Source organism: Strigops habroptila, chromosome 10 (assembly GCF_004027225.2).
Source record: "Strigops habroptila isolate Jane chromosome 10, bStrHab1.2.pri, whole genome shotgun sequence".
Lineage (NCBI taxonomy): Eukaryota > Metazoa > Chordata > Aves > Psittaciformes > Psittacidae > Strigops > Strigops habroptila.
This window is the reverse complement of record NC_046359.1, coordinates 35,628,061-35,916,418: the sequence shown is the minus strand read 5'-3', so window position 1 is coordinate 35,916,418 and position 288,358 is coordinate 35,628,061. Positions and strand designations below refer to the sequence as shown.

Below are 288,358 nucleotides of genomic sequence, written 5' to 3'. Positions count from 1 at the left end.
TCTTTCTTCTGTAAAGTGACTGCAGGTCTGAGCAGACCACATCATTGTAAATGTATTCTCCTGGTTAATCTATGTATTTCCTTTGCACCTTCTCATGCAAATCTATAGTCCTGTGCTTCAGCAAATCAAACTGCTTTAGATAACCCTGGCAGAAATAGGTATGTGGTCTATAAGGACAACAGATACTCTGGGGGCTGTGTTTTTCTTTTACATCAATATTATTGTTGCAGTTTGTCATGCCAGTGATGTTTGAGCTGAACTGATGAGACACAGAGAGACATTACTGATGTCTTCACTGAATTATCTTTATCATAGTGTAAGTATGTGGTAATATACTAAAATCAGAGGAATTCCTTGGAACTTACATCAAAACTGAGCCCCTCCTAACGATGGAAGCTGATTCTCCACCCTAAAGCTTGCGAACATCCTACAAGAGAATAATACAGAGAATTAGCAAAAGTCATGTAGTCTAATTAAAACCTCCTTTTTTGTTTATACATGATTTTTCACCGAGCTTACTTCTGAGTACAGCTGTGTGAGAGTATGTAACCTGACCAAGAGAACATGCTATCCAGTACCTGACTCTGCAGTCCTCTTTCAGGGAAGGTATTTTGACTCCGATAGAAAGGTTATTTGTCTGAACCCTCATCCTTTTTATCCCCCAAGTACATCAGCTCTCCTAATTAATATATGACATGTCTACAAACCCTGACTTTCCTGTGGCTTTGAAAATACTTTTATATTTTTTTCTTGACATTAAAACCAGAAAAAGGTATTTCATGAAAGCTTGACTGAGCAATATGCTCAGCCTACAAAAACTACCCAAGTTTCATCTGGTCCCCATACTCTTAGCTGAGAAAAATCTACAGAGGTTGTATTTTCTTTAGCTCTGTCTTATACCCATTTTCCTTCTGCTTCTACCTCTCATTTCCCAGGGAGCATCACATTCTTGTGCCTCTCAACTTCTGATTGCTATCAGATACCTAATATACAGTATTACAAATAAATTATGAGGTAGATGTAGATTTTAGAGGCGGTTTCTCAACCAACTTTTTATGCACCATGGAGCGCTACTGGGCCCCAAACTGGTTAAACTACAAAAGGTCAATCTAAATATTTATGTTGATTTAATTAACTTGGGATTACATTCATATCTGAACCTGCCTCTACTGCAAAAACTATTAAGTTACCTACTAATGGATCAAAAGTCTCAGCTGCAAAACATCAATCTGTGAAATTTACATTTGTTAAGAACATTCTGAAAGGAAATTATAATATGGCTTTTTTTTTCCCCACTTATTTTCCAATGCCTCTCAAAAAAAGACCTTTAAGCAAGCAAGATTTTACTCTGCCTCAGTGTCCAGCAGCCTGAATGAAACTATAGCTGTGTGAATACACCAGACCTCTTAAAAAACATCCTTAATATCCATAAAGTGAGCAAACTACTGCTGCCCTAGAGAAGAAAACGTGCCATGTGGGAAGGCATTTTCTATTTTTCTATTGATTACACTGGCTTAATAAAACAAATCTGTTCTCCTCCCACCCAACTTCTGCTCTTATCCTCAGTTTTTGAGCACATTCCTCCTCTCTGCTCCTATATTCCTCATTAACATGGCAGTTCTTGACCTAGTTACACAACTCCAACCCCTGCTGCTAGGTTTCTTCCCCCACCTCTGTCTTCCCAGATGCCTGCTTGCTAGCTCCTGCTTCTCACTCTTTCTCCCCTTCCCTGAATTTCTTCTCCTTTCCCACATTTGATACTACAACTTCCCCTGTATTTGAAGCTCTTCACCACAGCTCTTGGTGTTGCTTTGCTTCCACACAAAGCCCAAACAAAATATTTCATGTGCTTTCAGTAAAATTTCACAGTCCTTGCCATCCTCAACAGACCACACTCCAATCAGTTGGGAGCATGATATACATATGGTCTCATAAGCTTGTGGTAAGCTGAGAGGTTCAATCTGTTCACTGTAGATACATTAAGGATTTCGTTGGCAAATTTTGAGAAAAGCAATGTGATTTTACAAAGGCTTATGACATAAAATTGTTTTGCAGCAAGGAAAGCAAACTAGATATCCTTGGCGCAAGTGGGCTCCCCTTTAAACCTCATATTCCTAATCCGAAGTAGACATCAAAACTTCATCCCCCAAAAATAAATAACAAGATTATGAGGATTTTTGCTTAAAAGGGGCAAACCAGTACATTTCCCCTTCTAGTGACTCATTGAGATGTTTCCAGAAAATTTCAACCCAACTACACGTATCATTCTAACATGATTCTAAAACTAAAATTATTTCAAGATTTTTTTAAAGCTTACAAGCATTGCAGAAATGAGTGATAACCCAAATAAGCAGATGAGGTTTGTATCCTGCACAAGCCTTGAAACACTGACAAAATGTTTGTGTGCTACTTGACGTGTTACTTGACTCTACACTTTATTTCCTCCCTTTCAGAAAGTATTATCAAGTCGTCTGGCTTCACTCTACCCCGTAGTAACTGAAAAGTTAAGCCACTACAGAGCCTGTGATGAGGATTTAGTGAAAGTGTGTGGTCTGTGTTTTTGCAAATTTAATGCAAAAAGTGATTCATGCTCAGAAAAATGACACGAGATACACTAGGGAAGGATGTGAATCAGAACCTGGAAGGCGGCAGAATTAGCCTACTTACTGAAGCAGACTTATTAACTATAAAGCTATTTATATAGTTGTAGTCCATAATATAAAATATATAGTGTGTGCTGTCTCTGCCCATGGCAGGGGGGTTGGAACTAGATGATCTTAAGGGCCTTTCCAAACCAAAGCATTCTGTGATTCTATAATAATTCTATAGTGCATATTACTAATATATTCTACTTAGTAATATAGTAAACATAGGGAACATAGAGCTTATATTTATTAAACATTAAGCTGTATCCTAGAAACTCAAATAGTTCGAGTGACATGACAAAACAAAAAAGCAGTCTTGAAACTATCTTAAATTATATATGCTTAAGATGAAAAAATCCACTAGCTTTTAAAGCATGAAGGGGCTGCCAGCCCAAACTTCACATGCCAAGTCACAAGGCTATGAAGAATTCTCCTGGGTGTGTTTTAAACTGCTGAGTGTGCATGTGAGAGGAGATCAGGTCCTAAAATCACGCACAAGAATAAACCCCTTGTTTCAAGATAGCCAGATCATTTTACAGCAGCATTGATGAGTTGAGGGGCGGGGTGGGGGGGGAGCAAAACACTTCCAAATCCGTACAAGGCACACAGTGTTCTGCTCCCAAAAAGGAAATATTAATTTCGGTGCACATTTTTGGAGTGCCATTAGGATGACACACATAAAGGCATTACCCTTGCATTGCCCTGCTCCCAAGTTAATTCTTTTGCTATTACAATCTTTTTTCTGTTAAGAGAGAGGTTGCAGGTGGGTTTCCAAGGAGAGGGGAGAGCTGCACATGAAAAAAATGGGTTAAGATAAACCTTCAAAGAGAAGCAGCATGGCTGAAAAAACCATACAGGGATGCTGCAGGCACCTAACGCTTTAGTCCTGTGGTGTTTTAAGCTGTATTACCTTGGTGCAGGTACTGCAACAAGCAGTCCCATTCTCCCCAAACACTTTATGGCTTTTTCCCATATGCTTTGCTACTGTCACTTCTGGGATTTGCCTAGTGATTTTCTTTGGCAAGTCAGTCTTCAGCAGCTCCAGTTCCCCAATCAAGCACACATGCTTGACACTCCTGATGGGAAAAAAAGCAGCAGCCACAGATGAAGGCAGAGAGAAGACTGCCACCATACTTCTCAATGGCTGTGCCAAGTTCTGTGGGGCTAAAATGGTTGTGAAACTACGGTGTGTCTGTGACCATGCTCCGAAGCACCAGGGAATGTTCTGGAAACAGCCCTTGGTCCCATCCCTTTGCTGCCCCAGCTATTACACACGAGAAACCTCCATAATATACAGAATTAAAGGAAAATACAGGAGCAGAGTTTGGTTTATTCTGGATGTTTTGCCTCCTCAATAATGTCTGGTTCCAAGCAGTGCTTTGCTGGCAGGTGCAGTTTGTGCCAGCTCACTGTGACCCCTGAAGGCCACAGCAGACCTGCACACCCTCTGCTCCTCTGGCTGCTGGGGCTCCCCTTCCTCATCCTGGCCAAGGCGGGTAGGCCCAGGTTGGACACAAAAGAAGATGCTCACCTGTCTATATGTAGAATAGAAAGGCCTGGGTGACATTTGTAAGTATGTAGTTGCACCTCATGAGCTACAGAGGTATTTTTCTGTCCTGTTTATGCCCCACTGTAATTCAACCATATTTTCCTGTGCCTGCACAGCCATCACTGTTCTGTGGTGCAGAGGGAGCACTGCCATACTCCTGAGTAGCAGTAGCGAGGAAGTTTTGGAGGTCCTTCTCACACTTGCCTCAGGAGAGGGCTGATCTCTCCTCGCTCTTGCTGGTGTCTGGCTACTGGAGGCGAGGGGATGGCGTCAAGCAGCCTCAGGGGAACTTCAGGATGGGTATTAGGGAAAAGCTCCTCATGGAAGGGGTGATCCAGCACAGGAATGGGCTCCTCAGCGGAGGGGTTGAGGGCCCAAGCCAGTCAGCATTCAAGAAGCGTTTGGAGATATAAATATATATATATATATATGATTTAACTTTCCGGTTGCCCTGCGTGGAGTGAGGAGCAGGTCTGGATGATGCTAGTGAGTCCCTTCCTGCTCAGGACAGCCTAGATCTCTTTGAGCTTCTGCAGCCTCTTCAACTACCTTACTCTTGTGCTGCTTGTTCTACAGAGTGGGAGAAAAAAAGTCCCATAGCTTTGCCGTGACCTGCACAAGACAAAACCCCAGTTGTGCAGGGCTGGGCTGCTGGTGAAGCGAGCTCAGGGCTCCACTTCCAACTGCCTTGGGCAACATGGTCTAGTGTGAGGCGTCCCTGCCCGTGGCACAGGGTTGGAACTAGATGATCTTAAGGTCCTTTCCAACCCAAACCATGATTCTATGTACCTCATGTCAAAACCACACCAGGTACGCATCCTGAGGCCCTTAAACCTTGCTTTTAACCCCCACAACAGCGAGTCTCAAGCTTTTACTGCACACAATAAACCAGGTTTATTTCCAGCTCTTTGTTTTAACCCTGGTGGGGTCCCGAACGCTCGGGGACGGGACCAAGATCTGCAGGCGGCTGTGACAGCCCCTCACCTCACAGACACCGGCCGGGCGGGGCGGGGCGCGGCGCGCTCGAACGGGGGCGGAAGTGTCGTCATAGGAAGGCTGTCTCTCCTCCCACAGTGGAGGAAGGACGGGGTGGAAGATGGCGGCGCCGGAGGAGCGGCTCGTGTCGGACGGGGAAGGCAGCGCGCTGGGCTCGGCGCGGCTCTCCCCGCCCACCGTCTCGGAGTCTTCCGACTCTCTGGCGCCTATGGAGCTGCCTCCTCAGAGCAACACGCTCATGGGGTTGCCCATCGTGGCGATCGAGAACATCCTCAGCTTCCTGTCCTACGATGAGATAAGCCAGCTCCGCCTGGTAGGGGACGGGAGGCGGCGGCGGGGCGGGGGGCGAGGGGCCTTGCGGGACCCGGGCCCGCCGGGGGATGCCCGCCCCGTTGTCTGGGCACCGCCGGCCTCGGGGCGGGAGCAGCGGCGAGAGGAGGTGTGGACGTGGTGGCGGCCCTGGCTGCCCCCCGCAGGGCTGCTGCTGTCGCCGGTGGAATGGGGCTTTTTTCCTTCTCCCCAGCGGTCCGCCAGCCTCGGGTATGGGGGTGATGGGCGTGTAGGTGTGTGCCTCCATTCAGGCAGTCTTAAACGGCTTTTACCGTGCCCTGCTGCTTTCATTCCGTTCGTCCTCTGCGAGAAGCTGCTGGGCTGCTGGAGGCTTATTTCTCCTAGGGACTGCTTTCCTGGGGGGGCTTGTCTGTTGTGTTTCATGCGTGTGTGTTTATTTTTACGTGTACAGCTTAAGCCTACAAGTGCAGGAGATGGTGAGCCTGCTGCTCCAAAGACCCTGCCTTATCTAGAAATCAATGTGGAGTAAAAAAGAAGATGTAAAAAAGCCCTCGTGTGCCTGAAAGGCTGCCTGCTTCTTCCAGTCATAGTATTAGATCTAATAAAAGATATTACTTCTACCTCTGAACTTTATAATGCAAAAAAAAAAAAAAGCATGCAGCTGTCAGGAGATCAGTGTGTATCAATCTTTACCTGCTGGCCTAAGGAGCCTGATGTAAACTATGACATAATATGATAAGCTGCTATCTTATGGAATTTCTTATGAGGTTGTAAATGGAATAATAGGGAATTAATGCATAGCTTATGTAACCCTCAGTAAACTTGCATGTACTGTTTCTATTTTAAGAAGTCTTATTAGCCTAAACTGGATAATATTACAAGCATATTTCTGCAGAGAATTATACTGCATGTGTCCTGGATCAGCAACCCAAAGTGTTGCATCTTGACTGTAACTTTAAACTGAAAGCTCTTCAAACAGAAAATCTGTTCTTGTACTGCACCAAGTACACCAGTACCTAAATAGTGTGCTGTCAGTCTGCTAAAGACTTTTGCTGCCTCTGTGAAAGTAGGTAGTGGAGCTGTGAAAAAGATGTAGCACTGTCTTTTTGGATTCCAGCCACTGCTTTTGAGTACTTCCACTCTGAACGAAGAGAGGTAGGTATCCTGTTTGGGGCATGGTCAGTATTGCAGCGCTAGGCACAGCCCTTTGCTGCAACTTTCCCGTTGCACTTTATAAATGCTGGTACCCGTGGGAGCTGTAACCAGGCAGTAGAAGGTTTTTTTCATTTCTAAGTTAATGTTTGTAAGCAATGCTTTGTCAGCAGTGAAGCTGAGAATAGGAAAGATGGTGGTGTGAGGGCTAAACCAGCTGGTTTAGCTCTCAGTGCTTCTTAAGAAGTAAAATAAAACGTTTCTATGCTCTCTTGTGTAGCACCTGCAAGTTCGTTTTTCCAGATGACTGCCCCTTTCAGAAGTTTCAGAAATATGCAAACCCAGATTGGATAAATACCAGCTTTGACACACACAGAGAACAATACTAGACATAAAATGAAGGAAACTATTCAGTTGGTCTTTCCCTATTTTTAGTTTTTGAGTCAGTGACAGCCAAGAAACTTAATCTCCATCCAGTTCCTTACTGTTCCCTTAAGCACATCAGAAGGCATTATGAGCGTTCTTCTGAGAAGAAAGCACACTTGTCTTTGTTAACCAGCTGTAATACGGGGAACCAAAGCCCTTCTGGTTTGACCTAGTCGAAAGTACAGCTCATAACCACATAAGCCTGATCAGCTAGGGCTTTCTTGTGGCCATTCAGAGCTAAAGGTGTTCTTTTAGCAGCTCATTGAGAGGAAGACACTGGATGTTTTGCATAATGCCAGATGAGGTTGACAGAGAGTTATTTAAAAATAACAATGCCCAGGCATAAATTCATAACGAAATTTCATCACTTTAAGATTTTTAAAGGCTACAAGTAGTCTTGGGAGACGCTTGTATGTTCCTGCTCTTAAGATCTGTGTTCCACAACAGTAATTTTTAGTTCTCTGTGAGAACTGACTTGAGCTGTTTATCAAAGATGAATGGGTGTATCTTACAATGATAGTACTCTGCTAAAGATGCACTGCAGGACCAAATTAGTTGAATGACAGGGATTAAATTGCTTAGGTCTCATGCATATTAAAAATGTGTCCAAAAGCAGCCTCATTAACCCCTTAGAATGTGCATTCCTTGGGATAAAACATCTTGAAGAAGGTAGGAAGATACGGTCCAGGACATCAATCAGCCTAAACGAAGTTTCATCAAACTTGTAGACACAAAATATGGGTTCCCTAAACTGATCACTTGGATGCATGCTCTGTATACCAGCACTGAAGGAAACGAATGTCCTAATCTCTGTCTTTTTCTGGAGAACCGTAGCTTGCTGAACAAAGAAAAATAATATTTGAATTGAAGTGGTGTTGGATCTGCAGTGTGTACAAGAAGGCAGACTAAGGAGTTGACTGGGTGGGAGGACAGAACATTGGCACATTTTCAGATGAAAATAGAGATAGGAACCTTTATTGTTTGTACTGAGCATGACGAGGAGCATAATCTAAGGCTTAAAATCCATAAGCCTTTTTCTGTTCTCAGAGGCCAAGGCAAAGAACATTTCCTGCTGATGATTGCTGTCGGGCAAGGCAAGACCATGGGCCCCTCATTGTGCAAAGGAGCACTTGCTTTCCTGAGCATAATGCTTTCTGCTGTTCCTGGTGTTACTGCATTTAAAAACAGAAATTAAGCACTACTGGTTAAGCAGTGAAGTAGATTTAAATTAATGGAGACTGAACAATAGGTATTCAAAGTGCAGCCTTGTCTGAAATTATGCAGTCCTTGAGTTACCAAAATTTGTTCAGAGAAAATGAACGAGAGGAAAAGCAGTGGCATTTTGCTTTCATCCCTTTTGAGTATGTATTTCATCTACTTCCCCTGATATGCAATCATAAGAGAAACACAGAAAACCCAAAAGATGCTGATGTCTGAAGCTGTGATGTTCTGGACAAGCTGCAGCCTAGTACACTGATATGGAAGCTAGTTCTATTCCAGGTTTTGAAGACTTCTTTTACTGGGATTTTTTTTAATGACTTAAGCTCTGGAATTTTTACGTGAGTGGATAATAATGGTATTTTTATATTCAATTTTTTTTTCCACTCACATGCCTGAGCTTGGAAATACACTTCCATTGAGGCTATTACTACAGCAAGCATGATTAAAACCAGTCCACAAACTCTTTCTGTGCACACTCTGAGGAGAAGGTTATCATGGATTCTGACACACATCAGAAGTGTCTTAGATTCTGCAGCAAACTTGTGCTTGTTTCCTGCAGAGCACAAGGAAGGACTGAGAGCCTTTGGGCAGCATGGCTTTCATCCTTCCACAGCTGCAGTAAATCTGTATTTACGAGCATTTCTATTTTAAAGCTCCTTGCTGAAGTCATCAACATTTTGTCACTTATACTTTACCCTAGAAAGGCATTATGAAACACTGTGTCTGTGTGGCCTCTAAGGAGAAAAACATATATTGAATCTAAATACTTCAGGATATTTTTATCTCTGTTTTGATACCAAGTGGAGCTTGGAAGAAACAAGACATGCTTGAGGGAAGGGAAGCTGGTAGCAGTCACCGAGTAGATCGTGTCAGTTTAGTTTGTATAAGAGAGGTATATTGTTCCTAGAAATAGAGGTGCTGTATGGTTTAAATGATGAACCATGAACCAGCTGAGAATTAAGAAGTGATTGGTAAAATAAGTTGCAGACAAACACTGGTTTCTGGTGATACCTGTTATCTGTTTAGAGTTTGGCTTCTAGATTGATTATGGGCACAAATACGGGTAATGTCCAGAAATGAGAGCAAAGAATTACCCATTTTCTTGCACTATACAGCATGAAGAAGATTAGAAACATCCAGTGTTTAAAAATCTAGTGCATTTCGTGTTACCCATTGCGACTTGGTGTCTTGGATGCAGGAGGCCTTCAGCACACGGAAAGGTCCTTTCTGCCACCAGATGTCAGTGTGCACATGGTTAAACCCACTGATTCCTCGGAATTTGTAGTTAATAGTGTACCGAGGATTGTGTTTTCTTTTGTGCTGAACAATTGCATAGCTAACATAGCCCTTGTGTGGGTGCTAGTTCTTAATTCAGGGGTTTGACAGCATTAGAACTACAAGCAAGCTGTGAAGTCTTGTACTCAAAAATGGTAACAGGTCGAGGCATCCGTAATGCAGCTGATACCTCAGAAGGAACATGACAATTTCCTCCTCTCTGTAGTTGAAGGGCAGCATTATTGTTTATATACTGGAGATGATTTAGCTGATTCAGTGAATGTGGGCGAGAGAGTGATGAGACTATGCCTCTGTAGTTAGCCTGTCTCATTCTTGTCCTTTGACTGTTAACAAGGAAGGTCTAATCAAAGGAGCACAGACAGATTGACAGCAATTGCTTAAAGATCCATTCATATAGATGTGTTTGAAAATGGTCAGTTCTTACTCACAGAACTTATACTAGCTCTGGCTAGAAGACTCACTGAAGGTAGAACTTTCAGTCGTGCCTTCCATATAGACAGCAAATAATTGCAGGCTTTAATGGGAGAAGTGAGGATCTTCTTCCTCAAGGAAGGAAATGAATGTCCTAATCTCTGTCTTTTTCTGTTTATACTTCAAGGTATAAATTTAGATATATGAAGTGAATAGTTTATGGAGTGTTTATTTTAAAAAGGAAAAGAAAAAAAAAAGCCAAAACTAAGCCATTAGAAAGTGGGGTCACTGTGGAAGTTGTGCACTTCAATAAAAACCAAGCCAAAACCCAAAACCACAAAGAAATTCAATAGAAACAATTTCAAAGGGCAGTTGGTTCACTAACCTCACTCATCTTCAGCATCAGATTGCAACTGCTTTAAACTTTTGTATGAGTTGGCTTTGTCTCATAACTGGTTACATGGTGAAGGTTTAAATGTCATAGTTTATTGTGGGTTTTTTCTGCAGTTATTAACATCCTTTTTCCCTGTATCTGTTGAAAAAAATTGAGGCTGTTGGTACCCAACATAGTAAATAAAGGAATCTGTTAGAGAAGAAGATACTTTTTTATACAAAAAGGAATCTGGTTTCATGTGCAGTGTATTGCATAAGTGTTTAAATTTAATTGTGGCTGTCTTCAAAAACATAAGCCTGAAACGCTGAAGGAAACCCATCATGATTTCTTATTTTTAAAAGCTTCTTTTTTGAGACTCCAAAACATTAACTTGGTTTACCAGAATCACTCTGGAGACTATGTTAAAAGCCAGGCACAGGCATTTGCAACTTCCATTAAAATTGGAGGAAATTGTATCTGCTTATATATGGGTGGTATCCAGCCTCCTGTCTCTTGTTAAGCAATATCAGGAGATATTGATATGAGAGATTGTGAACTGCATGGAACATAGCTGCCTGTTTCTGGAGTATCCTGATCCTTGTTAGAGGTGGTGATGCCTTAAGCTCAACTACAGTTTCTGCTTCTTGAAATGTAGCAAAAGCCAATAAGAGAATCTTTTACCACCCAACAAGTATGGATAAGGTAATAATAAAAGTGACTTGTGGCCTTAATTGAGCCTTAAGTTTTCTTTTTACTTAAATCCAGGTTTGCAAGCGAATGGACTTGGTTTGCCAGAGGATGTTAAATCAGGGATTTCTGAAAGTGGAACGGTACCACAACTTGTGTCAAAAGCAAGTTAAAGCTCAGCTTCCAAGGTATGTACCAGTTAAAACTGTACTTATATTTCAACATGCTAGATTCTTTTAAGCAGAATATTGGAAAGGAATTTCTTGCTGGCTAATTCTGCTTATATATGTCTTGACAATTAGGGTCACAGTTGGTTTATTTCATTTTTTTTCCAAAGCACCTTGAACCTAAGATCTAATTACAGAATAATGGTGTGGATGAATGTAAGTTGTCATATACTATGTACAGGAATGTTGGAAGGTGTCTCTGGTATTTTAAACACAGAAAAGAGTGGATCTGTATTACTCAACTCTTGTGGCAAATCAAGCAAGGACTCCTAGGAATGAATAAATGCCATTCTTTTTCAAGACCGACTCCCTTTATTTATGATTTATCTATGACTCTGCTTGAAAAAAATGGCAAATTTTTTCAAGTGCCAAGGATTAAACAGGGAAAAGGAGTGGAGTTTGACATGGGAGCATTACTGGGAGCTAGTTTCTCACTTAAAGCAGTGTTTTTTGTCCTCTTTACAGCGAATTAAGTGTAGCTGCTGCTGTGTCCTATCAGGTTTCTCAGAGTGAGGAGACTAAATGCTGTTTATTGTAGAGATCCTTTGTCAAAATAACTTCTATCTCAACCTCAATTTTGTAGCAAGCACTAGTAATATATTAAATTTGTCAGTTGCGCTGAAGTATTAACTGTAGGAATATGGGAGGAGAAAAATATTCACACTGATTTAGTGTCTACTGCTAGTTAGTAGTGCAAGTTTGTTTTTAAGTAGTCCTAAATTACATATGGAGTTTATGGATCACATAAGGTGATTATTTAGAGAACAAATTCTGTCTCAGAGAGTGTAGTATGCTATTACTAGCTGGTTCTCAATCTGCAGAAGGTTATTTCCATACAGACAGAACTAATGTTAGTGGTTACGTTTTCAAACCTCCGAGGGTTGTACAGGTGAAATTAACTTGAGCCATTTTACCGTTTCATTTTGTTGACTCATTGTTAAATCAGTGTCACTTAATGGTCTGTCTTCTAGACGGGAGTCAGAAAGAAGAAACCATTCATTGGCTCGTCATGCAGACATCCTTGCTGCTGTAGAAACAAGGCTCTCTCTGTTAAATATGACTTTCATGAAGTATGTGGATTCCAATCTCTGTTGCTTCATACCTGGAAAGGTAAAACATATGCTTTATTAAGTGAATGTATATCGGTGTTTAAAAAGTATGATTGTGTAGCTTGGGACAGTTGGGACAACTGTATATAATGTATATATGAAACTGTGTTTCATAACTTGCAAACAAACACACAAACCAATGCTCTGTTATAACAGGCAGTCTGAAATGAATGAACCAGACTGTGCCTAATATTAGTTATTTTAAACTCTATTTCAATTTTCCCTTAGATTATCTCTTAATTCTGATGTTTGAATTGTGGCATATACATCTTACACAACCTTTTACAAGAAACACATGCTATGTAGGGTTTAATTCTCAATTTTAATTCCACAAAACGGCTGGAGCCCAGGTCATCAGAAGATGCAGTAATTTAGACTACACGTAACACTAAGCACCCAGTCAATCAGGAAGATTTTAGGCACCTTTCTTAAGGATTTGAGTACTTCAGATTATTTGAATTAAGGTATTTAATATGGGGAAACATTGTGCAGTATTTCAGTGGATGGAGTATTTTTGTACAGTTGGTGAAATTTGTTTTAATGTAAAGTGTGCTAAATATGACTACTCCTGAACAATTCCAGTGTTTCAGAATACTACCCCAACATAAAACATAAATGATGCAAGCAAGATGTGCATCAGAGATAGCACTGGTTTATAAGCTGTGATAATGGAATTGCTCAGGGGAATTGATAAAATCATGATCTGAGGAGGACTGGTACAGCTCAGGGTTGAAACAAGATCTGTGCACATTAGCCTAAGGTTCTATTCGTTGAGCTTTCCATTTTGAAATGGTGGTTGGTATTAATTCTTCATGGGCAGATAATGGAATTGCACTGGGCTGAGTGGAGACCTTAGCTGTTGGGTTCAGGTGAAGCATGGCAGGCATTTCTCCAGTACAGTGGGATAGACTGTTGGCATGAAATGTATTTTTATCTTGAAGAGGGGGTAACCTGATTTCTTTATACTCTTGTTAATGTGATATTTAATTTGAAATCATTATAATTTAAGATATTTATGCTTATTTGACTTTATATTTTTATATATGCCATGTATTTTTAAAAATGTAATATAAAGTTAAACTTAAGTCCTTGATTCTCACTTACTTTAGTGAATAGTAGACAGAAAGGCAATACTCAGCTAGACCTGGGGTGTGCGGGTGTGTGTGAGCTTGCCAGCCGTTTCCCTTGTGGGTACCGAGTCATAAGGACCTTGTTTGTATCCTAATACAACAGCTAAAAAGGGGGAGGGGGGTGTATTATTTACTTAGTGTATGAGCTTACTCTGTCAACAGAATCAAGGCTCAGAGTTCACTTACAGTCTGGTTCCCCCATGAAATTTTGTTTGAATGAAGCTGCCACAGAACTGTCAGGAAGTGAATTTGTGTTAGAATATGTGAATCCTGATTTGAGGTTTGGCATGCTGCGTGAGGGCTCCTGGTGATATCAGAGCACTGCTGCAACATTTTAAACTGAGGATGCTTTGAGGATGTTGTTGCTAACGGGGTATAGTGTGGGTTAAATTAGAGAAGTCTTTTATAAGCTCATTGTGTGATGAGATTTTTGTCTAGCTTTTGCAACTTTTTAGCTAAGCTTCCCTCATTAAAACACAAGATGCAACGGTATTGTCTTACTTATGATTCTAAGTCCTTAATATCTGTGCTCTTCAGGAGACTCTTCAATCATTCTTGACTCAGTGTCAGTATACCTGTGTCAGTAGTTTTGGTACTAAGAGACCAGCACTCTTATCTTGACCTCATGCTATAATTCATAGATTAGCAAGACACCTTTTGTCTCTCTCTATCCTACCGAAAGGGCTTGCTTGTCAAACCTGTTAAGAGGGTGCTTATGTTCTCTGCCAGTAGTGGATTGATATTTTGTAAAGTAATATATTTTGGACTTAATCAGAATTTGGAATATTTTGGGTGTATGCAAGTGGACTTGGATACATATTTGCAGCAGTTCACACTGACATAATTCTTGCTACTCCATTCATATGTTTCATAACTTACTGGGGAAGTGACTTGCTTCAGGTTCTCCAGAAAGAAATGATTATGCTCTACTGAGTATAGATTATGTAAGTCAAGTATGGATGTAGTGAAACAACATTTCACACAATGAGCCTGATTCTTTGAGTTTGAAGAGAGTTGTTATGACAGATTAAGTGAAGAGCTTCTCTGATATATCACAAACAGCACTTAATTTCAAAAAGCTGATCTAGAACTAAGCACACGGTATATGCAATATTATATAGTAAAAGCCCCTGAATATGCCTTCTAGAATGGTCTGAAATAATCTTGCCTTTACCATAAAATCCTAATTCTTCTTAAATGTTTTAGGTAATAGATGAAATTTATCGTGTGCTAAGATATGTAAACTCTACAAGAGCTCCTCAGAGAGCTCATGAAGTTCTCCAAGAACTAAGGGACATTTCCTCCATGGCTATGGAATATTTTGATGAGAAGATTGTTCCAATACTGAAAAGAAAGATGCCTGGGTCAGATGTATCAGGACGGCTGATAGGAACTGCCCCAGGTATTAATTCCATCGTAACATTGATTTTGTTTTTCTGTTAAAAATTACAGCACTGTATCTTTTCAAAGCTCCCTCCCTTAAATGTGAGCTTTATTACCTAAACATTGCTGATACTTGTTTCGTAGGAATGCTAACTGAAATTCATTTGCTCTGAAATTTAAGGAGCCTTTTTACTACCAAAAGAACAGTCACTTGAATGTATGTTAGAATTCTCCATAGTGCGTATTCATGAAACAAATGCTTTTGTGCCACTAATGAATGAGACACTATCGCTGCACTTGGTTGAAATTTGGCACATGAGATGACAACTTGATGCCTTTTATTTTTAGGACAATCAGCAAATGAATTAACCTAAGCTGTTGTAGTGCATAAAGGGCTAGAACATCCTTGTATGTGCTTTTTTTCTTACTTTCCTGGGGCACTAATGTCTACACTAACATGCAAAACACTTATAGGCAGTAGTTAAAAGGCAATTAAAATACTAGTCTATAAATACCCAATTAAACTGGTCCTTCATGTACTCTGTCAGACTTACCAGAACTTTTGTGAACTCAAGTCTAAGGTAGTTGTCTCATATAATGGCCAAAAGCAAAAGGTTGGTATCCGCATTGTTTTCCCTGTGCTGAACATCTTCACGCTTCTTGAGGACTGTAAAATTAACTCCCTAAAAAGATAACGTAATACAAATGAAAAGTAATTACATCTTAAGTAAAACCAATAGCCCTAACTGTGGGAGCTGCTTGTTGTTTCTGGTGTGTCCTGTTCACCTTTTAGCCATCAGTTTGTATACCACCTCTTAATTATATCCTGTTACTTATGCCTGAAGTCCATTGAGTCTCTCAGTTGCGGAAGATTGCCCAAAAACATAGATGATGTCAATCAGCTTTTCAAGGCCAAGCCTTCATGTGGCATAAGAATACCTCTCGTGTTGAGGGAGGAGCAAAACCCCTTTAATGGCGACCCTTGAGTGTCACATAACGATAGCTATGCTGGCATCCTAACAGGAGGAGGAGGATGTTCCTGTAGCCTGCTCCAGACTGTACTGTCTGTGCAGCACTTAAAAATTGCATCTTACTTGCAGAGGACACTACTAGAAGAGTAAAGTGATAGACACCTTGTGTGATAAAGTGATAGATACTTCACGATAGATAAAGTGATAGATACCCTGCGATAAAGTGATAGACACCTTTTACGATAAAGTGATACATAGAGATAAATCCTTTAGGATAGTGATAAATGCTTCTTATGATACGTAAAGTGATAGATGCCTTTTATGATAAAGTGATAGATGCCTTGTATGATAGTGATAAAAACCTTTACAATAAAGTGATAGATATCTCTCACGATAATGTGATAGACAATTTTACGATAGTTAGTGATGAACACCTTTCATGATACATAAAATGGTAGATACCGTTACGACAGATAAAGTGATAGATGCCTCTCAGAATAGATAAAGGAAGAGATACCTTTTACAAAAAATAGTGCTATACACCTCTTACAATTAAGTGATAGATGCCTTACAGTAGATAAAGTGACAGAAATTATAATGTAGCTCTTAGTCTCCTTGATTTACAGGATGTTTGTTAAAATCAAGAGTCCCAAGCACTAAATCCAGTTTGGTTTTAGGATATAGGAAGCGTCGTTGTAAAAGACGGAAAGTAAAACGTGTTCTTCCGAAAAGTAAGTTAAACAGTAGTATCTTGTTAAGTCCCAAACTACAAAAAAGTGATAGATGCCTCTTATGATAAAGTGATGGACACCTGTTATGAAAGATAAAGTGATAGATGCCGCTAATGATAGATAAGGTGATAGATGATGCTTGTGATAGATAAGGTGATAGATGGCTCTTACGATAGCGATAGATAGAATCATAGAATCATGGAATGGTTTGGGTTGGAAAGGACCTTAAGATCATCTAGTTCCAACCCCCCTGCCATGGGCAGGGACACCTCACCCTAAACCATGTCACCCAAGGCTCTGTCCAACCTGGCCTTGAACGCTGCCAGGGATGGAGCATTCACCACTTCCTTGGGCAACCCATTCCAGTGCTTCACCACCCTCACTGTAAAGAACTTCTGCCTTATATCTAACCTGAACTTCCCCTATTTCAGTTTGAACCCATCACCCCTTGTCCTACCACTACAGTCCCTAACGAAGAGTCCCTCTCCAGTATCCTTGTAGGCCCCCTTCAGATACTGGAAGCTGCTCTGAGGTCTCCACGCAGCCTTCTCTTCTCCAGGCTGAACAGCCCCACCTTTCTCAGCCTGTCTTCATACGAGAGGTGCTCTAGCCCCTTTATCCTTGTGGCCCTCCTCTGGACTCGCTCCAACAGCTCCATGTCCTTTTTATGTTGAGGACACCAGAACTGTACACAGTGCTGCAAGTGGGGTCTCACGAGGGCAGAGCAGATGGCTCTAAGGGTTGATAAAGTGATAGATGGCTCAGGATTGATAAAGTAATGGACATGCATATGATAGATAAAGGGATAGACACTTATGATAAAGTGATAGATACCTCTTATGATAAAATGATGGACACATTACAAAACATAAAGCTATAGATGACTCTACGATAGATAAAGCAATAGATACCTGTAATGATAGATAAGGTGATTGATGCCTCTAATAATAGCGATAGATGCCACTTAGGGTTGATAAAGTGATAGATACCTCTTATGATAGTGATGGACAGCTGTTATGAAAGATAAAGCAATAGATACCTGTTATGGTAGATAAAACAATGGATGTCTCTTATGGTAGATAAAGTCATAGATGCCTCTTATGATAAAGTGATGCCTTTAATGATACATAAGGCGATAGTTGTCTCTAATGATAGATAAGGTGATAGATGCCTCTAATGATAGATAAGACAATAGTTGTCTCTAATGATAGATAAAGCAGTAGATGCCTCTAAAGATAGCGATAGATACATCATAAGATGGCTCTTAGGATTGATAAAATGGTAGATAGCTCTTAGGATAAAGTGATAGATGCCTCCATAATAGATAACGTGATAGATGCCTCTAATGATAGGTAAAATGATAGATGTCTCTTATGATAAAGTGATAGATGTCTCTATGATCGATAATGTAATAGATGCTTCTATGATAAGTAAAGTGACGGATGCCTCTGATAGATAAGGTGATTGATACCTTTGATGATAGATAAATTGGTAGATACCTCTAGTGATGGTAATAGATGCCTCTTAGGATTGATAAAGTGATAGATGCCTCCGTTACTGATAAAGTGGTAAGATGCCTCTATGAGACAAAGTGATAGATGCCTCTATGATAAAATAATAGATGCCTCTATGATAGGTAAAGTGATAGATGCCTCTGATAAATTGATGTCTCTATGATAGATAATGTGATAGATATCTCTATGATAGATAATGTAATAGATTGCCTCTATAATTGATAAAGTGATAGATGCCTTTTGTTATAGATGAAGTGGTAGATGTCTCTTATGACAGAGAAAGTGATAGATGCCACTTACGATAAACTGATACCTCTAATGGTAGATGAGGTGATAGATGTCTCTTAGGATTGATAAAGAGATAGATGCCTATAATGATAGATAAGGCAATAGATGCCTCAATGATATAGAAAGCGGTAGATGCCTCTTAAGGTAGCGATGGATGCCACATAGGATTGATAAAGTGATAGATGGCTCTTGTGATAAAGTGATAGATGCCTCTTATGATAAACTAATGCCTCTAACGATAAGGTGACTGATGCCTCTAATATTAGTTAAGGTGATAGATGCCTCAATGACAGATAAAGCCGTAGATGCCTCTTAAGATAGCGATAAATGCCTCTTGGGATTGATAAAGTGATAGAACGCTCTTAGGATTGATAAAGTAATAGATGGCTCTTGTGATAAAGTGATAGATTCCTCTATGATGGATAAGTGATAGATGCCTCTAATGATAGGTATAGTGATAGATGCCTCTTACGATAAATTTACAGATGTCTCTGATAGATAATGTGATAGATTTCTCTATGATAGATAATGTGATAGATGTCTTAGATAATGTAATAGATGCCTCTGATAGATAAAGTGATAGATGCCTTTTATGATAAACTGATGCCTCTAATGATAGATAAGGTGATTGATGCCTGTCATGATAGATAAATGGTAGATGCTTCTAATGATAGCAATAGATGCCTCTTAGGATTGATAAAGCAATAGATGCCTCCATAATAGATAAAGTGATAAGATGCCTCTATGATGGATGTGATAGATGCCGCTATGATAGATAAAGTGCTAGGTGCCTCTTGTTATAAAGTGATCGGTGCCTCTTATGATAAACTAATGCCTCTAATGATAGATAAGGTGATTGATGCCTCTACTGATAGTGATAAATGCCTCTTAGTATTGATAAAGTGATAGATGGCTCTTAGCATTGATAATCGATAGATGCCTCTTATGATAAAGTGATGCCTCTAATGATAGATAAGGCGATAGACGTCTCTAATGATAGATAAGGTGATAGATGCCTCAATGATAGATAAAGCCTCTTAAGATAGTGATAGATGCCTCTTAGGATTGATAAAGTCATAGATGCCTCCATAATAGATAAAGTGATAAGATGCGTCTGTGATGGATGATAGATGCCTCTATGATTGATGAAGTGATAGATGCCTCTAATGATAGGTAAAGTGAGAAAAATTGATAGGTGTCTCTATGATAGATAATGTGGTAGATGTCTCTATGATAGATAATGTGATAGATGCCTCTTGTTATAGATGAAGTGGTAGATGTCTCTTATGACAGATAAAGTGATAGATGACTCATGATAAACTAATGTCTCTAATGATAGATAAGGTGATAGATGCCTCAATGATAGATAAAGTGGTAGATGCCTCTTAAGATAGCGATAGATTCCTCTTAAGATTGGTAAAGTGATAGATGCCTCCATAATAGATAAAATTATAAGATGCCTCTATGATAGATAAAGTGATAGGTGCCTCTAACGATAGATAAATTGATAGATGACTCTTATGATAAAGTAATAGGTGTCTCTGATAGATAATGTGATAGATGCCTTTATGATCGATAATGTAATAGATGCTTCTATGATAGGTAAAGTGATAGATGCCTCATGATAAACTGATACCTCTAATGATAGATAAGGTGATTGATACCTCTGATAGATAAATTGGTAGATGCCTCTAACGATAGCGATAGATGCCTCTTAGGATTGATAAAGTGATAGATGCCTCTATGATAGATGAAGTGATAGATGCCTCTTATCATTGATGAAGTGATAGATGTCTCTGATAGATAATGTGATAGATGTCTCTATGATAGATTACGTGATAGATGCCTCTATGATAGATAAGGTGATTGATGCCTCTAATGATAGATGAAGTGATAGATGTCTCATGACAGATAAAGTGATAGATGCCTCTTATGATAAACTGATGCCTCTAATGATAGATAAGGTGATTGATGCCTCGAATGATAGTGATAAATGCCTCTTAGTATTGATAAAGTGATAGATGGATTTTAGGGTTGATAAAGTGAAAGATAGCTCTTACGATAAAGTGATGGACACCTATATAATAAATAAACTGATAGAAGCCTCTTAGGATGGATCAAGGGATAGACACCTGTTACGATAGATGAAGTGATGGAGGCCTCTGATGATAAAGTGATAGATGCCTCTTATGATAGATAAATTGATAGATGCCTCTAATGATAGATAAGGTAATAGATGTCTCAACGATAGATAAAGCGGTAGATGCCTCCAGTGATAAAGTGGTAGATTCCTCTTACGATAGCGATAGATGGCTCTGAGGATTGATAAAGTGATAGATGCCTCCTGGATGGATAAAGTGATAGATGCCTCTAATGATAGATGAAGCGATAGATGCCTCTTACGATTGTGGTAAATGGCTCTTAGGATTGGTAAAGTGGTGGATGCCTCTTATGATAAAGTAGTAAATGCTTTTTATGATAAAGTGATGGGCACCTATATGATAGATAAAGGGATAGACACTTGTTATGATAGAGGAAGTGATGGATGCCTCTAGTGACAGATAAGGCGACAGACGCTTCTTGCGATAGATAAGGCGATAGATGCCTCATGATAAAGTGATGGGCACCTTTTATGATAGTGATGGACACCTCATGATAAAGTGATAGACACCTGTTATGATAGATAAAGTGATGGATGCCTCTTACGATAGTGATAGATGGCTGTTAGGATCGATAAAGTGATAGATGCCTTTTATGATAGTCATAGATGCCTCTTATGATAGAAAAAGTGATGAACACCTTTTACGATAAAGTGATGGGTGCCTCTTTAGGATGGTGAAGTGACGGGCACCTCTTTTGATAAAAATGGAAGATGCCTTTTATAATAAAGTGATCTGTACCTCTTAAGGAAGTGACAGACACCTGTTATGATAAAGTGATGGAAGCCTGTTATGATAAAGTGATGGACACCTTTTACAATAAAGTGATAGATGCCTTTTAGGATAGATAAAGCAATAGACGCCTCGTAGGATAGATAAAATGAAAGACACCTCTTAGGACTGATAAAGTGATAGATGCCTTTTAAGATAGATAAAATGATAGACACCTCTTAGTATAGATAAAATTATAGACTCCTCTTAAGATAGATAAAGCGATAGATGCCTCTTAGGATAGATAAAATGGTAGACGCCTCTTAAGATAGATAAAGCAATAGACGCCTCTTAGTATAGATAAAATGATAGACGCCTCTTAAGATAAATAAAGCAATAGATGCATCTTAGGATAGATAAAATGATAGACGCCTCTTAAGATAGATAAAGCAATAGATGCCTCTTAGGATAGATAAAATGGTAGACGCCTCTTAAGATAGATAAAGCAATAGACGCCTCTTAGTATAGATAAAATGATAGACGCCTCTTAAGATAGATAAAGCAATAGATGCCTCTTAGTATAGATAAAATGATAGACGCCTCTTAAGATAGATAAAGCAATAGACACCTCTTAGTATAGATAAAATGATAGACGCCTCTTAAGATAGATAAAGCAATAGATGCCTCTTAGGATAGATAAAATGGTAGACGCCTCTTAAGATAGATAAAGCAATAGACACCTCTTAGTATAGATAAAATGATAGATGCCTCTTAAGATAGATAAAGCAATAGATGCATCTTAAGATAGATAAAATGATAGGCGCCTCAAGATAGATAAAGCGATAGACGCCTCTTAGGAATGATAAAGTGATAGATGCCCATTGTGATAGGTACCTCTTACCATAGAGGAAGTGATAGATAGTTCTTATGATAGATAAAGTGATAGATACCTTATGATAGGTAAAGTGACAGAATTTATGCTGTAGCTTTTAGTGTCCTTGATTTGCAGGCTCTTTAGTAGAATCAAGATCCCCAAGCCCAAAACCTAGATTGATTTTAGCATTTAGGAAGAGTCCTTCTAAGGGATGGAAAGTAAGACGTGTTCTTCCAAAAAGTAAGTTCAAGTGTAGTACTTTGTTAAGCTCCAAACCACAAAATTTTAGAACTTTAGTTGTCTACAGCTAAGGCAGCACAGTTTTATTTCTCTATTGAAATATATTTAATATATTTATTCAGTAAGAAATAATTTATAGACACGTTGTTGGGTTTTGACCTAACATGTGTTAACACTAAGTTTAGATGATGTCCTTATGTAATTTTTTGATACAGCAAAAGGAAGGAAGCTTATACACAGAAAATTAATGATGAGCTGTTTTCCACACTACTGAAAGTCTTACATATTTTAAATTAAGCTAATTGTGCTCTGAGATACCATGTGCTCTTGTAATACACTTAAATCATAGAATCATAGAATGGTTAGGGTTGGAAAGGACCTTAAGATCATCTAGCCATGGGCAGGGACACATCCCATTAGACCATGGTGCCCAGGACCCTGCCCAGCCTGGCCTTGAACATTGCCAGGGCTGAAGAATTTACCACTTCTTTGGAAACCTGTTCCAGTGCCTCACCACTCTCATGGTAATGAACTACTTCCTTATATCTAACCTGAATCTCCTCTGTGTAAGTTTTAACTCATTACCTGTTTGTCCTGTCGCTACAATCCCTGATGAAGAGTCCCTTTCCAGCATCTTTGTAGGCCCCTTTCAGATACTGGAAGGCTGCTCTGAGGTCTCCACACAGCTTCTCTTCTTCAGGCTGAACAGCCCCAATTTTCTAAGCCTGTCTGTGACTGTAAATCTGTTGACATGTTCATGTAACTTACAACCAGTATTCATATTTATGTCTGGGGAGTAAGGATAAGTAAAATATGAAAACTGGGACACAGTTTCTGTCTTGAAGTTGTAGAGGATTAATTGCAGTTTTCTCTGAAGTTCCAGGACCTTCTGCTGCACTGACAACAATGCAGCTATTCTCCAAGCAGAACCCTTCAAGACAGGAAGTCACTAAACTCCAGCAGCAAATAAGAGCAAATGGCACAGGCTTGACATCGCTAAAGCGTGAAATCTCAGAGCTTCGCATCAAAGTGCAAGAGCAACAGAAACAACTCCAAGATCAAGATCAGAAACTGCTTGAGCAAACCCAAATCATAGGTGAACAGAATGCCCGATTGGCTGAGCTTGAACGCAAGCTGCGAGACGTGACGGAGAGCACAGTAGGAAATTCTTCAGGGTCTGGCTCAAACGAACAATCTCCTAGAAAACGGAGGAAGACGGTTGAATCTACAGACTGTCCTAGGAAATCTAAACGCCTTCGAAACAGAAAATAACTTGGGAGTAAACGGCACTTTCGGGAGGATACACTTATCTTTAGTAGCCCAAGCAGGTCTGCTTGTTTGTGACTAGCTTCATGGTGTCACTTAGGCTGCTGGTTCTTCAAAACGCCACTTAGACTTGAACAGTAATTTTCTTTCATTGAGACTTTTCCCTGCTTTCTGTATGGGTGGGCCTAATGCACAAACTCTTTCATATTTGCAACAGTTACATACTAACCAGACCTGCTCTGTTATGTTTTGAAAGGTTAACTTTTTTTTTTCTGTGCCGATGTGTTTAAAGTAAACTTATTTGTGTTTATGCATATGTTCAAATAAAAACCTTAAATAAATTCAGTCTTAACTGATTAAAAAGTTAAGCATAAAAACAAATGTCCTGTTCACTTGAAGGAAAGATCCATTTGTAAAATCTTGGTTTAGAGAACTTGACCTTTTTTTGTTAAAAGTGACCTTGTCTGGAATGTTTGAAAAGTAGTTAATACTTTTTCGGGGTCTATGTAACAAGTAACACTGACTTCTTAAGCTACAGTATTGGCTATATATTTTTGTAAACTTGTAGGGCCTCTCTCTGGTCTTCACATGCACTTCCCCTCGATGTAGGTCTTCGGAGCCATATTCCACATTTGCATGGATATATGCATGTGCAGCTTAGTCAGCCTACCAAAAGCACTTGCCTGAAGTTGTTCTGAACTGTGGGTGAGAGCACAGAGACCTATAAAGCAATTTCTTTATTCCTCAGCCATAGCTTAGCATCTGCTTTTTGACAGTAATGTGGTCTCAGAGGGGAGAGTTTGAACCCAGGTGCTCTTGTCTCTCTCACTGCCTGTAAATCACAGGTATGGTTAGCCAAAGCTGGAGAACTGAGATCACTTGATTCACAGGCCAACATTTAATCAGCGTCAAGTTGTCCCCACAACACCCAAGCTCAGGGGGACATGTTTGAATGAAATTCTGTATTATGGAAAAACTTCAACGAGTTTGTGTGTATGTGTTTGGGGTGGGGTGGAAATTTCTCTGTAACACTGATGACAATATCCTACGGTTTCCTTATCCTAAAAGGTAAATCACTTCAGACGAAGCTTTAATTTCTTTTGCACTTCTGTTTTGAGCTTGTAACTGGAAAAGCATGTCTTGCACTGTTCAGTCGCTGATCACCTTAACAACCTCAGAGTTGTGTACAGTGATTTCCCCCCCCCCCATATGTATATTTTTGGGACTTTATACAAATACCATTGTCCTTGTTTTTGTTTTAATGTACTAAACTATGTAGCTTTATCATTTGACTTATGATTTTTTTTAATCAGCTGCCGCTTTGCATTTAGGTGGTACTGAATTCCACTTGGTGTGGCACTGAAAATGCAAATACTGCGTTTGGAGCTGGTCAGAATCTTGCTGTTATTGCCACAGGTTAAAGTGCAAGTTTCTCATATGTTTTGTATGGCTGCCAGCATCACGTACTGGTTGTATTTAAATCGGTTGAACAAAGCAGAAGTTGTCTGCTGAAATGTTACACAGTTGTGGGGAAAGTGGCCTTTTCCTAAAACTTCAGCTACAAATTCTCCTTCTAAAACATACTAGCTCGTATCAGAAGTAACATTGCTAATGCCTAATATTTGATTTTCAAATAAACTTGTTGGGTAGTTTGTGTCCTTTAAAAAAAACCCCAACATTCTGCTTAAGAGAAGCATCTGGGAAGTGATACAAAGTTATCTGAGGGAAAGGCTAAACTGTTAAAGGAGCAAATTGGTTTTTTACTGTTATGGACCTCTTTGAGGTAGATATCTGCTGTTCGGTTTAAAAGCACTGGCATAGACTTTGTCTTTTAAAAAATAATCTTGAATCAAAGGTTCCAAGGATGGCTATAACTGCTGTGCATCATTTGATATAAATTCATTTAGTGGTCATTTATAATGACAAATTGATGTAATGGTCTTAACTACCCAATATTTGTGGTTAAATATGAATTGCATATACTGAAAAGGTTAATTCATATATCTCTGTATCTTTCACTTCAGTTTCTTTATTCGTTTCTAGAAGATGACAACAGTTCCCCCTCTCCCCCCCCAACACAATCTACAAATAGTTTCAGGTTATTCAAGAATATTTATTACTGTATTGGTGAATCTGTGTGTAAGCCACGTGTAAACTGAGCTGGAAAGAACAACAGCAGCCTATTGTTACATGAAACATTCGCTGTGAATGGTGCCAAGTTGGAACCTTCAACTAAAGGAAGTATCATGTGCTGCAAGTTTACAGGTGCATCCTGATCCTCTGTGTGCTACCAAAGGTAGTAAAGTTGAATGAGGCCCTTATGAAACTTAAGGGGTGGAGGGGGGATTGTTACAAGCAAGCTCCAAGAAAGGCCACAACAAAGGTATGCTACTGTTCTGTTTTTACTTCCTGGGGAGGGAGGGAGCTGACTGACTGGAATATACACTAGTGGTATAGATAGAATGTGGAAAACAATTAAATAATAGTAGAGGGATAGCTGGAACATTAATTTCTGACACCATATTGACCCTTAATAAATATAAAAGGGTGCATTTTGCAGTATATGAACAAGCTGATAAATAGCCTGAAGTAAAACTAAATCATTTCTGACTATTTCTATGCAGATTTGCATAAATTAATATATCAGCCTCAAAAAGTGCAGTGTTAGTAGCAGTTAGTGATCACAGAATCTGTTCAAGGTAGAACCTCAAATTAGTGAGACTAAGGTGTAATTTACAAGTTAATATGAAAAATCATTTTATTTGCAGTGTCTTCAGTTTTAGCACTTGTAGCAAGGGCTGAAACCGAACAGCTCGGGGTTGACAGGGAAAGCCAAGTGTCTTTTACAGCTATTTCTTAAAATAGCTTAAAACTCCTGAGGCTTTCCTGCTTTTCGAGCTTTCCTGTCATATTCTAAAAACAGCAGCTTGCTTTGTAAACAGCTTTTTGTTTCATAGTAAGGTCTTTAATTCCTGATACTCACTCAGCACATCAGCTTAATCACAGAAGTTCATTAATGTTATGAGGATGCCTCCATGTAATTTCTTAATGTAAAAGGTAAGACTATTGAACAGAAGCTTTATTGTTCTTACTAAGATCTTCTAACAGTTAATTGTGGGAAGTGCTAAGATCACCTAAGGAATTTTCCACATGAAGAGCCTCTTGAAAATAGGGTGATGTAAGAAGTAGTTAAATGTGTCTTCAGACAAGCGAGGATAATCTGATTTCTTAGTGTTCCTGATGGTTTCAAGGTGGTAACTGGCAAATTGCAGTGATAGATTGTTAGTTCATTCATAGGTAAATTGAGTTGGGAGTATTTTATTGCAATGCATCTGCCAGTTGTGAACTATTCTGGTAGTCTCCAGTTGCATTCCTGTGCTGCTTTGCACTGTTGTCGGACCAGCTCACTTGTCCATGTGCTTTCCACTCTTGCAGTTGTGCTTACTGGATGTCACCTTCCTGGTTGGATGGGGATGCGCTGCCAGCTGTGGTTTATGTGTAACTGAACACTCCAGGATTTTTGTTCTAGCTTTGTGCCAGCTGAAGACATGCTACGTACTGGATGTCTTTGTCTTTGGAAAGGAAAATTACATACAAAACCTGTTACCTTGCTGAAGACCTGACAAATCTGGATTTGTTACATGGACTGCTTAAACCAGAAAGGAAAAATTTTGCACTCCAGGACACTTGGGCAATTACATTTTCCAAAACTTTCCTATTTAATATTTTTCTTAGTTTAAGCCTTGTTTGGCTGCAATGGAATGTTTAGTTTATAAAACTGAGATCTTCTATTTAATTACCCTACTGAAATTTATGACCATTTACAAACCTATATACGTTAGTAGTGCTATAAACCTGCCTCTGTGTACTGAACTCTCTCCTCCAGTGCTCCTGTCAATAGCTATAACCTTTCTTAGCAGCAGCCACGTTTTGTTCTTTCTGCAGGATCCTTCCCATGGATGAGAAGCTCTTTAATGCAATGCTAATATTTGAAGTACAACAAGAAGGGAACATATTGAGGAGCATTATGTACAGCATTTAGGGTGCAGTTGAGTGAAACTCTTGTGATCCTGGCAATTTTGCAATGAGCTGCTGCTGTGGTAACTCAAAAGCACTTCCTGGTTTATTGTGAAGTGGTCACTGGGCAAGAAGTAAAACTGAATATCCCTTGCAAGGACAAAATGCCTTGAGGAAATGGAAACATCAGTTTTCCTGCACCAGTCCTCACAAGTGACTAAGGAGGGAAAAGCTGTGAATAAACTTTTCCATCTCTCCTCCACTCTTCCCATTTCACTTCTAATTCACATCCTAAATACACAGATTAAAAATGCGTGTAAACAAAAATATTTGCAAAAATGTTGTGTCTTATAGATCCAGACTTTGTCCATTTCTTTGGGTTGTAAACATTTTCAAGTAGGAATTGTATTTCCACTGCATTTACACCATTGCACATGGGGTAATATTTATTGGCCTTTTTTATTCATTATTACTAATAAATTTCAAGTGATGTATTGTGAACCTTGAGATATTCATATTATATTAAATACATAAGGTATAATTTGTGACAACTTCCTCTGTTTCTTTTATCAGTATTATTATTTTATATACCTTACTTGTCTATCATAGAGGGGTCTATCGCTTTATCTTTTCAGACAGGTGCCCATCACTTTATCATTAGAGGCATCTTATCACCTTTTCTATCATAACGGGCATCTATTGCCTTATCTATCGTAAAAGGCATCCTTCACTTCCTCTATCATAACAGGCATCTATCACTTTTACTATCGTAAATGGTGTCTATCCCTTTATCCATCCTTTTATCTATTCTTTTATCTATTATATAGGTGTCCATCACGTTATCAATCCTTTGAGGCATCTACCACTCCAAGAGGCATCTACTCCTTTATCTATCATAAGAGGCATCTGCAGCTTTGTCTATCATTAGAGCAGATTTATGGACAACTAAAATTCCAACCAAGTAGTCATTCCAACTTCTACATAAAGTAATCTTTGTAACTGAACTACCCACAGTCAGTATTTTATGCAAAATAGATGTAGTGACAGATTAAATGGAGTTTAGTTCTCTCAGAGAAGTTTGCCAAAGGAGCTCTTAAAATATTTTACCACAAAAAGTGAAGAAAATGGAGACCTACCTAGGCCCAGGCGTTTTGGAGTTGCAGTTGAGGATATATCTTTAGGCAGCTTATAGAAATTTAGACTTTGGACAAATGACAGCTAGTCCTTCCAACCACACATCTCTCACCTTTGGACAAGAAAAAGTGCTTTTTGAAGAGTCACTGGAAGGTGCAGTTTCTGTTTCCAGTCTCTAGAAAGCAGGTCGGATGAGTCTGGCCGGCCGTCTGCGGTGGCTTCTGGGCAGGTTGTCACAACCACTGAGGGGGCAGAAATCCCACCGACAGCTAAACCCGCATGAACACCATTCAGGACAGGAGGCAGCACACGGCGGGAGTGTGTGTATGTGTGTGAATGGGAAGCCGGCTCGTCCTCCCTACCACGGTGAACGATGAAGGAGCTGCGGGTTCCCACAGCGCCTGGGCGCCGGAGGGCTCCCGGCGGCAGGGCCAGCGTTACAAGCCGAGACTTTCCTCTCCCTCCTTCCACACCAGTTATTCATGAGGCGTTATTAGGGGCACCCACAGCTCGGGCCACGGCGCTGCTGGTTTGAGGGGCTGGCTGCCGCACCGCCCTCTGCTCCCCTGAGGCGGCAGCGCGTCACTGTCCCCTCAGCCCACACCCGGCCCCTCGGCCAAGGACGCCTCCAGCGGGAAGGTCGGGGAGACGCAGCCCGCCCGGGCGGCCCCGGGACGGATCAATGTGGATCTGTTCCTTAACGAAGAGGGGCACACACGACCGCCCTTCGGCGGGAGCAAGGACTAAGAGCCGGCCCCCGGCCCCTCAGGCGACGGCTTCGCGCCGCGCCTCGCCCCGCCTGGCCAGGCTTGCGCCCGGCAGGGGCGGTGCCTGTCAGCGCTGACAGCCGGCAGCTAGCCCATGGGAAGCGAGGACGGGGTGATGGGCGGGACTCCCGCCGAGCCGCCTCCGCGGAGCTATAAAGTGGGGAGCCGGGAGGCGGGGTCTCGCGGTTTGGGCGCTGTGGAGCGGAGGCGAGCGGGCACGGGCGGGCGGGCTGGGGTCGGCGCGCTGCCGGGATGGGCAACACCGTCGCCAGAGAGGATTTCGAGTGGGTCTACACGGACCAGCCTCATGCCGACCGCCGCAAGGAGATCCTGGGTGAGGAGGAGGAGGAGAGGTGGCGGCGGTGCCGCCGCTCCTTGCCGCTGGCTGCGTGGCGGGGCGCGGGGGACACCCCACAAAATGGCTGCCGGGCGCCCACGCTGGGGGGCGCCGCACGGAGGGCCAGTCCCTCACCGCTGGCCGTTAGAGGCTCCCGGAGCGCGGTGACTGGCGAGGGCCGGGGCTAGAGCGGGCCGGGGCCGAGCGAGGGGAGCGGCGGCGGCCGCGTCTGTGGAGGCGGGAGCCGCCACCTTGGCGGCGCTGGCGGGGGAGGGGAAGGAGAAGGAGAAGGAGGCGGGGGGCGGCTCGCTGCCGGCGGGGACGGCGCTCAAGCTCCAGACGTGAGGCGGGCGGCCCAGGCTTCCATTTCGAGCTGCGGAGCGGTGCCGCGGGCAGCGGGGCGGGCGGCGCGGTTCCCTTCCCTCCTTCCCCGCGGGGCTGCGGGCCGCTCTTCGCCCGCTGCCGGGGCCGCCCGCTTCCGCGGAGCCCTTCGTGTGGTAGGAAGCGAGCTGAATAATTGATAAGGTGTCTGCTGGTCGGTAATAAATAGCTCGTGTGCGCGGCAGCCGGGAGTGGTGGTGAATAACCGCGTTTTCAAGCGAGATGCCTAAAATCGGCCCTTCTGAATTGCTGGTGGGTTGTGAGTTCAAAGCCATTCTTTTCTGGGTAGGCTGGAGGCGGTACTGGAGCTTGTCATCTATGTGTCTAGTTGCTGAGCAACAGAAAAACGCTAAAATGATTTAATTTGGAAGGATTCATTATTGCAATTAATGTCCCAAGTGGAAAGGTTTACGTTTGCAGACAGCCCTAACTGGGAGGAAGCGAAGGAACGACTATCTCTGCTTTTGTAATCTAATTGGGGTAGTTGGCTGCGAGGAGAGCTTCTAAATAATTGCTTTTTTCCATTGAATTCTTTCCCATCTAGCTAAGCATCCAGAGATTAAAGCGTTGATGAAGCCAGACTACAACTTGATCTGGGTGGTTGTGCTGATGGTTCTTGCGCAGTTGACTGCATTTTATCTAGTTAAAGACTTGGACTGGAAATGGGTGATCTTCTGGGCATATGTTTTTGGAAGCTGTGTTAGCCACTCCATGACTCTGGCAATTCATGAGATCTCCCACAATAGTGCCTTTGGCAACAGCAAAGCAATGTGGAATCGATGGTTTGGGATATTCGCCAACCTCCCTCTTGGTGTCCCATACTCCATATCCTTCAAGAGATACCACATGGATCATCATCGTTATTTAGGAGGCGATGGAATTGATGTGGACATTCCTACCAACTTTGAAGGCTGGTTTTTCTGCACCCGTTTTAGGAAGTTCATATGGATTGTTCTTCAGCCATTTTTCTATGCCATTAGACCTCTCTGCATCAATCCCAAACCTATTACTCGACTTGAAGTAATCAATTTGTTGGCTCAACTTTCTTTTGATGTTGTGATATATTATTTATTGGGAGTCAAATCCACATTTTACATGCTTGCTGGTTCAGTACTTGGACTTGGGTTGCACCCAATTTCAGGACACTTCATAGCTGAACATTACATGTTTTTGAAAGGACATGAGACTTATTCCTACTATGGGCCACTGAATTTGCTCACTTTTAATGTTGGCTATCACAATGAACATCATGACTTTCCCAATATTCCTGGCAAGAGCCTTCCACTGGTAAGTTTACTTCCAAGGTTATTACTTTTTCTTAAAATAAGCCCTCCCTTAACTTGAAAATTAGGTAGAACACTGATAGAAGAATGGAAGTTGGGAGATAAAAACCCCCAAACAAATACAAAGAACGATTTTCAAGTTGAGTGATGAAGGGGGTAATTACTTGTAATTTCAGTGGTCTCCTGACCTAACCACAGCCTCTTCCATAAAAGCAGAGGGGAGGAAATGCATGTCTTAAGCTCTGCACATAGTTTAGTTTTCTTTAATCACAACCAGCCTTCTGATTTCTTCATAAACTAGTGAAGTTGCAAATAACTTCAGATTTGTTTGCTCTGTCTTTGAAATCTGAAGGCCAGTATTCTTATGCATGCTTATCCTTCAGTCTCTATCACCAACATTCTCTGATAGGGAAAAGAGAGATTGAGGTACTGCTGATGTATGTTGTACTGTGACAAATATTTAATAGCTTTCTAGTTTGGAGCAGCTCAGTTTCCTCTAGTGAGAGCCTTTGAACCCTAAATAAGTGTCAGGCTTCAAAGCTGAGACTTTGGACTTGCCACATGAGAGCAGATGTGAATTTTCAAACTAGTTCCTCTCCAGTCTCTGCTGGCTTTTAAGCAGGAGCTTAATTGTCATTGTATGGGGAGCATGGGAACACAGGCTTCCAGGGTTCCGCCTAAAACTCATCTTCAGTCAAAAGTGTTCTTCATCAGTGGAAAGTGTCTTTAATCAGACACTAAATTTGCAGTTTGACAGCAGCTGTGGTGTTGGTCTTGTAGCTTTGTTACTGCACTTGATAATAGTAAGACTTTGTAAGCTTGTGCCTTTGGTGGAGTATAAGCTTGGTGGTTGTTCCTGTTGTCAGTGGTGGAACTGTAGATGAAATAACTACTCCAGCACTACTTTAGCAGGGCAGTTAAATTCTGTAACCGGCTTGTTGAGACCTTTTTTCTGTGGGTTTTGTTGAGTTTGGAAGAGACAGTTGATTTCTCTTATCCATAGATTTAATCTTTCAAATACAGCCAAAGCTGCTTTAACTCACCTTTGATAATGAGGTCTGTGCTGGTGAACCAGCATTTCACTTCTTGCACCAGTACTTAAGTTGTAAATAGGGAATGATTTTTTTTTTTCCCAAGTACTTAATTGCAGAGGTAAATACCCAGCTCTGCTATAGGACTCTTAATGCCCAGCTCTGATAAAAGAACAAAGCCTTCTTTTAGAACAGTATAGTTAATTTGATTGGACTGGACTCTGCTTTGCTGTGTGCTAAAGATCACTGAAGGACCGAACACTCGATTCTAGCTGGAGTACTGGTGAGCTGGGTATAATTACTGTTGAATAAAAGTATACTGGCTAGATGCACTGTGATCACACTATAGGTGTGATGATGGATCAAAACAATCTTCAGCTCCAAACCAGGCATGCAAGTATCCTGGGTTGGTTTGTGGTTTATACAGATTAATGTTTTTCTTCTGTCTAAAGCTGTGGAATTCAGTGAAAAATCAGGTTTGTTCTCTCCAGGTTTTTAAGCCTTTAGGTGGTTGGTCTTAAATACCAATGAGGATATGAAACTGAAACTCCATCTCTCTTAGATCATAACAGTGGTCTAGTCAGCATGTACATCTGAGAATAAAGTCTTTGGAAGTGGTTTATATTTGTTCTTTGATGTCTGTCTGCAGAAACAGGATATATTTCAGAAATAAGATGCTTTTTTTTACCTGTGTGCTGTGATTTGAAGCTACATGTAAAAATAGCTGTGTTAAACATCTCTTCCTAGAACTTAAAACATCCTTTTTAGTGATAACTCGTATGAGTCAGCACTGAACTGAGTCACCCACTTCCACCACAACCAAAGTACTTGCTTTTGTGAGCTGCATCGTTCTGTAGGTAGCACAGTGAATGGACTTCAGTGTTAGCAGTTTGTTCTAGTTAGCTTCAATAGAAAAGCTTCACATGAAGTTTACTTAACAACCAGGAAGTAGCTTTTTCCTTCAAGGAGCTTTCATATTGTGGTATTAGTAGCCTTTCTTATCGAATCTAACAGCTAAAATGAGACTTCTAGTGCTCTCTATTAATTTACACATTAAGGATGGTGAAGTTGTCATGATTGGTGCTAATAGAAATAGCAGATAAACCTTGTGTCTCCTCTTTAGGTGAAGAAGATAGCAGCTGAATACTATGACAACCTGCCACAATATAATTCTTGGATAAAAGTACTGTATGACTTCGTGATGGATGACACAATCAGCCCATATTCACGTATGAAAAGGCAATTAAAGGGTGAAGTGAAGCAAGATTAAACTTCTGGCAACCAAAAAAACTTTGAAATGTCTGCTTGCTTTAAAGTGGCTGGTATAAGGTCTCTTGCTAAAGCTGTTCACCAGTGTCCTGAATTAAGATTTACAGCAACATAGCAATGCATCCTTAAGGATTTTGTAGCAGACTCCTACCAGCTATAACATTCCTCGCAGTCCTCAGATTTGTTGGTTTAATATGTCTATGTTTGCCTAAAGATCAGTGTTATATATATAATGCTAAATCACTTTGTTACAGGATTTACTTTGGCAGGTGTTAAATCTATGTAAAATACCTGCCTGACTCCTAAAAAATACTGAGTTCTCAACGTATTACACTGCCCACAACATGCTGTTTAGATGACTGTAGCGTTCAAACCTGTTAATTCTAACCTAACATGATTTGTTAACTTAAACCTTCTGTTGAACCTGTTTCCTAACATATGGGTGGATGAACTAAATTTGCACAGAAATGTTAAGTCTTTCTGTTCAAATATGTAATGTGTCATTCGAAGCATTGCTTTAAAGTTCCACATTTTCTATTGAAAGTACCTTAAAGGAGCAATCTGTCAGAATGAACCTGGTGTCTTTCAGATGGCTTGTGTGGCTTCCTTGTTGAAAGGTGGGGAATTCAAGGGTATTACCAACTTTGTAGATCCTCACCTACTGTTTAAGCTGCTTGTGTTAGCATATAGCTTGAGCAGCCAGCATTTAGAGTTGTGTTGCTTAATGTAACTGATACGGTTTTTCCTTTTTTCATAATGGAAAAAGTCTCGTTACAGTTTGAGGTTGTTTTTGTGTGCAAAGAAAAAGGATTACACTTGTCCTAATTGTCTCTGTTATTGCCATGGTTTTAAATGCTCAATCTAGAAATATTTACACTCATTTGGAAATCTGGCTTGCATGGAAAACTGAATCAATTGAAACAGGTACTGTCTGGCAAACTGTTAAGCATATTAGTCATGTGTGTACATAAAAAGGTGTTGCTAAATGACCTTTCTTTTTCCCCTAAGCCTACAGTACCCTACATAAACATTTCCCTTTCTTACATATTAAAATGTGGTGGAAGCACAGGTGGTGATATCAAATTTCCTGCCTAAGAAGTTTTTAAATTGGGAACAGAGAACAGATAGACTTGCTAAACACTGAAGAATCTCTACATACCTCAGCACAGTGTATTTACCTTCTATCACTTAATGCACCAACGATGGCTTTAAGCAGCCAAAGATGGCTACAGATCACCCTTAAATCTCAAGTGGTGACCCTGTGATTCACTTATCAATAGATGGAATTTGATGAAGGTGTAACTCTTAGCTGCTGTCCACACTGGTCTGCTGTAAGTAACTTAGGTGCCACCTTTAACTCCTGCATTTTGTTTTGGTGTGTTTTAGGGGATTTTAAGAAGCTGAGGGCCTGACAAGAGTATGTTGGTGCCTTTTAACCCTTGCTTGATTGTGGTCTTATTTTTAATGTGTGTTTTGTTTAAGTGTGGGGCCCTTACCTGTGGCAAAGCAACAGAAATGGTATGTAAGTGTGCCAGCCACTTACTGGCAGCATAATGAAGTCACTTTGTAACATGCTAGCTAGCCAGCATATTGCTCAGGGTAGAGTGTAATGTCAAAATAAACTTTATCTAGTATTCTTACATGTAATTCAAAAGCAAATATTAAAGTAATATTGGATGAATTTTTGACTGGTCCCCTTATACTGAAGGACTTAAGCTTTAGTGAAATTTGGTATTTCTATGGCAGATGTAAGACCTGGTCTGTTGAGTGGTTGTATAGACAAACTGTGAAGAATCATTGCCTTTCCTTTCTACTCAAGGAAAACTGACTTTGGTTGAACGACTTGAATAGACTTAAGTTGCAGAACATGCATTTGGGGGATTTTTTTAAGCCACTTCTGCATGACTGCTCAATTTAAGAAGCGAAAGGTGGAATTAAATCTCTTCAGTGTTGATGGCTTAACATAGCTGGATGAAGAACAGAAAGTGTCTCTGAAAAGTTTTATGGCTAAAAGCTAAAGTTTTCAAAAAACATCATTTATGCCAGATGAAGACTTAAGATAACCACAGTTCAAAGTCAAATTTTATACTTGGGCTTAGTTACCTACTTCATGTAATCCTTGATGCCCCTTACTGTCTTCCCAATAGATAGTGCAAGTGTGGAGTCCTACTTCTAAACAAGACTGAAGTTGCCATCTCTTGTTTAAAATTGCAGATGTTGCTTTAAGGTGTTCTATGATCTTCTCTTCCAGCTGTGATTATAAATACACTATTTTCACTGTAAAAGCTGCAGAATACTGGGGAATTCCATGCTTGCCATGATCTTTGAGACATCTGCTACTGGCTACCTATTGGAGAAGACTTACTGGACTAGGTTAATCTCAGCCAGTGAGACTAAAGTTTGTGCCTACACCATGGTCTGATTCTTGCATGCATTGGTGATGTCTATTCTTAGGTATATAATTCCTGTGTAATACACAAGAGGCCTTGGCATTTAGCTTGTAGTAGGGATTTTGCCAGAAGCAGATAATCTAAAAGTTAGCCTGTATGGCATCCCTATTTCATCCCTAAATGTTAGAAGCATTTCTGGACCACTGGTAAGAGGAACTAAGACCAGCCAGACTGACTTGTTTGGTATATTCCAAATGAATACCTAGTTCAGTCCAGTTGCAATGTGGTGTGTAGTCCAAAGGCATGGCACAAATAAGATAGTATTTTTTTGACATACATATGAATCATCTAGTTATTATTTTTAAGGAATTCAGTAACTTTAATGCTATTAGAATCTATCTGGCAGAAACGGGTTAGTGTAATGTTTGTAATACTTATCTGAAAGTTGGAGGGACCTTTGACTAACCTGTAAAGAGCAAATTAAAGAGCATTAATTTTATGGTCCTATGATTAAGAACCCTAACAGTTAAACCAACTATAATGTTTTAATAGATCTATTCAGATGGAATGAGTTAACAAGCATGGGGAAAGGCCAGAGTTAGGGTTTGTTCCTTTCTGTCTGTCTAAAGCATCTTGCTTTAGTTTGGCAAACCTCTCATTTACGTGAAATCAGCCAGGAGTTGCGACTGTCAAAACAGAGCTGACTTTGGGTCAGCTATGTTAAACATGTCATCTGGGTATTTTAGTTGCAGTTCAATTGTGCAAAGCTCTGAATCCCCTTCAGGGCTTTCAGAGTAACTTAGTTTTCAGAATAAACTGCCTCGCATGGCTTTTAACACACATGCCCCTAATTATTTGAAGCTGCTTAAATGGAGTAAGTAATGCATCCTGGAATCTCATCATACTAGGCATGAGTTTTCCCACAGGACAGGCGTGGGTATATTCCTCTTTCAAAACAACTCTTGCCTCTGGCATTCTTGTTCTGCTGTTGAACCGGTCTGCTCCACAAGAGTGACAATTAACATGTGTTAAATGGGTGCATCTTCCTGGCTACAGAGCTCCATGCTTTCACATCCAGGGTGAGACTTCCTACCTGGAACCAGAGGTCAGCTGAAAAGTAGTTAAGACTTTTGGTTTTGTGTCTCAGAATTCCTCTGGTTAAGTCTTTACATGCCAGCAAGCATGTAATGCACACTTAAAAGTCTACAGATGTTGAGAAATGGATCTGTGCTAGGTAGGTGGACACTGTTAGGTAATAAGCTCAGTGGTTCAACTTTGCTTCCTCAGCGCTTTTTGTTGTACCAGGTGAAGTGGTGTGGCAGCAAGAGTAGAACTTGAAGCTGTTCCTTATTTAATGATGAGGTTCTACAAGCAGTATGATATAGATTGCAGGTGCCATACTAATCCTGTTGGACAAAGAGGTGAAAAGTCGCTTTCAGGTAATGATCTTGTATGTTCAGTGGTCTAAAAACACAGCTTTTGCAAAGTGTACTGCTCTGTAATTGAAGAGAGTCTCAAAAGACTTGAGGCAAAACAAGTTCTGCTGTTTTAGCTTGCACAGGAGCTGCTTCTGGGTCTGCCAAGATTGCTTCTGCAAGGTCCTAGGAAAACAATCTGACAAATAAGTGTGTCTGAATCATGTAGCTGTGTCTTTAGTATAGCAACCTGCAACTCCATGGACACAATTATTTCTTCTCTATCAAAACCTCTATTTCACAATCAAGCCTGCAGTGCTGTCCAAGACTTTAGTAAGGACAGAGATGTTGAAAAAGTTTCCTATTGAGCCAAGAAGGCAGACAGCACTTCTTTTTTGACAGTTCCCTGCACTGCCTCTGCCCCCTATCCATGCTTAAGTTAGCATCTAATATGCTCTGGGACAGAATCAGCACTGTGATTTAGATATGTGACTAGCCTCGGGAAAAGGGAGAGGAGAATGGCACGATGAATGGTTTCTTGAGCTTGTCACAACAAACGAGATGACTAGAGGGGAAAAACTCCTCTAGGCCTGTCTGCTAGGAGAGGTGGTATCTGCATATGCAGAACAAAGTAGTGGTCTCTGTATTGCATGAAAAGACTTCTTCCTTAAAGCAATTCCCATCTTCTGTGTACAAAGGCTCTTGCATTTTATTTCTTATCAAGTTGTTTTTTCAGTGATAAGTACAATGGCCTCAGCAGACCTTCCCAGAAGAGAAAGTAGCAGTGTGGGTGCAGCACATTCTTGTGTGAACAGTTGAATAGAGTTCAGTTGCCTGCCCTTGTCTGCTCCTTGACACACATGTAGCCCAGCCAAGGTAAGCAAAGAGTCTATGGACACTTGACTGAAGTGGCTTTTTCTGCCTTTCAACTTAACAGAAGTTGTAAATTCAAACCCTCATGCATCCTACTTCCACTATTGTGTTAAGAAGAATGATCATCAGACACCTTGTAAGTTACACATTTTGTGTATCTTTTTTTTTCCCCCCAGAAAGGGTAACGTATTTATCACAATTAGACCTTTTTTAATTCCTCATTTGGTTTTTATATAGGTTGTTTTGAAACCAAAGCATGTCACAGGCAGGTAAAATCAGTGATGGCCTTTAGAATTACCATATCTAAAGGTAGAATGGGTGACACTTTCAAAATCAGTATTTGAGATGCCATACACTGTTTTCATAGGGCTCCTGCTTGGTTCTTTGCATTGGTCAACTCTGAAATACCCAAGTAAACTGAGTGTATTATTGTACTAAAAGAGTTCACAGCTTTCTTCCACCCAGTTGTAGCTTCCTATAAAGCAAAAAGCTTTTATTAAAGAAAGGTGATAAAGTTGTGGATTTGGAGCCAAAACAGGAAAGTTTGTGACAGAGGTGGCTCTTGTATAGCTCTGTACGTGACATCTAGGTATGATTTTCACATTAAAATTAGTCACTTAACTGATGTCCTAATTGCATTGCCTCACAGTAATGAACATCCACAAGTGAAACTACTCTGAGATAAAATAATGATCCTTCATCTTAGATTTCTGCAGCTCCAAGCCTGATTTACTTGTAATTATCAGATACATCTCCTGCTTTATATGCAAGGACTTCATCTGTTAGTCATAGGGACCACAACTTGAGTCACTGAAGAGGGAGTAAGTATCTCATCTTGTGCAAAAATCACAGTGGTAAGTACAAGCTGCCATGAGTGTCAGTATTCTTAAAGCACAAGTCTGTGGTGATTAGTTATTTGTAATAATCCTCCCCCTTTACCTCTGGGGAAAAATGTGTGAGATCTTTTGTCAGATGGCAATTTAGAGAAGAATCAAAGATGTAAGGCACTATTCCCCCTCAAGGCAAGGTCAGTTTTAAAGTTAGATCAGCAAAGCATGATTTGTTTAAATGAATTATGATTTGAGTAGGAGATTAAATGATCACCTCCCTCTTAAATGTTAAAGTGGGGGGGGGATGCTTACAGAATGTTGCTTCCAAAAAACCATTTTACTGCTTTTTTTACATGGAAATTTCATTACTTTAAATATCATTTGAAGTTAAGATGATGAAATTTGCTGGCAGAAATAATACACTTCCTCTTCTGATCCTTGATTGGTTGAAGTGCTTTTAATAAGCTTAAGATTGATCACAGATAGGAACTGAGATTAATCATTAAAGAACTTTGCAGAATGATGACAGTGGTAAAAAAAAATATCCATGAGGGTTTGTAGGTTTCAGAAATCAACTGCTGTGTCTGTCACATTTCAGTGGTGTGTCTTAACTCAGATACTTCTCAGTTTGATGCTGAAAGCTATGACCTCCTTCCAAGATGGAATTTTTTTGTATTTGAAAAAACTTGAGGCTCTTGGCCTGTGTCTCAAAACAGTAACATTTTCCTTCCTCCAGAGGATGTCAAAACACTTGAATTAAGAAATTCAAATGCATAATAGAATTTCTGCTGCAGATTTGTCAGTTTAAGAAAATTAATTAAGAATCAGCTTGTTGGATAAATCTTACCATTTCAAATGCTTCTTATATGGCTGTTACACTATCATAGCACTTCCAAACTTTACTCTCTCCTAGGTAACTTGAAGACAGTTTGCCATCTGTGCATACCTTCCTTTGATAAGGTGAAGGGAAGCTGTTAGAAGCTCTGTGAAACCTGCCAACGCAATCATAATGTGTCAGTGTATCTGGGAAAGGCATGATTCATGTTACGGTAACACAGAGCACAGCACTTTCCCAGTCTGATTGCCCAGCTCTGGCCTCCCAGTGATTCTTCAAGAGTTTTCCTTCCTGAAACCTTGGCTATTTTCATTTCATGGTTGAAAAAAACTGTTTGAGCAGTGTAAACACTTGGAATGGTTAGTCTCTCTGTCTCTGAGGGCTTCCTGATTAAGGGCACCAAGTATATCAGAATGGTATTTAGCACAAAAAACATTCATTTTTAAAAATGTAAATGTTGATAAGCAGGAAGTATATTGTATTTTTTATTCTGGAAACAATTAAAATAAGGATGGTTTAGAGCAGAGGATCATTATGACCTTTTTCCAGGTACACTTTAAAAAGTTTCAGAGATATTTAGCACAGCTTCTTCCCAACCCGTCTCTTGAAACCGGGCACACGTATTGCCAAATCCCCACCAACGTAGAGTAAGTCTCTTGGAGATTGTCCAAAGGTGTCACCTGCACAGTGACTGACGTAGTTCTTCATACATGATTTGGTCCTAACAGTGCCAAGAAGAAAAAAAAAGCTTTAGACAATGGTAAAAAGTCATGCACTGTATAAAAGTGACTTTATATGTATTATTTAACAAAGTGCAACAAACCAGCTTTGTGACCCACTAGCCAGATTTTAAAACATTTACAAACAAAACCAATGGCAAAACCCCACTATCCTGACTCATAAATGAGGATTTCCAGTGACAGTCACCAGTGATGTGTGATTAACAGAAGCCTCTGGCAAGAGCCCTTAGGCTTAATGTTGCCATGTTAGGTTCAGAATTGCAGCTTCACTAAGATACTGCCTCCTTTCTGGGGAGCTGCTGAGTTGACACTTTACTCCTCAGTCTAGTTCTGCCAAAATGAACTGACAAGATCTTTTGCTAGTCTAACTTAACTGTAACTGTTCCTTCATCCTTTTCAATAGTCACTCTAAATGACAATTTTAAGGATTCTGTTGCTCAAAGATGTTAACTTTCACTGAAATAACTGGCTTCAGAAGGTGATGTCTGTCCATAGCCTTAAGAACAACTTATTTTGGTTTGTCTTGAGTCAACTGGTGAAACCAAAAGTAAGTTAACAGGACTCAGATATGTATGGGAGGGAAAAGAAGAGTTAGAAGCACTAAATCAGTGAGATGCAGCTTTTATTTTCCAGTATTCATAGGAAGGTGTGGAGAGTTTTTGTCACACTGAACTTGTCTAGCAGCTAGGAAGTAGCATCTGGAAATGGCAGATGAGTATATTTTACTCCAAAAGATACTTCAAAATATCTAACTGAAGATTCTTCAGATGGCTATAATTGAAATATAGGGCTCTGACCCATGTGATACTGAAGCTGCCTTTGAGATGCACAATTACATTTCTGGTAATCAGGAGGAGTATGTCCCACTCTTAGTGATTGCTAAGTTAAAACATCTCCTTTAAGTTTTTGTGGCTGTTTCTTCTTAACTGTTTGCTTAGTGATCAGCAAAGGGGAAGAAAACCACCACCAGTGCCACCTTTAAAAGGCCTTGATGCCAAAGATCACTTGTAAATTTCAGGAAAGGTTAATGTCTATCAACATACAATACATATCAACAATGAAAGGAAAGGATTAAGAAGTTAACTCCTCTCATGCTAGTGTTCACAGTGACTGTGTTAATTTATTTTGGCTGCAATACACTCCTGGCAACACAAGAGATCTATACACAAGAGCTCTACAGCAGTAACAATTCCTATATATATTAACTTCTCAGTTCTGGTAATTGAGATGATTGAACAGCTTTCCTTTCAGCCATTAAACAGAACAGGTGATAAGGAAACTTAAAACAAACTTCCTTGACAAATACAAATAATGAAAAGACTGATAAAACACATTATTATCTTTTATGTCCTATCTCAAAATGATGACTTTCGCACAGTAACAAAACTGATTGAGCATCTTAGGGTGTCACATCCATCTAGGGGGGAAAAACATGGTGGCAAGACGCGGAGCACTCCAAAAACCTTGGCTTTTAACTGAATATTCCACAGATACGAGGTTATGGCCAGGTCAATAATTAATCCAGGAATGTCAGTGAGAAGTCCAAGGTGCCATGTTAAGATATAACCTTGATAGCCTGGTAATCTATCTACATGCAACGCATCATAGAATCATGACCTTAAGATCATCTAGTTCCAACCCCCCTGCCATAGGCAGGGATACCTCGCACTAAACCATGTGGCCCAAGGCTCTGTCCAACCTGGCCTTGAACACTGCCAGGGATGGAGCATCCACAACCTCCCTCACCACCCTCACTGTAAAGAACTACTTCTTTATATCTAATCTAAACTTCCCCTGTTTAAGTTTGAAGCCATCACCCCTTGTCCTACCACTACAGTCCCTAAGGAAGAGTCCCTCTCCAGCATCCTTATAGGCCCCCTTCAGATACTGGAAGCTGCTCTGAGGTCTCCACGCAGCTTCTCTTCTCCAGGCTGAACAGCCCCAACTCTCTCAGCCTGTCTTCATAGGGGAGGTGCTCCGGCCCTCTTACCGTCCTCGTGGCCTCCTCTGGACTCGCTCCAACAGCTCCATGTCCTTTTTATGTTGAGGACACCAGAACTGTACGCAGTACTCCAAGTGAGGTCTCACGAGAGCAGAGCAGAGGGGCAGGATCACCTCCTTTGACCTGCTGGTCACGCTTCTTTTGATGCAGCCCAGGATACGGTTGGCTTTCTGGGCTGCGAGTGCATACTGAAGCCGGCTCATGTTAAGCTTTTCGTCAACCAACACCCCCAAGTCCTTCTCTGCAGGGCTGCTCTGAATCTCTTCATCTGCAGCTGAAAGGGGAGGCTTCAATTTCTGACCTTGTAAGGAGCATCAGGTTTGTTTAAAGCAGGGACAGGTAGTGCCAGTTTGAAATACATGCAAGTATACTGCAACCTTTTCTACTCCCACCAGGCTCCAGCATAAACAGTATCCTTTCAAGGGGAGGAAGGAGTCCTGCATACTTGAAGCTTATCTTACCTTTTTTGATACTGAAGATTTCACTTTCTTAAAAGCTTCTTCAAAGTGTTTACAGGAAATCTTGATTTCTCCTTAAAGAACAGAGCATAATAATGTGTTAAAACTGCAGCCAAGTGACAATCAAGCTATTGTTGTGTGCATTTCAAGGCAGCATTCATGGAACCTAGTCAACTGCATGTGCTAGTCAGTTGGATGAGATCAAATTCAGCAGTGTTAAGACTACCTGAACTCTTACAAATTTTATGTAGCCTCCTGTCTATAATCTTAGACAAGATCTTAATCCCTCCAGCCCTTGCCCCTTAAGACAAAGAATGCTTGTTTCAGAAAGCTCTTAGGTATTAGTGTTTTCACCTGCAGACTGAGAGTTTCATTCTTAAAGATGTGAGTTAACTGCAGCTTACATCAAATCCAGTTAGAATTCAAGTCCCTCAACCCTTCTGGAAGCAAATGCCTCAAATCCTGCTGCTTCCACTTGTGGGCTCTATTTTCTATACATACTTCATATTAAATTTCCATACAGAGTGCTATTGAGTAAGTACCTAGAAAACATTTAATCATTCCAATTTTACTACAGGATGCTCAATTCCTTAATCACTGACTTTATATTACTGCCTGGCATTACCCAGAAGTGATGAAAGCTTTCACTTCAACTCTCTGTTTAAGTTTATGCAAATTGCCTTTTTGACCTTACTGTGGATTGCTGCATTAATTATTCCTAATCATAACCTTTTGAACAGGTTTTCTTGGTATGCTACAACATAAGCACACCTCAAACCACTGACTCCTCTGCTCTCACATGCAAGTGTCTTGTTTAATCTAGAGTTAAGAATCCCAAGATACACCATTACTATATAGATTCATTACAATCCTAACATACACAGCTATCAGATGTGATAAAAGTATAAAAAGTATGTCTTTAGAGTCAACTTGGTGCATTTTAAATGTATTTCATTAAGACACTTTGTTTGCACAAATGTGTACTGCCACTACTTTTGCTTACATCTTTGTAATGTGAAATGGGATGTGCTGACAGGAAAAAAACGTCAAGACTCCTCATTAATATATTTGGTGTCTGTGTTAAAACAATCTGCTGATATAGCAAAACACTATGTAGTGAATGGAAGGCACTAGATTAAATATAAGAGCTTAAGGTATAAACCAGAACAGCAAATAGTCTACAATTATGATTACTTGCTTGAAAAGTAAAGATGAAGGTTAAAGTTCATTGAACCCTTACTGCTCTTTCTTATCTTAGTTCTCTGAAGCTCTTACTCAAGATTTCCATTACTGTATGAAGTTATAAATGAAGGTGTAGATTTAAAATATCAGCATTTCAACTTATTTCTCCAAGGAAACCCTACTTACAGTAAGAAAAGTTCAATGTGGGTCTTTCACAGAAGCCAAATTACTTTAAGATTGAGTCATCAGAACTCCAAAAATAATAACATGAAGCGTGGAGAATTTCATTTTGCTTTCAGTTTTGTTTTAGGCCTGTAACTCTTTCATCAAATGGTGAAACAATACACAGCCTCAAGTAATAGGGAGGGAGGAAAGGAGTAAACAGCGTTCATCAACTAGGACGATCGATATCACTAAGGACACAGTTACCAGAAAAAGTCAAGGTGAAACAGTCTGATAGCTACAGCTAGGCATAAGCATACTTTTACCTACTGCTAAGTAAAGTGGTTTACCTCTCACTGAAAGTAAGTTAGGCTACTTCATGCTTATTGTGTGATTATAAACAGGCACAAGGCTGGATCCTGTGGAGAATTTAGCTGTCCATAATCTATACCTTGGCTTCTTGCATTAACAGAGCGTGCCTTGATTTCTGATGACAAAACCATTTAGTCTGAAGAAGTAGGTATAAATGTTTTATCATTTAAAGCAACTTATATTGATAAATTACTGATAAAATGAAGTATAAACAGGTATAATATTTTTAAAATAAGACAAAGTACTCGAAGCACCAAACATAAAATTGTTTTTGTTTTGTTTTTTAATTTTCATTGTTTTAATTGTTAAAACCACCCCAGAACCCTGAATTTCTCTAGAGGGAAAATATCAGGCATAATTAGAAGGTTGCCACAGCATTTCTACAGAACAGAAAGTAGCAGCACTGATCTCAGCCAGGTGATTCCAAAGTACTGACTGATAAGGACACATAGCACCCATCTACAGTCATGTACAGAGGATGGGAGGGGAGTCACTTGTGGTAATGCTGAAAGAAGTTCTCCAGTCTCCGTACACACACTACCCTTTTGAAGATAGAAATGAACAAAACTTTACACACACTTTCATACCAGCCGGCGCTGAGCTTGGAAATCCAATCCCAAGGCCATCCCAAATAGGCAGCTGCTATAAACATGCACATCAAGCTAGGCATATATTATGGACTTGCTGGCTGCCAACACATCCCTACAGTAAGTGCTCAGGCTGCAATCCTAAATGTGGAGGCTCAATTCATGTGATGAACATCTTTTGAATAAAGCCTGCTCTATTTTACAAGCCTGCTTGTAAAAACAAACAGGATAAACTCACAAATTTCCATCTCAAATCAAAAGCTTTTACCACCTACAGTAAACAAAATGGGTATCCAAGTCATACAACCGTGAAGGTTGTTCTAGTTTGTTTCTTCTTTTTCTTCCACTCTAAGCAAACATGCTAGTTCCCTCAAAACAAGAAACACAAACACTCTGCTCTGTTAACCTACTGTTGCTAAAAACCAGATGAGACCGGATATTTACTAGATCAAACAGAATGAATCAAAGCCACCAAAATTCCAGCACGGTTCTTAGACATCAGAGGCATAATGAAAGCCTAACACATTTTCCAAGGACATAATCTGAAAAGTCACAATTCTGTCTTAGTTTTGCATTTTGACTTAAGGGTAAAATAACAAACAAAATTAGTGTGTGTGGGGGAAATAATCTAGATGCACATTTTATGTAAAAGAGCTTCAATTTCCAATTACTTTTTCCTATCTGTATAGAAAAAACAATTTAAAAACCAGGAAAATGCAACTTCAAACAAAATTGCAGAGAGATATGCAAAGGCAGACATTGCACTTGAAACTATTTATAATTCCCTGTTAAAGTCCTGGCAAGAGCCACTGCTGAGCTCAACACCTAAGGTGAAACATGGTGCTCAGATTTTCCAAGCAATGTTACACTAGATGCTAGTATTCAGTTACACAATACAATTGTATACCAAAGGTATATGATCAGTATGGGTGCAGTTAAAAATGTACTCAAATTTGCAAATAAGTCAGTATAATTAGTCTCCGATGGTGCTGTGGAAATTTGGCAAAGATATATCCAGTCTAGTATATGAATTATCAGTTTATACTACTATGATAGTATGTATATAGACACACTATAATACTACTACAATTTAACATAAAGTTTTCTTTAAGGTTACAAGGCTCAATTCTTTTAGGAAGAAAATATTATGCTGAACCTGCAGCATATCCATTTTTTCCTGTACTTTCCCCTACGATTACTTCAAAGATGCTTATGTGTTCTTGAAACGAACCTGACAGTTTGTTTGGCTCAGCCATTATGCTTGTCTTGAATGACCTTAAATACTTGACAGTCCATTTATCTTCTCCTGTTCAGTACAGATTTTTGTAAAGCTTTCTTACCTTTCTTGCTTTGAGTATTCTGCAGGGCCATTTCCTGCCTTAAGGCACAAATTGAAGCTTCACGCACTAGAGCGGAAAGGTCTGCCCCTCTACAGATAAAAACAGAATAGATTATTGTAGGATAAACTCCTCTTGTCTTTTGCTGATAGCATATGGAAAGGCAAGACACTACAGATCATGGTAAGAGACTGGCTGTCCTGTCATAAAGATTCATCTTCAGACTACTGGAAAGAGGGATGAGAGCTACTCAGTGCTGCAGCCTTCATTATGGAGTGAAACAGAGAAAGAAAAGGTACTCATCTTTCCCAAGTACGAAAACAATGACAAACTAAAAGTCATTACTGATGATAGCCTCCCTTTCTTAAATTCAAAAGCAATGTTGTGAGAAGCAGCGTGTCATAAACTTTAACTTCTGGGAACTCCAGAAAATCATTAACTATTAATAAATCATTTAATAGGTTAAAGCTTTTTTACGTTTTGCAGAGTGCAGCTGCACATTATTCTGACACATATGGCTACTGGGCTTTCCTAAAATACATGCCTTGGTATTCCAAAAGCACAAGTTGAAATAGGCCCTCACTACTTTGTCAAGCACACTGCTTTCAACCCTGTGACAGACGCTGGTTATGGTTATTGAAAAATTTGCTTTCACCATCACTGTACATGGGTCCACAATGTAGAGGGCTCTTTTATCCTCAGGTTATGCAAGATTAGAAAATAAACGCAAGCAAAACCAAGAGGCCTCTGCTGATCTGTATTTTCAACACGGAGAGGACTATTCCAGATGAACAAGACTTTAGCATCCATATACACCTACAGACTCCTTGGGAAAAAGCCTAACTGAAAGCAAGAAAAGTAGTGTCAGGGAAAAGGCTTATAAACCCTGAAAGTTAAGAGATTGTCTTAATAATAGCAACATAGCACACATTATCACACATCAGAAGACCTTTGGCACTGCATATTAAAGTCAAAACTAGAAGCTACTCACGTATAACAATCACAATGTTGACTGTAAGCAATTTCTTCAAGGCTTACATCAGTATCTAGTGGAGGCCGGGTGCCATCCTGAAGGAGTGAGATAATAAAAAGAGGAAGATAAGAAGCCACTATTTCTTATACATGCCATCCCCAAAGTGATTAAGTTTCATCCATCAGAAATCATACAGAGGTCTGAAAAATCCCTAAAATATCCACAAACATTAATGCTTTTCATCTCAAACCCACAAGAAGGACAAGCAGCCTTAAAAACCTTTCGTTATGAAATATTAAGTAATGCTACATTTTAAACTTCCCACCAACAGATTAGATTTTCTCCAGCAAAATGATGGCCAGCCTGTCACAGGGCAGTGTAACACTGATGCTGTTCCAGATGGGGACGTGCCTTATGGAGCTGGCTACCTCAATACCATTGTTTAGCTGAACTTCCTCTACTTTTACTATGTGTTGAAATCAAACACCTAAGCAATAAGCATGTAGACTGAGTATTTTAACACCTTGAAGACTGAATTCATCTTTTATATTCTAGACATATATTTTCAAACTTAGAAGTTTTCCATTCTGGATTTCATAAAAGCTTACACATACTGTAGACTGTTTTGACACTACTCTTCCATATCATTCCTGCTTCCTCCACAAAATTCCCAGAAGTGGTTTCTTTTGTTATTATTTTTGCATCTCCAACAGCAAAAAATATTGACCAACATTATCAATTATGTTTGAAACTAGCCAACTAAATTATCAAACACTGTAAGCATGGAGATCCATTACCCTTAGACAACAGTAAAGTAGTATCATGGTAGTACAGAGCTTCCAGAAGTCTACAGGATCAAACAATACCCGAGTTTAGACAGGAAAGGACACTTTTTGATATATTTCTGCACAAATTCAAGCAAAACTTTTCTGACTTCGTCAGGTTAACTACTATACAACATACCTACAATACCTCCAAGAGAAAAAAAACCCCAAGATGTATAGTAACTGGCAAATTAAACCCCTGGAATATGTAACAGACAGTAGAATAGTCAAGAGTGCTGTCACTCCTTACTGATTGCTGAGTATGGGAACAATCCTGAATGAATCTTTGGTAGGATACCAGTTAGGAAATGGGGCAGGGAACCAAACCAAAAGAGACAAAAGAAACAGCCTGATTTTGAAACATCTTGAAACGTTTCAACATCTTGACTTTAACCTGGAAAAAAGGAAGCCTCGTACAATTTGATATGGGATACTGTAGTAATCGCACAAGACTGCAAGCCAGACACTACCTCTGCTAAAGAGAAATGTTTTACTTATTGCTTTGAGTAGCAACATACGTTGGGCATTGTTTGAGTGGTCTGATCTGCCTTCTCCGGAGACAAGCTCAGTAATACGTGCACCAGAGAAGCCTGATACAGCTTCCAGGAATGTAAGTAACACCAGTAACTCAAACATGTGAAGACATGCTTCTCTTGCGTAATTAATATGCAATTTGAAAATGCCTGATTGGTACAAGTTAACTGAAACAGAACTCTTCCATTTCACAACAAGGCTTCAACCTATGTTAAGGCTGGCTGCCTGCCTTACAACCTACTCCTCCCCCTAACTCTCTTCTCCACTCCTCATGCTGCCTTTGTAAGCATCCATGTTTTCCCTCAGCAACGATTCTGTTTCTACATCCTGTGCATGTGTTCCTCAGGGATTTCTGGGAATGCATACGGTCACCATCACATCTGCACCAAACGTTTTATCCAGCCCTGAGCACATATTTAAGCAAGTGTTTCTGTACTCAGATCTCTCAAACTTCCTTACCTAGAATGCATGGATGAAATCTGACCAAAATCAAGGTATTTCAATTAATTTAACATATTTTCCTCTCTCCATATTCCATGCTGCTATTGTAGGTAACTCCTATATATTTATAAAGAAAATAACAACCTATGTCTTGTTCTTAAGCCTAGAAATACAAACCTTTCCCTAGCTTTATGAGAACTCTGGCGACTGCAGAAGTAGTAAAGGGAGAATAGCCCCAGCCTCCTCATGGAATGGACACAGAAACACACAAAAACTCATTCAGAGAGTGTTTTATCTCATTTCTGCCAGTCTCTTAATTAAGAACTGAGGAAAATAATCCATTAAAGACTTAACACTTCAATCACTACAAAGATTTGTAACCAAATTAAGACTGGTATGAATTCAGTATGCATGGAAGTATCTGGCATTCCAAAAATAACATGCCCTGATAACCAAGGACCGGATCCACAGGAACCAAGCTGGTAAACACTCTGCAATGTGCTGCCTGTATCACAAGAAGGCACATGATCAGATAAGGCCACAGAAAAGATGGTCTGTCAGCAGAAATACGCTTTGGTAACAGGATAACGACAAGGTTACCACATCCCATGGGCCACTCCTCTTGGTGCGATCCCAGCATTCAGACTGCAGCCAATATGATTATCAGGAGGAGGGAGCAAAGACACATCTCAGCAACCTCGCCCAAGATTTACGGCAGCTGAAGTAAGCACACTTTGAACTGCTTGGTTCTTAAAAGGAATCTAGAAAACACTTCTAGCAACTATTTGTCACAGCCAGTCGGGAGCAAGCCAAGAGATGAGTAAGGAGAGCTCAACACAGAGTTCGTTATCCTCAGTATTGCACGCAAGTGATCCTGGCCCTACCCACATGGATGCATGCACTTTGGTGACGGTATGTGGCTGTGAGACTCTGAGCAGCTGAAACTGATGGGAGAGAAACCAGTTTTGTTTAATACCACCTTCCTCTCCCAGGCAGGCTTGGGCCAAGCTTTGCTGCGCTGTGTCCCCACACCACTGATTACAGTGAGAGCACTTCAGACAGTCACAAATCTCCAACGATTCTCCAGCAATAATTAAGGAGAGCAAGACGTGCATGTTAAACACCAGAGCAGATTCTGTACCACAAGCTCTGTTTAGACAGTTTAGTGACTGACTGACTCTTACTACCCACTTCTTCCAGAAGAACAAAGTTGTTTCTATTAAGGCAGAACAATCACATAAACCCAATTTTTACAGAACACATTGAGTTATCTTTAGAAATAAATGTGGTAAAATAAAAACCACAATTCCTTACAGTATGTTTGAAAAATTATTCAGGGATGTTACACTCAGATTCTCTTTAGGTTTTTTAGAAGGCAACCATCTTTAAGAACAAGGTTGTAAGAAGTTTTAACTGAAATATTTTCATAAGACATAGTAAATAGGACCACACTTATTTTGTCCTCCATGAAATACTGCATAGAGCAAATGAAGGGAACTCTAACATCTGACTTTTGGAACAACTATTTTGGCATGAAGAAATATGCTTGAATGAGTTCTCACTTTCTGAATTCTCCTATGGGATTAACTATTGCCTATACCACAACTTTATGATTACATGATTATCATTTTTACAAATTTCCTAAATAATTTCACAACACAGTGCTAGCTTTCCTTAGAGTGAAGATTTGGTCTCCTGTGCAGCTCACAAAAACACCCATAAAATCAGAAATACCTGCTTTTAACAACCAGTGCTGCTGACCTACTGGGAAAAGTAGAAAATATCCAAGTAATTCATAATGATTTCCATGTTCTTTTTTAAAGGCCTTGATTACTGCTGTAATACTTAGAGAATCATAGAATGGTTTGGGTTGGAAAGGACCCTAAGATCATCCAGTTCCAACCCCCTGCTATGGGCAGGGACACCTCACACTAGACCATGTCACCCAAGGCTCTGTCCAGCCTGGCCTTGAACACTGCCAGGGATGGAGCATTCACAACTCCTTTGGGCAGCCTGTGCCAGCGCCTCAGCACCCTCACAGTAAAGAACTTCTTTAGAATTCTATAATCCACATCTCTGAAGTGGCAGAACGTGCCATTAACCACAGGGAGGACCCACGACTTCTTACATTTTCACATTTACTTTGACCTATGACCTTTATCATCACAAGATTCCTTTAATCTTGAAGACAATTAAGTGGCACAATCGCTGTTGAGCACATTCAGCTGGAGCTTGTGAATCATCCTGGTGAACATGTGGAACCCCCCCAAAAAGGTTTGCAAAACGCTTCTACGCCCATTACTCACACAGATAGGAATCTTTTAATTAAAACTGTTCAAATTGTAACTATAAAGGCAGCAGCTTCTATGTTTAACAGGTTTGCTTTACTCAAGATTTATCAGCTCCGAGCAATTTTAACAGCAGATGTAACTGATGGTTTATTTTTATGACCTCGTGATATTTGAAATTATTTCATGAGACAGGAGCCTGCAATTCCCTGTAAAATTTAATTTCTCTGAAATCATTCCACCAAGCTTCGAGATAAGGATTTATTTCCAAATACTCACTTTGGTGATGGTCTTTAAAATCGCAAGTCGATCTTCAGGTGGTGGCAAACCCACATAAAGTGTTTTATCCAGTCTCCCAGGGCGCAGGATAGCTGGGTCAATTATATCTTAGGGAAGGAGAAAAGAGAAAACAGTATCCAGAAATGAGATACAACCTCAGGAAAGTGCACACATGAGAAGCAATATATCCATACTTGTATCGAGATTCAGAGAAGGCAAAATTTGGGCCATTATTTGAAGCACTGAGCATTAAAATAGCTGATTCAAATAGTTTCATCTCTGTTCAGTAGGAGCCTCTATTACCCAGAACAGTAAAGCTGCATCTCTCAAAATGGCTCATAAATACTAGCTTCATCTCTTCACAAATACAACTCTATCTTTGGCAATATAGTACTAGAACAGGTTTACTGTCGTATCTAGCATGGTTGAGTGAGGAATTCCACATTAATTCATAACAAGGGAAAAAAACACTTCCAGTTTGTTACATTCTCTTGGTAAAACATTGCTAACACACAAACTACATGCATTCATATCTTCATCAAAGGTGAAGAACTGGGAAAAGTTAAGCTGTTAATCTGTACAGATGTTTTAAAGCTGTTAATCTGTACAGATGTTTAAAAGAAAGAAACCAGCAGCCAAACCCCCAAACAGTAGCATGGAAGCACAGCTATCCCTTCTTGGCAAATGAAAGAAGTTTCATAGAATCACAGAATGATTTTGTTTGAAAGGGACCTTAAAGCTCATCCAGTTCCAACCCCCTGCCACGGGCAGGGACACCTTCCACTAGAGCAGGTTGCTCCAAGCCCCTGTGTCCAACCTGGCCTTGAACACTGCCAGGGATGGGGCAGCCACAGCTTCTCTGGGCACCCTGCGGCAGCGCCTCAGCACCCTCACAGGGAGGAACTTCTGCCTAATGTCTAATCTAAATCTACCCTCTGACAGTTTAAAGCCAAGAGAGTTTAAAGCAAAGAGTTTGCTTAACTCTGTCAAGACTCCAACTACCTGATCTACCACAGTGTAGTCCTGATTCACTTTTTAAAGACATACACAGTTTTGTTCAAGTTACTCCCTCACCTGTGTTTGAAGGACAAAAGGTAAAATGAGATGCATACATAAAACCTGCTCCACTATCTTTTTCTTGGATAAAAGCATTTTTTTCCCCCAGGATACACCAACCATGGCCAGAGGCATCTATGTAGGCAAAAATCAGCTATTGCAAATGGTGAGAGGAAAAAAAAAAAAAAGAAGAACTTGATGTATTAATTTAATCCAGACCTTTGGCTTTAATTATGATTTAACCAGATGAAACAAGGGTTAAGCAGAATCCCTGCCATGGCAGTCCTAGGAAAAAAACCAAACATCTTACTTGTGTGTCTACACAAGTGCTATATGATACCTTATCTTGCTTTTGGCACAAGTGCACTTTCCTGTTTTCGTGTGCCTGTGGACGGAAGTCTTGCCACATTATTAAGGTCAGATGACAAAGTTCACTCAACAGATCAATTACAACGATCAAAACAAACACTCTCAATAGGGATTGCATTCCACCACCATGCACCTGAGAACTTCCCCATTTAAAGTTTCAAAAGCTCTTTAAAAATACTAAGCTTGAGATGGAATAAACTGTTTCCATTTTGCACCCTGAGAACATGGCACAATGATACCAAGTTAATGACATGGTCTGAAGATGCATTCATCCATTTGTATGTTAGTGATTAGATTGGCCACATTCAAAGAGTTACCACAACTCAATACTAACTCAGTAAGTTACAGTAATGGTGGTTTACAATGAGACGACCATACCAAAGCTGAAAACACAGATCTACACTCCCCGCTTCCTTACGAGTCAATTCACTTCTTTCTGCTGGCTCAAACCTGGGCCTGAAGTTCTTGAAAATTCAAGTCACATTAACACAGAAAATGAGTATTTACTCACTGGTCAAACTCACTCATTAGATGCACTTCAAAACTAGTTAAAAGAATTGAATAATGCTCCCCTTTTAGGGATTTCAAAGCATTCCATTCTGATAAATCATAAAGTTCTCTCCATACCTATTATCTTGAAACTTGCCTGAACAAAGAGAGTCAACTAATTTTAGATACATTTAACATTCTAGTGAAATTAAGGTAGTTATCATAGATATCTCTTTCAAAGCCTGTTATTACCTCTCAAGTTTGAAAGTGAAACATGGAAACGTGTTAACACACAGCACTTCTTTTCCAAGCAGTTGTCTCACAGAGAGAATATACTTCTATTAAGAGAAATGTCTATTTTCTGTCTTGGTTTTCTGATGTAGTCAATGGTGATGACTATGTCATTAGAAGACAGTAGTACCATATTCCAAATAATTTGGCAAAAGTACATAAGAAGACAGAGTACATCCATTCCTTGCTTTGTTTTTAAAGGTTAAAACAGGCACTAGCCTCTAGAGAATGATGTAGTATTTCAGTTTGCCACACTTCTCTCCAAACTACTGCAAGATGTTATCCTCTTCATTAAATTCTATTGGAAGTATCTTTGCATGAATCCCTAGAACCTGACATTCTATTGTCCTATAATAAAATCTAGTAGTCTCACACTCATTTCCAGTTGATTATTCATGTCTTAACTGTGCAAGAGTCAACAATGTTTACAAAGTTCAGTGCATACACCAGCAACAACTCTTGTGCTGAGCCCATCAAGCTTCTGCTGTAGTCACTACAGCTTTTAGAATTATAAGGAAGAAGTTCTTTACTGTGAGGGTGCTGAGGCGCTGGCACAGGCTGCCCAAAGAAGGGTGAATGCTCCATCCCTGGCAGTGTTCAAGGCCAGGCTGGACAGAGCCTTGGGTGACATGGTCTAGTGTGAGGTGTCCCTGCTCATGGCAGGGGGTTGGAACTGGATGATCTTAAGGCCCTTTCCAACCCAAACCATTCTATGATATGATTCTATGATTTGAAGTATCCAAGATCCACGTCCTCATATTTGTGACATTCTGGAGCTCAGAAAGGTTCTAGAAGCCCTGAAAGGTTTTCTGAGACTCCAGATGGACTCTGCAGCTAATAACTCTGCTCCTACATAACAAACGAACTCCCCTAAAATTACTGTTAAGGATACATAATGTTCGAGGGCTGGTGAAATGCACAAATGTGATTTGTGTGAAATGGAGCTATTATGAAAGAAACTGTTCCACGCCTCACGTATTAGGTGCTTTTCTTAGATCTTATCTTGCCTTTAATTCCGCAACACGTATAAACAGATATAATCATAACAAACAAAAAAACCCCAAACCAAAACTGGAACTATTGTCAGAGACTGAAGATTAGTTTTCTACTCTGTTTCAAAACATGTGGTTCAGGTGACTGGCTCTAGAAAACTAACATAAACTTGCTAAAAGAAAAGCAGAACCCACTGGAACTAGGACCATGCTCTAAGATAACAGAACAAGGGGAATTCTGCAAGAAAAAGACCATGGATAAAAGCAAAGACAGCATGAACATTTACATCAAACTTAAATCACTATCAGCTTTTAGCATTTTACTGATTTCTTGATGTTTTCTCAGGTTACACACAGTTCCTTAGATCCCACATAAATGCAGCATTTCTCTAAAGAGTTTATAAATGTCCAAAGCCTGGCAAAGTAAGAAAAGAGCAGAAAGCAGCAGTATCCAATAGTGAAGCTCACACTGGTAACTAGGAAACTGGGGGAAATTACAGGCCTTAGTTAACAGTAGTGCTTGATGGTTTTGTAAATACTTAGTCTTGGATCTGGGGAAGGGAGTAGACTGAAAAAGAATATAATTTTCTGACCCTTAAAGTTTCTAACAGAACATGACATTTCTGTCTTTTTTTTTTTCCTTTCTCTTTTTAATGACATTGAGTGCTTTGAAAGTTTAATCCTCTCCAAAGTTCAACACCGGTTCTGCATTTAGGTGGTAAGAGATTGAGTTGGGAATACTGCATCCCTGCTAATTTAGCAGTAGTCAAGAAAGGTCCACAGAGGACTTTCAAAGTCACCGAGGAAGTGCAAAAAACATTCAAATATCCTACTTTTTAGGGCAGATCAAAGGCTTGTCTCAGCCCTGCCAGAGTAAGAATTACCACTTGCAGATTTTATGTGGTAAACAGAGGTACCAATCTATTGTGCCTGTCCTTTTGGAAAGATGGAAATTAGAGTGTTCCAAGTCCTTAAAAGCCATTATAAAGAAAGAATTTGGTAGTCTTCAGCCATGGAGTATATAAACCACCACCATGTCACACTAATTCTTTGTCACAGGCACTAACACCTCCCTGGAATAACTGTGCCAGGAACACACCTTGATGTCAAAACTGCTACCCTACTGCTAGTACTGTTATTCTTAATAACAATAATGATAACTTTATGAGAGAAGGCTCTTCTTGTGGCATGATGGTCTCGGAGACTACAATGCTGACCAACATACACTGTCATGAACAGTATCAGCAACCAACTATAAAAGCTAACATGCATGTAACCACACTAAAAAAGAAGCAGCTTGAAAAACCATTTTCTCTCCCATTAACATGGATTAAAAAAAAAGATGAGATCTTGCACTTCACAATACAGATCCAATGGAAGGTTTCAGGAAGTTCTGCTGGGACATATATTATTTAGATTTATATTATACAACACCCCCCCCAGCACCTCTATCCCACATAACTATGACAGAAAAATCTTTCACAACGTCAGACTTTAAGCAAAAGAGCTTTTCAGACACCACAACTTTTATTGTTTGTGGGATTCATTTAAATATACTAGTCAGTATAAGCAATGGTTCTCCTTCAGGTCTCTGCCTGAGCATTTTTTTCTTAAGGTGGTAAGAGTGCTTTATCAGCATACAGTTCTCTTTATCTGCAGTGTGCTCCTATTAGGCACCCAAACCATACTAGTAGAATTTAATTTGGTGAACACTGCCTCTTCTTAAGCCCCATAAATGGTGAATAAACTGCACAAAAGAAAATTGGTTTCCCCAATTTAACCACAGCATCAGTAAAAGTTGTTTTGATAAAAGCTGCATCAACTGGAACATATGATTCTTCACAATGCAGATATCACAGCAGAAGTTTGTAGTCTAAACCTATCCAAGGTGTTAATTCACAGCTGATAGCCTGCTGAAGCAAGAGATCCATCCTATCCAAAATGCATAGATAATTGCCTCATCTGGCAAAGGCTGGATGTGCCAAGCTCTGCTGTTTTATCGTGTTGGCAAAACAACTCCTTTATCAGGATAGAATTCAGTTCCATTTACAGAATTTGTAGACACATTTATACACTTCCATTTGGTTATCAGATTTGTTATCCCTGCCTTTGAATTTTCTTTATGTTTGCCATTTTAACCTGAAATTCACTTTTATCGTCAATGTCACTGGCTAGTAATACATCGCTGAGTTCATGCCTTACAAAATTCCTTCAGCTTCCTCCAAATATTAGTTTAACCTGCTGATCTACACACAAGTTTTCATCTCTTGAAATTAACATCTGAGGAACATTTACTCTAAACTGGCCCTGTTAGAGCTACTAAACTACTTGCATTCAGCTGCCTCTACAAGAGGAGTCATTAGCTCAGAACAGTGCCACATACACACACTGGCCCTAAAAGTATTCACCCCATGTATACCTGCGGTACCCCTGAGGTGGCACTGCAGGAAATCAAGCTGGATGATTCCTCTACTTCCTAAGTGTTGGAATTCACATCTCAAGCTACCAGTCAGAGATAATGATGAGTTTACTGTCACCAGCAATTAGATATGAAGCCCTTGAGAAACACTAACAAATAGGGCTGCTTGATATAAATACTTGCACTAGCATGACTAATTTAGCAAGAGATCTCCTTCCTAAGGCAACCTGATGACATGAAGTACTAACACACTTGATTCATCCAACTGTATCTATATATAGATGTGCTACACTGCATAATGTTATTCTCTTTTCTATACTGGATTAGATAGGTCAGAATCATCAAGTTCATGCCAAGAAAACCTACCCCTTTAAATCAAAGAATTTCTACAACAGATAAAGATTTAAGCATCTACTGCTCATACTTCACCCTGTAGAAGGTTTGATAGTCTGTCATGATGAAAAGAACTCAAGAGGAAACCAAGTTCAGAACATAAAGCCCAAGAAGCAAAAGATAAGCAAAAGGGAAAATGATTTAACATGAGACAGGTCCCTCAAGGCAAACAAAAATTAAAACAACAACAGACTGTAAGGTTGTATCGGGTAAAAAAAATATCAATTTAAGCAGCAAAAAATATCTGATTCATGTTTTAGTTCTCTTTTGTTCTTTCATGTTTCAAGAAGATAATCCAAAGTCCAGTTCAGCCAAAAGTCTTTCAAAGCATTTCACAGCAATGGTATCAGGTGCTAATTAAGACACAGTTTAGAGCGGTTGCTTCATCTTACACTGTTCTAAGAATGTGGAACAGATTAATTGATCAGGAAAGGTTTGGATTTGAGGAGACACTGTAATTTTAAGGACAGAACAAGGTTAGTTGCAGAATTGAAATATGTAAGAACACATGATTTCATTAGAAGAGAACCTGAGAGGTCTGATTGCTCTTGTTTATGATATTTGGGTCCTTACCTGGCCTGTTTGTGGCAGCCATAATGAAAACCTGCTGACGATTCTCCAGACCATCCATCTCTGTGAGTAACTGGTTAACTACTCGGACACTGGCTCCTGACTTTAAAAGGAGACATTTGTCAACAAAATAGAGAAAATAGTGGGAATATGAGTATTTCAAAGCAAAAAAAACAAAATCTCTGCTAGCTCCCTGTCCTGAAATACTACTCAAAGTTTCTTTTCCACACCTACAATGTAGCTCTATTCTGGATTTCAATATTATAATCTTGGCATTAAATTCTAATTAAATTAAATTCTACTAATACGGTTTGAGTGCTTAACAGAGAGAGAAAACCTCATGGGCGGAATAGCTCTGAAATCTAATGCATTCCACTTATGCTCCTGCCTCAGGTATTTTCATGACCCAGTTCACGTTGTTCAAATAAACACATGCTTCACGCAAGCATTACAGTTGCATACAGGTATCAGATGGGGCCATAAATGAAACATGATATTGAACTGCACTCCTTCATCTTTTCCTCCTGCTCTACACAGCCAACTTGCTAGATATACACACATTCTCTGGGTAATTTTTTTCTATATATGCATACTAAAAGAATTAAGCTTTATAATATTTGACCAACATATTTTGCCTCAAATATGAGAAAGCCTCTTGGATTGTTTTTCTTGGGAGATACAGAACGTAGCACCCTTCCTGCTCCTTATGTTGCTAGTACAATGCCACAAAACCTGCAAGTGAGATAATTTACTTAGGAGATATTTTACAACAGACTCACTTCACGGTCAGACCTCCGAGGGCACAAAGCATCAACTTCATCAAAGAATATAACACAGGGGGCTGAATTCCTGGCACGCTGGAATACCTGACGTACAGCACGTTCGCTTTCACCAACATACTAAAACAAATGACAAATCACACTGAAACAATTTCAATTTTTAGAAACAAAATCAATTTTAAAAGATCAGTTTTAAACAGTATTCGAGGTGCTTCGCAAGGGACAAGTGCAACCTGCTAAGCAGTTTACTTCTGGTAACAGTCTGTTACTGTGTCCTTACTGATCATGATTTACATAGGAACTACTTGTCACTCGCTCACTTCTGACAGTTTGCAGTACATTCAGAGTTTAAACTTTTTACTGTTTTACTTTTTGGGGAATAAATCCAACTTGCCATGAATCTGCTGATGAGAACTGTGTGGCCAACTAGGGAAGTCACAGTCCCCCTGTAATCGGCACTGTTGAGGCCGTACCTCGAATACTGTGTTCAGTTTTGGGCACCTCACTGGAGAGGTGAGACATTGAGGAGCTGAAGCATGTCCAAAGTTCAGCAATGAAGCTGGTGATGGGCCTGGAGCACAAGTCTGATAAGGAACAGCTGAGGGAACTGAGTTGCTTAGCCTGGAGAAAAGGAGGCTCAGGGGAGAGCCTCTACAAATCAGCTCCTGACAAGAGGTTTGTAGTGACATGGGGGTCAGTCTCTTCTCCCCAAGTAACAAGCTGTAAGACAAGAGGAAATGGCCTCAAGTTGCACCAGGGGAGGTTTAGATTGGATATTGGGAAAAATTTCTTCACAGAAAGGGTTGTTAAACATTGCCTAGTGTGAGGTGTTCCTGCCCATGGCAGGGGGTTGGAACTAGATGATCTTAAGGTCCTTTCCAACCCAAACCGTTCTATGATTCTATGATTGGAAGAGGCTGCCCAGAGAAGTGGTGGAGTGACCATCTCTGGAGGTATTTAAATGACATGTAGATGTGGCACTTAGGGACATGGTTTAGTGGTGGACTTGGCAGTCAGTGCTAGGTTAACTGTTCAACTTGATGATCTCAAAGGTCTTCTCCAACGTAAATGATTCTATGATCCACAAATACAATCTTCATTAAAGGCCCTGTTGTTCTTCAATTGTTCTCAAACCAACCCAGTGAGCAATCTGAACACAATGAACATCTGAAGTTCATACAGTAGTTGTTTGAAGATGGGGGGGCTGGTGGTACGGAATGGAAAAGTTACTGATCATCAGCTGTTCTCACTGTAGATTTGAACTTTTGTTCTTTTTCCTGATCTACATAAAGCAATGATTCATGTAGTTGGTCATTTAGAAATCCTACTTCAATCAAGAAGGCTCCATCTGCCATGTAATTTAAACCAAAATACATACTTAATCTACCCAGATAGCAGTGAAGTTGTTCATGTGTAAAGGAAAAAGCCAAAGACTTTAAGTAGGGGTTAGATAAGGCAACCTGAGTTGCACCAGTGTCAGTTGTGTAATTACCAGGAACTTTGCTTGCCCCACGCTTTGGACAAGAATTCCATAAATAACAAAAGCACAATGATTAATGCCTACCATATTTAGCAGTTCGGGGCCTTTCACGGATATAAAGTTCAGCCCAGACTCATTTGCCACGGCCTATTGGACAGAAAAAGACAGATGTGTATATATAAACCACACATTTTTCATGTTTTCTTTGGTTCTGTCCATGAAGCAATAAACAAAGGAATTATCATAGTTATCAGTTGTTTGTAAAATACAGAAAACAGTACAAAGTATACTTCTATGCAATGAAAAGTGGGAAGGGGGTGGGGAATTTAGCAAGGTGTTCTCTCTCTTTAATGAGGCAGCGTTCCAGATTCACACCCCATTGTCCTCCCCCATATTGGCTGAAGAAATCTCAGTAGTTAGTGGGAGTTAAAGAGATATTCAAGTACATAGGTGCATTTGAAGACAAAGATGAGTGACAATCTGGAATGATTATCTGCATCTACACGGGGAGGCAATAAGAAGAGAAATGCTCCAAGGAGAAGGAATATAATAAACAAAAATACATAAATATAATGGAGTGTAGACTACTTCCAAATATATAATTTAGTAATAGTGAAATAGTCCATAGAAGTGGTTATCCAGTAAGAGTTTCTTCCCATTTTTGCTGCTTTCTTCTTCACCAACTTAATTCCTGCAAATTTTGCAGTAATTCTCTCTCAATTCAAGCAAAATTGTAACTTTATGACAAGAAGATCACGTAACTTTAGCACAGAGGCCCAAATTTAATTTTCTGATGAGAAGTGGTGCAGAAACCCAATTTCTGGCAGTACCATGCAGACTCAGTCATTCCTACAAAAACCATCCACTTCAAGAAGATTCTCCAGTATTTTTAAACCCATTGGAACAGGCTGCCCAGGGCAGTGGTGGAGTCACCATCCCAGGAAGTGTTCACACACTGTGTAGATGAGGCCCTTAGTGACATGGTTTAGTGGTGGACTTGGCAGGAATGGTTAGACTTGAGGATCTTGAAGGTCTTTTCCAACCTAGTTGTTTCTATGATTCTAGGTTTAGAAAATGTATTACCTTAGCTAACAGCGTTTTGCCACATCCAGGAGGCCCTGCAAGGAGCACACCAGCTGGAGTAGTCAGGCCCAAAGCTTTAAACTGCTCTGGGTTTCGCACAGGTGCCTGGAAAAGAAATCATCATCATGACAAACAGCTAACATGGAATTTTTCATTTCAGTTACAGCTGGATTAAAAATCCTTCATAAGCAAGTTCTTTTATTCCAATTTTTTATAGGCTAAAAGATTAAACAGTCAATCAGCATCTTATTATCTTGTATCATTACTGAGAAGCAAAGATTTTCCTTATCTAAGTTCTCATCCTATGGTGTTAGTATTAAGATGCCCTCTGACTGGCAGCGAGACTGCTAACCTTCACCTAAGTTGTCTCCAATTCTTTGCGTGGCAGTTGCATAACTAAGGTTATTGGTACAAAAATCATAGAATACTTGAGATTCAGTAATAAAGAACATATTGTATTGATGCTTTCAGTTTTCAGTAAGTGAAAGGTTAAATACATGTACCAGACTCATATCAAATTTGAAAGCGAATTAGAGGAGTCTGACAAATGAAGATGTTGCAAAATTCCTAGGTTTTAGCATATTAGAACTCATGGGAAGCACATTATACCTTCAATAATCTTAAAAACCAAACAAGCATAGTTTTATTTCCTACATAGAGGGAAGTGCAAAAACAGAATCTTTGAAAGAAAGGTTAAGATATACCAATATTGCCATAGTCAGCTCCTCCCGAACATCCTCCAGGGCTCCGATATCTGCCCATGTCACATCAGGAATTGTGACAAAGCCTTCTCTCTTGGCAGAGGGTTGCACAGATGACAGTGCAACAATAAAATCATTCATCTCAATGCACAGCTTCTGCAGCTGCTCCTCGGGCAAGGGGTCTTGCTTCTTCAGCAAATCCAAAAGCCTCTGCAGTTCATCCTGGAAAGGGAAAGAATAAGGTTATGCACTGGATTAGATTTTATGAACCACTGTTTAAGAGCTTTTTCAAAGCAATACTTTCTTCAACTGTAATATTAATTATTATAATTATGTATGATACATATAAAATATGTAAAACAACATTAAAAATTAACATTAATGATAAAAATGTTCTAGGAAAGCACTATGTACACATAAGACTTGTGAAAGCACTGAGCTGACAGACTACAGTCTTGATTTAGATACTACAGAAACAGAGCTAGCACATGTATTTTGTCTTCAAATTCTTCCTGCTGCTTCTCCCACGCTGATTAGGAAAAAGTTCTTTCCATGCTGAAATTTCCAAAACATCTATTATATGTATTAATTCTGGTTTTAATAACAAATTGTTCTCCAGAGAAAGCAAACAACTCTGCTGAACAGCACAATTCCAACAATTTGCAAAATATTCAGTTACATATAAACCTTTAAAACTCTTAACAGACACTTTTAGATCATGCACTTCTATTTAACGTAATCTGATTTCAAATCATCAACTCATTTCCTCAAGTCTGATTAGGCCTGGTTTTGTAATAAGGCCCTGATAAAGTCTGGGCAAATGGAATAGAGACATGGGGTAATGCTTTTCAATGCTGTCCCATCTTGCAGACCACAGTGCCCCAGGCAGGTACATTCCAGTTTCCCCAGTTGGTTCCTTATTGAGGAAACTGAGAAAATACTTGATCAAAGAACTTTATAGTTGCACAACAAATCCATCCCAGTTCTCACACAGAAAGGCTGTACTGAAGCTAACTGATACTGCACCACAAGAAAACTATACCAGGGTTTTCATTTATAAGATAGAAGGAGAAAAACAGTAAGAAAACCCTGTTAAGTTTCCACATTTTTCCTACAGCAGTATATGGGTAATGTCTCTCTTCCTATTTGTTGCAACTAAGATAGCTCTACAACTGACCACAAAGAAATAGAAGTCTTCATAGTGCCCAATAATCCTTTTAAGCTCTCTCTCCTTAACAGAACCATTATAAGAAACTCTGAAATAGCCAAGACCACTGGGTTTGTTTACTTGAATTGTGTGAATGATTTTTAAAGGCTTTGTATGTTTATTTTCCCATTATAAACATAATATAATGGTTTTAATGACAATGCCCTGTATTAGACTATGTCGACCTCCTGCCAGCTATCAAAATATGGCTCTGTTAGGATTAGACTTCCTCATCCTCAATAACCCCTTTGATCATGGTGATGTTGATAAAAGCTGCAACTACCTGCCCCTTCCTGCTTGCTTTTGGCTACGTCAGGCCCCAGAAAACACTGGGAGTTATTGCAGTGTGATTATGTTATTCTAATACAAAAGCTTACTATGGTTTTTTACACTGGTTTTTCTTACTGACAAATAGCAGTTTTCTTTGACAGTCCTTCTAAAACCACAATCTGAGTAGAACGTGGATTTAAAACCACTTTATTTTCGTTCTCCAAACAAATCTTTAGGAAGCCTACATGTAATGAAGGCACATGCTTCAAATTTTGAGAAGTAGGGCCAAGAACTTCTAAATAAAGATGGTCTGGTTCACTGACCACAGCATGCTACTTGGGCCACAGAATAATTCTGGCACTGGAAATGTTGTTTTCTGCCATAGAGTTCCAGCTGTGCTGCACATTAACAGATACCTTCTCAAGCCACATTGGCTAACTCAACTTTTCTACTGGATATATATACCTCTCCCTCAAACCTGCTATAGGTACTAGATGCCACATGTGATTTACCACAAGTAATCACATAGCTGCAGGGAAAAACGTAGACTGCATAAATACTTCCTATTTTTGGCTAACTGTAACTATACCAGGTCAGGGAAGAGCCCCAGGCATCATAATAGATATTACACGGAGGGCACAGAAAACAGCTTAAAAAAACCCTCAGTGCACATCTGATATTCTCAACATTCTGTTACTTCTGAAGACAGATATAGCCACTATTTTAACCTCTGGTCTGCTAGAAAACAAAACAACACAACACAACCAACAACAACAATGAAAAATCCATGGGAAAGACCACACCTGACATAAAACATTAACACTGTCTTTAGAAGGTGTAGGTTTTGGAAGCCACTTATTCAGACCCATTATATGGCTCATTAGGAGGAAAGCTTCTGGCTTAAGAGCTGCTATTTCTAAATCTAAATTTAGTATTACATTTGCCATAGATGTTTAAGGATTTATGAGCAATGACTTTCCCAACTACAAAATGGCTCAATTCTTAAGATTTATGTTATGCCTTTAGATTTATACCTTAAGAGGTACATGCTTCAATGAACAAATACCTTAGGAGGAAGTTCTAGTTGTTTGGCATCCTCTTCCACCAAGATGTCTGTTTCTATTCCCATGCTTTCTTCAGCTGAATTTCCTCCAACATGTATGTGTTTCCTTTGCTGTTGCTCAGATTTGATCAGGACCCTGTTGACTGTGCACATAGCTGCCTCACGACAAAGTGCCATCAGATCAGCACCTACATAACCCGGAGTCAGCCGTGCTAAGTGATGAAATTCAAAGGATTCTGGGAGCTTAAGTTTTCGACACAAAGTCCGAAGAATTCTGAGCAAGTAGGGAGAAAAAGCACAACACAATAAAGATGAATCTGTGGCTTTTTTAATCTTCATGTGAAAACAAACAGCATTGATTTATGGTCTCTCTCAGTCCACATGAAGTAGTACAGTGGGAACAATTTTCACTCAACTAGAAACTTACCAACACTGAAACCTACAAACCCATACTATGTATTTCTTTTCAGTTCTTTAACAAAAACCAGCATCAACCAATTATGTCAATCAGTGGGTAAAAGCTGGTTTTGGTGAATCTTAACATTAGAGGTTCTTTAAACCTTGGTTTATGATTCTAAATTGACAGAGTAGATCTCAGAGTGTACCACAGGCACACACGTAAGTTATCCATTGAGGTATTCAACCTTGTATTCGCAACAACCTTAGTCTGCATTGTCTGTTCCATACCAGATTTATTTATTTATCAAAGAACATCCAAAACAAACTATTCTGCAAAGAACAAATGGAATCAGACTGCCTGAGGAGCTCTGTCTTTTAATCTTCAGTATCTTTCCTCTACCATTGTCAGCTGAATATAACTGCAGATATTTCCTGTGTCCCCCATAAAATTTCCAACAGGCATTTTCAACAGTTTATGTGTACACCTCATGTGTTACCTCATCCTGATTCAAAAGCTGAAGTTACACCTACCTATGCAGTTCCAGCACTAACACAAAACAGCTCTAGGTAACTAACAATGAAATGCCATGCTGCAAGCTTTTTTAATGGGAGTTTTTTCACTCTGTATCAAGGCCCAAGCTCTAAAAAAAAGCTTTAAAAAAAGGTGGACCTTTTTCAAGGTCCACCAAGTCTTCCTGCTGTTCTTCTAAGCCAAGGACAACTGAAAACTACACGAATAGCCAAAAACAAAGACAAAAGCCAATGTCACCACACAAATACTGGCGCTGAAGAACTCTGAGCAGAGGGATCAAATCAGCTTGTTTAAAACAGCAAAACATCACTTCATTGGGAAAATATTCTAAAAAGGCAGCACAAACCAAAGAACATCATTAATGTACTTTCTAGTTCCAATGAAAACTAGTTTAAATTATTTGCAGATCAAGTAATGTAGCTACAGAAAAGTTCTGAAAAGAACAAGTTATTAAACTATTCAAGTCTTAAATTATAATACTTTTCATCTGTTTGCCTCCCCCACTAATAATAACAGATATTTCCCCCACTAATAATTTCCATAGTCTCTCATTTAAATCTCTATTAGTGACATTGGCTTAGTTCTCAAGACTTTTTCAACCTGTCTGACAACATCTGTAGCAAAGCAAGTTACTCAGAGTGTAAAGTGTTAAGAACTGTAAATGGCTCATTCCGAATCTGTCCCCTACATGTATTGTTTTCCTTCATGTGCTTCATACATGCACAAGAAAACACAAGTAAAGCAAGATCTCCGGGTTCTGCTCCTCATCCTACTCTACTCCCCTAAGGCAGTAGAACCACAACTAGGCGGTTCAAATGACACCTTCAGCAAGACTTTATTACATGGTAAACCAACACACCATAAGGACTTCTGCTTCTATATGACCCTTTTATTTTTCAAAAAAAGGAACAAAGCACCCCAGGAGAAACCAGCCCAAAGCCAAAACAAACAGTAAAGCTGGGGGAGGAATGGCAATTTAAAAGAGAACATAAAATCAACAGTTCCTGTAAGCCTACACCTCCAGAAACACAAACAACTGTACAAAACAATTACATGAACGAGCAAGACTGACTCGTGAAAGATCTTTACACACTATGATGGCTTTCCCATTCACAACTCCTATCCTTTGAAGCAGTGCTGTTTCTGGGAATATCATATTGAGCATCATCTTTTTAACATAAACCAAAGAAATATCAGAATGAGAACTCTCAACAGTAAATTCTTTAGTTCTACTTCTAACCACTTGCATGTATTCCTGCAACCAAGAGGAACATAATTACTACAGGCTTTAGGGGTGGGGTGGAGGGAAAGAAGAAAAGGGTGGAATAACAGCCAGTAGTGTTGACAACACAAAGTGAGCAATACTGCAAACAGAATAGTTTGCTTTGTTAACCTAGAAATAAGGTTAGTCGAGCTAGAAGGAACTTACCCTTTAACCTTTCTTTCCTTCACATAACTAAGATAAGCCACAGCTGTTTTCGCATTTCCCTTCCTGTGTTTTCTGCTGTTGTGGAAATGAGTAGCAGTTCCTTTTTAATTCAGAAAAGCAAAAGTTGTGGGGTTTTTGTTTTGTTTTGGTTTTTCCATCTGGTCTGATGGTCACAAATCTTTGGAGTATAAAGGGGCCAGTTACAAAACAGGATGACTGCAGCTCAGCTTAATGCCTGGACCGGTGTATTTCTACAACAAATGGAATGGAAGAACCTAGGCCTGTTGCTTAAGGTATGTGCTTGAGAGGGGTAACAAAGGGGCTATACTTAATGCATGTTCCTAATTTAATAGTTACATAGGAGCACTAAAACCAGAATGTTAACCTTCTGAACAACAGGAAAGATATATTTAATTCCACTCTTTATACTGTTAAGGCACTTGAAAACCCATTAACAACTGCCCACAAGAAATGAAACCACCCCAAATATAGTCGCAGCTACCAAGACAAAGAATAGATGCATACTTAATGTCTTCTGCACTTTTCCATGTGTGCTGATCCACAAGTGTGTGCAGGCACAAACAGGACTAAACACAATACTTTTCCTGAATTTTTATGTTAACTTACACATTACTTCCTTATTTATTAATTAATCAAAAAGAAGCTTAAACTTTCTAACACATACTTTTCTCTTGCTGCTTCATCTGGGATCCCTAAGCGAATTTCCCGATCAAATCTCCCAGCTCGCCTCAGTGCAGGGTCCAGTGAGTCAGGCCTGTTAGTTGCTCCAATAACAAGGACCTGGGTAGTCGCAGCCACGTTATTCAAGTCTAAAGGAAGGAAGGAAGGAAGTTAGTACTCATACCCACTGTCTCAACTTTGTCCTGATATCTGCGGGATTCTGTTTCTGCAGCACACATTAATACCCAGAACAGCAGAGAGAAACCAACCAACAGGCATCCTAAACCGCTGTTCATCCTTATTTCCACTACCTAGAATGCACGATCAAGCAAAACTAAGCATTTCAAATGACATTTGACACATTTTCCCATTATATCTGTCTGTCCAACAGACAGGCTTTTATAATACTGTACAGACCACTGTGAAAAGAAGATAGTAACATTCTCTCAAATTAATTGGAATCTTCCCACCAACCCCCAGGTAGACTGTGCCAAAACATGAAAAATTATTCCCACTCTCTCCACTAAAGCAACCACAAGTCACCACTGAAGGAAAGCAGTGGGCCTGATCATCAGAAGGTTTAGCTTAGTACAGATGTTCCTGAAACTCACCATCCATACAAGTTAGGAACTGAGCGACAATTCTCCGCTCCATGTCCTTCGATGCAACCTCTCTTTTTGGGGTGATGGCATCAATCTCGTCAATGAAAAGGACACATGGTGCACTGGACTAGGAACAAGAAGTATTAATAGTTACAAAAGTATATAGTGTATTACAAGAGAGAAGGAAATTATTCAGATTTTCTATGTTCTACATATGACTGTAAGTCTGCTGCACAATGAGCCTGTCCTGGAACAATTCTGCTGTTCTTATTGATTATCTGGAGAGCCACCAGACTATGAAACTGTGCTGAGCTGAGCCTATGAAATAATTAAGGCATGAGATTCAAAATGTGACTACATATTGTTTAAAATTTAAACATGCCTCTATGCTGCTTTATGCTTTCTATAAATACTCCACTGTGACTGCTTACTTGCTTAAGTCCAGAAAAGAAAATCAGACAAGAAAGGTCTGGTTTGGTTTTTGTTTGTTTTGTTAGTGACATTAGAGCTGTGGAATTTCAAGAGCTAGTATTACTGACATACGTCATGAAACAAAAGGAGCAGTAGATGGTCATGAAGAATGATCTGCCAGCTTCCAGATTACTACAGAGCCTGACCATGTTCAAAGAGTAAAAATGAGAAATGAGCAACTCCTACAAATGTTCTAAAATTCCGTGTACTTCACGTTCATAAAAAGCCAACACTTACATGGAAGAATAATTAGGGCAACTAACAGAAAAGAACAGTGTTTAACAGACATAAGATTATTAATACTCTCAAAAAGCACTAGTAGGGCAAAGGAATGCTTAAGGAAAACGCTAGAATCATCTTCAAAAATAGTCCCATATAAAACAATAGTATTTGAGATCCATGCATTCAGTGTTGTCGAGTAGCAACTGCGCCATCTAGTCGTCATTCACTTTTCCACTTTGACAGGGAAAAAATTCCACTAAGATATAAAGATTCTACAGTACATACATAATGTGGAACTATAGCTTTGTTCCCCGCACAAAAATTGGTACAAAAGCTAAGTGGAAAAGCTACTTAAGTGAATGTGAGAGACTATAAGGCAACGTTTTTAAACATCTTTTATGCAATATATTTAGTTGCTTAAAAAATAACTTTTATAGCAACCTCCCCTCCATGTATGCACAAAAGAATTTCTAAGAAATCTGTGCAATCACTTATTTAATTTTATTCTAAGAAACATCTTAACAAGGCTTTCTAAAATTAAAATGCAGTTTGAACCGGAAACATGATAATCTAACAGCTTCACAATAAGCAGTTTAGCTTTGCTTAGCATTCTCTTTTACAGGAACGTACCCTAACACCTATCTACAGTTGTAGGGGAGAGTAGAAAAATGGAATAAAGTTGGAAAACCAGAACATTCTCAGAGGTCAGGAACACAAAACTGTCGTCATGAAATAAAACATTAGCCACATATTAAATGTTTCAATGTTTTAACCTGGCTGGTTCTCTTTGCTTCTTACTGAGTCTGGAAATCGCAACAAAGCAAGATTTCAACTGTAATTTGATTTGTTCTCTTATTATATTTGTCCCAAATTTCTTACTTTATACCTAAACCCCCAAGTCTTAAGTCTCTCACATTCATTCGAATCCCATGCCAGATAAAAACAGCAAAAAAAGTTGTCATAAAAGAGTACAGTGAACTGCTCTTCCCTATTTTTATGTATCAAGCCAAGCAGCTCCAAATAGGTAAATAATTTATGATGCTCTCTTTATATTGCTAGGATGAACTATCCTTTTGTCAAGATTTCAGAACAGTCATCTTTGTGCTCTATGACAGCATGGCAGTACAATGGAATTCTAGTCACAGAAGGGGAGACACTATGACTTGTGTGCAGCAGTATAAAGATTCACTCACTAATCTTCACTCAAATTCATACCACAGCAACAAAGTATGAATCTTTACAAAGAAAAGGACAAACAATTCAGTGTTATTTCCAAGGGGTGTCTCACCACAGCCTGCTCAAACAGTTCTCTCAGTTTCTGCTCAGATTCCCCTGACACTCCAGACACCACCTCTGTTGCTGCCACTTTCAGCATCGGGAGCTCAAGTTCCTGAAAGAGACAAGGAGCATTGTATGATATACCCAGAGGTTAGAAATGCTGGCTGTCCTAGAGGACAAATATTTTCCAATATGACATCTTTTATGCCCAAATATTATTTAATCAAGACTAAATCTTAAAGAACTTTACAAAAGATGAGTGGTATCCTCCAATTTAAAATGGGTCGGAGTCATTTGGCCAAGTGAACAGAAATGGATATAAAACCCAGGTTTCCCTAATTCAGTTAGAGAACAATTGCACTGTCAAATAGCTCTGCACCTTGGTCCCCAACCCAGTCCATCAAAACACATATACTTCAGCTCATGCTTGGGCTCCCTTCTTGAGAAAATTGTCTATTTCCATCTGTGACAAACCATTGTTTAGCAGTGTGGAAGAAAGAGACCCCCACCAGGTTTGGTTTCCTCAAATTTGCTCAGGAAATATCTGAGGAGGAGTGTACAGTAAGATACTTGTAAAGCTCAAAGCCCTGGTTTTCTGCTACTAAAAATAAAGAAGTAAAATTGTAGCTTTGACAGACGGTAGCCCAGTAGTGCTACAGGTTGCTGCAGCCTATTTCAAGCTCTTTGAACTACATATATATATTAAAAAATAATCCTAATTTATACAAATCAAGGCCACCAGAAGCACATGGGGCTTAGAGGAGATAATTTGCCTTAAACAGCAAGAATTAGTCATTAAATTTATCACAGAATCATGGAATCCCAGGTTGGAAGGGACCTAAAGGACCATCTGGTCTAACCTTTCTTTACAAAAAGACAGTCTAGAAAAGATGTCCCAGCACCCTGTCCAGCTGAATCTTAGAAGTATCCAATGTTGAGGAATCCATCACTTCCCTGGGGAGATCCATTCCAATGGCTGATTGTTCTCATGAATATGAAATATGAAATATGAAAAAAATTTCCCAAACTGAATCTCCCCAGGAGTAACTTATGCCCATCACCCGTCCTCTTTTCCATGTGACTCCTTGTAAAAACAGAGTCTCCATAGAGACTCTCCATCCTTTAAGTACTGGAACATGGTAACAAGGTCTCCCATAAGCCTTCTTTTCTCCAGGCTGAACAAATCCAGTTCTCCCAGCCCTCCCTCACATGGCAGGTTCCCAGTCCTCTGATCATGGTTTTGGCCCTTCTCTAGACCCTCTCCAGCCTCTCCACATCTTTTTATCTCATCTGTGAACATTTTTCACTTGTGTAATGGTTCTTTCCCCAGATTTAGTACCCTTCCAGGATACAAATACCCACTGAAGTGGGATTCATTCCGTGAGTACCTTTTTACAGTAAGGCATCAAAAAAACCCCAAATCTTTTTAATGAAAACATTTGAAATTATGGCAGAAGAGTCTAACCAACATTTAAGGAATAAACGTCTGTATTTTCTTTCAAAAAAGAAAACCCTCACTACAAAAGTGTCTAAATTTAAGGTTATAATCTGTGACATATAAGGAACAACTGTATTAAAGAAATGCCCATGGTTTAGACAGCCCTAAATAGCCCCTAGATTTATATCCAAAACAGGCACACAGCAGCCCAGCAGCCCCACCACACACCAAACTATTAACACCAATATCGTCATCTGATCTGAAATTGTTAGCTTGACACAGGCAAGGCAACATCTAGTTTTGGAATTCAGAAATCACTCTTCAATGGATGCCACCCAGTAGAATCAATGTAATGCCTCATAAAAGATGGTAAGGTTGAGTCCAGACTTTAAAACAAAACGCTATAGTAAACTGAACCAAAAGATTCTTCCATGTGTAGCCTTCTCAATACCTATGTCTATATTGCTGTCCTGGGAATGCCTCAAAACAAGTAAGTCCAACATAAAACCCTGTCATTACGTCCCCTCCTTATATATGAGGTTCTATCAAGTACAGATTCATTTAAGCAAAGGAAGTGAAGATGAATGTGTTTTAGACTAAGATGGGAAGGAGAGAAAAGAGACCAAAAAAGAGGAAAGATCCAGTCTATGATGAAGGAGGATTATTTTTTTCTCTCTAAATATAATTCAGAAAAAGAAGAAACTGTAAATTTAAAGCTATCTCACCCCAGCAATTGCCTGTGCAAGTAGTGTCTTTCCACATCCTGGTGGTCCATGTAAAAGAAAACCCCGAGGTGGAACCACACCTAAGTGCTTATAGACTTCAGGGTGACGGACATGAATGAGCATCTTGCATATTTCCTGTTAAGAACAAGAGACACCTCCATTTAAATTGCAGAAATTAGTATTACAGATTGCTAATAGTATAGACAGGGAAAAATAAAGCAAATTCTGTTCATTAACATAATTTCAGTGGCTGCTTTCAGCAAGATTAATCAAAGAGAAAAACCACTTTGCTGCTGTTGGTACAGGCAGCTGCTCCCAGTGCCGTGCAGATGAATTCTGACAGATTTCTTTATCATTTTTTCATGTGCCTTTTTATTCAGTGCATTCTGTATCCCACAAATAAAATTTTAACAAACCTTTAAAGTTCCATCGTTGCCTCCTACATCCTCAAACTTCACTGAAGGGTGGTAAAGCTCTGGTCCCTTACTTCTAACTGTTAAGGAGGAAAAGTCATGCAAAATCAGACATGGCATAAAGTAATTGCTAACACCAAACAAAAACATACTCAGGCTAAACAATTAGCTAAGTACATGGAATAGTATCATTTTGTGGTAGCAGACATAGGACTGCAATGTATTTTTAGTACAACATGAAGGCTAAATTTCTTAACAAAAAAAATGCTTGAGGACACTCAGAAAACACTTGTCTGGTAAAGGATTACATGGTCAAATACCATCTCTTTCTTTGGAGCAGCACCCTGGAAGTAACTTCTCACCTTTCTCTTTAAGCAAGATGGAATTAATTTCTCCATCTACATCTGGAAATTCTTCTTTTTTTCTTTTTGCTCTCTTACCCTTTGTCTTCTTTCTTTCACTCTCCAAGACAGACACTTCTGTTGATTTCTAGGGCATAAAACCAGAATTAACTATACAAAGCCTTCCAAGTCAGTGAATTTCTGCAAATACTTAAAAGAACAAAGTGTGTGTCTATGATGCTTATTTTACACATATTATATGAAGAAAGACAAGCAAGGCAGGAATTTAACCCCTTCTTTTTGTAGAATATCCTTTTCTTTTTTTACTTAAGATTTGCCCTTTTTAAAAGGGTCAGTTGCAACAGTCACTTTTTTTGCTAAGAGTACATACTTACAAGCAAAAAAAACCCCCAAAACCCTCCCTCCCCCAAGCCCTCCAAACCACTAACCAAAATCAGACACCAGTTATTTGCATACCATAAGGCAATCCACTTTGGGGATGAATACAACTGTATGAATATATTTACTCCAATGGAAACAATTTTAGTTACTAGTAAGTCATGAGTGGCTGTAAGAAAATATTACTCAGTGCTGACATAAATTAACTGCAGGGAAGCAAATTACTAATACGGGAGAAAAGAAATGAAAAAGAGGTTCAGTGATGAAAGGGTTCTGTTTGGTTTTCAGTATACAGTATTGCAAACATTTTACAATTTGAAGACCTCCCTTTTATTCAATTTCTCCATATAAGAGGACACAGTACCACTAGGATACAGGGATGATGTCTCAGATCTGCCTGTTCAGTAAGTACGTTGTGTAATTAGGAAGATAGATGAAAATGTAGATCTTCACATCGAAAAAGAGCATCCTGCTAAAACATCTGGTCAGCCAAAAACTATAAATGTTATCTCCCATACACAAATGGAGAACTTTCAATAGCTAAACAAATTTGGTTTTGTTCAGGGTATTGTTCATTTTCTAAATAAGAAACAAACACGGGGGGGGAGGTTTTATATGACTGCATATAAAACTACTTCTGCTGGTTTAACAAGCAGCAGCCTTTGCAATTGATCACAAATGGGCCAATATGTCTGGATGGGGAGCAGGACCTATTTCTAACTGCTTTATTAATCAATGCAATTTCCTTTCAACTTCCCCAGCTCTTGTCCATCTAAACAACTTCAGCTTTTTCCATGCTCTAAGACTTAACCACTGGCTAAGGGAGACCAGTGCTATGGCTACAGCAAGCCACAAGCTTCCTGACTAGTTAGGCTTGACACTGGCAAATGGAATAAATAACAGCTAAATTCTGCTAATCTTTCTCTAAGTACAGGCACTAACCTGGGTCTCCCTAATACTGAGCACTACATTTGCCCCAAAAAATGGGGAGGAAATTCGTAATTTTGTGACTTTTTTACCTCTCATACAAACATGCTTGAAATGGGCCACAAGGTACAAAAATCACTTTTGACAAGGCAGAACAACAGACTAAGCCCTTCCTTCTTCAGAAACCAAGCTAAAAGGAAGCATTTCACTGGGTTGAAGCCAATCTTTCCTTTCTATTTAACATGTTCACTATCTTTAAACACATGCATGTTTGTAATGAAAATAATACATTTTAAAGATCTAGAGTGAAATACAGTCTGTTTGGTCTAAGTATCACCCTTCAAAAGCCTGACAAATTACACAGGAAATTACATTCATACTTGCTACTTAAATCAGATTGGGTTTGTAAAACACAATACCTCAGAAATCAGTTTCTTTTCATCTCCTTCTCCATCCTCAGAAAGGTCAATGAAAAAGTCTTTGCCACATGGAGTTTTATCAATGAACCAGCCACCTTCAGAGATGCGTGTTTCAACTCTTGCTCCTGCTGAGAGGGTGCTTGTTTGAGGTGCTGTTTGCACAGGAGGGGGGGTTTCCATTGGTTCATTTTTTGGAGTGGTTGGAACAGAATCAGCATTTCCTTTCTTGTATAAGCTCAGCAGGGAACTGTTCATGTGATTTGTAGACTGCAGATTCATGTATTTTAAAAGAAAATATATAGGTTATAACTTGGATTATTTATATTGAGGCCAATGAAAACTATTTCATAAACATCATTTAGCATTATCTCTGCTGGAGAAATTAGCCATGCATCTTTCAACCCACTGCTCTGCGAAGCAAATGACTTCATATAAAACTACATCTGCTGGTTGAAGGAACAGGAGTCTTTGCAATTTACTCTGAAACGCCCCCTCTTAATTGATAGTCACCTCTTTTACTAATAGGAATGTCTGTTCCTTCAATCATTTCATTCATTCCATGGCCAAGTCTTTCAGGCCTCCAGTGTGCTTTCTTGAGAAGTGATTCCCCAGCACAGGTTCTTCCTTTTTCTTCAGAAACAGCCTCCTTTTAGACCTATAGATTCTCAGTTGGAACTGCCAACCCTGACTATACCTCATCTTCATTTTTAAACTAAGTGCTTTGCAATTTCACAACACAGAATTGTGTGTTATGCAAATACGAGCAATCATAATAAAATACAACTTACTAGATCTTCTGGATAATCATCATAATCAGAGTCATCTGTGGCACTTCCTGCAGTCCTTTACATGGAAGGAATACAAAAACTATTAAGGTATCAGAGCAGAACTGCAAATGAGACACCCACAAAATAAAACAATGTAGTTTCCACAACGTGGTTCCCCCCAACCATGACATGTAGCCTAAGACTGGAGAAAAATTCCTGACTTGCATACTCTAAATTTACTCCTATGAAGAGTTAAAAACCACATCCTTTCCAAGTCTGCAATGAGTTGGATCAATTTTGCAACCTGGCTGAAAGACAGTCCTAAAAAAAGTGGAGTAGGATCAATCTGATCCAGTTCACCATGAGATCACACAATCACCAATGCTGGCACAAGGTTAGTAGCAACTCACTGCTGAAATGGACTAGTTCTTCTGACAATGAATTCTCCTAATTTCCCATGAGACCCTTAATATCTATCAAAGGTTAGAGTAACCAGAATGGTCCGTGAGACTATGCAGAATAAGGAGTCAGGAAATCTTAATTCCAATCTCACATTCAGTGGTGATTTACTCTGAATAGCCTTTTAGTCTTTTCTCTCAGATTTAATTAATATCCCTCACACCCAAGAAAGATTAAACACAAAACAAAACGAAAGAACTGAATCACATGAGGACTGGGGCCCTCTGTGGAAAACTATTAAGAAAGCCCCAAGTTTATCCACTAATTCAGGGCTGTATGTTCCCCATAACAGAAAAATCATGACTGGCTCCAGTAACTGCTTGTCTTCAGTAAATAAAGTGCTTCCATGCACTACAAGTAACTTCTTTGATTTCCCATAGGCTTGTCTTTATCAGATCTATGTGTAACCTTGAAACTACCAAAGTTTAATAATATGAAGAAAGAAAGCTTTAAAGAAGTCATAATACTCATGGCATTATTAATCTAATGGTAAAAATTCTTCTTACTCATTTTTCTCTTGCTGTCTTGCTCTTTTTGCCACATGTTCAGCTTCTAAACCCGCTAAATCTTCACGTTCTTTTTCATTACTGATTATTCCAAACACTGGAAGAAAAGGTTCAAACATGTTAAGAAAACAGCCAAAGCATAATCAAAGAATTTGATCTTGGACATAATATTAACAGAACTACCTTTTTCAACTTGTATTCTAAAAGCATTTCGTTTTCTTCGTCCATAGTCTGCACTGAAAAAAAACCCAAAATAAACAGGTTACACCAACTGCTTCTTCCCCCAACACATTGTTATTCTCAGAGGAAAAGAAATATTGTGAGTTGATACCCAAACTTCTACAGAAGCCCTTACTAAAAACCAACTATGTGAAAACATGATTGTTTTTTCTTAAGCCTGGAACAGCTCAATCACTGGGATAAAACAAAACCACTAAACTATACTGGTCTCTAAGGGCTGTTTAGTAAAAACTAGCAAGATCCTTTTTAGCTGGAGATACAGAGAAGCAGCAATGTACAAATGATGACGCTGGATTCTGGGACACAGAATATGTCCCAGATATGGACACAGGACTATAGTCTAGAAAGGACAGTCCAGAGAGAAATAACTGTGCTAATCAATAATGGTCACTATAAGAAAATCTGATTCAATGAGCATCCTTTAAAATGCAAACAAAAATCATCAACCTTTTACCTTCACTTACTGAGGGTATATTTATATGTTTTTATACAATAAGTGACAGAGGAAAACCAAAACAAAACCCCAAGACTTGTAAGCATCCTAACTAAGCAAAAGGTTTGGCTCCCTTCCTCTAACAAGGCACAAACAGACCATGCAAACACAAATGAATACAATTCTCCACCTACATTAACCCCCACAGCCAGCAATGACCTGCTGAAACACAACCTTGCTCCCACCCAGAAAAGCATATCAGCCTAAAAATCATGAGGCAAGACTGACTACCCTGCTGAGCAACTGGGCAAGATTTAGTGTCTTGCTAAATCCTGTATCTCCCCCATTTGCCTGCACTGAAGTGTTATTTTCCCTTGCATTTTAAGCTCACGAGGGTAAGGACCAACATGCTGTAATACATCTGTAGCTGTTTAATTAAAACAAAAAAATCAGCCCACAAAAAACAAACCACAACTAGATCTTGCAATGCCAGTGCATTAATAAAATATGAGTTCCTAGATACATCAGCAGATGAAAACACTGCAGTGGAAAGGATATTGTTTCAATCAACTTCAATAACTGGTAATGAAGTTAAAATAAAGAAAATTAAAATTTTCATTAAAAAATACACAAATGCAAAATAGCAAATTAATATATTCCATATTTTGAATGTAAATATAACACAAATCTTTGCTCACCTGTAGGTTTTCTGCAAATCAGATGCTAGGATCCCAATGTCAACATACTGGCCACATTTACTGCTTGCAAGATACTGAAATGAAGAAATTTAAGCAGCAAATAAAATCTCTGTCAATCATTTCACCAGAACAAATAGATCAAATATGCCTACTTTAAACTCTACTCTCCTTAGAAATGAAAATTGGAAACAGCTTTGAACTCATTCGATGGTATTTCCCAATGGAATGGGTAAAGCTTATTAAGACACAGACAGCTACATTTTCTGGGGAAAAGCAGCATCCTGTATTTTGGTGCTTCTGTGACTTCTGCTGGCGCAATGCCATTGTTTTTATTTAGTAAGAAAGGTGACTTTGTAACCCACATGTCATCTTATTGTCAATCCTTCTAAAGTTCTTGGTTTCTCGCAGTTAACCTCCTTTTGGTTTAGGTCTCCTACTTTAAAAATGAAATAATCTACATCAGTTAGCATAGATACTGTCATAATAAGAACTTTAATTTTTACAAGATGTTTCAAAGAATGCTCTAGAAAAGCATATAAATGACAGCAAATTTTATAAAGCTTTTTCTTCTGACAGCAGCTGATCCAATCCATTTTCAAACCACAATTATGAAAGTGTGAGAAAACGTGCAAAATTTCAGGTACAACTGTAGTCCATTTGCTTTCTCTCCCACTCTCCAAATTAGGAGCGAGAAGAAGTTTCAATACTGTAATCATTGAATCACAGAATGGTTTGGGTTTGAAGGGAACTTAAAGATCACCTAGTTCTAACCCCGCCGATGGTGGATTCCTTCTTAGAAATGGAAAAAGGAAACAGAATCTCTCTAATAGCTATGACATCACAAATGTTGCAAATGCTAAAATCCTCATTTAATACCTCTAATTAAAACAAACAAATTGCTTAATATTGAATTCAGAATTCCCTTTTCAAATGATGTGACACTTCATGTCACCCACGAGCAACTACTGACCTGCAGAAAATATCAAGCCCACCATAAATCCAGCTGCCCTTTTCGCTTCAGGATAGTCAAGACAATTTCACTGTGATCTTGTAAACTAAGAGAAGCAACTTTCCTCAAGCAGCCGCTCACATTTTAAGGAATTAGAAGTAGAGTACACCTACACAGACTCAGAGAAACAGTGTTTAATCTGCAAAGTCACTGTAAATTTTCAGAAGGTGTGACACAGCACTATGCCACTTGAAGGAATCACTGTTTTTCCTGCTCTTCACAGGTGTATTGTGAGAGTAATCACATTTTTTCCCTTTTCTTTAGTCACTTATTATAATCGATGTACATGTTTCCAAATGTAAACACTTCCAATTTGCCTACATATACTCTGAGTGCATTTTCTCTGGACTACTGTGGAGTACTGCGTCCAGCTCTGGGACCCTCAACATAAGAAGAATGGGGACTTCTTGGAGTGTGTCCAGAGGAGGCCAGAAAGATGATCACAGTGCTGGAGACGGGCTGAGAGATCTGGGCTTGTTCAGCCTGGAGAAGAGAAGGCTCCTTAAGGGGAGACAGACCTTAGAGCAGCTCCAGTGCCTAAAGGTACTAGAAATCTGGAGAGGGGCTTTTTACAAGGGCATGTAGTGACAGGACAAGGGGGAACGGCTTTAACCTGCCAGAGGGGAGACTGAGATTAGATACGAGGCAGAAGTTGTTCCCTGTGAGGGTGCTGAGGCGCTGGCACAGGGTGCCCAGAGAAGCTGTGACTGCCCCATCCCTGGCAGTGTTCAAGGCCAGGTTGGACACAGGGGCTTGGAGCAACCTGCTCTAGTGGAAGGTGTCCCTGCCCGTGGCAGGGGGGTGGAACCGGATGAGCTTTAAGCTCCCTTCCAATCCAAACCACTCCATGACTCTATGATACTCATTTCAGATTTGAAACTGCAGCCAGCTTCAGGATCAGAAATACTGAAGAATGAAACAAAACGAAACAAAGGAAAACGCCATAAAACAAGCCCCCATTTCTAAAGCCCCGAGAGGCCAGGCCGGGTCCTGGCGCCCTCCGCGGCTCCCTCCCACCCCTCAGCAGGCCGATGGCCCAGACCCTTTCCGCGAGGCTGGGGAGCGGCGCGGCGCGCCATGCGGTCCTGAGGGAGCCCTCACCGCGGCCGCTGCCGCCCCGCGGAGCCGCTCCCGCACCGGTACCTGCTTAACGCGCTGCTTCAGCCGCAGGTCCACGAAGTGCCCCGGCCGGCTCCGCATCGCCGCCCGCTCGCGCCGACGGGACCAGGGGCTGCCCCACCGCTTCGCCTTACGCAGGGCGGCCGGCACCGCCAGGGCGCCTCAGCCGCGCCGACGCAGGCTCCCTTCGAGCCGCCGGCCTGTACCGGCAGACCGGAGCGGCCCCGCTCTGAGTGTGCCCGGCCGCTAATTAAGCTTCACGGTGTGCCCCCCGTCAGGGCTGCCTGAGCTCCCCGCCACCGCGGAGCCCTCCCCAAGGGCCGGGACGTGCTCCCGCTGCCACCGCCCGGCCGCCACCACTGAGGTAAGAGCGGGCGGGGACTCCATTTCCCAGCATGCTGCGCGGCACGGCACGGCCCTGCCCGGGCGGGGGACAGGGCGTACGGCAGCCGGGAGGGCGGCGGGCGAGGCGGGATGGAGTCGGTGGTCTTCATCTTTTCGCTCATTGACTGCTGCGCCCTCATCTTCCTCTCCGTTTACTTCGTATCCTTCTCCCTCGGGGCTGGCGGGCGACCGGGGTGGGCAGGGTTGGGGCTGCGACCGCGCCCGGCGGGACCGAGGTGGGCCGGGCCCGTTGAGGCGCCGCTGAGGGCGGGCGAGCGGGGCCGGCGCCGCCGGGCTGGCGGTGGGCTGAGGGCGGCGGGACGTGAGGGCCCGTGCGGCAATGGCCGCTCTGGTGGGTTCCCGGGGCGGGTACCCTCAAGGAGCGGGCGGGGAAGGGGTTTAGGGAGACGGGAGCGCCGCGCTGTAGGGGAACGGCGAATGCTCCAGTGAACGAAACATGTTCGATCTGAGAGCTGGAGCTCAGGCGCGCCCGGTGCCATGTAAAATACATGGTGGCTCAGCACAAGTAGCGTGTGGTTGGCGTTGGTGGGGTGTCAAAGCGTGCTTTACGCTCTCACAAACCACACAGGCCTGAAAAACACGGTCGTGCGGTAGCCTTTTAGTTGTAAGGATACCCCGCGCTATTTTAGGTGGGAGCTCGCAGCGGGGAGACTGCGAGTTCCTTGGCAAACGTAATTCCCATATTCTTTGTTACAAACTTGCGCGCAGGCTTTGCTGTCTGGCGTTGTTGCGATGTAAAAGCACCGACAGGGCTTTGCTTTCTTATTTGTATGAGAATTGGCTCTCATACTCTTTCAAATCCTGGTGCTATTTCAGAATCTGCTCAGTTCCTCTAACAGGAAAAAGCACAGAAGCACTTGAAAGAATTTAATCCTAGAAGGATAGGTTATATGTTGAAAAATGTAAAGGCTTTACCTACGGATAGAAGAAATCTTGTGCTTTTTCATTTTATTGGGGAAAAGGAGCCTGAGTTTTACAGGACATTGCGTGATGACGTGCACATGTACATCCTAAGCCTTTTTCAGAGGACTTTTCTATCTGAAATCTTTATATTTCAATTGCTGAAAGTTAATTTGATAATGATGTTACCCTCTTTTTTCGTAGCAAAGTATGAATTAAACCAATGTTGCTGTAAATGTAAAAACAAAAAGCAGATACATGTATTAAAAAGTGCACTATTGTGCAGTTTACTGTGATGAGAGTTTTCTTCCTTCTAAGTTGTGGTTTCAAGCGTTGTTGTAATAATTCTGATACTAAAAATACTGGGTTTGCCTCCCTGGTTCTAAGTGTTGAACTGAACTTTAGCACTTAAGCAACAGTTGCCACAGGGAAAACATCATAAAATCACTTGGCCTACTGATAAAATGTGGCCTAACTTGCTACCTGAAGCAGGAATTAATTGTAACCAAGTGAAATATGCTTTTGTCAGATCATCTGTAGAACAAGACAGGCTATGCTGAGAGCAGAGTGCTCTCCCCAGGTTATTTGATGAAAATAAAGCTTTGTGTATTCCCAGTTACCATACAATTTTTCCTTATCTTGGGCTTCAGATAATTACACTATCAGATTTGGAATGTGACTACATTAACGCTAGATCGTGCTGCTCAAAACTCAATAAAGTAAATTATTCTTCTTTGCATTTAATGTGGTTTAAAGAAATGGTTCTTCATCTTAGCATCACAAACAGCCGGGTTGTAATGTGTGTCTGAAGAGCCTCCATTGGCAGTGTTTTGCTTGTATCCTTTGTTTCAGTCTGCTTGTCTTTTTTGGATGCCTGTCTGTCTGCAGATTCAGTCAGGAGAGGCTGTTCCTCTGACCCTTGGTGCTCTGAGATAGACTGCTCTGAATTCCTGGGACTGACACTTAACTCTTCACAGAGCTCTTGAGTTCTGTGCTTTCATTTCTGTAGGTGTGCCACACCAAGGATGTCTGTGTGTGACTGACCTTTACAGCACACACACCGATGCTTCTGTATGATTTCTAACCTCTCTCCAAAAGTAGAGACTTTTACTGTGATACGAAAAAGTACCATTTTAACCAAATCTGCTTAAAACTGATTTTATTAAGTCAATATCGCCTTCCTGTATGGATGTTCACTTTGATTTAAAGGTATTTTCTTTCTTAGTGTAGAAGAGAAAGCTACAGGATACTATCAAGGCAAAAATGTGTTATTGCCAGGAGCTGACCCAATTTAACTATGCCAGTTTTCATATTGATCAACTTTCTTATCTGTTCCAAGCCTGAGGGTGTTTGTATGTCCTGTGTCTGTGCAAATTTTAATTATCTGCTTCTCTCGTTCCTAAATCCAGTTCTCTGCAGTGATTTCAAATGAGCACTGTATATTTCTTAACGTGCTTTCTTAAGTGCTTGTGTAATATAGTTATGTTCAAACAGCTGCTGTGCTTCTCTAGAAACTTTTGTAATAGTTGGATAAAGGATGTCTGTTAGCCCAAAAACAGGCTCTAAGATATTCTAACTCGCATGGAATTTGTCTGAAGGTATCAATTTCCCCACATTGTGGTGAAATCATATGCTTCTGCCATGAATTTTCTGCCTGAGTTTTACATGATTAGAATTAGATAACTCCATATAGATCTCTTTTTCAGAAAATAATTTACATTTGTACATATAATTCCTTTTCTTTTCTTCCCTTTTTACAGTGGGTGGTGCCTGAAGTGGTTGGCCATGCTGTCGTAACGGTATTAATGCTTATTTCGTTGCACTGGTTCATCTTTCTCCTTAATTTGCCAGTAGCAACATGGAATATATATAGGTAAGTGCAAAGGGGTTCGTGTGCTTTTTTTTTCCACTGTGACTAGGTTAGCCTTAAGTGTAGTATGAAGGTAAATAATATGTTGTGATGAGATGTTTCAGTTGTGTTCTTGAGCTGCTGACAGTCTTCATGGATCTAACTAATATAAAACTCTCCTCTCCTTGCGTTTAAAATTACAAGAAACCAAACAGTGTGAAGAATAAGAAACTTCTGGCCTGTAGTAGAAACGTTTGAAATGTTGTATCCTCACGTTCTCCTTAGTGCCCAGGAATCTTGATTTGCAAGTCATTCCCAAATTTATAGGAAATAGTGTTATGCTAATTGGGATTATGAAGCAGTGCTGCAAACATAGTTAATGTTTTTCATGCTGTGCCGACATGTCTCATGGTGATATCGGCATAAAAGTACAGAGGTCAGCATGGCCAATGGGTTGTAAAACCATCAGGCTGTAGTGTCATTCCCCACACCCTCCTGTGTTTACTGTCTTGTCTCTCTTCCTCATTGGCATTGCTTTTGGTCCCCCATTTTGCCTCTTTGTATTTGGAAAGGTTTGCGGACTTTTTACCTTATGACAGCTGTTAATGTTACTGGTCTTCGTATACTGGGCTGTCCATGGCTTTGAAATGGTTTATCATCAGTAGGGGTTTCTCAGGCTGTTGGTTCAAAATGTTCTCTTTATTTTGTATCATTGGATGAGCAGAGAACTGAACCTTTACCAGTGCTGGGCTAATGAAAACTGGATGTGGAATTGTTGCAAGTTATCTCTGATCACTAGATACAGGAAGTCCAAAAGACCAAATGTTTAAGATATAGGTATAAAAAGTTGCTGTCATTCTTGTTTGCCTGAACCTGCTAGGGCTAACCGTTTGCAGGGATGGCTGGTAAAATTAAATGAGGTTTCATAGCTCTCACTTAAAAGAAGTTGAGAACCTTGTTGTTCTTGGACAAAATAACCATGCATTTATCACCCTTGTTATCTACAAAACTGATAGCAAAGCCTTCAAATGTTTCTAGCTGGAGTAACATGAGACACTACCAGGATACTTCATAAACAAATATTGCCTAAATGCAACAGGGATAGTTTTGTTTGGCCATCTGTATGTACAACTGTATTACACACTGACCAGTTGCACAAAATGACCAGTATTCCCTTTGGTATCTGCTGGCAAGAATGGAGTTTGCATTTCATGTTTCATTTAGGCTGGCCTGTTTCTGCAGAGATACTAGAGAGGGAATGCATTTTCTTTGAAGCTTTGAAGAGTTCTTGTACTGGTTATCCCTTTCCTGCTTCCTTTTGCTTACTGATGTTAATGTTGGAAGTAATCATTTGTCCTCCCTTGTAAACCTGGTCAGAGAGTATTTGAGAGGATACAGTTATTTCTGTTTCTGCACTTCAGGCAGTAAGCCTTGGCTGCTGTTTTGAACTGTCATCTCTCACTTTGTTTGTCATACATGGAGTAGACATTCTGAGTATCCTAAATCCAGGACTATTTTCTTGATTTTAGGGGTACAGTTTAGGCACTATATGAATATGACAGTATGATGCTTTGCCTGTTCTGCCACAAGCAGTCAAAATGTTAAGCCTGTATTGCTAATCCTGCCTTCTTTCTGAGGATTGAGGGGTTTCACTCATGTCGAATGCCTGGAAAAGCAAAAGCAAGTGTGTTGTTTAGCATTATAAAAGAAATCTGATGATTTGGGATAGAACTTAAATTTCACTTGGTGTTCAATGGGCCGAAGGTCTGGTAGTCAGAAAAATGGTGGATTGTAAAGTAGTTTGAATACACGGAAGAGAGGAGAAGGTATCATTGACTAAGGTAGGATTAAGTGGGAACAGATGAAGTGTGAACCTATTATCATGAGCTGCAATCTTCCAGCATCAGCTAAATGTGTTTGAATCTTCTTTGTATGTTATAGTATTTCCAGGACCAATTTCTGGAGTCAGTGTCGCTGCACATGAATTCAGAAAGGTTTAAGATAATCCTTCTGCTCCAAGAGGAGTACAGAGATGTAAATACTTGTGTTGAGACTGAAGAAGTCTGTGCTTTGTAGTATATCTAAGTGATAATAGAGAGAAAGGTAGGATAATAATCCCTTCCCCTTATTCTCTTTCCTTCAAAGCCTGCTTAATCTTGATGAGTGAATGGTGATTACTGGCAGTGCTGGCTTAACTTACCAGTTGTCTCAATGATTTCAGTGAGAGTAGAGAGGTTTTTTGTGAAAGTGGCACCAGAAACAAATCCCAGAGAGGATAAATTGGTCAAAAACAGCATCAAGGGAGACTTTCAAAGCTGCAGCATGTTTATTGTAACATCCTACTGGCCCTTCTTGTTCAGCATACTCAGGGGCTCATTTAACTTGGTTTATTTTGGGCTGAATTTTGTAGTATCTTACACAATCTCCAGTGAGACACAGTATTGCTTTACAATGTCCTTGTTTCAAAACTAGATATTGAAGCAGCTTATTTGAAATCAAATCATATTTGAAAACACATTTTTTTAGTTCTTAAATGTTTCTTAGACCTGCTATTATGTAAAAGAAACAAGAATTACAAAGGAAATGAATGTGAGTAGACAAGAAAGAAATCAACTTTGGATGCTTCCCTTTCATCTTTGCTATAAAGACCTGCTTGAGACAATAGGTCCAAATAATGTGATTTTTGCCATGTCTTGAATTAAATCAAACCCCTCTCAAATCTGAAGGAGTTAAAAAAGAATAATCTTTAAAATACAGTGAGAATTTTGACCAAAACTTACACATCCCTTATAAAATTATGTAATCTAGAGGGAAATGTCCTGTTGCTGTGGCAGCAGCTTCCACTGAATGGAGATACCGGAGGCATTACTGTGTATATTCACTAAAGCTGACAGTTTTCTTCCTCTGTATGGGTTTGCTGCACAAGTTTTTTGCTGTTTAGAATAAGACAATGGGCTTGAGTTGGGTTTGTTAGCATCTGGCATCCTTGTGTCCATGACTGAAGTTCCTTAGATGTGTAATATACGTTGTACCGGCTTGTGGGCCTCTTGGTGGAATTACCTGCAGGTTCCAAGTTACATCATTTAGGTGTTATCATTCTTCTTAACAAGCAAAGTTAATAAATACTACCTTTATGGCACTCATTTCCTAGGGATATTAGAAAACTATGTGCTCTATGTAGGATAAATTGATAAAGGAAATTTATGTTCCTCCTTTTATTCCAATAAAACGCATTACATTCCCAGTAAATGGACAATGATTTGTGTTATAATAGTGAAAACAGATCAATCACTTAAAACTTCACATTTAGAAGACTATTTCAAATTGTAATTATTTCACATGAACTATTTCTAATGAGACATAATAGTCTTTGTTGTTAGTCAAATATGCCGCAGTGCTTTTTAATGCCTCTGTGAAAGAAAGACCAATACTGTGGTCTTTATGGTTTTTGGTTGGTTGGTTTGGTTTTTTGTCTCCTGCTGCTGCTAGAAAACACCCTTGTTTCTTGTTCCCTTCTTTCCCCTCCTGTTATTGAAATAAATGTTGTGAGAGGTGGGGGAGTGCCTTTTGGAGTACAAGTGGTGCCATTCTTCGAGTACATAAAGAAAATCAAGAAGTGTTCTGTTCTGAGAGCTTGCTTTTGCTCTCAGTGAAAGATGAGGAGTTAAATTCCTGGTTAGAGGGAGTATTACTTCAGGAAGGTAGAGCCTGTATGACACTGAAGTGAAATACTAATTATACTGTTCTAGGCTGAGCTCAGCTGGAGTGAGAACTTCACGTGCTTGTATTGGCTCTCTTGAGAAATGCTTATGGCAGAAGAACACGGTGCTTGTTGAATTTTCACAGGACATAAACGTTTGGTTTGCTGGTGTTACTCTTTGTTTTGCTTCCATTTCACTTTGTTTTACTCAACTTCTGTCCTTACGTGGGTTTAGACAGCAGTGCTTAGCTTCTTCAGTCCTGCCCAGTCTCTCACCTTGTCAGCCTCGGTGTCTCTGCTGAGATAACACAGGATGGTTGTGACAAAGATGGGAATAATACACAGATCTTTTGTCTTGTCTATGCTGTCTCATTTGACCACTGGAGTTTGTGATTATCTATGTCGGGTTTTCTGGTAAATAAATAATTGATTAACTAAATTCTTAGCTAAATGAAATCTTTTCCAGTCAGTTTCATCTAATGCATCTTTCCACTGTGGGTGGACGTTTCCATCATAACACCAAGTAACCATGAACAGCAATTAAAACAAGCTGGAATCAGCTATTGCCTGGAAACTCTCCCATTTACACATGGGATGTTGGTGATGCGTTTAGTACTTCTTGTCCTCTTTGTTTGTGGGTTGTAGTGGCAGAAATTCACACAATATCCTGAAACTGAAATAGAATGAAAAAGAGCTCCCTTATGTTGAATTGTGAAACAGCTCTTCAGATGGAAGTCCCTTCTGTGCAAGCTTTCCCCTTCCCCTTCCTCTACACTCCCTAATGTTCTGATGACTATACTTCTGTTTTGATTTGGTTTCTTTCCTTCTTAAACTTTCAGGTACATTATGGTGCCATGTGGAAACATGGGGGTATTTGACCCCACAGAGATCCATAACCGAGGACAACTGAAATCACACATGAAGGAAGCCATGATTAAACTAGGCTTTCATCTGCTCTGTTTCTTCATGTACCTTTACAGGTTAGTTGCAAAAATTGCTCCCAAGGAACAAAGGAATTGTCTGCCAGCTATTTTTATCTCCTCTGTTCTGCTATGGTAATTGCTGGTATTTGTGTCTTACCATTTTGCATCCTGCTGAGCCTCAATAACGTATTCTGAGAACTATCTGCAGGCTCATTATATGCCTTTATTCTCTCTGATCCATCGTTTGGAAACTCAGACGACTCCTTAATCTCAAAAATCTGTAAGTACAATATAGTTACATGATTTCAGCACCTAGAATAAGTGGCTTATTTAGAATGGAAATAATCTTTAGGACAAAATGGGTGAGTTCTGTGCTGGGCTCACTTACTATGGGATAGAACAACTACTGTTCTTCTGCAGGATTGCTTCTCAGTCCTTGTCTTTGTGAGCAGAGCACAGTTGCCTTAACTTTCCATTTCAGAACCAAGCACGGTTCTCTCACTGAAAGCAATAGCTGTTGCTACTTGCACATGCCTCAGTAATGCACTGGTGTCATGTTTTCTGTTTTGTCACAGTATGATTCTGGCTTTGATAAATGATTGAGAAGTTGAAAAAGAACCGTTAGCTGCCAAATTGGGTCATCGCTCCAGTGACTGGTTGTGGAGCCACAGCCACCCTCCGAACATACCTAGATCAGTGTCATCGTGCAGTATATTTTACCTCTTTGAACAAGAAATATTTTTTTCTGAATTTTTAACATAAAATATTTTCAAAAGACATTGTTTTTGTGTAGCACTTGTTTTTGTTCCTTTACAACCCAAACTGCTGGAGCTGCTGCTTCCGTAAGATGAAATCCTTGCCTAGGGAACCGATCTCATAGGAATTAAATGGTGGGAAGGGAAACTCATTTCAGTAGCATGGGCTAATAGTAGTGGTAGTTCCAGAACAAATTTAAGTGCATCTCTGATGCCTGTTTCTTGCTGAAAGATGCCAGGATGTGCCCCTTTCTGTCAAGCTGTCCTGTAAGAGCTTCATTTGAAGCAGTGGTTGGAACATAGATTTCAAAGTGGAGCAGCAGCACAGCTCACATCTTTGTGTCAGTGTGTTTTCCAGCTAAAAAGCAATAGAATAAAAGTTATGTTTTTCTCTCTTTCCACCCCTCCCTCCCAACAACCTATATGAAGTCTTGTGTTTGGATGGATTGAGGTTCCTTTGGCGAAGTGACACTTGTGTTTAAGAGTGAAAAACAGATAAATAAGAAATGTGATTAATACTTGCTTTTTCCCTTCAACTCCTATTTTGTTACTGAAACACATCCCAGCCCTCCATACAAGGTATTGCACTGGGGTTGGAGTTGGTTACAGAGCAAAAGGCTACCTGCAGTCACTCCTCCCTGAACCTGCTGCTCCTCTACCCAGTGAGCTGAATCAAGAGTACATCTAGCTCGGGGAGGTGGACAGGTAAAACATAACTGCTTCAAAGACACCAGCAAACTATATTCTCTTTATGCAGCTCTTGCGTCAGTGATAATTATATAAACCTGAGTTTGTCCAATAACTGTCTTTAAATATGTGCATGGAAACAGGAGGTTTTTTGAAAGTGAAACACTTCATAAATACAGTTCTGTAATTAAGTCCTAAAACTTATGAGCTTTTCCTTCTTAACTACTTGTTCCTGGATGAATAGCTGTAGTTAGCAGATTGTTTTCATGGCTAGCAGTGAAAAGACAACACTGAATCTTGATTTCTCTGGGTACCTTGTGTTCAGTGCTTGTTCTAGGAAAAAGCTGGCTTTAAATTCATGATGGATGGAGGCCAAGTTCAGCTGTTGCAAAGATGAAAAACTGCTGAAAATTACACTCATTAAAAATAACTAAGGAAATAGCTCCCACAGCTGCACACCACAGACTGCTTGACACCACAAACATGAGACTGCGGAAGGTACTGCCTTATAAAGCTGAACTCCAGACAGGATGTAGGTCTGGGTAAAAGGAAAGCAAATAAAACTTTAAAAGAGAGGAAAGTTAACTTTGCCACAGCTTACGTGGTAGGCAATACATAACCTTATTTGTATGTGAAAGAAAGGTAGAATACAGATTGTGGGTGTTATCTGTTAGAGGAAAGGGCAGTGTTAGTAAGCTGCTCGGGTTAAGTCCTTGCTGTAGTGCTAATGGTAGAGGAATTTAATGACATTTCACACCGAGAAACATGCTCTGTAAGTCCACTGCTTATGAAACTTATATTGAGATCATGTCTTTAGACTAAGAGCTTTATTGTTAATGAAAATGTTTGTAAGATACATTGCCTCCAATGATTTCTAAGTGCCAGTACCTCAGGATTACAGTGATGACATTAGACAGGGTAGACCCATTCCCTATCAGTTGCTATGAAAAGCTTCTCATCTATGGAGGGAAGTGTTATTTTCAGAGATGGGAGCAGCACAGGGAAGGATAAGGGAAAAGAACAAGGCATTTGAAAACAAACCACAAAAATGGGGGCAGCATATATCATTAGGACATTGCATCTTTGACCTAGAGAGATGTTACTGTGGATTTCTCCCTACTTCCCTCCTCAAGAGCAACTTACTAACCATGATAGACCAGCAAAAACCTACAGCTATGTTTTCTAAGGGGTGGTTGTCAAACACTAAACAAGCTGCACTTTATTTGAATGCAAACTTCCCTCTCCTTTTTTTTTTTTAATCTAAATAAATTCTCTGTTCATTCCTATCTAACGTTGTTATTGGAGTTGTATAAACCCCAGAGACTACAATGATGCTGAGAAATTACGCTGGGAATTCTGAAGCCCTCCTTACCCTGCAGGGTCATTTCCTACCGAAACAGAGATCCTCACATGTATTTGTAGTTGCTAAAAATGTAGGTAATTAAGTGGAAATAGGGATCCCTCCAGGCATCTATCTCATGGGAGAGCCACAAAGCACAGAAATTCTATAGTAAATATGAAAACAAACTCCTATTTTGTGGGTGTCCATCAGGAGAGAACAGGGGAATTTAAATCCAAGCTTACTATATAGAATTCTAGACAATTACAAACTTTGGGATGATTTTAAATAAACTTTGGTGTTAGACCAAACACAAACTCCCTCCTATTCACTCACCACATTATTATCTCCCTTTAGAATGGACTTCATGAGGGGACCACTAGTTTATTGTTCAAGTGCTTAGCTATGATTTATCAAAGCCCTTAATCCACAAACATTAATCTGCACTTGGCCCACAGGATCCTTGTAACCAAGGAACTACAGGAACTTTAAACTGAGGTTATTACATTCTTTTCCTCACCCACAGGGTAGAGCCTGGCCAGCTTGTAACAAAAGGAGCCAGTGAGCAGTTTGCAGAGCTGAGAGCGCTGTTCCAGTACTGCACTTGGGAGAGGGGTTAGTTAAAATCTGAACAGCAGCATGTTTCCCTAATTAATCATTACAGATACAGACTGTTGGTTGTTTAGCCTGTTTTAGTAAAGAATATACTGACCTCCTCAGCCTACTAAATTACTGTTTGGGGGTTTTTTTCTGCAATAGTTCTGTATTATTGAATATAGGAAGTCCATGAGTTCAATAGTATGACCAAGAGTCCTAACAATAGTTCTACATGCAGGTTAACAATCAACCTGACTCCCTGTTAAGCCCATAAAAGCAAATCTTTATCTGTTCGGTATTGGCTTAGGTTCTACCTCTTTTTCCTCACAAGAAGATCACTGAGATTTTGTACAAATGCCAAGAAAAGACCTTTCCTCAGGATACAGTAATGAGTGGAGGTAGTGACAGGAAACCTTGGGCTATATGGACCATGATGCTTTTATCAGCACATTAAGCACCTTGTCTGTGGCAGAAAGGATAGAGGCATACAAACTTTAGAGCATTGTAGGTCTTTTAAAGTGAGGAGACAACTGGGACTGCCACCTTTCTGTGATGAGTGGATAGCCCAAGCACATGCAACACATGCACCAGAGCAGAGGGATGCATCAGGGAGCACAGAAAGCTGAGGGCAAGGCCAAAAGTGCGAGAGTAAAGCAGAACTGCCCCTCAGAAGTAGCCTGCCTCAGGTAAAGTTTGGGTTTAAGCTACTTATGAAACACTCATCTTTTATCAGGTTCCTTATGTAGTTTCTTTTAAATAATCTGAAAGCTTTTAAAAAAAGTTCCAAAGTTACAATTAGTTTTAAATCTTACATATGGTGAGATTTCACAGCTCTGCTGAAACCGTATCTCTCTTTATCTTGTCACCAGTTAAAGGCACAGACAGGACAGCAGATGAAGCACAGTAACAACCCCAGCCAAAAACCTAAACTTCTTTCATCTGCTGTGTGGATCATTTACAGCTGGAGCAGGTCTGTGATCTAACAACCCTCCTGCCAACACTAGCACCCAAGGGAAGAGGCACAAAGCAGCACATGGAAAGGAGTGAGGCCAACCCCTTCCACCTGCAGCTGCATTTAAGCCATAATTATCTATACACCACCTAAATTGTAAGGGAGGGAATAAAGATAATACAAAGGTGCTACTACAGGGAGTAAAGACCTTTTCTAATCAATATAAAAGCTCAAAGAATTAAAAATATTGAATGCACTTCCACAAAAGGTTTGAATTTGGAAAAGCTACAGGGAGGGGAGGGCAGCTTTTTATTTTACAGAACATCAGCTAGAGCTGAATAAAAATGCCTAAAATGCAGGACAAAGACGAGGTTCTATTTCAAGGCAGAGGGAAGAGGGATAAGAACACAGGGCGAGGTGGAAGGAACAAAGGCAACAGTTGAGAAGCAGCTTCATTCAAGAGCTCTCAGCCACAAAAGCTGCTTAGGTCGACTGCAGATAGAAGGCTGGTGGTCCCTGATCTCCCATTTAAGAGAAGTCTAAGGAAGAGATGTAAGTACTTTTTACAAGGGCATGCATGTAGTGGTAGGACAAGGGGCTTTAAGCTGAAAGAGGGTAGATTTAGATTAGACATCAGGAAGAAATTCTTCCCTGTGAGGGTGCTGAGGCGCTGGCACAGGGTGCCCAGAGAAGCTGTGGCTGCCCCATCCCTGGCAGTGTTCAAGGCCAGGTTGGACACAGGGGCTTGGAGCAACCTGCTCTAGTGGAAGGTGTCCCTGCCCGTGGCAGGGGGTTGGAACTGGATGAGCTTTAAAGTCCCTTCCAACTCAAACTATTCTATGATACTTTAGGAGCATCTCAAGAAGTATCAAAAAACCCCCCCCAACCTAACCAATCGCCTAAAGCAACCTGTGTTTAGTATTTAAGCAAGTTTCAGCATCAAGGAATCAAAGCTTTCGTGGAGCCTTAAAGGAGTTGACATTCACCAAGTTAGGTAAGCACAGAACAGCACACAGGGGAGGCAACTGCTACACGGACAGTGAGAATACAGAAGCATGGGGTTGATTAGAGCCAACCATCAAAAGCCAAAAGCCTGCTCACAGCATGGAGCGAACTCATCTTCAGCCAAACTGCCACAAACTGAGCTTCCTACTGAGGGAGGGAAATACTACAAACACAGAAGAAAGGTATCATTAATGATCAAGAGATGAACATCCAAGTGAGTCAGATAAGTGAAGTTAGGGAAACTAAGAACTATTCATTCCAGTTATTTATTCTGTTTATTGAATTGAAAGAAAGGGAATACAAACATTTCTGTTCAGTGCTGTGCACCAACATGGAAAAAGTGTCATCTTTTTGTCTTTTAAAAACCCTAATAAAAACAACTCAAAGTTAATGTCGTTCCAATTGAACAATCTTTAAAGATATGTTTAAAATACTACGCATTTATAAAATAAAAAAAGTTAAAACGGTGTTCTGTAAATAATTAGTAAACCAAGTGAAAATAAATACGAGACCCAAAGTTCTTATGTTTTTAATGTAATATAGCAAAGAAATCTTTAACTACTTAATATAATCCGAGGAGAGTAACAAAAAAAAAAAAAATCCAGGAAGTTTAAGAACGCAATCCTTTGAAACATTTAATATCAGTCCATAGCAAATAGTCATTACATACCAAAAGCTCTAAGTGTTAACTAGTTCCACCACAACTCCATATAAATCTCGACAATTTAGAAATCTTGAGATCAACAATAAAGTTCTTGTCTTGATCTCTACAGCTTGGTTTGTAAGTACATACATGCTTTGAGGATCCATTTTGTCCCATGTGTTTTCAAGGAGCCAATAACTTTTTCCATCTGTGCCTAAAAATGTTAAGATTCCGATCTAGCACATAGACCCTAACGATGAGAAATGGGGAAGAAAATAAAAAGAGATGGGGCACAATGAATTTCAAATGTATAAAAATATACTGATATTAACCAAAACCTTCTGGTCAAAGGACACTTCACATACACACGACTTAAAAGTATGCAAGAAAACACGACTCAAGTACCTAGAACATTTGGTTCTCTGTCTGTTTGGGGAACACATGCACGCACACATTCATACCAGATGGGAGGAACACGCTCACAGATGTTTGACTGAATCCAGATTACCTGGATTAATAGACAGAAAACTTGTCTACAGTTTATTTCGACAACTAAGAGGCAGCTACTGGAGCAGTAGTTCAACACTGCACACTTCATTCAAGTCCACCCTGTTTAAAAAAGTGTCAGAGTTAATGGGCTTTTATTCTTTTTCTTTCTAAACATCATTTAAAGTAGCAAGTTTTAAGTATGGCCGCTGAAAATGGACTCAAGCCAATGTGGAAAAGACAGGAGGAGGTCAGAAGGAGGATCAGCCATTTATGGGATGGGTGTTCCCCTTAATAGGCGTCTCAAAAGACACAAGTGTATTTTATAGCTAAAAATACAGACCAACTATTGAAAGTGCATTTTTCCTCCTCCCCCTTTGAGTTACAGTAGTCTGTTGGTCAGTAAATCCTGCTTTTTATGGCCATTCCTCTTTCTCTACTTCCATCCCCCTTTGGGTCTACATCTCTCCTTAAACTATGGCTAATTGCAGGAGTCCTGGTGTCCTGCTGAGGAAACCATCAGAATAGGTTTTGGGTGGGAGTATCACTTAGCAGTGTAGAAGTACACAACTAGACACAAACTCCCAACAGCATATTGAGTGGTATTAAACATTACCTGTTTGAAGCCAAGTTGAGAAGTAATTGGCAAGATCTGGGTAGGTTTCTAGCTTGCATCTTTGCTCTAATCATGAAAAGAAGTTAATTTCAAAGTTGGAGAACTTCCGAAAAGACAAGAGGGAATTTAAAACCAAAGGTGTCATTTCCCCCCGCTGCCCTCCCCTCCAAACCAAGGACAGATCTAACATTTTCCCTTTTGTGCTCCTCTGTGCCTTGAAAGTTACTTACCTGAACAGCTAAAGAACGTTCAGATAATAAAATGCTTCAGCATCTTGATTTTGAGGCTCTGCCTTGACAATAACCTGGGGCTACTGTGATTTAAACCAACAGCTGACAAGAAAGTTCCAAAAGGAGTACACGCTTACAGTATTTTCCTCTCTCACACCATAGGTCTGTTGACTAGAAATACAGTCATTTATTGCCGGTGTGTACTTGTTCCAGCCTCAGACTCCAGCCTATGAACATTTTTAAGCACATGGAAATCAATGTGTTGCAAATGAGCAAACTTGTTTCGTTTTTCCCGCACACACTGAGTCTCATTTTATAGTCTGTGCACAAAAAGTATAGGTACTTTTCATTTCAGGTACTGTGACATGGTAGAAATAGTTTAGGTTCCTCTTTAACCTGCACGTTGGTAGTTGTCACTGCTAGAGCTGTTATGTCAGTTTACTGCATGCCTGAGTAGTGTGGTGAAATGAAGGTGGCTCTCACCTTTCTCTCATCTCTGCTCATCACCTGTGAGAAGCAGACAGCTCTGCCAGACACTGCTGCCAGACACTCTGGAAACAGCAGTGCTGTCTATATGGAGCATAGCTGCATCCTGGAACTAAAGCAGACACTCCAGAGCATGTGCTTCTCTATAACTCTGCTTCTTGCATACCTGAAGTGTATTTTAGAGGCACAAAAGAAGTCTGGAAGAGAAACCCCAGAACGGAGGGGCAGCATTTTGGCAAAACTACCAAGTTTAAGTTTCTACTGACAATGCTTTGCAGGCCTCAGCCCAGACACTCTCCCCACAGCTCATACCAGGTCAGGAGTCTCACTTTGTTTAGCTATGCCCATCACATGAAAAATGCCCATTAAAGTACATAAGGGATTTAAAAATCTGACCTTGAGATTTGATCCAGCCTTCAGCACCTGCCTAAAGTTCCCACTTTAGTCCCGTATGAAGTAAGCAAGTGGTGCCAGACCTTTGCATGAGACGTTGTTAGAGACATCAAATGCAGGATTATTCACTTTCCTCTCCCCTAAATAATGTTTTGTTTGAAAACATAAGTTCAGAGAAGGACAACACTAGCAGAACTTCCAAAGATTCACATACTGACATTGCTTATGAATTATACTGTGGTTTGAACATATAAAACACTGGTTACAGTGGAAGTATTCAGTTTTTATTTAAAACCCAAAGGTTTCCCTTACTCAGATTTGACCTTAGGACGTTGGCTGTTTCCCTGCAACACTGATGCCACAGGAAGAAGACTGGCTAATCTTACACTGTCTGCACTAGGAAGAGAAACAGCTTCCTCCAGAACTAGCTAGTAGAAGAAGCAAATGATTTTAGTCATGTTTACACATGTACTCCCAGTACTGTGGAACAACAATTGCTAACAAAAGAAATTCATCTTGATTTTAAGACAACTGGATTGAAGGCAAGAACGTAAAGTTCCTGCTTCATTTCAGAGTATGTCAGGTTCAGGGCTAGTCTCAACCAGAGTATCAGAAGCTTGAATCATGTTTAAGTTTACATACCAGGCAAGAAAAAAACCCACCACCTGATGGCTGGAATCTTAAACAAATAATAATTTAAAGATCTAACCTTTAAGCATCACTTTGTTTTTCTGGGAAAGAAAACAGGGACCGTTTATGTTAAGCACCACATTCCCACTCAAAGTAGCTCCACTTCCCTGTCCAGGAACTCCAGCAAACCTTCCCCCACCCTTCTTCCACACGTGACTACTAAGGACACTAGATTATTCTTTCATTAAAGGATGAAGCCCACACTTCTGTTCACATCAGCTCTCGGCACATCAGCGTGCCTTTCCCTGCTCCCTCTTCACTTCACAGCAGTACCAACACTACTTTTCCACCCAAAGGTGGCAAAAGGGAATCCAGTGCCATCCCATAATGAACATGTGTGTAGTGCAGAAGCACAGCGATGCCAGGCCATCTGTTTATGTCCAAAAGAATAAATACTTCAATTATAAATTACTTTCTCCCTTCTTAACACAGGCTATTAGTGGAACTATTGCTAGATGTGTCAAGATGTTCACAGCACCAGCTTGCAACAAGGTCTGGGAGTGGCATTTCGATCTGGAAACTTAAAGAGTATGTTCTCAAAAAGAAAAGCTATACACCTTTGTTTACCAAAGAAAGAAAAAATGCCATCATAATACAAGTGTTTAATTATGATTTGTACGTTAATTACTTTTACAAAAGATTGACTGTGTGATGAAAGGACTCTTCCAACACATTCTTCCCTCGAGGTGTAGTCTACCTTTTACACCAGCGTTGTTGCACATATTTATGTCATTAAAAAAACCCAAAAAGACCTTGTCTTGTTTAAACTCTTAGTCTGGTGGTGCACTCTGAACGCCTTTTCTTTTCCTAAAGAACAGTTTCTCTGTTCAGATGGACAGAGTTCCTCCGTCTAAAACAAGCTTCACTGCCTACGTAAAGCTCCTTCCAGCCACTGCTTTTGATTGGGTCTCAAGACACTCTGGAAAAGCATCAGTGATACCGTGTTTCACGACACTTCTTGCATTGTTTTTTTTAATTCCAAATGTATACAAATGAAGTCATTTTAATCCTATAAATAATTTATTTTTAAAAAATTGTGCTGTTAACCCCTTTGCAGGGCAACGAGCTATGTGAAAAGTACAAAACTTTTTGTCAAATGTGATACTGAGAGTGCTTTTGACATAGTTCATTGGTTTATCATCTCAATTTATAATATACTGCGCAACGGGCAAGGCTAGAATCCATGAACCAAGCTGCAAAGATCTCAAGCTAAGTAAGGCGGAGAGAGACTTGAGAAACAAGAGAAGGAAATACTTTCCTATCCAATGTATACTCTTCAGACTAAAGCACTCTTTCTATCAAGCCTTCTAAACTGTTAAATAAAGTGTTCCAAACAAGCATTTAAACTTCATTACACAGAAGAGCAACAAGAACAGTAGCCTGCCAGACAAAAAGGCAGGAGGGAAAAATATATATACTGAGTTCAATGGTTAGCCTGAATGTAGCACAGTTCTTCACAACCGATGGGGGGGGTAATTTCAACACGGTGTCCGACAACGTTCTAAGGACGTGCTTCATCTCGACTGGTTACTATGAAGCAAGGTGGTAAATGTTTGGCCCCAACCGGGCTTCAGAAATGGTTCTTTTTCATGACGAGCATGTCTGTCCAGCTATCAATCATGTTTGTTTGCACCAAATCCCAAGCCATTTAAAATACGACTAATTAAGTTAAACTGAAGTCGTCTGCTCCAAATTCGCCATCAACTATCCATGCTACTGCATTCCTCTGAGCAAAAACAAAAACATAAGAGAAAGAAATCACACCTTGAAAGCTTATTAATAGTAAATATTTCTATTATCAGGTCATTAATATAGTGTATTTACACAAGTTTTACTGAACATGCATTAGTTAACGGATCTTATATGGTAGCTAAATCCCATGCTAAAAATTACTTATTTGAGGTATCATTATTCATATTATTTAGCATGTTAGGTGTTGGTACAAAACAATCGACTCTTCCAAAAAGAAGTAACACATATTTGCATTTAAGTTCCAGGGGAGTGTGCTAATAACAAAGCTCTCTGTCACCCATTTAAGATTCCTAGGTTGTTAGGTATTCTTCCGTGCACCTACACCTCTTGCAGAAGCACTGCTGGAAGAAACCCATTCTCTATTGTTTTGATTTTTAAGGCATTTAGGAGCTTATTTTCTGGAGGAACTAAGAAAGAGTGAGCAAGCAGCTAACTGGAGAAAACCAACCAAACAAAACCAAGAGTAAAACCAACTGGAGGATAGGCTCTGACTCCTTATGGGTGCATTCAAGGCGTTACAAACAGGAGACTGGCCAGGCTGGTCCACCTAGTCCAAGACCAGAAGCAGATGTGTCAGAAAGCACAGGAGCAGGGAGAGGAGGCAATTCTTCCTCCTAGTATCCTTCCAACTTTCAGCCATTTTCAGCGAAGGAACATTCTGAACTAGAGGTGTTCACTTATCTAGTAAGGCTCAATGGATTTCTTTATGGTTACTTTGCCTAGGTTCCCCTTGAACTCATGTCCACATCTAGTATCCATGAGAGCCGGTGGCAATGGGCTATATTGCATTTCATTTTCATGTCTACTATAAATTTTTAGCACAAGGGTGAATGTGCAATGACAGAAGCATTTAAACTGTACAGCAAGCCCCCAGTGGTCAACTTGGTAACAAATCTGGGGGGAGGTAAGAAGGGTTGGGAGCAAGAGTGCATTTTGGCAGTGAGAAGAGTTGCATTGTGTCTCTCTCCTGGACACAGATGATTGCTGATGGCTGGGAAAGAAAGAATCAACTGTGTACAGAGTTTTATGGTGGGAAAAACTTTGTTCTCTCCAGACTTTGGAGCTTTGTTTCATAAGCACTGTAATACCATTATTCTACCTGCAGTGTGGTCAAAATGCATTACTTAAATTTTAATAACATTGTGTATTATTAAACCTCAACATTGGAGGCATGATTTTTAAGAAGTCTACATAAATAAGTCAATACAACCCTGAGGTCTTAATGACCCTTAGTTTTCTATAGGGCCACATCAGAAATTTCAGTATCATTTTGGAAATACCATTTGTTTCCTTTTTATTTCATAAAAATAAATAGCTTGGATAAAAATTAACAGCCATACATTAAAAAAAAAACAAACTACCCACAAAAAAAACCCAATCCCCAAAACCCTTAACTTATTTTAGTAAAAGTTATGATTCTAACCCATGAATCAAAAGCATTTTTCTATCCTATTTATGGTAAAGAAAACCTACTGAACCACCTGCCTTTGATGTAAGCTTTGAGGGCAGGTGCCCCTGCCCATGGCAAGGGATTGGAACTAGATGACCTTTAAGGTCCCTTTCAACCCCAAACCATCAATTCCCAATTTGATTAATTAGTAACTGAAGAACACACACACACAGACAGAATTTTTACCTTCAATATCCTGGTTGTCTACGAAAGGTGCTGGTCCCCATATTCTAACAGTGCCATCATCAGAGGCGCTGGCCATCATGGATGGAATCTGCGGGTTCCAGCTCACACAATTAACAGTACGCGTGTGCCCTGTCAGCTCCGCAATGGGCAGCTCGCTACGTTTGTGCCAAATATATACTTTGTGATCTACATAAAACACACATTTAAGAAAGAAAACAAAACAGAATGAGAATCATTGTTCTGCACAGACTGATTTGTCATATCAAGCAGCACTTCCACACAAGCTCTCAACAACTAAGAAACACCCACTGATGTTGTAAACCCCATGTCTAAAACCCACGTCTGTTGAACGTGCAATAGCACTAACAAAATTCTTCTTCTAAGAGTGATCACAAGAACATGGGTTAAAGCTCTTCCACTAAGACACAGGTTCCCTTTTAACACCTGCAAGTCTACTGCACTTGGTATTTGAAAAACACTTGGCTAGAATGCAAATATGCCAATACATGGCTAAAGAGAGAAAACAAGCTACTCTAATTAAAGATACGGAGTTGCATCCTTCTTCAAAAGGATGTCTTGCATATTATTCCCCTCCTCCCCCAAACAATAGCATTTACATGCATTATAAAGTCATGAGTACTAAAGCAGAATATTTACAACCACCACCTACTGATGAGCACTAGGTAGGAACACAGCTCTATAGCTTATGAAATACATCTTGATACTAAAAACCTAAAACATTTCAGTGAACGGGCAAACAGAGCAAATGAGGGAGGACAACAAAGCCTAATGTCTCAAATTGTGAGCCATTACTGTATTTGACAACAATTAATTCTTGTGTAGTAGTTAAAGCTATTAGTTTGTACATACTGAAGTAGATGAAGCAAACAAAGCTACAGATATTATTTTGAGATAGGAAGCTTTTAATTACTTCTAGCAATATGCTGGGAATAGAATATTAGAATTAGTGATTAAAGGTGGTTTGGTCATTTGCTGGCATTCCCCCTCTCCCTCTGCCCCAACTGTAGAATAGCAGCCTGTGGGTTGACCTCTCTAGGAATGTCTTTGGAATATTCCCAACAGACCTATACAAACCAAACAAGTATGTGTTACTGGTGTTACACAAAAGCCTAATATTTTGGTCTAGCACATCAAATGGAAGTATTTTCAGCTATTTGAAAGGTTTTAATGTAGATGTCATTCTGAAGGCTTAGCAAACAAACCAGTCTTCGTCTATTCCTCCTCCTCCCAACCCCTTACAAAACAAACTTGCCCTCTGACCTACCTGCTAGAACAGCATTATGGAACTCTGTGGTAACTCCTTTTGCTCAATCAGCTCATTTGAGTATACCACCTTTACATATACTTGTACTGATGCAAATGTTCTGGTTGTGTTTACATTCCACTTACAATTTCAAGAGACTACATATGCACGCTATTCATCAAACAACACAATTCACTGTCTGCTTAGACACTAGACACACGAGCCTCTGCTGTCTGAGAGAATCAAAGCCTGAACACAAACCAGTAGTTTGGTGCTTGTCACAATGCCTGTATTTTGTTTTGGAAAAAACAAGTTTGCTAGATTAAAGCAGCAATTTCCCTTTCAGAAAGAGACCTCCATTTTCTTCCTATTGATGGAAGTGTTAGAAAAAAGCCCACCTAGCTGAAAACATACCTTAAGTTTAAGAGGTTAGGAAAACGTAATCCATCTATTACCTTTTTTTAATCAGGCTATGACAATGCAATCTTATTTTTGTTTTGCTTCCTTGTTTCTTAAAAGACATTCATGTTCTCAGCAGTCACGCTTGCAACAATTCAGTGCACAGCAACAGCAGCTTCGGACAGTCCAAATCTAGAGTGCCATCCATTTCAACTACTGCTCAGTAGTTTTTAGACAATGAAGATAATAAAGAATACAGATGGAAGAAAAAGGAGTGGTGCACTGTAGTATTTACACATACACATGCACATTTGTATGGCTCAACAGAAACCCTGAACTTTTGGATCTCAAACCAAGAACCAAGACTGGAGGTGCTGCCCTTCAGTCACATTCCACTGCGTCAGGCCAGAGAGTGAAATATGGGTTTATTTTAGACATACTACTATCCTTTCCTGGAAAATATAAAGTAAGTATCCTGGCCGACCTTATTTCCTCACAGTTTGAGTTACACAGTACTAATAGTGATTGCTTACATACCTGAAGCGTAATTCTTAGCTCCGCCATAGGCTTGAATCTTAAGAGACCTCCATGGGCAGTGATGGCACTACATCAGTGACAGAACTGAACCAATTCCAGATATAAACCATTAACTAATTTCAGTTCTTACCACAGACAGTTGAATAAAAACAAACCACAAAGCATTTGATCGCCAAGAAACCCTACCAGGCTATGTCAACAACTGCTTAATTTGAGACTACTCTGTCCATAATTAAGAGAGTGACTCTACTGAAATGAAAACAATCTCACCACACCTATACCTTCAACAGGCAAATGAAGCTGTTACTCCCCAGAAGTATTTTTGATCCAAACCATACGCTTAAGCATAATACCACAAAAACAAAAAGCCTCAAGAACACCCCACCTACTTCTAATTAAAACTGTGCAGATGCTTTGCTTCAGAGGAGCCACACAAAAGAGTCATTAATGCTTTCTACTACCACCATCCTCTCAGAAGATTCTGCTAGCACATAATTATTTCTTCAAGTATGCCACAATCCCCGTGCTCCTCAAACTTGTTTAATGAACCAGTTTGCTTGCTTTCATAGATGACAGTTGCTAACATCATCATCATTATAAAAGTGAGGTATAGGAAGGATACAGTGTTCCAGTTTTCTGCACAAAGGGGAATGATGTTACCTTCGCTGCCACTCGCGATGAAATCTTCATTATGACCACCAAAACACGAGTGAATTGTGTAAAATCCTTGTGTAACACCTTGATACTTTCTCACTAAAACTCTGTCTTGTAAGTCCCATAAGTGAACTCCCTGGGAATAAGAAGCATAAAGAATGTTATTTCATCATTAAACATTATTGTGTTCTTTTGAAAAACTCAGAAAATCAAACATAGTGGAAGTACATTACTGTAGCCAACTGTTACTAGATCAAGAGGGTAAAAACACACCACATTACTAGATTAAAATTCCAGTCTGTGCTCCCTTTTGTTCTGAAAGCTCCTATTCTTACACAAGGTTCCAAAAGTAGAAATAAGTAACATCTAATTCTCACACCCCTAGACATGTCAACCTGCCACAATTCTTGCTGTACCTGGGCTTCTCAGAGCAATAGCCAGATATTAACATTTAATAGTACATATTTCATAGTAGGAAGCTGTTGACTATAAATCAGACAAAAAATAAAGTCTCAAGAATAAGACTGCCTTCTTGTCAGAAAATGCCATGCTATACTTATGAACATAAAAGCCTTCGTATTACACAAAAAACAACTGGCTAATGTAAAACATTCCAATTCACATCAAGGTAGCAGTTGCAAGCAGATGTCTTTGCATTTCCATTTATCATCACCAACTCACCTGAGTTGCTACATTTAACAAAGCTAAACGGCCATTTTTTGAAATAGTAAACGACATAATAGGGTGATCTTCTTGTACTCTGAAATTATAAGACACAGTGTTAAGAGTATACTTAAATAACGATGCAACACCAAGACAAAAGGCATATCCCTGTCTCTGCTATATTATCAGGGAAGGAGTTCCGAATTTGAAATTAGCTATGTCTCTCTGTCAATACAAGCCAGGTCTGCAATAGTCTGCTCATACTTATGACAAATCCCAAGACCAAAAAGATCTTTAGACCCCAAATTCAACTCCTAACTTCAAGGGAGGATCTACTAAAATATTTTAGGAATTGAAATGACACCTCTTGATGACACAAACATCAGAACATCCACTAGAAACCTACTCCAGCACTTACGAAGTTCTTTCTAATACCTAAGGCTTCTTGCAGCAACTGGAACTCACTAGTTCTTCTCCCATGTTATCCTTGTCTTGTATAGTGAGAGCATTTTAATAACATATTTTCCACCCTTCCCCCCAAAACCCTTCCTCAATCATTTTCTTCTAACCCTAAGAACCAGGAATTCAAAACCAAAGAAAGAGGTACTTACATGTTCCTGTCTGTAAGATCCTCAAAGTTATAACCCCGAATTCGCTGGTGTGTGTCTGATGCTAGAACAGTTTTCCCATCACTCAAGCACCAAAGGCATTGCACTCTCACTCCTTCCCAGGAGTCAAGGAGATTACCATCTAAATCCTGATCAGAAGAGAGGTAAAAACACAAAGTTTGAACTGTTAGTCTCAGATTTCTAAGGAGTTGACACACAAGTATCTTTTTCACTTCCTGTTCAGACAATGGCTACAGAAAGCGATCTTACCCTGTAAAAGGAGGGACTTAATGAATTAGGACCTGGCTGTCTTAACTGAGGGCTTTTGTAGGTATCCGTCCTGGAGAGCTGAGAATCCCTTTTGTCACTTACTTTCTTGCACATGGCACATGCAATCTGTGTCACGTCAGAGAGCTCACCCTTGCAGTGAGGGAGGTTTGCATACTGCACTGTTATTCTGGGCATCAGTTCAGGCAACTGTAGATCACATCTCAAAAATCAACACTAGTCAAGTAATGAGGGTTTCAAATTTCTATTTACACTAAGCAGAGACAGCATGCAAAAACTAAGGAAGACATAGTCAAAATTCTGTAGAATAAGCAACATTTGTGGACAAAGGCACTACTTTTTATTAGTGTATCTTCTAAAGCAGCTAAAAACACCTCCCAGCCCACAAATCCTCCTTTAAGGAGACAAAAGATGCTTGAACCCTTCTAACTGCTACATACAGAAGTGCTGCTGAAATACTAGCAATAATGTATTGCTTCCTTGAATTAAAGGATCAGAAGTTTTAGTGTACACACATAAAGAAAATGAAATGGAAAAACGTGAATCTCAGATTTGACTGTGACAAAACTTTCAGTTCTTTTTTTGTTTTCAATGGGACAGATGCAGAGAACTTACACATTGATAGAACTGCCCACGCTGACCTCCTGTTACAAAACGCTTCCCATCAGGATTCCAGGCCACACTTGTTAAACTGTCTTCGTGAGACTGGCTCATCTTTGTCCTCAGCTCCCCAGTCTGGAAAATAACAAAAGACAGCAAGGCCTTACACCAGAACCCTTTCCCAAAAAAAGAGCATTGTTAATTTTATCTGACACGCATTGTGTTTGGAAGTGCACCTCAACACGTTTATTAAAAAGCAATACAAATAATGCAATAAAAAGGCAGAAGCACTTCAGCATCTCCAGTGACCCTGGACTTGATTTGGGACAATTTCTTTTTTCCTCTCAAATAAAGAGATTGGCTAGATGGTGTCTCACAAAACTGGAAGATTATGAGTAAAGAGAAGAATTAAGAGAAGCTGGAAGAACACTAAGAGAAGCAATACAAAATGGAAAGAAAAACAAACCCAAGAATAACCAAACCCCGAAAAACCCCAAACAAACACGTAAAGCAATGAGGAAGAAGGAGGAGATTGCAAGAAAACAGATGAGAAAATACATTTTAGGAAAAAGTTGGGAGTATCAAGAGTATTTAGACCATTTCCCTCCCCGAGCTGGATCTCTCCATGCCAAAATTTAGCTTTCATCCCTAGTTTATAATGCTACTGTTTGACAAGACAGAGTGCCAATGAGCAGATTACCAATGTCAAAACAGTAAGGGCTTCTCTCTATTCCCCCGTGCCAGCTCCAGTGCTCTTCACTGAGCCAATTTAGTCAAACAGAAGAAACGTATTCCAAGGGTGAAAAAAGGGAACATTTTTGTTTTAGGAAACAAATTAGTTCAGAGTCCAAGGCAGCACAAGAAAGACTGTGCAGCCTGCAACTGAGGCAGGGGAAGCTTTTATATCAACCCAAGTGCCCGTATAAATCAACAGCAGAAAAGGATTTTCAAATTCATGGAGGAAATGGCAAAATGCCCTAGTGCCTGACTGAAAGATGAAGTCCTGCTATCATAAATTTAAGCCTCTGTGGATCTTCCACTAACATCATTGGGTGGGTTACACGAAGTAAAAATAGCTTCTATCTTTTACTTCGCCTACTTGTTAAAATCCTTAATGAGCAATTGCTCCCTTTAGATGGTAATTCTGTTCTCTTTCTCTTAATTCGCTGTTCTCTTCAGTAGCTCTCCAAGTCCTATGGATTTATGCCATCCCTCCTCAGAAGTTATCAGTAACCAGATACACCAGAACTGCTGCACAGTCCAGGCACTTAGACTTGAACTCTAATTTCAGTTCTGTACAAACTGAGCACAGAATTTGTAGGCTGCTTTAGTAATGTTTTTAAATTTGAGGGGGTGGGAGGTGTGATCAGTGTGTCCCCTTTACACCGACACCTTTGCAGAACAAGTTTGTAGAAATTATTTCTTTCATGTTTAACATGAGATTTAGATATTAAAGCGTATCTAAATAGGTTTTAATATCTAAATATTAAACCAAAAGCAGTAGGCTGAACACAGAGTTACATTTTTTTTACTCTTAGTCACCACTTACTTGTACATTCCAGAGCCAAAGCTCAGAACAATCATCTGGGCCACAGGCAACAAGATAGTTGTCATCTGGACTCCAAGCAATATAAGAGACACCATACGCATGACCTTCTAATGTCTTAAGTAGTTTTAGCTGGTGAGTATCCTGAAACAAGAGGGATTCTGTTGAGACAATGCAAGTGAACTCCTACTAGATTTCACATACACAGCATGTCCAAATACAGAAGAGCAACTGCATTTTACAAGGCATATAAATAGGTTCTTACTGGAAAAGCAGTTGCTAGTTTACAGAGTAGGACTATAAAAAGAAAGCTTCCAAGTTTCAATATACAAAACGGGAACACTTCTGGTGTTTTGTTCTAATCCTCTGTGATTCTGAATGTGGAACTCAAAATATACAGTACATTACATGACACTACAGAAGTCTTCTCAAGTGTAAAGTCTCTCTACATCTACTGCATTACAGAACTACTGTTATCCATATTTTACAGAATTAAGTTACTTTCTTAAAATTAAAGACATGCTGGAAGCCTGTTATGGTTAAACAGAGAACCAAAACCTTCATGTACGCCGAGAAGGGAAAACCTCCAAGTGCCAATGTTTTTACAAACTCGAGTGTATCTTGTGCGTGCTGCTCAAGAAAGAAGCTTTACAGAAAGATATTTTTAAAAGCTTCCTCGAGAGGTGTTCTTATTTCAGAAGTGTTGCCTACAGCAAGCTGTTGCATCTTTTCTGCCAGACTTAGTCAATGAAGCATACTTCGCTCACGCAGAGCATCTTGTATCACCTTTTATGCTACAACTGCTGTCTTGTCACAGGAACTTGGACTTTGAAGCAGCTCATCAATATAAATAGTACAGCTAAGATACTTTAAACAACCATACACTGGCTTCCTAAATACAGAAACATGCTTCAATACTATGTCAGCACTGACTCTTAACACCACCACACACATACATTAAGTAGAACTGAGCTTGTTAAACTGTTGAATTTTTGTCAAGCCACTTGGAAAAGGGCAAATGGATTTCTCCCCCCTTTTTTTCTGTATGGGGATGTTTATACCTCCTACTTCTCTTCAAAACCAGTGACTTGTTTGAAATCTAGCTTCTCAAATTGTCCTTTCTCTTTGTTTTAGTATTAATCAGCAGAGCATCTCTTGATTCTAAAGAGAAAGAACATGGTCAACAGAGGAAGAGTGACACAAAGGACCGTTTCTTAGGACCAGCTACAAGGGATTTGGTGACTCTCAGCCAACCTGCAGTTTTGATAGTTCTGTTGGCTAAAAAAACCTGAATTCCTCAAAAGAAAGTGGGCTAGGAATGATCTTCAAAGCACAGAGAAAGAGGGGCAAATGAATGGACCTCCTGAAGGCTCCTTTTCCATTCTAATTGTTATTCCTGGTCTGCATTTGACACTGCTGTGTCTATAGCTAAACTGATCTGTAAGGAAACTGAATCATGCCTGACATCATCTCACATCCTGCAGCTTGCCTACAACTTACGTATTTCTTTTCACATCAGGATTAAAGCAGCCCATCACTTCTGCGTCACATTTGAGACTCATGAGGAGTAAGATACAGGGGATATTCCTCTTCTAATGATAGGACTCTGTGGCTGTTACTCTCTCTCACGCTGTGCCCATATTTCTCTCCAAATACAGCAAAACTGCTATACTATGTTTTGCTGCAAACCAACAGTCAATGGTATTTCAGGAAAATGGCCCCAAATTTAGTCAATCTGCTTCCCACCCACCACCTAAAGAAATCTCAGCACTTCTGTCCCTTACATATAGCTTCCCACGTTTTTGATATGTAGAAAAAACCCACAACTATTCAGGTATCAGCATAAGTCTGCAGTAGTTGGGCTTCTTGGCTGAAAAGCCAAAAACCTGTCAACAGTTTTTAGAAAGTGCAGAAAAAGAAGGTTTCTGTAAGGAACAAGTTAGAGAACTCCATCAAAGAAAATGCACGCCAGACAAGGTGATGTGCCTACTGTGCTTATCCTCTGTGCACTACAGATTCTGCCACACAGTCAAATAATGTGTTCCACACACAAACCTAGTTCACTTGAGACATTATTTAATGCTGCTGAGTCTGCATATGATATTTGAAATGAACAAATGAAAATGAAAACAGAAGCATGTGTTAAGACAGCTTATATATATAGCTGGGTCTTAAAAGAGAAATAAGAAATTCATGGTATGAAATAAAGAAAACACATGGAAGCAGTTTCATTACACTTCAAGAGAGATTACTGAAGAAAGAGAAAAGTGAAAGATTCTCACACACATGATGTGTGTGTGGAAAAGAAATACTGTTCTTTTAAAACAGTGTTCTCCCATCACTTGCCCAGGCAGATTTGGATGGATGTTTCCCTGTCGTTTATATATATGTGGATTAAAATCATTCTAGATTCCTAAAGCCTTGAAAATCTGATTAAACTTATAATTCAAAAGGAAGTGAGAAGCATGCTCTGGCAAATATAAAAATAAACCATTTGAGTTGTGACTTAATGTTATTTAGGCATCACCTCCCTGAAAGGGTTTAATTTTCCCCCCTTTTTGTTTTCTGGTACACAAATACAGAACATAAAACTCTACAAAGCTACTTTCCCACTATTTTATTAGAGATTTTGTTCCTTTAGCAACCCTTGGTCAAAAGGGTTAGTCTAAACCATTCACAAAACATTTATTAGGTTTGGTTAACCAGATATTAGCTAACAAATCACTATAAAATGGGCTAATCAAGATGAGGAGTATTAAAACCCATCAGTATAAAAGGAAGATAAGCTTCTACAATCAAATGACAAATCAACAGTAAAAACATTTGATCCTTAATTTACTTAGAATTATTTTGTTTGTTAAAAGCCCGCAAATAAACAAAAACCAAAACCCCAAAACACCCCACCACAAAAAACCCAAAACCAGATCACTTCTTAACAGCATCTTATGCCTCTGTGCATCTGCTGGCCCAGAGCACACTGACTCCAGTAACAAACCAATTACAACAGTTCTATGCTTGAAAAACCTATAGCACTTGCCGTTAGTTCAGGGGCTATGTAACAACTATGCACATGGAACAGGGGGTTAAGTTCACCCATCTCCTTAATAGCAAAAAGAACTCAAATTATACGGCTTCCTAACCTGTAGTGGAAGAAAAGGATTAAGTTCAGCTCTCAAATCTTACTGAGAGCCAGTATGGAACAGCAAAGATCTTCATCTTCCAGTTAGCACACCAGTTTGTGGATGTATGGTTCAAAAACCTGTAAGAATCTTATTTCTGATAGTGTTTTACAAGCATTAACAACTTCACATATTGTGTGCATATGTTCAAATTTATGCACAATTTTCAATTGTTATGAAATATATGGACTTTCATATCAGTTCTACAATTAAAACAGTCTTAGATTCACTGCTCAATCTTTTTATTTATGTAAGAATAGATACAGGTAGGAAAGATAAATCTTGTAGCTGTAGAATATTTCATTAAGAGAAACAGTGCCATGTATTACTATCAAAATCTAAAACCACAGTTAATGAGGAAATGGATGGATATACTTCTATATGTCAGTGAATTCTGATAAGTGTTTAAATCTTCAGCTCAAGCCAAGGCCAACCTTAAAACAGCAACTCACATGAAGTGGTGTTATACTGACACAACTTCTGTCAAGCACATAAACCATATTACTACTCAGAAATAAAGTAATAAAAGGTGAAATAGATAAAGCATTTAAATCTAAGTGCACTAATAGTAAAAGATAACTGAAAAGAGTTAGTCACATACATAGATCAGAAGTACTCTTAGTAAGAGAGTGACATAGAAGAAAGGTTCCTCACTGTCATTCCACTCTCACTCAATGCTTTTCAAGGCCTTCAAGCTGAGAAGCTGCCCTGGAGGGTACCAGCAGGCTCTACCCTGTGGTACTGGCTAGGGGCACATGAAGTTCCTGCCCCAAAGCAGCCAACAGTTCAAGCCTTACACTCAGGCATCAGGTTTTCAAGTGTCCTCCTTCACAAATTTAGACTGACCATGATCTTCAGACTTTTACACCCCAGAGAAATACCCTAGCCAGCAGGCTACGGTACATGTTAGCCTGTCCTACAAAAATCAAACCATCCTAGCAAGAGAAACTGGAGAGGAAGGGAAAGACAAGTCATGCGCATTTTAACACGTTTCATACTTACTGGATCAACCTGCCATATAATAACAGTTGTGTCCTTAGATCCTGTTGCTAGTTTAGTGCCATCATTGGAGAATTTACAGAACCACACTTCATTACAGTGCTCCGTTAGTATTTGCTGTGTATAGCATGGGAACTGTTTCCTGAGGAGAGAATGGGATGAAGCTGCAGATTAGTAAGAAAGCAGTAAAAGATTTTTTTTTTAAATCAAGCTAGTAAAAACTAAAACAAGAACTTATTTAAATGCAAGACCAGACAACTTAAAAAATTACTCTATTAACAGCTGCTTCAAGTAAGTACAGAATGAAGTGTCTTATCTGGTAAAAAGCCCACACCTCCAAGTGATAACTGATTCTATTCTTGTAAGTACTATTCTTATTCCACTCACATAATTTGTTATGCTTTCATATAACTTGGAATAAAACGGACCTCGTTAGGAATGTAACAGCTTATTATTACTGTATGATGTATAGAAATTACTGGTTCCTCTCTGAACTTTACATGCAATGTTTTATTTAAATGCGAGGGTTTTGTAAGTATCTAACTCATTTAGCTATGTTTTGCCAAATTTTTAGAAGCGATTCTTACATAAAAGTTGAGTAAAAACATTCTTATTTCTTTTTCTTGAACGTGATCTTGCAGAAAAAGTTCATGTTTATCTCCATTTTGTGCCATTTTCCACTTTCTTTGCAGATTACCACATACAATATCTAAGCTCAACTAAGACGATATATAAGCTTTCAACTTCAATAGTTTTCCTTCACAAAATCTACATCCGGTAAAACTACATTATTTTGTAAAAGTGTTTATCAAAAAATATTATGTGATAAACTACTGAAGAAGCATCAAACATTCCTCTAGAGCTTATATTTAGTATTCTAGCTACACACTGAGAAAAAGCTAACAGTCAAAATATTAAGTTAGGTAAGAAATGGAAAGTTTTATTTACAGCTTGCCTACTGTATAAGCATGTGAGAGAGAAGATGAAATAAATGTAGGCTTTTACAGCAAATGACTGCTTTGATTAAGTACTACTGCAGTAACTACAAGTTCATTGTTCGGATACACTAAAAGATAGTCTCTAACCAGGGGCATTTTCTCTTGAACTGCAGGGATACTGAAGTGGTTTAGTTTTATGTTGAGTTTTTATGGTGCCCAGTACAACAGAGCAACACACCTCTAATAGAACACAACAGCACTAATGTAACCCTGAGTCTCTGTGAACGTACAGTTGTACTTACCACTGGAGATAAACTGGCCTAAAAAATCCCCCCTAAAAGCCCAAACAAAATACCAACATAAAACCCAAAACCTTACTTCCTTTACATTTGTGTTCAAAAGGATAGTTTGGTGGTAGCCAGACTGACGGACACCTGAAAAACTACTACTTACCAGAAGCTAGAAAAAAATTCTGCTTAATACAGTGTCTATATCCTCTCAACCCATTCTCTTGTACTAGAAGATGCTTCCTAGTCCATGCTTAAAGGCTATCGAGCAGCACTAAACAACCACACACTCCCTCATTTCCTGTCTTATGGTAGAGAAGGATAAACAAAATGTACATATGGATATCTGCAGTTGGCTTCCTTGGCTATGTCTGCTTACTCATTTACAGAGAAAGACAAGCCTGTTCTGCTCCTGCTTTAAGCTGACCAGGAGCTGCCAAGTTGCCACTGGAACACTGAGCCCCAGGTAAAAGGCCCCACTCATGAAAGAAGACAGTCTTCCTGGAAGTCTAAAGGCCTTGCCTACTTCCCTCACACAGATATGTGCACCTACAGGAGGTGTGTTTCATTATTATTTAGACATATTGTAGTAAGTTAATGTTTTTTTCCTCAGAGCAGCAGTTTGCTCTAGAAGGTGAAAAAGTCTTTATCCATAACTCACACATTGTACAAGGGGCACACTGTGTTCCAGGAAAGCCTTTTCAGCATATTTAATTTGAAAGAATACTCTATAGAACAATAGCTCTTGTATTTTAAAGCTTAAGAAAAGCAGCCAAGGTTTTGTAGAGATGAAAAGCAAGCAGTAAGATGGCCTTTAGGTTCCCAAAAAGTGTAACAAGGCACAGTTGATACGGCTGCTGCAGACACATCCCAACGTTGAATTATGCTATTCACAATCCAGTCGGATTCGAGTGCTCTTCACCTAACTAATGAAACACAATCCAGCAAGTTTGACCTCACAGATAGCAAAGCACACATTAAATAACCCAGAAGGAAAATTAAATTCCCAGAAGGAAATAGCAGCAGTCTCAAAACAAGAAACCAAAACCAGTTATCCAACAGTTTCTGGGTTGGGTAATTAGATATTATTGTAGCTCGAAGGTTTTTCTTTTGTTCTTTTTTCAAGTGTTTCATACCAAATTGTTCTGTTCAGCACAACACACTCGAATCATGTTGTTCACATACTGAAATAAAGTATCTAATAAAGTTATCTGGTTTTGTATTTACAGAAGTCCAAAATTCTAAATAAATAACCAAACAGCTAGGTTTTTTATTCCCTGTACATACAGTGGAAGATTTATTCCTCAACTTCCACAACAGTTCTTTTTCAGAAATGCTACATTAAGCTAGAACCCAGAAAACAGAGGCATTCACCTCTCATTTGGGCTTGTTTGTAAACCAAGCCTAAAGTTTATTTACGTGAAAGCAAGACAAAGGAATTCAGTGGGGACAGGACAGGAAGGAGGAACAACACTACAGGACCAAACTAAACCCCCAACTAGGCTGAAGGCTCTCAAACCAAAAATTATCCCCAAGAGCATCAATTCCCTATTATCAAAGCCTCAGACACAATAAGATGAAATTCCTCACCTTCACTCCCAGCAGTTTCTCCCTTTTATCTCCCAACTCTTACGAAGTGAATAAATTTTAGTTAAAAATTGTACCTATTAGTGCAATTCAAGCATGCTTGATCAAAATACTGCCAGAAGTCCAAAGCAGATTAGTTTCAACTAAAAAAGGGAAAGTTGTCAGTGTTCTATCATTAAAGCAGTACAGAACTTAAATTGTCTAAGCTATTAGACTACTGTTACTTCTGTCAGTTTAATCAAAATTTGGCTTCCACTGTCTTTAACTCACCTCATTATGCCCAAGCATGGCAGCACGTACAGCGCACCACATACTGATCTCAGACCCCTGCAATAGGTAGGTACAATAGGATGAGTTGAGGACAGAATGGAAGCCTTAATTTTGAAGTAGGTTGGGCTTCTTTTTGGTTTGTGGGGGGTTTTTTAATTAAAATAGTTGTAAATATCTATGTACGTATACATACCAAATATACAAGCTTATCAAGTACCACATTAGGTGAAAAAAAAACCCAACCAGAAAAAAAACCACCCAAACTATGGACAAACTTTTATGTCAGCAAATAAGATTCAGATGGGTGAAATTCAATTCCAGATTTGTAACATATAGTATCTTTTATATCTAGCTTTACCTAGTCTGACTTCAATAAACTATGCTCTTTACAGCTGGCTTGAAAGTTCTTTGGGGTTTGATTGATCACATCAAACCCCCTACAGAATATCCAATGTTATTTATAGACTTGTATAAAGACTAAAATGAAATCTCTTTTCATTCATCCGATTTTAAGACTCCCTTCTGAAGTGGAGAAGCCACAATTCCAGTATTTGATCATTTCCAATAGCTCTTAAAATGGGGAACAGTCAAATGTCTGTGCACACACAGACAACACTGCTGAAACAATGTGATGTAGCAAAATTGCAAGCTAGATAATAGTCTACAAATGTTACTTGAATACATGAAGCACCCAAGATACTGATTTTAAAATTTTAAGATGGCTACAGTGAAGTACTATGGTACTCTGCATCTTTAAACAGATTCCAAGTAACCTAAAAATGTAAGTCAAAGCAGCTCAGTTCAGAAAGGTTCTGTAAGAAAGTTTATCAGAACTTAATGAACTTCTTCAGATAAGCTAACCTTAACATGAAAAGAATTGCCCTGTAAGCCCAAGTTTATCCTGTTACATGAACACACATAAGGCTACTGTATACAGCCCTTATTTTTTTAGATGGCCTAGCTCTCATTCCAATATTACACCAGGCACAGCAGCTTTCTATAAAAGCTGCACTGAGGTTTTATTTCCTTAGTAGAGTTCTGCAGGATGAAGAAAAAAAGAATCACTGCAGTCAGCCATTTGTTAAAAACAAGCATCTTCCTGCTTCATGTCGACTAGAGTATGGCATCTTGAAGATTCAGAAGCAGCACTGATTTTGTTAAAAAGTTATCCAGATAGTCCTAAGAGCTAACATGCAGGTATAAGAGACATTCGATTCTTACTACCTTGCAAATGTGAGAAAATAGTTCTTTTTATCATTCATGTTACATATTACATGTATTATATATTGGTGTTCCTGACCATGGTAGGGGGGTTAGAACTAGATGATCTTAAGGTCCTTTCCAACCCTAAGTATTCTATGATTCTAAACCAAAAATGTCTACTGCCCATTTCCACTCTGTTTTAACCTTTGTGTCTAAAAGCACCTCACTGTCCCCTATTAAAAGCTGAAAGCTGGCTTCATGAGCGTGCTTCAGGAGGCTTTCTGCATCACAGTAAACTTGAAGACAGAGCCTGGATAAGTAACATACTACTGATTGTCCATTGGGGGGAAAAAAACCAAACCAACCAACCCAAACCAAAGAAACACAGCAATGATGTTGATGAATGAACAGACTGGCTGTCTAAAATTAAAAGAAACAAGTGTCTAAGGATTAGCATAGAATATATTTCTATTCATACCCATTTGATTAAAATTATAAAGCATCTATCTGACCCTATTACCCCATATCCAGCTACCACAGTCTCTTACAGACACCTTCTCTACTCCCTGCTACTAATCATTTAATGAGAATGGTCTTTATCCGGTCAACTCCTGTTAAACCAACTCAGAATAGTTTTCATGTTTCTTCTAACAGTAGGTTATTTCAAGACAAAGAAAAGATACTTTTGCCCATCTTAAAAGTCACAAGGGTTTCTTACCTACTACAAACATGATCTATTAGCAGCGAGACAGAATCTAGATTGCTATCTAGTTTTGTATTGTGATATAGGCATCGGTCCCGTTGTAGTTCCACAGCCTGACGTAGCAGGTTCTGTAAACGCCTTGGAGGAAGCATCACTGACGGGGGTAGGTATGCTTTAAAAGAGTTATTAGGGGGGAAAAAAAGAACAAAAAAGATATGTCAAAACCAAGTTACACATAAGAGCGCATTTTGATTTGAGTGTTTTTGGAAGAGGAGTCAGTAAATAAAGCTTAAAAGCTACAGGAAGAGTACACACAGCTTGTCAAATTTACAGCTATACATCTGGAATGAGAAGCATGAACTTGTGGAAAGCAGAGTTACAGTATATGTTGTCCTGGCCAACAAGCACCATTTACACAAGCTAACTCAAGCCCCAGTATTTAACAAAATCTGTAAAATCATAAGACAACAGTATCAGCTGTGTTCATTCAAGAAATTCTCTATTAACAGTGTCAAAATAAAGAATACAGTGAGTTTTACAACTCTGATACATAGTATTACACCAGCCACAAGAAAGAGAGAGGAGACACCATAATTCATAGCAAAGCCTGAGATCACTATCAACCCTTACTAGTATCACTAGTGTTCCCACTACCATCACACAGTTTCAGCCTCTCGGTTTAGCTGACATTTACAAAACACTCCCTCTCCCCGTCCCCCAAAACCACACATTTGATCACCAAGTCACACTATTGCTGCATGCAGCAGAGCTAAGAAATAAGAGCTCCTATTACAAATAGTTTATCAGAGACAGCGAAAGGTTAGATACAGAAGACCAAAGGGTAAGGGCACCTAAAAGTATCCCCATTAACCAAGAAATACAAAACCAACAACCAGCAAGTGGAGTTTAAGTCAATTCCCTGGGATATGTCATGTAAGATGCACTGGATTTACAGAGGTGGGAAAAAATTCTAAACACTTGAACATCTTACTCTGGAGTTTGTCCAAAAGTTTAGATCTGGAAGCTGTTCCTTTCCCTTCCCACTCTGCTTTTGCACGTAAGTCTTCTGCATGGCTACACATCAGATACCTGTTTAAAAAAAGCGCACACACACCAACAGACCAAGTCTTTCTGGAACCATTATTTTAACTTTTAAGCATTATATATATCATAACATTCTTAATGAGCTGGAAAACAGGTGACTTAAGCTTGAGACTGATAGGAAAAAAGGCAGGGAACTAATCCACACAAACATGCATCATCTTCAGAACAAACATCTACAAACTGGTAATAAAAAGAGAAAGCAAAACACAGATTTTAGGAAAGGTAGAAATGTCTTATTTTCAGGCAAGAACAAACCAGACTATATTCACCTACTTCTTCAATTATAAGGTAACAGGCTAGTAATTCTCAAGCTCAGATCACCATACATACATGTGTATTAATTTGGGCTCTAGTACTATAAAAGTAAATCATAATCAGGTTGCTTTCAAGCCTTTGAAACAGAACACTGTCTACTGAATAGTCTACTTTACTTACCATTTTAGCATATCTCATTATAGCTTATTAATCAACAGGGTTAACAGCTTTGATACAGTTCGAGTCCTTACGATGCCAGGTATCAAAAGCTATAGAATTCCTTAGAAGCTTCCACTAAGAGAATTCTCAAAGTCCAAACACTTACCCACTGAGGACATGAATGCGTTCTGTATTATATTTCAGAGGCGTCAGTTCACAGCGTAGAACTTGAAGTGCCTCCAGGACCTTGCCATCCTCCAGGTATTCCAGGTACTTCTGCTGCAGCAGCAAAAACTTCATCCTCTGACATGACAGAAAGCAGCAGTCAGGGGAAAAAGGTTGACTGAAGTTTCAGAAAACGTTTGAGCCTAAACAGAACAGTAGAAACCATTCTACTATGCCCTTCAGAAATGCAGCTATATGTAATGTTTCATTACTCAATTTCTTTTTGTTGGGTTTTCAATAACATTCTAGTAATTAAGTTAGCCATGAATTTCCTTCCTGCCTTATGGGGCTCCAAGTATCTTCCTACCTCATTTCTCAGATCCCCCCCTTCACCTTGTCTCATTTTCGTACTGACTCCCTTTTCAGTCACCATTCTTCAAACCCTGAATTAGATAGGCCTCCCAGGCTTACGCTCTATCAAGAAAAGCACCCAAAAGCAGCTAATCACATATTTAAGACTGCATGACAGCACAGAACACAAAAGGCCAATTCGACATGTTCTCATACTGCTTACATAGGGAGCTGACATGGACTGTTTGCATAGCTGCATAACATACAGCAGTGACAAACTGACACTGCCTGAGGTTTGGTTTTGTAGTTCCATGTCAAGTTGTTTTCCTTGGGTGTTGTTTTCAGGATTACAGGGAAGAAAAAAAAAATAGTTTCCTATATTTAGGAATTGCTTCTCAGAATTAATCACTGCTATTTCATAGTGTTCCTTTCATCTTGAACAGTTTTTTGGTTGTTTTCTTAAAAAAAAGAAATTAAATCAAGCCTGCTAATGTTTGTGGATAGAAAAAGAAAATAATATATTCATTTACTGTATTAGAAATTCCTAGGACTTCAGGCTTTTCTAATACCAATTTTGTACAAACACAGTTTGGTTATTTCTGGATGAAACCAACTGTCCTGTGTTTGCACACCTTCTTTACTGCTAGCAGTTACCAGAGAGAAAAGACATTTCTGGTCCACAAGACTCACTAAGTTACAAGAGGAAAATGTACGTCCTTAGACATATCAGTGAGAAGCAGAATGAAGATTAATGTAGCAAATTACATTTGCTTTTCCAATGAATACACCAGAAGTTCAACGTCCTGTTTCCTTTGCTTTGTCAGACCTTAGGCACCTCACTATTTTCATGCTCATATTTGGTCAATGTTTACTTAGTTTCAAACACACTGTTAGCCTCCTTAAGTAGAGGGATAATCAGGAAGTTTAAGACACTCCTATCATACTAAAGCTGACATGAAAGTTTAAGGTCTACTATATGCAAAATCCAAAGTTCAAACATAAAAGCAGTTTTAGCTTCCAGAGATGTTCTGTTCTTTGAAAGAATAACGTTTCCACATACAGTGCTATTAACTTACCACACAGCTTTGTGAAGCGTAAAACATTACATAGTAAAGATGATTTATGTTCAAACATGTCTGTAGTGCTCTATTGTCCTGTGTGTGATGGGCAAACCCATATTACATTCCCTATCCAGCTCTTTCGTTTATTTGAATTTGGAATTGTTAAAGTATTACTGTACAGTTTTTCCAGGCGAGACAACATTTTTTGGTGTTCTGACATGCAGAAAACCAAAAGAAAGATATCCCAATTATTTATGGCCTCGGTGGTTGGTTCCATGCAGTAGGCCAGCAGGCCTCACGCTGTTTGCTTATACACTACCAGCAGGAGGGATAAGAGCTTCCTCTCCTAACTACGCATGTGCTCACAAGGATGCATGGAGATGCTCACATACCATATTTCACTCCTTTCAGTCACCTCACGCTGATGATGAAAAAATAGTCTGACACCTCCAATTTGTAATAAAAACTATAATGTCTCCAACTCTTCCTTCTCGATTCACTGCATATAATATGTACTAAATTTATATCATCTTTCCTTTAAATGTGGCAACTGGATCTGGATCTAATTAGTCTTTGTCCCTCCCTGCTTTTAGGACTTGGCATGTTGCCAAGTTACCCCAAGAGGTACAACTTCAGTTTTGGGTTAGAAAATATGATTTCAAAGAAAAGTCATTAGTGCCATGTGTGACTGGCGTATTAGGAATAGAAAAGCCTCTAGAACAACGTGGTACTGTATACTTTGTGCAGGAGCCTACCGTTAACATAATGGAAAATTAGAGTAACAGGTAAGAAGTTTTAAATTGTAACTTATCTAAGCAAAAGGTATGGACTAAAGTGTGGACAGGGAAATTAAATTGATTTTATAAACTATTTTGATTGCCTTACAGCATACGCAAACAATGGAACAAACAGAGCCTCCTTAAGGCAAAAGCCACATTCCAGTGACATCCTATTTCAAGTCAATTTTTGTATCAGGACACTCACGGCCTCCTACTTCTTATTTTTGTGCAACTATTGACTTTGCTGACAGATTTCACTGAACAACTGAATTTTATCTTAATTTTCTCTCAACTACTTATAAGCCCTACTAATAGTACTGCTAATTACTTCCAATACCACTTTCTCATGGTAGAAAAGACCATTTTGAATACATCACCTCTTCTAGAGCCGAAACAACTCTTCTAGAAGAGAACTGGTCACAATATTAGCAACTGTAAAGTAAAAGCACAAATGCCACTATTTAAGTAAAACAGAACAAGTATAAAACTAATCTGACACAATACACAAGAAAAACTTACTCATGCTCCATATTCTTTAGCTGCCTTCCGCAGAAGGGAAATAAGAATTACCATAATCCAAATTATACCATGAACAATGTAACAGAAGTGCCTGGGACTTGTTGTCATCTCAGTGTTTGCAACAGAAATTCAACATCGTTACACGCTTTACTGCTGAACAAGTTAAATCCAGCCACCACCATTGCTTAGCTAATAGTAAAGATTCTTCACCCTACAGGACCCACAGAAGAGTCCAATACAACAGTTTCAGCACTGCAGTCTGGCTGGGTTTGTTCATTTATCACAACCTCATCCTTTCTTTCCACTCTATAGAGAGTATGAGGATAAAAAGTGTATTTGTTGTTTCTAGAAGCTATTATTTAAGTGCAAGTCAAGCCTCTGATCACCCTGGGGCAAAACTAAGAGTTAATAGATTTACATAGGAGGATTTTTGTTTTAATGTATGTACTATTACCATTTTGCTTTCTTCAAACTACAGCCTTCAATTACTAACATGAATGGTTAGTACTTTACTCCATTGTCCTAATTGTTAGCAGCAAAGCCCTTGTAAAATCTTAAATTCTAGGAAGTTTTGCCTGCACCATGGTTCACCAGCTCCAAGTAAATGAAGGTAAAATCCTCAGCAACACATCTGTGAAAATAATAGGACAAGCATTCTATCACAGTCAAGAAACTGGGCCATTTTGATCACTAGTTAGAGCAGCAAATCTTCAGAAGTTTAAAGAGTAAAACGCATAACAACCTAATTTTAGGATTAGATTTTGGTATTATTTTTGACCTGCATATCTTAACAAGCTCCACGACAGTTTTATTACTGTACTAAGAGTTCAAAATAAATAAGTAAACACTGCTGAAAGAACTCTTCTTTGAAACAAAGAGGGTAACCAAGAGACATGCTGAAATTATCAGCTGATGTTTCAAGACAAACTCAACACAGTAGCTATCTGCTTATAGATCACAGAACTAAGACCCCAATTTTCATTACTTTGTAGTCTTTTATTACTTTTTAAATCAGTGTTTTACAAGACTATCAAGCACTTAAAAGCCATCCAAAACTTATATGTAAGATTTGATACATAAAGGGCAGAAAATATTCTGGCCTATAAAATTTAACAAGGCTTCAACCATACCAAATCCTGTCACTTAGAGTAATTAACTCCCTGCCCTTAACGCTGGTAGCAAGAGGAGCACCATACAGGCAGGTGGAGCACTTGCTCAAACAACAAGATATAAATCACTTTTTTTGTTGTATTGCCTGCTGCAGGCTGCATACCTCCAGAACTGGGGGAAAGCCCCATTGAAGTAAATGGAAACAAAAAGAGGACAATTTAGAAGTATATTCTAGATGACTATAGGGGCATCATCTCCAGATGATGAACCTAGGAAGAACTAGGTTCAATTAGTTACCCAACATAGATGCCATAATATGCTTGAGTAGCCCTAAAGTAAGCACAACCTTCAGCTGGTTTGAAACTGGTATTTTCTAAGTGTTACTCAAGGAAAAAATAACATTCTTGAATCAACTATGAAGTTTTCCTACAGATTGTCTCAAGACAGCTGTATCTTATATGCTGGAAAAGTAAACATGACTAATCACATACTATACAGCACTCAGTTGTGTTGACACAAATAGAAATAGCAGGCTGCCACCCCACACACCCCCCCCAACATATCAACAGACAGCATCAAAGGTTTACAAATTGAGATCAGCCATTTCACGTGTAGTTTTTTCACCTGCAGAACTTGCAGCACTTTGTAGAAATAAGGAAATTAAAACAGGAGTAGCATTTTCAAAATACATATGTATCCCATTCACTGACCAGACATTTCAAAAGCAGTTATGTATCCTGGTTATTTTCTCCAGGTCATATTAACTATAAGGGGGAAAAAAAAAAAAAGAAAGAAAAAAACCACAACAAAACCAAAACAACAAAACACAAACAAACAACAAACCACAAACCAAAAGCAAACCACCAACCACACATACACACACACCCTACTTTAAATACTCTGTGTCATCTAAACTTTTAGGTAGCCATTCTTCTTGTATGCACACATTTTTGAAACATCTAGTCATACACTATGAGTCACAAGTCAGGAGTCAGGAAACACAAAATCTAATTTTCCATTATTTAAAGAGTTACCTGCAGCAGCATCTCGTTTGGACTTTACTTAACCAGAACATTTATCATCTTTGTTAGCTCTGACTTCATTGCAGTCAGGATTACCTACAGAGGATAAAGCATCCCTCCTCACCTATAATGATATTTCATTAGTTTTCCAGGTGCTGACTTTACTAATACCCACCCATAACCTCAACCATGTACAAAAATGGGCGGGGAGGGAGGTGAAGACAGTGTGCACATTATAGAGCACACAGGAGCTCAACTTATCTTTGCAGATCAGTATTGCCTTACTAACACACACATGTAAAGACATTTAATACTGTTATCTGTTTTAAATTATATGAAGCTTATATAAACGAGAATAACTTTGAAGAGAAAATAGTTAATATTCAGTTCAGGTAAAGTTCAGTCTAAACCAAGTACTTTTATTCCACTAAGTTTTGTTCAAACAGTTAGACATCAACATTCAAGAACAGCAGGTTTTCAGAGCCCTCCAAAACAACAAAAGGAAAATGTCCCCTTTTTCCTCAAATTAAGTTCTCTAAAAAGTACAATGCTCAGTTAAACCTCAACTCCCAGACATGTAAAACAGTTCCAATACTACAGAGAAACTTCGTAACTTCAGAAGTTAGAAACATGAGAAAATCTGCTTCAAATGACCATTCATATCCACATACAGTGGTTTCACGCTTTCTGACTCCAGAAACTACTGAAAGCTGCATGCAACATTCTGAACTACTTGAACAGTAAATCTTACCTATACCAAGTCTCTGAGAAAAGAGAAAGTGAAGCACTAGTCTAAATAAGAGGTGCTAAGCTTTGACCAAACTAATAGAGTGTAAACTTCTGTCAAGTACCTCTGATGTTGTGTTAAACATCTGTTTTTCCTACTTCACTTCCTGTTCTCTTTCTGTCCCTCCCCCACCAGACAGGAAATTGTCTTGACAACAAATGAATCAGCTAGAAGTAGAGCTAAGCAGCCATCAGCTGATCCTTCATTGTTTACAGTCACACACACTTCAAAAAGCCTTGCTACTGCTTTCTTCCGAAGTGACCATAGTTGTTCTAACTTCATTTTGTTAAAATAAACGTTTAAACACAACAGAGCAAGCCGTTTGAAGAGCTAACCCTAACCATTCTATGATTCTAAGTAATGACTTTCATCTCGAGATAGAAAAATCAAACCAAGACACACTTTGCCCAAAGTAACTGAAATTGTAACATCACACGTTGTAATCATCAAGTCGCAGGACCTACTAACCTTTTATATCTAGGGTCAACTTAAAAAACAGCCAGCCAAAGAGAAAAACTCTAAATAAAATCCCAAACAGCATTACAAATGCATTTGCTCTTCAGAAGCCATCTGGAAAAGCAACAGTATTGCTCATGTTCTACAGCAGCCTCTATCTTCTTGTAATGTGCTATTACAATGCCAACTCTATTAGTGTTACTGCCTTTCATTTCTAAGCTTCCCTCAAGAAAACCTAACTCCCATAAACATAGAGATTGTGAGAAGTATTTCAAGTTTGAAATTAGTATTCAAGATAGGCGGTTTCTGCAGAAACTCACCTATTTTAGGACTGTTACAGGATATTTTATCAGTTAAGCACGTTTAACAAAGTTTAAACATTCAGTACACCAAATATTAGCCTCGATACTTTGGGGCTTCCTATCTCACATTCTAAAAAAGAATTAAAAAGTTGAGATTAGTATGATGTTTGAGATAGCATGCAAGCTGCTTAAAGTCAACAAAGAAAACAAGAGCTACAGACAACCAACTCCATAGTGAAAGATTACACCACTACAATTAGTCCAACTATACAGCTCTGAAAGAGTTCAAGTGTGCCTCTTACCACAATTGCATGCGGAGAATGCACTAAGGCCTTAAGTTCATTCAGGTCGTTCTCAGCCTGCAGAAATCGGCATAAGAAAAAAAAAAAGTATATAAGGAGGGTGGATTTTGAATTCTCTCACAGATACTATAAATTTAAACAGTGGTTAATACAGTCCTATAAGCCCTACGTTACCTTATCCCATTCTCCTTCCATGACATGATTGCGGAATTTGGTAGCAGAAGGATGTTCTAAACGACATCCTGACTCTTGCATGAGGAGATCAACAGTCTGGCTGCAGGAGAGATACAGTGTAAAAAAACCTGACCAGTTTTACCCTCACAAATATACCGCCTGCTATGATAACAGTTAACCATATTTAAAAGCAGCTTTAATAAAGTAAGAATACTATGACCAGATTCAGATGCTTATCCAAAAAGACTACCTCAGTTGCCTGAGACATGTAAACAGCTACCTATATCTAAAGCAAGTTGTCAATGAGCTTGAAAGCTTCGCTGAAGTACCATAAAGTATGTGACTTACCAGCCACCAAAAACAGCCATCCCTGCACAGAAGATAAACTTCATGAAGGAAGATAGACTAGAAAGCTGTTAGCTACACTCTACTACCCCCTGCCTCCCTCCCTCCCCCCCCCATAAAAGAACATGGAATGCTACTACATCTGCAATAGGCCTAACTTTTCCTTCTTCACCACGTATTAAAGACTGGCTCCTTAAAATAAAATAAACAAAGTCATGAACCTATAGCCCTCCCCCTTTTACACTAAAAATAGGTTATTTACTGTGGTGTCGTCTATGAACAGTCACGAGTTGTCTGCTGCTGTAAACTTGCCTCTTGTGTCAGAGGCAATTTATTTTATGTGCTAAGTTCTTTATTATTGACCCATTCCACAGTGGTTTGGAGACTTCTTTTGTGGTAACTACGTGAAGACTTTAGAGGGCTTCTCTAGCCTCCTTCCAAAATTATGACGTGTTGGCTTTAGCTTTACTCACAAAGAGAGTGTTGTGATTAAAATCTCAGACTTCCCCTACTCCACTGGGCAATTATTTTTCCTATTCTGATTTTAAGGAAGAGCCAACACCACTCTTTTCTAATCTACAGATAAGACTGTTATCAAAAACATGTGTCCAGCACAAACCTTCAGAGGCCTTCGCCATTTATGAAGGGACGAAGGCTTTCCAGAGCGAAACCAAACATCTTATTTAAGTGGCAGTTTAGTTTGTGCTCGCTTCCTCCAAGCTGACAAGCCGAATCTTGGAGCTCATCTGCAAATAGCCACCCCCCCCGCCCAGCTCGGACTCCATTATGTTTACCAGATAACTTCTCCCCCACTAACACATTTGTATTGATCAACCCTTATCGGTGTGCAACTCGACTTCCATATTGCCATCCCTGGCAGAGGAAACTCCCGGCCTGTCCCTTCGCAGACACCGAGCTGACCGGTACAGGCTTGGAAAACACATCTCTGGCTCCATGTTGGGGCTATTTTGTGTGCGGGCCTGCCCCACCGCTCCGCCTCGCACCCAGGCGCTGCTCTCTCCTCCTTGGGCACTACCAGGCTGCGACGGGGCAGGTTTTGCCACTAATCCCCACAGGGAGGTCCCTTCCTCTCCCCCCACCCCAGCTCCCCGCTTCGGGCAGCCCATCCTCCGCGGGGACCACCGGCCTCCTGCGGCCCCCTCCCCGCGGACGGAGGAGGAGGACGGCGGGGCGTGTGTACGGGGCCTCCCCCGACCCCACGGAGCCCTTCTGTCAGGGCACCCGGCCAGAGCGGGGAGGGAAGGAGCCCCCCCCCCCTTCCCCCGGCCGCGCTCCCCCTCGCCCACCGCGGCCTCGCCGCCTCCGAGGCCGCGGGCACTTACTTGAGGCCCAGGCTGTGGAGGTGCTGCCCGATCAGCCGGATCACGTCCTCGTCAGATTGCGAGAGCCGCTTCTTCTTCTTCAGGGCGCTGCCGCCGCCGCCGCCGCCCCCCAGCTCCGCGGAGGCCGGGCCGGGGCCCCCGGCGGCGGGCACCCCGTTGTTGACGCTGAGGCCGCCGGGGCTGCCGCCGCCGCTGTTGGCCGAGGGCAGCAGCCCGTTGGCGTGGGCCAGCTGGTCGCTGGCGGCCGTGCCAGCCGAGGCCTCGCCGTTCTGGGCGCTCAGGCAGCCCAGCTCCGGGCCCGCCGGCCCCTGCGGAGGCTGCTGCTGCTGCTGCTGTTGGCCCCCTCCTGCCCCGTTGGCCTGCATGGCGCTGCTGACGCCGCTGCCGCTGCTACTGCCTCTGAGCGGGGCGGCGGCGGGGGCGAGCCCGGCGGGGAGCGAGGGGGACTGGGACGAGGTGAGGCCTGCTCTGCCCGCGGAAGCCCCGGGCTCTCCTGCTCCCTCCACCGCCGCCGCCGGGGAGGCCCGGGCTTTCTTCCGCGGGGGCGGGGAGGCTCCGCCGGTGTCCGAGTCGGAGGAGGAGGAAGCGGAGGCCAGAGTTTCCTCACCGAGAGCGGCCGTGGTGGGAAGCCGGGGGGGCGAGGAGGGGGAGGCGGGGGGGGGGGAAGGGGGGGTGAGGGGAGGCGGAGCGGAGCCCTATGCCCCCCGGGGGTCCCGGAGGCAGCGCCGCCGCCCGCTCGGGGCTCCCTCTGGCGATGGCGGCCGCCGCTGCCCTGAGCCCCCGCCCGGCAGCCCCAGGCGCCCGGCCCGCTCCGCTTGCTGCCCGCCGGGTTTGTCTCCTCTCAGCCCAGCTGCAGCCTAATGGAGTCCGGGCCGGGACGTCACAGGAAATTCCTATACTGCCCCCTACACACACTTCCGCCGCCCGGGGCTGGGGGTGGGGTATGGGCGCTATAGGTGCCGGGGGGCGCGATGGGGCAGGCCTCAGGGCCGCCGCAGGGGCTTCCCGGGTCGCCCTGTGCCGCGCTCGGCCGGCCGTCGGGGCAGGGGTCTGCCGGCTCCCATAGGGGGCTGCAGGCGTCCTGCCTGAGGGGGGGTCCCTCAGTCCTGGGGCGTGAGGTGGATGGCGGAGATGTGTGAAGGCGTGTGGTGGGCGCACACGAGGTGTGGTGAGTGCCCACCGCCCGGATGCGGCTCGGTGGGACTGGACGTCCCCACAGCACGGCGGAGGTGACCGGGCGGAGCAGGGTTACGGTAATTTCCTGAAGCAATCTGGGTTTTGTTCTTCTAAGAAAAGGAGAAACGCTCAGTGAAGTTGCATCCTGTCATTGCCCGGGTTGGTTACTGGAAGGGTTTGGACCCGTCGCTGGTGTTGTCTTCTGTAGTCACTGTGTGCATTGGCATGGAAGCAGGGGGAGAACGGTGATTTTCATCTTCCAGGAACATTGAGGGTTGGGGTATGCTTGCCACGACATGATGTCAGAAAACATTGGGTGTTTCGGGCATCCCAGTCTCTGTCCCAAGGTGTCTCCCTTCTCTTTACTCCTGTGCAATGGAGGACAAACTCAAACTTTCAGCCAGGTCTCTGGTCAAAAGTCATGAGATGAGTGAAATCTTGGTCTTTAAAAATAGGGTGGTTGTGTGTTACTTGGTTTAGAGCCTAGAATTTTCATGTTTGATATTCTCAAGCTTTTATCCAGAACCCAAAGGGAAATAACAAAACTTTATTTTTTTTCTTAGTGAAAGCTGAGATTAACATCTAATCATCCTCCCCTTGAGAAGCTGAGGTTTTAGGAGCACTAAGTGTTGACCGATTTACATTAAACTGTTCAGTTTGGACAGACAACAGTGCTTTTGTTCAAGTGGAACTTTGAAGAAGTTTGACTGTGGGAAATCACGGGCCCAAGACCAGTGGAGAAGTCTGTGAAGAAACAAAAATCTATGAAAGGAATGAAACCAGAGAAAGATGAGACCACATGGAGGCCTGCCCGGTGGAAGTAGATACTGTACTTCGGCCCTGTGTAGAGGCCACAGAAGGTATTTGACTGTTAACAGCTGAAGCACTTTTACACCAAAGGGAGAGTTGGAAAGAGCTTTGTTGCTGAGCGCTGCCCAGGTGTGGCTGTAGGGTTAAATTCAACCCTGGTCTTCCAGAGAGAGGAGTATGTTGATTTTGTGTTCCTTAGCTCACCAGCCATTGCTGGAGAGCACAATGTGCTTTAGCCTTCGCCACTGCCATATGTCCTCTTACCTCCATCGCTTTGTCTTTTCAGCATTCTTGAGTTGTTCTTCCTCAGTCCTCCCCCTCCCCAGGTGGCCATCACTGAATCTGTGATTCAAAGATTTGCGTAGAGATGAGAGGAACAGTACAGAGAGTGGCACAGACCCTGTGGAGGCACCTGAAAGTGAACTCTAAAGAGCAAGACCGGGTTTTGTTGAAGGTAAAGTTGACCATTATTCTTTCCTGCCCTGTGCCTTAGTGTCCAGGGTAGGGGTAAAGACCCCTTCCTGCCATACATTTGTGCCACTGTCATGCTGCTCTCCACCGCCCCAGAGCCTGGCATTGCCTAATCATCCGCTGCTTTTGTTACCTGCATGTAGCCTGTTGCTCCTACACACCAGCTCCTGTCTTAATGACCTTGTGGAGAGTATATCTGTGATGAAAGAAGTGCAAAATCCCTTCACTGTAGCTGGATGATATCATATGGGCAAGTGGCTCTATATACTCATCTGTGGTAGAAAAGGGTCTCACAGGGTCATTGTTTCCCCCATCCATTTCAATTAAATATCCTCAGGGAGCAGGAGTAGTGTTTGGAGCTGGAAAGAACCTGAAAGATAACTTTTAAGAGGTACATATTGCTGCGTTACTTGCAGTGAAAGTTCTCCTCCCCCCCCCCATCTCCTTCCTTGGAGGAGAAGATACCCCAACAGAAATACAGAAGGCTGGAGGAAGAAGCTCAGTGTTGCTGGGATGGTACAGGCCCCAGCTCCTGTGCTGCTCCTTTCCTCCTTTGTCACCTATGGCTTTTCCTAGTCACCAGGAGGGGGTCTTGAGACACATCTGTGGCTAGCAGACCTTCTTCCCTATGCTGCAGCAAGGAAAAAGAGAATCTGGAAAGGGGCAGTGGCATCATGCTTTGGCAGTCTTTCATCAGCTGAGCCCTGATTTGGATCCTAATTCTATTCCACACCCTTATGAGAGAGAGGAGATTTAATGACAATCAAAATAAGCATGCAGCTTTTTGAGCAATGAGGTGAAACAACTGGTAAATACAAAACACATCTCACTTGTGACAGAGGACTTGCAATAAACAGAAGTACGCATTCATCATATTCAAAGTTTCTCAAAAATAGAGAATTAACACAACAGTTCCACAATAAAAATTGACAAACTTAAAAACACCCCTAAGAGGAATTTTAAAGACAAACCTAGGCAACCTTAAACACAGTTCTCATAATATCAGCCATGTTACTGAAGTAGAGAGGTAATACATAACCATGCAGAACATGTACAAGTCTGACTGTCTTGTAATTCAAACACCTTTCTGTTGTATAGGCCCATATCTTTAACAGAAAAATGTTGCAGAAACACTTATTAGTTGTGGTGGAAGTTTAGAAGACGGAAGAGAACAATCACTCCATATGAAAAACAACCAAGTGTAGAATATGTTGAAAAATGGTATCTTTAGATGTAAGAATATGTCTTGGGACAGTGTAGGCTAAATAGAAATGCTTGAAAAGCAAGAAACGCTTCCCTTTTCTAGGTGTGGAAAGTTAAAAAAGAAAACTACCCTTGAATTTATCATTTATGTGCTGACTAGTACTAATCCAATTTGGCTATTTGGTTTGCTTTTTGTTTCCATTTTGTTTTAGAGGAGGATGGGACAGAAAGTCCAGATCTGAATAATAGGAAGGAACTCTTTCATTAAGGGGCTGGGTTTTTTGATGATAGCCATGTGAGGCTGCTTTGGCAGAGCTGAAATATTACAGAATATTAGAGATGGATTAGCAGTCAAAGCTGCATGATGAAGCTAATGAATCGTTTGATTCCCTTTTATCAGGTGTATGTATGTATATTTTTACTTTCCAAATCCTTTCCAAATTTTTGGTTACTGGAAACAAACCAACTAATAACAAAGGAAGAAAGAATCATTTAGAGCAATGGCATTTTCCACAGTACCAACTAAATAAGCACTTGAACAGGCTTATTTAGGGTGCTTGCAACTTTCAAAAGATGGAGTATGGATGAAAAACAACAGCCCCCCTTAAATAGCATTTCTAGAAAACATTCAACAGATAGAGGATTTGTGAGCAAATTACATTGGGATACAATTCCATCACCTTAGGCAGAGGATTTTAGTAAAGGGGTGGAATATGAAAAGCCAAAGCTTGGCTGGAGTTGCAACTGAGAGAGAATGTGAAGGGCTACAAAAAGGGTTTCTCCAGGTACATTGACAGCAAAAGGAAGGCAAGGGACAATGTGGGCCTGCTGCAGAATTGGGTGATTGACCTGGTGAAAAAGGTCAAGGAAAAGGCCAAGATATTCAAGGCCTCCTTCACTTTGGTCTTTACTGGGAAAAAAACTTCCACATCTCCCAAGCTTCTGTGGCCGGTAGTAGACTTTCGGGAAGGGGGACTACCCACAGTAGAGTAGGATGAAGTTGAAGTCCAACTGAATCAAACTGGTTATATACAAGTCCTCTGGACCAGATGGCAAGCATTTGAGCATTGGGGAAGCTGGCCAGTGTTACTGTGTGCTCACTCCCTGTGACATTTGAAAGGCTGTGGCATTTAGAAGACTACCCATGACTGAAAAAAGGCAAATGTTAGGCCTTTAAGTTCAGTTATGTCTGACCCAATGTCACTGACTGTGGGCTTAGTGAACAAGAGGAAATCACAGTATGCCATTTAAGCTTGACTTTTTTAGGCCTTTTGATAGGGTCTTCCTCAGTTATCTTATAACTGGGGAGATGTGGATGTGGTGCGCAGACTCTGTGTGTGAAAAACCAGCTGTACCACCAGGCTTGAAGGGTAGCATTGGTTCAAACCTCACTGGCTTGAACTCTGACTGATGCCCAGTTAGGAGGGATCAGGGATCTATACCAGAGCAAGTCCTGTTCGATTTGTTCATCAGTGGCTCAGGTGGGACAGAATGCACCCTTAGCAAGTTTTCAGCTGATCTCCACACCAGACTGGTGAGATCAGTTGACATACTGGAGGCCACAGCTGCCATTCGGAGTAGCCTTGGCAAGCTGCAGGAATGGGCCAGTTAGAACTTGATGATGGTCAACAGAGACAAGAGCAAAGTCCTGAACATGGTGCAGGCTATCCTCATGCAGTGCTGCAGGCTGACTGCCAACTGGCTTGGGAGTAGCCCAGCAGAAAAGGGCCTGGCCATCCTGGTGGACAAAAGAAGTTCAGCATGGGAGTTCAACACCTACAGAGCTGCATTATCAATATACCCAGCAGGCATGGGCTACTAAGGTGTTAGGGGCTGGAGCACATGATGTATGAGACACTGAGGAAGTGGGTTTGGCTACACTAGGATCTAATTACAATGTTCACCTTCTTAGGGGGAATTACAGAGAAGATGGCACAAGGCTTCTGAGTTGTGCAGCAACAGGACAAGAGACAAAAGGGAGAAGTTGCACCCAGAGAAGTTCCAACTGTGAGTAAGAAAAGTTCAAAGTGAGAGTGGCCAAGTACTGGAACACCTTCCCAGAGTGGCTGTGGACTCTCCATGATGGAGATACAACTAGACTGGACAAGGCTTTGAGCAACCTAGTTTAGCTTTGAAGATAGCCCTGTTTGGAGCAGGAGGTCAACCTGCAAAGGATCTTGCCCAACTTTAACTTTGCTGTGATTATAAATACACTTCTGAGAAGAATCCCTGTGGTATGGGGGGAACAATATTGATGACTCAGTAATTGTCATGTCTTGGGGGATACTCTGTCCCAAAGCTCCAGTAGGAAGCCTTGTAGATGAGCTCATGTGGCAAGGATAAGTGCATTAGTGCTATTGTAACCTAGTTAAATATTAGGTAATAACACTGTGTCTTCTGTCCACCAAATTCGTGTACATACACTGATGGTGACCTCTGCACTCTCCTGGGCAATCACAGCATGGTGTGGTAACAAAAATAAATGCCAGAAAGTGCTGAGGATGCCATGTGGTACGGAATGTCCTGTTCCAAACAGGGTGTACCATATTATATGGTCAATACAATTTCTCATAGGAAGAGAATATGTATGGCATGGCTTTCCCTATATTTCTGTTGCCATCAGTATCTTTCTGGATGTGCAGGATGCCATGTATTGGGAGAAGTCAGGCTTCTCTGCTTGGTCAGATAAAATATGCATGTGCAAAAGGTCTGATGCCAGACTGGTACTCACTGTAGAACTTCTCTGAGCATGCACAGCAAGACAATATTACATATACTGTGAATCTGACATGTCAGACTTGCTTTGCATGCATGATTTATCTGTCTGGGACTATCCTAGATATCAGCTTGCAAAATCTGGCTGTGTATACTGTGGTATATCACTCATTTTCAGATATGTGAGGAGGTTATGTGTAGCCAGGATTTGGAAAGATGGTAGGCCATCATTTCAGTGCTTCAAGGAGATGTTTCCACACTTACAACAAGCAGAATTACAGTGTAGTTGGACTTTTGGTTTTGGTTTTTTTTTTTCCCTCCACATCTTGATAGGCATAAATGTTCACTCTAACAGTTCCTAAATCCCCTTCTGGCCATTGTGTGCAGCAGGAGCTGGCAGGTATTCCACAGAAAAACCTTGCACTGATTTTGTCCCATGGGGCTTTCCAAGCCCGTTGTTTAAGAGCGTCTCTTGTAGTCTGTGTTCCTTAATATTTGTGTGTCGGTTTCATGTCCAGGTCTCAGATGGGTTATCGGTGTTTTTGTGTGAGATTAGATTTATCCTTCTATTGTTGCAGTTATTTTACTTTTCCTACTGGAGGGCCGCTCCCCTGCCTTTTACTTCTTGCTGGCTCTCAAGGCAATTGTTATTTCAGGCTTGTTGATTGTGTCTGCCAACTCCCACATAGCTCCTAGAGCCTAACCCTGAGTGGGGTAACACACCACTTTCTATTGCCTATCCATTGAATCAGGACCTGCCTCTCCCCAAAGGACATGTACACTAGTCCTTTCTCTCTGCTTTTCTGTTTTCTCTAGAGGGTTATATTGCAATGAGCTCTTACACCTGGAACTAGACTTTCAAGACCGGGCATGTAGACTGTAATATCTCATATCCACTCTGGAATGGGCAGAGAGGGGAAATTATTACGTAATCACCAGCAGATTATATCTTAACATTAAGCTTGTGAATAGCTCCTTGGAGCCCTGGGATTACTTGGGTTTTTTTTTTTCCTTCTTAATCAGGAATATGTGGTTTTCCCGAGCTCATGTTTAAAAGCAAGTGAACCGCCAGATCCGCCTTACTTGCTTTGGACAAGAGACTAAAGGTTAGCGTTACAAGAATGTCATTGCATTACTATTTAAGTGCCCCTTATTTTAAGGGATATCACTAGGTTTTGTAGCAACTGTATCTTTGCTTATAGCTTAAAATACAGCTTTCTGTACAAGCTTCTCCCTCCTTGGTGTTGCATAGTATTTACATCAGAAATAGAGAGACAAAATTAGAGAAAGGAGTCCTTCATGTGGCTCCATACGTTTACCTAGTAAAAAGTCTTCACCACTTCATCTAATTTGTAACTGTTTTCCAGTACATCAGCTCTGGCACTTACTCTCGTACTTAAGACCTCATTAAGTTTCAAATAGCTGCTGTAATAAAGAACACAAGACACCACCAATAGCCCAGCACAAAAGTGCTTGTTCTGCATACTTGAAAAAGAGTGTTGTTCCAGAACCACACTGGCCTGAGATGCAGGAGGGGAGAACAGAGTCATGGCCCAAGAGCATTGCACTCAAACTCTCAGAAGGACACTCATGCAAGACAGAAGCTCCTTCTGAGCTAGCAGTAAGAAGTAAGATGTTAGACCCATGTGATCCCATGGCCTTTAAATGCTACATTACAATTTGCAGAAGAGTTTCTTCAGATCCTTTTCTAAAGGCTCGTAGTGCCTTATAGTTTAATATTTTTTGTCTTTGACTAATATATTTGGGTCTTTGGTACTAAACCAACCTGATTTCTCAAGTAGAAAACGTAATATTCCCCAAATTTTCTAAAATGCTTGTTTTTTTGAAGAGGGTATAATATGTGGGATATAGGCAGACACTGACACTTGTTTGGGGTGATTAATACACTTTAATTGAATCTTTGCCTCACAAATAATACAGGAATTTCAAATACATGTAGATTAAACCTTTATGCTTTTGTGGCTTCTCTCTTAAGGAAGACTGCCAAAAAGGTTTCTGAAGCATGGCGTGGTAGGTAGGTTTTACTGACATTCATTTGGCTGCATTACTCATCACCAGTTTGACTAATGGGAAGGACACCCTGTATGTTATTATTACTATTTTTATCCATCAGCACGAGATGAAACAATATACATCTGTAGAATTTTCAAATTAATTCCTAGTTTTCTATAAATACTACTACCTTCTTTATAAGCAACTCCTATTTAGTAACACTTCTTCAGAATGCCACATCTGAGGGACAAGTGTGTCCTGTTGGAAACACTCAGAGCTGGGAGGCACAGTGGGAAGTAGCTCCAGCTGGAAGGAGGAAAGGGAAGTCTTTGACTTGTGTCAAAGTCTTGTGACTCTTAGGCCTAGCTAGAATCTAATATATGAAGTTCATTAGATAGTAAAGGGTAGTCACTGCTGCTTGATTAGTTTGGTTGCTTTAAAAATATGCACATTCAGATATTCAGCTTGTGCTGATTTATGCTTTGCCAGTGGACATGTATCAGCCTTCTCGTTTCTGAAGACGTATTCATCACGGGCTGTCAAGTTCAGTTGTCATTTTTATTTGCCATTTCTGTTTGTACAGATCAGGCTGTAAATTCTTCTTTCATTTATTTTAGAGGTTTTCATAGGCAGGAATCCTCAGTACTCTTGTATTGTTCTGAGTGACACTGACATGCAAATAAGTAACACTGAAACTTGGAAGAGTGTTAATTAGAAATTATTATAACCTGACTTGGCATTATGGTATCTTGCCAAACTGGCTTTTTATTCTTACGCGTGTCTGATTTGTGTTTGTGGCGGGAAGCTAATGATTTCATGGAATTGTTTGGCTTAATCCTGCTTTCTTTACACTGCAGAAGTTTTATGTGACGAAGAGTAAGTCACATATCAGAATGAGGCTCACGGGGTATGACTTGTGGTGATTATCCCAAATAATATTTGGTATAGATTTCTATTTTAGTAAGTACAGGTCGATAATACATTTGGCCTGTCATTTGTTTACTTAAATGAGATTTACATTAGTGTAAGACTGGCTACACCTATGTGATTCCACTGGCTTCAGTGCAGGTTTTTTGTAATTCTTATTGGTGTGAGGTCACAGTAGGGTCCATTGAAATAAAGCAGCATTTATGGAATGACATCATTAATCAACAACAACATAAGACCCGATTTGTTGTACCTTCTGATCACATTGCCATCCTTGTATCTCTGCAGAAGAAGAGCAATTTAGGTGGCTGTGAACAAAAAGGATTGCTGTGTCTAGCTGGACCAGAATCTCACTTAAAGAGGTCCCTCGGTTAAAAGAGAAGCAGATCTTATCTTTACATCTGTGTGTTCTACACAGACATCAAAAGGCTATTTCTTAAAGTCTTTGAAGCGAGATGGGTCTAACATTTGGCCTACTCCTCCTTCCAGCACCCACAGGGCCACTGGGCTGTGGGCTGGGGCTATGGAAGCGGCGGTCTCCCGCCTTAGCTGGCCTTCCCAGCTGCTTGCCGCGCTAATTAAGCCGGGGTGGAGTGCCCTGATGACACACCTATGCAGCATCTTGTTTTGGAATTAGTTGGTAGGAGTGCTGTGCTGAGCTGTGCAGTCATATCCTACGTTTAACTACAGGTTTATATGAGTAATAAGTCAAGTAGCTAAACCAAAGTTATTCAGAATATTTAGCACAGGTGATGCAAAATACCAACCACTGTGGGACCCTGCTCTGTGGCCAGTGCTGTGTTCAGTAATTGTCAGTGTGGTTTGGCACGTGGGGTTGTGAGCAGCACAGGAGCATTCTCAGTGTGATGCATCATTCTGTCTTTTTTGCATCTCCCGTTTTGAGTAATTCTGTGTAATAGGAAGAATTCCTGGAGGTTATTTTTTCTGCTTCTCTAGGAAAGTATGTGGTAGTAGCCACAATTCGACATTATATTACATTGCATTACTTATGCAATATTTTTAACATCCATGAACCAGTAATCCCTATAGGCCCAGGCAAATGAACCCTATTTTTGCAGATATTTAGTACAAGCATAAAATGAATGTTCGTCCATGCCCCAGTAAGCTTACAGTTTAGAAAGGGGAGACAAAATTGGAAAGTAGCATAAACAGAACAGTATGAATAGAGGGGATTCCACTGTAGTTTTTTTCTTGATGTTGGCATCAGTCTTTCAAACTATTGAAAAGGAAGTTATTATTGAGAAGCGGTGGGAAGGAGAATGGGAAGACAAATAGTGGCCCAATAGTGTGAAGGGAAAGGGTAGAAAGAATAAATTTGAATCAGAGAAGCTTTTGGTAACTGACTTCATAGAAATAATACAATAGCAAGGGGAGAAAAAGCCCATGGTCAAATCACATCAGGAGTCAGTCCAGAATTTCCAAATAGGTTGCTGATGCTTGCTGGCAGCTTTTAACTTCAGCTGGAAGAAAAGAGCCTCTTTTCTCCACAAACCAGAATTAATCTGTAACGCTTTTCTCCTCCAACTCAAGTGACTTGTGTTAAGGGAGCAGCTTTCAGACAAGGACCCTGGATCAAGTCCTGTTTGGGTACAGTGGAAGATTTCCAGCTGTATTTTAAAGCACCATTCACCTCTTGTGTCTGAACTGTTAATTTGCAGTGGGGTCACTCCCAACTTACACTACTGCTAGGACATTAATGGTCTAAGTAACTGCACCTGCTATGTTAATGAAAGCGTGCATAATAGCTCTAGTAATTTAGAAAATTAGGTATTGTGTAGGGGTGGGGAGGAGGAGAGAAGGGTATAAGGGGCGAGAACTTGGTCAAAAGAAATATAGATTTCAGATCACTTGCTGTATTATTACCACTGTTATCAGTGCTGCCAGTATAATGCTTTCAGTATTTTACTGGCTGTATTCAGCTTTGCAGTTGAATGTGTTGAAGAGTGAGAGGGCTTTTTGAGTAAGGAGAGAGGGAATTGGAATAATGTTAATTACAAAAATATATAATCCTCCCTATTCTTTTGATGGCAGTGTTTTAAGATTGTGAGACCAATCCCTAATAGGAGATAGGCCATTAGACATCCCTCAATCAAAATCACAGGAAAACACAACTGGAAGGGACTTGGAGCAATCCATTCCTTGCTCCAGTCTGCAAACACATATACCAGCATGAGTCTTGATAAATATTTGTCTAACCTGTTTTTGAAATCCTTCACAGCCTCCTCATGCAATCTATTCAAGTCCTTAACTATGCCTCCTGTTAAAAAACCATTTCTAACGTCTAATCTAAACCTCCCACCTGCAGTTTACACCCATTACTTCTTATCGTGCCATGCTGGGCATGAAGAACAGCTTAATTCTCTTCCTCTCTGCATCCATCTTTTATGTATTAGATACTGCTTACTAAAAGGCACACACTTTGAGTGTGCCTTTTTGTGTGCATCTGGACTTGGATGAAAATAGGTTAAAGGTAAAAATAAGGGGGGAAAAGAATACATTTCTGGCTGAGACAGTCATTTTAGCCAATGAGGTAGCAAGTGTCTGAAATGGCAGAGTTGGAAAACGCTGGGCAGGGCAGGGTGATTTGCTTAAGGCTATATGGGGCCCTAAACAGAGCGCATAAGAGAGAGGCTGGTGCCTGCCATGTGTTACACATCTCTTACGACAGTGCCCGTCTGGCATTCCTGTCTCAGCTGCCCGTGTCTCAGCCTGTATCTCTCACCCGTCACCTGATCTGTGGCCAGAAACCACGGGTGCTTTTGCTGAGCCTCATTTTCAGGGATTAAGTTAGTTCTCTGCTTCCATTTTTAGTTCTCTCTATTTCCGAAGTCAGAGATGGGTGAGAAAAAGGGGATGGGAAAACTTGAAATGTAGCAGCAGCTACAAGTTGCCCAGCTGGTGACGACAGAGCTAGAACTATGCCCACACTCCTTCAAATCAGCCTTCAAATGCCAAACTCCAGTATATGCCAGGAAATTCCTTCCTCTTTTCTTCTTCACACCTTACAGGGCCTGGCAAAGATCCCAAAAACTCTGTTGTCCAGAATGCTCCCAAACACGAGTCTGACTGATTTCAGCACCTGCTCCAGACCAGTGTCCTCTAGCACGTGTACTGCAGAGGCTTCCCAAGCATCCTGCAGATACTGCGGTGGCCCCAGGCACTTAGGAGCACCAGCCTGCTTGGCATGACACACTTTGACTGTCCACTGTGTCCTCTCCCAAATGTCCACAGCCATGCCAGCCCTTCCTGATGGTATTCATTTGGAGGGTGTGAAGTCTAAACTGAAACTTTATGGTTAGATGGTTTAAATTGCGTAGTATATATAGTAGCCTGTATAATTGTGAATAATTTACTTGGTGCAGCCTGTGCTTTGGATCCATGGAGCAGCTTTCCAGTCCTCCAGATGTAAGGTATAAACGTGGATCTGCAAACTTGAATAGGCACTGATGATACTGGGGTTGCATTTTCTTTTCTGTGATGAAGACCACAAACTTACTTATCAATTAAAAAGCATGACAACTCATATTCTTCTGCTAGCTGTGTGATTCTGAGAGCTGGAACCTGAAGCATAAAGGCTATAGTGTTATGTATACTGGAAAATGTTCAGTCTCTCTTTGAGGGAGTGGGCTTCTTAAAAAATGGAGAGGAAATAACTGATTCTCCTGTTGTGTAATTCTTGAAAGAGGAAGCCTACTGAAACTATTCCTCAAGTCCGTAAAGTTTGGAATTGCCTCATTCCACTCTAGCAGTGAAAATACTTCACAAATGTTCAGTACAACAGGATCTTGGTTGTAGACTAAACTTGAAAAAAAAATCTCTATTTTGCTGTAGTTCCTAAAAGAACACAGTTTGTATTAACTCTGATTTTCATTTTTATCAAGGAAACCATTTCCTCATTTTGGAATGGGGCTGGCTCTTAATATTATTGGTATTATCTCTGACGATAGGAATCTTTTGAAACGAACCTGGAAAAGTCTTCCAAGTGTAGTGTTTACTGTTGATAATTGTGACACCCAGTGGTCATTTAAAGAACCATAAAAACGTAGCGCAGAATGGCTACAGTGAACCTAAAGGCTACACAAAACACTGAGGTTTACACAATAAATGTGTGCTTTTAAAGGTAGTACTTTTTTCCTCGGTAATTTGTACAGATAGTAAAAATAAGCTGGTTTAGGAGTTGTAAGAGTTTCATCCATTTAGTTTGTGTTTTACCATATTTAACAAATATACATATATATTTGTATTTACTTGTACAAAGCTTTTTAATATCTTGTGAGGCTGAGGTCACCACTCCAATAAACCACACTGGATGAATGGCAAGAATTTGCTTTATTGCAGTGAAGTATGAAATGGCTTTTAATTCTTGCTGGCGAGAAGCTGGTTCAGAAGTCTGGGAGATAAAGGGACCTTGTTTCCCCTCCTTTGTTTGCCACTGACTCATTGTGTGGCTTAGAGCAAATTGCTTGTGTGCATGGCTGATAAGTACTTCAGTCAGTGTGTTCATAAAGGTGCAAAGTGTAATTAGTATTAGTCTAGGTGGCATTCACCTCCAACCATTTATGCCATAGTCAAGAATGATTAAATTATATGCTGTGTATAATGTGTCATATTTATACTCCAAAGCATCATATTACTTTATGAGCTGTGTTTTATTACAGAGCACTGGATACAGATTTAGTTCCATATACCTGGTAAATGGGAAATTAAATTCCATTGTTTATAGATTGCTGACCATAAAATATTTACTCTTGGTGGCATGTTTTAAATAAAGGAATACCATCAAAATTCATAATATCTGATTGTGGTGAACTAAGCAGCACATGCCTGTTATATATATTGTTGTATCTACTGTTTGGGAATGCCTCATGGAACTACAGAAGCTTTTTTCTTACACAGCAATAGGAGCAATGTCAAAAGGCATCCACTTATAAACCTGGAGATTAGACAGAGCTGCAAAGTCAGTTATTGCCTAAGGCCCTCTTCTTGGCTGCATTTAGCTGTGTCTATACTGTGTGCCTCAGGAGTGCTCTCCAAGCTCCCTGGATGTGTCTGCCCTGTCTAAATCCAGAACTGGGATGACATCTGAATTCCCACCATTTAATCATCTGTACCCTACCCAGTTTCCATGCAGGGAAACAGCAGCCAGAAAGGGAGCAGTGAGACATTCTGGCAAGTCCTCTCCTATCAGGGTGAGGAGAGAACCAAGACAGACAGACAGACAGACACAAACACGCAAGCTGAAAGGCTTTTACAGCATTACTTTCCAAGAACATAAATATTAACTTTTTCAATTTTTTTTTATTTTATTACCCTCAGTGTTTCATATTTAACAGGATTGCATGAAATATTTAATTGCCACAACCAAAAGGGTATGTCAAAAAAGGTTATAGAAGCACCTCTGCTCTGGAGCCAGGCTGAGAGAGCTGGGCTTGTTCAGCCTGGAGGAGAGAAGGCTCTGGGGAGGCCTTAGAGCAGCTCCAGTGCCTAAAGGGGCTGACAAGAAACCTGGAGAGGGGCTTCTGACAAGGGCCTGTAGGGACAGGACAAGGGGAATGGCTTTAACCTGCCAGAGGGGAGATCGAGATTAGACATTAAGAAGAAATTCTTCCCTGTGAGGGTGCTGAGGCGCTGGCACAGACTTTTCCCAGAGAAGCTGTGGCTGCCCCATCCCTGGCAGTGTTCAAGGCCAGGTTGGACACAGGGGCTTGGAGCAACCTGCTCTAGTGGAAGGTGTCCCTGCCTGTGGCAGGGGGTTGGAACTGGATGAGTTTTAAGGTCCCTTCCAACCCAAACCATTCTGTGATTCTATGAAGATCCTTAAATGTTGAATTTCAGACAAAAATACCTTAAAACAACTGCACATCTTGGAGCTAAATTGGTTTATCATGAAAAGTACAGAGTTTTTATATGTCATTACTTGCATTCCTTTAACATTTAGTAGTCCTGGTTTCACACTCTGTGAACCTTGTGTCCTGATCTTCACAAGGACACAAAGAAAAGGTTAGTTCCTACTCTCAAAAGCTTACAGACTAAAATTCCACAGGTAACAATAGATGGAAATAGATAAAAGAGTGCACCCAAAGAAACTGAAATAATGCTTCATAAAATGCATTGTTTACTATGTAGACTAACAGATTGTCATCTGGTGTTCTTAACTGCAGGGTGAAGAGTGGTTTTGTCTTCCAGCTTCTGATAAGAACAAAAGTACATGACATTATGTTGTTCTAACATAAGAATATATACTGGTGCTTACTGATATACTAACATATGTATACACCTGGTACAATTGTAGTTTAGTTTCTAGGAGACTGTGAATAGATCTTTTGCTCTTTAAACTAACCCTTAAATATGGATATTTGCCACAGAAATTTGTTTGTACTTGGTGTCCTTCCACTGTTTATTCTGTATTTGAATGACTCGAATTCTGGCTTGGGGTCATAGATGCCTGCTCTTGTTTTTCTTTGTATTACATGCAGCTCATTTCAATCGTCCCACTAGTGCAATATTTCATGTTGTTGTTGTTGCTTTTTAGCCTTAAAAAGTTTGATTTTAGTCCCCACAGACTGCATAAATCATGTTAGAAACCAGTTTCTCTTCAACTTTGTTTATAGCATTTTTTGCTAGCCAGCATAAACAAAGCCTCAGGCAATTTGCCATCCTATTCTAGACAGGATGTCTAACAAGTGCAGTAAGTGCAAGATCTTCTGTTTACATTGCGAACTGAATTTCGGGGTTTTTGCTGCCCAGTTCTGTATTCTTTATTCTAAAAGTGTTTTCCCACCGTATGAGGAGAAAGCTGCAACTCACAACGTGCAAATCTGCATTTTTTAGATAAAAGAAGACACAGATACGGGCTAGCTGGCAGAAATGTGTTCCAACACTTGAATTGTAAGAACAAGAGTATGCTAAGAGAAGAAAGAAGTCTGACATGTATGTTGGTATTTACCTTAGTTTATGTGTTGGGAAGAGCATGCCTGGTAGAGCATGAGTAGTGATGTATTTTATCCCTTCCTGCACAGTGGGTCCTGGCATGCACTAGAAGGGAATCTCCTGCTAATTGTTATCAATTGCTATGATGTAGCATGCCAGAGGCTCATGAAGTGTCTGTGATATCTCCCTGAAACCAAATGTTTCAGATACAGACATAAATATCATAAAATACAGTCTTCCCAATAAAGCTACACCCCTACTGATAAGCCGGTGCCCTGAGGTCTAGCGATAATAAGACCTTCTGACTTAAACTGCCACTCTCATCCTTCTTCACACCACCCTTCTGTGACAAACCAGCTCTTCCAGTGCTCAAGTTCATTTCAATAGTTAGAAATCAGCTCCTCGCACTCAAGAACATTGAGGCTTGGCTCTTTGTAAGTGGTGGCTCTGAGATACGCACATTAATATATTAACTTCAGAGCAGCCTCAGAGCCTGGAAGCAGGGTGAGCCACAGTGCTCTGTCGGGAGATCAAAACAAGTGGATCCACCCTCATAATCTTCTTGCACAACCCCTGACATGGCTGTGCGTGGATGGGTTTCACCCTGAAAAGAGGTGAAAAGAGGACAGACTGCTGACTTCCACAACAGTCAGAGGAGACAGAAGTGAATTTTTAGACTTGGCCCCTGCAGCAAGTACACTGAGTAAAATAACAACTATAAAGGATGTAGTAAAGCAAGTTGATTTTGTATCTGGGTGCAACGTTTAATAATTAGTAGGCCAGATTCCTGCCTTCTGGTGTTTTTAGTGTTGAGGTATAAAAATAAAACGAATGGAGTACAAAATGGGATTTCTGGATGGTGGGAGTGAGCAAGATTTTTTAAAGGATGTTTGTTTAAGTGCTACTACAGCAGATGTAATACAGATCATACCATCTCTCCAAGTCACAGGAGTTCAAGACATGAAAATGGCCGTTTAGGACTTGTGTGTCTAAGTGTCAGAGAAGCTGGATAAATTCTTTTCTCTTGAAGTTGAAAAACCTTCTCAGACCCTAAAAATGACAAAAATTTCACTTTGTTCCCCAGAAAACCTTTCCAGAACAGTCATCAACTCATAGTTCCAATGTCAGTCCTAAGAGCCTTTGAACACCAGGAGAATATGAAAGGATGAAGCATCCTCTGGCGCACATCTGTTTGAGGTACAGCACAATGTCACTTTAGCACAGTGTTTTCAGGAATACAGGCACTGGTCTCAGTCACTAAATACCCCTGTGGTGGCAAGACAGGACTGTCCCTTCTCTGTGGTTTTTACACGGTTTTGTTTTCATCTTCAAGCACAGATAGCAAAGGGAGGAAGTAACTGACTGACTGATTCATTGCTGTGACTACTGAACAAAGGCACCTTTAAAGAAATGTCTTTGAGAATCAATAGACAAAATTACCAGTTGTTAGCCCACTGTTGATTTACAGTAGAAATTCACCTAGACATTCTTCCTTGAAAAGTCCTGTCTGCCGCTCTGCAGGGGCTCCGATGGGGCATTGTAGCTTTGTTTCATCATCCCTTATGTTGTGTAGTATTCCGGAAGTACAGGGAAGAGGCAAGAAACCAATGGAGAAATTAAAACAGTTAGGGATGTACAATCTCAGCCATTGATTACAGCAGGATTTCAACCCAGCTGTGGTGGAAATGTGCTCTATGGTTTTGGACAAGCCATTGTACCTGTTGGCACCTCACACTTTTATATGATTTAGGCCAGAAGTTTCATCATTAGCCTAAGCCAATCTAAGACTGTATGCTGCCACAAGGACATTCCTCCCCCTTCTTACATCAGACCAGCCACTCACATGATGATACAATAAACTGATCCAACCGAAAACCAGCCCTGGGAGAAAAAATGAGAGATTAGTTTTTAATTAAGTCTGGAAGTTAAGCAAGCCCTGTGTGCCACGAGACAAGTTGCTGGTGCTAACAAAATGGATGGACTGCGAACTAGAAGGAAGGAGAGGATAGATAACTGCTCTTAGCAGCAGTGAGATTCTGCGGGTCAGTCTCCTTTAAGTGGGTACATCTGCTTTAGCATGCAGTGTGGCCCATGAAGATTTGCTCTGTAGAGAGAAACAAGTTGTGTTGCTGTCCCAACAGCTGTGCTGCCTGCGTTGGAGAGGTTTTACTCTAGGCTTGTCCCATGCAGGACCTTGGTGTATTGAGTACACTCCTGAAGCACATTTTCCAGTTTAGTTAATACAAAAGCTTATGTAGATGCACTCAGTATGTGCCTGGGTGTACCACTGGTTGGCACTAAGATTTTTTGAGACCTCTAGATCCTACCATAATACAAAAGTATTTAGAGTCTATTTAAACTCTCTATTTAGAGGTGAGAGGCAGGAATGCAGCAGACCCATTGTTGAGCGAGGAAAGAGACCACACGGATTTCATGTGTTTTTATGTCCACAAAAGACTGAATCCTGCTTCCAAGCAATGGAGTTGTGCCAAGGCTGAAGCTCAGGTCTCTCTGCAGTTCCCACTGGTGATGGTGCACTTGATGCTTTTCCCCTGTTTGTGATCATTGCTGTACCAACATACAGCTCTGCTTTTCTCAGCTCCTGGATGCTTCCTGTGGACTCACACTCTAGTTTAAATGTGCCTTTTTGGGCAGCATCTTTAATTTACCCTTTGGGGGTGCTTTGTGCAGTTCAGTGCAGTTAGCACTTACTACCATATTTCACCGGTCACTCTGGCAGCAGAAGGAAAGACAGCAGGGGGCACCAAATCTGCATAATTCGGTTAAATGACAGCACCCAAGGCCACGTTCCGCATACCTGCGATTTCCTAAGATACCTCTTTGGTTCTCAGGAGCCACAGTGGTGAAAATGGGGGTCAGATTTCCACAAATGTGGAAATCCAGGCCTGTAGCAAACCTTTCTCCTGCCAGTTGTCATCCCACTCCCTTCCATACTTGGTGCTGTAGGCTCCAGAGCCTGTGTCCAGGAAGATGCTCTCTCTAATACTAAATTCAAGAATGTGTTTGTATTGGCAGAATTGGATTAACTGAAGGCTTTGCCTTTCAGTTCCAAAGTGTGCTGATATTGGATAATAGGAAGAAGTTCTTCCCTGTGAGGGTGCTGAGGCGCTGGCACAGGGTGCCCAGAGAAGCTGTGGCTGCCCCATCCCTGGCAGTGTTCAAGGCCAGGTTGGACACAGGGGCTTGGAGCAACCTGCTCTAGTGGAAGGTGTCCCTGCCCGTGGCAGGGGGTTGGAGCTGGATGAGCTTTAAGGTCCCTTCCAACCCAAACCAGTCTGTGGTTCTATGACTGGCATTATGAAAAGATTTTATGCTGAAATCAGCGTTGGACTCCTAAAGAACTCTCAATGGCTGTGCAAAATGTTTTCAAGCCTAGAATAAGTGATGTCGCTTAACTCTGCCTCTGTTCTTTTGCAGAATATGGAATTCAGCTTCCTTACGACTTCCTTTTTAATAAAAAAATCCTCTGCAAAATAAAAATGAAACACAACATGGCAGGGGCCTGGAACTAGGTGATCTTTAAAGGTCTCTTCCAACCTAAACCTTTCTATTATTCAATGATTTAGAGTGTGTTGGGTAAGGTAGTGAGTCTCTGGTTTGTAATTTATAACCAAAATCTAGCTAACAGTCTAGTCTTAGACCTTAAATGCAGCGTACATGACATTTTCTAATGTAGGTTTAGGAAGCATTGTTTGGTTGACATTTTTACTTGACTATTAATGTAGTGTTGGGAACATGCAAATTTAGCAACATATTTTAATGTCTTTACCAATAGGAGAGTATTTCTAATTTCTAATTTAAATCACTTCTTGTAATTTAAGACCATTACATTTTATTCTATCTGTAGTGGGCAGAGAATATTATATTCTGTCTCCACATTCACTACCCCTTTACATTTTTGACTGCATGTTCTCATGCATGTCTTCAGAGTTTTCTTTAGGTGAAACGAGCTCAATTCTTTGTGTTTTATCTTAGAGGCTGTGTTTTACATCTGTAGTATCTCCTGAATTATCTCCAACTGGTGCACGTAGTTTTCACAAGTGCAATGTCCAAAAATCTGATTACTTCACATCTTCAGTGCTACATTTTGGCTTATGTATCCTGGTACAATGTTTTCTGCGTTCATTCCAGATTGATGCTATCGACTCATGTTCAGTTTGTGATAAAACATGCAGGTATTTTGCTGAGGACTGCTGCGTCGTGTTGTGCAAATGCAGCTGGTTTTGCTATTCATGATTCACTGTCAAAATGGAAGGATTTTGCACACACGATCGAGTAGGATTCTACCTCGGGTCTAGCACTAGTCAAAACTTCCATTAATATTTTGGATAACGCAGTAGAGAGGATTATTAAATACCATTCAGCTATCAGCTGCAGAGGATCCCTTCACCACCTCTGAAAGGGTAGGATGCAAACTGAAAATCATCATGACAAGTTAAGAAATCAGTGTGAAAAGTAACGCAACTCAACAACGAAAAACAAGAAGTACTGCATTTAGGTAGGAATAACTAAATACACAAGATTAAGAGTGGGAACAATCAGACAGCACTGTGAAAAAGTATCAGAATCACAGAGTTAGCATATATGGCTTTAGTTGCTCATTCTTTTTCCCAAGACCTGCTACTTTGCTATAGAAAGAATTCATTTAATTTCATACAAGTTTACCCTGATTCATCATTGGTCCTTGCTAGTTTTTTGCTTGCTCTCTTCTGGGTACTTGTTTAAATTAACAAAAAAATAATGGAATAAATAAACATGCCACAATATTTATCATTCCCAGGCTATGCCCTTTTCTGAAGATGGTTTTTACCTTTAACAATCTTCTGGAACCTCATCTGTCTCTCAGGATTTCTCACTCTGAGATTATAGCAACTTTTAAATTATAAACCACACTGGAAATGTGCCAGTCTCCTTAGGTAAATGTGCTTTCCGGTAGGGAAATTTCATGCATATCTCAGACTGTCTCATAATGTTCTGTAGTATTTAATAAACATTTTTATTGCTGTCAAAGATAGTAAAATATTAGTTATTATTGTGAAAAAGCACTTTTTCACAATGCATATAGATACCATAAAACTTGCATATTGAAGCAGAACCTCATTTAAGAAGTTGTTTAGACAGAAGAGTAAATATGAAGACACGTGGTGATCTACTTTCACAATATAATATGACAGTAAATTCAAACACCTCGAATTTGAGGCCCAAAATTGTAGGGTTTGGAATTTACATCTGATGTTAACAAAAGAGACTGCATAAAATGAGTTTATACAACTCATGGTTGGTGCTGCTTTGGACTGAAATGCAGTCAGACGATTGCTTTTAGCTTACCTGGAGACTCCCTCCAATTTGGTTTCACATCTTTCCTCTGAATTCAAACAAGCTGAATGTATCTTTGCCTTGCAGCCCAGTTAAGGTAATGTTCCTATGACTCAAGTTTCTAAGCTGAAAGTTCCTTCTTCTTAAGGAAGACTCTGGTTGTGTAGTGGGAAAAACGGAAGATGCCAGGCAGCTTTCATGCACTTCTGTAGCTAACAGAGACAACAGTTTTATTTTTGCTTCTCACGAGTCAGCAAATCAATTTCATTCATTTTAAAACTCTCCCTCTGGTTTCTAAGAAATGAAAGCAAGAATATGTTGCTAAACATGTGGGTAAATATACTTCACTTAAAGCAGCTCGCAGCTGCCTGTGCCTTTGGCAGAATACTGTTAAATTACACCTTAGAAAACACAGTTTTTTCTCAGAGAAACAGTCAGTTTTATGAGCATATTTTTATTGAATTCAAAGCAAGTCCTACACCTGTTAATAAAGAATATTGATCAAATCAAAGAATTGGAAACAATGTAATGTGTTTGGGTTTAATTCAGACCTGGCAGCCCTGCAGGGTGAAATAACCAATGTAGGATAATTTTGGAATGGGTAAAAGCATAGACGCTCCCCAGTACAGTTGCTGGATGTGAGTGTGGAGGTGCCATTTGTTGGAGCAGAAGAGTAATTATGTCTTTATTCCTCTTTGCTTGCACCAAGATGATTAGCAGGGGAATCTCATCGTGCTGGGTACACTTCTGAGTTCTGCAAGGCAGACACTTTCCTGGTAAGAATTGGGTTTGCTTATTTCATACAGTCTGGTGAACAAGCATCAGAGGACAACTTCTCTCGGTTGCTGTGTCAGCCTCAGTGCAGTGTGGGCACACCTTGCCGCTCTCAGCTATCTTAGTTGCTCAGATGAGTAGTTAGTTGGTAGGTGGATCAAACTGTTCACTCAGCTACTTAAGCTCATTTACAGTAATTCTACCTTCTTCCTTGGGATGCACTAGTCCCTCCTCTTCAAGCTGAAAATGAACTCAGTAATGCCATCTGTGGACATGGATCATCTTAATTAATTTTCCTAGTGGCTTTTGTGATACACTTTTTTTCTTGCTGGGCATCTATTACCCTGCTAGTCACCTCCAAGCCACCTCCCCTCTTTATGGGCATTTTAACAGAAGAGAGTTAATAGGAATCCACATTGGGTGTGAATTTCCAGTTCACTAATTCAGACTATTCTTGTTGGAGACACTTCAGTGTTACAGGTAAAATAGCTTATTGTACTTTCAAAGCAAGATTGTGTTCTCCTGGCAGGACAAAGTGGCCTTAGTGGGAAATAGGGCAGCTAAGTTGCAGTGCTTGGAAATTTATACCCTAATCATCACAAAGTAGATTCTCCATCTGGGCCAGAACAAATATATGAAGAATACTCAGGAGGTTGTCCAGTGTGTTACCTTTTCCTGCAGTATGACCTCCACTGAAAGCATGTGTTTTGTCTGGTCATGTTCAGATCATCACAGTGGAAAACTCTTCCACGGTTCAAATCAGCAAAAAAGCTTTCTCATTTTCAGTTATCTGGATGTTTAAGGTACCTCTCAGAAGGTAGCATACATATATACATGTTAGTAACAACAGGAACTGAGAGATCATGAACATGAATTGGAAATGCCAGTACTGCTTAAATGTCATCTTTGCTTCCATTTCAAGCCTGAATCTGCCAGCTTGATTAGCTTTGCTTAACTGAACAGTTTTGTTTATGTTGTTTCAATGGATGTGGAATTATTGCCACTAAAAGGAATGCTTCAGAATCCAAAATAACCCCTCACCTAAATACTTGCTGAAAAAAATACTTTTCTTTTAGATAACCATGTCCACAAAGAAAACCTGCCAGGAGTCAGTTTGATTTTGAGACTTGCTTTACTTGCAATCTAAAGCAAACTCTTAGAATATCTGTTAGGGGAAAAAAGAAAAATTAAAGAAGTTCATTCTCATTATGTGCTATTTCACATCAGTTTATAGGTGAACAGTTCATGTAACCCAGTCAGCAAGAAACACATATATAGCAGCTACCCCTCTAAATCAATTAGCTGGCTGATGTCAAGGCAATTACATTAATATAAGGCTGTTTCAAGTTCAAGGAGAAGAGTGCTTAGTTTCTCTATAGGAGAACTAAATGCCTTGAGCTGAGAAACAGATTTTATGTGTGTGCACGCAGTACTTGTGAGTCATGATAGTTTCTTAAAGGCTGTTTAACTTTCTGAAGTTGACATGAGTCATTGTTCTCTTCCCAGGTAATGAGTAGTTAAGATCACATTTAGCTCTTCCATTTCTCTAGTAATCTCTGAGACTTGCATTTCATTGATCTTCCTCTGAACTGCTTCAGAGTTCTGAGTGACAAGTAAAGGCTTTAAGAAATAACACAAGATAGCTCCATTTGGAGAGCATGGATGACTAGAGCTGGCACACATTACTGCTCAGCCACTTTTGTCTCAGAAATAAAAGTGACAGTTTAAGAAAAGAAAGCATCCCATATCCTTACTGATTACTGTAGGTACAAAACACATGCGAGTTGGAAAAAAGGCAACTCTGAATGCCATAGACTTTGTATTAACTTCCCAAAATAATCCAAACAAGGAAGAATTTTTACTTGCAACATCGCAATCACTGTTTCTCCTAGCTATTCCAAGAGTTAAATGGATTATTTCAGATGGCATTCTGAATGTTTACTAAAGATCTAGACCCAAACTTTCATTATCTGACTCTTACGGTTTAGGCGAGTTTATTTAGATGCTTCAAGATAACAGAAAGAAAAAGAAGACAGAACATGGTTTAGGATATTTGTGATATAAAATGCACTGGTACCTTCAACCAGGATTTCAAACCTTTCCTGTTTTCTTCTTCAGAAGAGATGGGTATGTCACAGAGAATCACCTTGTTTTGCTGGTTCTGCTTCAGACTGGAGATATTTTATATGATGTTAAAACCAGGATGGCTAATGTATTAAAGGTTTATATTTAGAATAGGAATGATCTTTCAGCACAGCATTCTCATGAGACTCTTTGCTAAACATGTTCCCACTCCCCCATTGCCACCTCCAACCTTTTCTTCTGGTATTTTTCCAATTTGCAATATGAGTTCTTCACTTCTTGTTGTCAAATGCTAAAATAGTTTTTATAAGGGATTTAGCTGAACTGACTAGAAATCCTAGGTGATACAGAATGCTACAATCATTAGTTTAACTCCTTCAGTTAAAAATATCCCTATTTATGGGGTTTACATTTTCTCTCTGGTATAATATGAGGAATATGTTTCAAATTTACAAAAACTTAGGGCATCAGTTTGGACAATCTTTAATTAAATTCAGCATTTGATACTGATTTTTGTTATTGATATGCTAATAATACAACTTGTGCCCTTTAAACAGAGGTCAGTAAAACCTGATGCTAATTTAGCAGAGGTAGAAGACGAGGAGGCAGGGATATAAGGGTCCTGAGCTGATGGCAATCAGTGCATTAGTACTGTCACTGCAGTGCATGCCACTGTACATCTGCATAAACTCTTCTTCCTTTCACATCACAGATGTACCCACTTCACATAAAACTGCATCAAATGTGAAAACACTTCTTTTTCTGAATAAATTAATTGAATGTTTATGTCTTCATTAGTCAACACTGTTATTAATGCAGACCATATTGTAACCATTTATGCATGCAAGTTAAAAATTACTAACACCATTAATTCAGTTAGAACACAGATGTAGGTTTGGTGAAATACTGAATTTTTCTAAACTATAGCAAAGACACCAGGCCTTGGTTTACTCCACCAGATTGTTGTTTTCTGGACAGCAGGGATGAACTTTCAATAGCAGTCTCAGTATAAAGAGGAAGAGCATTTGATTTAATATGAGAGAATTTTGAAGGGTGTCGCATACTTGACTTCGTTCTGACTTCTCTGTTCAGAATGATGGAGCCATGAGGTGTGATCTGATACAGCCTGCAATGGGTGTGAGCAACCAGCAGGGCTTGTAGATGACCAGAATATATCAGGCTCTGGGGTGGAAAAAAATCAAACACCATTACATCAGAAGAATTTAGCCCACAGTGTTATTTCAGTGTTTGGACAAATGCATGTCTTATGCAAACTGTCTTAATAGCATAGCTAGCTCTGCAAGATCTTCAGTGACTGGTGAAGGCTTTCTCATAGGTTACTTAGAAAATTTGTTATTCCATTGTCATTCCTCTGGTGGAATTCAGTTATTTAGAATTGATAAAGTTGGAGCCCACTCTCTCCCCAGCACAGACCCAAGTCACATTCCTTCTTTGCAATGTTAGCCAGAATTACTTGTGTGAAGTTTCCATGTATTGGTTTGAAGCAAAACAGGTAATGTCAAAGGCAATTAAGACATGTTATTTTGCCAATGGGAGGACTTCACACCTGGAAGTAAGATGAACATGACTTCTGCTGTTGCCATGAATAATTATGGTCTTTGGCTACTTCTAATCCTTCTGAAAAATTCACACATAATTATTAGAGATCTGTTGAAATTAAGCAAATTCTTTCCCCATTCAGTTTCACTGGTTGTGCTTTAAAGCAGGACCTCCCCTGCCACTGCTATTTGCACTTGCTTTTGCTACTCTATCTTGGAACCCAGAGCAGAGATCCTGTCTTTCTGGAGTGCTTAGTATCCTGTCAGATAGTTCATCACTGAGGCGGAAGCAGTCTCAATGAATTCCCAGGAGGCAAAAGCTGAATTTGGAGGAAATGAGGAAGTGGGAGGAGTGGATGCACTAGGCTAAGATGATGAACTAGCAAGAAGATAAGAGAAAGAAAGATTGATGGGAAAGAATTGTGTGACGGAGAGGCGAGGAAGCTGGGGAAATAGGGCAGAAAAGCATAGCTTAGGAATTAAGAGGTACAGTGACATCTATGCTCACAAAATCATTCCACTAACCCTGCAGATAATGGAAAAAGTCCTAGATTCCCTTTTGTCAAACACTCTTCTATTAACTAGCAGATTATGAAGTGTCAAGATGTGTATCATCCCTCTGTGGTGCCAGTTATCAAAGCATGAGACTGAGTTCATGTTACTGAGATCACCTAGTTCAAGTGAGTGATCTAAGTTGCAGATCTGAAGCTCCAATTTTGCAGTGGCCACTATAAGCATGAGTGTGATAGTGTGTAATTCTGATATTGGCTGGCAAGTGAATAGCAGAAGCAAAGCAGTACAGCATCATGCTCTGAACAGTCCTATTTTGCTATTTAGGAACATTTCTGTATTGCATAGTAGTGTATGCTTTTATAACTGGATTTCAGTAATTAAACATGGAGCTCATAGTCTGACAGGAACCTTTTGAAATTCAACAAGGACCAATGTAAAGTCATGTACTAGGGAAGGAGTAAGCCCTGGCAGTGATACAGGCTGGGAACTGACAAGTCTGCTGAAAACAACCTGAGACAGGCAGTGGAACAGCTTACCCAGAGAGATTTGGCCAGCTCTGTCTTTGGAGGTTTTCAAGACTTGACCAGATGAAGGTTTGAGAAACTAGTCTGACCTTGCATTTGGCCATGCTTTGAGCAGGAGGTTTGACTAGAGACCTCCTGAGGTCCCTTCCAACATAAACTTTCCTATGATCCTATGATAATGTAGTTAAAGTTTATTCAAACAGTTCGTAAAAAAGAAGGTAGGCACAGTATCCTTGCTAACAGCTGGTGAAATGATGTATTTATTCACCTCGCAGTAAAATGAGATTATTATCAGTGGGTTTGGGAACTATCATATTCCCAGTGTCTGAAAATAAGACTTCATTAACAAAATGTCACTTGTCTTTAATACTGCAAAGGTAACCTTTTGAAAATGAACTGACCATGAAGTAACAGTTGTTTCATTTGGAATCTGTACATAATCTGAAATAATAATGCATAAGAGTATGAAATGCTTTTATAAATCTCTGTGAGATATTAGCAGTAAAGCCCAATGATGGCAATTTGTGTGCAAGAGTTGTTAATAATTTAAAATTGCTTAAGGTTCACAAAAGAGATAGTCAGATGTGTTATTAAAATATACTTAATCTAATGAATGAGAATTCCCTACTGTAATTAACAGAATGGCTTTTACTCTAACAGTCACTCAGTAATATGTTACACTGAAAACTATACATGGTAACAATAACATATGAATCATAAAACTATGAACCACGTTGGCTGAGGGCATACCACCTTGTTGGTGGATTTATGGTGATTTTAGCCTCTCACTTCAGGGACTAGCGGTGTTATAAAGACTTGTCCTTTAGGTTTTTACAGTTGTGGAACTTGCTGGGGAGTTGAAAGGACTCGTTAGCAGTCTCTTCTCATCTCTGATGCTGTTCTATAAATTAACCACAGGAAATTTCTTTCAGTACCTTCAAATTCTTTCATTATCTAGCACGAAAGGTCATTTCATATGAAATCAAGTGCTCCAATATCTGCTAACGTAAGGACATCCTGAACTCATAGATCTAACTAAATCTATTTTCACTACATATATAGGAACACTGGATGTCATTTGGAGGGCAGTCTGTTGCTCACCAGATGTACTCCTTTGTTATTATTCATCTAGTGACTGAATTTTTATGGTCCCTTCATAGAGGTCCCCACAAAGTAAAGTCATCCTTAACTAAAAATTCCCAAATCCTCTCTGTCTGTGCTTTGACCTGTCATAATATTTGCAGAGTGATAGCTTTGAAAATCAGCATCTCAGTAGCAGTTGTACAGAAGCAGCACCACCATCTATCCTCTTGTGATGACTCTGTATGAAATTGGGATTGGACTGTACTGCAGAAAAAGGTCTGCTTGATTCTCTAATTCCTTCAGGAACCTGAACTCACATTTCCAATAAATATGCATGGTAAAGACAAATACTTTCTGTTCACAAACACCAAATCCAAACCACAAAACATGCTTCAGTGCAAAGTGTAGCATTCCAAAGTTGAATCTGCTCAAATACAGCAAAGACCCTTATTTTTTTGTAAAAAGCTCTTTCTCCAGAAGTTTTACAAGCACACTGTCATGATCTGTTTGTGGGTATTCTGGGATACAGCCTACAAAAAACCAGTTCACGTAAAAACTTTGCTAGGAACTATCGTGAAGTTTGAAGTACCTTTTGTGACCCATCAGCAAATACATTTAGAAGAAATAGCCTCTGGTTAAAGGTGAGAGGAGAGAATCATAGAATCATAGAATGGTTTGGGTTGGAAAGGACTTGAAGATCATCTAGTTCCAACCCCCTGCCATGGGCAGGAACACCTCACACTAGACCATGTGGCCCAAGGCTCTGTCCAGCCTGGCCTCGAACACTGCCAGGGATGGAGCATTTACCACTTCTTTGGGCAGCCTATTCCAGCGCCTCAGCACCCTCACAGTAAAGAACTTCTTCCTTATATCCAACCTAAACTTCCCCTTTATAAGTTTGAACCCATCACCCCTTGTCCTATCACTCCAGTCCCTGATGAAGAGTCCCTCCCCAGCAACCTTGTAGGCCCCTTCAGGTACTGGAAGGCTGCTATGTGTTTTACACTCTGAACATGAATTCATTTTCCATTTCTTACAGACTTTTTACTTGGTCTGAAATTCATCTCCATGCTTCAGCTTTCTGAGTATTTTCTGATGCTGCAACCCAGGTTACACATGTATGCAGCAGGGTGAGAGCATCAGTCACTTCTGGGAATGGCTTGGGAATACACTACCTGGAGGAAGCACGAGCATTTGTTGAAATTCTGAAGACAGAAGAACAAAAGATGAGGTGCTAAATCTGAGGCTGAGGCTGCTAAAACGAGCTGCTGAGCACTGGAGAGCTGCAGAACCTCTGAGCCTTTTATTTCCAGTAACAGAAAAGAAACCCAGGTTTGTCTCAAGACGTGGATGTCATTTTATTTTGGGAAGTGTTAAAATAACAGTTTTGAAAGCAAAAGTTTCTAAAGGTGGTTATTCTCTGTATTTGTCTGGTTTTCCTATTCCAGGTCCCTTCAGCTGATAATGCTACATCCTCAGGTCCCACACCCTCCATCCTGGCCTCTGTGACACACATTATTTCAATTGAGCACAGCTGGGTGCTGGACTGTAATTTCTCATGCAGCTAGGACCACATCCATCAGTTTATTGATGGATCAGAAGGTTAGAACCAGCACCTTAGAAGTGGATGGGGAGCTAACAGACTGATGTTTTTGCTGTGTTCACAGGGGCTTAAACTAGAGAGAAAAGGGTCAGGCACATCCATATTATTTTCACCTTTTGCCTCAGATGCCACGGTTTGCAGTAGTTTCTCTCAGAAACGACAAAGGAGCAGCTCCCTGCTATGAGGTCCTCATGCCACAGAGAGCTGTAATGAGTTTGTATCAAGATGGAGGTAAGGAAGACTTTTTAGTGATTACTGAGACAAATTTCAGAGATTTATTGAGTGAAGGGTATATCTTTCCATCACTTAAATATCTCAGGATACTTAAGGTGTCCTCATGGTATAATGTAAGAAGTCAGTAGGTCAGAAGTGTCCTAAATGCATCCTGATAGATTTTCCTGTCACCGTGTATCAGAAACTGTTGTAATTAGTTAGCCACTAGCTATGAATAATAGCTAGAAATATGGCTAATGGACAATATATGTTTCAAAATCAGTATTGGGAAAGACTCTGTCATCTTGGAAGTGTATGGCTATGGAACTGTCTCCTTCCAAAATGAGAAACAAGTATTTTGCCTGTGTGTTCATTGAAGAGCTCCAAATACACAACTGGAGTGTAAATGAAGATGAGAGACAGTGAAAACCAGGAGAATATTTGCCTTGGAGTGTAGTCCTAAACTGAGTTTAATGGTTGTTTCCACTTTTGTCTTTTATGATACCTACAGTATACCTCTACTTTTATAGATTTGCATATATATGTGTGTCTGTACATACAAGTGCTCCAGAGGGAAATGTTTTATTTTGGTTTTCTTGAAAGTACCAGTATTTCAGTCTTAACATAGGTAACATATCCAGATATTAAAGAAACTGTGGCAAAAAATAAAATAATAAAAAAAGAATTCCAAAGACTTCTTCTGTACCTAATTTCCAGCTCTTTTCAGAATGTGTGGTTATGAATGGACCATTTACTTTCGCAAGCATAGGCTCTGCAGGATTTCAGATACAAAAGAATTAAAAGGTCAGAGAATTACAATGCCTTTACTGCATCCCTGTATGACAGCAAAGCTCGTTACTATTTGCTGTGTTCCGCCCTTAATTAAAGCATCAAATCACATGTAGACTCAATTATAAAAGGTTACCTCCATCAGTTTCTTCCTGTTTATTAATGACTGGCCTTGACTCTTGATTCAAATCAGCACTCTTTCCTCAGGATAAAAGTGCATATTATGTTAAAAATAATATACCATAATTTTAAACACCAATAGATTGCAAACATCTAAATAGAAAGCTTGTACTGAACTTGGCTTTGACAGAATTACCATCTCTTGTACCATGAAGTCTGACTTCTCACAGCTGACCACGGGACAATTTCTAAATAGTTTTGTTACTGAACCCCCTTCTGTGCATAAAAGCAGAGAAAAATGTTGTGAACTGAAATTCTTTTCAAGTTCTGTAAGGATATTTGAAGTGGATAGCTCTCATCCATGGTGTTCAGAATGTATTAAAATGGGACTTTCTGGCAATTCTTAAGTACTACTGGCTATGAAGCAGTCGCACACATTCAGAGATACGCTGGTATGAGTTCAAAAAGAGATGGCCCATCAAAGAAATTCTGGTTTTTAAACGGGGATGTTCTTGGTGTTTATTAACTGATTTACTGAGATATTATAAAAGGAACACTTTGAAAAGCTCTTCTCTTAAATCTTTCCTCAAAATAACAAACCTCAAAGCAGATAATTTAATCTTAAAATATTAAAAAAGGGAAGGGCTCAGACTGCCCAAACTCAGTGTATTTGAAGACAATAACGAGGCTGTGGGACTTCACACAGGTGTGTCACATTTTAAATGATGACAAATAAACCTCAACTTAGGTGTCTGGTCAACTGTAATGACTGGTCAATTTCAGTCCACTTCAGACACAACTCAGTGGAGCTATGCTAGAAATGAATGCGTTATGCCAAATCTTGATGGGAGTTCAAACAGATTTGACATACCTTAGTTAAATGTTAACAGGAAGCAGAATCTGAGTTCAAGATAGTTTAGGAATGGAGTAAAACTCATTAGTAAAAAGCTGATAGAGAAGAAAAGAGCTGAGGACAGCAAAACAAAGTCTCTGTGATTGTTAGTAAGAAGACCATATACTCTGACCTTGATTTCACAACATAGAATCATAGAATCAGCTAGGCTGCAGAAGACCTTTAAGATCAAGTTCAACCGTTCCCCAGCACTGCCAAGGCCACCAATAAACCATGTCACTGAGGGCCTCATCTGCACGGTTTGTGAACCCTTCCAGGGACAGTGACTCCACCACTGCCCTGGGCAGCCTGTTCCAATGCCTGACTGCCCTTTTGGTAAAGAAATTGTTCCTAATATCTGGCCTAAACCTCCCCTGGGGCAGCTTGAGACCATTTCCTCTTGTACCATCACTTGTTACTTGGGAGACTAACCCCATTTCAATACAACCTCCTTTCAGGCAGCTGTAGAGAGCGATAAGGTCACTCTGAGCCTGCTCTTCTCCCGACTAAACACCTCCAGGTCCCTCAGCTGTTCCTCCTCACACTTGTGCTCCAGACTCTCCACCACCTCCGTTGCCCTTTGTTGCCTGCTCCAGCACCTCAATATCTCTCTTGTAGAGAAACCATCTATCTGATCCTAAAAGAATAATAATAATAAAACCCCCAAACACTTGAAGATTAGACATGTAACGATCTTCTTCAATTTTGCCTAAACCGACACCACCCCACACTCCTTCCCCTCACACTGTCGAGTCAGGATTCCAGCCCGACCCCCCCCCCCGCCCCGCTGAGGGGACCCGCCCTTCGGGGGGCTCCCTGTCGGCGGGGTCCGCCCACCGCCGCGCCTCAGCGGGGAGAGCAGAGCGCCGGGGCCGGGTACCACACGGGCTGCGGGTGCGGCGGGGGTCGGCTTGAGTGAGCTCGGCGGAGCGGCTGTGAGGGGGCGCGGCGCTGCCCGCCCGCTCCGCGTGTGTGAGGCGCTCCCCTCCGCCCTGAGGGCGCCCGGTCGCCCCACCGGGATTTCGGGAGTCGCTGTTCTCCCGGTCGCCCGCTGGGACCCCCCGGTCGGCGGCGGAGCGGGGGACGCGGAGTGCTCTCCTCGCCATGGCCTTCACCTTCGCCGCCTTCTGCTACATGCTGTCGCTGGTCCTCTGCGCCGCACTCATCTTCTTCGCCATCTGGCATGTGAGTACCTCAGCACCCCTTGCACCCCCCGGCCCCTCCGCCGCGTGGAGACCATTAAAACCGGCTCCAGCCCGGGTGGGAGGGTGTCGTGCCGTGAGGGGAGAGGGGCGGCGGGACGGGCTGGGGCGGGCAGCCCCGCTCCCGCGTTGCTGAGGCGAAGCCCCCATGACCGGTGTGAGCGGCCGGTGTCCCGCGGCGGGAGCGGGCACTTCTCTCCTTTCACCCGGCCCGCCCCGGCGGTGCCAGCACAGACCGACCGCGCCGTGAAACCCCGGCGTGCGGGGCCTTATTTGTTACATATCGACCGCTGTAAAGACCGGTGGTGATCGCTGGTGGGAGCGCAGCCGGCCGGCCGCGCTGCGGGGAAGCGCTTGCAGCCCTTGCAGCCCGAGTGCTGCCTAAGCCGTGTGGGGAGCGCCCTGCGGCTGAGAGAGGTGCTCGGGGCTCTGGCGGTGTTAAACCGTGAGGTGCTCCAGGTAAGAACAGCTGCTTTTCTCGCCTGAGAGTCGAGCGTGGTGAGGCAGAAGCCGCCCCGCACATGATGAAGCGGTGAGGTGGTTTTTCCTGAGGTAATTACTGCGTTAATAACTTCTTTTAAAAGTAGGATTTGAATGTGAAACTTACGCGTTCTTCTAATGCATAAACTGGGTATTGGAGCCCACCTTCATTGTTTTCACTCGGAAGTGGGAGTGCTCAGTCCTTGCTCTACAGTGGGTGACCGTGGTAGGTGTAAGCATGGAACTTAGAAGGTGTTTTTTTCCACAGAAGTGAAATTATTCTTATGCATAACTTAAAATTCTTTTAAGTGGTTACGTATTTACACTATGTGTGCGCTACACAAATAACTTAATGCCGAAAACATTCAGGATGAAACAGGAGAAGTTGAAAATAGAGTGAGTCTCAGGAATGTCTCTACAGATACCTTATGGAGTAAGATTAAACCCCCCCTTCTTTGTCTAACAAGCAAAGGAGATAGTTTGTTGAAATGAGAGTAAAGCTGCTAGCTTGTTTGTATTTAAGCATCTTAGACGTGTGAAAGATACCACTCTGTTGTGAGAATTCTTTGAAATCAAATTATTTTCAACTCTTAATAGTGCAGTCACAAGATTTTTCTTATGAATGAAACCACAAAAGCGTGATGGTAATGCCAAGTACAGTAGCGATCTCAAGTACTGCAAGAGCTGAAAAGGGTCTCTAGCAGTCACCTACTGCACTCCTGTCCTCTGAAAAAGACTAGTAAAAGTTAGATGATTACTCATGTTTTCTTACTGCCTCCTCCCCAAACCTTTAGGTTCTCAAAAGCAAGAATTCTATAGCTTCTTTAAAGGGTTCAGAGTTTAAAGTGTATTCTACTCTGAATCTCTTGCTAAAAATTGATTATAGAATCATAGAATGCTTTGGGTTGGAAGGGACCTTAAAAATGATCTGGTTCCAACCTCCTGCCGTGTGCAGGGACACCTTCCACTAGACAGGTTGCTTATTAACACAGTTTTAATGTTTTGGGGTTTTTTTTAATGTATTTGAAGTCTATTGTCATGTTGTCTTTTTCCCAGACTGAAGTTGTTGTCTGAAGACATATATCCCTTCTAGCAAATCTGGCAAATTATTCTTGCTTAAATCAGTGCGGTTATTGCAAATTTAATGAAACGTTTCCAACTTTGAGTCTGTAAACTCATCGACAGTGATCCGTTAGTTCTAGAGCTCCATAAGAGGCAACTAGGAAGGGAAACCTTTTGTCAGTAGGCTGATGTTTATGGTGCATGTTTGTTACATCTGTTGAAAATTGTTGAGGGATTGAAGCTAAAAATGGCTACAAATGCTGTTCTATTGTAATAGAGCAAGAATTGGTACTTTTTATATCTCTCAGTATCTTTTCTTATAAATAGATAATTCTATTAAATACGTGGTTTGTGAAGGTCATGGAATAACAGATTTAACACCCTGCCAGAATAAACTTTTAAGCATACAATTACCCACATATACAAAACACAAAGATTTTTCTAGAAGAACTGTTATCATCTGGTTCTATGATTCCATCTGGTATCATCATTTTAGACTTCTAAAATTCAGTCTAAAATGTAGCTTGTGTATTGAGTCATGGGAGTTTCTTTTACCTTAAACACTTCATTGTGAAAATCTTCCCAAGAAACAAAATTCCTACTTCTTTGCTGTGGCCTGATTTTTTTCACTGTAATATACTTGTAAGGGACAGTAGATATATTTTAAATAGGTTCTTATAAAGGCAGTGGAGGATTTTGATAATTTCCTGTTAAAATGCATTTAAAGTATTTTGTTAAAAAAAACCCAAAACCAACACAAACCATGTTTGCTTATAAAGAATAAGTTGTTGATCCATCTGAGTGTCCCATGACTTTGAAAGATTTTTGTGGTTCCTAGACTGAATTTTGAAAGTTATTTTAAAGGACAAGAAAAAACTGTAGCATTTGGACTTTATATTGTTCTAGCCTGAAGCTGGCTGAGGTTTGGGCAGTTATCTGGACTGAAATAACAGTGGATCAAATAAAATCTCATTTTCTTCCTTCTGGGAAGTCAGATGAATTGTAATTTTCATTAATATTGATGTAATAGGTTCAATAAAAACTGCGAAAACAAAACAAAAGAAGAGGGCAAAATGAGGATTTTTATTTTTGGAAACTCTGCTTTTCTGATGCTTATCCGATGCTTTTCCTCTGAGAAGTTAAAGGCTGTCTATACATTCCTGTGCTCTTTGGAGGCGGGCAGAATGAAGCTGGTCAGAACACTTCAAAGGAATTGTAACTAAAGTACAGAAACTCCTTCAGACATTTTTGGAACATGTAATGATTACTTTTTCCTATTTCTGAGTGATTTTACACAGGTTGCCAGTGGTGTCTGTCATGATAAACCCCCTCCCCCCCCCAATTCTACATTAGATACTATCAGAAACATTTGTTTGAACTATGCACAAGATGCGAGATGCTGGAGCATGTCCAAAGTTCAGCAATGAAGCTGGTGAAGGGCCTGGAGCACAAGTGTGATGAGGAATGGCTGAGGGACCTGGGAGGGGTTTAGTCTGGAGAAGGCTCAGGGGGGAACTTATCTCTCTCTACAGCTACCTGAAAGGAGGTCGTAGTGAGGTGGGGGTTGGGCTCTTCTACCAAGTGATGGGACAAGAAAAAGCATCCTCAAGCTGTACCAGGGGAGGTTTAGGCTGGATATTAGGAACAATTTCTTCTCCAAAGGGTGCTCAGTCATTGGAACAGGCTATGGTGGAATTGCTGTCCCTGGAAGTGTTCACAAATGGTGTAGATGAGGCCCTCAGTGACATGATTTAGTGGTGGCCTTGGCAGTGCTGGGGAGACAGTTGGGCTTGATGGTCTTAAAGGTGTTCTACAGCCTAGCTGATTCTTACGAATCCATGTTGTAAACTCAAGGGCAGAGTATATGGTGGTCTTACTAGCGATCACAGAGACTTTGTTTTGCTGTCCTCAGCTCTTACAGAGAAGAACAAGCTTTTTATTAATCAGTTTTACTCCATTCCTAAAGTATCTTGAACTCAGATTCTGCTTCCTGTTAAGATTTAACTGAGCTATGTCAAGTCTGTTTGAACTCCCATCAAGATTTGGCATAATCACATTCATTTTTAGAGTTGTGTTCACTGAGGTTGGCGACAGTTATTTGAACCAATCATAAGAATAATAAAGGAGCAGAACATTTTTTTATTTTCTTGTTTTATGCTTTCCTTTCCCCTTATTCCTCTTTTGAAGTGTGAGGATAGTATTAATCCTGATAAACTACCTGAATATGACTCTGGCTTGACTTAACAGTTGCAAGTTCACAGGTACGCTTAAGAACAGTGGGAGGCAGTGATTGAACAGAGTAATACAGGCTAAGATGGACTTTTAGTTTTAAATTAAAGCATCCTTTTTTACAAACACCAGGGAAAGAAGCCCTTGGAATCTATATTCAGTGCTGTTTCCGCTATTGGCTTAGCGTGTTATGTTTAGCACACAGTTTGAATTATCTATGCCTTGTTTGCTCATTTACTAAAGCGTGGGTAATAGAACTACATTTCAAATACTCCATGTCATTTTAGTTACCATCTATCCCTAAAATGCCTTTGCTTTCTGACAGAAGATGCTGTGTACATATAAGATATTGCCACTTCTGTTGCTTGTCACTGTATGTCCTGTGATGTGGACTGTATTTTATTACTACTCAAATTGCAGTAGCTTAGGTAAAAAAATCAAAAGCTCTCCAAGAGTAATATATGTGGAATTTGGTGAGTATTCAGTGTCTGACTCACTTAGGCTTCGTCATAAAATGCCTAACCTAATTTTTGATAAATTGCACAACCTTAATTTTAAAGGTACATAAAAAGTATACAAGAGAATTATTTGAAGCTTGGTTTGATAGCGAATTCAGTTGAGCAAAGCACTTCGGGCACAGACTAGGTGCTAGTCTATGACTGTTCTCTGTGTATCAGTGTCATACTGTTTCTGTAACTCTGGTTTGGAGGATAGCCGTCTGTCTCACCTGAAACCAATAAAGAGGTCCATGAGCTCACCTGAACCTGTGCTTCTCTTCAGTAAAGGCTGCCAGGCATCTCAATTTAACCTCTTTTAGAGCTTGTCTTGAAGGTAATTTCCTTGTGGTGAAGCTTGAATTTTCTTTCAGATGTTGAAGTTCAGTGCTGTCCTTAATTCAGTTCTCTAAGAATATTGGGTAATTATGTGATTAAAAATAACATCAGATTAAGATTTGATGAATGGGAACACAAATGCTGTTGCTATATGTTAGACACATTTCTTAAAGGCAGTTTTTCTTCTCTAAGCAGCTAAACACTTTGTCCCCGAGGGTTTCATAGGCATGACAGTTTGAGGAATGAGTCTGATATTTTCACTCTTTTTAAAGACAGAGCACAACCAGATTGCTCTGGCTATAATACAGCTTGACAGTTCCCTTACAACTTTTCTTTCAGAAGTTTGTCACATTAATACTGACAGACAAATATTAGGCCAGGCAGCGTTGGCTGTGGAGCCAACTGTATTTTATACACAGGAAAATAAGTATATTCCAGTTTAGTTATCTTGTCATGCTTAAATAGTAATTAAAAAAAAATCATAGAAGTCTTTGGACTGTAGCACGGACTTAAATGCTGTGGAAAGATTAAATTGGATCTCTGTGTATGCTTGAACTGTCATGATGAGATTTATTTCCAGAATGGTTTCAAATTGTGAGTGGTTGCCACTGGCTGTAATTCCAGATGCTTCACAAGTCATAGTGACTCCATTATCTGTGTAAACCAAATTATTCTGTGGAGTCTCGTACTTCCCACAAAAATGCGCAGAGAACTATTTAAACATTATTTGCTTGTCACATAGGCAAGATTTTTTTGGTCTTAAGATTAGTTGGAAAATCTACTTGCTAGAGGGATTTTATATCCAAATTGGTAAAGTATTTATAGTGCTTTTAAAAATCTTTTTTTTTTAAGCTGCTGTGCTTGTGAATAAGCAAGGCAATATCTGTCATATTTTATTAGACTGTGAGTACAAATCTTAGATTGAGTCTGAGGCGTAAGGTTATTGCTCTTGTTACATGCATTTGTTTATTCACCCACCACATACTACATTAAATCACACCTAAAATGTTGAATTCAACCCTCAGACCTCTGGCTTAGTCCATTCCCCTCACCCCAACATGTGTCCTTTTATCAAAATAATTTCTCAGAGAGGAAGAAGCTCAGCAGAGAATAAGAATCTTATAGATACTAGACCTCTCTCTGACCTGTTCCTTTTCCTTAGTGCCTCTGACATGCAGTTCATTTATAACCAGTGTTGCTCCTGACAGCTGAAGGTGACTCTCTCAGGCAGTGAAACTAGGTCTCACTTAAGCCATAAACTGGAGATACTGAGAGACTTCCTCTTCTGGAGGTTGGTGGTTTAGAGAGCACTTCCAATTGTGTAGAAAATCTTTTCATATGAAACAGGTAAGAATTATTATTTTCATCCTCCAAAGAGATAGTCACTTAAGGCCACAGGACAGAGTCAGTTGGCGAGATAAAGGTAGAAGAATGTTGAATGCTACTTGATTTACCAGGTAACTTCCAGTGTTTCACAGTTGGAAATTTCCATCAGAAAAAAAAAAATCACGTTTCTGATGCTATGTAGAGAAGATGCAATTTCATTGACAGAATGGTTCCTGTGTTTCTTGGGAATAGTTACAACTTGAGAAATAACTGTTTCCTCTTAAATAACAAAAGATTCATAGAATAATTTCAATTAGAAGGGACCTAAGACATGATCTAGTCAAATCTCCTCTTCAGGGCAGCCCTAATTTCAGAATGAGGCCGGGCTGCTCAGGCTCTTGGCCAGATACTTATAAACTCTCTATGAATGGAGACTCCTCAGCCTCTCTGGGAACCTGTTCCAGTACTTTACTCCTCTCACTGTGAACATGTTCTTACACACAACTGGAATTTTCTATGGGTCCAACTTCTGACTTTTGTCTCTGGTCTTCTTTGGTGCATGCCCCTCAGAAATGCTTCATGCCAACTTCTGTCTACCCACCCCAGAAAACCAAAGGCAAGGTCATGGAGCAGATCATTCCGAGTATACTCTTGCTTAGTGTTTCATTATGAGCCCAGGAAAATTCAGAGGAACATTTTGTGAGGCAGGACAAGAGTTTTTATATTTTTCTCCACTTCCCACTGAAAAACTATTACTATATAAAGCAAGGATTTATTTTAGGAATGTCATTGTGAAAAGTTACATTAGAAGGCACTGGAAAAAAATCACGAAACATTTACAATAGAAGTAGGTTTTCTCAGCAAGATACCAGAGGAGTGCTGAACTTGCAGCTCCAGTTTTGATAATGTGAGCTCATGAAGCAGAACATAAGGGAGATGAAGAAATAGTGCCATCACAAAGTTGTTCCATAGTACGCTACTTGCTCCTCACCAATGCAATAGGTCATGAAAAAAACCTTTGGGTTGGTTTTGGGTCCTTTCGTATCCTACCTGTCAGAGATAGATTGTTTGGGTTGTTTCTTTTAAATACAGCTGGAAGTCTAAGCCAAGCACATCACTGGAGGAACTGAAGTTTAAAAAATTAAGGGGATCTACAGTAAAATGGTGAGAATCAGTAAGTCCTAGTCTTTGCAATTCTCTGAGATACCAGGCAAGTGCCAGGCATTGTTGATACAAGCACCACTTTTTTAATAGAATGTCATTTGATTTTTGAATGCATTTAAATGCCAGACATCTTCATGCTGTGAGTCACTGCTTCAAGTGTTTGATCATTTAGTCAATCTTCTGCAGCATTATCATTTTATTGCATTCTGAGTTCTGGCTAAATTGTGTCATCATAGGATGACAGAATGGTTTGGGTTGGAAGGGACCTTAAAGCTCATCCAGTTCCAACCCCCTGCCACGGGCAGGGACACCTTCCACTAGAGCAGGTTGCTCCAAGCCCCTGTGTCCAACCTGGCCTTGAACACTGCCAGGCATGGGGCAGCCACAGCTTCTCTGGGCACCCTGTGCCAGCGCCTCACCACCCTCATCTAAGTATAAACTACCTTGTAGTTCACAGAATGGGCATTTATGAGCAGGCATAATGAAGGCTCCACTGAGATCAGTTTGATTGCGTCTGGTTCAGAGTCGTTCTTCCCTCAGTATTATGTAAACACTGTTAGCAGATCCTTTAGAAAATTGACTTGCTGATCATTTAAGTGGCAGGGCTCTTTGGAGCTGTGTTTGGAGCTGAAATGTATCCTTAACCTTAATCACGCTCCTGTAATTAAACTAAGGAGTTTCATAAGAACATAGTGGACAAATGAGGATGCTTTTTGGGCTGCTGTTATTTTACTTTTAACATTTGACCATTTATACTGGCTGCTGTATCCCTTTCCCTATTCCTGCAACCACAGCTGCATTGCTGCTGTATAGTTTCACTTTGCCTTATCTCTGCAAACACAACTCTGTGGCTGATGGCCATTTTGTGTATGTGTGTGAGGCTTGGCCTTGGAGTTATTTCCTCCAAGTACTGCCTGGCCTCTTTTTGGGAAAGAAAGAAAGAAAGAAAACTTGGGAGGATCTTGAATCTGGTCATCCCTGCCTAATGGCACCTGCATTAGAAGAGCCCTTGTTCCCTTCTCCTGCCTCTTGCTGGGCCAGCTGGGCTCCTGCTGTGCCTCTCAGAGGCAGGAAGCACACATCTGGCAGCTTCTTGCCTGCATCCCCACAGTGGGCTCCTTTCGATAGATGGCACTGGTAGGAGCCCGCTGTTGAGCGGGGAATGAGGAATAAGATGCTGTGAGAAGGGGTGAAACAGGACTGTGGGAGGGAGGGCTTCGGGGAGAAGGATGTGAAGGAAAGAGCAAATGAGAGGAAGAAAATGCATTTATGAGTAAAGGACTAACAAGAGGGAAGATTGAGAACGCAGAATTCTTGTTTGGGAGACAATTTGAGAAGAGAAGGCTGCCTGAATCCAGAAGGTCTGGTTGAATTCAGGTGGTGGACATTTTTGGACAGCCTGTGTAATGACTCTTCTGTGTGGGTATGGTGTAATATGTGACATGCTTGAACAGACTCTTTTTTTAGCAACAGAACCCAGATACCCTTATGTGTTGCCTGGATTCTGGTAAATATGCATAAATCACTACTGGTAGGAATGGAGAACACTAGAGAGGGGAAAAGAAGTAGCTGCAACAATGTGGGGAAATGGAAGAGAACCCAACGTAAGGAGCATGGGAGGGAATGGAAGGTAATGCTTCTCCCAAGCATTTATCAGTGTAAAAGAAATGAAATTGTCAAAATAATAACTTGTAACAACATGTAGGAATCTTTGAAAGCTCAGGAATAGAATAAATTGTGGTGTGGTGTTAGGGTTGGAAAGTTGCTTAGAGACAGCACTAGCCAATTGGCCAGTCTCTCATCCATGAATTTTATCTTACTGATACTGAAAATAAAATCTTGTTCTCTTACCTCTGTCTTTGGAGCAAATATTTTTTTTGTTGTATCTATTTTGGTACATCTTCCTATCTGTTTACTACCCTTTCCCTGAATTTATTCTGCAGAAACATCCTGTTTATTCCTAGCTGTGGGATTATCATCTTTGTGCTGGTAACTAATAGAAAAAGTGCTTCAGTTCATTTTGAGAATTATTTATGAAGAGGGAGCTTTGCAGCTTTAATGTGTCTGTGTCTTTCTCCTCACATATCCCCCCATACTGTAGGTTTGATGAGCAGAACAAGACAAGTAGAAATTTCACATGGGAGCACATTGCATGTGAAATGGAGTAAATGAGAAATTATTTGTGATTTTGAGGAAAAAGAAGGACACAAGGATACTCCCTCTCACATCTATAGGTAGCCAGTAACACTGTCTCCAGCAAGAATTAACATGCTATTGGTCCAGTGTGACCAAACTACCATCCTTTCTCATACCTTCTTCTGGCCAGCCTTTTGAATTAGGTCTTTCACCAACTCATGTGTAGCCTGTCCCCAGTTTGGTGTGAAAAGAGCTGGGTAGTGAAGAGTTTGGCCTGTGCAAGTAGAAGATGTACAAATCTGTAGCAATGAATCTGTGATACAGAGGTAGCGAGTAATACATCTTAGTTGTTTCTTTTCTTGTTGTGCTTTCTCAGTTGATATGGAATTTAGTATAAAGAGAAGCAAAGGCAAAGCATTGCTCTGCCCTGTGCTGAAAGCAGAGTTCCCCAGCCTCTCTTGGGCATGGACAAAGAATAATGCTGTTTTCTTCTCACCCTGGTTGATTGAATATGTCTGCAAACCAGTTGATCTGCATTATCTGATCAACTGGTATGCTGAATCAGAGGTGAATACTAGCACATGCAGAGCTTTGGCTTAACTTTATCCATGTTTGTCTGCAGATACGGTCTTTGCATGCTTTCCAGGAGAGAAGACTTCTGGTAGGATGTCCTTTCTTAGCTTGCTAAATGTGTGGCTGTGACTGGGAAACCTTGCTGTAATAGATTGTTTGCTTTTCAAGATGCTCATGACTATCAGATCAAGTTAGTATCTAACGAACAAGTTCCAGCATTCCTGATAGGACATGTCAATTTGTTGTCACTGGTGCTCTGTGATCTTGTGGTTTTGTTGCTGAACCGAAGGAATCAGAAGCAGTTAGGTACTGAAATGTTTAAGAGTTTTTGATCTTGTTGTCTAAATGGAAAAACCTGTTTTGTTTTAGAAAGAATCCATGTTAAACACTCCATTGCATGTAGGAGGAGGAGACCATATGCAGGGCAGAATACTGATGGAATGCTGGTGTCAAAAATACAAGGAGTGTGGGAGATATATACACAGTTCCCTATTGCTGCAGAGATTCAACCTGTATTTCTCATAGCTTACAAAGGTGCATAGATTTTGGGCCTTTTGGACAAAGATTGTCAAATCCTTGTAAGATTTTATGGTAGAAAGAGAGAGGGCTCATAAAACCACTTGGGAGTGCCAACTTTATATCTGCTGCCTCTGATTCAGACCCTGACATAGCTTCACTGCTGACCCATATTGTCTCCAGATGCAGATATCCTGCTAAGTGGAATGCTCTCACCTTGAATAAAATTCTTATGAAAAAAAATAAGAGTAGGTCTGTTGCCTCTGTAATCGCTTCAGTGAAATGTATATTTACGCACAATAGCATGATACCAGCAGTGGAACTGATGCTGTTATCCATGTTTTAAAGAAATTAGTAGCCTGATGGTTCAGGTTCTCTTGTGAAAGACAGAAGACAGGATTTTTTAAGTAACTGAGGCAGAAGATTTGTTTCTACCACACTGAATGTGATTAAACTTAAATAATGCATCTCCATGTACATGCAAGCTTTTTTCTGTTCAGAACAATGTGGAATGCTCACCACTTCTGTTGCAAATTGAAAATGTGTTCTTAATATTGGTAACAGTTTGTATCACTTAAAAAACCAGTTGGGGGGTATGCTTGATTCATAGACTACTGCTACTTTCTCAACGGTTCCCCTGCACTGAGTGCAGTAATATAAGATTTAAAAAAAGAAAAAGAATTGTGACAACAAAATGATGAAATCCTTTGGGGTGGGAGGGAATCATGGCAGCCTGGACTTACCTTAAAAATTCCTCCTCCGCTTGAAGTCTGTTTTGAAATGTGTTCTAGCTGCAGGGAGCAAAACTATTAGCCTATTTAGAAACAGGCTGTGTACAGCTATATTAGCATCATCCCTCCTGCACAGCTTGCTTGCTTGTCTTCCTTCTCTGAATAAACTGCAGTTTATATGCATGCAGCTGCTTTTTGCCTGGCTGGATTTCAGCTGGTCTAGACTGGAAAGCAGTGAGTGGGTATAAAGTTGTGGTACAAGCACACGTAATCTCTGAACTCTGTATTGGGGAAATAGGTGGGATATTTGTCTCTCTCCTGAAGGCGCGGGTTGACATCTCTCAATTTCAGGATAACTGGGGAACATAGTTCAGTGACTGTGGTGAGCAAGTGAAATATGTGTCCAGAATCCTGTTGTTAGCTGGTAAAACTGTCCTTGCAGTTGGATGAAATGATTTCAAAAAGCCCGTTTCATAGCAGTTGTAGAAATCTGTCAATAGATGCTTGTCAAATCATCCTCCTGGGAACATTGTGTTCATAAGAGAATTTTGCAGCTGCTGAGGTTTTCTTTGTGGATTTGTCAAAAAACTAGTAAGTGAATCCTTTACCATTCAGAAATCAGGTTGCTTTTTCAAATTGTTGTCTGCAGTGTTGCAATAATAACCAGTAACTCATGGAGATAGAACTTCCATTCAGACCACTCAAAGCTCAGAACGATATGGTTGTATTCCTGAAGATATATTTCCTGTCTTTTTCACGATGTGGATGGAGTTTTTCATTCTTGTAATAATAGGTAGACTGTTTCAGGTGCCTGCCAAGTAATTCTTAGTGGTTTCTCCTGCACCTCTCTACAGGTTTGGACATCTAATTTGGCATAGCTGAAACAATAATACTGCTTTTGTCCATCTGTATAGGTTTGTGCTTGTTTTGTTTCTTTTTCTTTTTCCTCATTTGTATAGTTTTTATTTATGCAGGGGAATATAATGGTGTAACATATACCAATGCATTGTATATGTTTGTGTGCGTGTGCTCTAAGAAAGAGAGCCTTCCTTTATGGATTTTCATCAATATTTAAGGACAGTGGTATAATTATATGTTTATGTTTCCATAGGTAGATAGGAAAGCCTTTTGAATGATGTTTGCAGAATGGAGATCATGCGTTTTTAATTTTGCATATTGGAGTTTCTATTGGAAAAGGCTTAGCATCTGACTTAAATACTTGATAGAATCATAGAATGGTTTGGGTAGGAAGGGACCTTAAAGCTCATCCAGTTCCAACCCCCTGCCACGGGCAGGGACACCTTCCACTAAAGCAGGTTGCTCCAAGCCCCTGTGTCCAACCTGGCCTTGAACACTGCAGTAAGATTTCCATGACTGTTAAATCAGCTTAAGCTTCCAGTTAGAGCCTAAAAAGTTTAAATTGTGTTGGCCTAAATGTAAAATCCTTTTACAGACAAATGAACTTCAATAAAAAGATGAAAAATAGGTGCTCAGGTGTATGTTTGTGCCGCCCTGGATGGAGCCATAAAAGCTTTGTTTCCTTTAGCAATGTGTTTGCATTTGTGGAGAGTTGTTCAATGGTGGCAGCATATGAAATTCAAGTTAAGTAGAGCAGGGAAATACCATACAATTGTTAGTGTGAAATCTGACAAATAGAACAATTTTCTACCCTTGAATGATTTAAAACCATTTGCAATCTTAATCCAAAAAGGCACTGCTTAAAGCAATGCTCTGCTCTGGAGATGAACAACAAACAGTACAATAATCAGACAGAAATGCATAGTTTCACTTCTCGTATGTTCAAAGTCTATTGACAGTATCCTTTGTTTCACCTAACGTTTTATACGGTGCAGCAATCTGGAAGCTTTGGTTCTTTTGCCACTGATTCTGTAAATAATTTAATCTCTCTGAGCTTCATTTTTGCCCTGGTATAAAAAGTGGAAGTTATATTTTCCTTGCATTTGTTAAGATCTTCATTGCCTTGAAGGGAGATTTATAACTGCAGGACATTGTTAATTGTCATTATTTACTTTTATTACTGTGGTGAATTAATAAGTGTAGTACTCGGAAAAGTAAATACACTGGAAAGAGATGAGGGGGGGAAAGGAATACCTTTCATCTCACTTTCCTCTTTGCACTTTATTTGGCTGTAGTATTAGGGTTCTTATCAAAACCAGCATTTCAGACATACTGCCCTGGGAAGCTACTGAGTTAAATGGGCAGGTGTGATGAAAACTAAGTTTTGAGCCTTTTTTCCTTTTTTAATAGGAGATGCTTAACAAAAGGATATCAACAAGGTATAAAATACGACAAAAAGGATAAAATTCTCTTGACTTCTGAGGCAGGTTGCCCATCCATTCATGCAATTTAGAATAATCTTTCATTCTTGGTACCATGAATCACATCGATTCAACCAGAAGAGAAAGAGAGAAGAGAAACCACGTTCACTGACCACATAGCTAAATTTCTTGTTCACACGCATTTCACGTTATGATAAGAATTGGGTAGCGAATATTGTTCTCAGCCTGTCACTTTGTCAATGTCACTGTTCTCTGCATCTCTCTGGGCTCCTCTTACTCCATTGTGTCAAGGCAGTGATGTATCCTCCATTTCAGATTCTTTGGCATTCTTATCTGACTGACCCTCTCTTTCCCATTCTGTTAGTTGCTGCTTCTGCTCAACAAAATTCAACAATGTAGCTCACCCACCTTACATCAACATGATTCAACTGTTATATATGTTCAGCACTTTCCCAAACACACTAAATATGTCTGTATGCAGCTGTCGATGGACAGACATGAAGTTTAGCGTCACAGAGTGTTCCTAATCCTGTCCACCTTTTGTCCACGTGCTGACTTGCAGACAGTCTATGAACTGCTGGTGTGGGTGCTGTGAATGTTGTCTATGAGTGTGGAGGGGTAGACAAATTGTTTAAATGAACCATTAAAGAGAGTTTCTTCGAGATGGGATTGTGGTGCATTGACAGTGTGGTAGCAAGGAAACATATGTTAAGTGTTACTGTTCTATTCTGTGGTTAGTGTGGTTGTCAACAAGTTCTGTTTTATCTTTTCTGAGATGCCAATAAGCAGTGATAACCAACTTCTTTGCTGTCACTGAGTTTACACCCACTCCATTACCACCCTAAAACATCATATTCTTAATTAAAATATATTTCTGTAAGAGCTCAGTGATTTCAAAAACATAAAGTGTCTTCCCTAAAAATGAGAGATCATAATTCATACCTACCATTAATAGGTGAGATTTTCAGTTTGATGGGTGCATAAGCATAGGAAAAACCCAAAATTTGGTTCGATCTTGTGAACATTTCATTATTCAAAGCTGTTATTGTCTGGAGAGATGAGCACAGAGAGTGCAGGTAATGAAAATGACTTTTATAAATATAATTGCAATTATAGCTGTGCTGAAACATACGTTGTTATCACAATCTCATCTGTTAGGTGTATGCTGTAACTGGGGCAAGCTCCTTGCTGACTTACACTTGGAGTTTTGAGATTTGCGGATGGTGTGAATCACCAGGGAATGCAAACAGTATTTTTATAAACCTTTAGTTTTATTAGGTGGATAACACCCACAAGTGCACTGCTATAAACAGACAAAAGTATGGCTAGCACAGTGGCAGAACAAACTTCCTGCAGTGTTTTGCGATGTGGAATCACAGGGAAAGTTCCCCAAGTCAGAAGATAGTTCAACGTCCATGGCACTGTCAGTCCCTGGCCCCTTCCTGCAGTAATGGTAAAAAACATTGCTAAACCTGATGCTTTTTTCTTCTGATATAGCTTTTCAAATAAACAGGTAACTTGGTGTTTTTATTTCTTGGAGTTCCTAAATAAATAGCAAATGGTCCTTATTATTTTTCCATGAAGCTGTGTACAATGTTAATATTTACTAATAGAAGTAAGTTTCTCATCTGTGTAAGATCAGTCCCTGGCACACGCTTTCAAATGCTGTCTGCTCAGCTATCTGTTTAGCTTTGTGACTAGTCATTTAACTTTGGAATGGCCTCTTTATTGTGTGGCCTTTGGAGAGATGAGGTTGCTGATGTCCACACCCGTGTATGTTTTGTAGTCTTAATTGCCATCCTGGATCAAATTAGATAAATATGTCGAATGATTTATAAAGTACATTCAATTATGAAGGTGAAATGATGGCAATTCATACAGTGAAGTGTCTTGACTGGATTCTATTGTATTATTTGTCTCCAAATGAACCGCTCTGTCAAGATGCTGAGAAGTGTGGCAGAAACAGACCTTGAGCATACTTGAACAGTGTCCCGGAGCATTCAGCAACTCTGAGCAGTTGACGTATGTGAAGCAGGTAGCTGTAGTGCATTCAGCTGAAATGGAAACAGGCAGATCATTTCTCCAGAGTATGGCCAGAACACTGCACCTCCTGTGAAAGTATTGTGAAATACTCAATGAAGGCAAGTAGTTGTTTGGTTTTTGTAGGGGAAAATGACAACTCTGACCAACCCTAGGGCATTAACTGCTGCAGAAGGCTGGTTGTAATTGAAAGTGGAACATACTTCCTAATTGATGATGTAAACCACACTGCAGAACAACTCAGTAACACAATATAATTGGTTGCACTGTTATGCACTATGTTGTCAGCAACTGCCCATCTTAAGAAGCTACACCTTTCTCAATTGCAGTTTTAGAATTAGGACACACAACATCATGAGATTACAAAAACAAAAATCAAAACAAAATGCAAAAAAAACCCCACAATAAAACATGCCCCCCACCTTTGTGTGTTTCTTTATGTTCCTTTAAATTGTGAGCCCACCTAATATTGTCCTTTCAAGCTTTTCACTGTGACTGAGAAATTGGAATGTGCTTTTTCATAAGCGAAAATAGATACCTTCATGTCATCACTGGATTTCTATTCCTGGAGATTTAAAAAAATATAAACTATTATGGAACTTTTATGAAATAATGTGTTAAGAATTGAGGAGGATTTTTTTCTGTCAGCCTCCTTCCAGAGAGGCACTGGACCTTTTAATGAAGAAACCTTCCTCTAGTCCTGTGTGCTTGATATCACACCTCAGTCTTTTTCTTGCAGGTGTAGTGGGAATGTCTCTTAGCATTGTCATAATTTACAGGCATCCCCAAAGGTTTGTCTGTGAGACGATAGTATTTACACTTACATGAAAACAATATGCTTAATAATGTCGGATTTGTTTCAATGCACTTAGATATAATGCAAGCACAGCATAAAATAAATTGCATGCCAGCAAATAAAGAGTAGGGTTTTGACTGCAAAGTTGGGAATGCTGGGGGGAAAAAAGAGAAAGCAAAAAATTGGGAAATGTAAATACGTAGTTTATTTCGGTCTTATCTCTTTCCAAAGGTGCCATTTAGGATTTCCTCAAGACTTAGCTGCAATAGTTAAGAGTTAAGGCTAGCTCTTAACAGACCCCTGCCTTAATGATTCTGTCTTTCAGAGCAACCTAGCTCTTCATCTAAACACGCTTCAGGGTTATCATCCTATCTGCATTCAGTGAATCTTCAGAGGCTTTCCTGGACTTGATAAAGGGGATCCGTCTTTGGATTCCAACATTCGGGTTCCCCATGTTGTTTGTCTCAGACAAGTCTTCCCTCACAAGCTGGATCTTGTATTGGCTCTCATTTCATTATTATCTCAAACTCCTAGTTGCTGTTATTGACTACCAAAAAGAAGAGCACAGCACATTTCAGCTCACCTCTACATTTACAACAGGAAAAAAAACAGCTGTTACCACTGTACATTATTACAAATAGTCATCACTCAAAGCTTGTAACAGTTTTCTATCTTAAAGCTACGTATCTAAGTACCAGTGCAGTGAGGTGGAGAGAATTCAAGGGAGATGTACAGGATCCCTAAGTAAATCAGTGGCAGAGCTATGAACAGAGGCAGCTGTCTTACCTGTCACAGGGCCATCCTTCTCCCTTGCTGTCAGTGCTGATCTTGATACCCAATTACAAACAGAAGTACATGCATCTGACTGGCATGGATGTTACCCTCTTAACAGTTGGCCCAGCTTGAGAATATGAAGGCCTGTTCAAGAGGTATTAAATACAGAGGTGTCACGAGCCTTACTCTTCACAACTGTGCTCCAACCCCCTCGCAGTTTCTGTTATTTGCTGTTTTACCTTAGTCTAAACATCTGTTGCAGATCTAATTCCTAACTTGTAGAGATAGTGCATCCACGGGGAGAAGTGCTTCACTTATAATCACATTTTATTGTTCCCTTTGTGGTTTATTCTGGCACTTTGACTTGCCATACTTGCATAAAGTCAATTCTGTAGAGTGCTTTTGTAAAATGCCACACTTTTGATTTTAAATGTGCTTCAGTGTGATGAATGCAGCATTCGAGTGGGATGCGGAGTGGTGCTTAGAGTTGTGGATTGTAGCTCCAGGTTTTATTCTCAAGCTTCTCACCAGATTATTATATGAATCATGGATAGGCTTTCTGCTCCTGCATTCCGTATCTATAAAATGAATGTGCTTTACCTATGCAGCAGGTCTGTGTTGATACTCGGTTGGTTATTTTTTTGGACAGGTAGGCAACAGGCATGCTGTAACATGTCATAGAACGGTGGTTGTGCTTATATATTAATTACGTGACTGCTACCTTGTACTTCCATCACTTTTTTTATTGAAAACAAATGCTTTACTGGGTTGCGAATTGTCTAAAACGGAATCACTGTTTTAACATCTATTTATGTGGTGCCTGTCATAGTGAACTTTCATTCCTTGGGTGGAACAAGCAGAAGAAAAGCTATTACTAGAATAAAAACATAATGTTGAGATTGTGCTTTGAGATCTCTGAATAAAATATGCTGAAGGTTATTACAGCTGTTTTCTTCCAAGAAAACATTATCAAACATTATTATTTTTATAGGCACTTTTATCTGCTGTACTTTAAAAGCAGGCAGTAATTACCAGCATGTCTCAATCTATCAGTCGATGGAGAAAACTAAAGGACATGAGCAAAGGACATTTCTTCATCAATGAGGTCTGAAGTAAGGTTCTAAAACCTGCAGGATTTAGGAAGGACATGTTTTCCTGTTGAGTGGTTTACCTTTTGAGAAGTTTGCTTGTCAATGAATAGCAGCTTAATAATAATGAAATTGGTCCTAATTCAGATTTACTATCTAAGGTAGGCTTAACAAGTAATGAAAAGGGGCTGTTGTGTATGTATTAAACCTGCATTAGCACATTTGGTACATCTCTGTTTTAGACAGCTAAGGACATTTTTCATCAAGTCTGGAGATGTGTTCATTTGTGGACTAGTTTTGTGTCTCATGAAAGTTTGATAAAAGAATTCTAGCTGATAGGAAGGAAGAAATCTGGAAAGCAACAGTGCTGGAAAGGCTACAGATACGCTTTTACAGTAACAGAGTAACGGATTCCGCATGTCATATGTAGGAGTATCCCATGTTTTGTTTTAGCTAGTTAGTCCTGAAAGGAGCTTGTTGGGGAAGCTAGCTTCCAATATTTTCTCTGGAAAGAGAGGAAGAGAGACAATGCATCTAACTAATCTTTAAAGGAAAAATAAGCGTTTAAATGAGCATTCATTTTAATACTTGAAAAATTGTTTTTCAGATCATCGCCTTTGATGAACTTCGGACAGACTTCAAAAACCCAATAGACCAGTGCAACCCAGTCCATGCGGTGAGTACAACCAGTGGCTGTTCTTTAGAGAAAGGGAGATGTACTGAGCTGTCAGTGAAAGCAGGAGTGGAAATGAACATACAGTTTGTTGTGAAGTCAGCTGTAGTTGGGCCAGTCTTATGAAGCCAGATGGCAGTTCTCTATGCTGATAGCTTTCCTTTTTGCTGAAGGAGGCAGGAATATAATTTGGAAGTTCAAAATTTAAAGGATATATAACACGATGCTAATGCCTTCTTTTTATCTTTTCGTTCTGTGGCACTTCCTTTTTGAAATCATTTGCTTTCTCTATTCAAGCATGGGATCTCTCATACTGTCTGTATCAATGAGTCAAAAGCTTGAAGGAATTTGATAAGACGCACATTTCCTAGACCTCTCTGTCCCATGGCAGGGCTCTAAATTCTCTGCTTGAAGAGTAAATAACACTTTCTGCTGCATCTGCTGTGGAAAAGGTTAAATGCCACCCTGGGACTGCAAACTCAATTTTACCTAATGAACCAAAATGCAACCCAGATTTAAGCATATGAAAATTTCTCTGTTAATTAAAGCTGTAATCTAGAGTGATTTAGCTGACTGCAGTTAAACATGCATCAAATTTGTGCCACCAGAACTGAGAGCAGAACTTGGCTTCCTGTCATCTCAGTGGGAATCACAGTGATTACGAGAGGTGCTGAATTTGATCTCTACAGAGTACCAAGTTATTTAATTTACTGCAAATGATAACCAAATTCAGTAGCTACTGCTTTGCCATTTAACCTTGTTTCAAAACTCAGCAGATGATTTGCGGTACTCCTTAGACCACTGATGATTTTAAACATGATATTTACACAAATCTTTGATTTAAAAGACTTGTCTACACTTCACCAACTCACAAGCAAAGAATGAGAGCAGAAGAAAGAAATTATATGAAGAAATTGTATAGAGGACTTCATTAGAAGTAGGCTGATTTCGAATTCACTTTATCTGTTTTTTACTGCCCATCTTGAGAACTGCACACAAGAAAAAGGTTTTTATATGTACCAAACTCCAGTAATTTGTTCTCTTCCTAAAATTTCTGGGGTGCTCCTTGGAGATCATTTTCTCTTATTTTAAAATATTAATAGAATGGGTCTCCAGGATAAAGAAAACATAATAAATCTGTTTCAGTCATATTAGTGATGTGATCAAAAAGTTTATCGTAGAGATTCTAGTAAAACACAGGAAAATGTTGAGTGATCAGTTGACATATTCGACTCTCTTCTATGAAAGTTGCTATGATAACTTGAACAATAATCTCAGATTGTTTTCTTCTGCACAGTATACATGTTGATGACTTTTGTAGTGACATGAAAGGAAGATTTTTAGCAGGTATTCCTTACAATTTGTCAAAGATATATTTTCCTTTTTCCCTGTGCATAGTTGCTCATGGCCATTGTTCAGCCTGGAGAAGAGAAGGCTGTGTGAAGACCTCAGAGCAGCCTTCCAGTATCTGAAGGGGCCTACAAGGATGCTGGAGGGGGACTCTTCATTAGGGACTGCAGTGATAGGACGAGAGGTGATGGGTTCAAACTTAAACAGGGGAAGTTCAGGTTAGATATAAGGAAGAAGTTCTTTACTGTGAAGGTGGTGAGGCACTGGCACAGGTTGCCCAAAGAAGTTGTGAATGCTCCATCCCTGGCAGTGTTCAAGGCCAGGCTGGACAAAGCCTTGGGCGGTATCATCTAGTGTGCCTGCCCATGGCAGGGGGTTGGAACTAGATGATCTTAAGGTCCTTTCCAACCCAAACCATTCTGTGATTCTATGATTTGATGGGGTAGTTTTTATTTAGTGCACTGTAAGAATGTCTGTTGTTTATTCATGTATCTTCCCCAACGTTTTCATGACAGTCTTTTTGACAAGAGAAGACTCAATTATGGAGAAATTAGAGACAAAAACAATGGCAGTACTGGGAATTTAATTCAGATTTCCTGATTCACACTCTCTTACCTACAGTTCAAAGGTAGGCTTCCAGCTTCTCCAAGGCCAGCTGCAGTTAGGCATCTATCTTCTAAAGGGAATTGAGAGAATTATCTTTCCTTCTCCCCTTACTCCTACTAAAGGCAAGATGCTTTCTGCAGCTTCACAGGCACATCCACACAAGTCTGTTCTCATGCAACCATGAGTCTAAAATTTCTGAGTGTCTTTTAGATCACAGACACCAGAGAGAGGCACGATATTTGTCTGGTGCCTGTCAAGCTGCCGCTGTCTCATTGTCTTTCCAAAATTATACTGGTTTTATTTTTTTTAATGGCTTAAACTTGGGGATAGGAAAGCAAAAGAGACGTTTCTTTGGAGAACAGAAATTAAACTCAGAGCAAATTTAAAACATTTGAAAAGCAAAAAGCTTAGGGAGGCTTGGCTTTCTCACATTGGTATATTACATTACCTGCTTAAAAAAGGTCATCGTGCAGAATATCTGTTCTCGTGTCTAAAGGAAAATATTACCAGATAGTTTTCTGAGGACAACAAAACCACTCTGCCTTCTGCAATGTAACCAATAGTAGAATCTTTCACAGTAACTCCAGTGATGGGTTACGCAGAATGAAATCTGATTTTACTAGTGAATTCCTCATCATGAGCCATTTAAAAAAAACCTTGCCTTTGACTTGTCTTCTGTCTGTGAATCAAGCTTAGAGCATTTTGAGTCGTAGTGCTTTATTACAGTGACTTAGAGGATTTATGAATGCATCTGTTTAAAGTGGCCTTTCTAGGACATTTCAGGTATTCTTCACTAACGGGTTAAATTCAGACACCCTCTTAGTCATAGAGGAAGGACTGCCATACCACCTTAGTACTTGTTTTTCCCATTCAGAATAATCTTGAAGCTGGAAGTTGGGTACCTGAAAATGCAAGACCAACTCCCTGATATAGATTGGCACCATTGGATAGAGCCACAAATACTGGCTTAAAAAGAACTTAAAGCCTCTGGCTCAAGGCTAACATGGACTTGAATCCCCAGTTTATATTGTTACACCCAATAACAGATGAAAAAGTGTCTTTGAAATGGTAAATCATTCGGCTTGGAAGCCGTAGGTAAGAAGTGAATACTAATGTTTCAGAGTAATTGCTTCCCTGCAGCCATTAATTATGATCTTAACCCATTGTAATTGTAATACATTGTTTTTAACTGAGAACACAAGATAATCTCCTACTTTTCTTGCACTTCTTTTTGACAGAGAGAGCGGCTGAGAAATATTGAGCGTATTTGCTTCCTCCTGCGAAAGGTGAGCATAAACTGGCCTAGTTTATTTTAGTTTATTATAGATTTGTGAAGCTTATGAGAATTAAAGCCATCCAGTAGCGACGTGCATTAATTTTCTCTTTGAATGATCCTCACACTCCGTTGATGAAAGGCTGGAATCTGCTGCAGAAGTGGAAATCAAGGTGACCTTGTAAGGACAGAGTAAGACAAATTGTGAAAGGTTAACATAATAGAAGATTTCTGGATACAGCACATCAGCCCATTCATTTTGGAACATGCTTTTTGAAGGCAGTGAATCATTTCGCAGTTGCAGCTTGAGGTGCTTTTATAGCCCTATCAATTGATGATATTGTTGTAGTACAGGTTTTAGAAATACCATTTTTTTTGAACAATGGCTTACTATTTATAAACTAAGCATTTAATTAGCTGCATATTTAATGTTTTAATTGGCTGACTAGAAAAGTTGACACACTATTTATTTTAACTTCACACAGGGGTGCCTCAGTTTCTGAGGGATTTGAAGGAGCTGATAAATTGTAGGATTGATACATTCATGTGTTACTCATCTGTAGCTTGAAAGAGGGTTTTCATAAACATTCATTGTTCTGACTCTCTCCTGTTGAAGTTGGAATAATCATAGTTCCAAACTATTTTATTCTATATATATATTCATGTTTCTATAAATTGCCTTCTGCAGAGCAGTAATGGAGCCACCTAAATTATTCTGCATTTTTGCTTAAAAAGGTCATCAGTGCAGCGTGGACTGCTGACTGCATCCTAATCAAACTAAGAACTAAATTCAGATGTGGTTTTAGGAAACTGATCCCTCATCCTTAGAGGTTTTGGGAAAGCCAGTGCTAGGGTTTATTGGTTTGGGGTGATTCAAAGGCGTAACTGTGCCTGCATGCAGAATCTAGGAAGTGTCATTCTCTGATCAGTCAGAACTGGAATCATTTCTGTTTGGCACCATTATGAGCATGTGACTGGTAGGAGCCTGTTTATGACAATAGGAACATGAAAATAAGAGAAAATATCACCAGTAGGTTTCCATTTTATCAAATAGGCAGCCAGCCAATTTCAAGCAGTGTCCCAGTTACTTTGACATAAAGCAACTGGTGAGTGGTAATGTATTAATATATGTGAGCCCTCTGGGAATGCCTTGCCTGCGTCAGTGTTTAGTTTTTATTGAGCCTCAGCCTTGCTGTGAACAGCAAAATGGAACATTTTGGCTAATTACAGGTTCTATATTCATAAGGGATTGGCTTGCTTCTGGTTCACTTAAACAGTTTGTTGATTCAGCCTCTTCAAAGTTTTTTTGGGACACATTTGTTTTAATTGAGAGATTATATATGAGAAGAGGAAGGTGCAATAATTACAGAGATTTGTAGTCTTCAAATCTGACAATCACTAAAAATAGCTGTAGTTTATGTCATATAAGGGATTTGCTGGGGGGGAAAATTCTGGAAGAACAGTAGAGAACTGAGTGCCAGCTATCTGGATCCAAGAAAATAGCAGCTATGATGCCTTCAGCAAGCGCTAAATATATCCCTCAGTATAACATTGTGTGGCTGTAGGTCTGCTTCTCTTTCTATGAAACAACAACATATCTGTGGAATATGTCTTAAAGACAAAATTCTTTTAAAGGCCTTTGAGAACAGTGATATCTTGCTATTTATGACATAAGGACTTAATGCTGAAGATCTGCTGTGAATCTGTTTTTTAAAGAAGTTATAGGTGGGCTGTAAAGATACGTTGAGTTTCATTATATGCTGGTTTTAGAGGGGTTCTTGGGAATTATTAAATGGACATACGATACGTCATAGAAATCTGGTCCCAGCGGGCAAAGAGTTTCTTAAGGCTGGATTTTTGGTTTTATCTCCAAAATAATTGGAGAAGATTAGTAACAAACTGTGACCAGATATGTGGTCACCACATCTTAGATAACTTATTTACATTTCCAAAAATAAAATAGAGAATGTACTTGTTCTGCAGCCAGGCATTTTCTAATGTATGGTGTGGGGAAAATGTTTCTATATCATTAAAACAATTAGGAATCATGTGAAGCCCGTATATGTGGTGATGGCATGTGTACATACACATACACATGGGTCTATTTTTATGGTGCTATAGAATTAGAGTTAGATAAGCCTAAACTTTTTGGTTACTGGAGAGTCATTGACTACGTATAAAGAAGCTATGAACTTTGTATAGCCATGGTCAAATCTCTTCTATCCTGAAGTAACTGAGAAGTAATCTGAAGCCAGCACAAAGTGAGGTTCTCTCAGGATGCAGGTATCTCATTTTACTAATGGTGTGTTGTGGGGGCTTTATAGTATAGATTTGTGTCTGTGTCTGTGTGTTGTTAACTGTTGAATATTCCATTATGTGGACAATGGTGTGTCATAGGTGTTACGTGATTCACATAGGACATACACTAATATTGGTAAATGCTCTGGAGTCTCTGTCTGTGCTATCTTTTTTTGCTAAGTTGCCATTATTTCTCAGGATATGATTATGTGACACTACACTTCTGTACAGAGGTACACAAACTAGGTGTGAATGAGCTGTCTCGAGCTACTGGAAGCAGTACAGTGCACAGCGGTACAGGCTTCTTGGGCTGATTAGTCCTGCTGAGGAGTGGGGTAGGTGAGGTGTGCCATACAGGTCTACTGTGATTTTTGTGATCATATATTTTGATGGGGTTATTAAAATACATTCAGTTCACGATGACAGCAATATTACAGAATTGCAGTTGTATTTCAAGAAACCTACCTACCTGATTGATTCCTGTTGGATATACTTACTTTAGCACTAAAGGCAATTAGGAACATCCTAGACTGCGTTTTAACCCATTTCATTAATCAACCACTGTAATAGTATTACTTTACCTTTGAGGAAATTTAAATTAAGTTGTGATTATGTTATGCATTGTCACTTTTTTAATTACTTTGATAAATCCTTACTAAGGAGGAGAGTTGATTGAACTTGCTTCTTGCTCAGCAAACGTATTTCAGACTTCAGTATGCTCCTGCCAAACACTGCTGAACAATATAAGTGACCTTTCTCAAATTATCAGCAAATATTTGTTTTTAAACTCCATGAAGCTGAAATATGAGTGATTTATGAAGAGCAGAACTGGAACTTTCTTGGGAGGGAATTAAGTAGGTAAAAGACAGGCTTCTACTTGGTTTCCTGCTGTAATGGAGCCTTTTAGTTGAGATAGGCATAGAATTTGTAAAACTGCAAGTGTAAGAAGATCCTGTGCTAGAGCTCAATCCTTTTATCTTGATTTTATTTGGGGTTGTTTAAGGGGTTTTTTTGCGAGTCCCGAAGGCATGATTGGAAGAGAGCAAATGCAGCAAGAAATCTAACCACGGGCAAGGTGACATTAATCACAAAGATGTTCCAGATGAACTTGAACTGTCTTGAGAAATACAAATACATAGACAAAAAATCCTTCAGGGACAACTTTTGAATAACCAAACATAGCCGCTTCAGTACTCCAGTACTAGCAGTAGCAACAGCAATAGTAGATGGTAAATCAGGAGGTGGAGTGTTTAACACACAACAAAACCTCCTCGCCTAATGTTTTTTTGAAGCAAGTTTTAATGTTTTAGTTAGGAGGTTGGGGTTTGCCAGTGCTTGGTCTGTTCTAGTACTTCTGTCACTGCATTTCCAGTGGAGCTGGATCTGTGGTAGTAGTGATGAAAACTTAGTCTTTACTCAATAGTTCTGGGGTTTACCAGGTTCATTTGTGGGTTTTACCACTCTGCAGAAATAAAATCAGTCTTTGAAAATTTATATTCCATAGTATATACCCTAATACACATCACAGTTGTGTTTTACTCTGTTTACAGGTTTTGGTAAGTAACCAAAAAGAGCTATTATAGAAAGCTCAGACTGAGATCATTTAGACTGAGATCCTGTAAATAAAGTGTAAAACCTAGTGAGCGTAATATATAATTCCAGACACCAGAGTGTCTGTGTGCAGTTTTGTTTTGCTATGTTTCCATATTTGAATGTTCTATAAAAAAAACCCTCAAAATTCCTTACGTGTATGAAAGTAACAGTAATTCAGAGGCATGAGTAAACAGAAGCTTAAAGGGTTGAGGGTTAATACCACAGGTTCAACTGTAGATGGAGCATTCCAAGGGAGAAGATAAGGCTTGGTCCTGTGTCTATGTCATGTCTGTTTGTCAGGGTTGAATGCACATTCTCAGAGCTTGAAAGAAGCCCACAGTATGTTCAGTGAAGCATCACTGAGCTCATTGGATCAGCTAACAGGGAGCAAGTTAGCTTTTTAGCTTTTCCTTAGTAGTGGATGAAAACAGTATTTTCTGAGTATGGTGGTTCTACTTCACATGTAGATAAATATAATGGGAAATCAGCATTTTTAAGAAATAGCCCTATCTTTCCTTGTTTGTACTTATTCAGCTGACATGGTTTTTTCCTGCAGATTTTGGATGAAGGGGACTAACCCATATGCACTAGAGTGATTGCTTTATGAAATAATTTTTGTACTTGGACCTTGTTAGGTTCCAGATCTTCACCTCCTAGTAGCTGCTACCATTCTCTGCATGCAGCAGATGCAGTGAACGTACCCCTTTGGAAAGTGTCAGGTGTCTAGCTGATCTCAATTGACTCATCACATTCTTTTCTTCTTGATAAATTTGCTGGTTATTACAGTGATTGCTCCCTCCATTGTTCTGCCTCATAGTCACTGGCAAGCTTGAGAATGTGATGGATTTTAAGTGTGTGTTTCTGGATATGTCAGTTGATTGCTTCATCATGGATTTAGGTATTTATAGATGTGACATTCTTCTAGCCAGTCTTCAGGCTGATAGTCTTTAGTCTTAGAGTACTTCTGTAAGCCCATAGCATGGTTCGTTAAAAGGCTTAATGTAAGGTTATATAAGCAAATTTAGCAAATACGATGTATAATCACAAGGAGTTTTTAAAGTGGTGTGTATCTTGTGTCATCTGAGAAGAAACCAGTATTTTTAGTCTACTCATAAGGTATTTTTGACTGTAGGAAGAGCCATGGTATTCTGCTTCGCAGGACAAAAAGGCTGATGTTTCCAGAGTTCTGATAATCTACTGCTGTAACAAAAATCACAAAGGGAACAAAAAATATCACCATGTGACATTTTTCCCATTAACCGTGACTGTTACAATGATGGAGCACATGAACTTTGTCCCCTTACATTAGATAACCAAAAAGTTCGTCATTGTTACTGGTTTCTCAGTACACGTTGTGTTTCTTGATGTATCTAATGCTCTCTCTTTTCATACCTCTTCAATATGATGAAACTGCTGAGTTTTGACTAATCTGGGCAGCAGGAGAACTGTCAGGAGACCCTTCCTACTGGGTGACTGGGGGCATAAAACCTAATCAAGAGACAATGTGGATAACTGCTGAAGAATGAGTTTAGAATTATGTGTGTAGAAAACATACGGCAGGTACCCAGGTAGCTATTCAGTGTCTCCCTTGGACTTGGTGCAATAAACAGACTTGGTTTATATCAAAAAGCTTTCTGAACATCCCTGAATTTAGGAAGGGTTTGACTTCAAGTTTGGTAGTCATGCTCATCAGTCATCTCTAAGATCAAATAACAACAAAAGCAGCTGTGATAGCCCTCTGTGGGCATGCTCAGTCTCTCCTTGACATTGACAGGTTGGAGCAATCTCTGTTTATTGCTCTGGGATGAGAAACGTGTTGATATTCTAGCATAAACCCATGTGGAACAGGTCTGGCCTTTAGATTGGAGTTTAAAGTTGTTATAATTTAGACATCACTTTGATAAAAACTGTGTAGTGCATTGTGGTGGTTAGGACCAAATATGACTGAATTTGTGTAGAAATTCCCAGTGAAACTCAGAAGTTGTTGATTAGACAATTCATCACATGCCTTCATAGCACTTCACTTGCTCTAGGAATGCTTTACTCATGGAAAATCATCATTTTCATCCCTTTGTTTTTAGCCATTACTGGCAGAGGATTGTATCATAAGGGAAGGTGACTTGTACGTATTTCCAAGAAGTTGGGGTGCCTTTTGATATGATTGCATCAGATAGTTTTATCAAAATCTGAACTTTCTATTAACTGGCCTGATAAACAGTATGAATATGAAACAGTTGTTCAGAAATACTTTTTGTAGACATTTAAACGTATGAGCTGTTACGTGGACCACAGGGATGTTCTAAATTAACATTATCATATGAAAACTCTCTGCAGTAAATTCCAAAGGATGGTTTCAGGCTGTTCCATTCGTTTTCTTTCTGGAAGAAAATATAATACAGGAGCAAATCTGCTTTTGTTGTCTTTAGGTGGATATTCTGCTGTCTTCCATTTTACCCTTCTTTGAATTGCATTCTTTTTTATTTCCTTAGTTGGATACTTTGATCTTTTAAAGGCTCTGTTGTGCTTCAGCCAGAGATTCCTTTCAGCAAGACTTGGCTCTCCTTTTCCATTATGTTTTCATTAGTGTTTGTGTTATGCAGCACTTCCAGACTCAGGTAAAGGATAAAGCCTTATTGTGCCAGGTGCTACAAAACCCACATTGTAATAATATGAAGAGCATTTGTACACACTCATAAGACATGTATACAGCAGGAAAGGAAAGGTTGTGCAGCCGAGCTGATGATAGAAATCTTGTTTCCAGAGAGCTACTTTCTTGTTAGCCAGCATAGTTAGATTTTTTTCTTTTTAATTGAAGCCAAAAATGTGTTTGCTGTTTTTTGAGGGCTCTGATGGTTCATTGAGTTAATACTTGCATGTAGGCTTTAATCTCTACAGCAGCTGTTCAAATCCAGCCCAGTCTGGAGAGAGACTCAAACTACTGTAGTCCAATTGATGACTGTTGGGAGTAAAATTATCTTGTGTGGTTTGCTTATAGTCTTGTGATGCTTGCTTTACAGAACTCCTAATAACCATAGACAAAAAGATGAAATAGATCTCTGTCAACATCATAATGAGTATGAGCTGCACCCCCCTTCTGTACATATGCCCACATAATTGGCTCCTAAGTTGCCCCAGAAGAAAATCTGGGGTTTGCATGCAGGCATTGGAATAAAGGATATTGCAAACTTACATTTTGTACAATGTAAGTTTGCCATGCTGCATGCATTCTGTCAGGACTTGGGCTGATCTTGGACTGTAATTACACAACATCTTTCATAAAACTAAATTCATGTAAGTTCTCTTTTGTTAGAAGTTCTCTTTTGTTTGAAGTGGTCTAGGCCTTTTTAAAAGTACATTAGACTCTGAATGTGTGTGTGAGACACATAAAATTGGTAGATGTGTATTTCAGTCCTTACTTGAAAATCACTGCTAAATTGCTATTAGATGATAAAGCCAACTTTCTTCTACCCTTCACAGTGGCTCTGACAAGGTACTTTTGTATTAGAAATGAGAACTTTACACTCCGAGGATAAAATCTGAAGTTAGTTAAAAATGTATTAATACACCATTTTAGTTTATAGTAATCCTGATTTATGGGTGAGGGTTTTTTAGCCAATTTTGGTACAGCATCTCTTCTTAGTCAAAGAGGCATGAGATAAATTTCAAATATGCTGTTCATGTAAGCAGCAGGGCTGTCCTTATGTTGCACAAGTGAAAGAAAGAAGAATGTAGCTTGACAGGGAATGTGGGGATGCAAGAAAAGCAAGTAAAATATTTTTAACTTAAGTATAATATATTTTCCATAGCTCTGTGTTGGTTTAATTGTTTTCTGCCTGAAAGAGGGTGGAGTTATACTAATAGTGAATCACACTATGTAGAGTTTTTGTTTGTGTCCAGAAACATGAGGGACATAATGATTTTCCCTGAATCTTGCAATAAATTTGCAGTATAGACAAAACATAGGCCTCCAGTACCTTCGTTGCTGGGCTGCCTTTTCCTTTCTTGAGCTCTGACAGGAAACTCGGTAATGCTTGTCTAAAAGCTTCTCTCTCCTTTCCTGTCAAGTCTTTTCTGCCTACTCTTCTGTTGCATTTATTATCTATGAAGTGTGGAATGGGATAAAATGGGGGTGTGCCCTATTCAATTAGTCTCTTGGGTACCCACATAGTTTTAATTTCATCACAAAGAGTAGAACTTGGCACAGTAGCTATTTTGCAGAACTGACAGTAGAACTGGGACCAAAGAGCCAGCACTATTTACATTTTCTGCACAAATAATCCCATAAATATTGCTTCTGTAGAGGTAGTGCATATCTTCACACTTTTTATTTTACTGTAAGTATATTGGGTTCATATTTACTGGAAAAGTATTACTATTGCAATAAAAATACCGAACATAATCCCTTTTGTCCTTTCCTTGTATACAGTAGCATATCTGGAAAGAAAGTGCTTAAGATAGGACTTTAGAACTTAGAGGAAGTATAATATTTCTGGCAGGCAATCCATTCACTACTGACGCTCCTTTTATGATGTGCATTGTGCCAGCACTATTTTTAGTCAAATTTACAAGTTCCCGAATTCAGCACTTCTCAAAAGTTAGAACATAACAATTGGTATTTTTAGCAATCATTACCTGAGGATGTCTGTGTGCTTACCTAAGGAGAATGAAAAGTTATATCCTGCTGTGCCTGCACGGGTGTTCAAAGCAGGGGTAGCTCATAAGGGGAAAAGTTACAAAGCTGTTGCAAGGGTGAGGAGTTAACACTTGGGACTCAGTCGCAGTTTGGTCCTTACCTGCCTTTTACTCCAGGGAGGAAGTAATATTTGCCAGTGCAATGCCTGGTGGCAGTTGAAATATCCTTTGAAGGGAGATACATATGGTTATTCATAATGTTATTACTCATGAAAATATTTATGTCTAAAACTATTTCAGGTTAACCAACTGTATTTTGCTGTTAATCTCCTCTTTTAAATGTTATTCAATAGTCAAAGTGGCAAACAGAGTATCACCCTGTAATAGATGACCTCTTGCTTTACAATTCAGCTTCTTCCAGTACTGTTCTGGAGGATATGTAAACATATGTCCTTACAGTATCAGAATATCACAAGTAACAGCAGAATAAGGCTGAAGATGCAGCAAAAACGTACATGAGTAACTGTTGCCTGGAATGTACTCCTGAGAGCAGAGTACTTCTCAGCTGCTTCGGGTAATGTAATTTATGCATCTGTTCCTCAGAGCTGTGTTGAAGATATTGGCAAAATTTGACTTGCTAATGGACTATATTTGCTCTAATTTGGTATGCAATAAAGTAAATATTTGCATTTTAATAAAACTAAAGAAATTGAGGTTAAATCAAATGTCACTGTTGTATTTGTCAGAATGTTCATTGTGGATTTAAGTCGGGATCAAACCCTATAAAGCCACTACGCAATTACAAAAAGCCTTATAATACCTAAAAATGGAGTGCAATGATTTTACATCATACCTGTTAAATGGACGAAAATTGTTTCTGCTGGGGGTTAAATGTCCTACCTTGCATTTAGATGCTGATGTTTTCAAAAAAGCTGTTAGAATAGCAGAGCAGAGATTGTCTTTACCATGCCTGCACTATACCAAATCTGCTTCCTCTGACAGTCTTTACATGCCAGATATGGAAACAGCACTTCAGTGAACACTTAGTTTTCAGCATTTATGAAACTGTCAATCTTAGGCAGACCCCCAGGAGAATTGGGGGTCCTGCCTGAGGGCCTTTCCTGTGTTGTGCAGATGGCTGAACTTCTTTTTATGATCACTGAGATTTCTGCATTCATAGACCTGCCTGTGAAACGAGGGGCTGGTTTTCTAGATCCTAATGAACAGCTGTGGTACTAATTGTCATTCTCACCAGTTTTGGATGAGCAGACAAAGGTGGCATGAGCCCTTGGAATAACCCAGCTGCAGGGCATCCTGGCTGGTTGTGTTTAAAACACAATGGTAAGGTAGGGCAAGAAAGCATTTGTTACCCTGTTCCCTGTCAGTGTTGTGAAAATTAGGGAAGTTCTCACTCCAGGGTTGCTAACCCAGCTTCTGTTACTGCTTCTGAATTCACATTAAAAAAGAAAGGTTGTGAAGCTGTCTCCTGGTCCCTGCTGAGTGGAAAAGAACAGTTTGCAGAGGAGGAACACTTGTAAGATCAGAGCACATTTGCCTTAATGACGTGCCTTCCAAGGACAGGGCACCTTCTGAATTGTGCTGGTGCCCTGCAGGCCTTGTAGTGGAGAAGCCTTTTTTAAACTCAGTTTCATAACCTCTTTACCTGTTGGCTCTTATGACCTCCAATAGGCTCTGCAATACAGAAATATTTATAGATCTTGTGGTGAGTGTCCCATAAAGACCTGATCTTCCTCTGTCACTCTTGTTCAAGTTACTACTTGTCTTATGACAAAGCTTAAATATTCTAGTCATAAATGAGTTCCCATGGGATCTACAGATTTTTGAATATATTTGTTGCAGAAGACAAAAACAAGACAATGAGAAGTGAAACAATAGGCCTAAATATAGGTGTGTTTAGTAGCTGAGATAGACAAAGCATCCAGAAATACTGTATCTTAATATTAGATCTGGTTCTGTGTTACAGATGGATACGGAGTGCTTTGTGGGAATAATAATTAGGTTCTTTGTGTTATTCATTTCATTGTCTGGTATTTGTGCTGTGGAGTGACTTGTGTTCACATCCGTTTAATACTGTTTAAAGAAATTCCAGTAGTGCATTAGAATAATGAAATTACCTTTACAAAGCGTTGGCTTTATGCTGTTTTGCTTCGTTGTCCAGGATGGTGGAGAGGTGAAAACATAGGTGTTATATCCTTTCTTTTGTTTTTGCTCTGCATTTGGTCTGTACCATTTAGTCTTGCATGTGTGCACCATTACTCTCCCCTAGATAAAATGTAGAGCTGTTTATGTGAACTTTGAGTGGTCCAGCTGCAGATTGTTCTTTTGATGATCTGGAATCCATTTCCAGACACTTTCTTTCGGATAATTGCATACATCTGCATAGCAAACTGCTAAATACTTAGGACAGGCTGAGAAGGTTGGGGCTGTTCACTCTGGAGAAGAGAAGCTGTGTGGAGACCTCAGAGGAGCCTTCCAATATCTGAAGGGGGCCTATAAGGATGCTGGGGAGGGAGTCTTAATCACAGACTGTAGTGATAGGACAAGGGGTAACAAGTTCAAACTTAAACAGGGGAAGTTCAGGTTAGATATGAGGAAGAAGTTCTTTACTGTGAGGGTGGTGAGGCCCTGGAAGGGGTTGCCCAATGAAGCTGTGAATGCTCCATCAGGCAGTGTTCAAGGCCAGGTTGGACAGAGCCTTGGGTGACATGGTCTAGTGTGAGGTGTCCCTGCCCATGGCAGGGGGTTGGAACTAGATGATCTTAAGGTCCTTTCCAACCCAAACTATTCTGTGATTCTATAAAGGTTTGCATAACGTGGTTTTGAGTTACTTAAAATGCTTTGGGTAGAGGTTTGTGCTATAATAATTTCAACTACACAACTGAATTTCTAAGTGATTGCTATACGTGACTATAGAACAGAGCGTGCAGAGACATAAGTAAGTGTGGATTTTAACAGGAGAATTGAAAGAAACTGAACTTGAAAATTTGCACTGAAAACCTTAATATCTTTACTGTGACAGCTTTGTATTGGGCTCTAGGGCAGCCTCTCAGAGGTTTTGGAAGTCAAGTAACTCAAATCATTTAAAGTAGATTAGAAAGAAAGGGTAGAAAATGTAAGTGGGAAGTCTTCCAGTATTTCAACAGCAGATTTAATGTCTTTCGTGTGTTTGATCAATGCAAGCCGTATGTTTAAAACTGTTCCAAATGTTAAGATGTATGGTCTGTCTATTTAAATTATACACCTACTTCTTTGGCTTGTGCAACAGCAGGAGCAAAGAGATATGAGTTATTTCAGTGTAGGTACATTCCACATACATACACACTCTGGGCTAATGCACATGTTACTGCTATTTTTCTGTGTGTTTCTGCTTTTTTTCACTTGTTTGCACTACTCTTCTGACTTTTGTGGTCTGTGTTGTTCAATTAGGAGAATTTCGGAGTCATTACATGTCTCCCTTTGGTCTCACAATGTCTTTAATTCAGCAGTTGATAGTCCCTAGTGACCTAGGTTAGCTCTGTCAGGTTCTATTAGGATGGTCCTTAAAGTGTAGTTGAAGTAACCCTTGTGTTTTGAAAACGTTGAGTACGTTTCCATCCCCTCTTTCCTTTCTACCAGTGAGGACCAATTCTACATGTCAGCTTTAGCAAGGGATATGGTGGAAAAGCAGCAAAGTGAGAACCATAGTGACACGCTGCAGCCATCCTTTAGTGAAAGAAGATGCAGTAGCATTAACCAGTGCAATAAAGCAGCATGCGCTTAGGCCAGGCCTAACTTGGGGCCCTGGAGTGAATCCATGCATGCATGGTGTTTTCAGTTTCTTGTTGCTTTTAGGTGGATGGAAAAGGGCTTATGTGTTTGCAAGGTGACTTGGTTTCGACTTGGGTATCACCTGAGCTCTTAGTGATGGAGATTCAACCTCTATTTCTCTTCAGCTTTTTTTCTTGCCATCTGTGGGAGGAGAAGGCAGACATTGAGATGGGAAGTTGTCTCAGCCTCTAACAGTGTAATGAAAACTCTCAGAAACCCTGGGAAGGGTAGAGTGTCTAATAGCTGGCCATTTCTGGGTATGGTGTTGGGTCTGTGGTTACAATGTGGAGGCTGACGTGCACAGGTAGAGACTGATGTGGACTCGAGTCTTTTGGAGGAAAACCAGCAATTCTGTGAGAATTATTGTGTTGCCCTCCAGTAGCACACTAAGCAAATTGCTGGAGGTCTTGACATTGCAGTGGCTGAACACTGACTGGGAAAACCATTTGCTTCGCTTGTTGATTGATTTTCTAAGCATGATAATTTAATAGCATCAGTGAAGGGAGATTACTGTTCCTCCTATAATATCTTCCCAGTTTTGGTTTCTGTGAGTTATGTGCCCTTTTCACTGGCCAAAGTATTAGAGTCATTCTGTGTAAAAATGATACAGATGTTCTGTAAAAGCAAAATTACATTTGAGAAGGATGTATCCATATGTAATAAACAGAATAAGGAGGAAAAGTACTGTCAGAAAAAGATGGATTTATCTTTTGTGTAAGACCAACAGAGAATATATTTAGGAAATAGGAAACTGAATAAAATGATTTAGGACTGAGCTTCCCAAGAGATGCCCTTCTGCAGTTGCGATCTACAGAGGTCTTTGTGTTCCTATAAATGTGAAGAAGCTGCTGACAGGTGCTTAGCTTCAGAGCTTCTTTTTCCATGCTTTACTCCAGCTGAACTTTCATGTCTATGCACAGCAAAGCCTACTTTGTTTTCCTTGAAATTAGAGGGGAAGAATCTATCTACACAGGCGTGTGTGTATGTGTACTGCTTTCTATGAGGATGCATTGAATATTTATGGAGAGATGGCAAAGAATATGATATCTACCTAAGATTTTACATTTTAAATGCAAATGGTGGACTATGAATAAGGAATTTGAATATTTACTGTTATGGATTATTTATTTAACTGTACATATAAAAGCAAATCTTAGGTATAGTAATTTCTTTCCCTTGCTTATGTTATAGCACAAGTGTTTCTGATTAGCAGCATTTTGGTCTAGAAGCTGACTTCAGGCTTTCCTGCATTTTTTTCCCACAGGTAAATGTCAGCCAGCAGAATTTCTGGTGATAAATTTGTAATGCCACTCATTAGCTTGGGACTCAAAGTGACCAAGTTGCAGCCCTTAAGAACTGTGCTGCTTTGCCAGTTCTTCCTTCAGTGCCATGTTCTGTAACCATCTCAAGATTTCATCTTGAGCTGTGTCAGAAAGCAGAGGTCGTTATCTGAATCAGAGTGTTCCTGGTTCAAAATAGAAGTATACTGGTTATAGCTCAAACATGTTTACCATCTGACGTCTTTGTATGCTCTTCCAGGAATGAATTAAAGACTTCAGTTGAATTCCTATTGCATAGCTATCTGTATCTCAGAAATCGCTATTGCTGTTGACTACCTCAGCTGGAACAACAAGGATTGACTATTGCTTGTTTCTCAGCCAGCTTATTTCTCTCCAGGAGCCAAATCCTGTGTTTGTTAAAGTTGATTGAAAGTTTCCATTGTTGAAAGGACATTATGTCAAACTGCAGGATGATTCTTACAGCCAAGAACTGAAGCAGAGTTATTTTTCAGTTATTTAGTTATTCAGTTTAATTTTCCTCACAATCCTTACTGCTAGTGCCTTTCTACACTTTATATTTTCAATTCTCTCCCCTCCTTTTAGATTTGGTCTCTTACCTAAGTCACCTGAACATAAACTGTAATTGGCTTTGAAGGCTGGGCTTTCTTTGCTTCTTTGCATGAATTCTCTTTAGAAACTGTGGTCAGCACTGATCCTTTCTTTGTTTATGTCCACAGGAAAATATCCCTCAAAGAAAAGGGTGAAGAGACATAAATGACTCATGTATTGTTCTGTCAAAAGCATAGGTAGATTTAATTTATACCAGAAACTGTGACTGGGAAGTGAGTCTGTTTCTGAGAGTCCATTGCTTCCTTTGTTCTTTGTTTCCTTTCTAGCTTCACAGCAGATCTTTTGTTTTGGTTTGGTTTTTAAACTCTGCATAAATTTTCACTGTGGGTTTCCTTCCCTGTTATTGCCAGCCAGCCCACCAATCAGGCTTGTGTTCCAGGCTTGTGTTCCTGCTAACTTTGTGGATTGTGTTGGAATCAGAAATCAAATATGCGATAATGAATGTAACATGCTTTTAAGTGTGGTGATGTTTAATGGGTAGATGTACCTCGTGAGGATCTTTCTTGTCTGCAGTTTGTGATGAAGATGAATCATTCTTTGGGGAAAGGTTATAGTCATGTTGTAAATCACATTCTAAAAATGAAAGAAAAAATAAAATCCAGCAGTGATAAATAACTACCATCTGGAATCTGAACTATGTAATTGTATTACAGTTTGTCATCCACGTAAGATAAGCTTTTGAGAATGTTTAAGTTGAACGTGTAGACAGAGATCTAAATGTGTTAAATACTTCAAGTAGTAAAGTTAAATGAAAGTGAAAAAATACATTCCATGTGAGGTGGAAAGACTCCTAGAACCAAGAAGATGGAATTCGTTGCAGCACAGCTGTATGGGAGTAGGTGGGCATTGGGGATAGCTGTATAGTACGTTTTACATTGTTTTAAAAAATAGGGCTCACTTTAATTATTTGACAGATGAAAATGAATTTACATCAAAGAAGCCACTCAAATGCTTTTTGTGATTTAAGTTTGGTTGATGTAGCTCCAAGATGCAGCAAGGGATGCAGATGGACTGTGTATGGCATTGTCCAGCTTTGAGAAATATGTATTGCTGGAAGAAAAGAAGTAGAGATTTCTGACAAAAGGCATTGGAATAAAAACAAGAGAAGAAAGCCAGCTAAGAAATGGGAAAGCAGTGGAAAAAAAAAAAAAGCAAAATGCCTTTAGAAATAACTACTCTGAATCAACAGCACATAAATTTCTGCTTCTGCCAGCTGCCTACTCACTTTCTCTTTTAATAGAAAGAATCATCCTGGGTCTGAAACAAGTAGTGTGGGGAGCCATGGATTTACTAAGGAAGTGAGTTTCCTGTTTTAGTGGGTTTTAGCTTGCAATGCTGACTTAGTAATGGATTTGATCTCTTTAGGGTGTATATAACACATTAAAGTGGTAGAAGCAGCCTTTTATTTTTCCAAGGATGCTTCTCCAGTATAGAAGTGAAGCTTCAGTAACAGCTTTATTATTTTCTTTCTGAATATATCAGTAATGAAACTTAGTTCTCAAAGAAGTCTTTCACAGACATTGATTTATTCTCAGAATGCTTCTGTAAGTGGTAGCAGCCCTTGGAATACAGTCATGTTTAGAATCTGAACAGATCTGGTACTGCATCTTGTGCTCATTGCTTATGGGCAAGCTGTCTGTCAACTGAGGCATGTCTAGGGACAGACAGACAAGAGACTTGCAGAGATGGTTTGTTTTCTGGCAAACTGCTTGATTGACTAAAAGAGGTGTTTTACTGACAGCTGTTATTTCTGTTCCTTTCTTTTTAGCTGGTGTTGCCGGAGTACTCTATCCATAGTCTTTTCTGCATAATGTTCTTGTGCGCTCAAGAGTGGCTCACACTGGGGTTAAATGTTCCTTTGCTTTTTTATCACTTCTGGAGGTAAGCCTATCTTTGATATGCTGACTGCTTGTTAGCTTATTTGCCAACTCATCACACATGCACATTGTATGAACTATGACATGCAGTGATAGGAGTATGGCTGGATATCTTTTACCTAGAAGCTTTTGCCTATGAGCAGCTGAAATGTTCACAGAGAAAAAGTAAATACTTTTGGTGACCGCTTAGGATGGGTACAGAAAACACATAACTGTAAATGTGGGGTTTAGTTACTAACTTAGGTAAATATTGCAAAGTGTGTCAGGATGCACTCGCTACAGCTGAATGAAAACTTGGAAATTAAATAGGCTGGAATCTGAAAGGTGGACTTGGAGAAGCTCTAAATACTTCACAGATAGGAAGTATTTACTTCTGAACTGAAGTACTGAACACAGAAGGCAGTTCATATCTGGACCTATTCATTCATCCCTAGCAAGGAAACCTTTCCATTGAAGTTGTGAAGTAGAGACTGGCAGATTGACGGAATTTTGCTTCTCATCTTCTTTGGCAGCTTTATGCTTTTTTTTTTTTTTCCCTCCAGTGTAAGATGTTTCTTTTTGTACAGTTGAGAATATCTGTTCTTCAAGGGAATTAAGTCTCTCTTGGAGGCTCTTGGACTAGGGATTACAGTAGATGAAGAGCTGTTGTCTTCACCCTGCCCACAGGAAAAAGTGGGGAGTGTTTCCACTCTGGATCTCTGCTATGTGTTTATATTCACTGAAGGGCTTTCAGAGTTGATCACATAAGACCTGCTATTGAGAAGCTTTAATGTTTTCTGGACAGGCAGTGCAGCTGCTGCTGTGTCTTCCTCGCATTCTAGTGGAGGATCTGGTGCCTCTGAAGATAACCAAGAGACATCAGGTTTTGTGGTTGTCAGTTTGGAGTCTTCACTGGTTTTGCATTTCTGCAATGTTTGTAGAAGCACAGATTATTTTTGTCTGTCAAGGTCTCTTTGTGTTACAAAGATACATATGGAAGCAGACATCTCCTGTTGCAAAGTAGCTTGAAGAATTCTGTAAAGAAGGCAAAACCATTATCTCAAACAGGAACTAAATAGTGGTAGCTTTTTTACACTGTTTTCTGCAAAAACTTTGTACTAAGCCATATGATAAAAGTGTATTATTCAGAGGTTAGAGAGCCAGTATAGTTCTCAGAAAGGTAAATGAAGTGGAGCTAGGAGTGCTTTTCTCTCTATTGCTTGGGTGCAATAAAAATAATGCTTTATGGTGCTGCTTTACTAAGAGTTAACAACTAAAGCGTGAGAATAATACTGGTTTAAAAAGCTTTTAAAAACAAATTAAATTTTGTATGGATTTTATGTGCGAGGTGAGAATGGTCAGACTCTAAATAATGTATTAACCTTTAGAGAGAACTTTTGCTTGTCTTTTTTTTTCCATGATTCTCCATATGCTTTGCTATAAGTACTCCAGAGTTTCTGCTGGTTTATCCACAGATGGGTTTGGGTTCATTGTGTAATGTTCTGAAAAAAACACATGGGAAGATACTGTGTAATATCTTCATCTCAGTAAAGATAATAAAGCAAGGTTCCACCTTTGGTCTCTGTGAAAGAATTTGTAATGTTACTAAAGATTGTAAGTGGATGTGACTAATATTGGGACGAAGACAAAGTTATTATGAGAACATTTGCTTTCAAAATTTGGTGCTGGTCACTTGTTTGGGGTTTTAGATCTTTCTATCTATGGGTTTGTCTTTATTGATCTATAAGCAATCCCAGCAATCTTCAGTATTTGCATTACTATTTCAAAGCAACAGCAATAACAGTATTACATCTGACTCATGCTGATCTTAAAGCAATTCATTAGCTTTGTCGAGGACTTCTTTTTTGATTCACTTTTGCAAGATAACTGAGACAAAAGCTCCTTTGCCAAAAAAGTTCTTTCGTCAGGATTTTCTCAAACATCCAGTCATTGCTGAGAATAATTAGAAATCTTTCCTATGTAAGAAGAAAAACATTTTCCAATGAAAATTATTTGAGCAGATTTTTGAGCAGTCCTACATTTGGAAAACATTAGTCAGCCAGCTCTTACATTACTCTATATTGACTTCTTTCCTTTTCAGACTTGGAGGAACTTACCTGTCAGTTGGTTGAGACTGTCACCTTTCATCATGTCTGAAATCAGTTGTATAGGTGCACTTAAAGCCCAGTAATTCTTCCTCCATGCTGTGATCACATGCTGCCACATATTGTCACTCACAATATGTAAGTTATTAGTGAGTAAGCCAGAAATAAACTATATAAGAAGGGAGAATGTTTCAATCTAAAGAATTAATATAATACAGAAAGTCTACATTCATGAATTGCTTGATTCTGTAAGAACAGTCTGCTTAGACTAGTGTCCTGATTTTTAACAACATCTGTAAAGATAGAGGCTTGAAAAAGAGAGAAAAATTCCTCCTATATCCTGGAAGATGGTTGTAATCTAGGATGGTGATAAGGAGGGTGTATATCTGCACATAATACAGAATATTACAGAGTCATTTCATATGTCTTCTGCTCTTTCAGGTATTTTCGTTGCCCAGCAGACAGTTCAGAGCTAGCATATGATCCACCTGCAGTCATGAATGCAGATACCTTGAGTTACTGTCAAAAAGAGGCCTGGTGTAAGCTAGCTTTCTATCTCCTTTCCTTCTTCTACTATCTGTACTGGTAAGTCTGGTCGTTTCACTAAGGGAATAGTAGCTGCTTTTCATTTGACATGTGAAATTGTGTTTAGGAATGACTGGAACCAATTGGCCCATTTCCTTAATCTTATAAAACTTGTTTCTGATATTGATTCAGGGAAACATGCCCAATTACACATGTGCTTATATCTGCTGACACCTCAGTACAGAATACTAAGCATGTATCTAAGGCCTGAGCCAGGCCCCAGGGCCATCCCAAAGGAAAAATATTTGCTCCTCTGCATAGCCTGTTAGGATGGATGAAATAGCAAATGTTATGATAATGGCTTTATATCAAATAAAAATTAGTGTTCTGATGATTCAGGAGAATCCTAAGAAAAATACTACGTGTGCTGGTGTAGTGATGCTCAAGATGATAGGTAAATAGGTAGGTAGATGGTGGGTAGGAACAAGGATGCACCATGCCTGTAGTCATTCCTACAGGCTCCCTTTCGTGACAGGGTAAGGCTGTGCCTTGTCCAAATCCCTCATTTAAGTACATTCTTGAAGATACATCCCCCAGTTGTACATTGACTCCCTGGCCCTTTCAGCTGTCACATGTCCTTGGTGCACAGTCAAAATACTCAGTGCAAGAGTATGTGAGGATCATATTTAAGGTAAGGCCTTTGCAGAATCCCTGTGCTTTTAGTCACTCCTGTAATCACACCATAAAACTGTTTGAAACAAAGGTTATGATGCCTTTCTTCTGCTCCTTCTTCTCTAATGCATTTGCACAGACTGCCTCTTCAAGCTAGTCTCGCATGCAGTAATTCCTCTGTGAGATAAGTTTGTACACTGGTGGAAAAAGATAAATGTTATTTCTCCTTTTGATTACTGATCCGTTATCTGTTCTTTTTTTCCCCATATCTTGAGGAGTTATTGCTGAAGGTTTTTGTTTCTCAGTATTACTTTTAAATACTATTGAGAATAAAGTTTTCTGTCCACATGTGCATGTGTAAGTGCTTGTCTGCGTACATGAGAGAAAGAAAGGAGAAGGGCCCAGACTCGCAGAAGCTGGTAGGTGCCTACTCACGCTAAGATGGATGGGGCATGAAAATCTAAGCAGGACTTTAGCATCCAGTAGCTTTGAGGGTTTAGGCTGAGCACCTTTGCCCTCGGTCCTCTTCACATGGCCAAGAGTGGAAAGCATGGCAGTTATGCTACAAAAGCTCTGTTGTTAGTGCTTGCAAGGAGAGGTGGCAAGGCATGGCTGGAGAGAGAAGCATTTTTAGCCCCACATTTTTGTGTTGGCTAAAAGACCCTGCAAAGTCAGCTATGTAGTGTGGTCTGGGCATTTCTGCTGGGATTCTACTGCTGTGCAGCTTTCTCTGAGTGCTGCTTCCTTAATTCTAAAATGTGGCTGTACTCCGAAATCCACTGCCTGGTGCTAAATAAAACAGTATTAATTACATTCAATTTTGCTGTGCTTTCCTGGGTATTGTCAGAAGTAGAATTGCAGTAAAATGGAGCCATGGCAATATACTGTGATGTCTTTGCTTTTCAGAGTTGCGTTTAATATGTATGGATTTACTCCAGCTGGGTATGCATTTTGTGTTTCTTCTACTGCATGGAGTTTTTTCCGAAGGAAACAAAATAATGCAGTTTCATAGGAAACCTTGCCTGCCCTGCCAAGAGTTGCTGGTTGAAGTTTTAAAGATCAAACATTGTAAAGCAAACCGGGTTTGTTTCTTCACTGTTCAAATTCAGACATCAGACTGCGTTTTAATAAGCTCAAACACAGCTTGTAGTGCAGTAGGATGTCGATAATGAATTTGTTATTTCATGAGTGCTTTTTGATACCCATCTTGAATACACCACAATTAAGATGCTTTCGAGAGCTAGAACGCAAAGGAAAGCACAGGCCATTACAGTCAGACCTGAGGAACAGACAGTAAAGGGTGATAAAAATCAAAGTGCTCTGTATGCTTCAAAAGGATACTTTCATATTGTGTCTTTCTTTTACTTTCAGCATGATCTACACTTTGGTGAGCTCTTAACTACAAGATCATCATTAAAGACTGAGAACAACAAAGGCTGGAGGTGCAAGGATGAGTGAGCCAAGTGATGCATGATTAAAAACGAAAAAAAAAAGGCAAAGAGAGGAAAACTTTGAACCCAAGAAGTACATAGAATACATGAAAGAGAGACCCAGCAAGAAGCAGCAGAGTACCATGGGAGAATGGCTGAGTTAACTGTGTTTATCTCCTGTGTTTCTCAATGTGTTGCAGTAAATGACTTTCAAAACACAAGCAAAACAAAAACTGCAAAAAGGTGGGCCAAGTTACACAGCTATTCACCTCTCCAGGGATAATGCTGCTTGGTTTAGTGGCTTCATTATAAACTATAGCCCCTACTGTCTTCCAGGGAACAAAGATTTTTTTCTTAATGACTGCTGTGGACTGAGGAAGCAGAGGGCAAGATCATCCTTCGCAGAAGGAACAGCTATACAACACATTCAGAAAATGAGCACAGACTGGAGTGCAGATAAGATGTGTGACTGTTCTGCAGGGATCTGCAGGGATGTGCACATGACTCTAATCAAACAGGGATGTCAGATCTTGTGGAATTGCTTCAGTGTTGGGGTTTTATTTCCACCCATAGCAACAATAACAAAAGAATTTGCAGTTGCAGTGTTCTGCTTTCTAATGATATTCTACTCTTGTAGGTGAACATCTGGTATGTTCCTGTACTTCATTTGTGATGCACCAATAACATACAGTGATACGTATAAGTATTTTGGGTTTCACCTAATCATGCCAAGCACTTATCAGAATAGTGTTCCTCTGACTGAAAAAAAACCCCAAGAAAAAGGTAAAAGCTGCATATATTAAGGAGGATTGTAACATAGGTGTTATGTTCATCAAAATGCTGGATAACAAAATACTTGTGGTCTGTAATTCTGTTTTGCAGCTTTATTTCTGCTGTCAAATTTAAGCTGAAACAAATATACAAAATGTTTTTGGTCTTGTATGAGGTTCGTGTTGAAAGATGTTCAGGGTTTTTATAATGTAAATGTTTTAAAATCTTATGTAATTGTCATTTAAATTCTTATATATGGGCAGTATATCCTTATATATATGTATATACAAATATACATGTACAGAAATACTCAAAACCTATTTATATTTTAGGTTAATCTGTTTGATTGACAGGTCAAAGGCATCAAGTGTCCAGAACTGCTGCTAAACATATTTCAGCGCTGAACTTAATGGACCAGGGCTGGGTCCCTCAGAGTCACTGAGGTATTTCAATGCAGCCACTGGTGCTCTGTGTAGTAGGCAAGCCTGTAAGATCAAGACTAACACCAGTGCATGCAGAGGCTGCTTGGATCTTGCATTGTGAAATGAGCTAATAAGGTATGTTGCTACCAGAGATGCTGCAGAGAAGAGCGCACAGAAGCCCATCTGTACCACAGCTTGGTTTCATCTGGTCTTGTTAGCACTAGCTCATTGTTGACCCTGCCACATTTGGTCTGGCTATTGAGAGCCAATAGATTGTTCTTGTACCAGGCTCTGAGGGCTTTTTAGTCTGGGCACAGGGCTTCAGCAGGAGAGATGCAGTCTCACATTCAGCGCTGCCTCTGTGCTGACATACCCTGTTTCAGAGCTTGGTGAATGGAGTGTCTCATGTCTGGCACGGTGCAAACTGAGCTGGAGTTGCTGGAAGTGCACAGTGCCAAGACTCCTTCTGGCTTGATCTGGCTCTGTTAACGAAATTAAATCCTGCTAGCCTGCAAAGCACAGTTGCTGCATGCAAACTGTTTGCTGCTGGACCATGCCAACTCCCAAACCATGCCTGGGCATTGCTTGGAAGAATGCTAGTTGTCCTGCACAAAAATTATACCAGGGCCATTATAACAATATTTAGATGATCAAGTTGTCCCAGGTGCTGACATTCTTTAATATACAAGTACAGACATAGCCAGTAGGTCTTACTTGATGTAGTTTAACTTCTTCCAACATAGCATTCCTACTTCTGGGAGTACACAACAAGGCTGTCAAATAAGGTTACTTGGGAAGCTAACTTGGGCTCTAATGGTTCATTAGTTTGGATTTTGCATACAAGGGAAGTGGCTAAACTGCTCTTGAAATCACACTGACCCTGCAAGCAATATAGATGTACTCACTTGGAGTGTGCTTGGGCTAAGAAACTTCCCTGGGTCATTACAGAGCTAACTGATAAAGCTCTGTTGCCATGGTATAGTTAATGCACAACCCATAAAAAGCTGATGATTGTCCGTAACTGAATTCCTTCTCTCCATCCTCACTAAGGCATCTACAGAAGTATAGGAACTAGATTCACAAGAACAAATCACATTGAATAACTTCTAGATATTGTGCTACCTCATAAAACTCTCAACTCTGAGCAGGTGACTGATCTTTCCATGCATATCCCAGGATGCATAGGAGGTAGAAAGTAATTCAGGTTTCACATTTCCAGATTATCTGCTTTAAGGTCAGTTTCATCAAAAGGCCTGGATTTTTTTTGTGAGGTTGAATGGATGAAAGTATGATTATGTCTTGCCTGAAAACCAATAATCCGTATTCAAAAAAATAATTCCAATGCTCCCAGTAGCATTTTGTTTTTCTTTAAGAAGAATCTCAATTTAAACTCAATGGAAAAACTGTTTAATGTGAGGATACTTTTCTCCTTCATTGAATTGAGTGAAGCTTCTCCTGAGAAGAAATACTTTATGAAAGTGGCCAAGCAGGAAGTTTAATGTAAGAAAGACAGGTACCTCCAACCGAGAACTTGAGTAATGAGACCCTCTAAGGTATCTGGCAGTATTAAGAAGCTGCTAGTGCTGTGGACCTCACAGACAGCAGAGTAAGATACAGCCTTCAGTGCGTTCCTTGCTCTGTGGTGTTACCCAGGTGGGCTTGCTGGGTTATTCCCAACAGGGCACTGCCACTTGGCTGCATTGCAGGCCAGCACTAAACCATTATGCAGTGGTGCTGCTGTAGTGGTAGGTAGGCTTCAATTCCACATTCATACTGACATTCAAATTAGTAATTTTCGTACTATGACAGAATGGTCTCCTTGGATTTGTCAAAGGATACAAAAAAAAACCCCAATTTTTTTTTCTTCTAAAGTCAAATAGCTCTGTTGTTATATATCAGGAAGCGTATGATTACTGTAAGAAGTGCAGAAACTTATCCTGGATTCTGTGTTGTGGCTGTGTGGTCTGTCCTCTGAGCAGTTGTACTCATGTGTAGTGGGTGTTCTCAAGACATCATTTGTCATTTTCTGTTAGACATGCCAGCTGTATTGTAAGAGAAGAAGCAAAAATAGAGGAAGGAAGAATGAGGGATACAAGATTCCCTGACTATGTATCTGGCTAAACACAAGCTAAGCAATCTTTGGCCAGAGCAAGGGAAGTAAAGAACTGCATAGCTGTTGATGAAGAACATTAAAAATGCTGAGATTTTTGGGTTACAAGCCAGTCTCTTCCCCATGTCACACTTTTAAGGGAGAAATAATCTGTGATATCCCTTTGTCTCCAGTTCCTCCTTTTTGGCTGCTGGAGGCTGAGGATTTCCTCCCCAGGCCTGCTCTCTGCTTGTCCCTTTTCCTGGAAGGTTGAATGTCATTACTAGGAGCAGCAGTTTTCTTCTCTTACATGCTCTGGTAATGCAAGTAAATCCCACAGAGTTGTAAGAAAACATAACACCTCCCTTTGCTCCTTTGCTACCTAGCTTGTGAAATCTTTTCATATATACATATTTATTTATTTTTTAAGAACTGTTGAATCTGCTTAAAGGAAATAGGTAGGAGATGGGGTTAAAAATGTGAGAGGATGAGATCTGAACGAGGTGCTTGCCAAAAGCATAGCTACACAGTGTGCTGGACTATAGCTGCCCGTTCCTGGAAGGGATGAAAAGGCAGCCCCATTGGCAAGGTGTTGCTCTGTGGTTCTGCCCATCCTATTTATAGTCAGGTAACGCAGCAATGTTGAATAAAATTGTTGCTGCTATGACTGTTTCAGTTTCAAATACAGCAAATCAATGCTGATAGCAGAATGCTTCGCCTACAAATAATTAACTGCACTTAAGCTGTCAGAAATGTTTTTCCATCTGTTTCCTTGGGCCATAATCTTCCTTTTGCACTAAACCACTGAAAGGGGAAGAAAAAGTTCTTCAACCTACACCTTACAGAAACCGCACTGAGGGTGTCGTGAGCTGGCACTGCTATTTGGGTCATGATTACTCATACATTTATATGGCTGTTAGCAATCTATTGCTTTTCCTCTCTCCATTCTGTCTTCACACAGATGTTTTTAAAATGACTTTTCTTTACAGGGCATGATTGAAAATCCTTGAATTTACTGGAGATTTTCTGTCATTTCTAATAGTCTTCACTTAATGTCCATTACGCTAGAGCTACGTGGGGAATAGGTTCACACTGGAAAATCCCTAGAGTTTTGCCAGTAGTGATCCCATCCTTTAGATCTTGATAGCACATCCATTTAACTGAATCATGTTAGCAGAAGAGGAAAATGCATTTCAGAGGGATAACTGTAACATTTCAGTGCTCATGCCAGACTGTCACAGGAAGTTATACTAACTTGGTAAAAATCTGGCTTCATGGGAGTTCCTGGCAATCTTACCTCTTATTTCATATGACCCTGCTTAGCATTGTAGTTTCCACCAAGACGTCAATGGAAATTAAAAATAGAAAAAAACTCCAAACCCAGTAAGTTTAGTTAATCGAAAATGTTATTGGGTGTTAATCAGAAATGTTATTGGGTGTTAGATAAAGCTTGGGTTGCTACAGATAAATCAATCAGGAGATCAAAAGGTTGAAATAAAGTAAGATCTTTATATTTGGGAAGCAACAAATATTAGGCTGCCATCCATGCTGCACTGAACTTTGTGTCGATGATCTCAGTCCATATTCCTGCTCTGGTGAGTTTTTTGATCATTGCTCATCAACACATTGTTCTGATTTGGTTTTGTTCCACACAGTAATGCAGTTGTAGGTGGGAAGGAGGGAAGATTCTGCTCTAAAATACAACATTCCCCTCTTTTTTTTTCTCCCAGACAACCTGTGAACATGCTGTAACAAAAGTCTAATGATGCATTTCAGTGATACACCTCAACCTAAGAATGAAGCTATTTGCTGCAGATAATATTCTACTGCAATTTAATAAACCACAGTTCTAGAACTGTTTTCTTTACACAATTAAAGGCCAGTTAAATTGCTGGCCAACTTCTCATGTAAGAGAAAATGTACTTCTATGGCCCAGTTGACTTTCTGGGTAGTCAAACTCTGAAGTAAAGCTCTGAGGTTAGCAAAGCACATTTTAGTACCTTTTTTTTTTTCCTAATAATGAGACCCCATGTTTAGGTCATGTATTATGGAAATGAAGAGTTAAAAAGCCAAAATCTCTTGTTTCATCCAAAGCTTGAATAGGTGTTGCATCATTTTTCCCTGTGAAGTATCCTACATACCACCAGTCTCCTGAAAGGTGTGAAGAAATCTGACTGTCCCACTGTTCTGACAGTTACAGTCTTGTTAAGCAGATTTTCAACTACTGAGCAGTAGCATGAAATACTGGCTGGAAAGCATAGCTCCTACAAACCATGCCAAGATATGGAGATGTCTTGAGTAACACAGCAGTGATCCAGTCTTTCAGAATAGCTCTCCCCTGTGCATAGAGTATACCAAGCAAATAATAGTAGAAGTAATATATAGTACAAGCAAAGTGCATTTTTTGCTCTATCTGTAATGCATTTTTTGTAATACAGTATTTTGCTTGGAGTAAAAAGCAATATAAATTACAAAACAGAAGATAATCAGGCTGTGGCAGTTGACAGGAATGCAAAGTTTGACTATAGTTACTTCTAAACATTTCAAGTAATTACTTTTGACAGTTACTGACAGCAAGGAGTTGCTGGAGGTGCAAATTGTGATGATATTAGTAGCTTTAGCAATACATACTTTCACTTCTTTTTGGAATAAGAATCCATGTTTCTTTCTAGAACATATTTAACACATTTTCAGACTTTACCTGACACTGAATATATAGCAGATTCAAACGTTTTACAAAAAAGGCCAGATAAAATACTAATACAAAATATAGCAAACATGGCAGATTCTTCAGGAAATTTCTATCGCGCCTTTGTCGTGGAAAGCCTTGTTCTTCAAAGGTAAATTCTAGGTTTGATGTCATTTATTGTGGATCTCTGGACTGTCCACGGTGACAGTTCTGCAAGAATATAGGCAAATACGAGCTTGGTTATGTCTTCCCAGCTGCCCGGGAACATCTCATCATGTAGCCACATTTACTACAGAGCAGATGACATCCACTTTGTCACTTTGAATCTCTTGCCCTTTCAGAAGGTAAGAACATCACAGTGCAAAACTTTCCTTAGCCATATGCAGCCAGCGATGCTGGCCTGCCTTGCCTTTACAAGCGCAAACTGGTCTCTGGGTTGAAAGTAGCACCAGGCAAGAGCAATTTTCACTGGCCTGTTCTTGAGCTTCAGCTTTTACTGGTTTGGGATGGTTATTTTTTGACTGAGAGGAAGATTTGTTTCTTATGCCTAATAACCAGCATCACTATGTTGGTTTTAGAAGCCTTCCTCCCACCCACCCACCTTTTTGTACATACTGAAGTGTACTAAATCCATGTCTTTGAAATGTGTTTTTCTCTTCAGGTCTGATTTTTCAGCATTCCTGCTCTTTCAGTGCTGAGTAGGCGTCCAGCCATAAAGAGGTATATAAATGAATTATAAAATTGTATAAAATAACTGGTGGAGGAGGGTTCTTATCTAGCTTACCTTTCTTATAACATAAAACAATGGGAGCACTGTAGGAAAAATGAGAGGGCACAGATGTGAAACATGAAAAGAAGTATATGCCCCATTCTAATCAATGTATGCATTGTCATAAAGATTCAAGTATCAGGACACCATATACTCAGTATTGTTTCATGTGAGCCTATACACTTACATAGGTAACAAACACTTCCATAGTTACATTTGAAAGAATAAAACTATAGAAGAGTTAGAAAAAAGCTTTGAGGAGCCATCCAGCTGCCAGTGGTTTGAGTTCAGCAGACTGTTTACCCTATGACCAGCTTATCTATTAGAAAGTATTTTCCAACCATAACTATTCTATGATTTTCCACTTTGTTCTGAAATGTCTAGAGGTGGCTGCAATCAGAAATAGCAGCTGAAGCCAGATGGACCGTTGCTGTGTTTGTTCAAGGACTCTGATTCTGTTCCCAAATCACCATAAATCCAGAACAGCTACTGAATTAGAAACTGGATTTCAAATTAAGAACTTCTCTACAGTGAGGATAAAAAATTCAGAAGCTCCTAAATGACTTCAGAGTGTAAGTCTAATTATCACAAATATTTGGATATTTACTTAAGGATCCTAAGAGTCTCTTGGAAGTGAGAAACAACACTTGTCCACATACCAAGAATTCAGTGTGTAGGAGAAAACAGTAAGAATTTGTCATGTGGTAGCTGTTCCTCAACCGGTCCTTGTATTTGCACTTGTAAACCAAAGTGTGCAGTTTCACAGGCAGTTTGCACTGGAAGTGCCAACAGAGGAAGTTAATGCAGGATAACCAATGTATTCTTCAGGCCTTTGTTCTTTGGATTCCTTTTCCCGACAGGTGAACCGTTAAACTCCTAAATACTTACGGCACTTAAAAATATTATGTGAGTGTGGTCTACTCCTGTTAACTGCACGGTACATCCTTTAATCAACTAACCAGAAAGGATATAAAAATAAGGCAAAGCCAGGTAATCACTCCTTAAGAAATGAAGTTCACATGGTTATCAGAACTGAGAAAATGAGAGTTCAGTTCTTGGCTGTTGCACAGCCTTCCTTTGTCACTTTGGGCAGGCACTTCATTTCTCAGGTCACCATCTCCTAACTGGAGGTGATTGTGCTTTCTTTCTCCCTCATTTTATCTATCTTGTCATTTTAGATTATGAACTCTTGTGAGATGGAGCCATTTCTTTCTCCAAGTAATGTCTGGCACTGCATAGCTGAAATTGGGAATTACATGTCTAGATGGTATTATAAATAATTAATACTTTTTGTCATGGGAGGAAGCAACTGAATTCGGTGGAATTAGTCAAAATGTATTTGTTCCACTGTTGCCGAGATCGGTACCTGACCTGGTAGGTTGCTGTGCCCTAGGGCCTTCTGACAAACCCAGGTGTGCTTTAGCCTCTGAATGCATGTAGTGCTGTAATTTGATGCTGCCAAAAAGCACTAAAATGTAAAAATAGATCCAGACAGCTCCCCATTTCAGTATACCCTCACAATTCTATGACTCTCTGATTTTGCACCATTCTAATTCCTCTTTGCTCTACCCTTTATCTTCTTCCTTTATCACACAGTGATGTCCTGCTTTACTCATCTTTCGGAGCTGCATTGAAAGCAAACCCAGTGTAAGCTCAGAGTAAAACGGTGGCACTGGTTCTAATCCCAATCATTTGTCTGCTTGTGGACATTTATTTGGGAACAAAATTATCCTATTTTGGTTTTAACTAGGTAGAAGTGGAAATCGGCTGTTTTGATAGAAATCCTTTTTATTCTGGAATATGAATAAAGCCACGTGTGTAAGGAATATGATGTTTAAATATGTTTGTCTGCATTCGCACAAATTTGTTACTAGGCTAGATAGAAGTTGCCTCTGTTTGGCAAAGGATGATAGATTTTTATAGACATAACCTGGCTGCAAAACAGCAGAGCTGTGTTCACAGGCAGGAATGAGCTGCAGTTGCAAGCACTGGTGTAAGCCCTCTTTAACCGTTTGTGGAGTGGAGTCATGCAGGCTACTAGTGGATGTCTGGCCTTTGAGCTAATGCATTTGATTTCACACTGCAGTGGCTGAGGAGTGTTCACAGGGTAACTCCACTGTAGGACCAGTGTTCATAATCACAAGGGAAGTAAAACCACCGGGGAAATTAGTATATTAAGCAGTGCCAAACTTCTGCAAAGTGGGTACATGTTTAGCCTTCGTTTCTTCCGCCATGGCTTATACTGCCCTTGAATTTGGCCACTTAATATTTCAGTTCTAGATCCTTGAGTTCAACACTGAAGTAGACTGGGGTTTTTTGTATGTATGTATGCATTTTTCTAAGAGATTACATGAGGTGAACTATAAAGGAATCTAAGGTTTTTCTATATCCCTTGAATTGTCCATTTAAAAGCCTTTAAATACTTTGGTATTTAACTTCATGCTCCTTGATGCTGTCTAGAAGCTTAATAAATTCTTGTCTGTTAACATAATGAATAAAGGAAAGTGCTCTTCTGTTACCTCTGTGTACCTACCATTTATAGCAGGTCCAATCAGTAATGTTACTTATGGGATTATACTGAGCAGGAAGCAGCTGCTGTATCTCTGGACTGCAGTGGCTTTTCTAAGAAGTTCATTTAAAATTCACTTCTGACAAGCGCTGCTGGTGGGTTCAGAGGAGCTGCTGTGCGGTCATTGTGAGCCACACCACCTCAGGTCGTTTGAGAGCCGTTTTTCAAGGGGTGTTGAAGTCGCTCCCTGAATGTGCTCACTCTTTGACTCTTTGGCCTTGAAAAGCAGTTAGCAAGGTCTGTGGGAGAATAATTAAAGCTGATCAGTCCTGTCTGTAATCCAGAGCACTGTCATTCTGGCAGCAGCTGGTGCTTTGGCTTTGAGTGAAGGAATCTGTTGTACTTTTCTGTGTTTGCCTTACACAAGTAGGCAATGTCCCTTTCAGTTAATTATTAAGTAAGATTGTTAAATTGTGTTAGAAAATGCAAACCATTCTTTCAAAACTTGTTGCCTTTAAGTAGAAGCAGTATTTATCCTCCAAAAGCTTCCTGAAGTGGTCGTGGCAGCAGCAGAATTTTAATGCACCTTCTCTCATTCATCATTTGAAGTCTAAAACAACAAGTGATGAATCTTTGATGAACCTTGTCAAGCTTCCTTCAGATTGTAATAGCAGTTTTATAGGCTTCAAAAGTTCAGAAACAATTTGTTATGACTGTATCTACTTCTTTTCTCTGTCAGCACTCAGCACAGTGCTGAGCACTGATCCATCACCGGATTAGAAAGTCTTGTCCCTGTGTTTCTGGTGTAAACAAAAAGCTATGTAGCAAACATTAGAAGGATGTTTTCCAGAGAAATCCCAATAAAAGCTGCCAGACTACAACGATCCTTTTAAGGGTTATTTTGTTTATATTGTTGTAAGTGTAATCAATCAATTGACAGTATCTAGAGACCATCTCTATCCTGGAGCAGTGGGAGTAATTATGAATTGGTGGTGCTTTTTTCATTTAGTCATAGGGCTCTGTTTTCTCTCTGCAACGTGTTTTAACATCCATGAAACACATTTCTGTCTCCAGCAGGTATCTTGTTCCCAGAGCTTGATACAGATTTTATCAGAGACAAATAGTGTGCTCTCAAATGTGGACATTACTTTTGTCATTTCTTGTTCTGTCATCTTGTTTTTGTGCCTCACCCTGCTAGAGGCTAGTCTGAACTACTGCATGCAAGCACTGAGAACTCAGACCTGGAAGTTTGTTTGCTGGTAACACAACCTTTGCAGTCACTGCATGGAGTTTCTCGCCTGGATTAAGGCATATCTGCGTGGCTGCCTTGTTTCAGGGCTCTCGTGAAGACACAGCAGCTGATCTGCAAAAGATTCTTGACATCTTGCAAACTCCAAATGGAGCAGAGCTGCTTTGCCATGTCCTTGCTAATTATCAGGAGCAATAGGCACTTGGTAGGACTCCACCCTACCTTGCTAATTCTGACTGCTAGAGTGGCTCCTTGGGAACTGCTGTTAGCTGGCCCATGCTGAGATCAGCTTGCTTATTATGTTAAATGATGGACTACTCTGTCAGTTCTAGCTTTGTTTCTCCAGTGTTTCTGTTCAGCAATACATTAAAGTGATGTAGTAATCCTGGAGAGATGGAGGAAAAATATACAAGTTGTTTAATGGGCTTCTGCCAGTTGGTAGTGAGGCTACACCTTCCATATATCATTTCAGGGTATTTATCAGTTCTACCCAGCTATGAAAATTTCAGTTTCAGTCACTGATTTAACCTGCTGGCTGTATGTGCAGAGACAAATTTATCAGGAAAGCTTCTTCATCAATAGTGGGTGACAGAGGTCACCAAGTGATGTGTTCTCTTTTAAGCCTGACTATTGAGTCTGTGGTTTCTCCAGTATGTTCTAAAAAATCTCATAGTATCGATCTGTGTAATTCATTTGACTGTGACTAGTGACCCCTCTTCACGTGAAGATCCAACTCACAGTTCAGTGACTGAACTTCTGGCTGTATCTCATTGTTCCCACTTGGAAAGCTTCCTCCATTGCCTGTCCTCTCAGTGTCTGCCAGGTGATGCTGGAGCTACAACTTTTCACAAAAATGGGAAGTTTGTGTATTTACAAGAGGTGTCCATGCAGAGCTGAGATAGCAGAATCCCAGGAAACCATAGTGTGGATGATGTGGCTGTCCTGTGTCTTCACTGCAGGTTAAGTAGGCTGATCTCATCCTGTAATAGATGCCAATCTTTGGTAACCGTAAGCCCTGTGAAGTGCCTGGGATGGTCATATCAGTGGCTGTGCTTGCCTAACTGTTCATACCAGCTGTCTAGCTCAGTAACCTGTTTCCTGTAGTGGCCAGAGTCTGAGAGGAACATCTAACATTAATAGCTGTGAGACAATCTGTATGTTAATTCTCATCCTGACCTCACAAAGCTGGAGATTGGTAGAAGCTCCTGAAGCCTGTAGTGAACATCCCTGAAACACTAATTATGACTAACACTAACCCAATTGAATTTTGGGTTTTATATTGCCATGGGCCCTAGAATTTTATTAGATGTTGTTTGGGGACAAAAAAATTCTTTATGGCTTTGGAATGTAATCCTAGTTTCATTGAAAGTCCCCATTCCCTTTGGTTGTGAGATTGGCAAGACAGAAGTTCTTAGTGTATCACCTTTACAATATTCATTATCAAATTCTATCACGAACCACTTTGTCTTCTTTTTTTAGTGATCAGTACCACAATTCTAATTGTTTCTGCACCTTTTTTTTCTATGACCCATCTCAGCCTTTCTCCCTATTTGTGCTACCATAACTGCATGTCTTTTAAGATTGAGTGATTTTAACAACATTTTTATATTCTCTGTGTTATTCATTTTTCTTAATCTGGACTGAATCTTTTTGGACAGTCAGAGAATTTGGATCATATCTTTATTCTCTTGGTGCTGGGACTGGAAGAGAAAACTCTCAGAAAAAAGCAAAAAATCTGTTCTTCTCAAACAGCCAATTCTCCTCTTCTAACCTGAGAAGGCTGGGTTTTTACTAATCAGTGCTACGGGTGGGAGGTCATCTCAACAGGCCCACCAGAACTTTTTTGAGGTAGATTTTCTGTGTCATTGCTGCAGACTTGAGAAGCAGATGAACTATTGTGCTCTGACACAGGTTCAGTATGTGATCATGGTCAAATGGCCTAACATTTCTACACTTCTGTTATTTCATCCTTACGATGGAGATTAAGATACTGCATTGTAAGGTTTACCTATAGCTTGTGAAGGAATTTGAATACATCGAGTGTGACACATTTCACTAACAAAAGAAATCCTTTTCTAATGAAGAGAGGCAGCCTATTTAATATTTAAATGCTTGACAAGGAAGCTGTCCTGGGTTCAGACAGAAGCCTAAGTTTATTTCTGATTATCCTAATGACATACTGTCAATGAGGCATCACTTCATTTTCGAGAACATTGATTTTCCCCTCTCTCTAAAACTGGGTGAATGTTGAAAATATCCATCTTTGTAATGAATAAGGAAATTTTCAGATGGAACATATCAGAGAGGAAGGAACATTATGAATATCATAGCTCACAAATACTGTGTGCTTTGAAATCAAGGGATTTTGAATGGTTAACAAATTGCATGTGCTATTATGAAAGCTGCCTTGGCAGCAGAAGCATTTAAAATGCTATTGTTGAATGATTTTGTTTTTAAGAAATTGTAAGTCCTTATTTGCATAATAGCCCCAAAAGTCCATCAGCTCAGCTCCATTTGTAAGAAATATAATGCATTTTATTAGCACTCTGGTTAATTCATAGGCCCATGGGTTGCGACACATGGCATAGGAGTCTTTCAGCTCTGACTGGATGATAGCTCTCAGGAATGTACTAGTTGACTGACAATTATCAGTTTTATTCACAGCAAGAGAAGGGGGAGGCAGTGCTTAAAGCAGATGTAAAATGGTGTTCCTGGAGTCCTCTGGTTCAGGTCAGTGAAGTTAATTCACTTGAGAATCTGTTTGGGAATGAAAACTCACATAACTGATGTTGGTGCCTGACAAGTAATCACTCATTTCAATTACCAAAGAACAATCCTTGCTCTCAGCAGTATAGCAGGTTGAGTTCTGAGTTATAGAAACAATTTGTAATAGTGGATCAAAAATGCATTAATTTTCAATTGCAGTATTTAATTTATTAGGCAAGGTGGGATTGCACAGTGGTATACCAATTCCATTACATTTCCAGCTCAAAAAATGGCAGTTAAAAGCCAAACCCCATAACATGCTAGCTATTTATTAAGCTCTCAAAAAGTTTGGCTGAAATCTTGGCAAGTTCTCGAGGAGATGTTGTGGTTCTCTGTTCTCCAAGTTCTAAACTGTGGTGCCCAAGGTGGGACTGGGTCCTTCACACCAGTGATGTGCAAAAGCCAGAATTTCTAGGACTTTTTAAAATGCTGGGGTAAAGAACACAGTTAACTTTAGAGTTGGCTTGGTTTGGATTTGGTTGTTATAAAAGCATTTCGTATATTGTAGGAATTGCAAGTCCCTATTTCCGTACCAGAAAACATATTAAAAGCAACAGCTTTAACTTTTAACATAACCGTGTGCCCTGACACTGTAATAAGAGTAAAATTGCTGTTAATTTTATACATGAAACTTACTGTCTGAGCCCAAGCTGTGATAGATATCAAACAACTTGATTTATGTTCTTGTTTTGAGAAAACAATCTTGGTTTCGTGAGACCAAACTCCTCACTGGGTTATTTGTAATTTGTGACTATTCTGCATAATTTCTAATTTGGCTTTCTGGTTTCCAAATTCCTTCCAGCCATTTGAAGAGGGCAAGTTCATAAATACTTCCTACAGAGAAGAGGTGGGAAATAAGAAAAAAAATGATAGTTTCTATTTATAAATTTTAAAAGTATGCTGTTCTTGAGAAGGTTTTTTCTGCTTTTCTCTGTGGCTTTGATTGTGTCTTGGGGAAAATCTGCTGGTTCATCTTCAGAAATGAGTTAATAGATGATTAGGCTGATGTAGCCAGGGGACAGACTGCTGTTCCCTGCTGTTTGTATTGGTGCTAAGTATCCCGTGGCTTGGAAAAAGGCAAAAGGAATATGTGCTACTGCTAAAACCACTAAAAAGAGGGGAAAAAAGGCAAAAAAAAAAAAAAAAAAAAAAAAAAAACCACAAAAAAAGGCAAAGGTGCTCTGGAATACAGACAATGAAAAGAATGAAAGAATTCTGCGCGTAACTATACATTACTTCGAAGGATCTAGGGGACTTTCAATTTCTATTAGTGTTATATTAAAGACGTGGCACGCAGGAATAGTGCTGGCATCTGCCACATTGGGTGAATTGGCCAAGCAAGTGGCTGTATCCCTGTAGTTTACTCTGACAGCTATGTTACATCAGCTCTTATCCCGTTTCACAGCGGGACATTCAGGAAGACAGAGAGATGAAGGTCAAACAGTCTGAACTTCAAAATAGGTCTCTACAACTAGTTTAAAAATTCCATCTCGCTGATGAGGTATTTGCTGTCTGCTCAAGGACTGTGAGTACTTGTGATCCAAGTCATTCATCCCATAAAGTGGTGGCATTTGACAATCCATGGATTAAATAGCAGGTAATGGAGGAACTAAACAAAGTCATCAGCTATCCCCTAAGCTATCGCTATCACTATCATCTACCCCCTAATCATAGCAAACATTCTCTGAAAGACTTAAAGAATGATGACCCTGTTTGCCTAATTACTTAGTGCATAGTTAACGACTTGATTTACAGTAAAATTATTTTTAATGTAGATGTGTTGTCACATAGGATGTGATTTTTTTATTTTTTCATCTTTTATTCCACCATTTCTTGCCCTGTCGCTATTACGTTCTGTGTTCCCATGGAGCTTAATCCTCATGTCTCTAAAATATTAAAACCACTTGAGACACAAGGTCAGTGTTGCCATGCACGCAGTGAATACTAATGCAGCAGCTCTGCTTCATATTCCAGACTGGGTGATGAGACTTCCAGGGAGAGGAAGGATCAGGAAACCTTTTAAGTGCTGCACAAACACTGACAGCTTTATTATAGTTTAAGTCAAATCAAAGGAAACATGTTTAACAAAAGAGGTTTTTAGGTGTTTTTATATTTAATTGGGAAATACCACATAGGAAATGTGATTTAATTTTATGGTCTATATTAACTGTATGTCTAAATGCAACTGGACAGTTTCTGTAAATGTGATATATACAGAGTGTGAGTTAACCATTGCATTAAAAGGGGCTGGATAGAACACTTGTGTGAATGGCAGAATCCATACACAAACTAACATGTGCAACAGACTGTGATTTATTTCTTGGCATGTTAAATTGCATAAGTGGAGTTTGGAGTTGCCTGGCAAGGCTCAGCAGTTACTGGTTCCAAGAGCTGCTGCTGTACTTGTGTATTGCCACAGTATCTGAACATAACTCATAAATGTTTGGTAGGTCTTCATATTGTCTCACTAACCAGAAGGACCTTGTGATAAAGGTATAAATTCAGGGTCAGTGCTCTGCACTCAGGAGGAAATAATAAAGATGGGAAGAGAAGCAGACTAAATCAGGCTAACTTAATTGATGGAGTAGAGGTAAAAGTCCGCAAAGGATGTGTCGGTCAAGAGACCCTTTTTATGTGTGTTTCAAAACAATTCAAAAGATAGAAGGAATGGAGGGAGGCTGAGTGGCTGGTGGTGGTGAGCAGCGTGTTGTCCCTTGGGCAAATGTCAGGGGGCAGAGCAGGGATCCTGCTCCACCAAGGTGGGGGATGCTTTCCTATGTTGCCTGCCTGAGGCCGCAGAGATCAACTGCCCTGGCAAACTGCCCCAAGGCAGCAGCACAGACACAATGTGAACCGGGTCTGGGGCTCCCCAGATCCCCCTGGCAACGAGTCTGACCTGGGGGAGGATTCCAAGAGAAGCTGACCCTATAAAAAGGCAGCCAGCCGCCTCTGTTTTCTTTCTTTCCTCCTTTTCTCCCGCCACTTCGGGTCCTTTATAAAAACAAGAACTTGCCAAGACTTTTGTTCCTCCTGGCACAGTTTTTAGGGAAGTTTGCAGTAAAATTAATTGTTGTTTTGTTTTTCAGCCTCTGGAGGACCTGTGGTTTCTCACACGAACTCCTCAGAGTGTGGGAAAAGGGAGAAGAACAGATGGGAAGGGAGGGGAATTTAAGATGATGAATACATTTGTTCAGTCTTTCCGTATATGTTTCTTACTGGTCATCTGGATTCCAAGAAAACACAATGTGTGGAGGCTGGGAAGCTTGCAATTAAGAGCACAGGAGCAAAATAATCATGGTGAGTACAATCCTGAACTTCAGCTTGCTGATCTCCATTTCTAATCAGACTTGTCTCATGACACAGAGAAAGTTAAGCACTGCAGGAGCTTGTGCTGTCACGACCGAAATCTGATCATTCTGCATCTGTTCTTTAATTAAATCTGCTTATAAATTCCACATTACATGACATGAAAGGTAAGATCCAAACTTGTTCTTCATTTAGTTTCATTTCACCTTTCAATCTAATTTTCTAAGCCTAACGTGCTCCATCATGCTTTCTTCCCTGAAAAGCAGCTAGTAGTTAAATGTGTTATTTTTATGGTAACAAACTCATTCATGCATTGAAGCAAAGGGCTGAATATTCCACGGTGACTTAAACTTTGACTTGTTTTTACTAAGCATAACTGATCTGATTAGCTATTTATGGAGATAATCATGTGGCTGCTGTTCCATTTGAATACCTGCAGGAGTGTAAAAATTATCACACAGGATTTCCAGCCTTGGGGGATTGTATTTCTGATTTCAACCTTAAGAGCTCAGAGGCTATACAGAAAACATATGTGTACAAGCATCGCACAAGTTGTTTCCCTACTTGGTGGAAACTTTGAGCAAAAGAACAGTTCAGAAAACTGAATGAGGCTCAGTCCTGTCAGTTATCTGCACAGGGCTTTTTTGGGGTAGGCTTTTTTTCTCTCCCTCTCCTTGCCTTCTGCCATTAACTTCAACACAGCCTGAATTTTACTTAGAGAATTGAAGGGACTGAGCAGTGGAAGCGAGCACCTCTGCGGGGGTTTTGTGCTTCTCTGTAGCTGTGGCAATTTGATGCCACCATTTCTTAGCTTCTTGAGTAGAATCCTGAACATCCCAGATTTCCCTTTTGTTAAAAAGCTTGAACTATGTCCTTAGTGGTGGCGTTGAGCCAACATTTTTGCTTTAAAAGATTTCTTATAACTTTTGCTTGTGATCTTTTCTTTCCCCAGAGTGACTTGGAATTGTTTCCTTCTTCCAATAGTTTTTGTGTCTTCATCCCGAAAAAAATTAAATGATCAATTTATAATGTTTATGTGACTTAATAAAACTCACCTTTTTTTTTTGCCAGAAAAATATATTCTGAAACATGAACTAACTGAGAATTAGTTTCACATGTAGGTTATCTGTTGTAAAAACTAGTTCCTAATATTGAGTCCAGGTCTGCAATTCCTTACTCTGCATTTAGTGCTGTTTGCTATCAAAAGTAGTTTAGTAGGACGAGAGCTGATAAGAATTTATGATGGTCTGTGAGAAATATAGTGGGTTCGCAGTGGTCTAGCGTATTTTATATGATACATTCTGTTCTTAACTACAAAGGCTTCTTTAAACAAAGTGACCTTTAATCTTAGTATTCATTGATACATGACAACGCAGCGGCTCTGAAGAGCATTGCACACTTCCGCTACTCTTCATATTTTAATTGGCACAGGACTGCCCTGAGGTATCAATTGTAGTTGACTAAAACCAATTTTTGTATGAGATGTTAGCATAAAAGTCTGCATTATTTTAGTTAATGTGGTATTTATATGCCTAGTCTTCCTAAACCAAATCCTTTGTTATAGCTTACATTTGATTTTAATGAAAAGTATGATATTGTGCCATGTTAACCTTCTTTGATGAAGATTTGTTGCATAGTTGTAGTAATATATTGTCTTTTTATGAAGAAAAAGCTCCTTTAAAAAGGCGAATGAAATAATTAGAGGGATTGGAATATATTTATTAAATAACTGAATTAAAAAGGCATGAGATTTTGGATCAGAAAGCTATCATTTTCAGTGAATAGTAGCACTAAATGACAAAATTCAGCACAACTTCTGTTATGTCTCTATTTAACTTCACTTTCAGCTGGATCAAGTCTTCTGTATTTTTATTGAATTAGCACTGCGACTTCACTAAAATTTGTCCTGGTCAAGTCTAGAAAACTTACTCTTCTATTTCTAATGCCAGTAAGATACTCATACTTTTCTGTTTAACTTAGTATAGAGATGTTTTTGTCAGACCCAATAGTTTTTATCAGCATTTTACTTCATGTTTCATGTAGATTTTTCTGGTTTACGCTATAGGAAACTGAAGTGATAGTCCTCAGCCACTGGAGAAATTTTTATTGCAGGGTGCATATAGTGTAGGCAGAGCAAAGAATTCATGTATTCGCATGATTGTAGGGAAATGGTTGTTGTTATTCTGCTGGGTTGTCAGTTGTTAATAATTCAAGATAGCAACAGCTGAAAAATTACTATAGCAGTTACACCAATCATGTACTCTTAATAAATCAAAATGGAAGACATTTCACTCATGAAGCAAAATAACGGCTAACTTTGCTTGAAACAATCCCATAGTAGCTCTATAAGTTAACCAGAGCATTTCCTTTTCACTCTTCAGATATACAGTCTGAACGAAGTGCGTGGGACTAGACAGTGGCATGGCAATTCCAGACAAACAGCCACTGTCCAGGAACAGGTAATTCTGTAGCACATCAGCAGTGGTTTCCCCGCACCCTGAGACACAGAGCACAGTACATCGTGGTTGGTTTCCAGAGTGTGAGAATAACTTACAGCACATCAGAGCAAGCTGTATAAGAGGTAGAGGGCACTTCCCACTGTGTTTGGCATCATGTGTGTGTGAAGCCATGCAGTGGAGACAGGCAGTAGGTGAGGAACAAAGCAATTCCACCTAATGAAGCTTCCCTCCTGCTGACTATTGGGAATGTGATGATCCAGAGTACTTGGATGTATTTTTTTTGTCTGGACAAACTTGACAAGAAAGCAATGACTTTTGTGCTTATAAGCTAGTATTTGGTATTCTGAATTGCCTAAGAGGCACAACTAAATACCAAGGAAAAAATTTCTAGCTGCTTTATTTGGAGCAACATATACACACGTGCTGCCTAGATACTTCATCATTAATGTATGACTCCTTAATTAGACTAACAGCTTGAAATTGCATGAAACAGTGCAGGATGCAGCTTGTATCAGAAATGTCCATAGTAATTATTAAGACTGGAAAAGAGATGACCCAGACATGATTTAATTGAAGTATCATGAGCAAAAGAAATTAAATGAACACTCAGTGTTCCTGTGAGATGACAAAAGTGAGTCCCTGATCACTCTCTCACGATGTGACTTTATTCAAAACTGCTCTGGCATGCTAATTCAAGGATTACTTCTTGCTGTTAACCCCCCCTTTTGTTGTCTTCAGTATGGTTTCAAATGGTGAATTCCTTTAAGAATGTAATAGCAGTTAGTAAGAACATATGACAGATTTCTACATAGAAATAACTGCATCTCAGTCACCCCTGTGTATACTTCCTGAATCTTCTAGAGGAAACACCTATAAATCATTAACTATCTAATAATAATTTGATCAATACATTAATCATAATTTTTAGGACTTTAAACAGATTGTATTAGGTTATGTGATTAAAGGCTCCTCTCCATGTCTCAAAGCAGCATAGAAGCACCATGGCAGATGGGGGAAGCGCCAGTAACTTAGGGGTTTACTGCCTGGGGGCATTGGGCATATCATGTGAGGTTGGGGAAGAACACTTGGGGATTGTAAAATACCCACGGTGTGATGTTTAGTAGAGGAACCTAAGATGGGGAAAGGGAAAGATTGAGGTGGTTTGAGGAGGAAGTAGTATGAGAAAACAGAAGGACAAGGGGATAAAAGGGGAGAGCCATGTGTAAGCAGGGATGGTCAGTACGCTTGTCACAGCGGGGCTGCTGGAGGAACCAGAAGGTACAAGTCAGCTACTAGTGAGACCATGGGGTCTGGGGCTGACAGAGACCAGTTTGCATGTCTGTGTCTCTGTATGAAGCAACTGGAGCAGAGAGGATCTAAGGGCCAGCCGCTGGGGCCATGATGTACATGCACGTATGTATTTTCCTCTAATGGACCTTCATCCTGATCAGGCAGAGAGGGGAACAGGAGGTGGCCACTGGTGCTGTCTGTGTGTGAATGAGCGTTTCTCTCTGGGGTAATGTGCATGTGTTTATCATCTACTAGCATGAGAGAAGAGCAGTTTCTGGTATCCTCTGGTTACCATAAGGTGAGCTTTCCTATATGCAGGGTACAGTGAATATAGGGGTAAGAGGGACCAGCGCTGGGGAAAATGTGTGGATAACTAAAAGCAAGACATCTTGATTGTTCTGGGCCACAATTAAACCATCTCAGGGTTTCTGTAAAAAAAAAAAAATGTTACTTTTTCTGTATCTTTCATCCTGTTTATCTGTAAATATTGTTATATATGTTCAGCTGTTATTTGAATAACATTCTGTTGTTTGATGTTGTGGTCCTATCTAAGGATGGACGATGAGTAGTGTCAAGAGAGGTTTCTTCCTGGGCACTCCCTGTCTAGCATGAGCTCAGCTGCAGTTTCAAACATACAAAGGATGCAGCTCCTCAGCTTCAGCAGAAAGGTAGGCAAAACGCACAAGTCGTGGTGGCTACGCTGCTGCAGTGCAGACCTTGATACTCGATATATCTCTGCTTCCCTCCTTCAGACAAAGTGGGAGTTGCACTCAGAAGAATGTGTGATCTGGTGGTCTTCTGCTGACTGAATACAGGTCGTGTCGTGATTGATTACAGTTAATGAGAATACAACATGGTACTTAGGATTTGCTTTTCGTTTTTGAGAACCAGCTTACAAAGTGGCTTCATAGAAAATTCAGTGAGGAGTTTCATTTCACAAATGCTAGATTAGTTTTGAAGGCTTGGTTAGAATCATAGAATCATAGAATATTTAGGGTTGGAAAGGTCCTGCCATGGGCAGGGCTTGTAGAAACTAATGTGCTATTTCCTGAGAAATCTGGAAGTTTCTAAAGTGTTTTTTTATAAGAGTTAAAAATCACTTTGCTGGAACTGTGTGTGCAGCTTATTCAGTTTTATTTTTACTGAATGCACAGTAGAGAAGATCTTTCTTTAAGCAAGTTATTACAGTTACTATGATCCTACATTATCATTATTAATATCGAACAATTCCATGTTCCCTTAGATCCTTCCCTTCTTCTATGAACTACACCGAGAGCAGCAGCTTTACTGTATTGCAAATATGCAGTTTGAAATATAAAAATTATTCATCATACTGCTTTCAGCTTGAATCTTCCATCCCAGAGAAATGAAAGCATTGACGGGCATGAATAATCCATCAGGGGTATATATCTTTGTCACCTCAATATTTTTCCAGCAATCTTGTAATGGAAATGAGAAAAACTTGCACGCATGTTTGTATTTATGCACTAATGGCTGACAGTTTTAATTATTCTTTAATATTTCTATTTAAGGCACCAAACATTTAATCATCTGATTGCCCAGAATCTTCCTCAGCCTTCCATCAAGTTTATGAATAACCTGTAATGACAGATGGCAAAGGGGATCTCCTGGCAGTTATTGACTGACTATCCTGGCTGAGACGTAAAGGCAAATAGCTACATAACCATCTGTGGGAGAATGGCAGTACTGTCTTCTTGAAATAAAATCTTTGATTAACAGCTTATAACACTTTCCTTTTTTCCTAATTATGTTTTTCTTAGGTTTGTTCTTTCAGAACCTCTTGGAATTGTATGGAATGAAAACTGTCTACTGTCAGGCTAGTTAGTCAAATTTCCTGCTTTTAACATTTTTCAATAATAGGGAATAATGGAAGCTGTTGTAAAGGGCCCACAACATTTTGCCAACGTGTTGGCAAAATACTTTTCTATGAAGAACATCAGAGTGTTACATGGAACACAATAATTTTCTTTAAAAATAAATGAATAAAAATAAGTAACAAGAGCTGGACCAGGCTCCTGACTGCACATTTGTTGCCAGTATGTGCTGCTCCCTTCTGGCTTTCTTGAAGATTAGAATATGAAACACTTTAGTGGAGACCATCATCAGTAGCTTGTCTGGCATGTTACTCTGAAAGCCATGCTTGCAAAGAAGACAAAATTAATGTTTCTTCTTTATTGATACTGTTTGAAGGATTTTCTTTGCCTTCCCTTAGTAGGTTCTAGACTAGCCCTGCAGAATGCTAGAAATTCAGTATCAGTTAAGTCTGCAGAGCTGACACACGTGAACATTTGTTGTTACATCTAAAGTGAAATACAAAATTCATAACTTGCAAGGCTGAAAAGATGATAGATTTAGATTAGACATTAGGAAGAAATTCTTCACTGTGAGGGTGCTGAGGCGCTGGCACAGGGTGCCCAGAGAAGCTGTGGCTGCCCCATCCCTGGCAGTGTTCAAGGCCAGGTTGGACACAGGGGCTTGGAGCAACCTGCTCTAGTGGAAGGTGTCCCTGCCCGTGGCAGGGGGTTGGAACTGGATGAGCTTTAAGGTCCCTTCCAACCCAAACCAGTCTGTGATTCAGTGAAAATAAATCTGCAAAAGGCAAGATCATGGACAGCTCAGCTCTCATAAAGTGGAAAGTTTAAATATATAACAGTAAGTGATGTTGATTTGAAAATCAGGGTCCAGTCTACATTGCTTTTTTCTTTTTTTTTTAATGAGAGTTTCCATATTAAATGGTATTTGTTTCTGACCTCTGTATAATGCTTAGGCTCCTTCCAGTTCCCAGCAGGAAACTGAGCTGACTGAGCCTGAGCCGACTGTAGAGTTGAAAATTAAGGCAAATTCTGAAGGCATTTTCTGTGCCGTTGGTACCTGCAAACTAAGAAAGAAACCATACATGAATTTCAGACTGACTTAGTGAAATTTGACTAAAGCATTCATGAAGGAATAATAAAAGTATTTAGTTCATACGAAAAAGAGTGCAGAAGAGTACTGCCAATGTTTCATAAGGACAGTGACTTTTTATCAGGGAACAGATTGATTTGCAGTCTTGTCAGTTCTGATGCAGTATGTTGAGGGGTTTTTTCACAAGTTTCCGATTCTCTACAACACGTTGTTAATTTTGTTTTATACCATATTGTTTAAGTATATAATCCTGTTCCTTAACCTCTTTGTTCTTCTCTTGAAACTGATGTGTTTTCTCAATGGCAGGGCTAAATACATATCCAGAAAATTTTGGAAGCGGATAACAGGAGCTGGACTGCTGAGGCTTTCATGCTTCCCAGTGTGATACAAGGGATGCCTGCACTGTGATGGAGGAGGAAAGGTGAGCACTGTCACAGTCAGTAGGTACCTGTTTTGCTCAAAGATTTGTGAGTTTCGAGTAATGAGTTACGAATTATGAATCGGAGTTAGAAAGCTCTGAATTAGAAAGCTGGGAGTTAGAAAGCTCATGAATTAAATGGTGAATTCCTGTGCAAAGGGGATTGAGCCCTTGTTTGTTGTGCTTGTTTTCTTTCCGAGTGAGCTCAGAAAATAGTTTCATTTACAGAGTATCTTGTCCTGCAAATTTGACAGATCCAAACAGACCATAACCTGTGTGCCTTAAAGTTTTTCTGTGAAGAGAAAATAGTTGATTTTACTGTATAATAGAATCTGTTGGGGAACAATCTATGTTACATACATGGAGCAGTCAAGTTAATGTAGTCTGAGTGTCACTGTAGTTAATGTGAAAGCGATACAGTGTGCTCTACCAGGCTGCGCCTATGGTAGGAAAAGAATCACTTGAAAAAAACCCCAAGATCAGAGAACATGACACTCCACTGGCTTTATGTTTTGCATGTGAAGATTCAGCATGCTTTGAAGGTAGATGAGAGCAGTCCTGCAGCAAAGGGAGACCCAAAGGGGCATTTGAGCTGGCTTGCCAAGTGAGCCTCAGAGGCTGCTGGGGAACACTGGCTTCCACCATTTCTTCCTGAAAAATCAGTGTACGCTTCTTATTGCCCATTGCCCATACCTCTGCAAAAGCCACTTGGAAAGACTTCTTTAAGAAATCTCTTCTCCACTGGATCCTGCATGAGTGTCAGAATGTTTTGGCCACAAAAGCTGAGCAGACACTTGCGTAGTCTTTGCTGGTTTGGGCCATACTTTGGTACTTAACCACTCTAAAGAAGGTGAGATGCTGCTTTTCATCAGAGAGGGTACTGGTTTTGCTGCAAAAATACGTTTGATTCTGGCTTCTTCATTTTATACCAGTGACTAAAATTTGTCGTATATAGGATACAGTAAGCTGGCTCATATCTACAAATAGGTTTCATATGAGTCCGTGGATATTTGTCCATGTAATTGTTGGGATGCCCAGCACAGCATGTGTTACAAATATTCCTTCACGTGACTGCAATACAAAGAATCTGGTGAAAAGCTGTAGGATTCAGGTGGATTTAGCCACTTTGCTGATTTAGCTTGTTCTGGTTATTTTTGGTTATGAAAACTGAATGCATTATTTACACATTTAAAGATTTTTATTTAAATATATTTCATTATGATTCATACTTATGAATCATATGGAAAAACATGGTTCCTCCTAGTATTCTCCAACCATTCCTGAATGCCCTCAGATGAGGTTTGTGATGTTTTAGGGTCAAAATTACTTTAGAAACCTTACTTCATATTCCCTAATGAAATACAGTGCTTGCTTTAGCACGCTGTACATTTTTCTGCATGTGTTCATTTTAATTTTGTTAGCTTTATTTGGTTAGGATCATGCTATCCTTCAATCAGTTTTGCAGTAATGTTATTTGTGCAAAATTCCCACACACAGTGACCCGACCTTACATAAATCTACAAAACAATGTGTCAATACAGCCATATGTAACCAAAAAAGTAAAATACTGGAAGTTAATTTGAAAGCCACATAGAATGCTTCTGGTTACAACTATTAACCAGATTCATGCAGTTATTTAAGTCAGCAAACATAACCAGAGCTGCTCCTCAAATTAATTGCATCCAGATTCATAGTGGCACTTAGAAAAGAATTTTTTATTCTTGGATTAAAAGTGAACAGTTTTCAGCTGAACCTATCCTAGAATAACGGAAGAGTATTGAAAGTCTCAGTTCTCAGGAGTCATCCTTTCTAAATGTTTCATAAACCCCAAGCATTTATAAACAGAAAAACCTGCAGATACAAATCAAGCCTTATATTTTAACAGCTGGAAAATGCTACTTTTTTCAGCACTCCAATTTTCTGTATTCTTACAGCTGGTCAATCTTAACTTAGAAGTAGCTTCAGTAGGAGCTTTGCATGTAAATCTCCTGTGCATAAATGGAAAAAACGGATGAGTTTCCTGCAAGTACTTAGTTATTCGTTATATCTCTTGAGATTCAAATTCCTTAGTATGTCATTTGTTACTGATTCACCAAGCCAGATTTATTCATATTAAAGCGTTTGAAAAAATCATGTTTTGAGCATAAGCGTTTCAGATTAACAAATAAAGAATTAGTCACCATTTACATCTTCAGGGAAAGCCACATGGTCAAATCAAGCATGGATGAGTTAGCCCTGAACAGACTTTTCCTTTTCAGATTTCTGGCAGTCAGGCAGTGCAGATAAAATATCCTTACATTTCTTAAAGTACACTTTGTTCTTTCAATTATGAAATAAGGTTATGATTAATGAGAAACAAGTTGAAGGATGTAATGTGTATACACTGGGGACTTAAGAAAGCTTGTAAACAGACTGATTTCAAGATACTGAAGTATTAAATAGTTTTATCTTTAAAAACTCCACTTTAGTGCATCATGACTTTGAGGGGCTAGTAACATCTGATTATTTTACCTGTTTGCTTTATTAATGTCTCTTTGAAATTCTCATAGCTTGAAGCATCTCTCCATGATGCAGAGCCATAGTACAGAAATTGTTGAGAGAAATTACTATTGGCTTTACTCAGCATTACCAAGTACTGGTTTTCACCAAAAATTGAACAGTTTTCACCACAAATGAACCTTGCTTCCTCTCTCAGTTGCTGGGTTTCACTGTTGCGATGACTGCCCTCCGCTCAGAGGTTGGTACATTGTGCACCACGGCTGATGCTACAAGGGCCAGGCAGCGCAACCTGGCTGGGGAGAGCTGTTAACCCCGAGTGCCCTGCAACGGTCCCCCCAACGGCCACTGCTCGCAGCCAGGGGCCCTGCCCTGTCCCACCCGCTGGCTCCCACTTGGAGGTAACAGCCAAGCCAGCAGCCACGGACACGGTGAGCAGAGCCGGGGGCCTCTCACTGCTTTTTCTGTGCCAAAAGAAAGATTGTGCGTTCGATCCCTGAATGGAGAAGTATTAAAGCTATTGCCTGTAGTGGAAAAGTAAGTCTTCTCTTTAGCCGTGGCTTAGTTTGTGTTAACTTCCAGAGCTTAACTGTTAGAGGTATTATTTACTTCTGCATGGCTATTGCTAGTATAGCTGCTTCTGTATCAAAAAATGTTTTGCCTATATAGTATTATTATACATAGAATCATATAGAATATATGATATATATTAGTGTATATAGCACCATATAGAATAGTTGGGGTTGGAAGGGACCTTCAAAGGCCATCTAGTCCAACCTCCTTGCAGTGAGCAGGGACATCTTCAACTAGATCAGGTTGCTCAGAACCACATCCAGCCTGGCCTTGAATGTCTCTGGGGATGGTGCATCTACCCAACTCTCTGGGCAACCTGTGCCAGTGTTTTACCATCCTCATTGTAAATAATTCCTTCCTCACATCCAGCATGAATCTCCCCTCTTTTAGTTTAAAACTTACCTTGTCACAACAGGCCCTGCTAAAAAGTTTCTCCCCATCTTTCTTATAGGCCCCTTTTAAGAACTGAAAGGTCTCCCCAGAGTCAAGTCTTTTCCAGGCTGGACAACCCCAATGCTGTCAGCCTTTCCTCTTGAGAGGTGTTCCACCCCTCTGTGGTTGTTTTTGTGGCCCTCCTCTGGACCCTCTCCAGCAGCTCCATATCTTCCCTGTACTGAGGGTCTCACCCATAGCGCAGCAGAGGGGCAGAATCACCTCTTTTGACCTGCTGGCCACGCTCCTTTGCATGATTTCAGTCTTTGTGGATATAGCTGTTATGGGTAAAGAGTTTATTACTGCTCAGTTGGAGCTTGCCAGTTTGGCTATGAGCTGCTGTGATCACTTCTGGTGCATGGTTAGTTGTTGCACTGGTGTGAATCAGCTGTTTTGCACAAAATAAATTGGGGAACATGCAGGTGATGTCTGAAAGTGTGTTGATTGTGGGAATGTTAGTTACTGTTTGAGCGGTAAGAAGTGGAGAGGAAAGAGCAGCATTCTCTATTTTGGGGATGTGAATGGATGTCCTGGATCTAGCAGGAGCGGTTTGAATGGATTACTGTCACCATTTCCTTGCAGCAGCCTCAACTAATTCTCATGCTACTTCCCTGCTGAAACTGTTTCAGACTGTTAGAAACTCAGTTTGTAAAGTAATACTACAAGAAGGGGAAAAGTGCCACTTCTCAACACAGGATGCTTTTATGTTGTCAAAAAAATAGTGTTACCAGATGTTCAGAAATAGACTAAACTTCCACATTAATATTAGATCAGGATTCAGTAAACCTCTTCAGCTCATGATGGAATTTCAGGTATATTCATGCTTTACCATCTTGCTCTTCATCTTTAATCCAGTGAGCATAGTGACCTTTTGCCACTGTTGTACAGCTAGATCTGAAAAAGATTGTGTGGCTTCAGAAGACATCCCAGCCACTGGGATAAGACAAGTCCTCCTTCCTTCCATCTCCTAATTTTAAGTGACCTAAGTCCTGATACAAAGGGCTAATTGTGGCTCCTAGAGAAAAAGGAGAAGAAAACTGAGCTCAGGAGGTCAGCTAAATTTGCAGCCTCATGAAATTATTTTCTGCTGTCAATTTTCCTTAACTGCTATGGGGATGAGCAAACTTGCCTCCTTGACTTCTTACATGGCATTTCAAATCCCAGACCAAAAGACGCTGTAGCCAGTGATTAAGCCTCTTGCAATTTGAATATGAAGCAAGTCGAGATCTTTATCTGTTTCTATTTTATCTACATCATTTTATGTAATATGCGCTAGCAGCTAACACTTAGAGCAGCATTTGTTTTTCTATGTACTCTGTTTAAATCACTGAAATGCAATATGCAACATAATTTCAGTGGTGCTTCTTGAATGTAAGTAGTCTGCCTAAATAGTTCATATGATTTATAACAGAATGCAAGTAAAGCATATTTTTCTAGATAGCAGCTATTGGGATGTCAGTCACTTTTTTTTAGTGGGAAGTGAGAGTATTTAATTCTGTGAGATACGGGCTGTAAGCTAGTAACATATGAAAGGAAGATGATGAATACTGCTTTCTCCAATTACATGTCTCTTTCTTGTCCATCACAAAGGCCAGATCAGTGGAAGAAGAGAGCTGCTTTTCCTTGACCATTTTAAGCAGATGTCAGCAGGCAGCAGCATTTAAAACAGGCTGGTTTTATGCAGTGACCTACCATATGTCAAGCCAGATCCTACCCCTAATTTTGCAGGTGTTGATCTGCAGTAATCTAGTGTTATCTAATTTTTATTTTATATATATTTGCAGTTCATAATTAACTGCAAATAGAGATACCAGTTAAAGTTTTATAATGCTTAACAGTTTTACCGTGTTATGTATCATCATGTCTAGGCTTTGGTGATGTTGTGATTGTGAAGCATGTGAAATGGAGAAGGGACCTAACTGGGAAACTAAGCTGTTATGATAGCTGAGTGAGACTTGCAAATCAGGAATGAAGCCCCCTGCTCTGTCTTTGTTTTCAGTGCTCTTTTACACTGTATTAATATCTTTCTGGTTAATAAAGTACAATAGTCCTGCTGAACTGGATTTTTTTAGATGACTATTTTTGGCCGGATCTAGGATTTTAACAAATCCTCAAAATATCTCTTCAGGCTCTTTTATGCTTTGCATGCATAGTGTATATAATATATAACTCCTAAAACATTCAGAAATTCTTTTTTTTGTCTTGTAGAGCTCCTTGTAAAAATTCACATTCTTCTGTCTGAATTGTGATTAATGCAGTTAATGTGTTTGCCTTTATAGTTCTACATTATTCATTTTTCAAAGCAAATCATCTGATTTGCTGCTTAATGTGCAATTAACTGTTTTTCATTTGTCAACCTGGTAAACTTTAAGTTCCAACATTGCAGAAGCAAATATCCAAACACCACCTGATTTCTAACAAAGCATGCAGATTTTCTCAGGTATGAAGTTCCCTCTGAAGGCACAGTGGGGAACCAGTCATTGCTACAGATTTAATTCAGTAGTTATTTTCTTACTTTTAGAATGAAGAACTCCTACACCAGATGGATGAGCGAAGCAAAATGCTGAAAGAAAAATCAGTATCTCGTCTCCGGTTTGAACCAGATAGGGCAGAGGCACTGCTTATGGTAAAAAGCAGGGATATTGTGAGTGAACCAGCTGACAGCAGTGAAAAAGACAACAGTAAAGGGGTGAGAATGTACATGATCTTAAACTAGACTATGTGTTAGTATTTTAATTGCAATTAATATCCTCCTAGCTATAGTTATGTTATACTTAAAGTCTGACTTGGAGTTTACTGTTACAATTATATATTGTCTTAAGCTAGAGTGAAATACAAAAGCATGTATGTTCCTGAATCCTTTCCAAATCTGGGTGCCCAACAGCCCAAAATGAGATCTTTAAAAGCTCTTGTCAGTTGCTGCTAACCCTGCAGTCAGGGTTATGTTGTGCATTCATAAATCAATGCCAGCACTGCTGCATGTGTGCTGCTGGACTGAACTCTGGGCCTGGCCAGCTGTGACTGTTGAAACTGTAGTGTTGCTGAGCTCTTAGAGGTGTCTTAAGAGTGGTCCAAACCCAAAATATAAACAGAGCTGTAATTTTTGCACAGCTGATTTTGTTTGCCAGTGTGGCTTTGGGGATACTGGGATGTTTTGTCAGACTGAAGGAAGTGATGTTAAAGTAATGTGTAGGCAGGCATCCTTTGTTTGGGTAGCTTTGGTATGCATAGGATAATCCTAGATTGAAAGTATTTTTACATACAACATTTCTTTATATAATCTCTTTTTAAAATCTGGCTTCTGCCTGGGGCAATGTTACATGAATACATGTTAATTAGATATATAATGCCTGTGTAGTCATGGGAGTGAAAGTCTTCCTCCTAGGAGCCTCATAAGGAAAACTTCAGAGGCTGCTATTTATTGTGAGGCATTTTCCTGGAGGGAATAATTGATACTGAGTAACAATTAAAATACAGGAATTTGGAAGAAAAATGGTTTTGCTTAAAACCCAGCTAGAGTCCTGCAATTGTTGGTGGAATCTCCTTCATTTGTTATAACCCATTAATCTCTGTCTCTCCAAAGCAGAGTACAATGGAGAGCTTCACTTTACATGCTTGCTTTTACCAAATATGCTACAGTATGAATTAGCCTTCAGCATTTAAAATATCTTCTCATAACAGTAAACTGTAGCTCTCAAGTATGAGATAGAGACATTATATTCCGGTTTACATCATCTTAGGTTTTTCTTATTCAGTATAAACTCTTTATTCTCATCTTTCGTATACGGTAGCAGAGTTCTATTTTTTGTTGCTAATTTGAATAACCAAAATCAGACCTCTGATTTTATATATGTGAATCCCTTACTCCCTCTATAAATCCATGTAAATGAATCTAATTTACATGATTACCAGAAATACTTTTGTGTAGTTAGTGTTCAGCTCAAGTGTCCTGAAAAACAATTTAAGTTTTGAATTTCTTTTTCTGAAGGTTTTTAACTATTTGGTGGAAACAGGAGAAAGCAATTTTATACTCCATATGAAAATACTAGACATTGATTTTAGTGCTCTGAGCACCATTATTTTTAAGTCATTTCTCAAGATTCTTTTTGTAAGTAAATTTTCATGCACATAAAATGCTGTATATCTTAACTCAGAGAAACTCTGTAATGAAAGCTGAGTTAAGCCATCAGTTGGTTTGAAAATGTTTTCAATGGCTGTTAAATATATGCCACCTTTGATTTTTCTAGTTTTAGTATATGACCACTCAATAGTTATTGAAATTAATTTATTTCTCTGCCTTTTGTCCCAGTTATCCTCAGGAGAGAAGAAATACCCTATTCTTCGCACAGCAGTTTACAGAGCAAGCAGAGAAAGAAAACCCAAAGCAGCAATAAAAGAGGAGGGCATTTGTTTTGGAAATGTGTATGTGAAATTCTGTTTCTTTATGCTAACTTTTTGTTCTCTGCTACTTGAAATTTGAAACAGCAATGGGTGTCTTCTGCTGAATTATTTGACTGCTCTGTGAATCCTGTGAAGCTTGGATTGATGCTCAGCATAAACCTTACAATTTTTGCCCATTGCAATAGAGTCTGATCTGGTTTATGTCACTGAAAATCTGGAGAAGTGCTAGTGAAGTTATTGCAAGCAGAATATGGTCTAGCCAACGGGCAATGACAGACTATATGAACCTTTGCAAATGTATTCCTATGAACTGTGTTGGTGTCACATGTATAAAAAGACAACTGTCAGTGTTTTTCAAATTTAATGATACAACATGGTGACTGAGTTTATTTGTTTAATGTTTAATGTCTTGAAGTGAAACTAAAGGCGTGTTCACATTGCTCTCAAATACTGTATCAAAAACCCTTTGAAGTGGCACAATAAGGTGAAGGCATGATGTTTACTTGCCAAGAATTGAAGATTGAGGAAGATTGCTGGAGTGGGATTGGTGAAGTCCAGGATTCTGTCTCTAACATTGGTAGGAGCAGAGGCTATTTAGGGAGACCACACAGGCCTGTCTGGCTGCCTTCAGTGGTTCATTTCCTGTGTATTCCCCTTATATCCATAACTGTTGGATTATGAATGTTTGGGGCTGTAGTGCTGCTGTGTATCTGTTTATGAACCTGTTGACCATGAACTTGTCTTCTCCCTTTTTGAACCTCTTCGTACTGTCATTTCCACAGATACCTGTGGCAGGAAGCTCTGGAAGTTCATAATTGCCAATCTTCTGGCAGTTCATCTTTTGGTTTCCTTTCCCTTTTGTACAGGTGGTGAGGAGCGAAAATATTTTTCTGAGGCTGAAGAGACATGAATGCCTTCTTACAGGCATTCCTGAATTTTGTAGATTGGATTAAAACCACGCTTGGGGAATTTTATCCTAAATTATTTTGGGGTTTTTTTGGGTTTTTTTGGTTGTTTTGGATTTTGGAGGGGTTAATGAAATTTGTCTGTCAGTTTCTTCTCAATGGATTTTGAACTAATTGCTCTCTTGCATCTGAACTCGTATGAGACCTTTAGACATCTGGAGGATGGGAACTTCTCAGTTTGTGAAAAATCAGGTTTTGTATAATGGGACCTCCGTTTACATTGGTCCTGAGCTAGGCACAGTGGTCTCCATCCGAGACATCAGAAGGTGGTTGACCAGTAAGGATCTGCATTCTGGTTGTATCATCAGCCACAATACATGCTGCTGATTGTCTAATTAGTAGGTGATGTGAGAGAAATTGAAGGCGGAAGTATTTCTGGGGAGCGATTGGGGAGTATTAAAGCATGGATTAGAAAACTGCCAGTTTTCATTAGTTTTAGTGCTCACAGTACAAGTTATTTCGTATTTGTGTATTTTGCCCACTGAAATTTTTGGCTTTTTTACATTTGTCTAAAGAAAAGCATGGTAAGTGCTGCTACTAGTATATATCAGGGGCTGCTAACAAACAGATTTCTGTCTCATCCTTCACATACTGTATTTGACTTTGCCAGCGCTTTATCATTCATCAGTCAAGAGAGGAATCTTATTCGGGGTTGCATTTGCTGACGTTTCACTTTTTTGCTCTCACTCCTCTTTTCTGAAGGCAAAACTCCTCTTAGCACAGAACTGTGTGTACTGGCTGTGCCATCCAGTTCCGTACAGTCTAGTTCTCTGCTCCTTTTTTAGGTTTTCTAAAGTTCTTTAAGAAGTCTTCTGTGCTCTGAGACTGTCAAGAAAGGATTCTATAACAGCTCCCTGACCCAAAAATAAAGGATACCCCTGTATCTTTGAATTAAAGAAGATCGAGTCTCCATTCATAGACTCAACTACAAGATATTTGCTAACCACCATAATACTTCTTTCCAGGCAGTGTTTGCACATCTTATCTTTTGGAATAAATGTTCATATTTGATTGCATATTATTGCATGGAAAATATAATTCATAGTGAATGAGGGCCTTTACTGAGGAAGTTTGTACTGATCTACTCATCTAGGGAAGATGATAGCAGACCAGCACAGTGCAGCACTGTCCTAGCTGGAGAAGAAAGAAGTTATGGAATAGAGGAACTTCTTTGAGATGTATTTTTCTAATGAACAGTGCTCGCCTGTCCTTCCTTTTAGGAGTTTGTATGATGGAATGCTGTCCTGAAAGAGAAACTTCAAGACTTGTGTATTGATATTTCATTCTTCTGTGGGAAGTACATGTGTATAGACTGTGGCGGCTGCTGCTAAAGCAGAAAGTTCTGGCACATGAGTTTTAGACAATTTCAGCTGCTCTAAGTGATTCTTCTTTGATGCTATTGCCACTTTAAGATGGATTATGAATTAGCTTTTGCAGTCTGAATCATATAGCCTGAATTTTTTACAGCATATTCACAACAGAGTTGGACCAACAGTTGAAGCATAATTATCGTGATTTGTTTTCCCACCACTGTTCCTGTGGTTTATTTTTGGTTGTTACTAAAGATGTAAGTGGGTAAATGAGAGGAAACTGTGCATGAAATCACTACTTCCTTGATGGTTTTTATTTATTTTTCATTTTGTCCTGACAAGGGAACTTTTTTGGAACTTTGCTGATTAAAAATGCATCTAAACTGTGTCTGCTTTAGTGCATGCAGAGGCTAAGTCACCTGTAGGATGTGTAAGAACTTGGTGTAGCTGACTCTCCTGTGTTCTTTTTTTCTTTCATTTTAACTGCTGATAGTTATTTTTCTTACATTTTCATACAGGCAAGCTAATGTAGTGCATATACTTTCCAGAGCTCTCTAGCTTAACCTTGAATTACATTTTTATGTGTATTGAACTTATTTAAGGGATTTTCAGATTGGTTTACAAATCTAAGAATGAACTTGAAGAACCTCCAATGTAATACAAATCCTGTAATACAGGATTCTTATTTTTATGCTTTCTCTAGGAAAGCATTTGATTTACAAAATACAGCTTATTCTGTCTCTGCTTTCATAGCAGATACCATGCTGGTGGAATTACTAAGAATGAGAACAAATTATGGCATTGATTTTTTTTTAAGTAGTATTTTCTTAGTTGTGTTTCCCAGAGCTTAAACTTAGTTTAATCTTCAAGCTCTCTTCTCTTTGAGGCTAATCAAAATAATGGTCAGGTTCTATGTAATACTGCTTCTGATGCCTATAGCACAAGAGGTAGGGCTGTAATTTTATTTTGATTTCTTTCCCCACCCTCACTGTATATTTTATTCATCATGAACAAAGCTCTTATTCTGTGTCATAGGACAGCTGTATCCTAATCATAAATGCAAACCATTGTACGAGTCTTATTTTAGTTGATTGTTCTAGCCTGTATGACTGAATCTTCTCCTTTTTTTTTTCCTTCCTAAAAGACTATATTGTTCAATTTTAGACTCACAAGAACACATAAGGAGGGAAGGGAAGAATCTGTTTGTCAGCCTACTAGCATTTCAGAGCATGAGACAAAGAAATCAAGAAGCAGCATAACAAAACCAACATCCTTAATGTCAAAGAGTGAGTATTTGAAAACAACACTTCCCACAGCTTCTGCTTGCAAAGGAATTTGGCATGGTTTTGGCACACCACCTTTGTCTTCTGTGCATGGTAAAGTAGCTAGAATGCAGAAAGGGCGGTAATAAAAGAGGTGGCTTTCTTTCCTCATCATTGTAACTGTTGTTTTTGAAACAGTTGTAAATGTACAGTGTCCCCCAATGCATTTCTAACAGAGTACTGTAGGTCACAAGCATTCCAGTTTTTGCTTCAAGCATCATCTGATAGTTCATTTTCTTTTTTCCTGCTGAAAATAACAGACTTACTGGGCTTCTAATATTGGTGAGATATAACATTGCAGTGCGCAGCTATAGCATGAACTTCTGTCCTTCTCTCTAAAGCCTTTGGAAGGGAATGTTCTTCTTCCACTGGGCATTACAGGCGATGCAAACACCACTTTACCTGTAGCAGGTGAATACAGAAAAAGACTCCTGCAAAACTTCACGTCTTTCAAAAACCAAAAAGGGAAAAATGGAATAGTGGAGATGTAACACAGGCTATAACTCAGTATGCCAACTGTAAAGTGCATAAGAGCATGTGTTTGTTCTCGTTTTAAAAAGTTAGTTATCCATACTTCTTTTGTGTGTAGATTTACCTATTGAAAGTTTCTTTAAATGAGAAGGCTGTGTAATGGGTCTCGAATATGCCTTTTCCAGTATACTATATTTAAAACTAAATATGTAATTGTCTTTCCTATTGTCCTCCAACCAATTTGGGATTTCCTGAAGAGTGAAGTGAGATCATCTCTCTAAAATACAAAACCATAATTCATGGTTGTATGTATGGGGAAAGGGATCTACTCACAAAGACTGAGCAGCCCTTGTGATCACAATTCTTGCTCTTTGAAAGTCATTGTATGTTTCAAACTGATGTCAACGGGTCAAAATTCAAGCAAATCTGCAAGCTGGAGTTCATTTACTGTCAGTCAGTTTTGGACTAGGCTTTGAATGAAACTTACAGGAAACATTTTTGAATCAATTGTGTCCTTCAGCACATCAAAAATTGAGAAACTGCCTTGTTAAACAAGGCATTGAAGTGTAGGGTGGTAGTGGCTCTGGCTGGGATGAAGTTAACTTTCTCTAGAGTAGTCTGTGCTTTACATTCGTGCTGTCCTTTACATTTGTGGCTAGAACAGTGTTGGTAAGGTGCCAATGATTTGGGTGTTGCCGAGCAGTGCATTTCCTGGGGTGCAAGCTTTCTGTCTTTCAGAATGGATGAAAAAGTTTTCTAGTAATAATCATGGCCAAGCAAATGACAAAAGCCAAAGTGAATGTTATCCTCTGTGTCTCATGATATACATAGGAGACAAGTACTACATTTCTCATTCAACCGTACTGAATGATGATCTGAATACAAGTTTTAATGTATTGTCAACAAAAAGAAACAGCATCTTGTGTATATCTATATACAAATATTAAACCCATCAGAATGCATTTGGGGAAGTAGGCACTGCAGAAATTTAAACTCGTAGGAAGGTTAAATTATAAAATAATTGTGCATAATGATCTGCTTTAAATTACTAATATTGTCCTTTTTGATGTGTCAGTTGCAGATAATGTTAGAAAGACTGAAATGCAAACAGCAGTTTTGGAGCCAAGTTGCCATAAAAAGACTCGTGAGCAACCAGAAGTTGAAAGACCTTCTAAAAAGCCCTTCAGAACCAAAGTTTATTCTTATGATAGAACAGGTACGTAAGCTGTAGCACTGTGGGGGAAGACTATGCTGTCAGTTATGCCTGTACAGCTGGTGTATTTACTTCAGATTTACATTCATTTAATGGAGAATATACTCAACTAGCTACTGTCTTTCCTCATCTCTTTCCTGCCTTTAGAGTAAGAGTACACATGTAATGGAGAGCTGATAGAGCTGTGAATGAGAGAGTGCTGTCATTTTAAATCCTGTTTCAAAGGCTAACAGCTTTACCCTCTGTAGTTACGTTTTGATGTTTGGGGTCTATTTTTATACCTGATCTCAGAGCAGAATTTCAGACAGCATCTGAATTTTTATTGTATTTTTTTTATGTTTTGTAGTTAGCTACAGTAAGTTTTCTTTTAATTAGAAGATTTGCGAAGAGTAGTCATGTTTTCCCACTTGCCTTCCAGGAGTAGTGTGGGGAAAAGTAGATTTTGGCCATTATTTCTCCATTGAAGCCTGAAAATTGTAAGGAAGTGATACCGCAACTGGATTCTATTTTTGGGGTTTTCCCTTTTCTTTTGCAAGGTTGTTTCCTGTGCACATTGTAATAGGGATTAAAAACCACGGGGAAAAAAATATTTTTAATGCTTTCCAGGACTTCTCAAATTGTTTTCCATAATGTTACAGTATTTTTGTTCAGCTGGGGAGTTGTTCTTCTATACTGGACTAGATTGGTCTGATTTCTAAAGGGGAGGTATGTGTCCATGTAAATAGGACTTTCTTTTAAATATCAAGAAGAAAAATAGTTAGTATTTTGTTTTCAACATTCTTTTTGTTCGGCTGAGATTTTGCTCTGGCTTCAGAAGCCTTTTGTCGTTCTTTCAGTCTTCTAAGCATTTGGAAAGGTTTTTGGCCTGTAAATCATGTTTTCTACTGAGTACTTTCAATGCTGCTGTGTAAATTACATCAAAGATCAAAAGATCAGTGTAAAATCTCAGGAAGTTAAAATTACTTTGCAGACATTTGAATCACTGTTCTTCAGTTGCAGGAAAATTTGGAATATCTGATGGAATATCTTTTTCTTTTATTTTCTTTTTTTGGGAAAGACCTTCTAGGGCATGTTTTCAGTGTCTTCCAACTCAGTCTGAATAACATTATGGCAATCCTCCACACTTGTTAAGACTTATGCAAGGAAACTAACGAATGAATGGCTGACTGGCATGTATAATGAATCTAAAGAATTTATGTTTAAGGGGAAAAAAACCCTCAACCTTTCCTTTTTTCTTTTCTCCAGAAGCAATTGATGATGATGCTATAACACATATCTTGAGGCTTCGAGGCAAACTTGGCTGGCAAACAAATGTGCAATCATCTGAATTGTTACCTAGAGAGGCTGATGTTGCCAGATTTCAGAAGTTCACGCTTACGGTGATTTTTACCTTTCTTCTGCACATCCTGTGCAGTTACACAGAAATTATATTGGTTATATGTCTAAAATACTTATTTCCTGCAAGTTTTTGCTTCTGAAAAAGGACAGATCTGTTCTTAGAATCAACAAAATGTTTAAGAAGAAAAAGCTATTAGAATTCTTATTAGCAGGATTGAATTCTAATTCTTAGAAATAGGAAGTGGAAAGTGAATTACACTTTGCAATGTTCAGAGCCATAGCAGAGTTCTGGGAGGAGATGATACCTGGAATTATACCAAGAGGAGAATAGTGGTTCCTAAAATTACTTATTCCAGCTCTGGGTGCATAGGAGTCACTTAAATGTAGCACTTAGACAGTGCTCCCCACAGTTAAGCTATTCTAGCACTAAGCAGACTTGTGGTCATGTATGTCCTGATCAGACATGCCAATCACGAGGGCAGTGTTTGTTGAGTGGTGCTGGGCAGTCTGTTCTTGATGTAGCCAAATGTGAGGCTACCTGTGTTCTCTTACTAGTTTGGTGCATTTGCTAACAGACATACACATATATGGTTTAATTATAATTAAACATTAGGATTAATGTTTAATTATAAGTTAAACACACACTTTTTCATGAACAAAAAATAATAAACAATACAGAAAAAAACCCTCACCAGGTTTCTTTCAATATGCACAATGTTGTGAAATGTGTTGGACACAAAATGAAAATAAAATCTGTGTTTATCCCTTGGGATTTCTGATTTCAGGTATGACTGCAAAATATTTAGGAATCATTATAGTTGTCCACAAATCTACAATTTCTTCGAGTTACAATGATGCATTTTCAAAACGCCTAGATACCACTGATATCTATAGTCTTTAACTGTTAGGTGCTACTTAAAGGCTTTGTGGTGGTTTTTAAGCTTAACAGTGTGTAACAGTTTTTATAGGTGGTGAAACTTAATTATTGAAAAGTTTCTTCAAGTTTGGATAAAAAATTTAGAACACTAACAAGGTTATGTGAGACTCTTCTCAACAAGAAATAGTAATATTGAAGTAGCTGCTGGTAGAACTGAAAAATAATTATTTAGAGTGGAAATAATAGAGTTGAAAAATGTGATAAGAGAATAACTTGCTGGTCAATTCAATGTTATTGCTAAGCTTATTATAAGAATGTTTGGATACTGTATTTATCTTTTCATATTAAAATCTAAAGATATATGACTTGTAATCATGAAAAACAAATTATATATCTACATACAAATAATTTCCTCTTTTGACAGAAACCTCTAGTGCTAGAAGATAGTGGGGAATATATATATTGTCTTCAACGAAACAGGAACAACTTTAAAGCTCCCTACAACCCATACGATTTGCAGGTTGTGTCTGTGAATACAGCTATGCATAGCAAGATATATTGGACTGTTTCAGCTTCATATGTGTCTAAGGTAACATATGGTACAGCGCACACAACAAAATGAGCCCAGAGATTTCCACAGGAAGAGCATTTTGCTTTTTATTTATTATCATGTCGCATTCCCATTGCAATTATGTTACTTTCTTTGCTTACTGATCCCTTCCAAAGACAAGTCCTCTGTTGGCTTTGAGCTGAACATAGCTCATCCCTTTGCTCAGGCAGGTGTTCAGATCTTGAACTATGCTATAGTTCAAGACTAGGTATATCGGAAGATGGGTAACTTGAAACTTAGCACCCAGCAATCCACTACCTACCTGTATTTCTGAGCACAGTAATACACCACAGGGAATACACTCACATCCTGCATGTTCTGATCTCAGACAAGGGCATACCCTCTGCTCTGTTCGTGGAAATTGGTAATGTTTATGACTTATCTTTGCTTTTTCTGCTTTTACTCTTTGCATTGTAAAAGGTAAGCCCTTAGTGACTTATTGATTAGTCTTTGCTTAGTCTTGGCAGTACTTTCTTTCGAAAACAATAAAAGACCACATAGATATTCTCTATCTCAGAATGAGATCTCACAGCTGGTTTAAGCCTGTGTAAGGCAGCTGAGAGACTGGCTCTAAGCCACCCTCTCCATTGCATTGGCACTGGTTACTTCATGGCCAGTGTGTTGCATTGTCTGACTAATTTAGGTGAAAATGAAAAAAAAATACTTTACATGTGTATTTATCTGCTTGCCAGGTTAATTGTCAGTCAGATTAGAGAGCTAATCCATCTCGCCAGGAACACAGAGTACTGATATTCCTAAAAGAAGTGCTAAAAATAATAGCTTTTAAGAATATGAGCACCACATTGCAGGATGTTTCATCAGTTCTTAAATGTCTTTGAAGACAACTCAACTTTGAAGCCCTTTTTCTCTTCAGCATCAGTAAATTTTAGAGCCAGTATGACACTAAACTTGCATGGAAGAAGTGATAATTGCGTAATTTACATAATTGGATTGTTGCTGGATGCTAAAGTGAAACTTTTTGTTGTATGTATGAGGTACTTGATTTAAATGTCAGAAAATTACAGACATAGCTTAGAAACTCATGCAGTTACTATTATTCGAATGGGGAAAATGTATTTTCTACCAGTGGAGGTACTAACCTTTTATAGAACCAAATTGGAAGAAAAGAATAAACGTTGGGAACCTGACTGGGGAAAAAAAGGCTACGACCTTGTTTCTTTGCCTTCAGAATGTTTGCTGCAGTACAGAAATTTGAAGTACAGCCACATTTAAATACAAAGTGACTTGTTCCAAATCTGTAGTAAAAGATCTACTACTTGCTTTGGCTAAACCACAGAATGATTAATTCAAAACAATTAATTGGTGCTTAGTAGCCAGTCTTCTCTCTCTCATACTGCTATGAAAGATAATGAAGATTTCTACATACGTACATCTGTGCCTTGCCACTTTACTGTATGCTTGCCAGACTCCAGGCCATAATTTGAAGCTAATTTACAATTCACAATTTTTGTATCCTTTCACACAGGAGTACACATTCTCTTTGGAGAATGAAAATCTCTTTGTTTAGCCTGTTGTTGCTTTGGTTCTAAGATGCTCTTTGCCTACCTGAGAGGTATAGCAGAGGTTTGAGAAAAGTGTTTTTAGAGTTCACTGCCAGAAAATGTTTTGGTGACCACCCTATCTGCCCATGTTATATTGGAAATCATTCCACAGGTTTAATTCTCTTTTCCTCTTATTCAGTGTTGCTTCATGTGGCAATGGGAAGAAATTGATATTCCATAGTTTTACTTGCTAACAGTAAATAAGTACATTCACATTTCTCCTTCTTACATACTTGCTGCAAGAAAAAGCATATTTATACATGAAAGGTATTAAGTAAGCCTAAATAAATGGATTTTAAAATGTACTGAGGGGTCTTGCTAAGTAGGGACAGACTCAGACATCTGCCTGAATGCTTTTCTGAAGAGTGTGTATGTGCCATAATGCCTTATTTTGAATGATAGAAACTTCTTAGTATTTACAATGATAAAAGCATGTAGTAACTGTAAGCTTGTTCAAAATTAAACAAAAACATGATTGGTAGACAAAATAAAACTTGGTGAATTTTACCACCAGTGAGGTCATCAATATTCATGCTTTTTGTCTTTGACAATAAGCATTTGGTAATGCTTGTCAAATTCTGTTTAAAAAGGACTTGTGTGGTTTTTCTTCTTTTTCCTAGTTTTCTGCAGACCCTAAATTAGGACAAATGGAAATCACAGCGGTGCCACGATGGCTGCATGAAAGACAGATGTATTATAAGTTACGCAATGTGAAATTCATTTCCAATTTCAAGTAAGGAATGAAAAGAGAAAAAAAATTAAGTTAATCAATAACAGTAGTAAATATCTCTGGTAATGTCATCACATGCACTAAATTTTAGGAGGCAAGTTAATTTTTCCATTTGTTCTCTTTTAAGTTATACAGACTATGAAATAGCTTGTGCCATTCATCCTATATAGAGTACATTCAAGCAAATTTTGTAGTGTAGAATAGAAGAAAATACGTAATGGTGAAATTGTCACATTTTTCTGGCTGGCTGTTTTGGAAACATCAGTAAAAACATGATAGGTGAATTTTAACCTCTTGCTTTGACAAATATTAAACATCCATCTCCTGTACATATGTTTCAATATTTTATTGCTTTTTAGTGGGATATGCTTGTTTCTGGTTTATTTTTGGCTTTGATCTTTAGAATATTGCTGGAAGGGATTCAGTTTGGTACTTGACCCTGTGTCTAATGTTGGATTTGCACATGCAAGATTTTTGTGTGTTCATTGGTCGTAGCCATGATGGCATCACACATTCACACATTTTTGCCATTGTATTTTATGTTTGCCAGTGCCACATTCCACATATAAAAATTAACCAAAGTAATCATCATCTTATTTCATTACATTGCTCCACAAAGTTCTGGTAATATTTGTTGTTACTGAATATGTGTGTATATGTGTTGATTAGAGAATTAAAGATTGCTGCAACGGGAATGTTTAGAAGATAGAAAAGCCAATTTTAAACTTTTAAACAAAATTTTACTAGACTGAATTTCTTTGATTGTGCACTTGATGCTAATGCTTAGTTCATATCCATTATCAGTCACTATCACTCCACAGTCAGTTAATCCTTCACAATCTCTATGTGTGAGTATGCAGTTCTGCAGAGTAGATGCGGTGTGTATAGCACAGTTCTTGATTGCCTGGGTCACTGTGGTTTAGGAGGTAGGACTCAAAACCTGTCTACAAAGGGGAGCTGAAACAATAATGAACACGTTGCACCTCTTCTCCCTGCCCAACCACATGGGGGATTCTACCTATTTATAAATGTATTGAGTTTATATTGGTTTGAGAAAATTGGCCTCACCTCTGTGCTAGGTGTTGCAAAAGCTTAATGAGCACTTACCCAGGCTGAAGCATGTGCATTTTCCTGTAGCTTGGCTGGTTTTGTTTGTTTGTTGATTTGCATTAGCTGCTCTTTCTTTTCTTAAAGCCCAGCCTTGGGGGTGTGTTTGATCACTGCCCGGTAACTGGGAGTTATGGGTTCTGGGACCCTTTACTTTCAAATTGTGGCCATATTTTCAAGGCCTTTACTGTTATCCTGTGCTTAACCTACATCCCAACAAGAAATATCTGGTACCAAGATCTAGTTTACACCCAACATTCCAGCACAAGTTGGTAACAAGCCTAATGGCCAGGACTGGAGCTTAGTGCATAAGGCACAGTTAGTTTAAAGCTTCTGGTTTGTTATTGGCAGTGGCAATGCTAAAAATAGTATTGGGCACAAAAATGCCCGTGCAGTTACGGTACCTTAGGGATGCTTATGTTTGGGTTTAAAAAAAAAAAAGCTAATGTTAATGTTTGCTTAGTGTACTTTTGTGAGTGCAGCCAGCCTCTGCTTTAGCTAGGCTTTTCATACATGTGTAAGATAGATGAAGAGATATGGAGCAGATGTAGAAAGTGGAAACTGGCTACATATATCCACATCTGTCTCCCAACAGTGTCAGTGCTGTTAATGAGCTGTTGCAACAGCAGGTGTGACAGTCTGTAAAATATATATGCATAAATAATTATTTCTGTTGCTTCCAGAATGAAGAAATACTTTCTAGTCTGGAAAATCAGTGTCAGAAGCAAGATGGACAAGACCAAGTCAGTTTGAATGTAGGTTTGTTGTGGGAAGAGAATAAAGAATACTTCGTCTCCTACTGTATACTTTACCCGTTTGCATTTTTTTTCCTTAAATACTTTATAAAATCAAAGCTCAGGTTTCTCCAGATCAAAATTCCAGGCTCCTTCACAGCAAGATTAAAGTACCAGACAACTTTTATTAGAGTAAGTCTTCCATGCTGTTATGAACAGGTAATCTGGCATTTGTATAATTGTCTTTGTTGATTTATGTTTGCTTAGTGCCAAGCACAGTGGGATTCTGCTTTATGACTAGGGATTTTAGCTAGACATGGGATGAAAATAGTAATTAATACAGTCTTATATTGTAAAATGAGAGTGGTTGCACCAAATCCCGGCTGAATATGGGCTGAATGAGAAGATGATGTTCATTCTGCATGTTGAGGTGAGTAAACAAAATCCCATCACACTTCATCTATTCTCCTTAAGGCCATCCTTTATTGGCATGTAAATAATATTTGTATTATGTAGGTTTGATGATGAAAAAGACATTGTTAACTCCTCACAAGAGATTTTCTTTTTCTTCCCTCTTTTATTGAAATTTATCCTATTTTTACAATTATTCTTACAGGTTTTTAATTAGCCCTTGTGTTAGACACTTTATGGGGCTTATATCAAAATGGTTAGCTTTATGCTGAGAACACAGGGATTAGGTCTTTCACTTGTACCTAGGGTAAGGAACTGGGAAAGGTTGATGGCTGTTTTCTTCCATTTGAACAGTTAAGTGGAATAGTCATAAACTGTCAGGTAGTCTTTTGTCTAATTTTAAAGTTACTGAAACAGGAAAGGTATTTGAGTAAACAGGGTTTTTAACTGCATAAAATCTGAAAACTGTCTTCTATGGAATGCATCATCAAAAATAATACATGATGAGTTGGCTTCTGAAGAAAAATCATCATGTTTTCCCTTTCTTGGCATTAGTCAGAGACACTTTCATTAATTCATACATTAATGCTTAACAGATACATAGCGCTTTCCCTTAAAGCAGATTTTTTGTAGGTGGCAAGTTCATCAAAATTCAGTTGGGGCACATTAAATGACCTGACTATAGAGTATTTTTGGTATGTTTTATCAAAATCAGACTTGTCTCTTGAAACGTGTTTTATGTCCTGAAATGATACAACTTTAAACTTTTATAACCCTTTTATAAACTACAAAGTAGTCCTCATGCTCTTCACACTTCAGCACTTGAGGAAATTTGTGGGGGAGCTTTTCCTGGAGACAGAGATGGTGAAAGAGAGCACAGTCCCTGTAGAGTCTGTAAATTTATTGAGGTTTTGGGTTTGGTTTTATTCCTTAGTACGTTGCTGTTCACATAAAATTACTGGACGTTCATATAGGTAGGTTAGGGCAGGACACTTTTAAAAGGAAATCACAGAAGGGCTTCCCATGCTATATTGACTACACAGCCTGTTCATGCAGCTGATTTTTACTAAAATGATTTAGATCTCTATGCATGAAGAAAAGCAATTTAAAAATTACTTTGTTGGATTTGTTCAAATTCTTTATATTTCTCAAATGTCACATTGAGGCAAAGCTCAAACTCGTCCGACTCTTTGAAGTTTATTCATGCAATCAATGGTTATGCTTTGGTTATTTCTTAACCATTTCATACATGGTTATGCTATTTCTTTTTTTGGAGTCATTAAAAAGAATACTCCAAACGTGGATAGTGAAACCCCAACACATTTGAGCTGCATGTTAATGGTTTGCTGTCCTTTCTGTCTTCTATACAAAGGTGTGCACATTACTTCACACAAATCACGTAACCAAAAGAAACCTCAGAGTGTCTGTGTTTTGAGTTGGAGACCATATAATGGCTTTGTTATCCAAAACAAGAGGTTGTGATCTTAGCCCACTTACATGTTTATTCTGCCTATAATAGTGCTCCTTTTGGGTGTGTATTCCCCCCACAGAACTTGAGCTTAAGATTCTGTTATCAGGAGCATCTGCTGAAGAGACATCCTCCCTTTGAATATTCCAGTGCTATCAGCCAAAGGCTTAGTACTTAGTGTGACATATTTTAATAATGTCATTATAAAGGAATATCTGATATCATTTTAGTTGTCCTATGTTCTCAGGTTTTGGATTACTCCTGGTTTCAGTTATTTATGCCATTGAACAACTGGTTAAGATTCATATGAATTGTTTTCAAAGAGTAGAGAGATTTTAAAGGAATTTTATGTAAAAATGTAAAAAGAAAACAAATATTCTAGGAAAGACCAGGCACTGGCAGCTCTCTGGATTTGCTAAGGTAGAACATAAATTATGCCTCATGGAAAAAGTACTCTAGCTGTAGTTGTTCAAGGATTTTTGTAAGTACTAAACCCCAGTCCTTCACCTTTTAAAAAAATTATCTTTTTACAACAAAGGACATCAGAAATGTCAAAACCAAGGTAACACCGATCTCCCAGCCATCTCCCTTGATGCCTTTTAGATTCAAGGTCCATAAAGCTTCTACCACCTGACTGACCTGAAGGGTAGCTCAGCAAGGACCAATTCAGCAGCTAATGATGAAAGCCACCAGGACATCATCTGGTATCTCAGTGCTCACTTGCTACTGACTGCTCTTCTTGCAAATGTGGTAAGAATGGTTTAACTCTTGTTAATTCCATTGTTTATTACAAGTGTGCTGTTATTCATAGTAGCGTCTCCAATGCTTTACTATGACAGTCCATAATTTGTGACTGTTTCTCTGTTGTACCACATTCTGCTCAATCTAAGGACTTACTAGTGACCATCAGCATTTTTTCTTTTTTATGGTATCAGTACTAAGCTTTATTTTGCTTGTGTCTGAAATTATTTGTGGCCTGATACTTGGTATTAATTCTTTTAGGGCGTGAGACAAACTCTGCAGCTTGCAAGAACTATGTCAGTAACAAAAACTAGATCCTGACCATGTTTTCCTTCCTTGCCAACCAAGAGGGACTGACCTAGAAGTACAATTCAGATGAAACACAAGAAAGTTGTCTTCACAGTGTTTAATAGCAGTCAGCATATTTGCAAGGCTACTAGAATAATGTCTGCTCTGGAGATATGGGTTGTGGATAAAATCTTTAATCAATGGATATTACTCCTTGTTCAGGTTAACTAGATCATCTGTTAATAGGAACTTAACCAGACATACCCATATTACTGTGACAAACCCCTTTCTTCAGAAAGACATCTGCTTTCTGATTTCAGAAAGAGCTTGCCAAATAGAGCAAAGTCCTGCAAGTAAAAATAAACTCTCAAATAACAAAAGGAGTTCTTTAGTAAGCATAACTGTTAATAAGAAAAAACAGGACAAATAGAAATAGCAAAATATTGTCTTCCAGACAAGATACAATTTTATCAATTGGGATTCTTCTAAGTTTTCCCTTTTAAAAACTTCCATAGTATTTGTAGGTGAAATTAAGATTTATTTTTTTTATCGCAGAGAGGATTAACTTCTCTCAAAGATAGTATTGGAGGAAACCCTGCGTGAGAGAACCAAAAGCTTCTGCATTTCAGTCAGAAGATTTGTTCAGACCTTTCTGACACCATTTTTCTGGAATGTCAGCAAAGATGAAAATAACCAAAGTTCCTCCTTTCTGAAATCATAAGAGTATTGAGTACTTTTAAATAAATAGAGTTTAAGCCCTCTGCATATTTCTACTTAGTCTTAAATAAAGATACTACAAACTGCAGACTTACTAGAGGCATTTCTTTTACCCCTCTAACAAGAACAGGTCAAGGGAGAAGTACAGGTTCTTTTACAAGTTTTTTTTCCTTCTCTGTTTACTGCTCCATTCTATCACCAGTCTCCCAGCAACTTCAGGGCAGTTAATTTGGTCATTCCGTCTTACAAATGCTATGGATTTTTCTGTGTCACTACTTTTTTGGGTATAACATCTCAGGAACATTAACAGAGTTATTAAACAGACAGTAACTCCATTGCTCTGCCTCCTTGACTTTTAACTTCGTTTTTTGTACTTATTTAGGACTTTCTCTGTCTCAAGCATAAGGGTCTTTGTTATTTTGAATTTCAGAATTGTGATTTGCTTTTTGGGGTGGTTATTTTAGATGTGGGAATTAGATACATGCTACCCCTGGTGTACTGCTTACTATGGCATTCCGAGGAGCTTTTTTAAACTCATTTCCCCTGCAGCGAAGTATTTCAATAACTCGGAATCCTTTGTGTAAACACACTGACAACGCAATATAGCGTCAGCAAGGGCCCTATGTGCAACCTGTGACAACCACCCTTATTTTATGGTGAAGGAACTGATCAGGGAAGGAAGACAACCTGCTTTTTACATTGTTTGCTGAAGGTTCAGGGACATTCACAATGCCACTGCTAAACTGAAGGATGGTCCTGATCAAAATGTTAGGGTTTTGGTGTTTTTTCTGTGTGAACCTTGTCTATCTAGTTTGAGTAACTCTACAGGAACCTTTGTCATTATTCTTTACTATGAAGGCTGCAACAAAGAAGGGTAAGAACAATGTCTAAACCCATGACCAGATTGGGAACTACTTGTACGAATACTTGTTTGCTACCAAAACAATGCATGTGTCACAAGATGAGGACATGAGGCTTAAGTGGCAATGGGGTTGTAACTGTAGAAGTATGATTTCAGTCAGTCTGTGTTGAAGCCCCAGGAATGTGTGCACTGCTATATAAAATGAATAAGATCTGTCCTGAAAAATTAATATTATAATAATGAAACATTGGGGGAGAACCTGAGAGGGAAGTAATACTGAAAATATCGATACCATAAACCAAGAAATTTTAGGCAGGCTTTGAGATAGTTTAAAATGATTGTGCTGAATACCAAGTTGAATAAATGTAAGAAAATACAGTTTTATGCTCTTTACAGCACTTTGCCTTTTTGATAACACTGTTTCTCAGAGCTGCAGTAGTTTAGAGCGCGTTTCAGTAATTGCTCGAAATTGAGTTTCTTTTTTTACCTCATCTTACATATGACTGGGCATACTTCAATAACATTGCAATTACGAGTAGAATGTGTTAAAGTAGTCCTTACCTTAGCAAAATCCTTCGTCTTAGTAGACAAATGGTTGCAGTAAAGAGTTAGATGGTTTTAATGTACAAAATAAAACTTACCTTTTTTTTCCCTCTTGCAGTGTTAAATCCACAGATGACAAGTCTTCTGTCTCTTAGTAGTTCAATGGCACAAGGAGAACCCTGCAGCAGACTGTTTATATCATTATCTAAGCAAGGTGAATAGCGCTAACATTGCAAACATCAAAAACAACACTACAAAAGGAAGTATCTTCAGAAGATTTCAAGAACATTCTAGTTAAGTATTTAAATGCTGTGAAATAAGCTGTAGGAGTGACTACTGAAAAGCATAGCTGTATGATCAAAGTCAAAAGCTTTAACTATCAGAAAGACTGCCTTCCATATTTTGACAGCTTTCCGGTTGGTTAATATAACACATTTGTCTATGAATAATTAAATAGAATAAATTAATTCACATCTCTTTCAATTAAGTGGATTTAGAGCTGGTGAGACATAAACACTGATGGAGATAAATGAGAATATGTTATGTGATTGAATTTCATGTTTAAAATTCAGCGATACTTTGAAATCGAACGCTGCTTCTTGACAGTGATGTCATTAAGCCATTTATAATGTCTGCTTGGCACTCAGAGCCACATGCTGTGTAAGTCATGGTTCACCTCAGAGTTCTGTATGATAGCCTGTATGCATGTTCCTGAAGTAGATATGCACGTATCTACTGTGTCAAAACTTTTTATTAGGGTGGTCTGTGGTGGGCACATTGATGCTTCACTTCCCCTTCTCCTGGATACATGAGAAATAAGATGGAGTCATTCTAGTTCCTTTCAGATACTGCCTAGTGACAAGCCAAAACATGTCTATGTTTTTCAAATGATGTAGCCACCTGTGGCTAAATGCCTTTAACTATTAGACCATTTCTGAGCCATCCAGCACAGAGACAGTGCTCGGCAGAGTGGTCCCACAATTACTGCTGTCAAGGATTCCAGAACCAGCACATGGAAGAGCAGAATGCACATACACATACTTCATTTGGCTTCTAGTAAGCAAGCACTAGTGAAAATGCCAGACAGCTGGTGTATACGTTTATAAAACTATGTGGAATGTATTGAAAAATTGTAATGTAATTGTAATTTATCACAGTGAAATATTTGAAGATTATAATAATCTGCTTAAATTATTGATTTTTCTTTTTCTTTCCCCTCATCATTTCAGGGGAAAAAAAAAAATGTGGATAAGTGTCCTGATAAGTTGCAGCCCTTATCAAGGAAACTTCATATATTTACTTTGGCAACTGGAGGTGTGTTGGGATGAAAGGATGATTAAGAAGATGATTCTCTGCTCGGCATAAACACCCTGTATGAAACTCTTGTAAAAATAACAGGAATAACATTTGGTTTCAATGATCTTGTGCATGACATATTTGAAGGAGAACCACCCCTTCATATTTTTATATATGAAACATAATCACATGTCATTCATTAATATTATTGCATTTCTGCTGTGCTGCTTAATTTTTCAAGACCAGAACCTTCAATTAATCTGCATGATTGGTTTTAAAAGCCTTCTCTTTGAATGTGATTCTGTACATTTAAGAAGAAAAACGAGTGAGTAATTCTCTCTCTGTTTTCAAAGTCAGTGCCAGATCGTGTTCCACAAACCATATCCTTTTATTATAAGGATTAGACACAGTCCAGGAGAGGATGTTTGTCCCAGGTAGTATTTCATGCTCTGATAGCTGCTTTTCTGAAGGAGGAAGTGTCTATGATGAGAGTCTTTTTCATCCTAATCAGGACACAGCAACGGTGTGATGCTGCGCAGCCTCTCCCTCTCACGGGACAGGAGGTCCATCCTCCGGGCCATGCCTTTCTCTTGCAGCATGAAGTATCAGGGGCACAGTGGGTAATGCAGAAAGCTCAAAACGCTCAGCTGCCATTAAAAAGTTGGAGACTCTCTATTTGGACTCCTTCAGTAGATTCATCCAAGTAACTATTTGAAAAAGTAACCAGGAGGTTTAAAGGCAGAAGAAATAAATAGCTAGATTCCTTTCCATTAACTTCTTAGCAGCAAGAATTGTGGGTCCCTTTCAGCTTTGCCACATACATTCACCAATTTCAGCTCTTTTTCCTAGTTAGTTACCAGAAATGTCATGAGGTTGCTTTGCTTTCTCATGGAATGAATGAAGTTTTCTTTATCCCAGACTCCCACAGCATCCATGGAAGCTGTGGAACATGTTGAAGGGTTTTCGACAGCCGGGTGACCACACTGTGCTGGTAAGAAAAACAATCTCTTCAGAATTATCCTGGAAGTAAAAACGTGTGATCCCTAGGAAAACAGTGTTTCATCAATAATCCTTACCCCCTTCTGACGAAGGTTACTTGGAGCTATCTGCCTCTCCACAGTCTGCCTAACGAGTGCATCTTAAACAAATCGAGGTAACTTAAAAGTCCTTCTTCATCCTAATAAGCTGAAATTTGTATTCTGAGGAAAACTATTTTAATGGTAAATAATGTTATAAATTAATCAGGAATTTTTCATTCTATAGGTCTTGCATTTCAAGCAGGGCACCTCCTGACAAGCTCTTGCTTCCTAAGCACTAGAACTGTTTTAGGAAAACAACATCTGGAGGTCATAGCCCTGGCTTCTCTCCTGTTTGCACAGTACCTGGATGAGACCTTCCCTCTTAAAAACAGTTTTCTTTTTAAATATGCCAAATTGTTTCAGAGGTTTCTCAGCCCTGATGTTCTCAGGAATGGGAAGATGAATAATGGATGTTGGTTGGAACTAGATAATCTTAAGGTCCTTTCCAACCCAAACCATTCTATGATTCTATGTCCTTTACTAGGAATGTTTTTTGGGAGATTTAAGCTGCAGTCTGACTTTTGGAGAAGTGCTTGCTTTGTGTGAGAAGGAGGAGCTGGGTGATGCTGCTGTCAATTTTACAACTGTTGCTGAAAAAGCTGATTAATAGCAGATGAACTGTACTTTTAATTTTTCTGCAGGTTGTACGTTAAGGATTAATTATTTAAACTGTTGAAACTTCTATTCAGGCATTTAGTAATTTGTCAAAAGAAAATTAGTCTCTGGAGTGAGTTGTCTCTGTTTCTTTTATGCTTTTTAAAGCGCCAGCTGAATTCTATTGCATCCGAAAGGTACCCCAGCTTGGGCCACTTGGTGTTTGATATTATAGATGCATTTCATATAACAGATGTGTTGGGTTTTTTTGAGAAGAACATGAGAAGAACAAAGTTGGGGTCTGCTGATAAACGGAGATATATATATATATATATATATATATATATAGCTGAAATGAATTCCTAATACTCTTACAAATATGGAAAACCAGTTGATTAAGAATGATGCCCATATGAGGGATGCAGGTTTAAACAAACAGTGCTATAAGAGGAAACCTTCCTTAGCATTTAATATTTCAAGCTTTTCTTTTAGGTAAAGAAATAATGTTTCAAACGATGGGTTTGCATAGCCAGAGTGCAGGATTTAGAAATAATGGCCTCACCTTGCAAATTGCTGCTAAAGAAACACTAGTAAAAAGTGGTAAATTTAACATACTCTCAAAAGCAACTAGAAGGATGTTTTGAACCCAGAGCTATTGTAAATATCTGCTGTGAAATCTGGACTGAAAAGCTCCTGCATGTTGCAAAACCTGCCTTAGCCATGACTAATCTTTAATCAGAATGAGGTGTATAACTAAAGCGTGGCTATTCTCCTCTCCTTCTTCACAGTAATATTTTCTCATTTATGGTTAGTTTGGAACTCAGATCTAGAAGTGCCTGAAAATCTACAACTGAAGTAAAAAATGGTTTAAATGGAAAATTTGATTCTTCTTGGCCTGATTACATGAGTACAAATCAGAAATGATTCTATGGAAATCCATGGGGCTGGAGTAATGTAATCTCAGTGTAAGCAGGAAAAATAGATCATTTTTCTTTCTTCTCACTGAAAAATAATTTTTACTTTAAATATATACTTATTGCACAAAACTGCTCTTTATCAAGACAACCAGCAGACATTTGGTGGAAAGGGAAGTTTTATGTTTTGCAAAACTAATGATGAGAAGACTTCTGTTTTTCAACAACAGTGTATATTTTACCCAAAGCCTTATTATTAAAGTCAATAATTCATATTTTTGCCTTAAAATACACTATTGTAATTTGGGTCTTCTTTATTACTTTGCAACCAGAGGCTATCTATACTGCTTAACCTCTTAGTCAGTAATCATAGGGTATTCCTTTAGCACTAAGGTGGCTAATGTAGGTATTCATTATAGCACGTTTCAGTGCATGTGACAGTGTCACTTAAATTTCAATCTAAAGCACACCTAAACGAAAACCTTAACTACATGGGTTTATTCCTGTTCCTTCTTCAGTTGTACTCGATGCCAAAATTTAACCTCATGAGTTGAAACCTGCAGAAGCACATTGAGGATAATGAAGAACCACTTGACCGGCACAAGAAGGTGGGACTAAGTCACCACTGGAAGCTCCCAGGTACCTTCTCATGACACCAGCAGGTACCAGAAATGAAGCCTCTGCCCAACGGGTGACAAACCAGCATCATTTCCCTGTGGCACAGCTCGGCTGGAGCCCCCATGGTACTGCAGCAGGTGGGTCTGGTCTTTATAAAGACAAACTTAACCTCTGCCTGCCTAAACCAACACTGTGTGGCAGGGAGGAGTGGTCGAAAGGGGAGGTTAGCTTGGGTATTATATATTCTATTCAAGATACTATTTGTGCCAGGGGAAATTTAGACTGGACAGTGGGGAAAAATGTCTTTATGTCTGCACCAGAGGGTGCTCAGGCATTGGAACAGGCTGCCCAGGGCAGTGCTGGGGTCACCATCCCTGCAAGTGTTCACAAACCGTGTAGCCGAGGCCCTCAGTGACATGGGTTAGTGGTGGTCCTGAAGTAATGGTTGGACTTGATCTTAAAGGTCTTTTCCAACCTACTTGATTCTATGATTCTACTCTATGAACGTTGCAGGTAACCACGGAATACAAACAAACACCTCCATGGTTACAAGTTCAATGTCTGTTTGTTTCTTAAAGCACCCAAATCCCCATCTTTTATTTAATCCCTGCTTCAGCTCCACAGTCAGGGTTATCCCAAAATGCTTTTAAATCCAGCCTGAAGTGCATTTGTTAGGCAGAAGTAGCTAAGCCTGTGTAAATTGTAAATTGTATCTCCCAATCATTTCAGAAGGGCAGGGGGGGACACAATTATTTGTAGCTGTGACTTACTGCAGTAGGTAACACCCTCGGTTACCTCTATAGGCTGTGCTGAGTGTGTGCAGTTGATCCTGACTTCCTCTGAGCTGATGGAGGGGAAGTTTTGCCAATTTCCCATGATCACTGAATCTCAGTTTTCATCCCAGCAACAGATGTTGTTCAGTATTAAAGCCCATCGAAAACAGTGAGATGATTCTGGGCTCTCATTTCTAACAGCAAACTTAGAATACAACTGTGAAATGCACATTGCAATTGGTTTTCTTTTTAGGGATTATTTTCATAACAGTCTAACCAAACAGAAGCAACACTTCTGATTGCAGCAATGCAGGATAAGTTACTTCTCCTTGGTCTTGAAATAGAAGGTAGTTGAAAATATATTGTTGCTTTTACTCAGTATCTTCCCATATCTTTAGTGTCATCTTGTATTATTTCACATCCCAATCTAATTCCTGTACATAACTCTGTGGCTTGCTCCTAAAAATTAGAATCATAAACCTTTTTTATTTCCCCGTCGCTTCATGGCTAAAGAACCATGAGCATATCCAAACCTCTGTTTTTGCAGTCATACCAGTTTGATCTGAGAACTCTCCTTTCTCCATGTGTATATATATATATGTATGTGTGTGGGAGCCATGCAAGAGGTTCAGTCACAGTGAAACCCAGTGACGTTGCTTGTTGGCTCATTTTGGAGCTGGCAGATACTCAGTAACTGTCATATTTCCTTGAAATTCTCTCAAGGAAGTGTTTTCCTTGCCAAAAAGATTTTTTTGCAGGAGACAGAAGACATTGTGGAAGCTGCAGAGCACTGTGAACCCTTGTTAAATGGGATGAAGCCATCAATCCTGCAGGAACAAGGACTGTTGCAGCATGTGCTCAGGTACAGTTCCCTTTGTGATCATTCCCAGATTTCATTTCCACAGGCGCAGCCTCCTGGGCTGTTAAGACTTTCAACTCCCATTTATTTTGGTGGGAATTGAGAATTTTTAGTCTGGCCAAGTTCCGTTCCCTGAAGGCTGTGACAAGCAGATATAAAAACATCCAGAAATTGCCGTATGGTCCCAGTGTCTTTTGTCTACAGCATCGGTTTGCTTGCAGAGGAATCCTGGCAAGACTCTACCATCACGAGTAGAGAAGAGCATGAAATCGTTCTGCTTTGGTTCTTTACATCATTCCATTTGAACAACTGTGCACGAGCATCGTTTGTTTCACCAGTAGAAAGGCTTTTCTATTACTAGTTCCAGTACAGGGTTTTCTAAAGCTGTGTTGCCAAAAGCAAATGGTTGGAATTTTAATGTGGCTTTGAGTTGAATGGGGTTTTTTTAATCTTTTTTTCCCCTTTCCCTGTTCATTAATTCCCACTTCTATTCCTAAGGACGTACCAGGTATTACAGTACTTCTCATAGGAACTCATCATTCATTTATTTTAAACTTTAGATGGATTCCCTTTCTGGGCAGTTGATGTAACATTTAGAAGTTTCTGCAGTTTGAAACACAGAAGCAAGAAGGTCCTTGGTCAGGTCAGCTAAACCTGGCAATACATGGCTCCAAGAGGGAATACAAGCACTGTAAGGAAGAGCCCTGGGAAGCTGGTCCTGGAAGAGTGGACAAGCTCATGTGTGCGCATTCAAGTGTTGGGGATCAGGAGCCAGGCTGGTCACAGCAAACAAGGCATTGCAGATACAGGGATCAGTTTAAATGTCAGAGTAAGTTTCACCCTTGGGATCTCTGTTAAACGTTTCTCCTGAGCAACTGCAAAGACATTTCTCACAGCTGTTGTGTGGACTGACTGAAACTCTCCTGGCACCTGCATATTCCACAAGAAGTGTTTTACAAGGGAAGTATGACTGGCTCAGAATTCCCCATTTTGAATTGCAATGGAAAATTACTTGTAACATCTGCCTACAGCGGCACTGCAGAGGCTTCTGAGGAGGAAGATGGATGGTGCGGTGACATGATGGGAATGACAACCACACACACATGCAAATAAGCAGCTCGAGTGCCAATCCCCTTCAGCAGTTTGTTTTCAAAAGGCTTCCCTGCTCCTGTGATGGGCCAGGACCTGCTTTTCTCCTGGCACTACTCCACAACACTGTTGCTTACAGTAATTCTACAAAAGGTAGAACTGATGTTTTGAAGTCCTCTAAAAAACCCCCAATCCAAACCAGAGGCAGTGCTTTTCTGAAATACTACAACCATAAAAGCACCATCTAAGTATTTTCTTCTGATTTTAGGGAACTTCCACCAGAGACCAGCGTTGGAGGTTTTGGTTATACACAGACAGTGCAAGATGTTCTCCAGCCCCACACTGAAGAGGTTTCACACGCTCCCCGGAACAGCTTTCACTCCACAAGAGGCAAGAACTCTTCTTCTGGTAAGGTTTTAATGAGCCAGTGTAAATGTAATTTACACAAACCTGTGTATATTACCTGTGGTAACCTTCTACCATTAGTGGTCCTTCAGTCATCTGTTACATTTCCTCTAGTCTTGTTTGCATTAGGTCAAATCAGCACAAAATTAATTTCCTGTGCGGTTCCCCTTCAGCTCTATCCCACAACTACAGGAAAGTGTTTGCTTTTAACTTCCAAGAGAAGCTGTGGGGGGAAAAATACAGTGTAATAGAGGCAAACCCAAGTGTTAACTCTGTCTTTTTACAGGTAATTTTAATGTAGGAACAAAAGGAGGACATGGGTGAGCCTTGCCTCGAAGACCCAGGGCACCACCACCTCCAGGCGTGACAGCGTCAGTCTACCCCGTGAGCAAGGATGGAGACAAGGAGTCACACAAGCAAGGGCCCTGCTGTGCCAGCTCCAACACTGGAAACTCTCAGACACGGTTAGTGATGAGAATTGCCTTTCTCTGAAGCCATCCTCTTTCCCAGTAAAGATAATCACTATTTCCTACCATAACAAGTTGCTATCCAGTGAGGTTTCTGAGCCAGCTTTCCCTGCCCCTGCCATGCCACCTACTTCTTAGCACTTTGGTTTTCTTCCATCCAGATGAGCAAAGTAGTAGTACAGTGGCTCTGTAAACTTTTGCATATAGAGAAGCAGAAGAAAAGGGAGAAACACAGATGACCCTTTAAACAGAGCCCTCCTTTTCTTACAGTGCCCAGGCAGGCAAAGAGAAGCACCACAAGCTTCTAACACTTGTAACACTCAGCCCAAAACCACAGATACAAAAGGAACTTCAGCAAACGCACGTCTTTACCAGGTAAATCAAAACCATCTTTTTTAGACCCCACCATGAACAGGGAAGAAAAAGGCACTAAATTTTAAGCAAAAGCTTTATTTTAGTTTATAGACTTGTTTGCATTAAAAACAATTGCTTCAAAAATCAAATTCACATAAAACTCAGCACGTAAATAGAGGGAAGTCACCATTGGTCAGAATCTGTTTCTGAAAGACAAGGGCTCCGCGCGTTACATTTCAACAGTAAAGATAATGTGTGGCAACAGATAAAACTGGGATGGCAGCAGCACCTCCTGCTTTACAGAGAGAGGGGTTCAACTGTCCCCCTGCTCCAGTACACTTTAAACCACCAGCTGCAGGCTGGGGCAGTTGGGTCATTGCTCTATTTCCCATTAATCCATTGGGCAGCATATCCCAGTTTAATCTGCTACTGCACGGGAGTAAATGCTCCTCAGTGTTGTTACAGGCACTGCTCTCTTCAACCAGGAATCAAAGTACTTGTCTTAAAACATGTCTCTTACAACACCAACACTACAGATTTTTGGAGGCAACTGTCACAATCAAGCTACATTATATACACTTCAAATGTACAATTATCCTTAAAAAAATGCCTGTGTACAAAATAGAGGGTTCTTTTCTTTAAAAAAGTCATGTGCTAGATTTCAATTAGATCAACACTTTAAAAGAACTGAAAATAACTGATGAGCAACAGCAACATTCCCATTTACCAGGAACCTTCCTGCAAGCATAGAAGTACATGCACTAGAGTTAAGCTTCTACTCAGCTGTTTTGGACAATTTGTGCTATAAAACCTCCTGGATGAGGTATGTGAGAAGCTCTCAGTGTGATGACAGAATAAAAGTTAGTTTAGTTAATGCAAGATTATTTATTTCAGTAAAATTATTCTACTTACGAAGTAAATACTGCGAAGGCATCTGATTTACAGCCAGGTAGCCAAAGAACACGGCTAGTAACTAGAACACGTACATTAGTTAAAAAGTCAAATATATACAAAAATATATTAGAAAGTGGTCGAGTTTAACCACAGGCTCATGTAAAAAAATGTTGTTTTAAATAGCAATAGCAAAAAATAGCCATTTTCTCTATCTGCAACAGTACAAAAGGCAAAACCTACATATGAGGTAGCAATGCCAAATTAAAATAAAAGGAAAAAAAAAACCACTTTGGATTGAGGAGCATGTCCTGTATTTTCATAGCATCTCTTTCAATACAAATATTTAAAGGACCATTTCAATTGGTTCAAGAATTAATACATTAATTTACAAAACCTTTTTTATTCAATGAGCATGTTTTTAAAAAGGACTGGAAATGGATTTAGTTACTGGTATCTCCTGTTCCTAAAAAACCCCAAAGCTATCGCCTTTTCAAATCCAAAAAGACTGTACAGCAAAAACACGGAAGCTCTATTATACACACTTGGTAAACGCTATGGTACATTAAGACATATACAGAGATCGGCACAAGCCAACTGTGGTCATTTTGTTCTTTCCTGCACCTTTTGCTACCCTGTGTTCACCACTAGATGCAGGAGTAAGGTTTGCTACTCGCTGCCACAGCTCTGCTCACAGCTGCAACACGTGTTTGTATCATCTACCTTCAGGCGCCTGAGCCAGCAGCGTGGCTTCTCTCTAGGGTCAGGGGTGCTGCCAGGAGCACCCCCTGGTCTGCAACTGCTGTAAGAATGGAGGGATGAGATGGGAGGGGATGGTCGTGCCCCTTTACTTCTCCCAATCCCATCCCATCGTCCCTCCTGCAGGTACAGGGGTCACCTGAGCCTCCCTGACCAAAAAATCCCATTAACGAAAAGCCAGGAGAGGGGGACAAGCACCAAGCTGAGCTGTGCCAGCTCCAGCCTGGGGCTGCAGGGCAGCACTGCCAGTGGCCCTTCACGTGGGTCACATCCTCTGCCCCCGGTTCCACCGACCAAAAGCCCCTGCTGCTCCTTCAGTTCAGGCAACTAAGTCAGACATCTGAAGTTAGATGGTACAAGCACCACCAAAAAATGAACTCGATGGAATTTCTGTATTTATTGTATTAAGAAAATAATATACTTTACATCACAGTGCTTAATTAAATGCAATTAAAAAAAAAAATGTAAACTCAGGATTCTAGATAAAATTGAAACTTGAAAGATTAGGGCTCCAAGACTTTTTAAAATTCACAATTTTGGTAAAAATCGAAGTCACAGTCAGTTCACATAACTCACATTTGTAAGATTACTTGTAAATAGCTGTTTGATGCACTCCACTGTTTGGTCACCTTTTTGTTTGCTTGTTTTTAAAAGCCTCAATGACAACTGGACCAAGTGCAAAGGTAAGAGGTATATTTTTATTTGCAAAGAAACTGACTTTAGAAGGAATTTGCAAATCAGGCAGCTGGAGTGCTCTAGTAGATGTAAGGAAATATGCGGTACGGTACACGCTGACAATACCTTTCCCATGCCAAGCCGTATTTCTGCTTACAGTGATGTTCATCACGAGCTTCTCGATGAACAAGCAAGCAGATGAAATAGATCACGTAGAAATATGGTAAAATGTGATTAAAACCTGTAGAATAAAGTGAGAACGTCACTTTAGGTGCAGCAATGAAATGTTAGCTATTAACATGTACTGAGCTGGTGACATATACTTGTCATAGACTGAAGCATCTTATAGTTGTATTGTAAAGCATCAAAAGCTCCAGAGGATAGTGACATGTGACATGGTCACACGCAGATAGGAAAAGACCCACCAAAAACCCCAGAAAATAATCCTTAAAATTCAGTCTCAGAAGCTACCAACTTTACTCTTAACACATGCAAAGCTGGCACATATTTTAACTTCTTTAGCTACCAAACCCAGAGAAATAGGTAAACCCCTGCACACTGAGCTGCCCCACACAAGTCCCACAAGGTTTTCTCTATTTTGGCTGAAGATGGCAACTCCAGCTTTGCTCAGAGCACACTACTTGACTTGTGGATGAAAAACTGGACATGAGTCAGCAGTCAGGAAAACACTATAGCAAAGCCACTAAAAAAATGTAAGGAACAACTTATTAGGAAGCTCCATTGTTACTTAATGATGAAGTGTCAGAAAGAAAAGTCAAATCTATAGTAGAAGACGTCAAATCTACAGTAAGATATAAAGGATAAGATATAAGGGAAAATAGCTGTTACATTAAGCTTACACCACAGAAAGATGCCAGAACATACCAGCATTTTTAACAAAATCTACCTTAGCTTCAGGAACTTACCACAGGGGAGGGACCATGCCAGAGCCATGATGATATCACCGAGATAGTTCGGGTGACGAACAAAACCCCACCAGCCCGTGACAAGCAGCCCTTTCCCAGTTGCAGTGGGTATAGATTTCAGATCTGTGTAGAGAGTATTGTAGTCAACCCAACCATTGAAATGTGTATTTACACACTACAAAGAGACATTGTGTAGCAACTGAACAAATAAAAAATGCACTCACAGGCCAATTTGGGATCTGCTGGATTCCTTCGGAAACTGTTTTTCTGGGAATTTGCACTACGGAATATGTAATAGCCAACACCTGAAAAGAAATATTATTTGGCATTTTCAGTACTTTGCAGTTTTCTTTCCTTCAGCAAAAGCTCTCAAATCTTCTCTGCCACACTCATTACACCGAAGCCGTTCCCTCAGGAGATGTAACTGATATTGTCTGGTTCTCAGAGCTCTAACAAGACAGGAATGCTATTGGAACCCTGCATTCCATATGCTCTTGCACATTGCTTTTAAGATTTTGGAGAAGCTTTATTTTCACTTCTCCTTTTACTTTTATATCTGACCTAGAGTTTATTACTGTAACCTTCGGTTTGTAATTCACATAAGGTGATGTGCTGCAACAGCTCTGTTACAGCTCTGTTAGCAGCCCAGTAGTTTGCTACAGTGCTACTCTACAGACTGACCAACTATTTACAATATTAGAAGAACCAGACAATTATTTGGTGTTGAAATTAATTCCCCCCTTCATTTTCACAAGGCAGCTTAAATTTGCTTTCTCTGAGGCTGCACTGAAAAACAGGAGCACAACATACTTCAAATAAAGAAAAAAAAAAAACCCTGAAAATGAAAATAAGATGTTGTATTTCCCAGGATTGCACATACTGAGTTGTATCCCTTCATATTTTTTCCAGGTGTGTGTATTCTTTGACACGTTTACAACAGCTTTCTTTCAGGTTTACTACTTAGATAAAGTGACAAACTACAAGGCCCTCTTGGTGCAAATTTAAGGTCTCCTAAAGGTGCAAGATTCTTTCTCAAAGCACTTGCTAGTTAAAAGGAGATGCTTTCCTTTGACATGAGTTTGTAATTATGGGCATCAGGGAAGGAGATGCAAATTGTTAAACAACAAAACCTCTTTTACTCCAGGTTCAGTAAAGCATAACCAACAAGCTGTTGACTTCATTTTTAGAAGAGTCACTCAGACTGACTTGAAAAGGCAGCTGCTACACTTCTTCATGCAAAACATTTCAAGTCACTTCTGAAACTCTAGATGACATCCACCTAAAGATGGCTCTCAACAGAGCAAGTGGATGTCTCATTCATACTTCATTAATAAAAGTTGATTATATTCTTTGTAGCCAGAGACATGCTTCCACCAGCTGTGGTAATACAGAAAATAAAATCACTGCATCTTAGCTAAAACCTCACAACTCAAAAAACCAAAATCAGTACTATATGGTTACTGCTGGTAATAAAAACAGTTACTGTAACTTACAGTTCAGAATAGTAATTGCAGCAGCAACAGGCCAAGAAATTGCAGTAGGATGACCAACTAAATAGAAGGCCTGCAGACTGTAGACAAAGGGAACCCACACCAGATCTCCGAATGCTAGCATAAATCCAAATCCATCATGGGTAATATCCATTGTAGTCAAAACGGCTTCCTAGAAACAAGGAGGAAGGAATTTAGAAAGTACAGAACTTCATTCATGTAACATTGTAATTAGAAATGCCAGCAGTTCAATAGGATTGTCACTTACCTCATTCCAAAGAGCATCCACCACATAGAGAAGCTGAAAGCTGTTCACAAGTATCATTGACAGAGATGGCATGCTTTGATTGTGTATCTTCATCTCGGCCAGGAGCATTGCCAAGTTTATAACAACCTAGTGTAGAAAACAATTGATTACAGATTTTCCTTGTAAAAAGCAGTGATCTTTTCCATCACACTCTAGGACATTTTAACACAGATGATACAGGGGGTTTTGACCGAAGTTTAAGTTTTAAATAACTTATTTCACAGTAATAAACTTATTTCACAAGCCACAGTTTGCAAGTAACTACAGTTCTGAAGCTGTATAACCTCAACGCATGAATACTTTAAGAAGAGGCTTCATTCCCCACAGAGCAAGGAAGCAAGAATGTAGAATTTTTCCTAAATTAAATAAAAACGGTCATGAAAAATCTGGCATCATGAAACTGTTTCGAAGTACTTTTTCCTGTTTATAAATACGTATTGTAGCCTTAATGCCAAATTTATATATATTTTATATATATTATATACACAATATATATAAATATACTATAATACATGTTTTTATATATTTATATGCTTATATCATATTACATTATATCATATATAAATGATCTATAATTACATACACTAATATATAATTAAATATGTATTAAATATATAATCGATATAAACATATAATTATTTAATAACAGATATACTATATAATTTATTACATGTATTATATAATTATATATAGACAATATATCTATGTTTATTTTATAATACATTTATTATATGTAAGTAATAAATACATTTAATATAAATTGAAAATTATGATTTTATATTAAAACATTTATGTTTATATATTAAATATATAGTATTTGTGTTATATATAATATATAAAATATATAACATATATCGCAATATAAATTTATTAATTTTAATATTAAATATATACATACTATATTCATATTTATATAATTTATAATATGATTATAAATCTATTTTTATTTATATATTATCTTTTTATTTCTATATTATATTAAATATTCATATATTTTATTTTTATATATTTATTTTAATTTTTATTATAGTTATATATTATATATTGAATATATATCATAATATGTATTTATTTTTATATTTTAATATTTTATATTTATAATTATTCTAATTTATATTTGTTATATATATTTAAAATATAAATGTCATATATTTATTACTTATACTTACTATATTTACTTACATTTATTATCTTTATATAAACCACATAATGTACAAAATATATAGTAATTATATGTAATTAATTATACACAATATAGATTATATAATATATATTATGATTATAGTATATATTGTATATATTATACACATATATACACAATATACGTTTACTAAATATTATGTTACTGTAATGAATATTACATATTATATGCAATATATGATATATATTAATATATTATACATATAAATATATGTATATATGGTTTATATATATTTATAAAACCCCATGTGTCTAATGTTTAAGCAAAGAAAACAGCTCAGATGACTGACTCACCCAGCCAATTAATCCTGGACGCAGCTCACAGAAGTATTTGAGATCAAAACTGCCAATACGAGGGTTTAATTCGTGTCCAGTAAAAAAGTCATAAACAAAATACCCTGCAGATAACAGAGTCTTTGTCAGCAATTCTCTTCCTTTTATCTGCCACTGTACTCCTCCCCATAAAGAAGTTCCTACTTTCTATTACAGTTCTCTCATAAATAAAAAAGCCTTTAGGTTGGCAAGGAATGTGAGAGCGTATGCAAAACACAAAGCAAACCCTACGTGGCTTGTATTTTAAGAGACCCAAATATTTTATTTATTAGGACTAAACACTTTGGAAGTTACTGCAGGCTTATTTCTCCTTGACACTTGTTCCTTCTTTGTTTTCAGCCTTATCCTGAAGCCCATGTCACATGTGATCTTATGGTATTAATTCTACTCTTCCTCCTACTTCAATGCTCTTCTTTGGGAGCAAGAATTCCTTTAGCTGTGACAATGACCTGTCCATCAAGGAGACGGACAAGAAGGAAAATCCAATACCTGGACTTCAAGATATCCTGCACTGAGTTAACAAACACCAAGCACTGCAGAACAGTTACAGGATGCTGCTGTGCCACTTACAGAGACTGGAACTGCACTTTCAAAGAAAAAACAATTTATGATCATTTATTATTTCCCTTCCCACACATCCATGCTGCACTGATGAAGGAACTGAGGACCTCTGACCATTTTTAAAAGCAGTCTGGTTAATATTTAATGCCAATCTATCCTTTGTCCTACAAAAAACATCTGCATAGAATTGATACTAAGTAATTGATTTTAAGCAGACAGTCTCACGACTGACTCAAAATTTCTTTTGGAAATTCAATTCAGCTAAATAGATGTTTTTAAAAGGGTACTTTTTAAAACAAAAAAGTGAACAGCAAAATAAAGCTTCACAATTTCAAGTTCTGTGCCTGACTTCCCCCTGCCCAAATGTCTACAGCTTTCAGTTTTCCCTTCCCTTCCCTGCTGTTGAAGGCCCATTGGTAGGGGCACTATGAAGCAAACTAGACAAGCCTCAGCCAAATGCTGAAAACAGAAAGGAAGGAACTGTCCTCTCATCTCTAAGGGACTAGAGCAGCCAAAATATTTGTGTGTAAACTACTCAAGATAATAGAATTACAATTTTAAGTATTTTACAGTATTTGAGTGTGAACAAAAACCTGCCATTGAACATGCAACATGCATTTTACCTTGGTTGAAAGTTAACAGTAATATAATAATCAGCCCTAAAACCAAGCCTTTCATTTATAGAAACAAAACTGTAGCAAGTAATTGGAAATAAATGATCCAAAATGTTTCTAACTTACCAGAATTTCCACCTGGGGCCAGTTCTTCCTTGGGCGCTTTCAGGGACCGAATATACAGATAAATGCTCAAGACCATAGAAAAAGCTGCAGCTGCCACTGCAAACTGCAGGAAGTGATCATACAAATAATGAAGTTCAAATTGGAAGTATAATAAAGTTCCAATAACTGCAGCAGTCATAACAAAAGCATAAAACCCTAAAGGATGTAGAAAGACATGTTAGCAAAAATTAAAATAATCATTCCAGTAGACCCTACCCAGTCCAGCCTTCCTGCATTTGTACACCTCCCAAGATTTGTTGATATTCCAATAGTGTCTTATACATCCCATGCTCTTCAGGTTCAAATTCCTGGGGTACAGCAATATAATGAAGAGATTCTGGCTAAGCCCTGGAATTTCCTGTGCTCCTCATCAAGAGGACAAGAGGCAGGGACACTCCGAGTGCAACCACATGTTTTCCAAGATAAGATCCCATTTCAGGTATTAGTGGAAAAATGGACACTGATACCAGTACTGGATAATGATAGTAGGTCATGAAATCTTATCTGGGGGACAGCTTGGATAACTTCAAGAAGAAAATACGGTCATCTTCATGTATACCTTGATACAGATAGTGGTAATTGAAGTGTTCAAATAACTACTCAAGTAAAAACTTGAACACAAAACTGCTGCAGTGTGAGTATAAAATCATGTAGACTAGAACAATGTCCAAATAGCAGCAGGCAGTTTTACACAGCTCTCATCCAAGTACCTTCTACAAACCCTTTCACAGGGTCACAATGGTTGATGTTAGAAGGGACCTCCAGAACTCATTTAGCCCAACCCTCCCGCTCACAGAGGGTCACCTGCAGCTCTGGACCATGTCCACACAGCTTTTAAATATTTCCAAGGATGGAGAAATCTGCATGGTCTGGGCAACCTGTGCCAGTGCTCAGTCACCCTCAGTAAAAAAAAGTGGTTCCTGATGTTCAGATGAAGCCTCCTGGATTTCAGTTTGTGCCCACTGGCCTCTTGCCCTGTCACTAGTACTGCACATCAGGCAGTGGTATCAAACTTCAGAATAAGCAACTGCAACATGCTTACCATTTATCCGGTACTGCAGTTTCCTTCCATTTGAAAGAGGCAGGCCTTCTACAACCTAGGAAGAATAAAACAGTAGTGTTTCAACTGAATACTTGGTGAGGACAGTGGCAGGGGAGGTTAATCAAGCACATCTCTGCCACAAAGATGGTAATCAGCTAGACACGGTCAAATCTGAAGATCATGCATAGTTCTCAAAAGCATACTCTGCATATCAAAAGGTCACAGGTTTTATTTGAAACATTTAAATAAAAAAAATCTCTTCCTAACCAGTCTCAAGAAAACAGAGCAGCTGCAATGACTGTAAGCATGTACAGCGATAGAACAAAATGATTAAATGATCTATTTATTGGTGTTCTTTCAGAATCTGCCAGTGTTCCTCAGGTCACAAAAGGAGGGAAATGGAGCATTTGCCCGATATACATATGGCGAGAAAGACTTACAGCTTCCTGTAAGTGAGGATTATGTTCCAAAACACTGGATATCAATAAGAAACTGAGTATCAAATAGTTTGCAGATTTTAAAGTCAGAAATCTAGAAGAATTTCAGGTATCTCTCAGGCAGATTTTACCCATGCTCTGATTTGGACTCCTATATAATGCCTTCTGCCTATTCTCCTCTAAGACTGTGAAATGCACAGCCATTAAACTCTTAAACTGTGCTATTTTAAGCTTACAGAAATCTGCAGTAGCTATATTCTAGCTTAGTATGGCAAACTAATTCATTTGCTTTCAAATTCACTGCATTACAAACATACTCTACCTTCCAGCCTAACACACAAATTAATTATCCATAAGGACCCAACTGCTTTGCTAACGAACAGCTTACCTTTCCAATTGGCAGTAAGTAAAACAGAGCTTGAAGGAAAAACCACAGAAGAAAAACACCAAAGACCCTCGCCTCCCAAAGACTTTCAAGTGCTGGGAGAGGAGGGGGGAAGTTCATAAGACTGGGGTCATCTTGTTTGCACATCAACAGCAAGTAGAGTACAGTAGCAGGCAGGAAAAATATCAGCGTGAAGGTCCCTGTAAATAAGCATTATGCAGTATTAGAAGGTAAACATAGAAAATTAAAACCACAGTTTCAATCCCAATAATAAATCTATTAACTTTAGTGACAGAGAAGAGGTTGTCATTATCTGTTCCTGAAGCAAGACTGCAGCAATCTCCCTGTCACATTATGGGACACAGAGGCATTCTTCTCACTTCCATACGAGGTCATACAACCAAAGCAAAGGATCACACCCACTGCATCCTTTTAAAGCTGTTCAACAGAACTGCATGAAGAATACTTCACTGTTGGGTTTTTAAAATGTAAAAACTTTGCTAGTTACTTCTAAAGTTTAATTTGGAAATATTTAAATCCCACTGTGCAAGGGAAGGCTCAAGATCTTCACTATATTTCACAAGAGAACCAAGTGTAGTACTGATTCTTCGACTGCCACCAACACCAGCACAGACACCATGAAGTGTCATGTAACTCTGGATTCTGCATCCAGGGTCCAAGCATTGGACAAAGAGTTCTTGACACAAGAGTATGGTCACTAAGTAAAAACCAGAAAAGCACTAGTTTTCTACTCTTAAGACAAGCTGCACACATACCAATTCTTCCTCCAAACTCTAGCTCTTTTGTTTTTGATGATGCTTTCTCAATTGATTTTAATGATGCTTTCTCAATTACTTTTTTTGTCTCAAAAATCTTTTTCTCTGAATATATCTCTTCTCTTTTCTTTTCTTCTTTTCTCGGACGCAAGCTGTACTGTTCAAGCACACGCGCGATTTCCAGGTCTGGTTTCAACTTTTGCTGTTAATGAATAAAAAGAATTTACTAAAAAAAAAAAAAAATTCCCAGTGGTATTACCTATTGTAGTCCAGTGTTTTATATTTAGGAGGACATTATTCACTATAAAACACCACTATGAAATGTGCTCTACTCCTATACAGTACTTAAGTTTATGCATTTATATGAAGAGACTGCTAAAACCAGTTTCATTGTGATCACTTAGGCCATGATTACAGATCAGCAGCAGTTCCAGCAGAGGTCATCCACCTCCACCCTCCTCCCCTCCTTTCTATTCTAAAGGAGGACTACAGAACTAGTTTGGCTTAAAAAAACCCATAAATAAATTAATAAATCACTTTTGAAGGCCAAATTTCACACTGTAAAAGCATGGCAGTGAACACAAGTAACCAGAGAGGGTCTGATAGAAAGAACAAGAAAAAATTGTTATGCAGCTCCAGTACTCGCTCTTTCTGACAACTTCATCTCCCTCCCCCCTGAACTTACTTAGCTGTACAGTAAACTTACTTGACCTCTAAGTTTTACACTGCATTCTATTTCTCCTTGATGAATGTATTGCCCTTTTCTAGGGATTTCTGAGAAAGCTGTTAGAATGTGACAGCAAACTAAGAGTAAATACAATGTTCATACCTCTGAGATTATGGAGGATGTGTCATTTCTTTCCGTACTCTCGGGTTCACCATTGTACCTTCTGGTGTTATTCTCACTTGGTTTCTGGTTAAAAGAAAAAACAGTTTTAGCTTTATGAAAACAACAGCTGCATTAAGTATATGATGAATAATTAAGAACAAGAACTATTCAGTTATTTTTCTACTGCCACTGCTCCAGTTTTCTCCACAGGAAAGCAAGGGGGTTCAATATCCAAAGTATCCAAAGTTTGGTACCCAAAGCTGAAAGTTTCAGCTCACAAACAAGGGAGGAAAAATCACTTAAGAAAACAAAATGGTTACTCATTTTTCTTTTTCCTTATTAACAGTGACATTAAGACAGAATGCAGCTTCCATGTTATTTTTAACTCATCATTAGGGACTGCCAAACACAAAATATCTATTTAGTAATGCTATTAGGAAAGCAGAGGAAGTTTCAGTGTCCTAGGTATGACACTGCTTTGTAGCACTGAAAGTTTGTTTTCCCATCAAGTTCTTTTTCTATGAAATAAATAGCCTCACAAAAATTATTCTAATGTGTCTACCTTACCCATCCCTAGGACACACCTGACTCATCTGTTTTATTTCAACTTAAGCTTCGTTGAAAAGGACCAGGTCATTCCAGTCGTACAACCACCAACAGATCAATCCTACTCCTCAATCAGAAGCCAGGAGAAAAACACCAAAGATATTTTAACATTTTTGTCCAAAGTAAAGTGTATCCGCTGGCTACAAACTACTTAAAACAAGCATGTGTTCCACAGGCTATGCACTGGGTCACCCAACTTGAAGAAGTTCATTGCAGAACAAGAACCACAGCAATTTCAGTGCCAAAGAATTGTTTTAGTAGTAGTAATTTACTAAACTAATTTAGTTTGGATTGGTCCTGTCTAGTTTACTTGAAACATAACTAAAACCTATCTATTTTCAGTAGATCAGCAGAAGGCATTTACAGTTCAAGGGATCGTGTCTCAGACAAGTATCCCTTGAAGCTATCTCTCAAGGGCACAAGAGGCAGAAGAAATGTCTCTTAATAGAGGAACATCAACACTGCAATTCTGCATTTACAGAACACCAGAACCTTCACAAAAAGGCCAAGAACAAACATGACAAATGTCAACTAAAAAAAACCCCAGATATATGATAAACTTGCAAATCCTTACAGGGCAGTTTTTATAATGAAAACAGTTCTGCAATATTATCAGTCGGCAAGGCCATATATATATATATTTTATGCTTGAATTCTGCAGCAATTCGCCCACAGAAGCCTCACATGAATTGTGTGTGAAACCAGAACTCATTTTATTTCATATTCTAATACCTATCTACTGTGCATTGATCAATACATCTTAAAAGGAGGCTAACTTCTTTTGCCCCATTTCACACGTGGGAGCATATGGCATATGCTAACAATGACTTCAATGTTATCTACAGCTGGCTTTTACAATAATAAACCCAGTATGCATAAACCAAATCTTTCCCAAATAGCAAAAATTTGTTTTAAAAAATCCAGTAACACACCAACCCCCCCAAAGAACAAACAAACAAATACCAGTAGAACCAAGTTGGTTTCCGAGATGGTTTTCTTTTTGTCATCTTTATGTTCTCTGCTTTGGGAAGAAGAACGACGTCTGCCTTTTGCTGGCCGACCAGGAGATCTAGATCGAGATCTGCTTGAACTTCTTCTGGAGGGAGAACTTGAAGAGGACTGGCTCTTCCTTTGCCTGAATGATGACTGGGACTAAAAGAAAGAGGGGAAGAAAGCAAAAATCTTATCTTAGATGTTTCAAAGAACAATTTTAGAAACTTGTGTTTTTTTCCTGATGAGGACTCTGGCATAGAGTTCTACAGAACTGTCTCCTATCTCCTTTACTAATGCTGTACAAAGGCTGTTAAGAGAGAGCAACTACAGCATACTCATTTTGCTGGTAACACGCAAACAACCTCCTCCCAACTCCAACTTCTGACAATTCCTGCCAGAGCTACAGAAATCAGCATATGGATGTAAGCTATCTGTGAGCATTAAGCTCTTAATCCTTTGCATAAGTAAATGCATTGATAGCTGTCCCTTAAGCCTTAAGAGACAGCTATCACTTCAGTTGCTTAGCTTGATTAATACATTTGGCATATCAAGATAAAATGATCTGTTTAAGGCAACACAGCTCAAATTAACCCTAAAAAAACCCCCAACTCAGCTAAATCACTAAATTAGATAAGTAATCTCTTACAGTTTTCACCCAAAGCATTCAGTTTTATTTCTCTGTGAAGTCTACACAGTGCTAGTTTTCCCATGTAAAATTTCCACAACTTTTGTTAGGCACAAACGCTTTGTAACAAAGAAAGATATCTTCTCAGCTTGAGTTTGCTAACCTGTAAGCATAAGGTAAACAAGTTAGTCTTAGAGCAGTGAAAATGGTTGTCTGCCTCAAGGCAGAAACAATTTGTTCCAAAAGAAAAGGCCAGTTACAGGTCATATACACTGCCACCAAAAAGTGAAACTATAGCTCACATAAAGACACTTAAGTTGGTTTTGAACTTATGCAGGTTTTGGAACAGGCCTTAAAAATCAACTACAGCAAACATTCAAATAGATTTTTGTCTGCTGCATTATCACATTTTTAACTGAAATAAAACTTGCACACTGACTTGTAAAGGCCTTTATTACCAACAAAAAATGAAATAATGAAGATATGTAAAGAGAAAGGGGTGTGCTCATATACACGTGACATGACCCTTTCTCAAAAGTCCCAAATTGTCACAAATAGAACAGAACACCTTGCAAAACCTTTGGGGTCCTGAAACATTACAGACTATTCACAGATGTTTTAAGTATGTGGCTAAAGGGCATGTGCTATTTATATTTACAGTGATCCTTGACTACACGCTTGCATTTGTTTCAAGGTTTTCTTATTTATAAGTGGAAAAAGGTCAAATGAGTACCACGCTCTGGTTACTAGCTTTAGAAGCTACCTGAAAACAATTTCTCATGAACAATCATGCTATAGAGTTCCTGAAGGACTGGACTTGTTTCTCCCCAAATGTATCACTGTTTGTTCAACATAAAGAAAACAAATCACACTTCTTTGAAGACAGGGTCAGCATTCTGGACTTCTACTTTAAATGTCACATAGGAAAAAGCTATTATTTAGCACCAATTCCCTGAAGACACAGTTAATGAAAACTTGCAAAGGGACTATCCAGTTATAAGTTGTATTTTATCTACATCACAAAAATCAATATAACTTTCTGTTATAAATACTGGTAATTATATAAACGTGTACTCACTCTTATATCACTTTCTTTCAACGCAAGTTCAGTCCCATCTTTGTACTTCACAGTATAAAGATGAGAAACATCATCATAACTAGTCACTTGTACTTCATAGTACAGGACACTTCCTGGCCAACGGCCCATCACCACCTCGCCATCCGCAAACCTCCGGTTTGGCATTTTCCAGAAGGAATCCCTAGAAAAGAAGTAAATCAATACACATGACAGTTGTTATGAAAAAAACCCCATTCAAATGTATTAATAGTACATCTAGACCTGTATTCAACCATGATATACAATCTCCATCACCAGAGGCCAGCAAAAGCAGGCAAAGTGTATATTTGACCAGAATTACACAATGCAGTTACCTTATTTAGAGGGGAAAAAGTAAATGGGATGGTATGTAAGTATCCTCTAACCCTGTTTTCCTGTGGTTCTACAAAAGTGACTGAAGTGATGATTTCTAAATGTTAAAATAAAAAGTCCCTAATCTATTCAGTACACACAGCCACATTACACGCTTTCTGCCATTTATTATGTCAAACACTCCAAAGTTGGGAAACACCAGAATTTAGGCTCCTGTATGGGTTGAATATTTCCTCTTTTCCACCTATTCAGCACAAGGCATGTAATGGCTTTTGCAGGGGCCTGTAACAAAAAGTGCAGCACCAAAGCAATCACATAATATCCTGAAAAACTAAATTCCATGCCCCTGTCTGTACTTAAGTGCAGATATTAGTAAAACATGGTTTAAGTGACTACCACCCTTGGTCCACCATACCAGGCAGCTGGGAAAACCACAACAACTGCAACTTTACATTTAAAACCAGAACTTTAGTTAAGTCCCGTATGACTCTTTGAAAAGTATCTTGGTTTATGTCACTGCTTTGTGAAAACTGATATCTACAGAAGAATATGCTTTTAACCTGAACTTCTGTGTCTCAGGTCTCTATACAAAGTGAGGGCTATCTTAAAAGACTAAGGTAAAATACAAGCTAATTTACATACTGTCACCATTTGGATGATAAACGGGGGGAGGGAGGGGAGGAGAATGGCACCAAACAACCCAGTAAATGTTTTTGTTTCAAAGCATTTTAACTTGTTTGCTATCAATATGAAGCCACAAAATCAGGTGAAACGAAATATTTAACTAGATGCTCATTCATTACACATTAACTAACCTGCAGTGAAAAGTTAAGATTCTTTGGCAAAAAACCCTCTGTTATTATGCAATCACAGACCTTGAGAACACATTGGGGGATGGGGCTTTTCAATGAACTTTCACTCTGGCATTTCCTGAAGCTGCTGCTGTTTCATTTCACACCTGTGTAGCTCTCCAAGTCAAAGAAGAAACCAAAACCTTGGCAAAATCCCCTCGTGGATTTTACTGGTAATATTCCTAATTGCTTTGGAACAGAAACACCTGGCCATCTCCTTTGCTGTACAGCATTTGACGGAGCAAAAATAGTAAGTTTTACCATTTGGTTTCACTCACACTTGCCAGTTAGAAAAGTTATCAGAGTTCTAGTCCATGCTCATAGGCACAAGCTCTTCCAGCTCAATTGTCCTCTACCTGTGTTTCTTGTTACTTTCTGCATTCCCACTCCTCTGACTGTTTCATCCCAGGCAGTTTAACCCACTCCAAATCATAGCCTTGTTTCTTATGACTCCATGACAGACAATTTCTGTATTTTCATTTCAAAGTCTTCTCCATGCTCTCCTCATCCCCCTTTAATTCCTTTGGGGGTTTTCTATCTTTTCCGCCCTTGTTCACATAACTAGCTCCAGTTCCTCTTCACCACCTCTGGGCTCAAGATCTGATCCCAATCCCCATCTGCCTCCTTGTCCAGTTTTCTCATCCAAAAGACAGTTCTTTAGGAGACACATGTCTACTACTGCTCTTTCCTCAGTCTCTCGCACAGTTCCAACTTCTTCCTCCTCTTCCATAAATAGACTTAAACACCGGTCCTCCACCACGTCCAGCCATCACTTTCAGCAGATGTCAGAACCTGATCTGACTTCATTTCCCTTTTGCTGTTGTACTTCCTATCCTCAAGCCCACTGTTTCTTCTCCTGACCTGGAACACCTCAGGCATCATGTGCAAACTCAGAGCCTGACGAGGCCAAAGCTGCCAGATCGTGGGACAAAGTTGTGAAAAACAGAATCTTTGGAGTTTAAGTCCTTTTTGAAAAAGGGAAACATTTTTCCACAAAGTTGTTACTAAGGACACGTAAACTGATCTCTCTGACTTAAGACAACCACTTCAAAATTTCACAGAGATAATAAAATGCAATTCTCTGCCAAACATCAAACCCCAGCATCTTTGTACACCAATGTGAAAACAGGCCAAAGAAAAGATAACCTGATGATTTAACTCTTTTTGAAGGCAGAAAGACCTTCCCTCCCTCCAATCTTGCTCTCAAAAGGAGCTGAAGGAAGTTTTAAGTTGGAAAATGTGGTTGAAGGACCCAAAGCCAAATCAAGGTCATGTAAGACAGCCTGAGGTAGATAATGATTTGAAATTCCAGAATAATAAATGAATTTAAGCAAGTGGAAATACTATCTTGTGATTCAAAGCAATGAATAATCTTATTAGTTGAAAGACCTACTTATTTTTCCATTTTTTCCTTAAAGTTTAATAAGGAGATCAACCAGTAAACACTAAAAAGTGCAAATACTAGTTCTTAACCCATCAAAAATTACCACCTTGTTCTGCACCCCTGTGCCTCCTGTGAGGGACATTCGCAACCCTTGTTCCATAAATCCCACTTCAAAAGGCTACACTTTTTAAAGGCAGCCTTCATCTGTTCAGACAACAAAATCCATTACTGGCATCAAGAAAAATGAAGATATTTAAAGATTTTCTTCAAAAGAAATACAGTTTAGAAATTACTTTTTTAATTTACTCTCTTTCAAGCTCTACACACACCCCTGATAATTTTCAGGGTCTCAGTTGGCATCAGTCCAATGTTCACAGTTGCCAATGAACCTTGTACTGTACAGACACCTGATTACAAGTATATTCACTTACAAGGTGAAATTTGTGTTTTCTGCACCATTATGAGTTCCCTTTATGAAATCTAAGGAAACAGCTCAAAAGGATTTTGGATCCTACCAAGCCAAGGTATTTAACACAAAACTCCCTGGAGCTTAAAAGCTGGTCAAGAAGAAAAGTTACTGCTGACTCAACCAAGAACAAGACAATTAGAGAAACATATTGCCCCATACATCCATTTCTGGTCTTTCTTAATGACCCTCTCACTAGGTATGTGGAAAGATATTTCACTTCTGTCAAGAAAGTAAGAAGAAAAAGATTGCTAGCTTGTAGTCACTAGAAGATCATACCACATCACCACAAGTTTTAAGAAGAAATAAAAAAAGACACTAAAGTTTTCCCCTCTTGGAAGAGCAAAGTTCATACATATCCAGTAATCCTACTTCCAATTCTGACATGCCACCATTGGTAGATATAACCTTGTGTATGTCAGAGAAAGGAGCCAGCTGAAGGCAAGAAAAGAAATGCAGTAAAGCAAAGGAAGCATTGCCAATCAAGGCTCACAAGACACAGCTGCCTACACGGGGAATTAATACTCAATTCACCAGCATTCACCATTAATACTGAATTCACCAAGGAGACCGAGCTGTGCAGGACCTTTTCAGCATTACCATTGCACATTGCTACCTCCACCTCCATAATGGTGGAGGCATCTACCACTGCTCCAAGCTTGGCTCGACTAAAGAGCTGAATCAGCCTCACCGCTAAAACCCAGCACAAACCCAGCCCAAGGTAAAACAAACCCTGTCAATCCTGACATGGAAAGGAGATTTTCCCCTTTACAAAGGCCTTCCAGCAGGAGCACCGAAAGCGGACGCAGCGCGGCAGGAACCCGACCTCCCCGCACAGGGCCGCGGCGGTGTTGACAGGAAGGGACCCACGTGCGGGGGAGGGAGGAGGCCCTGCCCCCGGCCCCGCCCCGCCCGCGATCCCGGCCCGGGCCTGGCGCGGAGCCTCCGCCGTGGGGGAAGGGAGGGGCCGGGCCAGGCCGCCCCTTCGCGCCTCTCCCACGGCGCGCCCCCGCCCCACCATCAGGCCGCGGCCTTCCCCCGCGCCGGGCCCGGAGAACGGCGGCGCCCCGAACAAAGCGGGGAGGCAAACCCCGCTACCTCCAGGGCCAAAGCGAACGGGCCGGGCAGCGGGAAAGGGCGCGGCTCGTCCGCCCAACGGAGAGGCCTGAGCATGGCCGCGGGCCGGCGCCCGCGCGTGAGGGTGGAGAGAGGCAGGGGCGGCGATTGGCCGGAGCGCTTCCCCCCGGGAAGGCCGCGGATGGAGGGTGGATCCCGGTGCCGCCATCCCCTTACCTGTCGCCCGCCCGCACCGGGCCGGGCAGGAAGCGCGTCCGCGGAGCAGCGGGAGCCGGGCGCTCTCCGCTGAGGGGAACAACCGCCCTGAGCGACGGTTACGGCGGCGCAACGGTCCGCCCCCTCGCCCCGCCTCTTCCCGCCCGCCAACCGCTCCTATTGGCCGCGACGTGCCGTTTGAATCGTGGATGGCCGCACGCTATTGGCTGCTGAGCGATGGCGCGGTCCTCCCGCCCGTGGCGTGCCGGTTGCCCGCCCCGGTGAGGCGAGGAGCGGGGCGGCGGCGGGAGTGATAACGGGTGCGAGGCGAGGGGAGGGACGGCGGGAGGAAAGGTCGCGGCCGCCATCGCGGCGGCTGGGACCGCCCCAGGCCGCCTGCGCCACACAGGCCCCGCCGCAGGGCGGTAAACAAAAACGGGGCTGTTATATATGGAGCGCTCGTGGTGTCGCCGCCTCAAACACTGCCTCAGGCGGCGAGACCTGCACAACTGCCTGCACTCGGGGCACCTCCAGCACCCGACGAGGCTGAACTGTGGTAAAACACTCGTTCTGTCCAAAAGAGAAATAAAAAGGAGTAAAAAAACCCAGCAGTGTGTGGTCACCGCTGTCTTTTTGAGGCACTTTTTCCAGAAAGGGGCGTTCAGGTTCCTGGCAGGTTTTGAAATCAGGAAGTCTAAGAAATGCTTCAGCAGGCAGAAGAAAAATAAGTCGTGAAGAAGTTAACGGGTTGTCGTGCACAGTGAGTTTTAATGTAAAATCAGTTCTTTCAAGCGTTTGCATCTTAAACGATTAAGGCCTTTAAGCATGAGCTTAAGGCTTGTTTGTACAATCTTTATGGACCTCCAAACCCGTCTAAATTCAGACACGTGGTTGACAACGAAAACAGCCTAAATTCAGACACATAACGTTGACAACTCATATTCAGGCCTAATAAAGCTTCCCAAATCAAGGAAAATTCCCCCAAAATACCACTGTTCTCCAATACAGAAGACCAGCAATATGACACAAACACAGCAAAAAGCCTATATTAAAAACAAAACAACAATAACATCACCACAAAACAAAAAATACTACGCAAAACCCACAACCGAAAATGAACAGACATAAATAAGGGTCTATGGGAACCATGGGCTTAACTTGTCATAAAGTTGTGAGTTTGGTGTTAGGGTTTGTTTTTTTAGGTTTCTATTGATAATGTTTGAAAGAGCATGGCAGGCTTCTTACCTAAGTAAATGAATGCAGGAAAGGGGCCTTCATACATGAATTGTTAAAAAACCCACCAGATTTCACTACTTATTCTGCCTCGTTTGGCCTTAAACTGTTTAATTTTCCCAGGCAATTCATTTTGTATCCCCCCTTTTTCATACCAAATAGGTCAAGTTGTATTTTCTTAGGCATTCATTATGCTTTTCACTACATGATGCAATAGGAGGCACCTAAATGAGATTAAAAGTTACTCAGTAGAACCAGTCATGTTTAAGCATGATTTAAATAAACACAGAATAAATTTGTATTTCAGTTGCAATAAGGCAATCAGATTTTATCTGAGTGACATTTGATAACTTACTATGCAAAAGAATGCAACTGAAGCTTCATTTCTGGCTTCAGATAATGAATGTTTTTGGTGCCAGCTAAGATTTGTGCTTTATTACTATTGCAGAGTTTACAATTATAATGTTAAGGGCTGGTTTTGGTAGATGTCTTAATCACAGCAGCTACTACTTGGAATTAGCCCACTTCATTCTGTTGGCAACAGAAGCCTACAATTAATATGCTTAAATATGAAGGTTTTCAGTTGTAATCTCATTTAGAGAACAAACATGCCTTCAGAGTAATGGGTTGTTTTGGAGATTGTTTAATGAACCTGGCTTGGAAAGCTGTTGGGCCATTAACAACGTTTTATTTCATTTAACAATAAATATTAAGCACTACAATATCACATCTACCTGAGAACACTACAGCAGTTGTGTCCCCATAAGATGTTGATCCTTCAAGGTTCAACCCTCAATTCTCCTTCTGATTCCAGTAAGAATCAAAGAGGGCTCTGGTGCTGGAGCTGGTCCCACCAAGGCTACCTGCCTCCTTTCCTGCTCTAATTCCTGCCTCTCAAATACTCTTCAGCTGGAAGCAGAAGGAGGGGCAGGGGTTTGGGAAGAAGCCATTCAAAAAGTACTGGGCAGTGGGTATTAACTGTGATAAGGCTCAGGAGAATGGTAGAAAACGATACTGATAACCAAAAATGGGATTATTTTACTCTCTTCCAGCAAGGACCAGGAAAAATTGCTTCAGATCCAAGATTCTCATGCCTCTTCAGGACACACACTTGGCAATAAAAAGTGCTTGAGTTTAAGAGAAGATATAAAATAGTTTGGTATGTAGAAATTATCTGTACTCTGTAAAATCTCAGTGCTGTCAAATTGGAATTTGAGATTTTCTGCAGGACTGGTCTCAAATAGCTCTAATAGCTGTCATTAATAGTTCTAATTAACAGCCAGAAAGGCCTTTACAGGCTGTGCTTACTTGCATGGTGTTATATGTACTTAAATAGTCCTGGGAAGTTCAGTTGTAGTGACTGGCCTTTGGAGAACAGATTTGCTTTCCAGAGGACCTTTCTCCAAACGATGAACCCCTCTAAGACTGGAGGCACTGAATTTAGTATCCCCAGATAGTAAGTTATCTTTAATTTAATAAAAGATCTTTTTAAAAGCACTGGCATATTAATTAGAGTTAATATCCCAAGACTTCCAGTTCAGAATAGGTGACCATTTCGGTTCCCTGAATTATTAACCAGGTTATTGCTGCCTGTGACACTATGAATTACTGTTATTACTGTGTGTACTGATATTTGAGGTAATACATCTGGAGTCTCCTAACTGTATTATGCTTTCTCAATGTTGTATGAAAACTCAGGACTCACAGTAGAGACCCTGAATAAGTCAAGACTACAGAACTAAATTCAAGTTATATCTAACCTGTCTTTTTCTAATTAATGACCTGTAAACACTTCCTGAAACATTCTATTTTACTATAAAACCTTTGACCTTTCTTTTTCATCGTTATGCAATAGTGTTTGCATATTCAATGCCTATCTTGCATTTTTGCCCTTCCTAGGTTTCATTTTACATGCAAGTGTTTGTGGCTGACAAGTAAAACAAGGCCCATCTCAGCAGCATTCTCATTCCAATAGAGTTTAAAGACCAAAATAATCACTAAGCTTTCACTAACCAGAAAAATAAAGTTCATTTTTACACTGTTTCTGTCTATCTACTTACCTCTTTCAATGTAATAAGATGCAGATTTTGATTCTTTTAAAAAACAAACATGAAAAAAAAGACACTTTGGATACCACTACCTGTCTTTCACAGAATTAAACCCAATTCACCAAACCAATATTCAGGAAACACAACCATAACACACTGCAGCAGTAAGAGCTGACCACAAACTCCCCTAAATTTGTTTAGGTCTGAAATACTTACAATATTTCTGGTAAAAGTTGATCTTTCCCAGTCCCACAGCCTAGCTGTCAGGGAACTCCCATGAATGCAGACCATAACTAGCCATAATCTTTGTGCTTAAGACAAGTGTTGTTGTTACTTTGGGGTTATTTTACCGTTACTTTTTGTAGGTGCAGTAAGAAGGTTGCACAAACAAGCTCTCCTATAAAGTTGCCAACCCAAGAAGGTTGAGACCTGTGGTGATAAATGGCTTTAGCAGAGGCTTCGGAGGTGGGTGGGGTAATCTGCTTCTGTTTCCTCTCCTGATTAGCCCTTTGCTTCTGTGGAAGAAAACACCCCTAAGACTCATAGTAAGGTGGGGTTTTCATAGTCTGCTAAAAAAACCCCCATATATTTACATACATGTACACTATATGTACGACGATATATGTATATACTATGTGGACTAAAATATATACACACACACTGTATGCTTTCCCTTTCTCCTCTCTAGTATTACATATGGTCAAAGCATCCTAGCCTGTCAAGTGATGATACCTCTACTGTTTGCATGAGAAGAAGAAATCTCCAGGCTGGCAGCTGTCGTCAGGACACACACAGCCATACAGTTGCCAGCTGTACCCAAGTAGATGGTGATGAACACATGTGTTGTCTATTTTGGATCACAGCATAACCTGGGAGAGAAGACACACTGAATTCTGCTCACTGACAAAAAACATTTCTACTTCTCAAACTACTGTTGAAAAACAGAGGACAATCCACTTCTTAAAGCTGCTGTTGAGATTAAAGAATGTGAGAGTGCCAAAATTCAGGCACTTTGGGGACTGTTTTGATTAGTAGATTTAATTTTATTAATTTTCTTTTTTCACCAATGGAATGGTTCTTAAAAAAGGAGGAGGAGATTTGGGGTTAACCTCTGGTTTTTATGGAATTAAATCAACAAAGGTTTTGTTTATACAGACCTCAGTAAGGCAGAGATTCCATCCTTGACTATAGAAGTTTCTAATTCTATATTAGTTTACAACACATCGAACTGGAACGTAAAACCCCATGTAAAAGAGCAGCCAGCTAACAAACAGTGTGGCTCTGGGTGAGTTATGTTGAGCACTTGCATTCTGGGATCTTTTGCAAAGTGTTTATCTTTAGAAACAGCTTTCAAATAATGTCCAAGGCTATCAACCGTGCTGGGCTCAGCAAGAAGGAGAGGGGGACAGATACATGCCAGCAACTTCAGTTCTCTAAACAGGAGGAGGAGAAAAAAAAACACATTGAAACTTTGATCTCCACAATAGTGCAACAAGCTTCCTTTTCTGTATTGTATGTGAATTTATAAATAAGACTCATTATTGACTAAGGGAAGTTGATACAATTCTCCAAGAAATGGGTCTTGAGATAAGAGTTTTGGCTACTATGTCTTCTGCTTTGCCCCTTACCTTCCCATTTCTGTGCACGACTGTTAAACTACTCCAGCAGTAAGCCTTTGAAACAGTCACTTTTCTGAGGGGTTATGGAAAACACACACTACAGTATTTCCAAGTAGTTGTAAGATGTGTCAGAGGTATGTGTGTTAAAGAACTGTAAATGTTTAAACAGAAAGTGGTTTTAATTCTTAGAGAAAGATAGAAAACTTTGTTATTTCAAACCACAAAGACAAGCCACTCTCACCTCTCACCTCCCCCTTGTTCACTACTTGTGAACAAGTAGTTTCACAGGAGGCTTCTGGCTTTTCAACCAGTATCCTCTAGGCTTCAGGAGGAGGTTGCAGAGCAGTGACTCGAGCTGACACTGCAGCCATCTGGGATCTCTGCAGGATGGGAGGGAGAGAACATACCTTCCCCTGGTTCCTGTGTGACAGCCTGCCCTGGATGAAGGGAGAAGCTTGGCCTCGATCCCCATGTACAGCACGTTAACAGTGCTACATCCCTGAATCATTAAAGCACTCTGGGGGATAAGACCAAACAAAACCCTTGGCACATGCAAAATGGGCAGAACCCAGAGCCTTTGAAGTGACAACCCAAACAAGTACACCTGTATGTGTGTCTGTGGGTGTATATATATGCACACATATACATATATATATTTTATATATATAAAATATACATACATATATAAAGAGTAAATAAAAACTTTGGCTGTCCATCCTTCTTTTTGCAGCCAATTCAGGGTTTCTGTGCCTGTGGCTGGCACAGCTCCCTGCAGTAGCTGAAACTAGTATTTAAGAGGCTTTGTAGTACAAGCTGAAGAGGGCCACATGCTGCTGGTCCAGAGTGAGCAAGCCGTGGAGCTGCTGGTGCTCAGCTGGGCAGGGACCAGCAGTGCGGTTGCAGACTGGGCCAGGCCAGTGCCATGCAAAGCCCTGCATCGAGGTGGAATATTGCACCCACAGCCAGTTTGTAAAGTCATATTAAGAATTCACTGTAGTGTTTTCAATTGAATTTTCAAAAGGGAAAGCACTGTATTTTTAGGGAAGATAATTCAGGTAAATGTGGACAAATATTTGTAACAAATCTTTCTAACTCTGGGATATGTGGAATAGCTCATAAATTTCTTAGCAGAGTACAGATCCCAAAGAGATCAGTTTATTTAACATGGCACTCGTATTCAGTCTCTTGGACATAGTGCTACTCACACCTCTTGTTCTAGAAAAAACCCCCATCTAGTTACTGCAACATGCAGGCCCAAAGCAGAAGTGATAAAGGAAGAAATCAGCTTGATGCATCTCACAGAGGATGAGCTCACATATTTTGGGTTTCGGAGCGGATAGTGCTGCATATCTACTCTAAATTAAACTGACTTCTTCGCTGATGAAACCTGTTTAACCGGTCCTGTTCATTTAATTAATGTTTTTAAATACAGTAATTTAAATGTTAATTAACTCTTTGAACTTCAACAGCTATAGTTCTACTAACAAAATATATAGAGGCACTTACCTTTTTCCACTGTGTTTTATGAAGGTGGAGGGTTTAAACAGATACTGGCAAGAAATAAAGGAATAAAATAGAAGATTCATTCAGATGGGGCATTCTTTCTTTAGACTAGATCTCTACACCCCAACCTAGCATACACTCATCAAGTTATGCTAGTAGTAAATATTAGAGAGGAGCTTTGATGTGTATGTGTGATCCTTGCTAGGCATTGTTCACTGCTCAGCTGTTAAAACTCTTGTTACAAAAAACACACACATAAAGGTAGTTTCGAGAGAAGCAATTTCAGTAAAAGAATCTTTCAGGGCAGACTTTGCATATACAAGCCTACAGGTCCCTCATTTCCCCAAATCTCTCTTCCTTTCATTCCCTATATTTTAAAGTCTATGTATCTATACTCCAGCCATCACTTTAGATGTGGACCATTTATAGAACAGCAGCAAATTCATCTCCCAGTTCTTGGTTTAGCAGTGAGCAGCCAACAGCTGGGACAGAACTGCTGACAGACCATACTGATGTGAGAAGTTTCAGTGAGCCAGTACCTGGCAACAGATAAGCAGCAAAGATAGATACTTCAGTCTTCTCTGTCTTTCTCCCCTATTTCTCTCCAGTTCTTCCATTTGCCAGGCAGGACGAACTGAGCCCAAAACATGGGTCATGGGAAGCAGAGGCTGATGGCAGACTTCTCATTTAATTACAGGAGAAGGGATAATTAGGATGATTTCTAGCCTAAATGATACTAAACGCCAAACTCATCATTAGTTCTGGCACTAGGCAGACTGCCAGTTTTCAGACACTTCCTCTATACTAAATTGTAAATACAGAATCATCCCTGGTGTTACTGCAACAGTCATCTCTTCCCACCATGGATACCTCCATAATATTCACTAGATAGCAGTCCCAGGCATTCCCAAGCAACGAACAGGTCACTCTTCTGAAAGAAGTGACTCAGATATTAAAGAAAAAAGAAGTATTTCTGTTATGACCAATTCCCACACAGTGTTTATTTGTTCAGCTCAAAAGGAAACTACACTTTGTTCCCAAAGCAAGCTGGCGTTGCTGCAGACAGCAGTACATTGGCACACAGTCCCAGTAGGGCAATTTGGGCAGCTCACAAATACTTTTGCCAGCCCGTGCAGAGCTGACCAGTCCCAGAGAGCTGAGAAAAGGCCAGAAAGAGACCAGTGTGACACAACGCATCTGGCATTTTCATGGGCAGTAGGTGGCAAGATTCTGGTTTAAGATTCATCGTTAAATACAAAGTTAAATACAAAAGAAAAGCCAAAGACACAGGTACCTGATACTGAACCGCATGAAATCGCTTTCCCCTGCCAGGTAGGATTGTCTCGCTGCTGGAGCAAGCCATTATTTCCCTGGCCAGAAATGCACCTCAGTGATAACCTGACCTGAAAGCACCCTCTGAAAACAAAGGCACTTCCTGCTCCTACGTGCTTTGCCTTTACGCCAACAGGCAACATGACTCACTCTGTTTAAAGGGTGCTTTCCCTTCAAAATCACTCTGGCTGACCTGGTCTGGATGGATCCCTGCTGCTGTGATGGCCAGAGCTGCCGTGGTGCCTGAGGCCATGTGCTGGAAGACCCACAGATCTCAGCAGTGTGGAGTGTCCCTTTTCCTCACTTTGTTTCTGTAAGATGAAGCTGCTGGTGTGCGGCTCAGAGGTTATTCCTGTAAAGCATTGGCATTGCTCATCTTAAACACACATTGTCCTGATGAAAGCATATGGCACATGGCAGGAGGACCTTGCAGTGCAAAGGTGATTGGGGAACCAAGTCTGAAAACCACACCACAATCTAAAGATTACCCAATTCACTTTTGTACTTCTCTGTTCCTTTCCTCTCTGCTATATATCAGAGCACGTGTCACCAGCTATGACCTTATGGACATTGCACCAGCCCTTTGAAGCTGTAGCAGTGCAGGGCAGCTAGCTGCAAAGTGGTTTCCTGGACTAGCTGAGGTTAGGCTCCATGGAGGTGCAGCAAACACCCCGTGTTCGCCTGCCACTTCAACACTGACACACCGTGTGAGCTTTCATCTCAGAGGGGAGGGAAAACTAAAAGCCAGGTGGACTCACGGAGCAGCTACTGGTGGCCAGAAAAGCCAGGGCTGCTTTTGCAGGCTGATGCAGATAGGCTGTAGGCAAGGCTAAACAGAAATCAGGAGGTTGTCACTGTGTCACAGAATCATAGAATAGTTTGGGTTGGAAAGGACCTGAAGATCATCCAGTTCCAAGCCCCTGCCATGAGCAGGGACGCCTCACATTAGAACATGCTGCCCAAGCCTCTGTCCAACCTGGCCTTGAACACTGCCAGGGATGGAGCATTTATCACTTCTTTGGGCAACCTGTTCCAGTGCCTCAGCACCCTCACAGTCCTCAAGCCTTGCTTCAAAGCTGTGGTTTTAAAGCATTTTCAAGTTTGAAGAAGAGATGCTTTTTTTCTGTGCAAACAAGAGCATAAACCAGCATCAGTTGACATGAAAATATGTTTTTCAGTAGTCATGGTGGCTAACACAGGATTGGAGGAGGGTGGGGTGCCAAAATCCTATTCATGGTATCCAGAGACACCTTACGGTGTTCAGGCCACTAAAGCCAGTTTGTAGACAGCTACTGGACCAGCCTCACTCCTGGTTCCATCTTCCCCCTGCAGCCCCTGCTTTAAAAAGGTCTAATTCCTCAATGGACGCAATCTGGGGAGGCTTCTCCTGTTGTTTTGAAAGCAAACCTCAGGGAAAGGCCTTTCTCTAAATGCTTTCTTACCTACACATGTACATTTCAGTGAAGAAACTGGACAGGGCACCCAGGCTGTAAACTGCCAATGCTGC

General features: G+C 39.7%; 8 protein-coding genes across 37 annotated transcripts; 5 read left to right on the top strand and 3 right to left on the bottom strand.

Moving 5' to 3' along the window:
* Positions 1-5,251: 5,251 nt before the first annotated feature.
* Positions 5,252-24,934, top strand: FBXO28 (F-box protein 28). 3 transcript variants are annotated; one of them, XM_030499774.1, is made up of 6 exons: positions 5,275-5,503; positions 11,126-11,235; positions 12,246-12,384; positions 14,720-14,915; positions 16,545-16,598; positions 23,262-24,934. In XM_030499774.1, the coding sequence occupies exons 1-6, from the start codon at positions 5,291-5,293 to the stop codon at positions 23,654-23,656; spliced, it is 1,107 nt and encodes a 368-aa protein (XP_030355634.1). In that variant the 5' UTR covers positions 5,275-5,290; the 3' UTR covers positions 23,657-24,934. The 3 variants fall into 3 exon arrangements, with proteins under 3 accessions (XP_030355636.1, XP_030355634.1, XP_030355637.1); XM_030499777.1 differs by lacking the exon at positions 23,262-24,934 and adding an exon at positions 22,280-22,591; XM_030499776.1 differs by lacking the exon at positions 16,545-16,598 and having other exon boundaries at positions 5,252-5,503.
* Positions 24,935-29,740: 4,806 nt separating this feature from the next.
* On the top strand, positions 29,741-36,734 carry DEGS1 (delta 4-desaturase, sphingolipid 1). 3 transcript variants are annotated; one of them, XR_003993531.1, is made up of 4 exons: positions 29,741-29,902; positions 30,831-31,573; positions 32,546-32,674; positions 33,724-33,812. XR_003993531.1 is itself a non-coding variant. In XM_030499778.1 (3 exons), exons 1-3 carry the CDS (start codon positions 29,821-29,823, stop codon positions 33,868-33,870), a joined length of 972 nt encoding a protein of 323 aa, XP_030355638.1. In that variant the 5' UTR covers positions 29,745-29,820; the 3' UTR covers positions 33,871-36,734. The 3 variants fall into 3 exon arrangements, 2 of the variants coding, with proteins under 2 accessions (XP_030355638.1, XP_030355639.1); XM_030499778.1 differs by lacking the exon at positions 32,546-32,674 and having other exon boundaries at positions 29,745-29,902; positions 33,724-36,734; XM_030499779.1 differs by lacking the exons at positions 29,741-29,902; positions 32,546-32,674 and adding an exon at positions 30,464-30,538 and having other exon boundaries at positions 33,724-36,734.
* A 3,081-nt stretch (positions 36,735-39,815) lies between these two features.
* NVL (nuclear VCP like) lies at positions 39,816-81,468 on the bottom strand. 2 transcript variants are annotated; one of them, XM_030499770.1, is made up of 23 exons: positions 81,085-81,468; positions 78,933-79,006; positions 77,745-77,797; positions 77,562-77,658; positions 76,618-76,672; positions 75,830-76,096; positions 74,106-74,232; positions 73,747-73,823; positions 73,331-73,465; positions 71,178-71,279; positions 69,206-69,323; positions 68,599-68,743; positions 65,557-65,827; positions 63,017-63,235; positions 62,313-62,417; positions 61,314-61,376; positions 59,750-59,869; positions 58,974-59,073; positions 52,392-52,498; positions 48,044-48,120; positions 47,056-47,144; positions 43,416-43,486; positions 39,816-40,933 (listed from the first exon to the last, which is right to left on the bottom strand). In XM_030499770.1, the coding sequence occupies exons 1-23, from the start codon at positions 81,139-81,141 to the stop codon at positions 40,889-40,891; spliced, it is 2,574 nt and encodes an 857-aa protein (XP_030355630.1). In that variant the 5' UTR covers positions 81,142-81,468; the 3' UTR covers positions 39,816-40,888. The 2 variants fall into 2 exon arrangements, with proteins under 2 accessions (XP_030355630.1, XP_030355631.1); XM_030499771.1 differs by lacking the exons at positions 77,745-77,797; positions 81,085-81,468 and having other exon boundaries at positions 78,933-79,127.
* CNIH4 (cornichon family AMPA receptor auxiliary protein 4) lies at positions 81,120-89,619 on the top strand. Of its 2 annotated transcripts, XM_030499780.1 has the most exons (5): positions 81,466-81,603; positions 83,016-83,084; positions 84,126-84,238; positions 88,754-88,894; positions 89,413-89,618. In XM_030499780.1, the coding sequence occupies exons 1-5, from the start codon at positions 81,535-81,537 to the stop codon at positions 89,438-89,440; spliced, it is 420 nt and encodes a 139-aa protein (XP_030355640.1). In that variant the 5' UTR covers positions 81,466-81,534; the 3' UTR covers positions 89,441-89,618. The 2 variants fall into 2 exon arrangements, with proteins under 2 accessions (XP_030355641.1, XP_030355640.1); XM_030499781.1 differs by lacking the exons at positions 81,466-81,603; positions 83,016-83,084 and adding an exon at positions 81,120-81,424 and having other exon boundaries at positions 89,413-89,619.
* A 5,068-nt stretch (positions 89,620-94,687) lies between these two features.
* Positions 94,688-127,714, bottom strand: WDR26 (WD repeat domain 26). Of its 2 annotated transcripts, XM_030499772.1 has the most exons (15): positions 127,064-127,714; positions 125,376-125,475; positions 125,202-125,258; positions 118,514-118,650; positions 117,821-117,918; positions 116,845-117,001; positions 114,924-114,980; positions 111,845-111,983; positions 107,667-107,807; positions 106,133-106,252; positions 105,233-105,378; positions 104,640-104,718; positions 103,965-104,094; positions 101,105-101,290; positions 94,688-99,442 (listed from the first exon to the last, which is right to left on the bottom strand). In XM_030499772.1, exons 1-15 carry the CDS (start codon positions 127,426-127,428, stop codon positions 99,417-99,419), a joined length of 1,938 nt encoding a protein of 645 aa, XP_030355632.1. In that variant the 5' UTR covers positions 127,429-127,714; the 3' UTR covers positions 94,688-99,416. The 2 variants fall into 2 exon arrangements, with proteins under 2 accessions (XP_030355632.1, XP_030355633.1); XM_030499773.1 differs by lacking the exon at positions 114,924-114,980.
* Positions 127,715-128,083: 369 nt separating this feature from the next.
* CNIH3 (cornichon family AMPA receptor auxiliary protein 3) lies at positions 128,084-212,949 on the top strand. Of its 4 annotated transcripts, XM_030499768.1 has the most exons (10): positions 128,084-129,503; positions 132,636-132,734; positions 143,231-143,329; positions 144,414-144,526; positions 156,241-157,035; positions 178,676-178,744; positions 181,936-181,983; positions 198,000-198,112; positions 200,634-200,777; positions 202,761-212,949. In XM_030499768.1, exons 5-10 carry the CDS (start codon positions 157,030-157,032, stop codon positions 202,786-202,788), a joined length of 408 nt encoding a protein of 135 aa, XP_030355628.1. In that variant the 5' UTR covers positions 128,084-129,503; positions 132,636-132,734; positions 143,231-143,329; positions 144,414-144,526; positions 156,241-157,029; the 3' UTR covers positions 202,789-212,949. The 4 variants fall into 4 exon arrangements, 3 of the variants coding, with proteins under 3 accessions (XP_030355628.1, XP_030355629.1, XP_030355627.1); XM_030499769.1 differs by lacking the exons at positions 143,231-143,329; positions 144,414-144,526 and having other exon boundaries at positions 132,636-132,730; XR_003993530.1 differs by lacking the exons at positions 128,084-129,503; positions 132,636-132,734; positions 143,231-143,329; positions 144,414-144,526; positions 156,241-157,035 and adding an exon at positions 159,612-160,003 and having other exon boundaries at positions 202,761-203,062; positions 203,156-212,949.
* Positions 212,950-219,071: 6,122 nt separating this feature from the next.
* Positions 219,072-267,987, top strand: DNAH14 (dynein axonemal heavy chain 14). 17 transcript variants are annotated; one of them, XM_030499298.1, is made up of 27 exons: positions 219,072-219,380; positions 221,771-221,848; positions 223,692-223,806; positions 223,891-223,994; positions 224,382-224,540; positions 226,370-226,484; positions 229,177-229,408; positions 232,504-232,671; positions 234,292-234,404; positions 237,823-237,944; positions 239,527-239,667; positions 240,910-241,043; positions 242,304-242,468; positions 244,672-244,784; positions 246,572-249,251; positions 251,771-251,945; positions 252,882-253,024; positions 253,867-253,939; positions 254,040-254,101; positions 256,054-256,290; positions 257,685-257,788; positions 258,346-259,027; positions 259,143-259,282; positions 259,566-259,743; positions 260,017-260,121; positions 262,405-262,433; positions 267,021-267,987. In XM_030499298.1, the coding sequence occupies exons 7-15, from the start codon at positions 229,244-229,246 to the stop codon at positions 246,639-246,641; spliced, it is 1,191 nt and encodes a 396-aa protein (XP_030355158.1). In that variant the 5' UTR covers positions 219,072-219,380; positions 221,771-221,848; positions 223,692-223,806; positions 223,891-223,994; positions 224,382-224,540; positions 226,370-226,484; positions 229,177-229,243; the 3' UTR covers positions 246,642-249,251; positions 251,771-251,945; positions 252,882-253,024; positions 253,867-253,939; positions 254,040-254,101; positions 256,054-256,290; positions 257,685-257,788; positions 258,346-259,027; positions 259,143-259,282; positions 259,566-259,743; positions 260,017-260,121; positions 262,405-262,433; positions 267,021-267,987. The 17 variants fall into 17 exon arrangements, with proteins under 17 accessions (XP_030355158.1, XP_030355165.1, XP_030355163.1 ...); XM_030499305.1 differs by having other exon boundaries at positions 246,572-246,643; positions 249,105-249,251; positions 252,882-254,101; XM_030499303.1 differs by having other exon boundaries at positions 246,572-246,643; positions 246,743-249,251; positions 252,882-254,101.
* LBR (lamin B receptor) lies at positions 260,177-283,147 on the bottom strand. Of its 4 annotated transcripts, none has more exons than XM_030499286.1 (14): positions 279,138-279,268; positions 274,793-274,973; positions 273,054-273,248; positions 271,491-271,574; positions 270,662-270,863; positions 269,889-270,085; positions 269,064-269,118; positions 267,983-268,177; positions 266,643-266,746; positions 265,110-265,235; positions 264,845-265,013; positions 263,576-263,656; positions 263,352-263,474; positions 260,177-262,666 (listed from the first exon to the last, which is right to left on the bottom strand). In XM_030499286.1, the coding sequence occupies exons 2-14, from the start codon at positions 274,955-274,957 to the stop codon at positions 262,506-262,508; spliced, it is 1,857 nt and encodes a 618-aa protein (XP_030355146.1). In that variant the 5' UTR covers positions 274,958-274,973; positions 279,138-279,268; the 3' UTR covers positions 260,177-262,505. The 4 variants fall into 4 exon arrangements, with proteins under 4 accessions (XP_030355146.1, XP_030355149.1, XP_030355148.1 ...); XM_030499289.1 differs by lacking the exon at positions 279,138-279,268 and adding an exon at positions 283,130-283,147 and having other exon boundaries at positions 260,807-262,666; XM_030499288.1 differs by lacking the exon at positions 279,138-279,268 and adding an exon at positions 282,614-282,939 and having other exon boundaries at positions 260,807-262,666.
* Positions 283,148-288,358: the final 5,211 nt, after the last annotated feature.

Excerpts from the sequence above, each read along its gene's own strand:
- FBXO28 (XM_030499774.1), top strand. The coding sequence starts at position 5,291 with ATGGCGGCGCCGGAGGAGCGGCTCGTGTCGGACGGGGAAGGCAGCGCG. Across the intron at positions 5,504-11,125 it reads AGATAAGCCAGCTCCGCCTG|GTTTGCAAGCGAATGGACTT; the intron begins GTAGGGGACGGG and ends ACTTAAATCCAG. Across the intron at positions 12,385-14,719 it reads GTTGCTTCATACCTGGAAAG|GTAATAGATGAAATTTATCG; the intron begins GTAAAACATATG and ends TAAATGTTTTAG.
- DEGS1 (XM_030499778.1), top strand. The coding sequence starts at position 29,821 with ATGGGCAACACCGTCGCCAGAGAGGATTTCGAGTGGGTCTACACGGAC. Across the intron at positions 29,903-30,830 it reads CCGCCGCAAGGAGATCCTGG|CTAAGCATCCAGAGATTAAA; the intron begins GTGAGGAGGAGG and ends TTTCCCATCTAG. Across the intron at positions 31,574-33,723 it reads CTGGCAAGAGCCTTCCACTG|GTGAAGAAGATAGCAGCTGA; the intron begins GTAAGTTTACTT and ends TCTCCTCTTTAG.
- NVL (XM_030499770.1), bottom strand. The coding sequence starts at position 81,141 with ATGCGGAGCCGGCCGGGGCACTTCGTGGACCTGCGGCTGAAGCAGCGC. Across the intron at positions 73,466-73,746 it reads GCAACGATGGAACTTTAAAG|GAAATATGCAAGATGCTCAT; the intron begins GTTTGTTAAAAT and ends TGTTCTTAACAG. Across the intron at positions 48,121-52,391 it reads TTTTAAAGACCATCACCAAA|GATGGCACCCGGCCTCCACT; the intron begins GTGAGTATTTGG and ends TCACTCCTTCAG.
- CNIH4 (XM_030499780.1), top strand. The coding sequence starts at position 81,535 with ATGGAGTCGGTGGTCTTCATCTTTTCGCTCATTGACTGCTGCGCCCTC. Across the intron at positions 81,604-83,015 it reads TCTTCCTCTCCGTTTACTTC|ATAATTACACTATCAGATTT; the intron begins GTATCCTTCTCC and ends CTTGGGCTTCAG. Across the intron at positions 83,085-84,125 it reads GCTGCTCAAAACTCAATAAA|TGGGTGGTGCCTGAAGTGGT; the intron begins GTAAATTATTCT and ends CCCTTTTTACAG.
- WDR26 (XM_030499772.1), bottom strand. The coding sequence starts at position 127,428 with ATGCAGGCCAACGGGGCAGGAGGGGGCCAACAGCAGCAGCAGCAGCAG. Across the intron at positions 117,919-118,513 it reads CGCATTCATGTCCTCAGTGG|GTATCTGATGTGTAGCCATG; the intron begins GTAAGTGTTTGG and ends TTTTTTAAACAG. Across the intron at positions 114,981-116,844 it reads ATAGATCATGTTTGTAGTAG|GGGTCTGAGATCAGTATGTG; the intron begins GTAAGAAACCCT and ends TACCTATTGCAG.
- CNIH3 (XM_030499767.1), top strand. The coding sequence starts at position 159,923 with ATGGCCTTCACCTTCGCCGCCTTCTGCTACATGCTGTCGCTGGTCCTC. Across the intron at positions 160,004-178,675 it reads TCTTCTTCGCCATCTGGCAT|ATCATCGCCTTTGATGAACT; the intron begins GTGAGTACCTCA and ends ATTGTTTTTCAG. Across the intron at positions 178,745-181,935 it reads AGTGCAACCCAGTCCATGCG|AGAGAGCGGCTGAGAAATAT; the intron begins GTGAGTACAACC and ends TCTTTTTGACAG.
- DNAH14 (XM_030499302.1), top strand. The coding sequence starts at position 229,244 with ATGCTACAAGGGCCAGGCAGCGCAACCTGGCTGGGGAGAGCTGTTAAC. Across the intron at positions 229,409-232,503 it reads AGCCAGCAGCCACGGACACG|AATGAAGAACTCCTACACCA; the intron begins GTGAGCAGAGCC and ends TCTTACTTTTAG. Across the intron at positions 241,044-242,303 it reads TTCAGAAGTTCACGCTTACG|AAACCTCTAGTGCTAGAAGA; the intron begins GTGATTTTTACC and ends CTCTTTTGACAG.
- LBR (XM_030499289.1), bottom strand. The coding sequence starts at position 274,957 with ATGCCAAACCGGAGGTTTGCGGATGGCGAGGTGGTGATGGGCCGTTGG. Across the intron at positions 268,178-269,063 it reads ACTGCAGTACCGGATAAATG|GGTTTTATGCTTTTGTTATG; the intron begins GTAAGCATGTTG and ends TACATCCTTTAG. Across the intron at positions 263,475-263,575 it reads AGCAGATCCCAAATTGGCCT|ATCTGAAATCTATACCCACT; the intron begins GTGAGTGCATTT and ends CTCTCTACACAG.